The 242297-nt window shown below is 42.8% G+C and overlaps 3 protein-coding genes across 4 annotated transcripts; all 3 read left to right on the top strand.

Moving 5' to 3' along the window:
* The first annotated feature begins 11183 nt into the window (after window positions 1-11183).
* LOC307266598 (tetratricopeptide repeat protein 28-like) lies at window positions 11184-188357 on the top strand. Of its 2 annotated transcripts, XM_080048654.1 has the most exons (24): window positions 11184-11298; window positions 13706-14005; window positions 116420-116567; window positions 124141-124413; window positions 127350-127480; window positions 149281-149788; window positions 160228-161024; window positions 161603-162147; window positions 163493-164016; window positions 168788-168897; window positions 172132-172261; window positions 172435-172653; window positions 174313-174475; window positions 177314-177454; window positions 181007-181151; window positions 181323-181502; window positions 182048-182589; window positions 182774-183021; window positions 183281-183405; window positions 183497-183728; window positions 184013-184089; window positions 185617-185746; window positions 185867-185974; window positions 186089-188357. In XM_080048654.1, exons 1-24 carry the CDS (start codon window positions 11230-11232, stop codon window positions 187702-187704), a joined length of 7461 nt encoding a protein of 2486 aa, XP_079904780.1. In that variant the 5' UTR covers window positions 11184-11229; the 3' UTR covers window positions 187705-188357. The 2 variants fall into 2 exon arrangements, with proteins under 2 accessions (XP_079904780.1, XP_079904781.1); XM_080048655.1 differs by lacking the exons at window positions 11184-11298; window positions 13706-14005 and adding an exon at window positions 66147-66802.
* Window positions 188358-189806: 1449 nt separating this feature from the next.
* On the top strand, window positions 189807-207935 carry LOC307260264 (phosphatidylinositol transfer protein beta isoform). The gene is made up of 12 exons (XM_080040456.1): window positions 189807-189874; window positions 192751-192781; window positions 194202-194347; window positions 194578-194669; window positions 194869-194876; window positions 195221-195295; window positions 195404-195487; window positions 197587-197664; window positions 200802-200912; window positions 201207-201329; window positions 202195-202270; window positions 204036-207935. Exons 1-11 carry the CDS (start codon window positions 189855-189857, stop codon window positions 202237-202239), a joined length of 813 nt encoding a protein of 270 aa, XP_079896582.1. The 5' UTR covers window positions 189807-189854; the 3' UTR covers window positions 202240-202270; window positions 204036-207935.
* A 4471-nt stretch (window positions 207936-212406) lies between these two features.
* On the top strand, window positions 212407-229404 carry mn1b (meningioma 1b). The gene is made up of 2 exons (XM_080047965.1): window positions 212407-216968; window positions 227838-229404. Exons 1-2 carry the CDS (start codon window positions 213434-213436, stop codon window positions 228035-228037), a joined length of 3735 nt encoding a protein of 1244 aa, XP_079904091.1. The 5' UTR covers window positions 212407-213433; the 3' UTR covers window positions 228038-229404.
* Window positions 229405-242297: the final 12893 nt, after the last annotated feature.

Consider the following 242297-nt stretch of genomic DNA (forward strand, 5'->3'; position numbering starts at 1 on the left):
CATAATCTAATAATAGCCTAAATGCATAAAGACACCTAAATGTCATTGTGTCAATGATATAAAGGCTACATGGATTTTGTATCTCTACCTTCTGTATCTGTATTTTAAGACTGAATGTCAGTCAGTCAGATGAGGTTGCTCCTTCCTCATGTGGGAGGGCTGAGAAGGCAAAGGAGGAACTGGATCAAAGGAGCTGCCTTGATTTTAAGCTCATTAATATAATTTCCTGAACCTTGTGCAACCTTTTGCAATAGGTAGTTAATGGCCCTACCAGTAAGCAAATATAAGCGTAAGGGAGGAAAAAGGCATCGATACATTGTGAAAATAAAGAATGTTGTATGCAACCAAATAGCATGTTGAAAAAAGGAGTAGAATTATATATCAACTTTCAGCCTGTGTTTAAATTCAGACCCAAAAGAAACTGTTCCGGACTGAAAACAATGTTTACAGCAGACAGGAAGTTCTAGTGGATCAGTCAGTGGGCAACACTGTAAACTTATTTTACTCTATTGTTGGGATGCATTGTTAGAAAGAAATCTCAGTTTTTGAGAATGATGTTGGCCTTTGTGGTTTTGAATTGTTATAGTAATGCTTTATTATTCTATAGCCATGTTTCCGTCTGCAGTAAGTTATCCTTTCAACCTTACTACACCAAACTATACCAGCAAAAAATAATTACAGTGGTGTCTGTGAAGACTAATTCAATTTGATGAAAAGAGAGAGAGAGAAAGAAGAATTTCTGAAGAGCAGTGTGTAGGCAGTCTTATAAGCCTCACTTTCATTTAAACCTACTGTATATTGCTTTTAATGACAGCCCTGAAATGCCAGGAATTGCAGACAAGTATCTCAATGTTTTGGCATGATCAAACAGTGAAAAAAGCACTTTAAATGACAATGTAAAGAAGAGAGCGCAATTGTATCAGTTTGGCATGTACTTATATCTTTATCTTTGTAATTAGTGTTGCATAGATAATCAAAAAGCATTGAAGAAACTATTTCACAATATCTATATTTTCTTCAAAGTCCATTGTAAATGTTGTGGTTGGGGAACAATTATTTAACAGTATATATAGCCATTCCTCGAATTTGGATGTACTCACAAATATTCAACAGTCAAGATAAAAGTAAGACCTCTTTAGAAACGTACAGCTATTACCTCACAGTGTGTGCCATGCCAGTGAACCAGCATGCACAATAATATCAGGCCCCCTGGTCACAACTAAAGGCAATGCAGCCATCACTATTTCCTGCCTGACATGCCAGAATGTCGGCTCTGAAGAAGTCTACTGCAAGACTCATTGAGAATTACATACTGTAACTAGTATGTCAAGGCCAAAAGCTTCTACTTCAAGGATTGTTACACCATCTACTGGTGAAAAGATGCACATACAAAACAAATGTGCAGTTTGAGGAAGTGTTACAGCATCTGTGTAAATTATTGAATAAACCAATCATCGAGTCATCTCCAAAACACACAGAGGAGGGATTCAATTAAATTAAAAACTATTTTTATGGAATTCACTTCAAAATATTTAGATTTCATTGTTGATGTAGTACACAAAACAAAGGATATGACACTTAAATTGTTTTAATCATATTATTTCTTTACAAACAAGGTCCTTAATGCTCTGCCATTGAATTTATGAAAATTCCATTTAGCCTTCTCAGAAGGGCCCTCATCAGGTGACCCTTCCTTCCTCTCCCTTCTCTTCTACTCAATGCCTGTGTCAATCTTGTATTCTCTTGGTGTTTACAGGAACAACATAGATGACAGAAACTTCTACCTTGGTGTGGGTTTCCATTTTAAAGAAGTTGTTGATCCAATTGGGAGACAAAATAAATTAAAGCTATAGTGTGTAACGTAATTTGCCCCCTTGAGGAATTCTGAGGAATTACAACAACACTGTGAGCTCATCAACATGAGGTAAGCCTTCTGTGATCGCCCATGGATTTGATACCTTCTACTTTATACGTCCAGGTTTTTGTCTTAGCAGTAGAATCAAAAACTGAAACCTTTTTTGGGTGCTTCCTGGGATATTTCTGAGCTCCCTCACCAGTATCAGGGGCTGACACCATTGGCAAACACTGCCATTCTGAGAAATACAGAGAGTTTTGTGGAGCTGAATCAACTTTATGTCAAATTGTTTGGCAATGGCTTGAATGTAACGAAAATGTATTTATATCAAAAAGTTAAGCACCATAGCTTTCAAGAGCTCAAGGTGAACAGAGCAAGGTTAGGTTTGGACAGAATGGACACTTTTCCAGTGGAGGTCATAATGTCAAAGCCTGTGACTTCAAACCTGAATATAGATGCTAGAGTTTCTTACTGCCTTGTGCTCGCAGTGTATACATTTCATTTTAAGTTATAGGTCAGCTGCCATACCTTTCTGTGATGATGTGCAGTCCTAAGAGAACAAACATTTAAAACAAATTAGCCCGTTTCATTTAGGAAATCAAGGTGGCGAGAAAAACACAAGTATACATATGCGTTTTGGGAAACTTAGCCTACATCAGACCTTCGTTAATGATAGAAACAATTTCCCTTGTGATGGAAAAAGTTGGTTTGACTTCACTTTTGCTCACTTGAAGAGTGCGTGATTGATTATCTAGCAAACCAACCATATAGACTGACTGCTCGTGATGCTAGAGAGCATAATGACATATATCACCTATCATCACTCACACCACTGGATGTGTAAGCCACATTTAAAGCCTCCATGTGTAGGATTTGTGACTTTGAATTCCCCAGTGGTAGCAACAAAAAGGGCACTGTGGCAGATAACAGTGCATTGCACATATTTCACCTGTTTTATGGACCTCAAGCCGTGGCACGCACAGCAAGGGTCTGGGTTAGACAGTCACTGGTCTGTCCCTTTTTGGCTCTGAGCAAAGACATACTCTCCCCCCCCCCCCTTTATCTAACTATGATGACTGTGCCATAATAGAAGTGCCAATACATTAATTACGTTTTTTGTATGGCTATAGGGAAATATATGCTGAACTAATTGTGAACTTAGTCTGTCTAATGTTTGTTGCTGGGTAGATAGTGTACTGTGGGTTGTGAAACTTCACAGCTTTTACGCTGACATCCTCCTGCAGCTGGGAAGGAGTTAGACGAGGGTGGGGTTTGTAGACTAGAAATAAAACTGAATTAGACTCTAAAATGCTCGTTAGAGCTGAGGGAAGCTCCAGTCAGGTGCTAATTCTCTGTGGGTTATTCATTACAGGAGACAACTTTAACACAAAATAGTCGTTAGATTTATTGTTTATACATAAAAAAAATATATAGAGGTTTAAGGTATGTGAACAATTTAGGCCTACTGTAAATCATGCTGCATTCATGCAATGTTTGTAAAATGGGAGTGTTTATACCACCTTCTTTCAAGATGTTACTTCCAGTGCTATTCTTATACTACTTACATCATTTGTATTGGGGATATAGCTAAGCCTACTTTTGCCGTGCTATTTATTTGGAGCAATTTCTTAGTGAAACCAGATCAACACAAACTGTGCAGGTTCTCTTCAATTAGCTGAAACTATTGTGTTATAACTGCATTATGTAGGTAGGCTGCAAGCAATTAAATGGTGCAAATGACCGAGTAGGCAAGTCTTCTGTACAATATGTAGGCCTATAGGCCTATAGTTGTGAGGAATTCCTGAGATAAGCCTATCTTTGACTGGGAATTACAACGTTCTGAAAATATGTTATTTTTCTCACTACTAATTACCAAAGAACAATATGTGAATGTTGCATTGCTCAGCCCAGCTGGGGCACCAATAGGAATTGGGAATTGCTGCAATTTGTGGAGGATAGCTTCCATAGCTATAGGTAACTGTTAGCTGTCATGATCTGTCACTGCCCCAAGTCATTTGTCAGCTGTCAAACATTCATCATAAGCAATATATAAAATAGACCTAAGACAAATGCCCAGAAAAAAAATGACCAGAAAAAATAGGCTTATCCAGCATTATTAATCTACCGGCTATTTTGTCATTTTGCACAGGTGAAGGTTAGTATCTTGATTAGGCCTAACTGTCGATGACGTCACACTCCCAGTGCACGCGGCCGGTGTGGTGCCAAAAAGTGATCGGCCGCCATAAAGTGATTTCAGCCGCGGGAGCGCGCGCAGCCTGTTTAAACTGGGCTATATCGCCTCGAAACGTGTGTGCGGCAGCAACTTCTGATCAGTCACACTACTCAATAGCACTACAGGATTATTGTCCGCTGTATTAACACATATATGTCTTTTAAGGCGACCAGACATCAACGTTGGACGGGGATCGACCCCGTTTTTGGTGGCTCTCTGTGCGAGGTGAAATAAAATAACGTGATTAAGGCATTAGGGATAGGCTATTGGTTTCTGATTTGTTTATGTGTAGGCTACCGTGAGTCAATTATCCTGCTTTTTGTTTTCAAACCACTGTAATTGAAATTATTTCTGTGTGGCTTTTTAATAAAATAAAACGTGTATTTTCTGAGACATTTGACCAGCTTGTAGATTTTTCTTTTGAATCCAGTGCAAATCTAGCTAGTCTGACTCGTTTTTTTCTACTCAAAATGAGTTGATAACATTCATGAGTATCAAAACACCTTTAAATGAGCAAATATAAGACATCTCAGTCGTTTTGCACCTGCCAGAAATTGATCTGAAGCCGAATCTTGTAGTGAAGGAGATGTCTGCTTCAAACTGACATTATAACATTCATGTGGGCTATATTGGGGTAGATAATAACAAATCCAGTCTCTTTTAACAGCTGTAATACGTTTTAAAGCGGAAATATGACACATTGGAGTCGTTTTCCTGCTGCTAGAAAATGATCTCAAGCCTATGGTCAAATATAAGATATTTCAGTCGTTTTCTTGCTGCCAGAAATTGATCTCAAGCCCTATCTTGATACTGACATGTTTTATATGCCTTGCAATGAATTGTTAACAGTCATGAGTATCACATTAAATAGATTATATCCCATCCAGTGTCAATTACCAGCTGAAACAACTTTAAATGGCCAAATATAAGATATTTCAGTCGTTTTCCTGCTGCCAGAAATTGATCTCAAGCCTTATCTTGATACTGACATGTTTTATATGCCTTGCAATGAATTGTTAACAGTCATGAGTATCACATTAAATAGATTATATCCTATCCAGTGTATATTACCAGCTGAAATACCTTTAAATGGGCAAATAGAAGACATTTTGACCGTTTTCACCTGCCAGAAATTGATCTGAAGCCCTATCTTGATACTGACATGTTTTATATGCCTTAAAATGAGTAGTTAACATTCATGAGCATCACATGAAATAGATTAAATCCCATCCAGTGACTATTACTAGCTAAAACAACTTTAAATGGTCAAATATAAGATATTTCAGTCGTTTTCCTGCTGCCAGAAATTGATCTCAAGCCCTAAATGGTCAAATATAAGATATTTCAGTCGTTTTCTTGCTGCCAGAAATTGATCTCAAGCCCTATCTTGATACTGACATGTTTTATATGCCTTAAAATGAGTAGTTAACATTCATGCGCATCACATTAAATAGATTAAATCCCATCCAGTGACTATTACTAGCTAAAACAACTTTAAATGGGCAAATATAAGATATTTCAGTCGTTTTCCTGCTGCCAGAAATTGATCTCAAGCCTTATCTTGATACTGACATGTTTTATATGCCTTGCAATGAATTGTTAACAGTCATGAGCATCACATTAAATAGATTATATCCTATCCAGTGTATATTACCAGCTGAAATACCTTTAAATGGGCAAATAGAAGACATTTCGACCGTTTTCACCTGCCAGAAATTGATCTGAAGCCCTATCTTGATACTGACATGTTTTATATGCCTTAAAATGAGTAGTTAACATTCATGAGCATCACATGAAATAGATTAAATCCCATCCAGTGACTATTACTAGCTAAAACAACTTTAAATGGTCACATATAAGATATTTCAGTCGTTTTCCTGCTGCCAGAAATTGATCTCAAGCCCTAAATGGTCAAATATAAGATATTTCAGTCGTTTTCTTGCTGCCAGAAATTGATCTCAAGCCCTATCTTGATACTGACATGTTTTATATGCCTTAAAATGAGTAGTTAACATTCATGCGCATCACATTAAATAGATTAAATCCCATCCAGTGACTATTACTAGCTAAAACAACTTTAAATGGGCAAATATAAGATATTTCAGTCGTTTTCCTGCTGCCAGAAATTGATCTCAAGCCTTATCTTGATACTGACATGTTTTATATGCCTTGCAATGAATTGTTAACAGTCATGAGCATCACATTAAATTAGAGGTGGGCATAGATTAATTTTTTTAATCTAGATTAATCTAGATTAATTTTGGAATTAATCTAGATTAATCTAGATTAAAATGGCTCATTTGAATTCATTCATAATATGTGTGTGCTCCTAAATAATGACTCAAAGTAAGTCTTTGAGAACGTGTTTCTCAAGCCAGGTGGCGCATCAGACCAGGGGCTCATCTCCTGTTTCCAACATGCATCACAAACTGCTTGAGGAAGCTGTTCTACTATGATAATCGGTGATGAATGAATGTTCAACAAGATGTTACTTAGTAACGCGTTACCGGCATCGGACCTCTTTTTTCAGTAACAAGTAATCTAATGCGTTACTATCTCCAAACCAGTAATCAGATTAAAGTTACTCATCAAAGTCACTGTGCGTTACTTTTTCTGTAATTTTCCTTAGTGAAACATTTTACATAACTGCACAAATGACTGCGATTGCGATTTTATGTAAATAAATGTGCACGCATGTGTCTCTAAACGCTCCAACTGCTCCAACCGCTCCTCTCGTCTTTTTGGTAGCGCCCCTCGTCTCTGTCATGCAGCGTGTGTGTGTGCGCCTGTGTCTGTGTGTGTGTGTGTGTGTGTGTGTGTGTGTGTATGTGTGCTGCAGCATTACGGCCGAACTGTGGCGCAAAACAAAGTTTCCCCCCCGATGAAATATAGCGTCTGCTATGGGGATATTTAGGATTCGGGTACGGTGACGTTGACGTTGAAGAGATAGAAGTGTTTAAAACTTGGAAACTTATAGTCACGTGGCGACCGGTGGCCACACACACCCACCCTGCGTTCCAATACCCGATTGTGTCGTGGGCAAGTGATGGAGAGAGAGAGCGGCGGGTGTGTGAGAGAATAAAGGCTCCTCAAGTGTCAACAACGGCCCCCGGCTATTATTATCTCCCCTGAGCCGAACAGGAGGTGGAATAAGAGATTAACGGCGATATTTTTTTTATCGCCGATAAGAGTCTTGCGTTAATGCAGCACGTTAACGCCGATAACGGCCCACCACTACATTAAATAGATTATATCCTATCCAGTGTATATTACCAGCTGAAATACCTTTAAATGGGCAAATAGAAGACATTTCAGCCATTTCACCTGCCAGAAATTGATCTGAAGCCGAATCTTGCAGTTAAAAGGAGATGTCTGCTTCAAACTGACATTATAACATTCATGTGGGCTATATTGGGGTAGATAATAACAAATCCAGTCTCTTTTAACAGCTGTAATACGTTTTAAAGCGGAAATATGACACATTGGAGTCGTTTTCCTGCTGCTAGAAAATGATCTCAAGCCTATGGTCAAATATAAGATATTTCAGTCGTTTTCTTGCTGCCAGAAATTGATCTCAAGCCCTATCTTGATACTGACATGTTTTATATGCCTTAAAATGAGTAGTTAACATTCATGAGCATCACATTAAATAGATTAAATCCCATCCAGTGTCAATTACCAGCTGAAACAACTTTAAATGGCCAAATATAACATATTTCAGTCGTTTTCCTGCTGCCAGAAATTGATCTCAAGCCTTATCTTGATACTGACATGTTTTATATGCCTTGCAATGAATTGTTAACAGTCATGAGCATCACATTAAATAGATTATATCCTATCCAGTGTATATTACTAGCTGAAATACCTTTAAATGGGCAAATAGAAGACATTTCGACCGTTTTCACCTGCCAGAAATTGATCTCAAGCCCTATCTTGATACTGACATGTTTTATATGCCTTAAAATGAGTAGTTAACATTCATGAGCATCACATGAAATAGATTAAATCCCATCCAGTGACTATTACTAGCTAAAACAACTTTAAATGGTCAAATATAAGATATTTCAGTCGTTTTCCTGCTGCCAGAAATTGATCTCAAGCCCTATCTTGATACTGACATGTTTTATATGCCTTGCAATGAATTGTTAACAGTCATGAGCATCACATTAAATAGATTATATCCTATCCAGTGTATATTACCAGCTGAAATACCTTTAAATGGGCAAATAGAAGACATTTCAGCCATTTCACCTGCCAGAAATTGATCTGAAGCCGAATCTTGCAGTTAAAAGGAGATGTCTGCTTCAAACTGACATTATAACATTCATGTGGGCTATATTGGGGTAGATAATAACAAGTCCAGTCTCTTTTAACAGCTGCAATACATTTTAAAGCGGAAATATGACACATTGGAGTCGTTTACCTGCTGCCAGAAATTGATCTCAAGCCCTAAATGGTCAAATATAAGATATTTCAGTCGTTTTCTTGCTGCCAGAAATTGATCTCAAGCCCTATCTTGATACTGACATGTTTGATATGCCTTAAAATGAGTAGTTAACATTCATGCGCATCACATTAAATAGATTAAATCCCATCCAGTGACTATTACTAGCTAAAACAACTTTAAATGGGCAAATATAAGATATTTCAGTCGTTTTCCTGCTGCCAGAAATTGATCTCAAGCCTTATCTTGATACTGACATGTTTTATATGCCTTGCAATGAATTGTTAACAGTCATGAGCATCACATTAAATAGATTATATCCTATCCAGTGTATATTACCAGCTAAAACAACTTTAAATGGTCAAATATAAGATATTTCAGTCGTTTTCCTGCTGCCAGAAATTGATCTCAAGCCCTATCTTGATACTGACATGTTTTATATGCCTTGCAATGAATTGTTAACAGTCATGAGCATCACATTAAATAGATTATATCCTATCCAGTGTATATTACCAGCTGAAATACCTTTAAATGGGCAAATAGAAGACATTTCAGCCATTTCACCTGCCAGAAATTGATCTGAAGCCGAATCTTGCAGTTAAAAGGAGATGTCTGCTTCAAACTGACATTATAACATTCATGTGGGCTATATTGGGGTAGATAATAACAAGTCCAGTCTCTTTTAACAGCTGCAATACATTTTAAAGCGGAAATATGACACATTGGAGTCGTTTACCTGCTGCCAGAAATTGATCTCAAGCCCTAAATGGTCAAATATAAGATATTTCAGTCGTTTTCTTGCTGCCAGAAATTGATCTCAAGCCCTATCTTGATACTGACATGTTTGATATGCCTTAAAATGAGTTGTAAACATTCATGAGTATAACAATAAATAGATTATATCATATCCAGTGTCTATTACTAGCTGAAACAACTTTAAATGGGCAAATATAACATATTTCAGTTGTTTTCACCTGCCAGAAAATATCTTATATTTGACCATTTAAAGTTGTTTTAGCTAGTAATAGTCACTGGATGGGATTTAATCTATTTCATGTGATGCTCATGAATGTTAACTACTCATTTTAAGGCATATAAAACATGTCAGTATCAAGATAGGGCAGGTGAAATGGCTGAAATGTCTTCTATTTGCCCATTTAAAGGTATTTCAGCTGGTAATATACACTGGATAGGATATAATCTATTTAATGTGATGCTCATGACTGTTAACAAGGCATTGCAAGGCATATAAAACATGTCAGTATCAAGATAAGGCTTGAGATCAATTTCTGGCAGCAGGAAAACGACTGAAATATCTTATATTTGCCCATTTAAAGTTGTTTTAGCTAGTAATAGTCACTGGATGGGATTTAATCTATTTAATGTGATGCGCATGAATGTTAACTACTCATTTTAAGGCATATAAAACATGTCAGTATCAAGATAGGGCTTGAGATCAATTTCTGGCAGCAAGAAAACGACTGAAATATCTTATATTTGACCATAGGCTTGAGATCATTTTCTAGCAGCAGGAAAACGACTCCAATGTGTCATATTTCCGCTTTAAAACGTATTACAGCTGTTAAAAGAGACTGGATTTGTTATTATCTACCCCAATATAGCCCACATGAATGTTATAATGTCAGTTTGAAGCAGATCTCCTTTTAACTGCAAGATTCGGCTTCAGATCAATTTCTGGCAGGTGAAATGGCTGAAATGTCTTCTATTTGCCCATTTAAAGGTGTTTTGATACTCATGAATGTTATCAACTCATTTTGAGTAGAAAAAACGAGTCAGACTAGCTAGATTTGCACTGGATTCAAAAGAAAAATCTACAAGCTGGTCAAATGTCTCAGAAAATACACGTTTTATTTTATTAAAAAGCCACACAGAAATAATTTCAATTACAGTGGTTTGAAAACAAAAAGCAGGATAATTGACTCACGGTAGCCTACACATAAACAAATCAGAAACCAATAGCCTATCCCTATGCCTTAATCACGTTATTTTATTTCACCTCGCACAGAGAGCCACCAAAAACGGGGTCGATCCCCGTCCAACGTTGATGTCTGGTCGCCTTAAAAGACATATATGTGTTAATACAGCGGACAATAATCCTGTAGTGCTATTGAGTAGTGTGACTGATCAGAAGTTGCTGCCGCACACACGTTTCGAGGCGATATAGCCCAGTTTAAACAGGCTGCGCGCGCTCCCGCGGCTGAAATCACTTTATGGCGGCCGATCACTTTTTGGCACCACACCGGGAAAGGTTCCCCCTTTTTTCACCTGAGCCCTGCCCTCATAGACTCTATGAACGCCCACGACTTGAAAAGTAAGCTGACATTTGCGTTAAAGTCCACTTTATAAATGTCCTGTAACATGTCTCAAAACAAAACAACGCATAGAACGAGTGTCTCGTCCATTCATTGTAGGCTAAAATTTCCTTCACCTTACTCATGCTCCCGCAGACCTCCATGCCTCACTCTGCACAGCGCTCAGAAATCCGCTATGGCAACAGGGGGGAAAAGTCAAGGGAGAAAAAAAGAAAAGATTTGACAACATGGCGCACTATCCCTGAGAAAAAGTTTCTCCTGAACGCCACACAGCTCAACATTTGTGGAGTCTTTCTCGACAATTGCATTGCAACGTGGACCTTTTCGGCTAACTTTCGCCGTTCCAAAAAAAAAGTGTGATGGGATGAGAGCGATAACCCGTCGCACAAAGCTGCCAGACAGGATGGAGAAGCAAACGACGCCGAAAGAAAAGGTAAATAAAAACTACTTCAACATACTTTGCGCAAGCTGCCATTGTTGTAGTTGTTGCCATTATCTCGCCCCCTAAATACTTTTTTGTTTCTCTTTTACCTCGCGCCCTGGACAGGAAATACCAAATGACCATTCCTGCGAAAACCTCGTAAAAGTGCTCTATCGATTTTCCAGTCATGCATACTGTACTGTATGTAGCCTACTGCACAGTGGATGTGGACTCTCCAGGCGCACAAAATAGCGAAAATAAATTAGATCTAATTGCCAATGGAAGCTCGTACAGATTGCAAAATATGCTGTGAAACCCAAAGCACACTTAGGCCTATGTTGTTATTGCATGATCTTAGAAGCTTGCACTGCCAATGTCCCGCACTGTCACCAGGTTTGTGTCTGTTTCCATGAGTAAATCCACACAATTTCCCCTAGCAAAAACTGTAAACATGTGCAGTCCAGACTATATTTGCCTTTTGACTTCATCATCCCTCTAGTCGCCTTATGAGTAAGATGCTATCCTGTGTGTTGGTGCAGGCTCTCATTATCTCTCTCTCTCTCCACCCTTCCTGCCCAGTGCTGCCCACACTCAGCAGGCAGTCCCTGGTATGTTCGAGTCGCCTACATAAGAAAGCACTATGGCAGTGGACCTTCCTGTAAAATCACTCTCTGACTAGTTCCCCCTTCTCTCTGGTCCTGCTAATAAGCTGGTGGAGTGTTTGTTTGGAAGGATAGAAAACCTCCATGCCCTGAGTCTTGGGCTCTGGAAGAGCCTACTAATCTATAATAGATAAACCTCCTGATATTTCTTCGGGAGCAAGCCTTTGAATGTTAGGACAGCATGTGTGACAGAGCTGTCGGTTGTGGTGTGGACGTCGCTCCATCAGCCTTGGGTGTGTGTATTTTCGGAGAGGTGGGTTGCCTCTCCTCCTCGTGGGACTTGGAGCAACACACCTAGCAGTAAAGCCTTGCTTTAAACACACTGCACAATATAGGTATTTGACCAATTCACAGGTCTTGAATTGGTTATTGGAGGAACAACATAAAGCGCTGCACACTCCAGCCGAAGTGAAGCCGGAAGATAATTCTTCCCATGTTGTCACGTGACAGAAGCCACAATTTGATGCTCATCGTACTGAGAGGAATGAGAGAAGGGCGGAAAAGATGGAGGTCGAAGGGTGGAAAGAAAGCAACTGATTGGCACTGCACTGTAACTTGATGTTTTGAATCTACTTGATACCCATAAGCCCTGATGTCTGCTGCTTTTGCTCCCTGGGCCTCTGGAAGTAATTACCTAGCCTGCCTTATCCCAGAATTCAGTCTGAGGAGGTGTGGTGAGAAAGAGGTATAATGGGAGCTGGCACTAAAAAACATGCAACCCGAGATGAATTTCAGGATTCAGTAACAATCAGCAAGCCGTCTCCAGTAAATGGACACAGCAGCACTCAGCTACTTAATCAGATGGCATTGGCTGGTTGAATAGTGACAGTAAGACTCAAGTCAATGTAATAGTTGGTCATGCATTCAAATGGTTTGCCTGCCTGTTGGTTCAGGAATGTATGTGTAACAAGGTAAATATGAATGGGAACAATAATCAATTAAATCCCAAATGAATGTTGATGGCCTCGCTCTTAGGCATGTATTATGTAGATATTCTCCATTAGGTCATACACTGAACTGCTGTGTAGAGGAATAAAAGCAGAATAGATGTGTTTTTTTTTCTCAACTAACAGGACGTGAAAGATGGAACCTTGCTTGGTAAAGACCTCCCCTATTTTTAACCTTGATAAATCTGCCCTTCATAGACAAAAGTGAGAGAATCCAATTAACTTTACGTAGACTTACAATAACTGAAGGTTAAACTATATTCTATGTGCTATGCAGGTGTCTTTACATAAAATGATTAATATATCTTTTTCTCAGCATACTTTGACATTTCTTGTTATAGCAGGAAAAGCACAGGTGGAGCAGACAACACTAACAATGGCTCACCTCATTTAGTTCAGTGTCCCAGAAAGCCATTTTGCTGAGGCAGCATGCTCAATAGGAGGGCACATCAAATTCAGCTGTTCATTAAGTTAATCAATCATGGCTTCAATTCTTCCTCTTTTGCTATGGCATTTCAAAATGCACGGTTAAAAACTTCTGTTCTGCTTAATCAGCATGTTGGACTACAGTATATGTTTTTATTGCTTCAGTGTGAAAGGAGGAGTCAGTTGGGCGTATACTGTTTCAGAAATGACCTGCTTCATATTCACATTAATAGGCCTTCACATTTTGATCATGTTTTCCCACTACTGTTCAGTTGGTCGTTTAGTTCCTTAGTCAGGGGCACTGTTGCCATTTAAATGTTCTGATCATTTTAAATAAGACCACTGATTATAAGCTCTCTCCCTCCTCTCTGTCCATTTCTCCAGTTTTCAATCTTCGGTTCTCGGACGGTGGGCAGACCTCTCCGGTGTGTTTCTGGAAATGGGGGGGGCAGGTATGGTCTCAGCAAAGCAGAGTTCATGGAGAAAGTGCAGCAGAGCAACGAGGCGTGTCAGCGCGGTGACTTTCAGGCGGCCGTTCATTTGTACACCAATGCCTTGCAAGCTGACCCGCAGAACTGCATCCTGTATAGTAACCGTTCAGCCGCGCTTCTCAAACTGGGACAACACCAGACGGCACTGGAAGATGCTGAAAAAGCTTGTGAACTCAACCCCAAGTGGCCCAAGGTAAGTTGCCTCAACAGCTCAAACTATGGATACACTACAAATTGTCGCTTTACTTGCAACCGTGGGACAATATAAAGGGAAGAGGCCTGAATTTTTCAGCGTGTAAAAGATAGTGCACCAACAGAGTGTCATTGCCAAGAATGGTAAATCTTAAACATAAAATCTAATTTGCATGGTCTCAGGTCCATATCATTGCCAATTAAAAATGTGATTATAAAGACTTGGCTGCAAAGATTGAAATGGAAATATGCTGTTTTAAATGTGTGAAATGTCAAGCATGTTACAATTTTTTTTTGCAAAAGTGACATTTTGTCAATATGGTAATAATAGTACGGTAAGTAAGAAGATAGTACCTTGGCTATATTATTGTTCTGACACAAAATTATTGTGTCACATACAAACACAAATTATTTTGAATCGTTGTTTTTATGTTTCTTCTCACATATATATGAGATGGTCTATCTTCAATTCCAAGTGTTACAAATTACACTCACATTTTGCATCTTTTGTGGCTGCTGATCAATACAAAGTTTTTCTGGGGCCTTGTCTTTGATCTTGTCTTGTGCCATGTGGACTCACCTGTGATGGATTTCACATTACTCAGCCACAGAGATCGCATGGAGACCAATTCCTCTCAGTGATAGAAATGCATTGATTTCATGATTTAGCATGGAGGGATACTTTTGTCTTTGAGAGAGAGAGATAGATGATAATGTGGTAAAGTGGTATTGATGATAATTTGTCGCTACCAAAGATGCATCAGTGGCCACCTCTTCTTTGATCGAAGGTCATGTATCTTCTAATGCTCAGGTAGGTTTCCTCCTTTGTAAAAGGGTGTCGTTACAGTGAGAGCCGTCACTTTTTATTCCATGGATAATGTTAATGTCCTTGCTGCATTGGCCCATGGTATGTGGACTTTACAGTAGTAGAAGAAGTCTTCCACAAAGACAGTTCTTCTAACTGCGGTTATTTACTATAGTTCATCATGTTATTGTAATTATGAATACTTGTCCAATTGCCATTTTAGATGTGTTTCGGTACAATGCTTTTTTCGATTGTAATTTGAGACAACCATTTATACACTCCTAAATCTGTAGCATCTGAGCATTAGCGTAGAGTACATCTCGTTCATTTAGGCGAAATTTCATAACCCGCTGCAGCCAGTGAGTATAAACTATAATTGAAAATCACTGCCAAAATAATTTCTGCTTTCTTGTCTTTATATGCTATCCAAGTACAATGAACTCTTTGTGGTCTGACTGGGGGATGGTTGTCTTAATCCAGGCAGTGTAGGAGCTCTGCTTATTGGATTTATTGCCTGACAGCTTTGACTCTCATGCTCAATTTTTTGTCAGCAGACTCTGTGTCGATGTAAAGCCTCAACTGTCTGTTTAATGTTGTAACAGGAGACGAAAGGATTAAAATGTCTGCGGTATGGACAATTTTACAGAGGTTTGCATGCCCATGTTTTAACTTAAGTTCCTTGAGTCACCACTAGGGGTCATTGTTGTCCAACAGGCTGTTAAAAGGACAACGGCATTCAAGCAAGTTCATTTAAATTTTGCTTTTTTTTTTTTTCAACATTCTGTGGGTTAAAGGAAAGCAAAATCATGTCTGGCTTTCGTCTAAATGTAGAAATGTGCTGATCAGTCACAACAAATTCCGATGTCAGAAGAACAAAATAGAAAAAGAAAATATAATATAGTTTTATCTTAACTCTGATCTTCTAATCATCAGAGTTTGATACTTTTATATCAATGTGCAATAGTGGATATGTATGAACAGTGATATGTATACTAATCCGGTATTCAGTTAGTGCTCCCTCGAAGGATTTATTAGTAATGGTGGTTTGACACTTGTGGCATTAGCCTCAGGGAAAGAGAGGTTTGACATTGTACAGTCCATCTGCTACGCCTGGTTGTTTGATGAAGGAACAGGGATTAAATCACAGGAGTGTGCTGGCATTCTGATCCTGTGTGAGTACATAATATCATCAATCATACCTTCGTTTGACTGCACTTCTGGATTGGCCCGTCAAACAGTGACATGCGTGGTTTTGCTGCCCCAAGCACCAGCGAGCAGCCCACCCTCCTGAAGCCTACAGCCAGCCTGTGAAGGAACCCCCTGTCTAATCTGTCAGCTTTGCCTGCTTTGAGTGCCAGAAAACCCATTCTGAAAGAAGAAAGAAAATGTGTGGTTTAATGACCCAAGACAGCTTGAGGCCTTTTGTACCTCACCCTTTTACTGAATATAAAAAGCTTAAATGAGAACAAAATAGGGTGTTGTTTCATAGTCAGGGGCTGCCTACTTGTGTGTGTCTGTTCGCATTTTGTGTCAGTGAGCCGGACTGGGAGGGAAGCTACGGCAACATGTGTGGTGGAATAAGGCTTCTTTTCATGTGCAATTGTGCATAATAAATTTTTAAGTACAAATGATTGACACATCAGCAAACTCCTAAACTGTAGTTAACACTTTTTGAAATACGCAGATGTTTGCCATTGTATGTATGTGTATGAGTGACTGAGAGGACAATAACCTTTTAGGGATGGATTCCCTGTCTATTCCTCTCCTCCATCTGGTCTGTCCCTCTCTACACGGCTGTTCCAGTGACATGTTAAACAAACAGCCCTTTCTGCTATCACTCCCATTCTCCTGCGTGAGCGCTGACAGGAGACTTCCAAGGGAACCAAAAAACGGCAGGCACTGCAGTGGCAGGGGAAATGTCTCTCATAATTTGCATGTCTTCTGATTATAGGTTATGATGGTGCCTATCGAGGGTATTCTGTCTCCTCAAGTGTTCCCTGCCAAAGTTGCTGCGACACCCTCGTAATGACGGTTAAAGCCCATCAAGCCTCATTTCCCTGATTAAGCTAGCACACATTTGTTTTTCCAAGTGCATAACATTACTTGCACACATTTTTCATTTTCAAAAGCATAAAAATCTCCCATTTACATCCCAGAGGAAGGGGCCTTGGGTTTAACTGAGACAATGAGTGTTTGCATTGGAAAAGGTCATGGTGTGTGGACGCCTGAAAGGGGACTTTAATTACAGCAGAAGCAGCATACTCCCTAATTGTGCAAGGAGTGGATGATGACACCCCGAAGAGTCATACAGCCTCTCTTTCCTGCCTTGCTGGGCGATGACACTGCCTGTTGCTGTTACTGTTAGCTGAACAGAAAGAAAAGGAATTGTGTGTGTGTGATTTGAAGAACTCATCCTTTTTCACTCTCAGCGGGGCTTTGAAAATCACTGGGGTGTAATGCTCCTCTGTTGGTATGACAGTCCGTTAAAGCGTCTCTCATCTGATCTTGGCGTGTGTAGGGAATACAGAACCCTGCTTTTGATCTCATGAGGAGAGTGGTTGTAGTTGTTTTACCTTCCTTCTTGCTTTCATTCGCAGCATCTGAAATATTTATCTCATAACATCGTGGTGACCTGTCCTATTATTTTGATTTATGCTGAATAATGAATTGCAAACTACACAGTGAAGCCTCAGTACATGGGCTAAAATGTGTTTCTAGTTCTGGAAACATGTATAAGATGGCCTGTTTGTTTTAATCCTGTTATTCAATATTTTTTTATTATTTGGTACAGAATTTGTGTTGATCTTTCTGAAATTGTTATGTTTTGCACAGTTCCTCCTGAGTGGCTTCCAGTCTGTTGCCCCACCACCTTGGTTTACACTATAATATATCTGGACAACCATGACATGGATTGCCATGCAATTTTGCACAGACCATCATGGCTACAGGAAAATGTATCCCTCTCAATTTGGTGACCATCGACTTCTCCCCCTAGCTCAATTAATAGGTCAACATTTTTAATCTTTCCAAGAAATTTCCATCAGCCTCAGCTGTCCTATGTTCTTATCGTGAATATGGTAAACTTCATGACTGCTTAAGATCAGCATATTAGTTTTATCTAGGGCTGGGTATTGTCAAGAATCTCACGATTCAATTCGATTTTGATTCATTAGGTCACGATTTGATTCGATTTCGATTAGATATTGATTGAAATGCTTCGATATCAATTCAGTATCATGTAGAAATGCACAAGAAAGAGTAAAATAATTTTTAAATAATGATTTATTTAATTTCATGCCTTATGAACAAACAGCCATGGTATAACTCTCTCCTCTTGGAAATTGTAACATAACATCAGCACAATACTAAATTGACAGTGCTGTATTAAATGTAATGTATTTAAATCATGTACAGTATTTATTTCTTTCTTTCTCACATGACATCTTTGAACAATAATAACACATAAGAACCAGGTGCCTTCATTTCTGGTAACAAATAAAACATTAGCACACTACCAGTATAAGGTGTACAAAAGTGAAAAAAAAGTGCTGTATTGGAATTCAGCTCTCATACAAAAACATAAACAGACACAAAGCCAGTGCAGGTCATAAGAGTTTGCTGCTCTCAGCCCTTTTGTCGCCACTTTTAACAACTCGCACTTGTGTGGTGTGCATACGCAGTGGCGTAGGAAATACTAATATTAAATACTATTTTTTTTTATGAATCGATTATTAACTTTTATGAATCGATTCGGAATCGTTCGAGAGAGAATTGCGATGCATCGGAGAATCGATATTTTTACCCACCCCTAGTATTATTGTATGAGCTTGTTAGCATGCTGACGTTACCATTAAGCTTGAGACACCACTGGCCTTACATCAGCCTAGCATGGCTGTGTCTCAGTCTTGTTGGAGCAAAACGTTTAGATATAAAAATAACCTTCCTTCTCTCTCTCCCTTGTTCTGTCCTGTGTAGTTTTAGATTTCAATTAGAATAATTCAATGAAAATGAATGAACACTGCTGCCTGTTGTCCTGCTACGCATATTGACTTATTGAACAAATTAAAATAGAACTGTATAAATAAAAAGTGAGTTTATTATTGCGATTTAAAGAAGTTACTGAGTTTGCTGACCTAATTTCATCGGTTAAGGAGTTCCAGAGTCTGGTGGCTCTGATAGGAAATTCTCTGTGACCTTTACAGCTAGTCTGGAGTGAACAGTGAGGAGGGTCAAATCTGAAGATTTAAAGGTTCAGTAAGCGGAATGGTCAGTTAAGATAACTTCCTGTCAGTGACTGCAGTTAGCAGTCCCCTCCCTCGTCCCCAGGTCACCACATTAATGCACTGCGGTCTTCAAGCAGCGAGTTATCTAGCATCATCTCAGATCCATAAGTGCGATAAAACATGATAGAAACCATCAAAACAGACATACCTGCTCCGCCATTGTAGGCGCACACACATTCAACCATCTGTCGCTCTGCACGTGCACCGGCAGTGAGACGGGTGCTGGTTTGTAGCGTTCTCTCTTCTGATTGGTTATTAGTAGTGGGATCCCCAAAAAGTTTATTTGCCGATTATTTGCAGAGCGAGTGACTGAGAGATCGGCTTTATAAAACGCGTACACTATATAAGTGATCACTGTATGAATAAATAGCGATTTAACACTAATATTAACATAAATAAATCGCTTACTTCACCTTTAAGGGAACAGCTGGGTTCATAGGATGTGAGTAAGTCAGATATATAACTGGGAGCGAGGCCATGCAGGGCTTCAAAAGTAAAAGTTTCAAATCAATTCTAAATTTGACGGGGAGTTAGTTGTGAGAATACAGATAGACAGCAGAGACTTATTATAATATTGCAAAGACAAAGTTGCTCACCACGATCTTGGATGTATTGCTTCTCTGCTTGAAAATGATGGGCTTCTAGCAGACTGTATATAAAAGAGGGTTATAGTAACACGTGTTACAGGAGCTCATCTACAGCTGCAGATCCTTCAAAAGTTCCTGCTACACAGACGAGTCATATTTTGTGATTGTAACAGGTGATTACCGACAACTTTCTGAAGTTTTCAGGTGAACTCAAACTATTTAACATTGAGTGGCGAGGCTTACATATAAGAGAAGTTACGTACTACATGTTAGAAACAAGAAACATTTATGAATTGCATAACCCTATTTACTTGCCTTAACATTTAGCAAACATTAAAAATGAGCTCGAAGACTCAGAGTAAACAGCTATTAACTAAATTATTAACTTATCCAAAGTAAACACTGCAATATATGTAGTTCGAGATCCTCCCCCATTTGAGAATTGATATAGCTGTTGTGCATTATAGTATAACTATATGTAAAGTGGATTAAAGCATTTGATTTCATTAAAATTAGCACAGTGCATTCTCCACAGGGCTTCTTTGCCAAAACATTAGTGCTTCATTTTTTTCTATCTCTAATCTCAGTGATTGTTGATCACTAGTCTGTTGACCTTCCCAACACCACAGCAGTGTTTTTATGTAAGAGGTTTTACAGATATTCACCTACTGTGACAGTATGCATTCCCTGTTGTTTCTCTTCATGAAGATGTGTGCTTTGGGTTAAAACAAGGTCTTTCCCCTCTCCAACTGCTCAGCTGCTGTTTTCCACCGTAGCTCCAGAGCTGGCCATGGAGAGAGCAGAGTCATGAACCACTAATAAGAGGGTTCCCATTTGCTTTTACCCAGCCGAGGCTTGAACTAATGAACAAATCAAATGAATGGCATGTAATTATAGGCCAGAGAGAGAGGGACGTACAGAGGGTTGGCGCTAGCGGGCACAAACCTGAAATTATTTGTCTGGAAAATCTGTGAAATGAGCGGGAGCAGTTAAATTCTGTCTTTTTCCTTTAGAAGGCCGTTGTGGCTAAGCAGTGCTGCACAAATGCACGGGCGACGGCGGAGGGAAAGTGACCACACACATGCACACACACATACACACAGGAGTCTGCTGTTTTGATTTCAGCAGCATATCCTTGGCAGCTTTCTCATTCTTTACCCATATGAGCTCCAACACATTTTGAGTTTTTCTCATTTTGTGACATAAAACATACTTTTTTGGTTAGCGATTTGTATCCCATGTGATAGTATTGCAGTAATATTATGCAACATACATTTATTTGAGCTAGTGTATTGTTATGAACCTCATGGATGCAATTTGCATCCAGAATCCCATCCCCTTCTTTAATTTTAATAACTCATTCAAAATTTAACTCATGAACATCCAACACCTACTGTTAGAATCAGCTCACATAACCATTTTTACAATATATTGCTTCTGTGTCTGTTGAATTGCCAGTCAGTAATACAGCTCAGGCACAACACGTACATTATGCCAGTAATACGACGGATGGAATTTCTATCCAGAATTGCACTGCTATTTTCAGTCTACCAACTCAGTATACTGTAGATGTGTTCAGTTTTCTTCCCTTTTTTTCTCACAATTTGGAACGGCTGATTCCAAATCCTGCTTACCCGGGTCGCTGTGATGGTGGCCAAGTGGTTTTCCTCTCTGCCACCCAGGTGCCCCACCAAATTGTAGTGTTTAGTAAAATGTAATCTGCTTTCAAGAAACACCCGGAGCGCACACACACAGAAAAATGAAAATTGGCCTATCTTTTCTTTTTTTACAGTAACCAAAAGCTTTGTACAGTATATCTTCGGTGCTCTGCTTGATCCCACAGAGTTCACAAAGAATAGGTTTTCAGTGTTGGATGATGTAATGTGGTTTGATGTGTGTGAGATGACCCCTCTCTCACCCCACTGCTGACTGTCTCTGGACTGCCCTGGGTGCATGGATGAGTCAGAGCTGGGAGCTGGTGTCACTCTGATTATAATCTGTCAGGCCTATCAACACCTACTGGCTCATACAGCTAGTGATTTTACAGCATCTTCTCCCAAACATTTTTGCGTGTGTGTGGGTATTGTTGTTTTGGCACATTTTTGTGCGTGAGTATTAGAATAATCTTTCTATAATTTTCTTAGGCCATTTGGCAGATAAGCTTTTCAGCGAATTAAATGCAGCTGTGTCTTTGTCCAAAAAGAATTAAAGTGTCTCAAAGCCTATAGGTAAGAACCTCCAACAAGAAACTTTCAATCATGTTAGTGAATGTCCGCACACTCAGAAAGCTTTTTCCCCCCGGATACATCAATTGATTACCAGCTTAATAGGTTTTTGCTTACTATTACATGGCCAGAAATGTCAAAAGGCCCAGAGAAAGCAAGCTCATTGCCATGCACATGGCATAACAGCCTGCCACTGATAGTGGATCAACTTTACAAGCCGGAGGAAATGAGGAAAACAATTGCACCCTGCTCCTAGCACATAACTCCTTGGTTTATACAGAGCCTTTTTTTCTCTTCTTCCATGAGTTCTTGTTGCTGTCAGCCTTATATTGTGCTGGCCCCTCCCACTTTGGGAGCTTGGCAAGGCTCAGGCCCCGAGACCTGGATGTCTCCAGAATTAGCACAGCCTGGCTCTGCTGCAGGGAGGAAGCACTCCCATTGGGGAAATAGGGTAAAGCAGAAAGCAACCTGCAAGAAGCCCATTAGTATACACTGCATAAGCATGGCAAGCTGAATAGCAAAGCTGTCTTTTTCCACTCTGATCTGCATCCTGATCCTGTTGTCTTCACCTCTGAACTTTATATGACTAGCACATTCACTTTTTTCTCTTGTGTCACTGCTAGCTGCTGTGTATATGCATTGCATTACTAGAATGCCAGATTATTAGAATAAAGACAATTATTTCTGCTGATGAATACTATTACAGATGTATTGTTATACTACGTATTACACTCTTTCAGGGGCTTTGGTTTGGTCTGTGCGAACGCCCTAGTGGAAATTGTTCCTTTCTTCAGCCTGTGGTCTGTTTCATACAGCACCTATTCATGATGTAACCTCCTTCCCCAGAATGAGTCATATGACCTGGTTCCTCCCAGAGAAATAAATCGGTAGGGATAAAGGTGCCACTAATTTTGTTTCCAGGTGGCTGACTACCATTTTTGGAAAGCACCATAGCAATAGTTATAGAAATCTGTATCAGGTCAGGTTTTGCTTAAAATAAATGGAAAAAGTGGGTCTACGGTCTAGACCTGAGTTTGGAAGTGTGGCACTGGTACCTTTCTTCTTTCTGTTCTCACTATTTAATACAATGCTTTTTTTCTGACTCACCCAGTAAACTTGAAATATGTTAAAAGTTTGATGTTTTCTCAATGATGGAGAACAGCAGCTGTGGGCGGCTCAGATTCTGTGATGTTTTTACAAGAGAAAAATGTATTAAAACGTCTCAGATGACTTCTGCAGCATAGTCTTCTTTGCTTTCCAGCTGTTATCTCAGTATGTACTAAACAGTCAAAGTTTTACCAGGATATAGCTGAATACGCTGCTCTGAGCTACTATGGCTGTTATAGCTGCTTATAGCTCTGCCAGAAATAGCATATTAATGTCTTGTGTGCATGCTGTTTAATTATGTTATTCAATATGGAGAGCCACAATGCTCTTCAGCACCATGAGTGGTCAAAAACTCCACATCGTAATGTAATACGAGTGATGAGGATATCTTTTGTCATTATTCGAATAGAAACAGGCAACATGAAATTGCAAGTCAAGAGTATACACCAGTGTTAAATGTCAGTGCACATTAATAGAACACATTTGTTATATATTATGTCACCTAAAATCTGTCACTGTTTCATTCAGAAGCAATCAATTGATGCATCAGCAAAACACATTTGTCAACATCGCTCATGTGGAGCCAGAGCATAAAATGTAATCAGGCTTTAGTTTAAGTATGACCTTATTTTGTCCATTAAGTGAGTGCTGCATGGTCAATTTTTTCTGTAATTACTGACTTAACTGGCATCTTGTATATGATTAATGATACATTTTTCCAATTAATAATGGATGTTTGGAAAGCAGTCTGGAACAAAGAATGCCAAATGCACACTATTACGTTAACTTGCTCTGGTGATAATCTCAGATTTTTTCCTATGACTGTAAGCAGCACCATTTATTATTCAAATTCATCCCAGTGAAAGATGGATCATCTCTTTCTGTCTAAATGTGTTGGTGTGTAATGGCCTCCTACCTAATCCATTCTTCTAAAGTGCTCCTTCTAGATCTCAGGGCGCGTTTTTAGGCAGCTAAATTACTCACTTGTGTCAGGTTATTAAAATTAGCTGTTTGAGTGCCTGCACTGTTTGTGTTTTACCTAGATACTTCCCTCTAATTCTTTCTTTCTGTAATGGGTTTTACAGGGAAATGCTCCAGCAACAGCAATAGTGGCAGCAAAATAGAAATGCCTGGGGAGATGTATTAACTAAAAAGCCATGAAATGCAGGTGGTGTATTTATGTGTGCAAAGCTGACAAATGACTTCCGTGCTTATGGATAAAATCTCAGTATTTGACCAAAGGCTGAACTGTTCCAGTCGGGTGTTAAAATCTCAAACTGAACTCATGTGTGTTTTTAATGAGCCGAACAATCAAATTCACACTCTGTGACCAGAAAAACATAAATCTCTCTTCAGTAGCACACTGAACCCTCGTTCGCCCTGATATTTGCTGGCACACAATTTGGCTGAGAGATCTATAGCTTCCCCTTTTGAGGCTGCAGTTTTGGATATGCAGACATTGGTGTTTTGCTTTCCATTTTATTGCATACTTCACATCTGAATAGATCTTCAAGGTATGCAATGTGTTCAACACCAGGGGATTGTGGGGGTCGGATCATTAACATCATATCACCCAATTGCTCCTTAAACCCAAACCCGAGATACTTGCACCTTGACAAAGACATTACCATGCCAAATTGTACCATTAACATCTTTAGAATATTATGGCCATGAATGGATAAATTAGATCCAGTTTAATGATATAGGATTTGACACTTTAGGCATTTAGATGGTTAAACTAGTTTCAGACAGCTCAAACAGACAGCTATAATTTAAAAAATACATTTGCACAGGTAAAGTACCGGTATGTCTGACCAACCTTTCAACCCAGTATACCATAGGTTTACTGCTGTAAGGGGGATTAGTTAGAGCAGGCACTAGTGATGTCCATTATCTCTAAAAAATCCCTTGTTTTCTGCTCCCTTCATTGTACACAAGATAGCTGCCTTCGAGAAGCATATAGCAACTCTAAGATCTTGGCAGCACTCAAAGCCGCCCCCCAATCATACCTTTTTTTGAGGTCTGCTAAATCATGATTTAAGCAATTTTTTGTGAACCTACAGTATTCACTTGTAAAGCAAGTGTGGAATTGCAGTGGACGTTGTATGCACCTGTTTATGTAGCAATACATACTGTATTCAAATGGAAGTACCACTTTCGACTGAAGTGACAGGTTTCTATTTTTCTGATCACTCAATCTTTGCAATAGTACACTTAAGACCAACCAATGATGTTGAATAACCAATAAGGAAATCAAGAATCGTTTAAACCAAAAAATGGCATCGGCTCCTTAATGCTAGCCTAGGGCTGGCCTCAAAGGGTCAGTTCACTCGAGTTAGAACTTAACATGTTTTCTCACTCTCTCTTGGAACATATCAAAGCATATCCAGATGCCAGATTGGCGGGGCGTTCATTTGATATGTAAATTACATCAAGAAGGCGGTACAAACTATGCAAATGAGCTCACCATGATACAATAGATTGTTAGACTAACCACTGAGTCACAACAGCTCTTTAACCATAATTACTATCCAGTCTTCATCACTTATGATTGTCTAGTCCCCCTAGGTAACTGCTTTTTGACTGATGTGCCATTTGCTCTGACTGCCACCACTGGCAACCACTATTTTGTTTTAAAAAATCCACTGTCTCTGTGTTTGTTTCTGTATATAGAGAAAGGGTTGATTAATAAAGTAATGGGAAAATAGCATCTCTACAGGCACACAATATACAACCTATTTCATAATATGAATGCACAATAAAACAGTTAATTGATGGATAAATAATAAAAATAGAACTGAATGCAAAATATTTAAGCTACATACAAGAAACCCTGTCATCCTCCGCCTTTACTGCAAATCCAGATCAAAGGTGGCTTTACAGGAGGCATTTGTTATTAACCCTAATCATTTTTACCTTGCAAAGGAATCTTAAATGACTGTGCAGAAATTTGACCTTCTCCATATCATTTTGTCACATACTTTAAGTGATGTGTATCTGTGCAAGAGACAACCAAACCAGACCAGAGGGGAAAAAACTGACTTAGTGATGTAGTTTTTTGTTTTTCCCCACTCACTTGATAGATAGATACAATTTATTAGTATGGCTGAAAGAAATGAAAGGCTAAGCATCGCTACCATGGGAATCAACACCAAATTGTCTCCACACATCTAATTGTCACAATGTTTCCCCACCGGACCGTTGGAGCAGGTGGTGAGTCAACAGTCAATAGCGCATCAACAATCTTCAAATGTCATGTTACACTGACACTGTTTTACTCACAAAACCACGTTAAGTCATTACTAAGAAAAATGGAAACAATTATCCAAAGGACAGAAAGGAGGATAATGATGCTGAACATCAATTCAGTCCTCCCACATCTAGACAGGTGGCTTTCTGAGCAGAGCTTCAGTCTCATTAAAACACAATATGTATTTTAAAGGCATACTAAGCGATCTCCAGCAAACGTTTGTTTATTTATATACTAACCGTGGCAATATTTGACGCTCGGAGCGAGTGCCCGGCCCTGCCCACATAAACAACTGCTGGCTCTGAGCCAGCTTTTTTAGATCTTTGTTACTGGCACCGCGGCTGTGTCTAAACACCGACTTTCTTTCGACGACCCGATAGCAGTTGGAGATAGTAGCTGATTTTGACTAAAAGTGTTCTAGATTATAATCGCTTAGTATGCCTTTTAAGTATAAAACACAAAGCTTCTACTCTGTCGGGTGTGCACATTGGTTTGTGCCCGTCCAGACTGCCAACCCTTATCTTTACACTTTTTAATGTTTGATTAAATCACTTTTATTCTTATAAAGTCATCTGTTAATATTAATGTTGATTTGTTCGTGATTTACCGTATATACATTTTTGTCATTCAAAATGTGTACTTTTTCAAAACCTCAGGAGTAAATGTGTCAAATTAGGAGATTTGTTGCATCCATAATTGGGGGTCTGGTTTGCCCCAGTCTTTCTGTTTATTATTGATAAATTCTACCTAATTAGAGCTTGGCACCTTACTATGTTGGTTAAATGATGTAAGGTTGTGAAAGACAATCTGAAATCTTTAGAAAAAATATTATTAAAGAAACATGATTTGCTTGTTTAAGAACTTGTAGCTGCGTAATACCTCCACACAGATTGGAGTAATACCTTGTTGGCATGGTTGTAAAAATTTAATAAATGGTATGATCAATCAGATGCCTGGCCAGTTGTGACTAGGTTGTGCTCTAGTTAATAGTAAAGTAAATAATAACCACTGAAACCTTTGTCTAGAAAAACAACCCATCAGGTTATTGGGAGGAAACCAGTGCAATGCAGTTATTTTTACTCTGAGAGCTATGTGGCTTTTATCAACTGGCCGTCTGTTCTCCCATATAGCTATAGCTGTCTGTCTGAAACTAGTTTCTCCCAACCACTGTTCTCCCATTCGTCATTTGACAAAAATACCTCAGGTGATGTTAGAACTAGTAGGAATGTCACACCTGTGCTGTGTTGGAGGTTGAATCGCCCAGTGAAAATGTGGTCCTCCGTTGCGTCACTGAGAAATGACCCATGTGAAAATTAGGCCAGAGCCCTCGTATTGCACACACAGTCCTTGGGAAATGTATATCTAACAATGAGCTGGAAATAGGAATCCGGTGGGGAAGTTTGTCAACAAAGCTTGGAAAATGCCTCTTTCATTTGTCAGGGTCACAGTTGTAGCTGCAACAATCTAAACAGTTTGAGGACATTTTTACTTTTTACTTGTTAAGCGCCAACTGATGTAAACACAGACTATAATGGTTCAAGTATCAGTATCTAACACCACATCGGAAAAAAATGGCTGTATATTTCTAGGCTTAAAGATGTTAGTCATGTCTGTCAAACCATGTGCCTCCAACTCGGACACAATCTTATTGTGTCCTCATTAACATAGAAAACTATTGGAGATACTAAGACTTGTCTTGCTGTGAAGCTATGTACACTGATCCATTTTAAAGGGCTGATAAAGTTTAATTTGCCAAGTTGATGTTCAGTGAGCACACTGTTATGTAAGACAATTGATCTGATATTATCATATTGTATGTGCCAGCCCTTCCAAACTTTGTTTGCAGATACACAATACTGTGTATCACAATAAAATATTGATCTATCAAGGAACAGAATTTTTCTAATTTACTTCCACAGTTTTCATTGACTAATAAATAGAATAAATTACACATTTACCCTGAGCATTTGCATGTTTATTTATGATGCCGTCTCTTTTCGATTTCATCTACGTACTTCATGTAATTGCATATTTGCATCAGCAGTACCACAATAGCTCTAATTTCCCCGAGCAACACTTATGGCACAAAACATTCATTCATGCATCATGGGATTTTACCATTGCAAAGCCTCTGGTTAAACACTGTGACATTATTGGGGCCTGTTGGCGGAAATATTCAGTTTTCATTTCAGGTGAAAAGGGCAACAAATGCGTGATACATGCTATATCGTGTTCTATAATGTGATATACAGTATTATGCTGCTAACCCTATGGTTGAAATTATACTTAGAAATCTGGGCCCAGTTCCGAAATCATTATAAATTCAACTCACCCTCCCCCCTAAGTCATATTCGTAAAAATGATTTATTTCCAGCCTCCTCTCTCGACTTAACATTTACTCAGTGGGGCAGGAAGTGGCTTTCTTGTTCTAAAAGCCTGTAGTAAAGACGGGTTCGATAGTTTTGATAATATGCTACTAAATGTTACTCAAAATGGTAACCCTTTGTGACATATTTTGAGAATCTTAAAGGAGAAGTAAGCGATATGGTCCTTTTATCTAACTTCGTGTCAGTGACTGCAGATAGCAGTCCCCCACATATTGGAAGCAGAATTAGGCCTAATTCAGACAGTATTATTTGTGTTAAATACTTGAAGGCCAATGCAGTTTATTTTTTTTATATTAAAATGTTTTTAATAAAAATAATGTTTGTTGAAGTACATGTGATTTGTTGTTTTCCTTTTCTACCTTGGTATCGAATTGGGTATCGAGAATAGTATAATTTCACTGGTATTGGTATCGACTACTACATTTCTGGTATCATGACACCCATAGTCCCCTCTCTCGTCCCTATGTCACCACCACATGAACGCGCAACCGTCTTAGTCGGATAGTGCCGCGATGTAGAGCAGCGAGTCATCGTTTACGGGCACAGAGACCCGCCTCTTATGTGCTCTGTCACCCGATAAAAACAGGCTAAAAACGAGCAGGATACTCAATTTTATCTGGTAATTACTGCAAAGCTAAATGACTGGGAGACCTGAACTGTGCAGTGCATACTGTTTAAGTGATTGTTGTATGAATATAGAGTGATTTAACACATATATTAACAAAATATTGCTTACTTCTCCTTTAAAGTATTGCCTGATGTATGAGACATTTTTTTCTTCTTTTCTTTTCCCTTTGTTTATTTATTTATGTTTATTCAAATCAATGGTCAACAACTACCCTAATGTGGTGGGAACTGAGTAGTCTTACTGACAATTGTGAGTTTATATCCTTGTTAACCAAATGGTGTAGAAATAAACAAATGTATATGCTGGCAGGCAGATGTGTGTTTGTTTTATGGGTGTAGATCCTTGAACCGTCTTGAAGGACTGTAACAAACAAAACGGAAAAAGCTGTTTTCCAAAAATGTTGTCAATTATTAAGCAATGTTCTTTTTGCTAGCTTTTATTTTTTATGGGGTTTATTTGGTTAAGATTTATGAAAATTAGTGCTGTTTGTCCTGTAAAATATAACCTCTTTAATACTCCAATAAAAATCGAAATAAGAATAGGAAATTATACTTGGAGAATGTATAAATGCTAATGTGCATTTTATTTGATTACATTTTTCTGCATTCACGTGATTGTGTGTTTTTGTGCACACCTGGCTCAAAGCTGCCTCACTACTGGAAGAAAATAAACATTAGATTCCTCTCTAAATCCTTGGCACAGTTTATTTTCATTATTATAGAGAAGCATAATTAAGATGCTTATGTGGCCGTGCACTGCCCTCAGTGGAATTAAAAAGTATTTTGTCTGACATGTTGGATGAATAAATGGGCATGTTTTGCCAATTAGGGTGGGTGGGAGGACAGTATAATACGTCTGCAGAGGTCAACACAGCCTCATTGCCGGAGGGACCAGACTTACTGTAGACACATACAGTATGCATCTGAATATTGCCTTCATAAACCGGACATGTGTCATTGCATTTTACATTTCAATGTTGTAATCTTATAGAAGCTCTGCTGATATGTATTAAAATAATGTGAGGTACATTCATTGTGATATTTAAAGACTTTTTAGTTGTTTGGCCTACATCTTGCAAACATTCTATAAGAGCAATGCAAAACAAAACACTACTGATAATTCACTGGAGGTTAAGCTCAGAGAGTTTCCTCTTTCATTTCTCTGCCATTCACTCCACAAAGAACTGTGGAGCTAACAGAATCCCTTCTCTGTTCCATTACATAATGAAATTGTCTCCTTCAGCTGTGGCTTAGACCCTACATTACCTGACATGTAATTGCATGTAGAATATATTCTCTGAAACTTTAGTCTTTGTGATATAGAAAACTGATGTGAACATAATTGAATCTAACAGCTGTGCTGCAGTTAAAGACCGCTAGTTTCCTGCCAATACTTACAAGAACAGTGATGGAGAGACTGTGGTCGAATAGCTCTCGTTCTGTTCATTGTTGATGGATTCCCTTGATGAATCCTAAGTCATTGTTTGATTGCTCCGCCATTTCTCATCTTTATCTCGGCTGCTCTATTATTTTCAAATCACTGTTCGGTGACATTTGACAAAGATGGTTCCACTATGGCAAGCAAAATGTAATCCATATGTGTGTTTGTGTGTCTGGGAATTTTGAGCAAAACCCATACAGACATGGAAGAAACAGACTGGCTTTAACGCCACCATGGAGTTGACATTTGTGCTTTTAGTGGTAGCACCCTGACGACGATGGGATGGATTTATATGAAATTTGGTGTAGACATTAATTTTGTATCGCAATAACTCTGTTGTTGCCTTAACTTTACCTCTGGATTCATCATTAGTGTCAACATTTTGTCAACATATGGGTGATTGGTTGGTTACCTTACCCTATGAGTATGCCCTGATGGGCTATGATACTGCTGAAGAACGTCTGATACAGCTGTCTCAACCTCTGCTCTGAACCTTCAACAGCAGGAAGGAGGGTGGGGTCCAATCTTATATAAGGTAGGCTTTATTGGATGTGGCAGACTAATAAAGACTCTCCCTTTGAAGTTGAGGTGAGGGGTCAAAGCTGGTGATAAGGGTATAGATGAGGGATGGGATCTTTTGTGTGCCTGTGTGTGCTTGAGTGTGGATGTTCGTCTTTTGGGACCTGACTCATATTCCACAAATCCTCAGGGGCCAAAGGGGTGAAATGGACCGGGATTTTCGAGTCTAAACGTCCTGTTCCTGTCACTCACAGAGAAACACATCTTGTGCCGAAATAGTCTAAGGTAGATGTGAGACGTACAGGAGGTCCAGTGATGATGATGAAAGAGATACCGCACTGTTGAAAATATTGAATTTTTCAGATGACTCATTATTAGGAAGATGTAACTAACCATTCACTGTAGGGTTAGGGTCACATTACTCCAATGTTACAGTTAAATGGGTGCAAATTCAGAGCATTCCTTGTTCTGTTGTTTTATGCAGATGATAATGCACAGTATCACATCTGAGTGAAAACAAACATAGTATTTTAAGAGACAGAGTTTGTCAGTCACGGCGTCTTGACCCCCACATTATACATTGATATGTTGTCCAGGCAGTAAAACTCTTATTTAAGAGAGGGCGACTGTTTGACTCTTGTATGTGTGTGAAATTCCCATTGTGTATATCAGTGGTTCTTGAGAACCGGGACAAAAGGCCGTCTTGCATATGTAACTGCTGTTATCTTTAAAAAATACAAATATTTAAAATTGTAGATGTTATTAGGGATTAAGAATAGAATGTCTGGAGCACAATTATCCCCTAAATTTAATTTTATCATTATTAAATTCTCACGACTTCTCACAACGTCCAAAACAGTGTGTCCACAGAGGGTTTCAATCTTTCATATGCAATAAAACCTATTAAAATTTTAATTTAATGATTAAAAAGTGTTTTTTCATCAAAAGCAACACTAAATAATCTCATATCAATAAAAACTGTTTTTCTTCAACACAATCATGTTTTACAAGGTTTCAAATCCATTAAAATGTAATAAAATCAGGCAAAATAAAGGGCAGCTGTCACTATGAAGGACCTCTTAGTCACATTCTACATCTGCAGAGTACATTAGAGTCACACAGGCTCTGATAAGTGTTGTACTTTTAGAATATTTTACATTCCAAATCTTGAAAGTCATGCGTCACAACCATGATATATCTAGCCTGGTGCTACCAGAGCATCGTACTTCATTTCATTTGTACAGAAGGTCTGGAACTGCTCTAATTGGCAAACGTTCACTCACTTGGAGGTGGGTGTCTGTTGAAGTTTAAAACTATTGGATCTGCCCAGTGCCACTCTGGATCTGCCAACCAATCGCTTTGGTCGTGACGTATGTCATGAGCCGGCTTCTGACGGTGCGTTCCAGTTGTACTGGGAACTCGGAAATTTCAGACTTCACTACATATTGTAGTCTATGGACCTACCGGTACCTGTTAACGTGCTAGAGCCTAACGTTTAGTTGTTTGGACGAGAAAGGTTGTAGGCTTCCATATTTTTGCGAGCAGATGCACTGGAACACAGACAGGTCGGAACTCGGAACTACCAAGTCGGAAATCTCCGAGTACAAAGGAACGCAGCATTCAACTGAAACTGGAGCGCGACTTCGACGTCATCGTTCTCAGCCACTTCCTCTGTTCGCTGATTGGACACTCAGAAATTTGTTCGAGCAAAATCCCACTAATACGCCCCATCCCCAGACTGACTACTGAAGCGAAAATTACATTTGGGCGGAAGTAGGTGGCCAGGCTATGATATGTCAACACCGACTTACAATTACTTAAGAAGTTATTTGAAATGTTTCAATAATTTTATTTTCCTGAAGTAGTTCATACTAGCACCAATCAACAGAAAAACCAAATGGCCTACTAGATTAATTCCATTTGTTTTGTTTAAGAAACGTTAAATATGTTAACACCGTCAACAGATTTCGTGTCTGACAGTGGTGACAGGCCAATGACGGAGTTGACATTCAATGTGAAGGCATCATATTTGGGTGGTTTTCGAATTATTAAAATTATATCAAATATAGAAATATGGCTTAGTTTTTCTCATACTGGATTTATGGAAACTCTCACAATCTTCTTTTGTCATGGATGATTCTTTAAAAAGTACAGGATGATATACAAAATGAGGCGATATGGTATGAGTCTGTTAGTGCAAGTCTGATTGAAAGACTGTAATGTGAGTCTTGAATTAACGCTCAACCAATAATATGCTGTTATAAAATCACTGTTATTGATTATTCTATGTATTTGATAGTTATCTGGGTTTTTGTCACCCCCGTCCGATATGTCAAATTCATAAGATATACTTGTCAACTCCGTCAGATATACTTGTCAACTCCGTCAGATATGTGTCAACTCCGTCAGATTTATACTATTTTGATAACAATACATAATGATATTTCATAGTTGTTGAGGAATGGTTGATCATATGTGAAAATCTAACCAGTCACCTAACATGAGAATGTGTTTTGAAATTTGATACACATCTTGATTGCTGTTAATTTTAAAGTAAACATTCTATTACACAATTCAACTAAAGAACATCAAAAAGAAAATCAATATAATATATCTATATTCATATACATTTTGAAAATATTTTTTGTGGCCTCTGTCAGTCTTGGTGAACACTTGTGATCACAATACATCTCATGGGTCTAGCATAAATTGAGGGAAAATTAATTTGTGTTTTTGGTGTCTGACGGTGTTAACACAAAATAAGGAATGGCAAGGTAAAAAGCCAATTTTGATAAAAAGGAGAAAAGCTGGGAGGTTGTATCAAAGCATAGCTCAGTAGCTTAGTATATGTTGAAAACATATATGTAATTTAATTTACCTAAACATAGGGTTTGTATTTTTTCAACATTGCAACCTGTTTTGTCCCACTTCTCAAGAATCACTGATATGTGTACACTCGGCACATTCAAATATTTATGTTAGGATATCAAGCTGTCATATTCTAGTGGCCGGGGAAAATATTATAATTGGTAAACAAGCTGAGACTTAGCTGACCACTGGTGTAATTTTCATTATTATAAAAAGATATATGTATCGTCATGGCATTATTGCACAGAAAGCCACATTTTTGTTTTTATGGTCCTTGTGTGCCTGTATTAAATTTATGGATATGTGACACATTTTAATGCCAAAGATTGTAAACCTCACCTCTTGGAGGAGGTGGTGATACATGTTCTGTATTTGCTTCCTGTGGTGTCAATGCTGTTGTTATTGTGGGTGGCTACAGGGTTGCACTAATTAGGACCTTTCTCCAGATTCTGTGGCATTTTCATCCTGGCAGTTCCCTTGGCGGCCTTTTTATGAAGAAAAAAAAACCCTTTAGATGGTCATGCATTATTCACTGCTCAGGTAAATCTGACCCGTGGCGACATCAGCTCACAAGATGGTAAGCTCTACCACAAAACTAACGCCCATTCACAGCAATGCAATCGCGTGTGTAGCAGTACACATGCAAACCTTGATTGAATTATTTTCTGTTTACTCAAATGAGAGGACCCTCTGGTACACAATTAGCCATATTCATTTTTAATCATTAGATCTAGAAGTAGAAACAGGACAGAAACATGGCTGTATTTCACTGCTGTTTACGATTTAGAGTACTCCCACTGAGAACTGTGGTCGTCACTGCTACAGCTGGCCACCCAGTTACCTTTCATTTGCTCTAAATGTAATTGTTTTTTTTTTGTAACAGAGTTAATAGCATAGAAGAAACGTAAAAGCGCTATCATTTTTAGGGTTTCTTTATGCTTTTTCACATGTGATGTTATGTGCACATCTTGCTGTCAGTATCTCTCCATCTGATTTTGCAGACTGTCCTAGTCCCAATATTCCACTAGTGAGATATATCAGGGTATGTTTTTACTGAATAAACTGCGTTTGTCTAATTTCTCCTTACTAATGTGGTCACGTTGTGTGCTGTATCTCTAGGTTTGGAGTATCAGGGGGCCATAATTTGCCCTTCATAGACTTTGCTGTCGGAGGATAGGAGAAGAGACAAGGGCGTCACAATTAATGTTTCATAATTTAATCATGTTTCCCACTCTAGTTTGCCAATAAGAAGGATGTCGGTTACATGTGTTCTTATTTACAAATTATACAATAGTTGGAATTCCATGGGAGGTTGGACATTAAAAAAAAAGAATTGTTGGTGCAGTTTGAGATCTTATTATTTGTTTATTATATTTTTCAGAGGGTTGAAGTCGCTCCCTTGGCCCAAAGTGACACCGAATCAGTATTGGTGGACTATCCATCACCTGCCGATAGCGGTCTGGACAATAGGGGTCATTCTGAGCAGTTACCTGTTAACACGGCTAATGGAGGTCCATATTTGCATAAGCCTGAGTAAAGGGGACTGGAGCTGGATAGCAGACAAGCTGGGCGGGGCCTTTCTCATTGCCAAATGAGACCATTCATCACTGCTTTGTTTGCCTGTATGCACCTTCTCATGAGCAATTAATGTGCTGCAGACATTTTAGTGCTTTTCTGCTCTTCCTATATCTTACCATCCCTCTCTTTGTCTCACTTTCGTGAAATGTCACTGCAATACAACCCATCCCACTTTAACTTTATGTTTATTTATTGATTTAGTCTTTCCAGGCCATAGGCTGGTATTGTTCTTCCTTAATACCAAGGGGTATCAGCACATAAAGCCTTTCAAGTTTCCCTTTGTGCCTTACCTGTTGTTAAGTTGCTTCAGTGTCTTGCCAATGATGTGCTCCAGGCATTTTCTTATACCTCAGTCAACATAGGAAGCTTAAGCTGTAAAGATTCAAGCACAGCTCTGCTGAGCGGTCTTCATTGCAAAGATCATTTACTCCAGATAATAGTAAGGTTTCGATGCTCCACATAGCTTTTTAAATATATTGTTGTTTGTAAAGGAATATTGTTAACGTAATTTTTTTGGTGGAATCTTGTGTCAAATCATTTGTCCAATTTTTTTTGTCTGATCAATATATATTGTTGGATGTTTACTTAGGCAATTTGTTTTAAGTGCCTGGTTGCTTGAGAGGTTATAGAGACCAAGGCCCACCTGGGAATAGATTCCAATATAAACCGGACAAGAGTTGTCATCATAAATCAGCTGCTACCAATAACAAAACACATCCATTAGAACATTTGAATATTTCTGTTTTAGCAGACTACTTAATGTTGTTTATTGGTTTTCACACTAGGGAACTATTTGTTTCAGCCTATTCAAATATTAAAGCACAGACATCAATTATTTATGTGCACATGCTGGCCATGTTTTGTTCCTGCTTTGGCTAACAGCATCATACAAAGAGAAGTATGAATAATAAATGCTAAAGGCGACAGACAATGGTTTTGGTTTGGACTATTCATCAGTCACTAGTTCCATTTACACACATGGTGTAACCACACTATTATTGGCTTTATTTCAATAAAAGTGGTAAAAAGGTTAAGCTGTTTGCACAGGCTTTTTGACATCTGTAATTGAGCATACTAGTTTCCCTGAGTAGATCAGTGAATACAAATACACTTTAAACGTTTAAACCACATGCTGTATAAATGTCCAATTACGGAGTAGGCATCAGACATTAAGGTTTTGTACTATCTTTCCTACAGGCACTAAATCAAGTTTGGATAGATTTCAGACAAAAGGGTGACCACTTCACACGTAATGACACTTAACTAAGAGAACCAAAAAACCTTTTTAAATTTCAAATCCAATTCAGTATTGGTTCCATTACATATTAATCACATCATGTGGTTGTTATGTTTCTGTTGTAGATTTTCTTTCCACTACATGAAGAAGCAGCAGCAGCAGCTACTGTAGTTTTAAACTCAGGGTGGCAGGACCCCCATCCACATCCTCTCTGAAGCAGAGTGATAAAACATGCATTCAGAGACCTTGGGAATTCAGACACATCTGTGCCTTTTCTTTAACATACACTGTTAAACACACTGTTTGCAGATATAAATCTTGGGTTTAAACATTAACAAACAACTGGCTCCAAATGCTAGATCACCCTGTTTGAAGCACTTGAAGCATTACTGCATTAAACGATACTCATATTACAATGCTGTTTTTGCCATATGGACTGCAATACCGTAACAGATATAAAGAGTTTCATTTTGTCGCTCCTGTTTCCCTCTACTGTAATAGAAACCCATATGTTTGTGTTGGCTTTGCAGTAAAAAATGGTAATAAAGATGGATTGAAAATTCTAGAGTTGTTGTAAGAAATCAATTGATTTAAATGTCAGTGTGCATCTTGCCCCTCCCCCTGTGCTGCTTTATTGGATATCATGAGTGGGATTGTGTGCAGTCTGTTCATGGGAGACTCAGTCAAGCTTGGAGATCCTTGCAGAGGGTTGGTGTTTAAGGGACTGGGGGAGGGAGAGAGACATGGTGGTAACATCAATAATTCACAGCAGTATTGCTAGGGAAACAGGATGTGAAGGTATAGGGGAGTCAGGCTAATATGAATAACACATAACATTTTACAGCGATATAAATGTATTGAGCCCATACAAATGCTTAATGACTGCATTGATTTCAAGGAAGTTTTTTTTTGTCCCAAAGGCAGCAGTTGTCCCGTAGTTAAGAGAGGAAGAGAAAAGTATAGGGAATCTAAAAGAACAAGGCGCTATTTCCCAGGCCTGCTTATTAAATATCCAATCATAGCCTGTGGTGGAATGGCTTAACGGCTATAAAACACCTCTGCGCTATGCAGCCATCTGGGAAGAAATTGCTATTGCTTGGTGTAAAGTTGAGGGTTTCCTTAATATTGATTTCTGTTGAGAAGGGAGGGAAGGAAACAGAGTTGAGGCTATCATTTAAACAGAAACACAGAGGAATTCATTTGAAATGCACACATTAGCTGTAGCTTTTGTAGGCTATACTGCATGTGCCGAGTGGGCTTTAAGAAGCTCTCCCTCTCGTGTTTTTGTCGTCTCATTTTCGCTCCTAGGAGCTGGTCCCTGTTATGGATATAGGCTTAATCCATTATTGCACTGATTGCCAGTGTGACTTCCGTCACACCAGACTTGGGTCAATTACAAAGAAGCAGTGAATGCATCAGCAATTCATGGGGAGATCATGATAAGATGGAGAGTCATATGACAGATGATTACTTTTTTGATGATTTGGATCTATGTTGTGAGGATGAAAGCGATATTTAGTTCTTATTTTGTGGTCTAACATTATACTACCTTTATCATACAGCTCACCGTACTAGTGTCTAGCTGCTTTTTTATCCCCACTCCCTAGTGACTCTCTCCCTCCCTCTTGCCTCTCCACAATTTTCTCATTAGTGATTAGAGCAGAGTTTCCATTTCCAGGCTATTGACTGTGCTGTTGGAAGCTGAGAGCCCATTACAAACGTTGCTCTCACTAATTGTTTCCAGTCATAATGAAGTTCCTCACAGTGGAGGAATGGTAGTTAAGGAACATTAGGTCATAGGCACGTACTACAATGCATTATTGTGAACTAGTGCAGTGCCCGTAGGAAGCAGGTCTGCTGTGTGTGTCCCGGTCTCTCATTTCAAGCTTTGCTCGCAGCAGCCAATCAAATCAGAGGGAGGCGGGGTTTAGCCGGAGATTACTTCATGCCGCTTCATGCCCGTCGTTACTGTGGCCTTCAGTGTGCGCATGTATTCGCCGCGAGCATGATATAAATATGATAACTTCTACATATTTGGTCATAACTTCATAATCAATCAAGGATGCACACCTTTGTGCCGTGCGCAAGCCATATATGGAAGCTCAGGCCGATCTGACTAACTGTCAGAGAGATATGCGAGTCACAGACAGACAGACAGACACACAGACAGACGGACAGACATTTCTTGCTTTATAGATAGATACAACCTGTCTGCTGTTTCTTCACAGTCATCCACTTCATGATTGTGTATTAATACAGTATTGAGATCTACTTTTTGGTTGCCATTAATGTGTGTTATTATAGAACAAACCTCTTCTAAGAGAAGTCAGATCTGATCTTTTTTTTCTTATGTACTGTATCTATTTGGTGACCTGGTCCAACCAGACCATTGTACTTCATTTCATTTGTACTGAAGGTCTGGAACTGCTCTATTGGCAAACGTTCACTCACTTGGAGGTGGGTGTCTGTTGAAGTTTAAAACTATTGGATCTGCCCAGTGCCACTCTGGATCAGCCAACCAATCGCATAACGTTTGGTCGTGACGTATGTCATGAGCCGGCTTCTGACGGTGCGTTCCAGTTGTACTGGGAACTCGGAAATTTCCGACTTCACTACATATTGTAGTCTATGGATCTACCGGTACCTGGCAACGGTAACTCGCTGGAGCCTAACGTTTAGTTATTTGGATGAGAAAGGTTGTAGGCGTCCATACTTTCGCGATCAGATTCACTGGAACACAGACAGGTCAGAAATCTCCGAGTTCCGAGTATAAAGGAACGCAGCATTCAACTGAAACTGGAGCGCGACTTCGACGTCATCGTTCTCAGCCACTCGCTCTGTTCGCTGATTGGACGGCCGGAAGTTGTCCTGAGCTCGAACACATGAATTCACCGCAGCCCCAGACTGACTACTGAAGGGAAAATGAAATTTGAGCAGAAGAAGGTAGGCGGGCGGAGCCAGGCTATCTATTTGGAGGGCTGGCCCAAGTTTGTATTAAGCCAACAGTGTGGTATGTAGTATCTGTGGCGGTTGTTGATAAAGCTCAGGCCATATCAGTGGATGATTAGATAAGAGTTGTGCTACAGTATATGACATAAGTTCCATTCACTGCTACTTCTATTAAAGGCTGATGATCTATTCCAAGTCAATCTTGGCTGTTTCTTGCTCTACATGGCTCTTTTCCAACCCACTTGTGATTCTACTATACATTCCACTAATAGCCATTCAATCTATCAAAACATATTCAAATAACTTCTCCTGGATATTTCCAATGTGGCAAAGGGGAAGCATTTCCATATTCTTTCACTATTCCACAATTATTTTCTTCCAAAACCTTCCTCCACTCCTCTTGCAAAACTTCCAAAAATCAGTTGGTCCTGGATCTTCTGTGGGATCACCTCCAAGTCAGTCGTGTTGGGAAAATCTCCAAAGGTAGGCAGCCAAAAGGCAGTCTTGCTTGATGCCCATATCACCTCAACTGACTTCTCTCATTGAAAAGGTGTAGTGGCCAATTTGATGGTGTTCCAAAATGTTGAGCCCCCTCCTCTGTTTCTTACAAGCCATCCTGTAGGACGCTTTTCTCTGTGATCTGATTCTTTCGATCCTACCCAAACCATAGAACTGGCGGGTAAAGTAAGAAGAGGAGACAGGGTACAACCTGGTAGGAGACCAATGCCCACATGCATGATGAGATCAATGCACAGCGCCTACTAGATTTTAGACTTCTTCCTACTCATTTTCAGACTTATTAATGGAATATATAATATGCTTTTTATTTTTCTTATTTGTAAAATAATTTGAACATCGTCTTTGTTTATTGTATTTTTGTGCTATTAATTTTGTTTTGTATTTTTGATATGTTTGATTTTTATTCATATGTCTGAAATAAATTCAATCAATCCATCCATCCATCCATCCATCCATCCATCCATCCATCCATCCATCCATCCATCCATCAAACCTTCAGGATATGTGTATAACTAGAGTAAACTGTTCTTCAGACTTTACTAATCAATAGAAAACGGCATAAAATTTTGAACCAATTTGAAAGCCAAAATTCCACTTTGTCAAACGCACTGCATTTATGAGTCCCTAGCTGTGCCACTTCATCCAAAGGTGCAGGCCAATAAAAAAAAACCTTGCACCCGACACAACTGGGGTGAATACACCTGCCTCATGCCAGCATGGAAGTAGAGGCTCGACTCCATAACATAACGTTCTGTCTTTAAGCTGTTTTCTATTCTCAGTGCCTTTTTTGCCTGCATGTAAAGTACACATTAATGCAGGTACAAGTGCTCATTACTCATACATTAAGCTCTTTGACCGTCTGTATATTCATCCAGGCATGAGAACATCATGTTCAACCAGACGGATCACAAGCCTCCATGTTGTTCAAACACTCACTCTCAGCATGCCAGAATGACAGGCAGTGTGAAATGGAGAGTGATGACACCAGTACAAAGAAGGGGTCTGGTTGAGATGACCCTTAAAACATGGCACACAACACTCGGCTCCAGTCAAGTGTTTAAAAAAAGCTTTTCCGACTCAGCCTGCCGGGGAATAACTCACCCACACTGCTCGCTCTCCTACCTACTTTTTTCTATATACTGGGGCTTCTGTCCATGTCACATCTCTCTTCTGCCATTACACTGAATTGTCTACTGAGCAAGACACATAATATGTCTACTGTGCAGCTGTATCATGCCTCGTTTTTTTGGTGTATGGAGCTCATAATTTCATAGTATACATAAATCATAAAATGGCTTGCCATTTTAAAGGCAGGCTTGGCCCCGGGGTGGAAGCAGGGGAGCAGCTTGAGTCTGCTTAGAAGAATCAGTGCTTCGGTGATCTTCTCGAGTGATTAAACACTGTATTTTGTCATTGAAATGGAGACTGTTTTAATCTTTTTCATATTGCACTGCACCTATGCTTTTTCCTCCTTCCCTCTGTTTCTTTTGAATACAGCCTTTGTCATTTCTGTAGGAACGATGAACTGCTGCTAGCACCCCAGCAAAAGTAAATAACAAGGCTAATGAATTATAGATGCAGTGCAGGAACTTTTTTTTAACCAGGAAACCCATCTTGATCCCCTTACTTAAAGCTCTCCGTTGCAAGGCTGCCTCCTTACTGTGTGTTTGTGCCTGTGTATGAACTTGGAGTGCATATCTGCAGTATGTGTACTTGGTTCATTTATTTGTGCATGACGCAGATATATTATATATAGAGTAGTAGATTGTGTCTCATTTTAAATTACACTTGAGTTGAGTGCACCCAGGCTTGTTAGCTAGTACACACTGCTTTCAAGTAAAAATGGAGGTTTCAGACTTCTTAAACTATTTGGCTTTGCAAATGTTTGTTAGTAGGAGGAAGGTAATGCATTCAACACAATTGCTAGATGTCAAGGACATACAACACGTGGTGAGTAACACTGGATGTAAACAGACAGTGGTTATTTACAACAAAACTCTACAAGATGGGGTCAGACTGAAGTCACAAAAACAAGACTTGTCTTGCCCGCAAGATTGTGAATGCTATGAGGTTGATGTTGGACATGACATCCTAATGATTTGACTCTTCTTGAAAGCTTAGATGTTCAAGTCTAAATGGTGTCCCTTATTATTATGTCCTTTATAGCAGAAATTGTGTTGCACAAACTTAAAATAATAATAATAAATTCTTGAAATGTAGCTGAGGGTCTTTGCTGTACAATACTCACACTATTCAAAATATTCAAAAACTGTAACACGTTGCATACAATGTGCAAAACTGCTGATTTAAAACTGTTGAAATAAGCTTGCTCTTCTTAAAGGCATACTAAGCGATTGCAATCTAGAACACACCATCATCATCTTTAACCGCTTATCCGGAGTTGGGTCGCGGGGACAGCAGCTCGAGCAGGGGACCCCAAACTTCTCTTTCCCAGGCCACATTGACCAGCTCTGACTAGGGGATCCCGAGGTGTTCCCAGGCCACTGTGGATATATAATCTCTCCACCTAGTCCTGGGTCTTTCCCGAGTCCTCCTCCCAGCTGGACGCGCCTGAAACACCTCAACTCTACTGGCTCATTTCAACGCAAAGGAGTAGCGTCGAAAGGAGCCAGTAGAGGAGAGCTGTAGTAGAGGAGTAGAGGAGTTTGCTACCTGTCCGCCGTGTGTGCAAGCTGAAAGGAAGTCGGGTGTACACACAGCCGGGGCTCTGTAAACGGCGATCTAAAAAAGCGGTCTCAAAGCCAGCAGTTGTTTATGTTTAGAGGCTACTAACTGCGGCCAGAATGTCATGATTGACGTCAAATATTGCCGCAGTTAGTATAAACATAAACAAACATTCGCCAAATGTTAGCTGGAGATCGCTTAGTATGCATTTTAACGGATGCCGATTTTCAGCATCGGCAGTGATGATTGTTTTTTTTCTACTGTAGCATCTTGTTATGTGTCCTAAGCTGCTGCCCTCTTATGCTGGGAGCAGAATCATGCACAAGGAAACGGCATCATGCTGAGAAGGATGATCAAAAAGCTGATGCAAACATGGAGTGCAATTTAGAGTCTCTGAAATAACTGCACAGTAAGAAAATAATTCTCGGCGGGCTGATATAACCACAGACAATTTTGCGCACTTGGTGATGCAAGACAAGAATTGTTTCAGCAATAGGTTCTCTCCAGCATGGAGATATGTTAATATGGAAATGTTTATCTCAGTGTCAAAATGAACAAACCTGTCACTTGGTACCTGCCAACCTCTTTTGTGACCTGATTGATTATATTGACAGTGGAAACAAATGTAGACAATAAGAGGATTTTACATTATGGACACTCATGATACTTATTCTGCTGCTACTAAAACATCCTGCGCCTGCGCCGTTCACCGTTCATGCATCATTTACATTTTTTAACAGAACATCTGCTATAGTAAAAAAAAATATATATTTATTTGACAAATTCAATATTTATACCTACCAACTCAATATGTCAGTGTTGATTAAATGTATGAGAGTTGAATTAAGGTGTTACTCCCTAGATATACCTTAACTGATGATGGGATAACTGCGGTCAGCCACGTCTCATGAAATGTTCATAAAAATAATAGAATAGCATTTTCTCACTCTCTAAATTTTTTGCATTGATATTCTTAATTGAATTTCATTTCTATGCCAATAATGCATTCCACAGCAACACATTGTCACCTCATCTGAAATTCATTATCTGCACAGTAAACAGTTTTTTTGCATACATATTAAACTCTTTTGCACTGCTGTCTATCTCAGTCCCTTTCGGCGTCTTGCTTCACTTACATGTTTCTCGTATTTTTTTTAACCCGGGAGACTGTTGACGTAGGGTAATACGATGCACATGGAGACAGACAGTCGTAGGCCTGCCAGCCTCTGTATCCGTCCGTCTGTCATGTTAACGGCTTTAAATGCTGGCGCTTTGCATCTCTCTTTCATGGAGGCTAAAGTGTCATGTGCTGCTGCCCCGTTGTGCTGCTGCTCTAAAGCGATGTAGCACCAGCAAGTCTATTTAATTATTTAAAATAGCCATGAATTAAATAGTAACTGCTTTGGATTTTTCATTATCCTACTTGTGATATTTATTGGTAAGTGATGTAATGTATTGGCCGCTTTGCCTCACATACTTTCTTACTACAGCATTTTGATTAGTCAAATTAGACTATATAACAATTATAAATTATTCAGACAACAGCACTTTTGTAGTCTGCCCATTTTAAGTGCACTGTACTCCCAAATATACTCAGTGCACCTCATATGAAATTTCATTTCCTCCTCTGCCACAAACTTGCCCATTGTTTTTGGCTTCCTGTAACTGTTTGGAGGGACCTCGGTGTGTTTGCGTCTCCACACTCAGCCCTTTTCACTCTTAATTTCACACCGATTCTCACCTTCCTCCCCCTTTCCATGTATTGTTCAACCTGTGAATGACTTTGCTTCATTATCCAGCCTCCTGTTCCTTTACCAGCTGGTTTAAAAATAAAGCAGTGTAGTGGTTTCTGTGTTGGCAGTGCCACTCTGATCTGGTGGGTCGTAGGCGGCGTAGCCCTGCCTGCTGCTCCAGATGCTCAAAATCACATCGTCCACATTCACACTGCAGCCCCCTCGCTCCCCCAGACTGCTCGCAGCTGCCACTGAAAGGCTGGGATTTCATAGACGCTCAGTCGGCGTTTCTTCACGGGCAGCATGCACAAAATTATTCTACGTTACTGCAGTTTCAGCACACCAGAATCCCTTGCTCAGTGCTCTCTTTGAAAGACTGTTCGTGATGCATTTGAATACGATAATGAATGAAGAAAATGTTGGAGCACAGATGGGGTGTTTAATGTTTCAGTGCCTCATAAACACGGTCCAATTACTTAAACACGGATGAAATGTTAAGGATCCTGCCACTTTTCATACATTGACATTTGATCACACAGAAAGTCCTGGATTTTGGTCCAGCGAGAGCTCAGTTGAGGGGAGATCATCAGAGTATAGCACAGCAATTAATCCTGTCACTCATCAGGAGCTTGCTTGAGACTGGCATTGCTTTATAGTGGAATTAGGCTCTGCACTAATTAGTGGTTAGCATTGACAGTGTCAAGGAGAAATAGTGAACTGGAGCGTTATCATGTGACAGCATAGGCAGAAGGGACTGGCTGTTAATGTTGCCTTTTACATCCGTTGTCACTCAGGAGAAGTAGACTCTTGTCAATATCCTCTCTTCCATCCATCCATTCATTCATTCATACATATTTCTTTACAAATCTCCTCTTTCCTCTTAGACTTTTTCCATCCTGTAGTCCTCCACCCTTTCTTTTCTTGTCACCCAGCCAGCCCTCTGGCTGTGCGCCTCACAGTTGCCATGGTAATGATATAGTTTCTCATCTCTGCTATGTGATGTCTTATTAGGTTTCATTGGGGCGTGTGTCACTATTTTATTTCACGCGCCATTTGGTGAGCTTCGGTCTCTTGTTGAAATACCTCGTTCTTGAGAGGTGTGCAGTGAGTGCACCGACAGCGACGTGTAAAAGCTCCATTGTACGTGTGTGAGGGTCCTGATGGAGAGGAAGAGGACTAGATTGAGGGAGACAGAGCGCAAGATATATGGGGCAGTGCCCGCTGTAGCCACATTACAGTTCCATCTTGCTTCACAGTATTAACTTGCAGGACAAGTATATGAATTGTAATGTGAAAGGCGTGCATGTCCCTTGGTAGCTCTGTCTTTCTCTCTGTACTTTGAGGCTGGCACACCAAGGAGGGGTTTCAACTGCTACCCAGCAGGAGGCACTGTGTGTGTGCTTCCAACCATCCACTGAGAAAACATTGTATTTGCAATACAGTAGTGTGCTTACTGTATCTCCATCTGTCTTGAGAGGGTTTTGTAGATGGTTTATTTGATGTGGACCATTGATGATGTTGATCCAGTGTGGGGGAACTGCTGCTGCTGTCACCGCTGTAGACACAACCCCTTTTGTATACACTCTTGTAGTTGTGCACAGTATTTGTGCTGTAGCTTGATAATCAATGTTTGTATTTGCAATGGAGGTATTCTGAGTTGTCAGTATTCCTTGTATTGTTCTCCTCTTGGTGTGTGCAATTATAACCAGTGCTTTGAACTGCTGTGAAAAAAAACGGGGGGAAAGAAAGGGGGCTGCAGTCAATAACTGATCACAGTGTTTCCCCCAGGAAATGTCTTAGTCAAGGTGGTCACCGCCTAGCCGTACAGGAGGCGCGGCGCGTAGCGCCGCGGCGAAAATTTTGGGGGTATTTTGCTCAAAGATGCCAATGCGCCCTAAAGAAATAGTTCTGTTTATTTGAATGACACTGACCTTACAGTTGTGCAATTTTGTTTGCTATGTGCACATTTTGTGCAAACATGCAGACGGTACAAAATACAATTAAAGAAAAGTTCTACTGTTTTGGTGCAATACCATGCAGACACACTAAATAAAAATAATGGACCATACACTTAACATGTGTATCAAAGTGCTTTTTAAAGTTCCTTTTTGGATGGGGGGCTGTTGTGAGATTATTGTGGACAATAGGCATACTGTGATGCGATTAATTCATATATGGTTATTATTAGCCTACTTGCTTGATTTCTTTTTAAATACAGAGGTTATTGGTTGTTTTGGAACATGTATTTCCAAATTTAAAACATAAAAATAAAGCAGCATTTAAAATTCAGAAAAATAAATCTTGTATGGCTACACTAGCATGCTGTTTGAAAAATAATTCAATAATTGAAATAATACAATGTGTTTTCCCCTTAAAATTACTAAATGCATTTCAAAGACAGTTACAGTGTGCACTTCTGTAAACTTACTGAAAGGTGCCTGGGCCATCACTCTCATGCATGTATCAGACTTTTCTCTGCGCTGTATGAGCCGATAAGTTGTGTTGCCACGGTGATGTGGAGTGTTAAACTAGTCTAGCTTTGCAGAGCACTTCTTTCTGTTCAGCTAAATATCCCCATAGAACCGCACTGCGTTTATTATCGCCACAGGTTAAATGTCGGTTTGCTGCTGCTCGGTTCCCGCGTACATGCCGTAGTCGCGCGCAGCGCGGGACGGTCGCGCGCGCAGAGCCCCCGACACAGAGCAGCTGATAGTCTGAGCAGAGAGAAACGCTTGGAGACATATGTGCACATTTATTTACCGCAAATCACGGCCTTTCGCGCATTTCTGACCATGAAAAATCACACATCGCGCTTGCTAGTACATTAAAGCTATTCTTACCTTTGTAGAGTTTTTACACTTATTTTAAATGACTTTAAAATGGTATAAATAAGGTTTTTACACTCTAAAATGCATGGTAGACCCACCAGGAATAAAAAGAAACAATTATTTCAGTCTCATAATATTAGGTGAAAACTACAACCAATCAAATCGTTCGGACCGAACGATTTAATTGGCCGACAGACCTGTCTGTTTGCCGTCTGCTTGTGTACCGCGCATTCGTGCACGCGCGTCCTCAACGAAAGGGTTTGTTTTGATTCCACGGCAGACAGTAGCCTAGCGAGTAGCGACCATTGTAGAAAAGGTTACAGTGTTGTTATTTCTTGTTATTTTTTACAGTGTGTTAAGCTGTGTTTTAGTGTTGGGCCGTGACGTCAGTCGGCCAGAGAGCCAGTTCATTAAGTTTCCTTTCGCTTCTCCCTCGGTGAGATGTGTGTGAGCAAGTTGCCACAGTAAGCCATCATTCGTGTTTATCTGAGTGTAAATGTGAATCACCCGTGTGTGAGTATGTACATGTAGTCCCGATCGCTGTTATAAGTTATAGTTTGTGCATGTTATTAGCGGCTGCGATTCGCGAGTCGCAACAGCTGTTCAAACGTCTCCTCACGAGCGGAGTTTAAGCCTTTGTTCTTTTTCCGCGATCTATATGCGGCTGTGCCTGTGAAAGAAGGAAAATAAAGAGCGGATAAAACCCTACTCCTCCTCTCCTAGTCTCATTATAAGCATAAGTGGTGTTCTGGCCGACATATCTGAAGTGAAACCAGTGATACAAGCAGATCAGCGCGGTACCGGTAGCCTACTACAGCCACCAGTTTCTTCAGCCACAATATAACTCACTTTGTGCACGGAGACAGTATTAAGCAAGTAAGTCTGCTTGTGTAGCCTAAATTAACTTTCTTCAAAAACAAAACAAAAAAACAGGGATAGGAATGAGGGGGTGGGGCTGCATTGGAGGAAGGCGGGATATTATGATTGTGCTGAAATGCTCAAACTCAAATCCATCCGAACTGCTTTAATTGTGCAGCACTAAAAATAAAAAAAATAAAGATTTAATTATTTTTTTTTTTTTGGTCGGTCAGTAGTCAAGGCGGGGGGCTGGTTTTGCTAAGGCGGCCGCCTTAACTATAAAGCGCTGGGGGAAACACTGGATCAATATTAGCCCAGATGCTACTGTCAAACACATCAATAGAGTTTCTCCAACGGTGGTTTTTGTCCCCCACCGTGTATTAACTGCCTTATGCCAGCCCGTAGGGGTTTTAAAAATGACAATCCTTTCTTCATCTGTCCTGTCTTTGCAGATGTGGACTACCATGGACAGCTGTTGTTGAGAAGTGAAAGCCAGGGGGCTGTGCCATTGTGACTATTGAACTGGCTATTGGGGTGGTAATTGCACATCACCACTTCTCTAAATTTGCACAGGATTGCTGCGGCTGAATGAAGATGTTCTGTTTCTCACTCTTTCCAATTTAAAAGAACTCCACATTTCAGTGGGGGGTGAGTGTTAATTATTTTTAACAGCCAATGTGACATTGGTGTTTTACATTTGAAAACTGCCTGTTTTCCGGTGTAGTGGCTGAATCTGGCATCTTATTATATGGTTTTTGTTGCAAGACCAGAACATTTTGAAATAAAAAAATTACACCACACATTAAGAGTCATTTAATGAAGTGTGCAGACTAACAATCAAGGCAGTGCATTGTATCTCCCTGTGTGACATTTTCAATCTAATTCCTCTCTGTTTGATTGACCTCCTGTCTTTTCAGTTTGTCAAATATTAGACTAAACCTGTAAATTATGCCATAAAAAGTACAACTGCTAGTATTTTTCTTACCTTTTGAACTCCATGCAGTGGCCTGACAACAACATAAGGTTTAATTAACACAATCTCCACCCACCAAACTGTGCTGGAATACAGCTTTGAAGATGCCTTGTAGTCCCTCTTAATAATGCTCTCAGAAACCTTTTTTGGCTCCATGGGCGAGGCGGCAGGTGATAGAAAATACCAAATAACATCTTTCTGTATGTTTTTACCTTATAACTAACAACATATTCCTTGTGTATAGGAAGTGTTTAAGCTTGTGCCTATAAAGCTTTGGTTAAACCATGGCTGACTCGGTGAAGCATGGTTTGGGTTGGTTCTCTTGGGGTGCACTTGTTTTTTTATGTACCCTAGCCAGGCTCAAAAAGAAGGGACGGTGATGGCAGCTGTTGTCTTTCCTTCTCCTCTGGGCTCCATGCCAGGCTTGTGTTTGTCAGATGGCACTGTTGGTAAGATGGAGGGTTCTAATATACCTTGACACATCCGCTCTGCGTTCTCCTTGACTGGGTCATTTGTAGTATTTTGAGACCTTGGCACATTATAATTTGTATCATTCATCACAACTCAAATTAAAATGCTGCCCTCTGAGCAACACTTTACGCTTAATGTTAAACTAGGAGGCAGGTCTGTTTTAAAGAATTTAATACCCCCCTTCATGCAGCGCATTCAGTTAGCCATAAGTTTAAAGAATATGTCAGAGAAGACATTAATAACTGGATGAGATCAGCATTATTTTAATAAATCAACATTGTGGGCTATTCTCACACTGCAAGGAGGAAGGGGTTGTTGTAGATAACTATGTGAATGCTGAGTGGGGATGTTTTAAATGTATATATGCATACCATGGCAATACGATTCTTAGTAAATTAGTCTTTGGATCGTTTCATGTGTCATGTTGTAAGATCAGCAGCAGTGCAGCATCAGGACCGTTTCTCAGTGTTTCATGCAGTTTTGTATTGAAGCTCTGTCAGAGAGAGAATTAATTACACTGTGTGAAATGTGCAATTTGAAGGTGTCCACTCTTCAGCTCTCTTCTCTGCTTGGGAGAAGCAGATTTAGGTCAGGGAGATTTGGGGGTGGCAGAGCAGCTGGAGAGCTTGTTCTGGACTGTCAAAGCTGCCCTGTATACCATCTGGATGGGCTGATAGTGCTGCAAAGCCAGTTATCCTCTTTGGAGAACTGTTTGGATCTGCATAGGAAGAAGCCTCCGCTGCTACTCCACCTCTGGAACCAAACTTTAGTTGACACGAACATGCATACCACATTACTGTTATAGAAATACAGACAGTATATACTGTATACATACTGTAGGGGTGACGTGCAAACAGTCATTCACCTGTATGCAATTCAACTGCCAATCTCAGGTTCGGGTTACTTTATTTGTATCCGTAGGTAAACTTGTTACTGTTACTTGTTAATGGCAAAATGTGTTTATGAAACAAGGATCGCTCTATTACGACTACATGGAGGTACAGAATGTCTGATTTTACATGAAATTGCTTGGTTTCTCCTAATTCATGATACATACGCCTATGTGGTACACTGTAAATAATTGTTCTGTAAAATAACAGTAAAATGCTGGCAGCAGAGACGCCAGCAAGTTACTGTTATTTTACAATACCCTTACTGTTAAATTAATGTACAGTATTTTACTGTAATCGAAAAAACTGTATATTTCTGTATTTGTTTACATTTACAGTAAGATACTGGCAGCAGAGACGCCAGCAAGTTGCTGTTAATTCTACGGTATTCTTACTGTTGAATATTTTACAGTTTTTCAAAGTAAAAGTGAAATGCAGTATTTCTCTGTTTGAAAATAAATTAACATTCTGATTAGATGGTTGCAAGTAGATAACTGATAAATGTTTACTTTAGACAGATGTAATGTAATACAATAACTCAATGTAGCAAATTAAAATATCAAACTTCTAACATTACACATGTTTTGTTCTGTGGCCTAAAGACATATGCATATCATACATTAATATTGAAGTGATGCAAAATAAGCAGTAAACAACTTAAAATATTGTGAATCAAACAGACTTTTATTAAGGGCAGTATTAACAAATACAGCTATACAATTTTGATTTATTTAATGCAATGCATTCTCTGTTAAACATCTATATGATAATTTGGGAAACTCATGGAAGCCTTGTGGTTTACCTCTTAAAATAATCCTTTGAGGTAGGCTTGTCTTTTACCTCTTAAATATTCTTTTGAGATAGGAGCATTCTTAGCTCCAGAAAGAGTCTGAGTGTTTGTAGACTGCTGGTATCTGAGAGGAGTCTTCTGGGTCGGGTAGAGATGACCATCACCTTGCTGTCATTGCTCCTCCATCTTGATTTGATCCAGTGTTGAGACTGTAAAACAGCAACAAAAAATTTGTCAAAATATATCTAGAATTGGGAATGTACAGTAACAACTGCTGAAAAAGGTGATGAAGTCTGTTGTGACTAAATGTTGCTTCATCACTCAATCAAAAGTGTAGTAGTGAGAGAGAGAGAGAGATGAGAGAAAGAGAGAGAGAGAGATGAGAGAGAATGCACTGACCTGATACATGTGTATTGACTGTAGCTGACTTCTTCTGGACCCCCACACTATGTCTTCTTGGAGGGAACTGTTCCCCGGATGGCCTTTGTGCCTCTCTCCAGATTAAGGCTATACCATTGAAGCAGCTGAAATCAGAATAGTCAAAGATTAGACACTGACTGTAAAAAATTAACTATTTTATGGGTTCAAAATTGACAATGTATTACACTTGAAACAGTTGATATATTAGGCTTCAATTCAAATGTATAGGTGGCATGATATGATAATCAGCTCCACTGCATCAGCTCTTAGCAAGGAGCTAAAGGCTATCCACTAGCTAAAAACAACCAGTAGGCTACTACTCTAAAGACTAAGACTCTAAGACTCACTAATGCTCAACACTGTTAGGTTTGAACATACATGGACTCTAACATGCGCTTAAGTATAAATGTTTGAGCTAGTTAACTCATCTTCACTGGTAAACAATATTCTAAAATCACATACTCACTTAATAGACAGGCTGCTGAGCATTAGTTTAATTTCAAACATTATCTAAAGCCACATTTTAAGAGTAAATAATTGATCAGAAACATATTACCTTAAAATTTGTAGACGCTCCACTCGATCAATGCAGAGTAGACCTAATGCTGGACTTTTTGTTGATGCGTAGCACATGAAGTTTGTCCTATCTGGAATGGCTCATTTCAAACTAATGTTCCTGAAAAAGGCCGTTGCCCGCCCACTTTCCCAAAAATACTGTAGTATACTGTAATTTAAAACATTATCATACTGTTAAGGGCTTCTGAGCTGTCTTTTCAAATGTACCTTCCCACAATGCATTGCTAAGTACAGTAAAGAACCGTAATACATGAATACAGTAAATTACTGTTACAATTTGGCCGTAAATTAACAGCAATTGCTTACAGTGTATACATATGAACCTATTATACTGTTACTAAAAATTTGAAAATACATCATGATATTTTAATACATCTACCTTGTGTGCTTGAATGATGCACATTATGTACATATGTCAATCCTTAGTCATGGACACCTCTAGTATGCACACTAACACAGCCACACAGACAAATGTTCATCTAATGTAAAACAGTCAGGACTATGCCGATACATTAACCATTCACCCTGAGCTCCAGAGAGCAGTTTCTCCTTTAAACAGCTAAGAACAGTCTCACAAATTTCCTCTTTACCTTCAGCCCTCCACGTCAGTACAATCATTCCAAGACTTTTCCTAAAGACTCATTCAAGCAGTCACAACTTTCACTCTCAAAAGCAGACCTTAATGCCTCAGTAATAATCCGTACAGACTGATGAAGATTGAACACTTCACACTGAAAGCTTTGACAGCCAGGATTCACATGTCAGTGTAATGTAAGTTTGCAATCTCAGATATCACCGTGTGATTGACAGTATGAGTGTTGGTGAGTAAGTTTCAGCTTGCCCTCCTTTCTGCCTCAACGAAAATCTTATTTCTCTCCAGTTCATAGGGTTTCTGATAGAGCCAGCTGAACAGAAATGCCTGAATAGTGAATACAGCTGATGAGAAAATCCCCTTATTTATCCCTAAATCCACTTTGAGAAGCCATTTACTGTAGTGAGCGCGCCTCAAGCACCAACCCTTTTCAGCGTGATGTGGAACACTCTTCGTAAGGTGAAAATTAACATCACACCTCTCAATTGAAGCTTTGACAGCAGTAATCAAAAGCATTTTATTTAATCCCTAAGTGTTAATACATTTTTTGTCAATGTTAATTAGCACATAATCCACTCTCAATGTAGTCTGTTTACGTGTGTTTTTCTTTTCAGTTTGTGTGGGTTGTGAAGCCCAGACAGCAATTTGCACACTGTTGTACAGCTGGTAGTTTTAGCTAGGGTGTGTAATTCATCAAATCCTAATGCTAAACTATGGCTTCCCATGCAGTATCAGATCCAGACTGGTACCCAGGGAGCTAGATTTTCTGATCTCATGGATCATTTTCCATTTGATGAATTATTTATTTACTAATAGGAAAAATAAACATGAATCTTTGACAGATCATCCTTTGTGAACATGTTTGATGTTTCTGTATTTATTTTGTTTTTGTGACTATTTTTTTTAGCTATATATAAAGTATACATGCATTTTACAAAGGTTTAGGATTATAGTTTTTTTCTCTTGTGCATTACGTAATTTAGCTAATCTCCACTCAGACCACACACTGTGGAGTGAGTGTGATGAAGGACAATGGCTGATTGATGCACACAGAGCATCTACACATCTGGTGTGCTCTTCAGGGGGAGTTTTTGAGGGATGCCCAGCCCCATTGAGAGATGCTGGGGTGTGGGAAGCTGCACTTGGGACTCAGTTTGGAAACTCTGCAACTCTCAAACTCAGCTTTCACCAGCATTACATCATCCCTTGGCCTTTTTCTCCAACCACATCAAATGGTCCTGAGGCGAGGCCTGTTTAAAGGGAAGGGCAGTAGATGGGCTCCACTGGGCTTTTGGTTGCCCTGAAACCTGGTCTCTTAGTGTTTGTGTTTTCTGGCACCTGCAAAATCTGACCCATAATAAATGCAATAAATAAAGTTTGAAGATGTTCAACTATGATGCAGTTTTTTAAAGAATGTTTTTACAATGACAATAGGGCTACGTCAAAAATTGTTTGTATTTAATCGTTTTAATGAAGCCAGTGTGTTGGCAGAGTAAGAGTCCTGACACACAGGGCTAACAACTGAAGCTGGGGCATCTCTTGCTACAGGGCAATGCAATGTTATCTTGCTATGTACTGAATAATCCAATGCAACATGTGCATAGTCCTCCATAATACTTTATAGCATACATGGCATAATAACACATTATTAACCACTCTGCAGCGTTTCTTTTTGTTGCTTATACCTCTTTGAACTCATTGATATATTACTGAAACTGGACCTCCTGGATTGAATATTATTATTGCACAGGAACTGTAGCACAATGCCTACACTGAGGCCGAACAACACATGTTTGTGTCAAACACACTGAACCCTTAACAGAGCCTCTTTTTTTCTTTTTTTTTTTTTAAAAGCGGTGCTGTTTTCATCCTGAACACCCGCGAACATGTTTATGGTCACTGTTCAGCTCACTTGTGAGTAGCACTCGATCATGATTGAACTTCATGTTCCATGACGTGATTCAATTCAGCAAATAATAAATCAGCAAATAAGCTATTGTCACATGATTTACCAATGCATGCATCTTAATATCACTTAATCTTTAGTTATGAGTTGCCACACATATGTATTAAGTGCTCTGACAAAGGGGCATGACTTGGTTATGGAATAAAATATGGTTGATCGGAGTCACTGTTTTTTTCCGATGTGTTTCAGTCAGATGGTGATAGAGGTCTTGTTATGTGATGAATGCCAAATGGAGTCTGATGAAGTGATGAGTCACATAGGAGTGTGTCAGCTCTGAGGCCCAGTGAAGGCTGTATCTGTATGGGGCCAGGCTGGATACTGGAGGGAAGGGGGGGGGGCGTCACAGGGTGCGGGTGGTGATGGATGAGGATGGAGCAAGAGAAGGACGAGGCATGAAATAGAATGAGGATGAAGGACAGAGGAGTCCTGGCCAGCCCAGGGAGGGGGAAGGAGACTGAGACAGAGATGGAGAGACTGATAGTGGAGAAAGAATGGGGGTCAGAGAGAAACTAACCTCCACTCAAAATTGCTGATGTTTCCTCTCCTGAGCTGCACTGTGGCTTCATGCTTTAATTTGCATTTACTCAGACAATATGAGGTAAGTGTATCAAGTAGGTATTCTTCCCCAGCTGTGAGACCTGTGAAGGTCAACATGTCAATAAAGAGGACACTGGAAGGGCAAAAACCTCTGCTAACAATATGTATAACTCTGGAACCGATTTCCTTGAGTCAAGCAAGTTTCTATCTCAAATTTTTTGATCACAATGGCTAAACACATATTAATCTTAGAATAAAAACCCAGTTTGTGTCAACATAACAGCCTTTATAAGATTAGAAAGAGTAGTAATAAATGGGCACTTTGAAATGGTAAATGTATTATTTTGAATTTTTTGTAAAAAAAGAAAGAAGAAGAAATATATAGGGGAGAACGGGGTAATCTGAGCCACTTTTTACATTTGCTCCCCTCTAAGCGAGCTAAAATGATTTATTACTCAAATTGACACATTTCCCATTAATTCAGGATGTTTCCTAGAAATGGGCATTAGCAGCATTTTTTCAAGACAAAGGGCAGTGAAAATATGATTGTTTTAAAAAAAGTTGTCATGTGGCTCACTTTACCCCAGCTGTGGGGTAAACTGATCCACTTACTTTTTCCACTCTGAAACTAGCATAACAACACATATTGTAACAGTAAGAATCCTGAAAGCTAGCCACACATTCCAGAACTAATGTCGGACAAGTAAAAGAATGATGGGGTTTGGTCAATTAAGCAAAGCAAATTTTCTAAACACTTGAAAGTAACTCTGAACAAAATCAAATGCAACATATTATAATTCAAAAGGTTTTAATAAGATTCAAATGAAAGATAGAACCAGTTAGATTAGAACACAGTCTGGGGGTCAGAACACAGGACCCTTAGAGCCAGCTAGTGTCTGGGGGTCAAAGCATAGGAAAATCAGAACCAGCGAGAACAGCCTGGGACTCAGAACACAGGAGAAGACCCAACTGGATTATAACATCAGCCTGTCATACTCTACAACTAGGCCTACTCTACATTCCAGCCCTGAAGGTTACAGGGAAAGATCAGAAGGTGCTCTTTCCGTGTGGTTGCCCCAGGTCGTCTTCCTGGTGTATTTCCTTGGCATGATGGCTTTTCTACAATGTGTATGACATTAAGATAAAACATATGTCATGTAATATTACATTAAAATATGTTTAAGACTAAACTTAACTTGTGCTTCATGGTGGGGGAAAGTGAGACAGTGGCTCACTTTCCCCCACAGCATTTGGCTCACTTTCCCCCACCACCACAATTTGAGAAAAAACTACCTCTCTAAGCATTTCAGGCTAATCTTCAGTTATCAGCATCACATGGTTTCATATGTTGGTAGTTCATCAACACGTATGATAGAAGTTTTTCTACGTGAATACATTTGCTTTGGCACAACAGTTGATTAAGTTGACAGCAAGAAAATTTACTTTTACATGCAAAATACCTATTTTGGTGAAAAAAAAACATGCTTACCACAGCACAATGAGGTCCTCTCTTTCAGGGCCATGGGGAAATGAGAGGGGCTTGAAAACATATATCTCACATGACCACAAATGTTTTCCGTTGCCTAGATACAGGGGGTGGCTCACATTACCAGATGCCTCAGATTCCCCCGTTCTCCCCTATATATTTAAAGCTTGATTAAATACTGCATTTAATTTTCCACTTCAGAGACCTCTGTAGTGTAGTATTTATGTAAGTATTAAACCTTTTAAGCCCGATGTGTAACACTTCAAGATGTTGTGCATTACTATGAAAGAACTGGGTTACAGACACTATACACTTTTAACATTATTATCGTGTATTACGAGGGATTTACTTTGAAGAGCACTGACAAATGCTAGACAAAATACAGTATATTAGGGCAATGTAATACTTTAAAACCAGAAAGTACTATTTTTGCATAGTTTCAAAAAAATTAAACCATTTCTCCACTAGCATTAAATAAATGTATTTATGTGTGCTTCATGGTCTTCAATACGTGCACGAAAGACGGGATTCAAAATGAGCAGCATGGCATCATGCTGTGATGGAAGAAAACTCAGCGGATGGTGTGATTCACATGGTGGTGTGATTTTTTTCAAATTAATTTCTGAGGATAATCCCATATGAAGCCCATTCAGATTCTTTACTGTGTCAAAGAGATGCAAATGTAATGACTAGACTGTATACATTGTAGTCCGAAAAAGAAACCTCTCCTGTGGGGTTTTTTTATAACCGCATTTCTAATGACCTTCCAAATGGTCATCTATACTGGAAGTCCTGCTGTGGATCTGCGAATTACAGCTGAATTGTGGGTAAATGAAGCTTTCGTTCCGGCTGTGAGCTGTCATGATGTGTTTGAGTAAATCGGGATTGTATTCATGCGTGCACACATGCTCACATGTAGTACGCTCGCACTTATAGTCTCACACACACACACACACACACACACACACACACACACTGGAGGCAAAGAGACAGAGAGATTCATCAGTCATTGAGTCACGCTGAGGGTGGCAGCTTTAAGAAAACAGTGTCTTTTCTGTCTCTTACATTCCCCCTCTTACTTTCTATCTCATCCATTAGTTTATCTGTCACTCCTCTCTCTCGCTTTCTTCCTGGCCATCCTAGTGTGGCCTGACCTTGCTTGGGTTGTCTTCCTGTCTCCAGCAGGCCAACAGGGGAGAGGGGCCGGCTGTTACCAGGCCAGCCAGATGGCATGGTCTAGCCAGGGACTGGAGATCCGGACTGGGGCAAACCTACTGGCCAAACTGGCGACTGTGGTAGCAGACAGGAGCTCTGCGGGAAGTAGCTTCTCCACCTCTGTAACTCCCTCCATGGTTAAACATGCTAATTAGCTGTCAGTGAGCATTCAGACAGGTATAATGACCGTCCTGAATCTCTCCTTTTATTTTAGAATTGGGCTCAGTTTTTCATAGGTGTAACTGTACACAGTTTCATTGCTGACTCTCAGCTGACAGGATGCTGAGCTGCAATGGGAAGAGCATGATTGGAGTAGAAAAGTCAAACCGATGACAAGAAGGTTTGACAGCAGGGGAGCAAGCTGGTGGGGGTGAGAGGCAGCATGTGCTGAAGAGATTGATAGGAAATGACTAGCGTGTTCCTGTCCTTGGAGTGGAGTCAAACCCCCTACAACTTTCTGCTTCTGCTACATCAGCTCCTGAACCTCTACATGCTGTGTATCAATAGCACATCCCTGTTTTCTTTCCGGCGTAGTATTCACTACACATTGCCCGGGTGTCCTGTAAGACACCACTTTGTATAAAAAATCATAAAATCGCGCTTTATGTAACCCTGGTTTCAAAGGAAGCAGAGAACACAGCTGTTTGGCTCAAAACACCAGCTGCATGCAAACGAAGTCAACTTGCTGATACACTAAAACAAAGGCCTGTTATCGGAGTGGTCGGGGTGAGAGAGGACAACTAATTCCTGCACGGTAACAACAGCGCTATTTTTCCTGTAAATGAGCCCTCTGTGTTCCAGCCCATAAGTCAGGTGTTGAGATGAAAGAGAGGCCTGCCTGTGCTACATGGCTAATTTAAGGGATTAACACCTGTTCCACCAAGGAACTAATCCTAATCCTGCTTTAACCCCTTTGATCTGAAGTCTGACTGATTTAAGGAGTCGACTGGTCTAATCCCTTCACAACAGTGACCAGGAACTGCAGGTACCTGATGGAGCAGCTGGCTTGATGCTACAGTATTTACTGGACTCAATACCACAACTTTGTGTTCATCTTTTCCTTTCTTCGTCTGCAAAGGGGTGGAGTCACAGCTGAATCCTTTTGTGCCTCACTCTTCCCTCTTCACTTCAAAAGGGTTCATTCAAATTTGATGCACTCTCACAGGGTTGGATTAGTAGGAGCAGCAAGAGCTGTCATTGGCATAATAAGCCTGGACTATTAAGGTATAATATCCTGATCATTGAAGAAAAAAACGTTTTTTCATTGAATCAAAACCACAGTTTCTGGTCTGGCTTTGGCTCAGCCAAATTTAGCTTTTATAAATCTACATTTTAAAACCACAGTAACCAAACGAGAAGCTACAGAGGATTTAAGACGTAGTGAAATATCTGCGTAGTTATTTTCTATTAATTTCAGTCTGTTCAAGAGATCATCACTCATATAAATTGTGGCTTTGCCGCTTTAATGTGCTCATTATGATTACCAGATTGCGAGTGTGCATGGCTGTGTGTGTGTGTGTGTGTGTGTGTGATGGTAACACATGGATACATTTGATATGAGAGAAATGAAGAAATGGGACTGTGGGAGAAGTTAGATAGATTTGGTGTGGTGACTGGTGACGATGGCGGGAAGAAAGGTAATTGAAAAAGAGAGGCAGAAGTTTGGTTTTGGGGTTTTCTAAATGAGGGACTCGAGATGGGTGGGTCCAACCACTGCATGGTCTTGTGTTTTTATGTGTGTGTGTGTGTGTGCATGTGTGTGTATTTGTATTTGTGGAAGCACAAGCACATTTGAATTCATTGTCCTTCTCCATCTCTGTGTTTAGTTGGACCACACAGAATCTGTCTCATGCGTCGGAGTATGTGGCAACGCTGTTATTATTGATCCTGCCAGAGACGTCAGAACCCAGCACCGATTTAACTGCCGCCATGATTTAAACAATATGCTGAAGCCTGTTTCATCCATGTCCAAGACCACTGAATTATTAAACACGTCTCTAAAGCAAAGGTCCTTTTTTCTCCCTCACAATTATAGCTTCACACAAATCTACTGTTGAGCGACTCCAGGGAATAAACAAGCCCTTCTTCATTAGTGTAATTGGGAGAAGGAAAAAGAAAGAGGAGAAAATTAGGGGATGGGACTTTAAGAGAATAAAAAGATCATAATCAAATGTCGTAATCACACTGTGAAGAATCATTGATTAAACACTAATGTCTGAAAAGAAAGAATATCGTTTTCATTATCACACACTTTACAGAATACAGATAAGGATGTTTATGTTTTCTCTGTGGAACAAAAGACGAACTTTTGGGTACCACACTATGTATGCTAGGAAGAATATTTACACTCCATGGGACTCCATACAAATACTTGTGCACTGTATACATGTATGTTCTTGAGATTTAATGCACAAATCACAAATGAACTCTAGTCACTTGACAACTAGCAGTTTATTCTTGTGATTAGGACTCAGTTAGGATTGTAGGAGCCACAATCTATAGATACCTTTTTTCTGTTTTCCATCTATCCAGTAGTTGTTATACTCACTCATTACTGGAGGGTGGCAGGGGGCTTGAGCCAAACCCAGCTGACATTGGGCGAGTGGAATGATACATCTTACACAGGTTGCCAGCCAATCACTGGGCAAACACACATATACAGACAGCCATTCATGCCTACACAAGAATCACTAATCTGCATGTTTTTGCACTAAAAGAGGAAACCAAACCCATAAAGGCACAAGGAGAACATCCACACAGAAAAGCTTTGGTTAGGTAGTGGGTTTAACGATGCTAACCTTTTTCTATTTTCTAATATTATTATACCATCCCTTTATTGTGCAGCATGGTTTATGTTTTTTTTACTTCTAAATCCTTGCTAGTGTCTTTCAAATATGTTACAGGACATCTGGTAAAAACAGAATTACATTTTTGAGGTGAAAGCAAATGTGTGTTTATGGAATTGTGTGTGTTGGAACCAATGATTCTAAGAAAACATGTTTTTGCTTCTAAGGCTCACATTGCAGGACCTGAATGAAAATACAGCTTGCATTACAAATGTCGAAATGGTGCTGTTAAAAAGTAAAAACTATTATATTATTAATTTTTCCTTGGCCTGCGGTCCAACTTTCCACCAAATGTCACTAAAGTCTGTTTAGTAGTTTTTAATAATGTTACGCTGAACCCATGGTCTCTAAGCTGAGTGAATATTTTCCGCCCTACAGCCTGCTTTAATGTGGATTGGTCTGCTGGCAGTGCAACCTGTCGACCAGCTGAGGCCGTGTTGATGAACTGACATTGAAGGAAACTTTTTTTTTTATTCTTTACACTCTAGAAATACAGTTTGTGTCATTCAAGACCAATTCATCACACTCTTTGAACTGCTTATTAAAGTGCATAGTGAGTAGTGGTTGCCTCCAACTGAACACTGACCCGATTGATTCATTCTAGTGTGAGTGAGTGTTTTGCCTTCACTCTGTCCTTCTGCCGTGCCGTGAGTCCGTTGTCATGATGAACCATTCTGCTCCCTGTGGACATGACCCAGCAAACAAATAAGATTTGGAATGGTTTTCAGGGCCTGTGACATAAGCCTTTGCTTGGGGCACGTTGGGTGGTCAGTGCATGCAACCTTCTCATAGCGGGGTTCCCTAACCCCCATCCATCCCTATTAGAGGACACTTATCAGGGACAGCAGCCAGAGTGACACAGTCCCAGCTGGGCTTCCCTGGAGAAAATGCTGTGTGAGTAGGAGGATGATCCCCATGGTGCACTGAGGTGTGTGTGTGTGTGTGTGTGTGTGTGTGTGTGTGTGTGTGTGTGTGTGTGTGTGTGTGTGTGTGTGTGTGTGTGTGTGTGTGGTTGTAGTTCTCTGCAGATAGGACCCTGTGACTCTGAGATATGCACAGGCTCATTAATTACAGGCTCTCATTATCCCACCCTCCCTCCCCCCCGGCTGAAGACGCTTAATCAACACCAAGTTACAACTAAGACACATGCATGTTCGTGCACACACACACACACACACACACACACACACACACACACACACACACACACACACACACACACACACACACACACACACACACACACACACACACACACACACACACACACACATATATGAAAACATACAGCCTTGTGCACACCAACCTCACACAGCAGGCTAAATTCTGACACAACACCATCCCAGGATTGAGCACTATAAAAGAGGTGAATGAATGAATGCTGATGAGGGTTATTTGTTTTCAGTGATGTACGGCACAACAGAGTGGGTGGGTGTCAGTGCTGTTTAACACTTTCATTATTATGAAGTTGTTCAGCATTTCAAGCAGATTCATCCATCTGCCATGTCATACTATGGGAAGCAATCTGTCATACACCGTAAATGATACTCTTATTTTGCATGTTTGCATGCTGTAAATGTAATAAATGAGGCCCTTCCCCTTTATGAGTCTTGCATTTCAGTGATGTTTTTTTTGTTATAATTATCTGTTCTTCAGTATTATATGTTTGATTTGTCACAGGGGCTTGCATATCGCTGTGTACATATGTCTGTACATGTGGCATTAGGGCACATATCTCTGTGCTCTCGCTGTGAAATATATTGCTTTGAAACTCCAGCACTTGTAATTAAGAGGCTGCTGTTTATTCAAACGGGGGACAGATAGCGCACAGCGACACTCCAGTGTCGTGACTTAGGAGCGTGAAAATAAATTACCCTCAGACATTCAGGAGAGCTTTTGGAGTGCTGCTCCTCCACAGCCTCTCTTTCTTTCTATTGTGTGTGTGATGCACTTTATACACCATGTTGATACACAGGAAGACACATGCAGCCAAATGTTCAGCTGTGTACAAAACTGCATTAGCCCACATTCAGGTAGGATGGTTTCATGAACATAGATTTCAGTTAGATGTTCAACTTCACTGGTTCCATGAAGCTGTCTACATTTCTGACTAGCTTAAATGGAATTGATTTGCTATGTGCAGGCAAATTAAGACTGTTTGAACTGAAAATGTGGCTGACTGAGCTTCAACTTCAAACTACTAACCGCTGTTCATTGCAGCAGAAAATGTGTGCCTTGTAACCGTTACAAGGACATTTTACTAGAAACATTTTGTGATTAATGGCAGTAGCATTCCTAATGGGAAACAATTTTCCTTCACATTACTCAGTCAAGTTTATTGTTAGCAAAACCACACAATAATTCATGTTTTCCCCTTTTTGTCATTTGTAAGTCACAAATACAGGCACTGACTGGAAACACAGCTTTAAGTTCTGAGGTAGCCTGCGGAAGGACAATCAACTTTTTACACTTAACATGGGTCGGCCTTTATTGTTGTGCAGCCTTCTAACTCACATTTGTTTAAGAGCAAAACTCTGTAGACCAGCCCAACTCATATTTAATAAACCACCCCCCACCCCCCGATCAGAGACATTTTTGAGGGCATGGTTGGCAAGAACAAGAAAAGGAAGCACAAACTTTTTTTTAACAGCTCCAAGTTGTGGAAAATGAAAGACATTTTTTTTTGTTTCCCTCTGAAGACTGGAGTCTGATTTCCTGTTGGGCTCTGATTGTGAAAGCAGAGGCACGCATGGGGGAGCCTGCGTCTGTATGGAGATGCCAGATGACAGGCCTCACTACCAACAGACTGTCGCTGAGCAGTGGCCTTTTATTGATCATCAAACATGCCTTTCATGGAACAATCTCTTGTGTACACCTGTTTTAGACTGTGGGACTTGAATGTGTGAGCATGCGTTTGAAAGAGAACATAGTGTAAACATCATCTTTGTTTTTGTCTGTTCTGGATGTAGGGCAAAGCCAGCAGGAGTCCGCCTCTCAAGCTGGCTATATGAATGACATGAAGTAATCTGTACTCAAGTGAATCCAAATATTGATACTGTAACACAACAGCCCCCCTACTCTTTGACTAAACGTGTGCTTTGATCACAGTGCTTGACCATTGGGAGTGTCATTCTGCCTGGGGGCCAGCTGTGGCTGTGGACGGAGGTACAGACAATCATTTTGTTTCGTCTTCATCCATGTGGATTACCAAGTGTCTCATGGACTCCCTCTGTGTGCACAGCAGGAGTTTGTCCATAAGGCCATATGTCACCTTGCTCCCCTCCTCCTTCTTGTCTTTTGTCATCTGAGTGACCCTTAGGTGCCCCGCGGACCCCTCTGACCCTGAACAGACACAGGCTTATTGACCAACTCACAGCTCCATACAGTCCATTAATCTAAAGCGATTTAAATCACAGCGAGCTCAGTGTTTAAACTGATTTAAATATTGACAATTTTCTTCAAGTCGTCTTTATTTTACTTTGAGATAAAGCCTCTTGAATAAACAATACTGCAGTTGCTGTATATTAGTGTTGCAACATATCCGCAAATGTGTTCACCACCGGCAGATCTATCTGAACTGTTGACAGCATTTCTGTTTTCATTCTGCAACTGTGTGGTGGCAGTGCTAGTGGGGAGAGGTTTCTTACCAGACGAACCATAACCTCTGTTTTGAATTTTACTCAGCCCACTTCCACACAATTAACGATGAAACGCCTGCCTTTAAGCATGAGAAGGCTGCAGATATTTTCTCACTCCGGATAAATCATGCCAAAGTAACATCTTTGGCAATGTTATGCATCCGATGGCTGTGTGCATGAAAAGATTGCATAGTACATTATATGTGACAGCTGCTCTCAAGAGTAGGACACAGGGAATAGTGTACATATACAGAGCTTTTGTTAAATCCAGCCAGCGTTCAAGGCTCCTCATCCTTTGTGAAATTGTCTTTTATGCAAGTACTCCATGTACTATCCTCATAAAAATCTTCAAGGACAGTAGCCTCAAAAAGAGGACTATCTCTAGTGGAGTGGTTATCTGAATCCTCAGGCTTATTAACACCTTTTTAAACTGTGATGAGCCCTTGTAGCAGTGCTGGTTTTGCATAAACCTGCTGAGCAGATGCACATTGTCTCATTAGGGATCACAGAAGAGATTTTAGCAGGATGGAACATTTCAAGCAAAACATTATCCTTACCAAGATGCTATGGGAAACTTGATGATGTGACTGGAAATAACAAAATGGGCTTTTAGTTAAAGCTGGAGTCAGCAATTCTGCAGAACGCTTTTTGTCAAAATTGTCTCACAATCCACTATATGTACTGGTGTTAATACGCAGCCTAGGCTCTGTAAACTGGTATGTAAACAAATGGCATGTAAACAAAGGGGGCCCACCATAGCAACTAGTCCATATAGTAGTGGATTGTCATTCCGGCTACACGTTCCCTTATGGTCATCAAAATGCTGCTGATTTATGTTAGTGTATGTTAAGTAGATGACAACTTTCCCTTTGTAACCAAATATGTACAGAATTGTAGGACGTTTCTTCAGAGATTGTTCAGAGGTTTGCTACCTGAATAAGTGTCCTTGAGCAAGACACCAAACCACAGTCTGCTTCGTGCATGGACGGCAGAGCCAGCTTAGTGCGTAAATGTACAGCGCACTTTTCTATAGCCGGCGGCGCTATGACCCTGCTGCTACCTTCAGCCTGCTCAGCTCCACTGCTCCAAGTCTGTTAACTGCAAAGCTGGAGGAGCGCAGGGGAGGAAGTCATCCGAGAGCCATAGTCCAGTTTGTTGCTGTTGCAGGAATCAGGATATCCTTCCAGCTCCTCACAGAAATTCCAGGGATTTTTTTTTTCTTGTGTGTGTGGTTGTACCTCCTCCTTCCCCTGAAAGTAATCTCCCTGCTTGTCGCGCTGTCTCCGCTGGGCTCCGTTAGACTGTTTCCCAACGAATACTTCCAAAAGTGTGTTTTGGACGCTGGAAAACGGGATTTGACCACTGTGATACATATTTCTGCATTTTGGCACACATTACGCCTTCATACCATTACCGCTGGATCGAAGAGCGCTGGACCTAGAGTGCAACCTACTTACAGCGACGACTCCGTTTCGAAAAAGTTTAAGAATTATTTTTCCTAATACACAGTCTGGATTGGTCATGGAGGCGCCGTTCCTGCGTGCCGACTGAGGAAGGAGTGGGTCCCCAACAGACTCATACTTTGGATTTACGCACAGGAACCTTTCTCCCAAAAATTGTCAGTCGACACCATGTGTCTCGGATTTATTCTCCGAGCTCAACTGTGGATTTAACCGGTGTATGAATTGTATTGACTGGGCTGTCTCCCCCCAAAAAAAACATTGCCGCAAAGCTGGTACTCGCACATCACCATGCATTGGTTCTTGGAGAAAATCTACTGCAAAATTGAGGGAAGTCGAGCGGCAGTATGACGCTCGGGATTTCTTTGAATCTACATTCCATTCTCGTATAAGATCTTAATGCTGTTCCATTTTGGTTTACAAATATGATGAAATGGCAGCCCCGGAAGAAGGTGAGTCCGACTGATATGCTCTTTCCAATTATGGCGATAAATAACGTTTCTCGAGTGGATCACAAGTTGGAAAGAAGGGGCTCGGTCACAGACTGCTGCTCTTTCTGCAAAGGATAGATCCTATAGTCATAACCACATCAGCTCTGTATTGTATGGAACTGTAGCCAAATAAGAATTCATAACGACAAACAAGTTTGTGTTCCCTTTCAACTTTGATCTTTCTATACATTTTCTCTCCATGTCCGTCTAAATGATTATGATGAACGAGACTGCCATCAGCTGTTGTAGTACTCTGCATATAACGGATAATATACTTGCATATTAATAGTGCACACCCAGGGCTATTAAATGCGTTGCTACATTAATCTTTTATACTCTGATCTGTGTAATGTATGTCCTGCGCCTCTTAACAACACCCGACAGGCCTACATTCTTTATCTGGACTAATCAAGACACCAGTGATTAATGTATCCTGTAGTGAATACCTGGAGTAGTGGGTATACAAAGGGTTCAATCCTAAATACTGGGTCCGAATAGAAAATTACCTTTTTGGAATGGAGAAACAGAAGGATACATTGCACTTTAGTAAGATTTGCACCTAAAAGTTTCAGAATGAACTGGCACCCCTCCTTCAATAGCTACATATTTTAAGACACTTCAAGAAGACTAAAATGTGTCTTGGTTTCTTGTTTCCACACTAAGATTAAGATAAGACATTTTATTTGAGACATTTGTATTCTGCACGCATGCTCCTATTGCTCCATTCGTGTAGCCTTGGATTATTACAACATGGAAAATATCTGAAAATCATCTGGGGTCTATAAAAAAAATGTTAGCTCTAAAATGCCTATGGTTGGGATTTTTACCAGCAGGGGGCACTTGTCTGACAAAAAGCAGGCTTCCTTTGCAGAAGTGGGCTTTACACTGGTCTAGAGTCAAAAGAAGGAAAGATGAGAAGATGAGCAACTATTTTCTTTCTTCTGTCAACCATTTTTTGGCATTATTTCTTCCTCCCAAAAGACTGTTAAACAGCAGCATAAGCATTTGCAGGATTTGTTTTTCTTTCTGGCCCAGATATTTCTTTCTCTGCCGCTAAGACGATGGTGATGTTTTCTCTTCATACACAGTTTAAAAAGCCCTAGTTATCAGCACCAGTAGGAGTGAATCCACTGGTGCTATGGAGTGAAGCTACTCCTTCTGGGACTGGTCGTAGTTGAAAAACACTTCAGTGTGTATGATCCTAGTAACCTGTCATGTATTTGCCTAAATTGTTTACTGTATGCCGTTTTTTTCCAATGCATGTGTCAGTAATGTGGACAATCGCATCCTGAACGATGAGATACAAGTAAATGATCAAAACCAAGCTTCTAAATGTTGAATTATCAACAGAGAAAATAAAGCTGTGAGCAAGGCTTAATGATTTCTACAGCTGTGCAGTCTATCTGCCAGAATCATCCACTAGACCCCCCTTTGAGGACTAAAAGCCTTTCCTCACTGCAGGAATTGGTTCCCAGCCACACTGCACTGATGTGCTCAACCTGAAAAAAAACATAGAGGTAACACTGTCCTTCATATGTAGATTCTCTTTTCATCATAGATTTACTATGGTGAGCACCTCATTTTAGTGACTCTCATCAAAGATAGGGGAAGAGGAAACTGTGTTCTGTGTTGTGTGAAGTTGATTAATTAACCTGTTGTAGATCTTGGATGCAGGATGCATACGAACAAAAACGCACAACAGCTTAATTAAAATGACTCGCCACCCACATAGTAGTATGTGTTTATGTGTGCATGACATTGTCCCTTCACTCTGAACTCTGTTGCAAAATATGTCCTCTGACTTAGGTATTGAACATAGCAACCAGGACACTAGACTGGAAAATGCTTCTAGCTCTACATTTTATAGAAAGTGATTTCTTCAGAATGCAATGCTCTCTTTAAACAAGTATGCATACAATAATGTCACAAAGGATCCCCCATTCTGGCTTTTGTTTATCAGCTTTTCAATCTGGCTTTTTACTCCACTTGTAGTTTGATGGGAATCAATAGGAAGTGTAGGAGAATCAAATTGATTCAGGCTGAGTGTCCTGTCCACCTCTTCATAATGGATTACACTAATGAGGCAACATTTCAAATCTACACTGTTGAAGAGAAGAGAGAGCAATTCCCTTAATGTTGACTGCAGATAGCTTATCGGTTCTGGAAAAAAAGAGAGTAAAAAAAGATTCCCATGGGATTTGTGTGATTAACTTTCTGGTGGAGGTTTGTCTGACTGCCTGAGCTGATTCAGAAAGAATATAATCTTAAAATGTTGAAGGGGAGACATGTGACCAAAGGCTGCCATATACATGGGTTTGAAAAAAGCCAAGTTCCCCAATGCACAGGTAGAGCCTTCCCTTTTAGATTGAAGTAACACATTTTTGTATTTGTGATGCTCAGTAATGCTAACTAGTGACCCTTGTTGTGCCTTATAGCATAATAATTGAATGGGTAGGGTGGGCGTACAGCAGCGACCACTGCAGTCCCTTGTGGTCATGTTGTATTAGAGGAAGGAAAGCTTTAGAAAAAAATATGGGCAGTACCTGTTTTTACAGTAAAGCTTACTCACTCAGTCAGTCAGGTAAGAGATGGCAGTGTGCCTAAACGTGCAGTCAGATGAAAGAAAGCCATCGGGTTCAATTAAGAGCATGAATAACCTGTGGGGTCGTTGGTTTTAAGACACTGGGTAACACAAACACTGTGTGTCTTTGTATGTTTCTGTATGTGTGTACATGTGTGAAAACAGGTCCAATGTGGTTTGGACATGAATTATGGACTCCAGTGGCTTGGCAGGCTTCTGTGTGACTTATACCTGTCTGTATCATATACTGTGTTCGACTGTGGTTTTTCCTTCTCCATTGATTTATTTTACAAGAACTGCAAAACATTAAAAAAAATGTTCTTGCTGCCTGATGTGTGTATAGGTCATCATCACCCCATCTTACAATAAGCAGACTTGCTCACAACCTGTTCAAATGTTGAGCGTTCTCATATTACATCGCCAGACTCTGCATTTAGAGTTCAAATAATGCTTTGTGTGGCCAAGTCAGAAGGAAGAGACTGTGTGTTCTTGTGGTTGTGCCAGATGTTTCTGTGGGTTCCACACAGTTGACATGAAGCCTTCTCACCTGAGCGGGACACGATTCCCTGCTCATGTTTCTGTGGCCAGACTCACTGGGAGCTTGGACTTTTGGCATCAACAGGCACACTCTTACATCTCTGACCATGTTCATTGGCTGTTCACCTCGGGGAGTTTCTCATGTTGCTTTTCCTCTTTGATTCTGTATTATTTATGAACTCTCCGGTGGGGAGAAAGGGCTATCTCTCCTCCCAGCGCTCCCATCAGTCCATGTGACGTCTCCTGGCTGGCAGCGGCACAACAGTTTTGGAATACATTTATAGCAAGGGAAACCCGTCAGAATGTGAAGAGAAGGGCGACAAGACACACAAGAGAGGAGGCAAGGCTGTCAGTGGAGGACAGTATCACTTGGGAGAAGCTGAGAGTGCTGGACACAGATTGAAATAAATACAGGGATACAAATGAATGGGGCCAGATTGTGAGAGTGCAGGGAATAAGGAGATAGATGGGTGGATATTGAGGAGAAGAAATTGAGTTGCTGTAGAGCTGTAGACACTGATATCATTTGAGGTGGTTAGAATTTGAAAAAGTGATTGAAAATGGTACAGTGTTGGTGGCTAGAGAATAAGATGGTGCGGGAGATAGCGATTTGTAGTTTGGGAGTGAGAGGCCCTAGAGTGATGCAGCAGGGATAATTAATGATAGGCAGTGATAGCACCTGCTGTTCCTGATGCTGCGCAGTATTTACGGCCCAGCATGCCGAGTGGAACGGGATCCGGCTGTGTGGCCAAGACCCTGGCCCATCCTCCTGGGGCGTGAAAAAAATACAGGCTGGGGGCGGGGACTGGGTCAAGTAGGGAGGGGTTTGCATGCCATGGGGGAACAGCGACTCAGCAATACAGCTGAAATTTATGTGCTGTGCTCGCTCTGTTAATCCCAGTCCACTGCCTCCCATTGGGAGAGCTGGACAGAGATGGAGGACAGTAAGACAAGCTTCTTGGAATGCAAGGCCTGCTCATATTGTGACGCAGTTGTCTGCAGTACGCACAAACTGCAGGCATATGCTTGGTAAGGCACTCTTGGGAATCCACTGTCATAATACAGGAGAAACAATAGAAACAATAGTGACTGGGCCATCCTGCTCTCATTAATCCTCATTCCTGGGACCTGCATATTGCACTTTGAGTGTGGAGATGGATTTTTGGATAGTAAGTGGTAAATGCAAAGATTGATTTATGTGTCGAACAGTCCATTTGGAATGTTTTCCTCCAAACCTCAGAGCACTCATTTCTGATTTGCTACAGCTTTCCTTTACCCCCCAGTGCTTCTGTTGGGGCAAATAGAGCTATGTTTGAGTTTATTGAGGTCATTGTTCCAGGGGTGTGGTCAGCTGCTCTCAGGGCTCAGGAGGTGCCTGCCTCTGGGTGCCTCCACAGGGAATAAAGCGGACCTGACTTGATGGACCACATCAATAGGAACACATTTCCTTGTTCTATGAGGTGGAACGGTCCACTGCAGTACCTAAGCTCTATTCTTTTAATTATTTTCATTGGTTAAGCTCCTGTATTATCTACTCATTCTTGCATATACTGAAAAGACCCCGTGTTTTTAGACATAAACTGGCTAAAACACGTTTTTAATAAGGGCTTTTAATGGCACCAGTGTCACATTTCTTCAGCATATGGCCTGAGAAGCATGTATACCATTCTCTGTTTCAAAACATTTATCACAGTACAGCTGCCAAACCCGCAGTCCCTACATTCCTTTATAACTCTGCACTGGACTGGTTCCAGTGGGCCAGGCATATTATCAGCTCAGTCTTTAGGCCCTGCAGCTGTCTCCATCCAATGCAGTGTTGTATGTTGTGACAGACATTCGCTGCTTGTGTGTTCTAAAGAGGGCCTGCAATCCAGCCTGGATGTAGACGTGTGAAGAGCACCACTAATACCACCCTGCCTTATGCCGACGCCCCTAAATCCCACTAATTCCATCTCTTGTTGTGTCAGAGATGGGATTCATAAGCCCTTCTTTGAAGGCTCAATTTTCCAGGAGTGTGTCCATGGCTTAGCTGTAGCCTTTGAGTAGCCAGGACTAGACATTTCATTCCTTGGATTGACGCCTTGGTCTAGCACCTGAGTGGTCAGTATCTTGTGCTTGAGTAGATTATTGACGCTCGTTGATTGTGAAAAAACTAAACGGTGTCAATTAACCCTCTGAATCTTCATGACCACAGCCCGCTTGGAGAATGGCACATTGGCATACATTGCAAGAGGGTAGCAGACAAGATTATAGTCTGAGCCTGTAGCCCCTGTAGTCTTAAAGCAGTAGGTGCTGTGCAATGTTTTTGCTTTCAAACAGTGTAGCAGACATGCACACAAACGGCCTCAGCAGACTGATTCTCCAGGGGTCACAGAAACAACCAAGCCCAGAGAAGATTGTTTTAGTTCCCCCCGCCATCAGTCTGGCCTTATCAGGCCCTGCTTCTCCTTACCTTTCCTGCCATGTTGAATGTGGCGAGGGTACTAAGAATTTTTTTTTTACTGCTGGCTGTAAAAGTCTTCAGGAAGGAAAGGAAAATTATGCCGAGCACGACCCAATGAGTCTTTTCCATCTCTTGTCTATCAGGGTTTGGTTAGGCTGCTGTTCCCTCTTGTAAGTTTGGATTTATTTATATGAAGCTTATCCTGGGATACTTATGTCAGGCATATGTTTATAGTTGCTAAGATATGTGGGCTAGGAGGGCTTCCATATACTCTGTTGGCTTGTCTCCCTAAGGGAGATTCATGATACCAGCACCCTTAACAAGGCAGACAGGCAGAGGTGACTGACAGGCACACTGAGATAGATTCAGTAATGAGGACTACAGAACAAACCTCTGTGTTTCACCCCCAATGCTTGCAGATCTCAAATGATCTCATTCCTCATAGATTTTATATATTAGTTACCTAGCAGTTTATCTGCAGTCCAAAAGAGCCATAGCTCCTTACCGTAAAACCGTTTTTGCCTCCACTGTGGCTACTCTCTGCCCCCTCAGTTTCACTCCAGCATTTTTACCTTCTGTTGTGTAGGTTCTCATGGTTGTCCTGGTCTTAAACCTAAAGGTTTTTTTTTCTGTTTCCTTCTGCTAGTCTGTGTAGCCTACGATTGAGGATTTGACTTGAAACATAATGCCTACCCCACCTTTCTTGCTCCAGTAAATGCATTGCCACCGTGTAAAATTATCTGTTTTGTGTCTATGGTTGTATGTGTCAACTTGTAAATTCAACATACTGTGTGTGTTTGTGTATTTTAAAACACTCTTTTTTGCATTTGTCTTGACGTCTCTTGGAAAATGTTTGTCTTGACAGGTGAGCGATATCCCTGTGTCAGATAGGACATGATTTATGGAAACTCTGCAGTATTATCATCCATCAGAGATGCTGAAAAACTATACCGTACAATTTCTTTCTCTTTTGCCTCCTCCCGTCCTCCTCCTGATCTATATTCCTGTGGCTGGGGTCAGAGGTCACATTAGAGCATGTGTTGTTAAGCAGTCTGGAGAGTGCTTCTGTTACCACTGTCAAATCTCAAGCATCAGCTGCTTCTTAGCTTTTTAAATATACTGTACAAGGCTGCTTGCAGCTATAGGGCTGGCCAGACACAACACAATATCTGTGGTATAATAATATGTGTGTACATCATTTTAAGGAATGCCTGCCTTTATAACCTTGTAAAATGTGTTCGCTGCCTTCACCACCTGTCTCTGTGTTCTGCATGATGAAATCATGCTGAACATAACATGTGTAGTGCTATGAATGCTACTCTGTCCTCTGCTATAAAAACTGGTTGCATGCACTCATTCCAGCTGCTCCAATGAGGGCTGTAAAAAAAGATACATAATTACTCATTGAAACAAAAGTCTAACTTGGCACACAACATTTGGTGAAAAGCTTCAGGTGTGAAATTACCCTCCCAATTTAAGTTGGAGAGTATTTGTAAGCCCCCTCCTCTTTGTCCTCAAATGAACAGAATTGTCTTTTTCAATTGTGGAAAAGGCTGTATAGGCATGATGCTCCAATAGCGTCTTTGACAGAATCGTATATAGGCCTTGACACTAACTGTTCAAGGATCACATGTGCTCCTAAGTTTAAAAATAAAATAAAATAAGGAATGCATGAAAGTGATTTGTTTTTGCTTAATGAAGGGATACAAAGAGACATTTCCGAGCAAAATGATTTAATCGATTTGAATACAACATTACACTAAGCTTTTAATTATTCCTGTTGCAAACTTTATGCATTTTGCAATTGTGAAATGTTTTATTGTTGTGTCTTGTCAGCCCATATGTGCATCATGAGGGGCAGGATACTTAAACAAGATGAACTGGTAAAGTTCCCGGAGGCTGAGGAGGCTTTATCGCAGTAGACTATTTTTATTTTAGACCATGTTTCCACCTGGGATTAAGATGTGGTTTGAGTGATCCGAACTCAAGTGGACAGCTGTCAGTCCGTCTGTTCACACCTGGCAGTACACATGCATCTTCTTTGTCCATTTGTGATCTGATTGCACTTCCTCTCTCTGTATGTAAATCAACACGTGTATCATTTCTGTTTGCGTCGCTGTTTTTAACCGGCAGAGTTTATACAAGTAAACATGCTGTACAGTGCGACAGTTTTAATCGCATTTTCTAGTAAAATGTATAACAAAGATAAATACATGGCTACTCGCACTTGTGCGACAGGTTGCTGATGATGAGATATTGTCTCATTTACAAACAGAGGAGTGATGCACAACACTGCTTAGAACACTCCCCAAATGCGGCTAAATGTAGTCTGAGTAGGTTATTGAGTCCATCCGCCACTTTGGCTGGTGAAAGATTTGTGCTCGGGCGGCTATTTTATTCTTACGTCTGATAAAGTCTTGTCACCATCGGTAGCTTACGGGAGGCACAAGGCTTTCTAAATTAACGCAGTTAAGTTACTGCTTGTGCAAAACAGAACATTTCCTGTGCTCCACTTCCTTCACATTAAAAGTCTGTTATAGCCAAAAGAAAGTAGATTTTTATTTTGAAGTCGATAAGAACAGGAAGTTAGTGCTTCACAGCCCTGCAGCGCACCAGTTAATAGCAGCGACCTCCCAGTTATCAGATTTACGCGGTGAAAACGGAGTACCAAAAGCTTGTAATGTCTAATACTTATAACTGCACTCACACTGAAGGCTTCATATAGGCTACGTTAGTGGCAGCCGGCAGTGATGTATTTTCTGTACTGTATTTCCTCTCAGGCAGGGGCCGAAGGTTGCGTAGGCGGTCCCTAATGTGGACAGAAGTCACATGTTTACACTACTATTTGAGTGTGGGCACATTGGACACAAGCGACGTAAACTACCTCCGAATGTGTTTTTGTGATCAGATCTCAATGCGTCTTCAATGCGTCCTGAGAGTGTTTCCACTGTTAGTTAGAGCTGTCCACTTGTGTTCGGATCACTTAAATCACATTTTAGTGCTAGGTGGAAACAGGGTCTCAGTCTTTTAAATGATCAACTTATATGCTTCATACTTTGTGTAAGTTGGTAGCTGACTTAGCTATCTATCAAACTCACTACATATTATCTAGACGGCTCTTTCTGCTGGCAAGTAGATCTTGTCATTTATTTTAGTGGACAACATTGGTTCAGCACTGTGGCCCCTGTTTTTGCTATTGTTATGTCATCAACCTTTGTTGAAAAAAAGATAGAGGCTACATAGGCTGAATATGTAAAAATAAAAATACATTTTACAGTTCACATCCATCTACTTCTACATTCGCCAATGCAAGTGACATGCTCACAGTTTCGAACCCCGGTATACTGTAGTTCAGCTTCCTAATTAGGTTTTTATGAAGTGAAGGTACAGTCCAGGTGCTAAAGTTCTGACTCAAACTGCTGCTGAGCCTTGGGGTATAATGAACTGATATATCATACTTTACAGATACTGAATGCTTCTCGTTTGTTGCTGCCGGGCAGTGCACAGTTTTATAACAGTGCCCTGGGGACATTATTGTTACATACTGTAGCCATGCTGGCTGGCATTTGGACATGCGAAATTATCCATTCCTGAGTGTGTCAGTGAACACCACTGCATGTGTCCATCAGACTCTAACCAGCAGCACAAGCCCTTTGGATTTTATTTTCTAATAGACAACTGGGACATTGTATTATTTATAGTGTTGCAATGCATACAACAGCTATCTTCCTGAAATGTGTATGAATATACTGTATATTAGAACCTCAAATGCAATACATGTGGTGTGAGCAAGCTGTTGACATTTACGCCAACAGAGCCATTTCCACCAGCTTTCTATCACTGCGTCCCCTCATTCCTCAGTCTCTGCATTGTGCTGGCTGCTCCTAGTTTACAGATTAGGGCCCCAGGCAGAGCAGGTGCAGGCTTCAGTGATGGTAGCTCTTCTGACGCGCACACAAATACATGGGTACACTCCGGGGAGACGTGTTGGCTGTGGTTCCACTCTCGGTGAAATAGCAGACCAGGATTGTTTGTTGGAGGGGTGTGGGGGAGGGGGTGGGGGGGCAGGAGAGAGCTCTGTGCTGGTTGTATTTTGTGGATGAAGTAGAGAGTGAGCAGGTGTTTAGAAATTAAAGAAGTCCTCGATGTGCCAATGTGCTCTTGGTCCCGCTGGAGCAACTTTAATCCGGTAAAATTCTGTTCTATGCAACAAATCCGTTGACAATGCTGGATGTTTCTCTGCCAGTGCGTGTTTTGAAGCGTGTCTTTTTGGCACTGTTAAAAATCTAATTTAATAAGTTGGTTTGTCCCTGTTTTTATGATTGTGTAGTAGTGGATGAAATTCAATTCAAGGCCTGAGTCTATAGAAATTTACCAAATGCAGTCTTTAAGACACCCTGTTTTGCTTCTGTATTGATCATTGTTTCCTAAGGAATGGCGCTTTAGATATCTTAATGTGGAAGTATCTGTGTGGAGAAATAGTTTGACATGTAATATCTTGCTTTTCTGCTTTCAACATTGTCTGTCCTATTGTTTGCGGTTCATGCTGTTCTTTGTTCTGGAAAATAAAAAGTGAATTGACATTAAAATGGATTTCTAATCAAAGTGAGAGGCAAATGTAATGGCTTGCATGATTGAGCTGTCAGTCTGATGACTGTGATAGACAGCTTTGATAAAATACTTTGGAATTCTTTATTTCTACTATAGAACTAATAATTAGAAGCTGAGGAAAAATGTTGAACAAAAGCAAAATCGCTGATCAGTGTTCCACATGTATGTAAAGGGTGCTGCCATTCCTCATTGCACAGTACATGATGTGACACATGTTTCATTTGTAAATGGAGTTTGTCAATCTTCGGAGCATTATGTGGCAAACAGACAGATAATGGAGATGTGAATGTGGCGGGGGACACTCCTTGTGAGGCACCTCTTTGACTGCTATCACAGCCACTTGTCCCCATTCCAATGAAGTGAGACTCGCTTAATTAATTCCCAGTCCTCATTTCCTGCGATGATGGAAAACTGTTGCCCTTGCACAGAAACTGCTCATCTCAGGAAACGTATACAAGACAACACGAAAGGAAACAATGTTATACTGATATTTTATCCAGTACACATTCTGTTCCTTCCGGGCTTCTTTTCTCTCATCATCTATTGATGCACATGCTCTGTTGTCTCAATCAGAGTGTGTCTTTGAGTGCCCTCCTGTTTGGGAAATTAGCGTCAAATGATCTTGTTTGAGTGCCCGTCTCTTCTTGGCTTGTGTGATGGCGAGTCCCGGGGGATCTTTAAGGGGATTCAGATGTTGAGAGGAGGGGGAGTTATGAAACCCGATTAGAATATGGTTAGAGTTAATTAACTAAGGTTTTTTTCAGCTCATTCCATCTATCTATTTGTAATCTAATTACAGACGGTGCTTCTCAAGTTCCTATCTAAAATGAAAATGTAACTGGTCCCATGGGGAAGTTGAGAGGGTGGGGGTGAGAGATGATACCCTTCCCGTTGTCACACCCACCTCTTGCTCCACCTCCTGGTGTCATCCTCTCAAAGCTGTGCTGAGGACTTAACAGATGTGATGTCAGAGCAATCAGGAAACCTTGTCTGCGTTGGTCTGAAGTGCTTCGCTGATTCCACTGAGTCCCCTCAATCTGACTGTCATTTTTTAAAGATGGTTTAGGTGTCTTACCATTTAATGAGTTTAGAAAATAAATGCAGTTATGTCTTCAGAACACCGCCATATGTGATATTGACTTCTGCAGGCAGCAATTTGCAAACATGACTAGTTGGCCATAAAAGGCATCATGCTTTCGTTATGAAGGAGAATGATGAAAGCATTGTGATTTCGATATTGTGACAGAGCTTAGGCCTTACCCAAGGCAATGGTGGGCTACAGACGTTTTTTAGAAGTATGGACCCCAGATACAGTTATGAAAAGATGATAGCACACCTTTTATGTTGCTTTCTGCCATCTTCCTTTCACTGCCTTTGTTCTGCCTTCTCCTTCAAACTTCTTTATATACAGTATTCTGTTCAAACTTCCCTGAGTGAAGGGAACTTCCTCTTTTGTTTCTGCTTGTTGAATATCTGAGCAGCTCTTGTCATGGTGGCTGATCGGTAAAGATCAAGAGGCGCTCTTCAGCTCCATTGTCTCTGAATAAGAGAAGTTTGAGTCCAAAAATGCAATTCAAGCACTTCTGTCTACCCTCACAGCGATGAAACTCATATTAGTGCCAACGTCTTGCTTTCCTGTCTCCCATCTTTTCTTCTCCCTTTCTTCTTTCTGTCCAAGTTTAAACCCCACATCTCTCCCCATCTACCATATCGTCTGACTGTGCCCCATCTTCTTGCCTTCAGCTGAGAATTAGCCCATTTCTCCCATTTATTTCCCCCAAAATTGAGGCAGGTAGAGACGAGTGGGGGGGGGGGGGGGGGGGGGGGGAACCTGCAAGCCCAGCACATTGCTAGAACTGTGAATTCATTAGTCTCCATGGGTTCTCGAAACATGAGAATGAGTTTCTCACAAATCAGCCAGGAAATGGTAGTTTTTTTTCTTCTGCATTGCATTTTGCTGTAAACCCATCAGCGTATGTACACAAGCATCTTATATGCTGGCCATGAAATTAAACAGAAGCAGACAGTTAACATGGAACATTTTGAAGCACACTAGGCTCAGTGGTTTCCTTAGCGAAGAAAAAAACCATCAGAACATTTCCATTATTCTGCAAATGTGTAAGTCCGCAAAAGCATAAAATTAGATATCTGTGGAGCATAAAATTCATTCTGAGACCTCTACAAAAGGTCAAAGGATATTTCCAAACTAAACCCACGATTAGCTTCTTGTTTGACACACAATGTTAATGCTTGGTAAGAAGTTACCCAGTGTGGAATTGGTATGTCCAGTTTCCCATTAATCCAGCTTTGAAGTCCTTTAAGTCTTTTGTGACCTACTAAGGATTACAGATGATTTCCCCATATTGTTCTGATGCATGTAGGCTACATACAATTTCAGACATTATTGGAATTTGTGGTTGGTTGCAGAGCATTTTGCTGTTGTGGCAATCTGTTCGTGCTTGCTGTCCTATTTTCTCCAGTTGCCACTTTCCGCGGTCGGAGATTAGAAGGGGAGGAGGATGTGTAGCAGCCAATTACAGTTATAACTTTGTTGTGCTGGAGACTCCCCACTGTCTACAGACCTCTCCTCATTCAAAAGAGCACCCTCTTTTCTCTGACGGCCCAATTTGTCAAGATCACTCACTGAGATTGGTGTCATTTTGAGTGGGGTTGGTGTCTGACTTTAGAGAGGGATGATTACAGCTAAAGCAGATGAAAAGGCAAAATGCAGATGATCCTTAATCTCTTTTAAAGGATTCCTACCTCCTCCTGCTTTTCTTCACCTCTTTATCTCATGATCACATTTCCTTTTTTCGTTCAAGGTCTTCCCTGAGTCCCGTTGACCTCTCATTTCTTCCCCTCGATTTCCTTTTCTTTCTCGAAGTCCTTTCTACTCTTCATTATCCCCTCTCTGTCTGATTCCTTTTCCCAGTGTACCGTCCTTCATCCTTTTTCGTCTTTTTCGCTCTCTCCTCTTGACAGCAGACTGACTCCCTTTAATGTGTGGACGACACAGCACAGACCCTGTGTAAATATGTAGGCTAATCTGGGCTTTCATTAGTTTGTGTACATGAATATTGCATGACTGGTTCTCGAGCGCTAGCACAGATTAGTTCTCCCGTCTTTTCCCTTGGCTAATTGAAAACCATTACAAGTGAGGAGTCGCGCTCCAAAAATCTCCTTTTCCCAGGCTACACTGGGGCTGTTCTCAAGTTAGCTACACTCCGTATACCCCTCCAGTCAAATGCAAAAGCCCACTTTTTAAATGGACACCAATCAAAAGGCTGTTCTGGGAGCGGCAGCAGAGCAGAGTGTTAGAAAATGAGGTTAAGTGTGCAGACTGACTGACCTTCAATATTGCAACGCCCTCCGTATCAGAATCTGACAGCCCGTGAGAGTGTGGAAAGAAAGGGCTTGGTGGGACGAGTTGTAATTGCACTGGGATAGAGAGAGTAGATGAAGCATTTATGGTTCGACCTGTCTATTTTTCAGTGCATGAAGGGTATGGGTTTGGCAGATTCACCTCTGGGTTTTCTTTTGACAAGAGCGGGTTTCCTTTTGACCTGCAATAAACAACCAAACAACCTACTTTTACAATACAAATACTTAATCCATTATTCATTTTGGGTGGTAGAAGCCCACAAGTCAAACAGAGTGTGTCGAAAGTGTCAGTGCCTTGTTCATAATTTTACGCTTTGAGATTTTTATTTTTTTGCTGGTAGTTCAGATCTTCAGAAGAATGTCTTTGGGGTGCTATTTTAAACAGGCCTCTCCCCTTTCTATCTGATCTTGTGTTGTTACTCGGGGATACGGGGGGTTGAGCAAAATGTGTGTCGAGACTCTTTGGAAATAAGGTCCTCCATGTTGCCCCTAGACACGTTCCCCCTTGTCATGAAGCTAATTTTATGCAACCCTCATCATGCTTCTGGAACAGAGAAAGAGTCGGAGAGAGATATTATCTGCAGGATGGTGCTGGAATATGAGGAGGAAATTGAGTGGAAACTCTTGCTTTGTATAAAAGCAAGTGGTATATCATCATGGGTTCATGTTTTCCCACCTCCATCCTCTTCCCTCATTTATTGCTTTTCAAAAGGGGCTATGTTTCAATTCAATTACAGTGTGCTTGGAGGTTGGGAGATGTGAGCTTGTGTATGTGAGACGTTTCCTCGTCAACTGAGATAGACATATGAATGTGTGTGTGTTTCCTAGAGCATCTTGAGGATGCCAGTACCTGTGGTGAGTGTTTACTTAAGTTGCAATACAATTTCACCTATTTTCCAGAACATTATTTCCCCTTCAAATATTTGTGCCTTTCCCTACATTTTCTTGCACCTGTGCCGGTTTGTTTAAAGAGTAGCAGAGTTCTATTTTCTACCCTAAACTCGATGATGTTCTGCTGATATATTTGGGGTGTGTGAAACACAATAGTTTTCAAGATGAATACTCAAGCATTTTCTTCCTGCGGAAATAAAAACACGTCATTCCCACCACATGACACTGCGAGGCTGGCTGCAGGAATGAAAATGAGATGCCTGGTGGCACCGTGTCAAGGAGTAACAGATTGAACATTAGCCTGAATGGTCCAGCAAATGTTTGCAGATTTTTTTATTCAAATTAGCCCCGAATATTGGCTCAGGAGCCAAGGGTGCAGAGAGAGCAGAGAGAGAGCTCTGCAGTGGACACCTGCTCTATTAACCCCACATGATGCGTTTGGTTGCGGTTGCATGATTCATAGCAAGTATCAGATAGAACTAAATGTGTGAGCTATTTGTGTTTGCCCAAGTATCAGTACATTTGGCCTAGGAGAACATGAAAATAGAAAACAACAAGTTAGATTTAGCATCTTATTAGTATGTCTGCTTTGTGTTGTTCTTCCCGAAAGCAAACTTTTCCACTTTTAGTCAAACAATGAATCTCAACCTGAGCAGAGGGAGGGGTGCTCAGCCTGACATCAGACAGCATTATTTATGGTGTATGTGGCTGTCGGTGGTGTTTGACTTATTGCAGGGTCACAGGATGTGGGTGGATTTAGATGGTACTTTATCACTCTTACCTCTCCATTCTTAATCAAGTCACGTCCCACCCTGTCACTGCACTGGGTCACCTCCAGTATCTGCATCTGTATCAGTGTGTGTGTGCGTGCGTGTGTGTGTGCTTGTGTCTGAATGAATAGTATATACTGTATAGGTGCATTTGCACAACACCACATGATACTATCGACTTGGACCACACATATCATCTTCCTCCTGACACTGACAAACTAAGCTCATGTTGCTCTCATGTTCTGGTGCAAAATTAGCAGCGCAATAATTTAATGACTTGATCCACTGAACTTGCAGCTACTCCTTGCTGATTTCTTTCCGGCACCACAAGCAGAGATAAGGGGCTATAGAACCCAGAATCAGAATCGGTTTTATTGCCAGGTACGTTCTCACATACAAGGAATTTGCTGTGGTAAGACCGTGCAAACAATAAACATAAACCTAGTGAATATAAGTAAAAGGCATCCTAAAGAATATAAATAGAATACTTACAATGAAATAATCTACGAGAGAAATATGTGCAATTGCCTATTTAAAAAAAGTTGTACAATTGTGCAGAGTGAACAGGATCAAAATACAGATAGAGATATGGATCCATGTTAATGTAACTCACTTCTTTTTAACTCTAGATTTTGTGCAGGTCCCTGAACAACAAAAGGCTTTATGCAACTTTATTCTTTCTTACATATGCAGTAGTACTTTAGTACTAAGACCTTTTTAAATAGACTGTGATGTGTAATTAAGTGGAGCTTCCCTTTAACTGCGAAGCGCAGCTCATTGTGGTCTCTTGTATCAACAACTGCAACATAACAATGTCATAACAAACTCTGCCCTTGTGTGGATTTGTGATGTTATATCTTTACAGTATACAGTACATCGCCCTCAGCCCTGCCTCTCTGTCCTTGGCTGTTTTGTACGCACTGACAGTGGCTGCCCTATCTCGCTTTAACCTTAGTCTAAAGCCATGACTGATGGGATTCTCAAGCCTCCTCCCTTTTTCACCTCTCACAGATGATATATGTTTGCAAATAAATGTACCTTTGCCAGTGTGTCTGTGTGTTTTTTATGCGTGTGCATGTGTTTGAGGGTGTGTCAGATCCTTGACTTTGACCTACGCTTGGTGTTGACTGTTGTGTTCTTCATGTATGTTCATTGTATGGGGATCTGTTTTAGAGGAACTAACAAGTATGGGCTGCATCACATGTCTCTAGACTGAGTCCCGGCTGACTACATATCATGTCAGTAGGGTATTAAATGTTTAATGATAGTGGATGTAGAAGATTGCCTTCTTCTTGTCCCTATTAAATATTTAGAGAGTGTCTGAACGGTGCATTTGACATTGCTGGGTGCTGAGGGACCCTGTTCATAGTATGAAGTGTGGGAACATAACTGACTGCCAGCTGTCTATTTGGTTCTCACTTGGGTGCAACTGGGACCTTGGCTGAATAAAACTGGTGGCAGACACAGAATGAGAGGTGAGAGGGGATGTTATATTTAGCCATGTCCTTTGTCACACAGCTCTATTTCCTCTATATACAGCATACCCCTGCCTCTGTATGCAAACCCTGCTTTGTCCTTTTGAATATAGGGGACACTAGATGAGGATAAAACCTGGAAACACGGGTTGGCACACAGACCTATTTTAAATCTCGGAGCCATGTATTTATAAGTTTAACTTGATGGATACTGGAATTTGCTGCCAATTTAAGAACATTGTGAAATGGTGTATACATTAACTTAAACATAGTGTTTTCGACTATAGTAAAAGTTCTTTGATGGAAAGAGATTGAACTTATTTTAGTTTCCATCTGGAAAAACCAGCGAGGCACAAGTACAAAGACAGGCTTGGAATGATATCTAAGAATCGAGGAGCCGCTCGCACACCAAATGGCATGATGCATTTACCTGACATCTTTGTCCAAACTCAAAGTGGAAAAGACTGGCAATGCAGCAGTGTATTTTGGTTTGCTGATGATGCCTAATAGTGGATGGATGATGTCAGAAACTATTGTGGATATTTAAAAAAGTGTTGAATATATTTCAGATCCATTTCCAGTTATTTGACTTGCTTGCTAGATCAAGTGCCATTCCTTCTCGCGATTACAGTAAGGTTACACTATGTGGCTTTCTAGAATTGTCAAACATATATCACAATAGGCAATGCAAATAAATGAACTCATGTCCACAAATTAAGTATTGTGGAACCAATGGCAATGTCATTGACTCGACGTCATTGCAAATGAGGGTCACCCCTCAATTGATCTCTCGAGGATAAATACAGGTTAAATGAAATAATTTCATTAGTGTACTCAGTACAAGACTGTGGATATTTGCCTCTGTAGATACTTTGACTGCACAGTGTCTGATACAATGCACAGAGGGCTTTCTGTGTGTTTAGCGTGCATATGTAGCGGGACCTGATCTTCAGGGGCCCCTCAAGTCGCCCAGTCTTCTCCCCTGGTCACCATATCCTCTTTCCTTGAAAGCAGTCTAAGGTGTTAGGATATCAGAAGCATATCTTGTCATGGGACCCCTTGGAGCAACTCAGGAGACACCTGGTCGCACCACTGACTTCTTTATAATGCTAGCTCACACTGGCGGCATTGTTCAGAGTAGCTCACAATGGAGACATGCGCAGAGAGACGTATTGTGCAGAGGCCTCGATGAATTCCTCTAACGTTATGATGTACTGAACAACCCGGTGCTTTCCCCCAGCGCAGACATCATCCATATTCACATCCATATGGCGAAGACAATCCGGCAGTGTGTCACCCGAAAACAACTGCAGCCTGCAACTGCGCAGATAAAGAGAAGGGAGGCAAACCTTGTCCAGCTGGAGAGCCCTTCCCTCTGGTCAACAGAGGGAGACGAATGTAAGTGAAAAGCATGTCTGACTCAGGCTGTCTGCTCAGGCTTGCCTGTTGGACGACCCACAAAGGGACACACGGGATTGATCAGAGGAGGGAGAAGACCTCCACACAGGAACAGCCTGGAGGCACGGGGGAAACCTTCTGCTCCACAGTCAAATCTACTTCTGAAGAGACAAACGCTCAGAAAGGATGAAAGTAGATTCTCATGATGTGATCGCTGGCTGAGCTCAGTAATGCCAAATGATGTACGTAGTAGATGCTTAGATCACAGTTTGGCACGTGCTCTAGCTGTCTCTGCTTCAGTGGTGGTTGGCTGGGACTCGTATTTGCTGGCCACTCCTTTTAATTATGGCTCAACAGATAACTTCAGGGAGCTATTGAGAGGCTCTAAATACTGTACTGCACTAGCCAAAGCAGCCAAACTCTCTGAAGACCATAGAGCAGATGTGCCTTTTATATGTTGAGCTTCAGAACCCTGTGAGAGCTATGCTAATGATTAAAAGTGTGACTTGCTGTGGTCTCACACAAAATAAGCAAATTTCATCACTTTCTGCACCCACTGCCTAGTCATTACAATATTCCAGAGGTTTGTGGTCGGACTTTATGCTTTTTTCATTGTGCGTGCGGTTCATTGTTTATGCTGGTGTCTGTTTGCTTGCTGTACCATTCCTCTTAGGAATGTTGGTGGGTCTCTGCTTTTCATTAGCCGGACTGCGTCAGGCGAATCGGACCCATGTTTTGAGGAGGGGTGGGAGGGGCAAAATCATGTAGGCTATTGTAACCCTGTCTTGCATCTCGCTCGTAACATTGTCCGCTCCACCACAGTTCATTAGTGTTCCTGTGATACTGCAGCCATGGCTCCAGCATTTAAACTGAGGTCAGCAGGGCTGGATGGTGAGAGAGGGAGATAGCTGCTTGTTAATATGCTAATGATACCACATGACTGATTAGTTTTCAAATAGGATAATAATCTTATATATATATATATATATATATATATATATATGTAACAAAACTCAACTAACTTGGCTTTATTTTTCTGTGTCACACTTAAAAACGTCCTCTGTGCCCATACCCACCCACCCTTCAAAGCAAACAGGGATGTTGTGCCCAGTGTTAAGGGAACATTGCTGGGTGGATCAAGGCAGGATAAGCGGTTAAGGTATAAAGGAGGCCCTATAGGCCCTGTTATGGCTGGATGGTTTAGCTCTAATCCAATTGAGCACGCTGGGGGGACTTGATACGGGCGGCATCGGGTCCTCACAGCCAGACAACCAGTGTGCTCACACCTGCCAATCCATTCCATCTGAATATTCTAGCTGATTACTGACGGTAATTAAAATGTCTAATTATATCAGATTCACTATCAAGCAGGATTTGTAGAAATACAGATTATTAGCTGGTTTTGTTTTGGCTCAATTACCCTCTTACCTCTCGTGGGAGCTGTAGTTTATAAGCTAGATACGAGCTCTGCCAGTTCCATGCCTCCAGCAATAAACCACGGCTCCTCACAGCCTCCCTGAACACCTGCAAGCGTTTACAACAGGTCTGCATTTTGGTCAGTGTGATTGTGTGATGTCTGAGTGTCAGAACAAGATGCCTTCTTGAGTGTCAGAACAAGATGCCTTCTTGTAATGAGTGGATCACGCCTTGTTGAAGAGTTGAGAGCTGATGAATATTCAGAAGCTACCACTCCTCTAAGGACGAGCAGAGTAAAGTATTCAGAGCAGCATGTCATTGGGGTTGTTGAGGTTTAACCAATCAAAAACATGAGTAGGATTCCCAAATGGTGAATAGTAGGAAAATACTTTTTTCAGATTAATAGCAATAAAGCACCAGTGGAAAACACGAGTGGCAGAAGCAATACTCTAAAGCAATCTATAGCAGCCCATCCAACCTTGAAGGAGCTTACAATAGCCAGAGCCGTTTCCTCAGCATTAGCAGTCTTGTGTGGGATGCTGTATAATCTACCTGCCAGATTAAGATGACATGGTCATTGTCTAAAAGAGAGAATTGAATTATGGTGTGTGAAGGGGGTTTAAATGAGATTATAGGGAAATAACTCATCTAGCGTGCATGAGATGTGCAAAGTCAGGGGCTCTGCACACATTCTCTCTCACACACACGCTCACACTTGCGCTTATGCAGTGTGAGCTATTTTGCATACACCTAAGCACCAACACAGGGAGAGGCATATGAACAATGCACACTCACACATGCACACTTGGCCTATATTCGCAGTAGGCCACACTCTATTGGGGATCATTCCCTCCTGTTTTGCTGCATCTCTTTATAAGCAGAGATGATGTTTTTATTTTATTGTATTTGTGCCAGTGACAGTGCAACCTCTGTCTCTGACTCTGTTTTCACACCACTCATGTGTTTACCACATTGACTTGCTATGGGTCTCCTAAAACAAGTATGTGGGCTAATCCCCAGGATGTGTGCGATTAGCTTAACAACTCTGCAGCATATTTAGTACATGTATCTGCTCTGTTTAAGCGCAGCTAATCTCTTAGCATCCCCTAACTGCTAAATTCTCATGAACCTCCCTCTCCATGTTTGCACTTCAATTTTTTATCTCTTTTCATGTTCTTCCTCGGGGTACGTGAGCGTGCATGTGGATGTCTTGGGCGTGCGTGTTCCCTGGTGTGGCAGAATGCATGCGTGTGTGCTACACATTTGTCTACCTGTGTGTTTATGTGTGCACGGGTCTGCTCTGTGATGCAGTTCAATTCCTGTGGTTGCTGTTAACTCAGTGGATGTCACTGTGTATGTGTTTCCCCTGCGGGACAAGAATATGTTTAGCGATTCTGCGACAACGGCACAACGCCATTTATTTTATCATGGTTGATCATCAGTTGATGATAGGATGCACAAAGGCTTTACAACAACAGTGATGGTATCAATTAATCACATTTACAGTATTGTGCTCCCACTGATAGGAAGTGATCTCATCCCTCACAACTTTGTTTATGCCATACACTGTAAGCAAATGCATGGGCGTCTGTGCCTGTACATCAATGGTGGGTGGTTGGATAGATTAGAATTAGCAGATGGACTGTATTTGCATTAGCCACCGGGGTGCTAACACAGACGGAGTAAATCTGGTGTGCAAGGCTGTGACCAGGTTGTAGCTCACTAGGGTTAGAGCCAGGCCAGGACACTCTGTCTGGGATTCTGCAGCAGCAGGGGGCTGGGGTGTGGCCAAAGTCCAGTCTGTCTGCATGCATGGCTAATGTTAAGGCGGGTCAATAGCACAGGTGGGACAAGTGGACATTATGATTTAAAGGCCTACTTCACCGGTTTGAATATGAAGGTTTTTTTAACCCTATATTTCTCTTTGATGTCACGAGAAAGAGAAATATAGGGTTAAAAAAAACACTCTTTCTGCCTTTTCTCAGGCTAGGATGAACCGATATTAATTTTTTTGCACATTTATACTACATAGGATCTCAGAATTCAATACACCTTCATATTCAAACCGGTGAAGTAGGCCTTTAAGTAGCTGTGTGATGGTGTACAAATCTAGACAGGCTGCGAAAAAAATTGGACACTAAACTGTGTTGCTATGCTGCAGAAGTGAAGTAAGGGAATATGGCAAGAACATAAAAATGGGAGGAAGGGGTTATACGCAGAAAAATGCAAGCACAGAGAGGAGGGAGGTATTGTAAGGGGAGCTCCTGAAACCCCAAATCCCTTGCAAGTGTTTTGGAGTCAATTAGCTTCTTTTCTGATATATTCACGCGTTTTTTATTTCCCTTTGTTCCCCGTTCTCTCTCTCTCGCTTGGTTATCACAGTCCTAAGCTCTCTGCAGGGGGCTGGCTGCCGTGTTTTGTTAGGCGAGAGGTTTGTGTTTGTGTCAACCAACCATCACATTTTCTGCAGAAATGGTCAAACCTCCCCCCCCCCACCTCTCTCTCTCTCTCTTACAGATATCTATTTCTTTCTGCATTCCTCCTTGTGAAATATATACAGCATGCTTTCAAGGCAACATTTTTGAACCGTTGCAGATGCGCAATTCAATCAAAATTGTACACACAATTGTAAACACAATTTTTCCATTCCATTTTTTTTCCATCAAGAGGAGTGCCATTTTTGCAAATCCCTGTTGAAGGCAATATCTGTATGCTGGCTCCAAAACCTGCCCTTTACAATAACAAGTCCTGTTATTATTGTCTTAATGGTAACAAATGAGTCTCGGAGAGGTCAGGCAAGCCAGACTACAATGATTATTGCTCTCCAGGATCCATACAAATCGATCGTGAACCAGCTTTGCTAGTATAGACATGCACAAATGGGTCGGCATGCGGTTGTTGCTGAGCTGGTGCCACCAGCAGTCACATGACTGCTCAGGGTGAAAATAAGTGCCCATTATTTCCTGCCAAATGCAAGACAGTGAGGTTTCTTTTTTTAGGTGCAGCTCTCTAGTTGAGAATTGAGAAGTGATAACAACTTGGCTAGAACTATCCGAGGGTGCTTTTCAGTGAAAGTCAGGGAGATACTGACATATAGGCCTACGTAGTGGATTGTTTTACTGATGGTTTACAAGCATGGCAGTTGTGGAACAAAGGGATAGATGAAGGCTACTACTGGTCCCAAGAGTTTGTTAAGCTTTTGTGCAGACTTCTATTTTAGGGAGAATGATTCTTTGACAGTAGGAGAAACAGACTCTTTTTTTTGTTGCAACCATTACATGTCATCACTCCAAACTAATCATGTCCTGGAAATTGAGCCTGGAGGAAGGCTGCTGAGCTTGGATTTTTGCCGCTTTCCCCTTCCCCTTCCCCTCCCCCCTTTTCATCACTCTCTCCCTTTATCTCACCCACTTTCTCCTACCCTCTCATCATTCTGCTTCCTTATCTTAGTACAATCTTAAAGCCCTCCCCCCCTCTATCCATATCTGTGCCCTCTTTGTATTACTTTCCTTCTCCTACTTTTTATTCCTCCCACTCTATTTTTCCCGCTCTTCCTCTTCCTCTTCCTCTTTCTCTTCCTCTTCCTCTTCCCTTCCTTCCTTCCGCTCTCTGGTGTTTCACTGTTAACTAGAGAGCCAGGGAAGAGCTCCGCAGCTTCTTTACACTGGATTGTTTGCTCTCAGACAAAGAAGTAGATTTTCAATTAAACTCGGCTGTCATTAGAGACAGCGGCGACACTCTGCCGTTCCAGGGGCCGTCTGATGCACAGGCTGCTCTAGCACACACTCTGATGATGGCTCATTTTCCTCAACGCTGTTCCCTTTTCTCCCTGATCATGTCTGAGACACTCAAGCTCCACTTCTATGTCGGTACATCTCGCAGAGCTTATATCAACCCACAACTCTCAACTCTTCCCCCTTGCTTACAGAGAGATTACACACTGCGGTTTATCTCTGACACGGAAATGATTCTGTCGAACAATCAATGGCCTGCAGTATTAGCTCCTCCCTTTTGGGACGGCTTGGTACCTCAACAAAAGGGTCCTCAAAAAAAAGTGTGACTCGGCTCGCTTATTTTGGTACCGTTCCCAATTTTTGGCAGTGGAAACGCAAATAAAAGCGAGTCCGAGTCGCACCGAACCGAATGCACCGCTCAGTGGAAACTAGGCTTTTACACGGTCATGAGGTGGAAGTCTATGTGTTAAGATGCTGACTGAAGAAGACCCCGGGTCTGGTAATTGCATTGCCTTAATAGTACCAAGAATGCTATCTCCGCAGGACAGGTGGTCACAAGATGTGGTGTGATAAATCGCTGAATAAATTCCCCACACAGGGTAAAATTGCAGTTTTGCTGAAAGGAGAACTACAGTACCGGCATTTCAAGGGGAGAAGCGATAAGAAACTGGATGGGAAATGTGATGGGAAGTGGTAGAGTGGACTTAACCATGTCACAGGGGAAGCAGGGCTTTGAATGGTTGAATCCTGAATGCTCTGTGGGCAGTTGTTATCTTTCAAAACAAAAAAAAAACACAAATAATTGATGAAGTGAATGAGATTGAAGGGCAGGAACACAGATGTCTTGGGGCAGAGAGTATGCAGATTACATGTGCGGTCTAGATCCGGGGTGGGAAGAATTCTTGCTTGCTATAACACAGTATTTTCATACAAATTTGATGATCCTCTCCTGGCTGTGATTACCACTCACCATGTTGTCAATCTCCATTTCTCACAGCTTCTCGTCTGCCTTCCAGAGTGTGTGTGTGTGTGTGTGTGTGTGTGTGTGTGTGTGTGTGTGTGTGTGTGTGTGTGTGTGTGTGTGTGTGTGTGTGTGTGTGTGTGTGTGTGTGTGTGTGTGTGTGTGTGTGTGTGTGTGTGTGTGTGTGTGTGTGTGTGTGTGTGTGTGTGTGTGTGTGTGTGTGTGTGTGTGTGTGTGTGTGCGCATATGGGGAGAAGGGGGGCAGTTTTATTAGATTTGGCAGAGGCAGCACAATTTGTTAGACATGTTGAGGGAGAAGATTAGAGGGGGGAAACACAAAATGTATTCAGTATTACACTCTCATCTCACAGCTGTAGCAATTGATTTTTTTTAAAGTACGCACTGAGGCGCCTGGGCCGCGGATAGCTGAGAGGGAGGTGTGGAGAACTGCCATTATCAGGCCAAAGACTGCAATTCACACATATAAAAATCCAGAATGAAAAGAGGATAAACAGCCATAATCTGCTAGTGTGGACGGGAGCGTGTCTAAAGTCATTTGGGGGGGGGGCTGCTGTGTATAAGTTCCTCCACTGCTCTGGCTCATTGTCCTTTACTACATGGCTTGGCCTAAGCCTGCCCTCTGGGTCAGATTACTCACAAAATGCCTCATAGCCTTTCCAGGATTCCTATAGTCTGAGCTTATCATTCTCGCACATGTTCAGCAACTCCACTGAAAAGTGAGGGCACTGTCTTAGCAAAACTGTGGGCAAAACAACCAGTTAAAAAAGGCAACTGTAGCAGACAAAATACAGTGAAGTTGATTAAGACATTTCTATATTCTTCTGCCAAAATAAACAGTGCTCCTCAGTCATTGATTGGGGTGAACTTAAAATGAAAGCTCCAATCAATGTCAGCCTGTTAATGCTGTCCTTTGGCAATAAATGGTTTCTTAATGGTTAGTCAAGAATGCGAGTAGTCTCATATGAAATGATTAGTGATGCATGGCAGTGTTAGGAGAGGGAACATCAATCAAAGCTTGCAAGAAAGGATGGCTAATGACACATGTGTCTGAGAGGGAAGGTTTGGGGGGGGGGAGTGTGGTGGCTGGCTTTCACGCTCAAAGATGTATTTTTGTTCTCCTTCTCTTTCTCTCTACTACTTATGTAGCAGCTTGTAATTATTAGTTGCGCACACAGACCCCACTCTAAAATCTAAGTTCACTCTCCTAGGCTTTTCTTGTAAAAGTCGCTTCAGTAAAAGATTTTCCAAAGTTAACAGGAATACTTCTGGACCTGCACACGTCTAAAATGCTCACCCACACCATAGGACACAACAGCATCACGCCGGTCCTGCAATATTAGAGCTAGAGCCAGGTAAACATATGGGCCTCAGAGTTTGTGTCTGCGCTGTCGATAATGACATAATGGCTGTGTTGCTTTTCCCCTTTGCTCCATGTGTCAAGCCTCTCTGACGTCAGCAATATGGCGCGTCGTTAACCATGAAGCTCCACATATCATGTGAGTGTAGAAGCAGAGGAGCCTCCACTCTCAAGCTCTTGCTTTGATCAGGACTGAGAATTCAAACCAGCTTCCATCATACCGTGCCAGTGTGCGGGAAGACTTTCACACAGTATTTACCTTGACGGGGAATTGGAACTGACTTGGTGGAGGAGTGTGACCCCTCTGGGGTTTAGAACAAAGTGCTTGTGTTAGTAAACAGACGCATAAATTGCATTCTTCTGAGCTGTGCGTAACAGTACGCAGACTCGCACAGCCTGTGAGCGGGGGTGTATAATTTCAGCATCCCTCGAACCTCCCAAGGCTTTGGTTAAACATTCCAGAAATACCATCCTGGCAATCCGTCTTTGGCCACCAAGGCGAGGAGTGGCTTCCTGCTCCTCCTCCTCCCCTTTAGGTCTAGTGAAGTGTGTACAGTTCCCTTATGGAACAGTCTGATGGCATTTTGTTAGTTCATCCATCTGCTCACACTTTTTTTTCAACTCTTGTCTTATTTATAGCTGTCACTCAATACGTACAATCCATTTGTTCCTCTCTAAGGGGGCAGTTGAGTCCCAGTTTGTGTTCTTTGATCGTATTGTAATACTGGCAGTCGGATATCGTATTGGACTTTTTTCTTTCATTAAAGATAACAGATAATATTTGGGCACTGTAATTTCATTGAAACCCAAATGCAGAGTCTAAAAAGTTGCACCATGCTATGACAGTCCAGAAGCCAATAAGGAAGGTAGGCTAGTCCTAAGAGGTAATGAGGTCAGGTTCATTGTACCCAAAAAAGAAGATACCATAACGTTTGACATGTCAGTTTTATTGGTGGCTTTTTTTTCAAATATGCTTTTAACTGCTGATCATTAAAATAGATTTTAAAGCAAATACGTTGAATATACAGTGTATACTACATTGTCTGTACTTCCAACTGGGTTTGGATTCTAAAATCATCTTGCGATTGTGCTAACTATTCAATGGCAACTGTCCTCAAGCGTCATGTCACACTTTATATAGCTTGGTAGAAATCATAGCATGCATGGTATTGCCCTAATGCTAACTCAATTATGCTCCTTCCCTCTTCCGAGCCCCAAGCTTAACCTCATCTTAGATGGCCATGAACCATAACTGATATAATCATAGCAGTCCCTGTGTGGATGTGTTACCAGCACATTATCAGCTGTAGTAAATCAGTTTATGGTTTAATCAAATTTAGCCCCCCACGTCTTTAAATAACAGTCCTCCCTCCGTCCCTTCCTCCTCCACTGCTTTTCTCCTGCAGTGGAATCAGCTGAGCGCCTCTCTGCCCATTTCCAGAGCACTCAGGTGTGGCTCCACCTCCGCACTCTGTTAATAAGGACGTAATGGCTCCATATCTGCTCCCAGGCCAAATGAATTGAATCAGTTCCACAATGTGATTAGGAATGTGGAGCTGGTGGCCAGAGTGTTCTGTGCTAAAGCTGTGCCGAGGCTCTAGCTCTGCCTGAGCCGTCAAACTTTAGCAAAGTTCAGAGGAGAGGTCCCGACTCCCGGCCCATGCTCACTGGATGCCTGAAGCACCCACCTCCACTCAAACGCAACATCCTCCTTGATCAAAGCTGCTCAGTGGGACACCTGACTGCTGCAGGTTTAGTAGAGTTTGGATGGGAATACTTTGACTAGTCAGTCTTTTTTTAATGTGAAACCAATGACACTACCAATCACGCACTGAGGTAATTACACCCATATTGTCTTTTGAGGGAATTAATAACGAGAATCATACATATTTCATGTGTGCTTTATGTATTTTTCATGCACGCACATACTGTATTTATGATAAAGCCAATATGCATGTTAAGAACAAAGGAGACACACAAAGCCGTTGCACACAACCAAGCAGCCACCTCATTAAGTATTTCTGTAGCCAACCGCCACAGATAATGAAGGAAGCGCGGGATTGGTGGGAATCGGTTTGACAGCCTTTTCTCTGCGTTTCTCCCTCTCACTGCACCGTCCTCTTGATCCTCTGTAAATACCACTGAGATACATTAGCGTCACTGATCAAAACAAGCCTTCTTCACAAAATACACCATAAGTGACGGTAATTGTCTTTCTCAGATTACATTTCTAACCTCTGCACCATGTTCCCTCCCCCCCTCTTAGTGAGCTTCAGTTCCCCCGAAGAGCAGCGGCATTGAACTGACAAGTCGTGTTATTCAGATGCACCGTTACTTTGTGGAACTTAAGAGGCACCTTCTCCTGTTTCTGTGATTGCTTGTCATACACTCCAGTGCAACTGATGGAGAGAGTCGTCACTTACTGTCGGAGCAGCCTTGCGCAGTGGGCAAATGTGACAAACACCTTTTGGTGCTTTGATCCTGTTTGAATTGCACATATCTGCCAATCACTTCAACGTTGCACAGTTATTCCTAGTATGCATACAAAGTCTTAGCTGGCACTGATACAGCGAGAATATCGCGTACTGATGAATGCTCACCATTCACAGCAAGCTACGTGAGATATTATGTTCTTGAGGAAAACGGAGCTGGAGGAATTCTCATGAAGACAAAGTAAAGTGATGGATACAATAAGGCGGAGAGATGTGGGGGTGGGTGTAAAGATAAAGCAAGTGTGAGGGAGGGAGGGACCGGCAGAAAGGAGAGAGGGCGAGATGAAAAACAGTTTGACAGGTGGAATGAAAAAGCCGCAGAGGGGTGTTTGGAGCAGTCTGGTGTGTGTGCGGTGTGGTGTGGCGCAGCACAGCGTTTGGGTCATACATCACCCTAATACAGCAGGAGGACATAGCCTAGCACAGCGCTATGCAGAGCAGGGGGAGAATAATGTGCTGCGCTTGCAACCCGCTCAATCTGATTGAAACACACAGCACAGGGGCTACATTTACTCACCCCGCACACGCACACTTTATAAATCTACTCTTGGGCCGTATATTCTCCTAGATAATCCCTGAAAAACAGAAACAGAAAACAGACACATGGGTTCTCCATCATGGTGGGAGGAGGGTCTAACGCAATGTGTGTGTGTGTGTGTGTGTGTGTGTGTGTGTGTGTGTGTGTGTGTGTGTGTGTGTGTGTGTGTGTGTGTGTCAACTGCCTACGTGTTGCTGTGTAGAGCTGCTCTGCCAGGACCAGACATATTAAAGTATCCTGTGACATTGTTTATGAATTGCTGGGGTGTGCAATTAAAAAAGCATTAGGTCGCCATTAAGCATGGGTTTGGCTTTCTATAAGACATTGATCAAGATTGTTTATTAATTTATAATGAAATAGCACGAGGGAATGATAACTACACATAGATTCCTCTTCTGTTGTGCTCATTGTACAGGACATGCTAATTTCTTGTATCTATAAATCTCTCTTTGGTTTTTTCATTTCCTATTTGTGGCTTGAAAAAAGAAAGTAAATTCCACAGCTAAATGCTCCGTAGACACTTTAAATGTGCAAAAGACACAACGTTCCGACCAACGATTTGGTCTTTCTCGGGTGTAATTGATTACCTTGACCCATGACCCTTATCTAGTTTCGTAATATCACGTGACATGAGTGGAGATGCGAAAACATGAACATACTTTATATTCAGCTTTAATGTAAACTACCCCAGAGCTACATATTTACACACATAACAGATCAGAAAGATCAAAAACAGCGGTATTAAATAGAGCATGTAAGGTGACAAAACAATGACCTCACTGCTGAACTAAAACCAGACAAAGATTAACCATACAAATACAACTAATACAAATAGCAGTGTCAAAATACAAATAGCAATGTCAAAATAATAGTTGAGGCAACAGCCGTTATCTTTTTTTTTTCTCTCTAATTGATCTCTCAGGCGAGTACGACTCTTACAGAACATGGTTGTGAAAAAATACAAGCTCATGCAACAGAAGTGTACATAACATCGGCTGTTTGAACTATTTGTGGCTTAACACGTTAGGTGATGGAGTCTTAAGCTGGGAACACACCGCACTGGCCGCGCGGCGAGATTACATACAAAGTCAATGTACTAGCGCGTGGCCGCGCGTCCACCCAATAATCGGTGTCCAGCGGCCGGCGGCGGGGGCTTGCGCGGCGCGTGGCCGCGCCTCATGAGAGGCGCGTGAATCGGGAGCGCGGCCATTAGCGGCGCATAGAAATTGTGTCATCGAAGGAGCGTGAATCGAAGGCTTGTGCGGCGAGCACGGCGCCGCAGAAAAAGATGACATTTTTCATCTTTTTCTGCAGCGCCGCCGGGCACCGCGCCTCCACAGCCAATCAGCGTTGAGATTGCCCGGTGGCAGTGGTCTGCAAGACGAGGTGGGCGTGTGGAGTTAGGACATTGGGCTTCCAATACATTCTGCAAATATGTTTTTGCATCTGTTTAGCTGTTGGTTGTACTTTAGCCAAGGTAGCGCCGGTTAGCATAGTGAAACTCACCCAGCTGTGTGCTGCTCCTGAGGATAATATGAACCCAAAGTTGATGGCAGTGTCCGTGTGGAATTCCATATAGTACAGCGAAGCACCGGTGTTGTCCTCCGTCAGCCGGCACACTTTCACTTTCAGGTAGGCTGATGTCTGCCTTTATTTGTGCTGCTGAGCACACACTGCTGTTGTTAATGTGTTTAGTATGTTGCTGAATTGCTGTTAATGTGTGTGTATTTGCGATCGGGGTGCGTGTTCAGGCAGTTTTAATGATATTTGTGACAAGACTGCCCCTGGTTACACAGTGAACCTACATCTGTATTTTTTGGCACAGCTGGACCATGTTATTGTTGTTGTTGCACCGTAAGTGTGACGGGTCTGATCTCGGCGTCGGCGTCAGGAATATATGGCCCAATATGATCAAGCGGCGAGCCTCCTGCTGTCACGCGGCCAACCGCTGCCTACGATGAGGCGGCGGTTGGCCGCGGCGGCGACTGCGGTGAACATGGCCCAATATGACCAAGCGGCGAACCTCCTGCATTCACGCGGCCAACCGCCGCAGGCGGCCAATGCGGTGTGTTCCCAGCTTAAGAATGTGTTGAAAATGGACAAAAGAATCAAAGAGACGGTGGTATAAATGTTAAAGCACTCTCAGTGTATGAAATAATCTAACGTTCATTTAACTGGGCCTGGCTCTGAGCTCCTCTCCCTGCGTGCCTTTGATCACTAAAGCAAGATTCAAAGCAATCCGGATGAGAGCTCAAAACCTCTCTCTTGACTGCTCTTTCTTCATACCTGACAATTGGCTCCATCACTGCAGTGCTCCAAGGAAAAGTATGCCGATTAGGATTTTGCCATAACATACATTCCACGATAATACCGGTATACATTTTTACGTGATGAAAAAGTGTCATATAGGGATATCAATGATGTGGCGATCATTTCCTAACGTGCACGATGATCTACAACGACACAAACCAACATGTCTGAGAGCAAGATCAGTGTGTCTGTGTTTCCGAAAGACAAAACACTTTTGAATAAGGTAAAACAGGACCGGAACGTTAGTTCTAAAATAAATGGTGACACAGAAAGCAGGATCTACTTTTTAGACAATAGACACTTGACATGAAACAACTTCATATTAAAGCGGCTACGAGTAACATTTAAATATCTTTCAAACGGCCTCATGTTTCCTCTGATAATCATAAATTACCTTTAACAGCAAACGAGACCATCAGTGCAAAGAAAGACGTTTTTATATAGTTCTTATTACTGCTTTTGGTCTGGTCGCACACCCAGTCCGATTTTCGGTTCGCTCGTGCAGGCTCTATGGTCACAAATCCGTATTGGTCGCAGATTTCAGTGTGGCGCTGCAACACGATTTGAGAAGCCTATCCCTCCAGGTGAGGGAAGGGGAGCGGGAGCCTTGTTTGAGACAGTTGTTTGTCGTCATAATGACTGATAACGGGGCTGAACCATCAAAGCAAAAAAAATGCAATGAAGAAAAGCTAAAAGGGAGAGTGATATAGGCTACGGGCGGGACGAGGGCGTTGCCAAGCAACGTGTATACAATTTCACGAGAGCGAAACTAGACTGCAGTGTTTACTCCTAAATGAATGAGCGGTTGGTACTAACACAAAGTTTGCTTTGCTTCACCATCATCAGATAACCATTATCTGAAATAGTCATTATTTACCTCAACAACACAAACACATTACCTCATCGTGATCCATACTAACTGCCGTCTCTCGTTCATTCGCTTTCTGTGAGGACACGTAATCTTTCAGCTCCGTGAGAGAGAGTAGTTAGGTGACGCTGCTGCATCAACTCATTGCAATCAGGTGTGTGTAGCACTGACTGGCATTAGTTGATGCAGTGTCAAAACCACTCTCACGGAGCCGAAAAGAGTCCTCACACTTTCAACACACGGACATGCACTATATTGCGCCCTTCTCAGTTCACACTCGCACGCCTGGCACGAGCTAGAAAACAGCTTTGCGACAGCGGGCGTCGTAAAAATACTACCGCTTTTGTCCAAAGGGGACGCCAACGTGCCATGTTACTCGTAGTGGCTTTAATGGGAATTATCTATGAAAACTCTATGTAGAAAGACAGGGCTTTTAGAAGCAGCGCTGCAGCAGCAGCTGAGACATTGTATCGGTATTTGTGGCCGAAAACAGCGCGAGAGAGGCAGCAGTAACAGACGCAGACGCGTTTATTCAGACTCTTCATTTTGTTTGCCCTGCTAAATTCTCCTTCCTGCAAACTGCAATCAATAAAACTTTGTGTAAAATTATTGTTTTCTATATCGTCATTGATATTATGTTTGCAAATTTCCTTGAAATAACTTGATGTAATTCTAGGGCTATATTGCCCACCCCTAATGATGATACCACCTCTGGAAGGATGCTATATCAGCTAAGTGCTTTCAGGCAGTCTGTCACACAAACTCCTGAGCCAGGCAGGTGGCCCAAATGTCAATCACACCTAACGACATGCAGACGACATGATATGGTGATGTGTGGTATTCATGCAACGAGTATAACATTGCAGCCCCTGTATGTGGGTGTATCTAATTGGCGGTTGGTTCCATTCCCTGAGTGTGCCACCTGCTTGCTCTGTCATTAGCATTGAGACTGTGCTGCTTTAAATTTGTCACCTCTCACCTCCTTGAGGGAGCAGTGGTGTCAGTTGGACCTTTTGCTGTTGTGCCAGTCTGACCTCAGGGGGTTATTAATTAAGGTTGAGGGCTATAGCCAGATGATCACACCTAGAAAAAGCCCACGTAGAGGTGATGATGAGGAGCGTTTAGATGCCCCCCGTCCAGCCTGCCGCACTCTCTCACATTCTGGCCATGGGGTCTGATTGAATAGAGTCATCACCGAAGGCAAAACCTTTTCCTCAGATGTGGGTGGGCTACTGGGGACCTCAAGGTCTGCTTTGGAGACAGAATTGGATTTCCCTCCACTAATAAGGATTTGTTCACCAGGGAGTTAAAAAAATTGATGGAGGTTGTCTTTGAAAAGTGTGCCTGTAGGTTTATTTTTTGTGTGTGTGTGTGTGTGTGTGGGGGGGGGGTGATCTGGAGTGGGTGTCAGGGGCTGATAAGTTGAGGTATAGAGGTGGATCCCACTGTCGACTAGGATGCTATTTTCATTATTGTCTCTGGTCTTGTCTTGTGCCTTGTTCATTAGAGTTCAAGGGTTGGCGTGCACCAACTTTCACAGGGGGTTGAAATTGGCGTTTAAAGGGGTATGAGAGGGCCCCTCAGGCGGTGAACTGGTCCTTTGGAGCTTGGTGGTATTTGACAGGGCAGCTGTAATTGCTCCTCAGAGACCAGGAAGAGGCAAACAGCATCAAAACGAGCACTTCTGAAAGGCTTTTCACTCCCAAAAGGAAAGAAACGCTGCATGAGAGGAGGGGGACCTTAAGAGAGCTGGGAGGGAAAGACGTTTATTCATTTTTGTGTTCATCATTTTTTATATCTGCAGATAAATTACCTCAGATGTCTTCGTTGGGTCCTTTGGGGGGCATTGAAATATCTTGCCCTCTGCACTGCCACGTCCTTTTCCTCTCAGCAATCTTTCTTCAACCCTCAAATGTATTTTTCGTTTCATTTGTGTCAATGGTTGTGTATTGAAAAACATGAGAGATTGAGGCCAAGGCCCGGCGTCCCCCCAGGGCCAGCACTGAGGCTCTCTTTCAGCATGCAGGAGGACGTTCAAAGGCTCCTCCAAGCTTTTAGCCCAGTTGAAAGCCAAGTATTTAGGGTGAGTCGCAGTAATGGTGTCCTCTGCTGTGCTGGGTCATGAGTGCAGTTTGGGTCATGGGCGTAAGAAGGGACTTTTGGACAGTGCCGTTTGAGGATAACTAGCTCATAAAAGCCATAATCACATCTGCTGCTTGGAGATAGTAGTCATGGCAAAGCACTTGGACTGTGCCTTTCTTTGTGAGGTTTGTCTGGAGGCTGTGATAGATACACCTCCGTAATTGACCAGGGTGTCAGAAAGCACTCACTTTTGTTCGTTTGGATTCAGTGAATTTCGGTTTATGACTGAAGGGCATACAGCTGCACTCTGTGGCAGCATCTGCTGTCTTTATAACTGTTCCTGTGTGTGTGTGTGTGTGTGTGTGTGTGTGTGTGTGTGTGTGTGTGTGTGTGTGTGTGTGTGTGTGTGTGTGTCTGTCTGTGTGTGTGTGTTGCTGGTGGGGGGTGGGGTCAGATTGGTCACCACTGGAGTGATGGGAGACCTAACTTTTGCACACTTTCACTTGCCACTAAATGACTCCATCTATCAGCCTCATTCTTTACCGAACATGATGTATAGCTATATAAAAGATTTATGATGTTTTAATTGTATCACTTGGCAATTAGTCTTGCCATCTCCACCCTGTGTAATGCAGATATATTTGCATTAATAAGACCAGCCCTTCACGGCTGACTGCCTAAAGGAAAAGATCCCTTTCCATAAACAATAGAAGGCGCTCCCCTGGGTGGGACCCAGTTGTTGACCCATGGTGAACTCCTGACCAGAGCTGCCATGTCCTCCTGACTTTGTGCAGTGACACTCTGGATTGTGACCGACAGACAGTGAGAGCCCGAAACAGACAGTTTGACCCAGACACACTGGAATGCAAATAGGGGGATCTATAGAGATTATACTGCCGGCTTTCTTTGAATGGCTTTGGCCCGTCAGTGTGCAAGTCAACCCCGCTAGAGAGGCCTGGTCAAAGGGATAGGTGCTTTTCTTTTCTTTTTCATGTTGCAAAATGAAGTTCCACTGGAACTGATTTGTCGTCACAAGCAAATTATGTTTCCCTCGTCTTTTTTTGAATTTTTAGGCAGTACTTTTGGCTCAAACAGAGTGCAGTGCTGAAAGATATACCATTGGCCCTAATCTTATCCTCTCTTTTGTGTTTATGCAGTCCTAAACCGGCTGCTTCTTAACTACCTTTGCCCCTTATCTTTTTATTCTCTCTCACCCGCTCTCTCTCTTTCCTCCCCTCTCCCTCACCTCCACAACTGCCACATTGAGATGGTTTAATGGCAATTATTCACAAATGGAAAGAAACGAAAAGTCCAGGGTTCACTGGGTCTTTGTCAAAACCATATCTGTTCAAGTCACAGAAGGCAAAGTAGTAACTAGGGCACACATTTTTTAACTTTGCTGAAAGGCCATTTGTTATTAAGGCTGTGTAAGCATTACAGTTCTTTTGCTAGCAGTGGAGTCTCTTATGACTGTAGCACTTTCTTTCCCTTTAACAAAAGGGAGGCAGTGCCATGGGTTCATATACTTTATTCTTAATTTGGGTTCATTGAAATCATTTGTGGAATATCAGATCAATGAAATCTATTCATCACCAGGTGCAGATCATAAAGGCAAACAGTGAAACGCAAACAGTCAAGTAAACTTCAAGAACCCTTTTTTGTAGGTCTTCTCCAAACATGTTTTATAAACTCACAATTACGCAGGGTCATTTGATACTACACTTTTCTGTTAATATCACCATGCCCTAAATGTCATCATTTAATATATATACGTTTGTTTTTACCTTTACTTTTACTACATTTGCTCATATTTGGAGCAACATGGGACATCCTCTATGACAAACACAATGGATATTAGAGTTGTTCTTGTTTATTTGCTTTGCATATCCTCAGCGGTTCAGGACATTAAAATGTCCTCCTGAAAATCCCTCCCTCCTGCTCTGTGTTGTCCCTGTTCAATCACAGGTAGATGTGCAACATGGGACTTCTCTGTAAGCCTTGTGTCACTCTCCGAGAGCCTGAAGACCGCAAGGACAGGACGGGGATTTGCCTTCCTTTCCCCTTCACTTATCTCTTTTGTTTGTCCTGGTTTCCGTACATGAGCAGCAGCCCTCCATTCCCTTCTCAAGCGAAACTAAGTGCTGCCGCTACTCTCGACCTGCCAGCTCCAAATTGGCAGCCTGACCTTCTTTTTTACTTCCTTGGGGCGTCTGCACAAAGCCATACCTCTAGCATGGGGAAAAAATGCAATTAAGAGGTGACATAAACACTGAGCACCCGTTGTAGAGTCTAGAAAGAAAGAGGGGGTTGAGGCAGCTGCCATTGTGACACGCATGCATAGATACTGGTCTATTAATTGGACTTTACACATTGCAATGTGACACCAAGGTGAACAGAATAGATAGAGAGTGGATGCGACTCAGTCTCATTGAATTAGTCTTGACAGGAGGTGTTGTCAAACTTTGACCTGGCTGGTGTATTAGGTGTGGCCGCTCTCTGACCTTGTGTTTTGATCTGTTGTCGGCAATTATCACCTTATGTTTCTGCACAACACAGACAATATGCAAAGTGGGAATGCTAATTTTAGGCATTGTTCTAATTGATATTATCACCAATTAAAATGGCAAAGGCTACAGGAATGCTCCCCCACTTAAAGCTCCGGTCACATTTTGAAATAGCATTTAAAACTAGATTCAAACAATTAGACATTAGGATTTTGTGCGACTTACAGGCTTTACTGGATAACATTAATTAGATGAGAATAAATTGTGATCCATTTATACCAAATTATGGGCTGCATCATATCATGTCGCTCTAATTAAGCCTAATAACTGGAGAATATCTGCAAGTAACATATAAAATATACTTCATGAATCACACAATGCACTGTTTTGTAAGGTGATAGCAGAATACTTTGCAGCTTTTATTTGAAGTAAAGGAAGCCCATTAAAACAGTCACTGAGGAAAAGTGCTGTTTAATTGCCAGCTAAGGTGTGTGACATTTGGAGCAGCTCATTGAATGTGGCCCAAAGTCCAAAAGGTGTTGAGAGGGAGTGAGTAATTGCTCTCGTCTCTCCAGGCAACAGGTTTATTAAGACCATCCAGTGAAGGGGAGCACTAGCACATTCTTGTGATGTCTGTGTTTATTTGTGTTTTAGCAGCTCCTGTGTTTGTTAAAGTCAACCTGTGGCACATCTGTATGACTTAAGGCTCCAGCGTTTCAGTGTATCCGGCTAAATGCTGTAATTAATTGTAAGGAAAGTATCCTTCCTTTACTGCAACTGAACATATCTTTACTTATGGTCAATTATAGGCCCATCTCTGAGAGTGATCAGGAGTGATCTATTGGCTTGGTTTGCCATGTAAACAGACAGCCGCTCCACCATGCCTGTGCTTACCATGTTTGTACAGTAGATGAGTGCTTCCCTGGCTCTCTCCTCAGGGTTGTTTAGCTTTCAGACCCCTGACAGAGGAAAGGAAAGTCCCTTGGGGGAACATGAAGCACCACAGGTTGAATTAAATTCTCTCTGAACACTCCAAAGCCCTCTTCATCTCCACAGGCTCTGGGGAAAAAAGCAGCAAAAAAATGTTTGAAACAGGACGCTTAATCCAGCAGCGCAGGAAAAGCGTAGTAGTGGATGGAGTTTTTTTTTCACCCTAGAGAGAGAGAAAACACTTTAAAAGAAGACCAGCCTGATAGGCCAGCATAATGAGCCATCACTGGTTGATATTAGGAAGTTTATTCATAGAGTAGCACTAGAAGATGGCTTAGTGCAGGATGTTATCTTAATGCCACAACATGATAAATGATGCAGGGAGGATAGTGTTAGGAAATAGCTAGGAAAGATCTCCTATCAAATTTTCCAGCACAGAGCGCAGCAAAAGAAATTGCAGAAAAGAGCAAAAAAATGTAACCGTATGCTTTTGTTGTGTACTGCCATATAAAGACTAATATGGCTTACAAACTGCAGGAAAACACAGTATTATACAAAATTGGCCTGGATGGTTCGTGGCCCTCTGCTCATCTTTTATAATTACCTCAGTAAGCATGATACAATATGCTTCAATATCTGTGTTGTAGTTAAGTAATAGAACATCAGTCATACACAGTGCCTCCTAATGATAAGTTATGAGAGTGAGTCCACCTTAAATGGTCCAGAGGCTGTGTGTATAAGTTATGGCAGGGTCTCTCAACCAGGGGCTAGTGGCTCAATAAATGATGGCAGCCAGGTTGGCTACATCGACTGGGGGTCTTCACTCTCTGGATAGCATGATTGGTAATTCATACACCTTTGCTATATAGAGGGGGTCAGTGCCTTTGCATCAGTCATCATCATGCCACATTTATTCCTAAAACCCCCGACCCTATTGGTTTGAGCTCAGGGAAACTGTTGCATTAATACACAGAGGCGACGTGTGGGGAGATCGTACAAAACCTTGAGTATTTAACGTTATTTAGAGAATCCATCCTATTATTAATAGAACTGTGTCCTCTACTGTGAGCGTAGGCCAGCAGCAGGTCTGGACAATGTGCTAATTTGAATTTGCAGGTTTTTGCTGATTTTCATTTGCAAAGTGGTGTGTTGCGGATGTGCACCTTGCTCGGGGTAATCATTAGCACGAGAGCACAATTTAGTATTCTGCTCAGCCGAGGCACTGACAAAGAGGCGTCCCCGGCTTCTGTTTCTATTAGTGTCCAGGCCTGCGGCTGCACAGCAAAGACTTCAATGAGCGCTTTCTCAACGCATGGCTGTTCCTCTGCTGCAGCTGTTGCCCTTCTAACTCTGTAGCTTAGGGATAGAAATATGACACTAGAGAACACCCATAGTATGTACTTTTCTTCCCTACTCTACCCACGATTTCACATCCAATTTTTCCATCGCCTAGTGACGCCCATTCCCCTAAGACCCCCAGCTACCGCGGGATCACTGGACTCCCCTGTGTATCTCTGTGTGTGTGTGTGTGTGTGTGTGTGTGTGTGTGTGTGTGTGTGTGTGTGTGTGTGTGTGTGTGTGTGTGTGTGTGTGTGTGTGTGTGTGTGTGTGTGTGTGTGTGTGTGTGTGTGTGTGTGCGTGTGCGTGTGTGTGTGTGTCCTCTTATTGATCATGGTTGTGTCTCTGTGGCTCTGGGCTCCTGCTGCTGTTATCACTGCAGTGTGGAGGGTGGGGTGGAGGGAGTGTGGTCACAGCACAGCAAGCTTCAGAGTGGTGCATGTGTATGTGATCTAATGGGATTTACAGTATGTGTGTGTGTTTTTCGCTTCAAGCTTTTTTTCTCTCTCTTAGCAACAAGCTAAACAATGTAAACAATGAGGCCTTTTGGTTCATCTTAACCACTGTCCATCAGGAGAAAGGTAACATGAGAGTACAGGAATAAATACAGAATCTCTAGAATTACTGTAATCACAAGTAGGAGTAGGGTGTCTAATGTGATAAAAAACAAGACCGCTTTTCGATACCGCTTTCAATTAAAAACTGTTTGTCTGAGCAATTAAAATATGATGGGATGCGGAATTGGTTTTAATGACGTTTATTACATACTCCATATTTCATTTCAGAGAGAAAATAAATGATTTAGAGAGAGAGAACGGTCATAATGAAACACAACAAATGCTGTTAATTTCATTTTAAAGAGGAGTTAGTTACTTGCAGCAGAAGTACCTTCATCATTTCAGTCAAAGTAAACCAAGGTGAAAGAAGGAGAATTCCTCCTTATTTCCCCCCATTTCCACCTCCTTCATAGCCAGCTCCCCTTCAGTGTAGTTCTGTGCTCAGTGGGTGTGGATAGGACTCTTATGATGGATTGTACTACTGGCCCTCCTGAGTGCATGCTTGTGAATACATAGGTGCAGCGTGCGCATGTTCCTCCCTCTTTTCCCTCTTTACCCGATCTGCTTGTTTTTTCTTTCATTTAAAATTGCTCCATGCCAACCTGCTCCGTCATATTTCTCTTTAGCCTTTTTTGAACATTTGTTCCAGCAATGTATGCTGGGACATGTGTATATGTTATTATATTTACATATGGCTACGCACACAGACACGCCAACACACTGGCAGAACTACGCAACACTAGAGGAACCAATCCTCTGTGGCCACAGTGATTAATTACTTTTAACAAAGCAAACAGGGTCTTGCTTGTCCGGATCAATCTTTTCCTCGTCTTGGTGCGAGGCACTGTCACCAGTAATTGCCAAACTCCGTGTAGTATGAAATGAGGGCCACTTTCACCTCTCCCTGGTCCCAAGCTTAACCATAGCCTCAATTTTCTACGCCTGTGTGCCTGCTCTTCTGGCTCCCATGGCTCTACTGTCCCTAGCTTTATTTTTCTCTCTTCCTCTGTATCTCTCCTCTTTTCCCTTGTAATGCAACCCTTTTATTGGGAGCTATGTGAGATGGGTAGTCATGTCATCTTGTTTAATCTCTATGGATTTTAGTAGCTGCCATATGCTTTTAGAGCAGCCCATATTAAAAAATCTGCATCATGCCTCTTGCCATTCATGCATGCTAAATGGCTTTGCTCTGCCATGCTGATCAAACACTATTAATCTATTTGTAGTATGTATTTGTTTCTAAATGAGAAAATTAATACATTCTGCTACTACAGCCAGCTGGGCGCGGTGAGCCCCATTGATTGTTGGCACCCACAGTTTGACTCATAGCTCTGAGCAAGTGTATTTATTTGGCCTGCTGTGTGTGTGTCTATGTGTGTATTTGTACGAGCTTGTGTGTTTTCTGGCAGTGGATCACTTTTATGTTGAGATCAGTTGCCAGAGGAGTTTCAATCAACAAATTAATTTTTTTAAATGCATAAGGTGTCCACATGTGGTAAGGAAACCCGTTCACTTCTTATTACAGGACAGGCCATCAAGTCACGCAGCATGCATGGAGATGGATACCAAAGCCAGGGAAATACAGATAACGTGATTAGCAGGCGGACCCAATTAATGATGCATGGTGATGGCCAGAGAACACCAAGGGACCTTGCTTTTTAATGAGCTAACACCGACTATGCAGATGTGTAACAGGCCCACTGAGTGTTATCAGACACAGACACCTCCTTTCAGTAGAACTCTTACTATACCAATGAGCCCTATTATGGGAGCTCAGGATTTCAGTCTAAAAAAGTAATTACTTCATGTAAATGCGCATTAGCATGTCCAGTACTTTGATGTCTTTTTTCCTCTGTAGGTGTGAACCCCTCACAAGAATGGTACAACTGTTCAGCACAACTACATCTGGGATCGACCGATTATTCTATATAAGGAAACAGCCCTGAAAACGTCTCTCCTCATTAATAATGAAAAATCCACACTGGTCCGACCTTAATCTTCATTTTTTTTCAGCTTCTGATATTTTCCTTGGCCCAGCAATGTGTTGGAGCATGTCATATATATGATAAGTAGAGGAGCCTGTCGGCACGGGACTCATCACACACTTAAATTGGTGCGGCATGGAGTTCATATTGCAGTGTGGCCTAGGGGGAATTAGTGAGTCTATATATAAATTCCCGCTGCCATGTGTTGTGAATTAAAGTGCATTTATCTGGTAATCGCTAAGGGAGATCTCCGTGTGCACAAGCATGGAAAGGCAATGGCGCTGCAGCCACAACAGCCCAGTATACTGATGCTGCTGTTGCACTGGGAGATGGGAAGGAGAAACAGGTCATACACAATGAAGAGCTCTGATAGCCTGGATGGCAGTAAACATGTTTGGTACGCTAGGATGGAATAACAAGAGGAATCTCTTTGTCTCCTTCATGTGCTAACCTTTCTCTCTCTCTCCCTCCCTCTCTCTCTCTCCTTCCCTCTCTCTATCTCTCTCTCTCTCTTTTGGCCTCCTCTTTTGTCTTTCCACCGCCTCCTCTTGTCTTAAGTATAGGTCTGACCCTATGGGCTACATCAACATTGTCTTTCCTCAACCTGCCATCTTCTCTCTCTAGTCCTCTCAGTGCCTTATCTGTGATTCAGCTTGCCTTGACTCTATCATGGATGACTCCTTACTTGAAGTATCAAAAGCATTGGGACTCATGCAATGCTTTTCATTAGAGCGCTCCATAAAGGCTGACTGTGAAGCTTTTGAAGTGTTGTAGGGCAGCTCTGGAGAATCCACACTGTCAGGCAGCCTGCGCTTCAGACTGTGAAGCAACTTCCCAGTTCCCAACTAAGGCTAGAGCAACCTAATGAATCCAACACAAGTGCTGACATTGACAAGGAGCTGTGCCCACTGTGTGGCAGTGTGAGGCGGGTAATGACTTGGCGGACTTTGTCACACATTGGGATCTTCAAACTCAGCAAGCGATGATAACCAACCTCATGAAAAAAACATCTCAGGCTCAGAAATGCTTTTTTTTTGTGCTTGGCAGAGGATTTTTCAGTCTTCAGAAAATGCCAGTCTTTGAACAGCTTCCCTTTTGCACAGGCTAAATCATCTGTGAATAGGAAGTTGTAGTTTCAACTCTTAAGCCTTGAGATGTGAAACTCTGAGTGAAATGCTTTGGAGCAGTGTTGAAAGAGGGTCAACTGGACATGGTCAGTCATCCTAATGGCTAATGGAGATGCCGGGGTTCCCTTGTTGAGAACATGTGTCTCTAAATCAGTATTTACTAAGAGGAGGGCATTTTTCAGCCATGCTTGGGTTCTCTGTCAAAGCCAATTAAGGCAGTACAAATGAAGATGGAGGATGTGCTGCCTCGGGCCAGGAGAGTACAGCACCAGGGCCAAGTAGCCTCTTCTGTCTGCACTGTGGGGCTCAACACATTAGGGACACATATGGTCAGGGCTGCATATGCAATTGTCATTGGCTTTATATGATAAGTGCCTGCAATTTGAATGACACTAATTGAGTTTTAGTTCTATCATGAGATTATTTCTTGCACTCCTAAATTAGATAGGTGCTTAATTTGAAAGACAATCAGTTGTGGCAATCAACACATGAACGATTCAGCGGAGAATAGCAGTGTCTTGTTTGATAACCATGTTTGGTTGCAACAAAAATACTCTATAAAATCTGAGCGTTGCAGGTTTTTGGCACTAAAATCCTTTTATGGCCACCTCAAGTTTAGTCGGGGTAGAAAGCACTTCCGCCGCCTAGAGTTTGCTCTCTGTTCAGGTCCACCATCTGGCCTTGATTGATTAAATCTCCTTTAAGTAATTAATGTCTACTTTAATTGAGAGTCAGCCCCTGTGGCTGTGGGGTTCGTGTGCTACACTCAGGCAGTACTGAGCCAAGGATCTAGTTGAGAGGGGCATGGAAATCTGTTTAGCACCCTGACCCTCTCAGCCTCACATCTTAAGACTCTTAAGATGCTAATAAGAATGTGGGTATGCTAGCTGCATCCATGTGACAAATCAGGTTATAAATCATAGCGGAAGAGTGTGACATGGTTTTCCTTACATTGGAATTAACATGCTTGGAATGGGCTCCAGGCATATTGCCATTTTATCTTTTGGTTTATCACTTTCCATTGCTCTGTTTCCTTTGTGACAACCGTCAGTTATGGTGGCCATGCACGTAGCGGAAAGAAAATTGAATTCCCTCTGCCAAACAGTGTATTGTGACAGCGTGTCTCTGCACGACCCCACTATTGTGCTCTTTCATCTGTTTTGTGATGAATGAGCAATATCAGTTTTTCCCTTCTGTTTTACTTTGACTTTGGATGTGTACCACATGACACCTCTCCGATCACCAGCCCTGACCTTCTTTATTGAAGGTTCTCTTTGCCTTTTGATAATTGTTTTTAAGAAATACGTTAAACCATCCCCCCATCCAGATAATGGGAGACACAGTGAATGCTGAGAGCTCAGCATTGATTCCATATACCTGACTATGACCTTTTCCAATCTGAAGTCCTGCGCTGGCTGTCAGTTTGATGTGAGCTGGCTAATCGATTCCTTTCAGCCGTGAGAGAGTACTACGATGCCTCTCACACTAAAGTCTCTACCACGCGACCCTGGATTTTACCTGGGTCTTATTGTTGCCGCTCACTGAATAATGAAACATTTACCCTTTAATTGCCAGTTTCATAAAGAATGATCAGTTTAATTTGCTCTCATTAGAGCCATCTGATCTAATGGGCTAATTAAGGGCTTTGGATGGAACAGCAGTCACCAGAGTCTACAACACCCTTAGGGAGGCGTACGTCAATGGATCATAAATATTTTACTACGTCTACCTACATGCAGACTGTAAGGTGCCTCAATTTGACTTGCATAAGTGCTTAACATTCACCTTTTGATGTGGCTTATGTTGTGAACATAACATCACTGTTGACTCCACCAAGGATCTTCTACAAAAGCCCACCATGTCAGCATGTATAGGACAAAACAAAAAGCATCGTTTTTTCATCGATTAGCTGGATTAATGCACTCACTGTGAGGAAACAATGATTCTGTCACTGTCTTCTCACACTGACACAACACATACACACAGACAGACACACACTTGATCGATGTAGGTCAGGGGTGTTTGCTGGTTTGGGCTTTAGTCTTATTAGATTGGGGAGATGGTAATAGACGGGCAGCTGTGTCATGATTCTATCCCAGTGACCCCTGGGCCAGAGGTTTATGTCTGGCCCGGGGCAATGGGTGTAATGCCCCCACCTCCAGCTCTGTGAGGAGCGACCTCAGACCCCCTCAGTCCTGGGGGATCTGTCGGGAGATGCAGGAAGATGGGTACAAACTCAAGGACTATGCTTTTGTAAGTATATTTAATTAAGCACAGCCTCCATTGTGCTGGACTGTGGTTTTCAGCTTGACAAGTTGAAGGACAGAAGACCCAAAACAGCTATCATTAAAAAAAAAAAAAAAAATGTTTTACTTCATTTTTTAAAGCCGTGCTCCCAGCTTATTTGTCATGACCGACAATTATTTCTGGATATTAAATGAAGCAGTTGACATTTAGGGTACCGCGCGTATCGACTGTGTAACCTCAAAGTGTAGTGGAACAGATTTGCAATGGATGGCCGAAGCACACTGAACACTGAAACCCTGGTCGACACATGACATTACCGGGTCACATTGGAAACCAGGCAACGGCACTTATAGTTAAAGAGCCGAGAAACAGAGGGAAGACTGTCAGCAATCCCTTTGTTTCCATCACACCATTAGTGCTAATCCGACCCCGGTGTCCTGGACTGTGTGTAAAGATGATTTTGAGTAATACATTTTCGTTGAAGACAGATGGTGGTTTTACTTGAGGAGTTTTTGATGTATTTTTTCTCCAGTTTGTATTTGTGTGTGTGTGTAGTGTATTTGCAGCCTGCTGTCCCTATTTGATGGTCTGATTTGGGTTCCATTATGTCGCCAGCGGGGTTTTGTTCTCAGCCGTCACATTGGCACCAACTGCCCTGCGGGTGATCAGAAACCATCTGCAGCAGGCGTATCCCAAACACACCACAGCAGTGAAGGGTGTGGCACGCTCTAAACGGAGCTTACACGGCCTCTATTGATTTCCACATTTGAGAGCATCTCTATTATTGCTGATCACCGATCAGGGAATAGCCAGACAAGGATGCTGTTGCCTAGCTGTGCTACCGGAGCAGTCGGCTCAATGACGGGCTGCCTGCATTGTCGGCAAGGATAGTTACTGTTTGTTTAGAAAGACATCATTGTGGCGGAGATTTGACGACTTGTACGACTTGTGTTTGTGGCAGAAAAGAACTTCAGCCGTATATGACCTGACTACACATCTGTGGGTTTCCAGCTCCAGTGCCCTTGATACAAAGCATTTCACAAATAAGCTTGGCAACTTGATTTCTTGCTGGAAATGGCACATTCAGGATATGGGTAAACAAATATATTTCACAGTCTTTAGCAAGCATTTTATCTTGGAAGCACTACACATCTTGACAAACATTATCTTAGATTTAATATATAAATAGGCTCATGGAAACATGTAACAACATTTTGACTAATAAGGTTTTCCAATTCTTTGAGAGATTTTGTCAGCATTCATCCAATTTTAAGATGCTAGTTAAAGAACTTCTTACAATCGCTCATATTGGGCAAAACCCTGAGTGTCTCCATACAGAATATCTACCATGCCTTATGAAGAATCACACTCCTGTCGCACATTGTTTGCTTCTATTTTTCACAGCCAGTCTGTATGTCCTCTAAGCCTGTTAGGCCCAGATCTTGCACAAGGATAGAGAAGTGCAAACATAGACATGCTCCCATGGGCTGACGACACCCCTGGGGTTACAGTGTATACTGAAGAGGAGCCTAAGGAGGGGGCAAGGACGTATGGCAGGGCATTCATCTGCTAATAGAAAAAAAACAGCTCTAACAGCTGTTCTTACGCCAAACTCACAATCTTAATCTTGTCAACTTTCTGTTCAGCTGCTCTGACTGAGGGCCTTATTGTGAACAACAGAGCTGTCACTTAAAGAAAATTGTCCATGTTTCATTGTAAGTGTCTAGTTGGAGAGAGAAAGCATTATGCGACTGTGTGTTGCGCATTAGCATCTTTGTGCATATGGCAAATGCTGGTTCCCCCACGGTGTGTTGCACAGTGTACCGGAGTGAATAACTTTTATTTTTTTTGCATCATTTCCCTCTTCCTCCTAAGCATAAAAACATGAATATTTAAAACTACATCAAACAAGCATTCATGAAATATTAAAATGGTTGGGAAACAAGAAAAGCTTTTATCCTCTCTCTTATTCGTTTGTGTTATCCAGCCTCTCTCTTTCACTCCCTCACTCCTTTGCTCGCACACACACGTATTGACACACATGCACATTCACACCCACGGGTAAGAAAGACAACATTCCCACTCGATCCTCTTCTGTGGTATCAGCACAGTGTTGCGTTAAACAGAGGAGGCAAAGATGCTAAAAGGTTCTGTGATTTATTTACTCTGGATTGAATTTCAGGCATAACACATTTTTAGAAGTCTTGGTATGTGGATGTTTTTTTTTTTTTACAAGATACCAAACAGATACGTCACATTTCAGGAGGGCCTGTTGTTTTATGTGAGAACTTTACCTCTGGAGAAGTTATTCGCTATTATGCATCCCTTTTTGGCTGAAAGATTTAACAATGACTTGTACCATTCTGTTTCCTATGTAATGCTGTTGTATGTTGACAGGGCAAAGTTAATCTGGGGAGCCTTGTCTTTCCCTGTACGGTCCTCTCTATCTCTTCCTCCCACTACTCTACCTCTCTCTATCTATCTCTCTCTCTCTCAGTGTCTCTCTGTCTGGCTAAGAGCTAAAGGCTCTGCTAATCACTGTAGCAGCAGCTCGAAGCAGTTACTGCTGTGTTTTTAGAAAAGATCCTGTTAAGCGTGGCATTAAAACATGGTGTGTAGGGGTAAAGTCTTGCTATCCCCTCCCCCATAATGCTTCAAGCCAAAAGCGTAACCAACCTGTTACTGTTAATTCTCTTCCTTTCTGCACTATTTGATGCTACACACACCACGCTAGTATTCAGCCACTGTAAATGTAAATTCAAATGAACCTTTTGTTTTATGAGTAGCATTGGTTGAATTGACTTGTTGGATTATGCTAAGGATGAGGTTATATTGAATGTGTATGTCTTTGCGCAGCCACATGATGTGTTTTGAAGGCAGTGGGAGATCAATGGAAGAAAAAAAATTCCTATAAGGCTGTACGGCACATTGATTCTGTCATTTTTGCCACGGATCTTTTGTTCATGCATGTATTCACGTGCTTGTGTTTGCAATATTTTAATGCACTCTCTGCACAGTCAAGTCTTTCAGCTTTTATATAGGTCGGGGCAGGGTAAAATGAAGGGATTAAAGTAGATGGCTTTTTTTTTTTAAGTGAGCATTTCTTTTTTTCTATCTTTGTCCTCGTCCTTTTTCCCCTGATCGTCTGAGTCGGGGCACGCCGCTCAAGAGAATGAAAGAAAGATCTCAGAGCGGGCAGTCATATTGTAGGCTAAATCTAATCAAAGCTAGAAGTGCTTTTAAATGTCTTTTGTTCCCCTGGGCGAAAGGTTTGTGGGCCTCTCCACTCACCAATGCGTCGTGCCCAAACTCCACCGCCACTAGATGCAATTAATATCGAGCGGAATACGCTGGCCTGCAGTCCCCTCATATAATAACAGTGTTAGAACAAAGGTTAATGCTTTGAATCTAATCTCTGTCCTCGTCATTTTCAATGGAGTTGTGATGCAAAGGGAGGTAGACATATTGTGGGGCGAAGCGGGTCTTGAGAGAGATTGGTAGTCAGTGGGGGGGGGGGGGGTGTGGAGGGGGGTATTTGACTCGGACGAAAGCAAAATTAATTACTGTTCCCTATAAATTTGATGTCATGTCTCATTTTCCCTAATCCCCCCCGCCTTTTTCACTTCCTAGTGGTGCTAACAGAGAAGCTTGGGAAGACTAATGAAAAGGCCTCTTAGATGCTAATGGCAAATTAGCCCTCGTGTCACTTTTGGAAGCTGTTAGTGGAGTGACTGCCTACTCAGTGAGAAGGTGGCCAGACGGCAGCATGGACTGCTTCTGCCCTACACAGACAAGCACACAAACACACATTCACACTAAGGAGGGAAAAGTAACGCTTAACATGACAGATAGTTTTACTTTTAGTCGGATACGGTTATGTCTTTGCCTTACATAATTGTGATCCCTCATTTTCCCCATGCTCTGCTTCTGTAATTGCAAGTTTTTTGACACTTAAGCCCAGATATAACTATTCTGAGAGACAGTTTGCTTTCTCTTGGGGGGATTTAGTGGTTTGGATCACACATAATGAGCTGGATCTACTCCCTTGTCTCATTATACTGTTGTTAGACTGGACCAGAGACAGGTTTTAACAACTCACTAGGAGTATCGCCTGAACAGGCCTCAGACTCAAACATACAGAGTCACAAACTTGCTTGGATAAAACATCGTCTTTTCTCTGGTGAGTCCAAACAGACATGCTGGAGGAATGAAAAAAAATGCATTTCTTGTCGGGGCTTTAGATCCCAGAGACATCGTCTGTTTTAGTTTTGAATCTGAATTTTTTTCCAAAACATATTAGTCTCTCACTGAAAAATACAGTATGTCAGCAGTCACATGCAGTTTACTTCTCAGCATATTGAGTTATTATACTCCTCGCAATATGTCCTGGATGACTAATGTTGTTCATTTTTGTCTGCTTGTAGAGCCAGTCACGTATCCAGAACATGACACAAGTGTATATCTGATGTTATAATATATGGCAAAAACAGACTCTGGCCAGTTGTGTTATTGTTTTAGAAGTGCGTCCTGACAAAAGGGAATGCACCGTCTGAAGTATTTATGTGTGTCTTATATTGAGCTGAAGAGCAACTTGAGAAAGTAGCTCTCTCTTGTTCTCCTTTTTCTTTCTCTACCTTTTTTCTGACATAGCCAAAAAAAAGAAGAAATCCCTGCGCTCTACTTGTGTGCAGTTCACTCCCACAGCAAACAGAAGAAGAAGAAACAATATTGAATAGAAAAACAATCGCTGCTCCTGAAAAGGCAGCCTGCCAGAGTGTAGCATGTGCATTTATGTAAAACTTATAATCCAATTAACACGTACAAAAAACCCAGTGATCACTCCATTATGGGAATACAAAGGAGAAGAGGTGCCATGTTCAGAAAAACTGCTCATGTGGAAAAAATGCAAATGGCGTGAAATGAGTGTGTCTGGTAATGTGTTTGTATACAGTCCCATGCTGTGGCACTAGACTACAGCCCCAGATGATGACTCTTGTCCTTCCTCTCTCTCTCTCTCTCTGCAGGCATACTTCCGACAGGGTGTTGCCCTTCAGTACCTTGGTCGCCATGCCGACGCACTGGCCGCCTTCGCCTCCGGGCTGGCCCAAGACCCCAAGAGCCTGCAGCTGTTGGTGGGCATGGTAGAAGCCGCCATGAAGTCGCCATTACGAGGTAAGAAATTTAGTAGCTGATCATGTTCATATGCGTGTGTGTGTGTTTGTGTGTGTATGTGTGTGTTTGTGTGTGTGTGTGTGTATGTTGACAGTGTTTTCATGTGTTTGCGTGTCGCTGTCTGTCTTCTTCACCATCTCCACAAGTTTTGTCCGACAGCCTGCTTGAAGGCCTGTCTCTGAGATAATCCCCACAGTCTGTCAGTCAAAAGGCGTGTTGGGGTGACTTTACCTGTCACTTTTTTTTTTGCCGTTTGGCAGGCAGGAAGGCCATCTCTCCATTGGTCCGTCTTTCTGTCTCTGTGACTGACTGTTGATGTCAAGAGCCTACCTCCGGACTCTGAGGCCTGACGCCTGCAGCTTCAGCGTATCTTATTGTCAGTCGGGCCGATCTCACAACGAGATAGCCCGTTATCTTAATGAGCATCCAACACTAAGGCCATTGTCCATGTCTGCCCCTGTGCAAGCCCACCTTTTTATTCAAAAGCAGAGTGGATTCATAAGTAGTGGATTCAAGCCTAGATTGTTACTAGAAATGTCTGCTGTCTGTTTTGCATTATTATCTGTCGGATCAGCCAACTGCAGTGACCTGATTGTCCATGAGTAATCAGTGTGGACCAGCCTAATGAGCCTTAGAACAAACCTGGGAACAATTTGACTGCAGATGACCACTGCGGAGGTTTTAATATTCTTCAGATCCTAGATGGCACCGACTGCCAAAATAGACTGAGTCATCCTGCAGTTATGCTTTGTCATCATCTCTTCTCCAAAACGCTGCCGAAAAAACCTCTGCCTGCGAAATTAACTTGGCCTTGTTTCACACACCAAACTTTACTGAACTGTACAAAAAGTTCAGCCTTTGTTCAGCGCGGAATTTCTTTAATCGAGTGCAGCGCTGGATATGTGTGCGTGCAATTGCAGAATAAAAAAATAATGATATTGCAAAGAGACTAAAGAAGGTAGAGCCCATCTGAGCAACATTGAGTATAAAAGCCCGTCACTGGAGCCAGAACAAGAAAAAAAGGGCTCTGGGTGCGAGCCTAGACCCCGAGCATCATGGACCAGAATCAGTAGGGTGGGACAAACATTTAGCCAAAGCAATCTAAGCTCTTAATTGTTTACCCTATTTCCCACAGTACCAGGCAACCAGCAGAGGATCTAATCCAAGGTGTGTTGAGGAGAGGTAGCTGGGTCAATGGATTAGGAGCAATGATCCTCTCAGAGGGGCTGCTGGCACTGGGGGACGATAATCATTGCTACGCCAGCAAACAGGGAGGATAATCAGTGTTACTCAGCCAATGTCCCCTGATAAGTAAAACGTAGACGAGCGTTGCTTTCTCTTTTCATCAATGAGAAAGAGTGCCACATTCTTGCCAGCCTGTTTAAGCCGGCCTCATATAGCACACTCATCCGAGGTTTTAGATTACCATGTCCTCCAATTTAATTACAGTTGAGCGAAGCCAAAGTTTTCAGAAATTCACCTTGAGCCACAAATATGTCTTGTCATAGCCAAGTTATTGTAGCGGGTTTTCCACCTGCTTGCTTTGTGTTGTAACAACATTGTGATTACACTTAAAAAAATTGTAATCCCTTTTGTAATTACACTTATAGCAGTTCTGAGAACACTACATTAGTCCCATCTGTGCACAGACTCAATGATGCTGCCATGTTGTCGCTGATTGTATCTAGCTGTGTTCAGTGATCTCAGTCATTTATCTCACCGCAGACATCTGTATGCACTAAGATGTTTACGGTCCGTCCCAAAGCACCTTTATGCGTCTTTTCTGCAAAGAAGCAAAGCAAAGAAATCCGTCTAATCACATCCATACCAAAATAGGAAATATAAATAAATCAGGATGGAGGAAGACAAATAATGAGCCTCAGAGAACAATATCGAGGCATGTGTCTTCAAGGACACAACGTGCACAGGATTTATCAAAGCCTTCTTTTGTTTTCAGCAGTAAATTTAATATTATATGTAAAGCATCCCAATTCTTTGTGTGTGTCGAATACAATTCAGCTCTCTCTCCCTGACATACTCCCACTCCTCCTTGCCCGGATCAAGGTTTCTTCTTGTTATTCCAGAGTCGAGCAGCTGTTGTGTTCTCATGTGACTCATACAGTATTTCCCACAACAAAGGTCTCTCTCACACAAGTGGAAACTGGTGCAATCTCACCTCCCTCCTTTTTCACTGTATCTGTCCCCCCCATGTCTGCCACTTCCAATCATCCTGGCAGCAATTTTTCCCTCCGCTATCAGCATTGTCCATCTGTATCGTTGTAACAGGCTGTGGGAAATCAGCCTCTCGCACTTGTATCTATCGGATAAGAAAGAAACATACTATTCATCCATGCTCCAGTTCTGTCTCTCATTCAGCTGCTTGGGGCCAGAGGGAGCGCAAAGGGTTCATTAGCCCTTAATTATTGGATTGTCTTCCACATATGCTATAACACAAATGGGGGTTTTCATTTGAAGATCCCTTCTGATAAAACATACGAGGAGATGCTTTCACAGTGTGGCAGTTATTGATCCAGAATGGACCATTTGCCATTAAAGAGGTTGCAGCCCTTTCATTGGAAGATGTTGAGCCCTATATGTTCATTCAGAGCAAAATGCTTTGAGTAGAGGGGCTGCTGTTTAACTCAACTGACATTTGCCTTCCCTAGAGAGGACAAGAAAGTTATCAGGGTATTACTTAAAGGATGATAGCAATTGTGTTTGATATTTTTCAACAAAGCTAAGAGCAAAACATTGCGTCTCTGTGTGTATGTTCGTCGTTCTGTCCTTTTAAGTTTCTCGACAATCTTTCATCACATCCACTGTGCACTTGGCAGGGTGTGTTTCTGGGAACCCAAGGGAGTGAAGTGCAGATGTGAAGTTGTTTGGATCGCAAAGTTCTGGAGAAAACTGCAAATACCTGGTTGTGGTCAAGCCAGTTGAACTTTGGTGCACGTCTATATCCATGCTGTTATGGTACTAGTGCTAGGAGTGCACAAAAGGTCTGGACGCTACCCTAACACATGCAAATAGAATCAAATCCAAATGGTTGCATCGGCACATCCCTAATGGGCACTGCACTAGTTCAATAAAAATACACCAAAACAAAGTGTAGCCGAAGCCTGAAATAGACTGTTAAAATCGCATCAATGGGCCATGCTGTTGCAGTGGCTGACATGTTCTTTCATTACAAGCTTAATGGGTACTGTACAGGCCCCCAGGATGCTGCCTTCTCCGAGCAGCCAGCATGGACTAGTGGCCAACCCATTGGTACTGCATGCTGTGAATGGGAGCTTATTTTCATGGTAGCCCTAAGGCAGATTTCCCCGTCCACACCAATACAAGCGGCGAACAAGATTGTGTCGCCGCAAAATTTTTCTGGATATCAATCATAGGCTCAAACTTATCTTGAGACCATATACTATTAAAACTGAAGTTTTTTCATTTCAAAACGCCACATAAAGCGTTTTATTAGCCCAACGGCTTTTAACGGCTTTCAGTTTGTTTTCGAGGGAGGAGGAGGGAGCGGCACGTCATACACTTGGGCGTGCCAGGGCTTACATGAAAGCAATATGGCAGCTTCCTTGTTGCTTCTCTGCACCTGAGCAGCTTTCATAGGAATGAATGGGCGCCATTTTTCAATACGGTGTCCATTTCTTTATATGTCCATGGTACTGTAGTTCATTTTGAGAAGATTGCATATACAACGTCCTAAATACTCACTTCTAATATGTGGCAAAAAAAATAGTAACATTTGCTATTAGCTACAGTGCCTGACTATATTAGTAAATGAGTAAGTAAACTAGAATGTGCATTTCCTGAAGGAATTGTGTGTAACAGCTGAAAGCAGCTGCTAGCTGAAGCTGATGAAAGCGAAGTCAGCACGACACTTTTTGAATTATGTTCTGACGTAGGAACCAATAGACTTTGTGCAGAATGCTATTAGGGCTGGCCCGAATTATTCGAATATTCGAATACTCGCTCGGAAAATTAGTATTCGGAGCTTAAATTAGTATTCGGAGCTTCGTTTTTTTTTTTTTTTTTAATAATTTTTTTTTTTCAATTTTTTTTTGCAAGAAGCTAGTACTGCAATATAATGTCATCAAATAATTTTATATTTGGATATAAAAGTTAGTAATATTGTAGTAGTAGTAGTAGTAGTAGTATTGCTCATTTAGGAGGATATTACATCACTAAGTGTCATAGCTCATCCATTACTTCACCTCCGAGCGCGTAAATCTTCAACAAAATATGCAGATACTGTCAAAATCGGTTCCAGGGAGTATATAGGGATTATTAACGTTTAAAAAAAAAAAATTAAAATTTTTTTTTTTTTAATATAGGGGAAGGTGGGGTGATTTGTGCATTTTGGAAGTTGCAAAACCCCTTGTTTCTAGAAAACCGTGGAAGAAATTGGAAATGTGACCACATATTTAAGAAGAGCCATCCATTTGACTCATCCTGTAAAGAAGGGAGACACAAGGAATAAGATATAAGCACATTTAAGCTAAAAAAACTGTGTTTTGCCTTTCAAAGTAAAATTTCCATGATCAAGGTTTTTTGATTATTGTGTCTGAACAATTATAGACACGTTTGAAAACATTTGACACATGTTTTAGTGCTTTGGTATGCTACACTTTGAGTCTATATAGTTAGCACAATGTCAACCCTAAATTGCTGCATCATGCCTATTATCCAAAATTCTGGGGATGGGGTGATTTGTGCGCAAGGGCCTGGGTGAGTTATAAGTAAGTAAGTAAGTAAAATGTATTTATAAAAGCACATTTATGACAGTTTGCACTGTCCAAAGTGCTGTACATAGTGCATTCAGTAGGTAAACAATGAAGGTAAAATAACAATAACCAAAATAAAAGACGTAAAGCCCATACATCCACATAAACACAGATAGTAGTGCAGAGGTAAGTAAGTAGTGCAGAGGTTAATGGGGAGGAAACACCAGGGTGTACATATGGGTTTTGAGCCTTGATTTAAAGGCAGAAATGTAGGGGGAATCACATTTGTCAGGTGGCAGTTGGTTCCACAAGCACGGAGCAACTAGTGCAAAGCACATTTCTGAGAGTTGTGCCAGTGGCATGGCTGTATACGCTGGTCACCAAAAGAAAGTGATTGTCTACAGTAGCTCAGAAGAGAGTGACATCTCAATTCCAACGACACCACTTATGAGAGTTCAGATGGCCAGAAAGATGATGATGGTGACTTTGTGGGGTGATTTGTGCGACAAGACAACTTTTTTTCCGAAAGCTATATTTCTTAAACAGTTTATTCCAGATCCAAAGTTTTTATTGCCAGGGATGCACAACATCCTGAAATATATGTACATATTTGAGTTGGAGACATAACTGTCAAGGCCTCACTTTAAAATCACTTTGAGTAAAAAGTTGCACAAATCACCCCACCTTCCCCTATATATATATTTTTTTTTAATGTTGTTTTTGATAGTGTGTTTTTCTGGAACGAATATTCGAATATTCGCTCGGAAAAACCAACGAATATTCGAAGCCTGAAAAATGGTATTCGGGCCAGCCCTAAATGCTATAAAGTGGGTAGGTCGGGAAGACAAAATAATGCGTTGTTTGGTTTGGTCTTTGCATGGAATTAGTTAACAATTACAAAAATACATTTTATCAACAGCATTATCCTTTGAAAAAGTAAAGAAAAAGATCAACTTATATTATGGTTTGTATCGTAGTATATGCAAGGAATAACATTAAAGAAAATATATTTAAAGTATAATTAGTGTTTAGGTGTTTTGAAAATAACTATTTGGTACATTACATACAGCATTTTCTACCCACAAGAATACTGTCAAAAAGCACCCTTAAAAAGAGGAGAAATATTGGGGCGAAATTACTTGTTAGCTGTGTAGAAGTCATCTAGGTAAAGGTTGTAATTTTTTTTTTTTAAGATTATTTTTTGGCATTTTCAAGCTTTATTAGATAGTACAAAGTTGAAATGGGGAGACAGAGAGAGAGGGGGGATGACCTGCAGTAAAGGTCCACGGGTCGGATTCGAACCCGCGACCACTGCAACGAAGGCCGGAGCCAATATGGTACGCGCTCTATCCGCTACGCCACCGGAGTGCCCCAGAGGTTGTAATTCTTGCTTCATATCTTGATACATGGCTCAGTAAATACTAAGCTTTTGACTGTGTGTGTGCAGATGCCTGTGTATGAGTGTGAAACAACGCATTCAGAGGGTGTCATATCTACCTCTCTGTGATCCGAGCTGCCATGACACCTTTTTAAAAAAGGATTTTCTCAGTGTTTGATTTATGACCTCGCTCTTGGTGTCACTCTGAAGGTAATTTACATGCTATGAATGGATATGATATGCACACACTGTCTCTATAAGCACCACATCCTGCCAAATGCTGGAACAGAAGCAATGCTCTTGAAAGAGGATCATCAGTTATGCTTTTGAGTGCTTGTGTGGGGAAGCATCTCACATTGTGTGTGTGTGTGCGTGTGTGTCTGTCTGTCTGTGTGTGTGTGTGTGTGTGTGTGTGTGTGTGTGTGTGTGTGTGTGTGTGTGTGTGTGTGTGTGTACACACATGAATAAGTGTCTCTGGTTGTGTTTCCAAGAATTATTGAGATTGTCCAGATTGCGACTGTGTACTTAATGTAAGTCTAAACAAATGAGCGAGTTTGTGAAATATACTTAGCAGCCACACATGGCCAGTTTGTCTTGACTTAACACTACTTAGGTGTACCTCAGTAGAAACTCTGCTAATGCAGGGCAATAAGAAATAAGCACCCCCTTTCCCCCAATACACTCTTATACATGCATGCAAATATTATACACTGACACGCACTAATACATCGATAGACGGACACTAAGAAACACACACACACACACACACTTGGGCGTGCCTCCTTTGCCCCACTTCATGTTGTTCGATGTTGGTGTCTGCCGTAGGGCTTTGTAATCCTGAGGGGCTGTGGATCCCAAATCCCGCGCGGCCCACCATTGATTTATGTCATTGTGTGCATTTTCAGCCTCTTCAAAGGTCACCTTGTGTGTCTCCTTTGCTCTGCATTCATCTGCTGTTGCTGTTCTTGTGCATTAGCTGCATTAGTTTCCCCATCAATCTTTAAACTCTTGCCCAAAACATGCTCAGCCTCCCGTATTCTCTTTAACAAGCCTATCAACTGAGGCGAGAAAAAGCATTTCACTGTGTGGTTTGTAAGGACAGTTGCACACAATGGTCTAAACTTGTGTGTCATTTTGATGCAGCGCTGTGGAAAATTGAAGCCAAAGAGAACAGAAAAAGGCTCACATGTTGACTTATTGTCAAATTGCCAGTGAAAGCCGTCACTCAGCTGAGCTACAGGCTATGCTTATTCAGGCAGACAAAACACAACCGCTGCCGGAAAGAAAAAGTAGAATGTGAATTTAGACAGCAGTGAACATTTGTCAAGGTTGATAAATACATAACACAGTTACTGCAACAACATCAGGTATTGTCGACGGTCCCCATGTCTGCACAAGGTTATGTTTTGTCATATTTCTGGGTCTGTTTCTAATCTCCTTCTTTACTCATGTCCTTCCTGCACAGAGTCTCTGGAGCCCACCTATCAGCAGCTGCAAAAGATGAAGCTGGACAAGAGTCCCTTTGTGGTGGTGTCTGTGATTGGCCAGGAGCTGCTGACAGCGAGCCACCACACTGCCTCTGTTGTGGTGCTGGAAGCCGCTTTGAAGATCGGCACATGCAGCCTCAAGCTCCGCGGCTCCGTCTTCTCGGCCCTCAGCAGCGCCCACTGGTCCCTGGGCAACACCGAGAAGAGCACTGGCTACATGCAGCAGGACCTGGAGGTGGCCAAGACCTTAGGTAAGAGGCCTCAACTGGGCAAGGAGGAAGCAGAGTGGGCTTTCAACTAATGCCCATTCATGTTCTCCAGAGGAAAAATCCTACTGTCTTTGATGATCCTCTGACCAAATACCTGCAAACTGATAACATTCCCATCAGCTTCAGCTGAAGTCTGTGTGGCTTGCTAATTAGCAAATGTTAGCATGCTAACACACACACCAATCTGATTTTAAACATTGTACACATTATACCTTCTAATGATCATTATGTTTACATCATCACTGTGAAGATATTATTATTATTATTATGACTTTATTTGAACAGGGACAATGTACAAAAGAAACATTAACCTTGTTTGGAACAAGAGGAGAGATGCATTGTACCAGGTTTTAGCAAACTGCTATTTTCCACCTGTAGTCCCTGGGCAGGTAATAAAAAGTACTAAACAAGACACAATAATATCTAGACATGGGATTAAACATTAAAAGGATAACAAGATACAATGATATAAATACATAGGATACAAAATAAAAATAAAAAAAGTTTATGAAAAGCACTACATTACTTAATTAATAAAAAAAATAAAAAATACCCCTATCCTACTAGCACTACAACATTCTATAGGTGTGTGCAGGTCTGCTGCGTGAGCAACCAAACCTTTGTCAGACGGGAGAAAGCCCGGAAATCACCATTGGTTATAAGATCTGTTGGGAGACTGTTCCATTGTTTAATGCCTACAGCGGAGAAGGACGACTTTCCAAATGTAGTTCTGCGTTGTGGGATTCTGCATTCTCCCCTAATTGTTGACCTGGTTGCTCGTGCTGACATTTCTGAGCCCAGTGTCACAAAGTTCCTTAAGGGAGGGGGTGCAGCATTGTGTATGATTTTGAAAATTAAGCGCACATTAGCATACACAATGCGATTTTCAAAATTAAGCAGATTGTGTTTATCCAAGATTTTGCAGTGGTGATATTGACGAGTTTTTTTATCATGAATTTTAAGAGCATTTTTATATAATGATTCAAGTGGTCTCAAGGTTGTTTTACCTGCTTGAGACCAACTTGTCATACAGTAAGAAAAATGGGAAAGCATCATAGCATTCAGATAGGTGTTATTACCATGCTGATGTTAGCATGTAGCTCAAAACACCACTGCACTTTGCATTGGTGTAGCCAAACAGAGCAGCTAGCATGGCCGTACACTCTTAGTCTTGATCATGAAAGTGTAATATCAGTAGGGGAGAACGGGGTAAGTAGGCACACTTTTTACTCTAGTGAGAATTGCTTATCACCTAAACATCTTTCAATAGTCATTCCTACATTAAATTGAAGCTTAAGGTGTTGGCTTGAAATGTGTACCCCTCACTTTTTCTATCTTATTGTAATAAAGAACAAATTAATCATCAAAGACACCCTTACACATTGTGACAACCAACCCCATCAAGGGGTCGGTTGTCAAACACTATGGGGTTATTTGTCACAATGTTATCTTAATGGGAATAATCTTAAAAAGAAGGCAAGAAAGTAGAACTAAATTTGAAAGTTTAATTGCATTGTCAAGTTGACAAATAGGCCTACATAACTTACTGTAGCCTTGGCAGCGGGTCTAGTTTGGGATGCACTGGGTTGTTTTGATTTTGTTGCCCTTTTTTCTTTTGCATGCTAGCTGCCTTTTCCTGCTCTATTCTTTCCTTCTCTGGGGTGTCAGTGAGGATACAGCTTGACAATTTATTTCGTTATTGGGTTCCTTTTCTGGCTGCAGCCTTGTGATAACATGTGACAACCAACCCCCCAAAAAATGTGACGACCAACCCCAACTTGAATTTCTTGCTAGCATCAAGGCCAACAACCATCTGACAACTAATTAGCTTGCTAACCACAATCTAAACTATAGTTTACCCTTCACACTTTGTATGGGTAACAAGTGTTTTGTTATAAACCCATTGTGTAAAAGCCTAGAAGAAAAATACTGAGGAGCTAAATATTTTCAATTTGACATGAAAAACACAAACAGTCGTCTGACCTCAAATTCAGCAGTCTAACTCCAAGGAAGACTATGTAGGTGACCTCTGATCCCAATTCTGGATATTTACATACCAAAATTTCACAGACAGCGCCTTCTGGTTCCGAGATATAACGATTGTGACAACCAACCCGTGTGACAAATTACCCCGTTCTCCCCTACATGTTTTACATGTTATTCTAGCCTTGAAGTGGAGGGGTTAAAGAAAACAATAAGCATTTGTTTACCTAGGACAGACTTTTTGTCTATTTGTGTATTTCCCTATTTTAGCATCTTGTTCCAATTAAATAAAATTAAAAATTACTCTGCGGGAAACATTGACCTACTTCTTTGCTCAAAAATAGATGTTACTTCCTGTGAGTGTGGATAATCGGTCTGGGAGTTATATATATATAAAGAAGAGGTGAGAAGGTCTGAGGAAAAGACAGTAAGATGAAGAAAAAACTTAAGATGGTAAAATAGGGGGGTGAAAAAATTCAAACGGAGAGTAGCACAGACTGGCTCCACTCTTTTCACCCCTACACAGTTTGACACATGACTGGGCAGAGCAGCTGGAGATAAGGAGCTGTGGTTCTCAGGTGTTGCATAGAGACTGGCCGCTTTGCTTTGGCCCTGTCTGTGAGGGCCTCTCTGTCAGGCAGGAATAATAAGGCTTTCCCCTCTCAACCTCTGGAGCATTGAGATCAACACGACCAGCTGTCAGGGAAGCCGCTCTACTGTGGAGAACTTATAGCAACCACTTTCCCTTTTAAGGGTGCAGCAGGCATGTCAGTGGCATAGATGTGGTTCATCACATCACTGTTCAACAGTGACGGTGGTATGATGCGGAATAAACACCAGTTGCTTTGTAATAACATCGGCTTTACTGTGCTTTACTTTTAATTTCTTTTCTTTTCTCTTCTCTTCTCATTTATTTATTTTTTTTTTCTGTTCAGGTGACCAAACGGGTGAATGCCGCGCTCATGGGAATCTGGGCTCGGCATTCTTCTCCAAGGGAAACTACCGCGAAGCGCTCACCAACCATCGCAACCAGCTGGTGCTGGCCATGAAGCTGAAGGACAGAGAGGTAAGAAGCACACACTCTCTCTGAGGCTTTGAAAGTAGTTACAGCTGTGAGAAAATGGAAGGAGTGGCATAGCTGTCATTGCCGAGGACAATAAATGGAGGTTAAAAACTTCTTATTTTTTTCTACTTTTCTACATGTTGAAGATTGGGGTTGTGCTGTGCCCAGCATTCCCCCTGTTCTGGCTGTTTTAGAGGGTATATGAGGGAGGAGTCTGAAGGACACAGAAGAGATGCGCCTGCTCTTTGTCTATTTAAAAACACGAGTGTCAAGTTGGTGCAGAGAACGGATGAAGGTGATGGGGGATGAGAGAGAGAGAGAGAGAGTAAGGCAGTCGAAGGGAAGGCCAAGAGTAGGATAGTCTCAGCAGCTGGTTCACCTTATGATCAATGCAAACGTCCTATGCCGATACTGATGCAGATGTTTACCTGGTCAGGGATCCCCGGTAAGCCTGGGGCTTTGTAACATTCATTTTAGAATGCAATTTGCAGAGATTAGGTTGTATGAATATGGGGCAGTGAGAGAGGGAAGAAGAGCAGCAGAGAAAGAAGAATATATGAGAGAGGTGGAGGGAAATATGTTTAGAGGACTGATCCACTGTTTGGTGCCCTCTTTCTCTCCTCACTCTGTCTCTCAAACTTCTCTCTCTCTCTCTCTCTCTCTCTCTCCCGGACCCTCCACAGTCATTGTTTGGGGGTGACAGGTGCTTGTTCCAAACACAATTCCCGTCACGCGAGGGAGAAGAATGGTCTCCGTTTCCCCTTCATTCCTTATCCTTCCCCAGCAGGCCCCGGCAGGACCCGCTTGTTTGTGTTCCCTGATATCAGGAGACATTTAAACAGTCCAGTCAAACGCAGCACAATGCACCAGGATGAAACTTACAGTTGAAGAATGAGGCCAGGGGTTCCTATTGACATCTCTGCCTCACACCGTTTGAGGATGTATGCTTGGGCAAAAGTATGATTATGAGTCTACAGACAACCAGTGCCAAAATAACCTCTGTCATGTAATGAGGTTAGAGAGAGAGAGAGAGAGATGGGTGAGAGACATAGTGAACACATGCCAGGTCCTCGGGGTGCACTCTGAGGGTTTGACTGCTCTGCACATGTAGCCCGTAATTGGCCGGCTAAATGTCCGATTATATGTTTTAAGAGTGTATATACAGTATACCGACCATTATATCCAGTGAACAGACTAGTATGAGTCTGCTCCTGGTGTTATTTATAAAGACCAAGCATTACAATGTCACACTATCAGTGTCAAGCTGCTGTAACTCCCAGTGCACCACATGTTCAGCCACTGAGGCCTGTGCTGCTCACATGTTGCTTCTTTAGGGGAATCCAATACCCAAACTATACACCCCCAATGCTTACTAACAAATCACTTGGAACACTCATGAATGCTACAGTAACCTGGAGGTCATTGAACTCACCACTGATAAGTTGCATCATAATAAAGAACGTCCCGATTGGCCCTACATGGCCCACCATCCTGCCCCCTCTTGTTCCTCTGAAGGCCCCTTAATCAGAGTCATATGTGTGTCACACCACCTGGTCTCCCTCAGAACACAGTGGAGCCTGGTGGATAGCTCATTACGGCCGGCCCTGTTGTTTTTGTTTCTGATGTGGACGTTTTATCTGGCCTTTTTCTGAAGCTGAGGTCACTTCCTAGAGGCCGGGGGCAGGATGTTGTTTCTGACTGGGTTTCCAGCAAGCGGCCTAACAGTGTAGGCGTGCGGATAAAAAAGACAAGAGCCTTGGAGTGAATATGTGGCATCGATTCCAATCCTCAGTGATAGAGAGAGAGAGGAATATGTGCCATATGTGAATTCAAACAGCTTTAATTAAGAGTGTGTCGCAGACTCTCAGTCACAGGGAATTTCCTGGAGAATTTAATGAAATCATATAGAGTGAAATGTTTGATGTGATAAAAGGACCTGGTGGAGCATGTGGCTTTGATATCATGTGGGATGTGGGTTTATGATTCTGTTGAGCTTCAGTTTTTGATTGTGTGGCTAAAAAGGCTTGAACGATGATAAGAGACACATTTAAATGCACTCTGTGAACTTGTTACAGTTAGCGTGTGTGTGTATGTGTTTGTGTTTGACCAACGTTAGTCAGCCAGGCAATGTACAGTATTTGTTGGCTTGGCTTGAGTTCTCTTGCAACTCTTATGTTGGTCGTTTTGGCCATCATTCCTTTGGTTATAATTATATAAGTATAAGTATATAAGTAAGTTAATTGCTGACATATGGGAATGCAGTGATATCCCTTTGTGGGAATTAGGTCTTATTCGACCAGGAAAATACCCTTAACTGTCCGTTGCATACATCCATCACAATTTACAGACTTCCTGGTTCAATTTATACCATAGCTGTGTGTCGCAGAAAAATTATTATTATTTTATTTTTATTTTTATTTATTTTTTGGGGGGGCGGGTACTAGCATTTTCTAGTGTACTCACTTTCAGGTTTTGCCTCCATATACTGTATATTGGTTTAGAAAAACTAAATAAACCTGTTGGCTTGTTGATAATCTGTCTGATCATTTGAATGCTTCTGTTTCTTGCCATGTTGCACTGAGTTTTAGCAGTTTGCCATGTTCCCAACATCAGCAATTACAATGATGAGTACAATGATGAGTACAATGTTATCACAACGGATAAAAATGATAGTCAAAACCTCAGTTCACAGAGTTGTATTAAACTGTGCATTTAATTAATTATCACTTAATTCCCTAAAGGTAGCAATAACCTATGCTCTTTGACACTGGGCAACATTTACCTTCTGTGTATGTCAGCTTAAACTTATCCAGATACCACAGCTAATACTCATGACATGCAACTTAAACAATTCAGCTTCTATTCTCCACTACAGGGTGAACCGTGGCCTGTGTGTGTGATGAGACAAAAAACAGACACTCAACATGAGTGTTTTCTATAAATCAAGAGGCAGTACAGTACCTGGGTCCTGTTATATCAGTAAAGGAGCCATGCACTTGATCGCTTTTCATCTTCTCATAACCAGGGAAGAAAATCTCTGTTGTGGCTCTTTACGGCACAACCCAGTGAAAAAAGGCAAGCCTGTTCTTGGCGGCCTGCCCTTGGCCGACCAGCAGACGCTGTGAAACTAATAAATCGTCCTGAATCTTACCAGGATACTCATCTATAAAGGATGAGACCTGAAAAAAGAGAAGAAAACAAAACAGAAAAAAGGCAGATCTAGGGAAAGGCTCAAAGAGTGAGTGCTCTGTCATCCGCGACTTACACTTGGAGCTGCGGTCCAAACTGGTGAGGTCATAGGCTAGCATGAAGTTAGTGTTTTTCTTTAGCTCGCTGCCATTTGGAAATATCCTTAGCAGATTCTCAGCTGTCATATATACTGTCTACTGCAGATAGAAACATAAACACACTCCCTAGACTTTCTAGCTGTGTGCCTGTCTTTTTCCAACTTTTGTTTTTGTCCCAGTTTCCACACCTGGCGTTATCTAAGGGCTGCCAGTAACCATCTTTAACAAAGGCCGTCTCTGTCATTGTGAAACAAAGCTGCTAAACTAGGTCTTTCCTCTCCAAACTCCCTTCCCCGTCCCCTCTGTTTGTCTGTGACGTCTTCATCTTAAATAGTAGGTTGAACTAGAAGGAGGTAACCCCTAATTTGGGGTGAAAGTATTTAGGAGAAACTGAGGCGGGCTGGCAGTGGTGCACTCTGTAATTATGTCTTGTGTGATGTTGAAAAGAGTCACCGCTGCTGACTCCCCCAACCCCAAGTCCAAATGGAAATCACGATCAGGGAAAAGTAAAAAGAATACAAACAATGTATTTTTTTTCTTTCCATACGGCACTACTCTGTCTCCCACTGCAATCCCTCTTCAAACTCTCTCGCTCCGTCTGCCCAGAGGAATTTACTCAAACTTTACCCCTATCGGAAAGTGACACAATCCATTTCATCATTGTTGTTTATTTTGCTGCTAGTTTGGAGGCTGTATGGATCGTGCTGGGCCCCCCTAGCAGTTATAATGAGGCGGAGGGCTGATAGTTGAGCCTATAAATAAGGGGGTGAGGAGGAGGACTAAGTGTGGGTGTTCCTCTTGTCAGGGTTAGGGGTTTGTCATTGTTTGTCAGCACTCTTAGTAGAGAAGGGGATCATTAAGGAGTCATTAGGGTATGGACGTGTGCCTCCACCGCCTTTCTCGGGGGGGCCCACCACGGTAATGGAGGATGGCAGAGGAGAGAACTTGGCACCCCTGTCTCTTTTCTTTAGCCTCCATTGCTTTGCTGATTAAGAAGGAGGAATTGACGGTGATTAGAGGGGGGCAAATAGCTGCAATGCTGCACGGTCGGCGGCAGGAAGAGAAGAGATGGGTGTCTGACCAAATAAAAGACAACACTTGTCTCGCTCACTGTGCACACTTCATAGGGCAAAGTATTGTCTGTGAGTGCACTCAGCTGTTGATATTACTTTTCCAGTAAAAGCGCTAGGAGCAGTACTACCACATCCAGTCGTATACCTGCTTCCTCCCCTCCTGTTGTGCTGGACTGAGGCACAGACTAGGCATGGTGCAGTGCCTCTAACAGCTAGTCCAGCCCACTGTGCCTTAATGACACACAGGCTCTCCTCGGCCCAGTGGTTTAGAACTGCTCTACAGCAGCTCGCTTAGCCATGAATCATGAGAGATGGACGGCAGGCTTCAGCCAATGGGCCATGACCACAACTGGGGAACAAGGATTTGTGTGTGTGTGTGTGTGTGTGTGTGTGTGTGTGTGTGTGTGTGTGTGTGTGTGTGTGTGTGTGTGTGTGTGTGTGTGTGTGTGTGTTAATGGGTGCACACACAACTTTGCTTCTTTGTTCCAATGTCATGTGAATGTGTCATGTCCCGTTTGTGTGCACGTTTGTCTTGGAACACTGCCGTGTGTGTTTTTGCAAATAAATATCAAACACATTTCTCAGAAGAATTTTTAAATGTCTTTTGTGTTTTGCAATTTCAGATGGTTTTCCACCTGAAAGGTTAGTTTGAACTGCCCATGAGATGTATTGCTCTAGATTGGATTGGTGCAGCACATAAACACCATTTTTACAAATCAGCAGGTATACTGGTGATTTGTATACTGGTGTGTGTGTGTGTGTGTGTGTGTGTGTGTGTGTGTGTGTGTGTGTGTGTGTGTGTGTGTGTGTGTGTGTGTGTGTGTGTGTGTGTGTGTGTGTGTGTGTGTGTGTGTGTGTGTGTGTGTGTGTGTGTGTGTGTGTGTGTGTGTGTGTGTGTGTGTGTGTGTGTGTGTGTGTGTGTGTGTGTGTGCATGAGAAAGCATATGTGTGAATGTCCAGCCGACGCCTGTGGCTATGATTTGTGCTTGTATGGGTTGCGGTGTAATGGTGTATGCACTTACCATGCCCTGCGACATACCATTGACCCAGAACATGGAGCTCTGTGTGCTATGTGCACAACGAAGGCTTAATAAACATGTATTTTATCCCTATGTGTGTGTATACTCACTGTACACATGTATGCAAACGTGTGTGTGTGTGTGTGTGTGTGCGTGCGTGCGTGCGTGCTGTGCATTTGCTGCATTGGAGGTGACGCAGCTTTGTGTCCCCCCCTGTAGAGCATTTTGAAAGCTGTCAGGGAGATGAATGACTACCGTTATATCGACTACTGCTCTCTGCCTCTCTGCTGCCTCCTTCCTCGCTATACCTCCTCAGTGGCCCATGCTCCATTTCTCCTTTCCTTCGCCCTTTCACTTCCCCTCCCCTTGCTTTCTTCTTTTTTCTTCCGTGTCAACTGTTCTTCACACCTCCTCTTGCCCTCTCTTCATCCAGTCTTTCACCTTTCTACCCCTGTCGGTCTCATCTTTTCTCCATTCGACAGCATCTCAGACCATGTCACTATATAGTATGTGGGAGAGAAAGAGTAGACAGCATGCACTCACTGTTAAATGATTCCTTGCCATCAGGGGCTTGGATTTTTTAAATTGGCACTACAAAGCTGAGTGCTATATATGGACTTCTACATTCACTGATTAAAGCGTCAATACACAGGCGTCACAAGCCCCGCTGCTAATGCTACTCCAACACTACTTTAATCTAAACACTGCGGCGTCTTTTTAGATTGAACGGCTCACAGTTGGGAAGTCGAGTTATTTGTCTTGAATATTACACCCTGTCTGTCTTTTTCTCCCTTGCTGTTTCAATCAAGGGCAATACAGAGGGACAGATTACATCCCAAATAAACAGTGACACGGCCACAGGAGACTCCTTCACTTTCTGATCCGCTGTTGTGTTGCACTGTATGATTATAGATGACAACCACCGACACACAGATAGCACTCATCAGAGGGAGGAGGGAATTCAACGGGCTCCTTGGGGTTTCCACTCAACCACAGGGCATGTGGTATTGCCATAGTGATTTTAATCATTAGGAAAATCAAACGTCCGATCATTAATCTTGCCAGAGGGATTTTTTATGTCATACAGCGAGCGGGATGAAGACGGAATATGCCAAGTCATCTCCTCCGATAATGGCTGGCGATAAGGGATGGAGCCCGATTAAAGGCGTCAGCCGGCGAAACGTTAGTTCACGTAGCTTTGATTGAAACAAATTGCATGTCAGGGTAGCCAACTGAAACACTCCCACCTCTTTTTCTTTTCTTCCCAGTGTTTTGAGTGGTCCTATTATAGTTCTCACTTTCAGGAGAGTCTGCAAGTGGCCCAAAGAGACTGGCTAATTATGTTGGCTTTCAGCCTGCGTGATTAATTCAGTATCTGATCTCATCAGAGCAATCCTTATTACAGAGTGGGTGAGTCATTCTCATGTACATTTTGATCCCTGCCACCGGGGGCTATCAAGGTGTTATTCACCGGTGACCAAAAACACATTACAGTCCAGACACAGTGTTTGACCTCCCGGCTCCCCCACTCCCTCCTCTCTCTCTCCCCTCCGGCCTCAGTCCAGTCCAGCCCTCATCCAGGCTGGCCAAAGAGCCATTTAAAGCTCTGGAACTGCATCCCCTTCTCCAGCCCGATCGATAGTGGAGCTGTCAGCATGACGAATGGAGGCTTTAGGAAGTCCATTTTAATGAAGGAGAAGGAGCGAGGGAAAGAGAGGTACTTGGGGGGAAAAGGAGTGGGAGTCGAGGGGCTGAGCCTCTGAAGGTTGTTATGAGGGGAAGGAAGGAAAAGGGAGAGAGAGAAAAGGAAAGCGAGAGGCACTGAAGGAATGCGTCTTGTATGTGTTTATTGAACGTGTGTGTGTGTAGAATTATGTGTGTACTATGTAACGCTGTCTCCAGTGACAAGGGCTGGGGAGGGGTGGACGGGGTTGATTTAGCTACAGTAAGACCTATTTCTAGCTCAGCAGTGTGAAATGGCTCCTTAGCCACACTGACTTGTAAAGCACAACCCAGCACAGAAACCTACATTAGTGGACTGAGGGGATTTCATCTGGCCGGCACACCAACACCACATCAAGTCCTCTGGCTCGTGAATCATGTCAGTCGCTCTGTGGTGAAAAGATATTGTTGTGACAGGGGAGACCTACAAATCCAAGGCAACTCCCTCCACAACTGCCCTCCACCGACACACTGGCTCACATCAAAAGATTTGTGTGTGTTTGCGTTGAGAAGATTTCCTTCTGGAGCGGACAACTGACTTGGGAGTTGTGTTGATGTTGTATTTGGTTTGGTTTCAGCCTGTTTAATAGGCACTGTAAACTGAAACCTTTTGCCTCGCATCAATATGCAGAATAGGCTGCATGCTAATTGGTGATTAGGAACTGAGGCCAGAGGTTAGGAGCAGCCAATGATGTAGAGACCAACAATCTCCTATGGGCAATGGCCCATCCCAACCCTGTTTTAAGTCATTGGAGCAATTACTTGGCCTGATTAGTCAGTGTGTGACTGTGGAAATGATTGTTGATTTATGCCTATAGCCAGATACCTCTTATGTTCAGCCAAGGCTCTACCCATAGAAAACCCTGATAAACCAACTGACGCACATGGAAGAAGAAACTGGTCCAGGGACCTCAAACAAAACACTGTATAAAGAAAAGTGTTGTTGAAGACTTCTTCAGTCTTCACTGTCGTCGTACTGCTGTCCTAGTTGCTGTTAGCTATACCTTAAAGAAATGTATGGATATGCTTTATTTCAAGTTGGCAATACATTATTGGATAGGCGCACTGTGTATCATTCCTAAAATAATCTTAGGATGTATATGTGCAGTGAGTTGTCTTTGTATCCTGACTACTGTTATGAATACAATAGATACTTACCTTTAAAAGCACTCAACATAAGGTCAAAGAAAGAAGCTCCTGTACATTCATTCTCATGTAGGATCATATGTTGTGCTCCCTCCCCTTTCTCCTGTCCCTGCATTGTGAAGAAATGTCCCTCCTCCACCTGTTGCACTCTCTCAGATCTTTGAAAGAGTGAAGTCAAGGATAGGGAGCAGTCCTCACCACTGGCCCATCTGTTAAATAGAGCTGAGCTTGTCCTTAGAGATAAGGTGAAATTCAGATGGTGTGTGTGTTGGAGTTTCTAACCAGTCTGCGTGTGTGTTTTTGGGGGGAATGGTTTGTGTATTACGAGGGGAACAAGGGGTCTCCCAGGGAGAGAGAGGTCAGCGCAGAGACAAGCGTTTGATGTTTGCATTATATATAGCTGCAGCACACACCGGCTTGTAGGAGACAGCATTTTTGCAGAGTGAGGAAATGGTCTTCTGCAAGACTCCCTGACATGCCGCCAAAGACGAAGATTATAGCTCCTCAGTTTGGCTGGGCTCAAGCCTCCTAACAACTGTTATACACAGATACTTGCTCTCTTTTCTCTTTCACTGTCTCTCTCGGTCTCTCTCTCTCTCTCCACTCTCATCTTTAGTGTTTGTCCCCCCGAGTTACAGCAGTGTCAGCATTCTTGTCCCTGTGGCAGAGTATCCAGACCATCCCCTGCTCTCTCTTGGACAGGAGCCCTGCGTCTGCATGAGGAGGTGGAATGTGTCTTTGTGGAAAGCGCTCAGAGAGAAAGCAATAAAATAGAGAGAAAATACGAGGCCCCAAGTGAGTGAAATGAAAGCACTCCATCTTAGGAAGGGACGGCGGCCTACGGGTTTCTGCTTATACTTGACCTTGCAACGCACACAGTATGGTCTCTAAATAACGGTCGGGACAGGCCTCAGCTGGCTACCCATCAACCTCTGAAAAAAAGAAAGAAAAAAAAAACTCTTCAAAGTGCCGTCTTAAAAAGAGAACGGGACCAAGTGGAATCAAGGTTGTAAAATATTTAGTGGCGGGCCCAGAGGGGATGGACTGCTCTGCTATTTTACTGTAGCCGGAATCAATTTTAAGAAGTTAGTAGCTGACGCCGGTGCTGTCAGCAGACTTAATTGCAGCCATTGGCTTTTGGCTTGGGGCAAGGTGTGGCAGTGGCAGGTTGGAGGGGAGGGTTTTTTATAAGGTGTCAAATGCAAACACACATATACACACATATGATAAGTGCTGTTAAGTGACCAGGGTGAAGGACCTGGGTTTTTATTTCATGATAAATAGAAATGCTGTGAAATGACTGAATTGTTAATCATGAGCTTGTAATAATGAGCTAACCAACCCAAAATCATGTTTACTTTCCTTGAGTCCTGATACCTGACAAATGACCTTGTCTTTTCAGCTTTAATGCAAGTGGAAAAAGAGTATACTATAATTATTTTCTTTTTACTTGACCACTATGCAGAGGAGATGGTGCTGCTTTTTTCCATGACTGGTGGCTACAGTCTTTATTTTCCTGTCTTGGACAGTAGGATGACACTGTGAGTAATGATTTTAGTGAATAAATAAAAATCTAAAAATAGGTAGCAAAATATAATATTTAAAAAAAGTGATATTTTCCTAATTCAGTGCCCTTGCCAAACTGGCCATAGTTAGTTCTTACAGTGTTATCAGGCTGTCTTGTACAGTAGGGTTAGGGTTAGTGTGTATTGTGTGTATTTCATTTTGTGATTGTGGTGTGTGTGTGTGTGTGTGTGTGCGTGTGCGTGTGTGTGTGTGTGTGTATGTGTGGGTGTCTGTGTGTGTAGGTGTCTGTTTAATGAGTTGGGCATCTGAATATGTGCATGGGCACGTTTTTGACTTCATCGCTATTCAGAGAGGCTTAGCGTGATTAGAGCAGTGTGATCCTCTGAAGAGTTAATGATGAGAGAAGCAGTAACTCCACAGAGGCCAATCACACAACATCCTCTGACAGCATGTGGGGGGCTTATCTTGCTGTATGTATTTGTGTGTGTGTGTGTGTGTGTGTGTGTGTGTGTGTGTGTGTGTGTGTGTGTGTGTGTGTGTGTGTGTGTGTGTGTGTGTGTGTGTGTGTGTGTGTGTGTGTGTGTGTCTGTGTGTGTGTCTGTGTGTGTGTCTGTGTGTGTGTGCGGCTGTGTGTGCACCACACGGGTTTTTATCCTTGGGAACATATATGATGGGATTTTAGCTACCATTTCTCGCACGATAGCGTGTGTTATCATCTAGCCTGAATTAGAATATGCATGATGCCTTTGTCTGGATGTTTGACATTTGGGGGTTTATGGACATACAAAGCAGAATGTATAATCATACAGCTTCATTATGCTGGTGTGAGACATGGATCCAGCACAGGAGGAGCCTGCTAGTACCTCTGGGTCTAGTTCAGGGCTATACACGGAACACTGAAGAAGGCCTAAGGCGGGCTTTTTTCCCTCCTCCCGCAAACTCCAGGCGACTGACTGACAGGCTTAATGACACTGTCGGGGTAACAGCACATCTCCAACTCATTTTCCAGCGTGATTGAAGTTCTCAGCGGGTAGCTTTTCATCAGTGTTGAGCAGACAAAAGGGACCTTTGCAGCGTTGTCTTTGTGCGTGCTGTTGCTGTGTTTGCACATGTTCGCCTGCAGTTCTGAAAAAAAAAAATCATCCCTCTATGCTTATTATTACCCAGGGCTGTGCTGGAATCTCACGTTCCCAGAGTTGATGGGTTTTGGAGACACAATGGTGGGTCAATGTGTCATTAAACCAGCTTTCCTTTGTGAAGTATACCACATGTACAATAAGATGAAGATGAACAGAAAACAAAATTCAAAGGAGGGACTTCGTTGTCAGAAAGGTATAAGGCCAATGCAATGAACAGGAAGTGTTATGTAAAGTTTAGTCTTATTTGGTCTCCAGTGTACTTAGCGGTGTGTGTCCATTGGCTGCACTGGCCAGTGGACTCTTGCTAGGCTCTGGTTACAGTCCACCTCAGTGGCCCGAGCCGTTTGCGACTGCAGATGTTGGATGAGTCATGTAATAGTTGTTGGTGTTGGCTCAGCTTTAGCTCCCTCCCCCCCACCCCCTCCTCCTTCTCACCCTTTCTTTCTCATTTCCTCCCCTTTCCTCGCTCCCTTTTCCTCAAGTCCTCTAAACTAGCCGGCCTTGCCTTTGTTAGGCACGAGCTCTGCATATGTTATGGCTGTGTGAAGCCTGCATCCTGTCACTTAATGGCAGCGCAAAAGTGGCCTGTGATTGCTCCGTCACTCCAGTGTGAAGAGGCCAATGCAACACAGACAGAAATCCACTTTGTTTCGAAGCCACAGTGGTGTTTTTCCTATCATTCTTTGCTCTTGACTGTTGGAAGTAGATTTTTTCGATTGGTGCTTATGTGTCGGGCTTCTAGTCAGCTGACACTGTCCAGCCCTTGCTTTGGCATACAAAGTTTCCCCCCACCTCGAGAGCACCTTCTTTTAGCGTTTGGCTTGTCCTCAGTGGGGAGTTTAGCAGAGCCAACTATCCCTCCTACACTGACAAAACCCCCCCACTTCTTACATTGCGTGACCTGAACACAACCAGGCATTCCAGAAAAATCAGGCCTTCAAATTCCACTACAGTCCCTGCAGAGTGTTTGGTAAACATATTCTCCTCTCTGCTCTTTCCAGCTCTGCCTCCATATTCCCGGATCACCCTTTTTCCCCCCCTCCACATATCTTTATCCATTTGGATGTGTTGGTCTTTTTCAGTCAGGCATTTACTAAAGAAGCAGAAATAGATACTGTATGTGTTTATGTTTTTTTTGTGGGCAAAGGGCTGGTTGTATAGGAGCAGAATGCAGCTCGCAAACATGCATGTTGGGATGGCTTTGGCTGAGATGCCAACTTAATTTGTGGCTGAAGGGCTGCAACAAAAGCCAATCACCCTTCCACTGTGGCTTCCATTCTGCCAGAGTGAGAGATACAATCAGGGCCCCTGCTAGCAACTATTTACCCTCCCTGTCAATCAGAGCCCTGTTGCGTGTGATCACAGCTGGAGGCATCACTGGCAGGTGGACCGGCATCTCCCCGGAAAACGAGCCTTAAAAGCAACCATTATATCCTGATGGTCCCTTCTTGTCTCATCCGCATTCCCAGCCCACGCTACAACTCGGCCTGCCCTTGATTTCTCATCTGCCATTGTCTTTTATCTCTCTCTCTCTGTCTGCCTGCCTGCCTAGTCTCTGTAGTCCGTATTACCTACTCATGAATGGCATCAGCGGAGCTCTGTTGTACTGTTCTGGGAAATGTTGGACTTAAGGAAACCAATTAAGGGAAATTCTGGTTTTGATCCCTCTGTCTTTGTAAACAAACACACACACACACACACACACACACACACACACACACACACACACACACACACACACACACACACACACACACACACACACATTCAAAATAAGGACAGCATCGCCCCAGGAGGCAGATATGTCTTGCATGGGACATGGAAGGGAATGTTCCTCGGATTTGGTTTCCATCATGCTGCACTAGGGGAGCTTACCATCTTTATGGTCTTAAATCTCTGTCACAGTGGGAGGTAGTGTGTGTGCACAGGTTTTTGTGTGTGTATATGTGCATACATGTGTTTATGGATGTAATAATACAGCCCAGTAGTGAGGGCCTCTTTTTGGCCTTTATCAGTCGGAGCAGTTCTGTGCGCCTGGGGCTAAAGCTGAAGACCCAGCGGTGCTGAAGGCATGGGGGTTACTGGAGTGCAGCTCAGTCCATGGAGCAGTGAGGTCTGAAGGTGGAGGGACAGCCCGGCCTTTTCATACCACCAAGTGCTGCTGTTGAGTCTGTGCCCAGGCCACAGTAGCCACCCGCACCAGGATTGTAATTACATTTGAGGAATAAAAGCACAGAGGGAGGAAGGGATTTAAACGGTCTGTGTGCTGGCTGGAGGTAGAACGAGCTTCTTTCACTCTCTCAGCTGCATGTCATTGCAGATTTATTCCTCCAATACTAATAAGAGTTAGGCATAAGGCATGATTGAGCTGACTATTTACCTAGCAAGTGAGAGATGAGGGGTATGTATTTATTATATGTGTGTTGATGTTCTTTTGTTCAGTTGATTGAATAGAAGAAACCATTAAACTGGACTTAGTGGGTTACGCAATACATAAGGTGTGCATTGATCTGACAGGAATATCTTTGTATTTTCTTTATATGTGGAACATACATTCAAATACTATATAGTTCTTTAACAAAGGTTATGATGCTTCTTGTTAGTAAGGAATAAATGTAATCCAGCTAAATACGTAGCTTAAAAGTGAAAATAGTTTTGGGCCACTTAAACAGGGCTAGCTAAACAATAAGAAAACACACCACCTGACATAAACACAAACTATTTTTCTTAGTGAACCTAAACAGAACAGCATACAGAATGTCTGCACACATCCAGCTGGCACAGGGCCTTAGCAATCATTCTAAGTTGTGTTTCTTCCTACCTGACAAATGTAAGTCCAACATTCACTCTCCTTTTAGCTCAGTCATGGTCACCTCCAACCCCTGAGAAAAATATGTGGCTCTGGAGCTGCAAAATGTTCTGAGTTGCTTTGCCAGCTACTCACCAACTTTATTTGTAGCGTACAGTGGCTCTATCGGAGCTAATTGCTGGCATCGTCTGCCTGCTGCTGCTGCTGCTGGGAACGTTATTGATGAGTAGCAAAGGTTGTGTGCCAGAAAATCAGTGATCTAGAAAGCTTTGAAAAGCTGCAGATTTGGGTGATCACTCTCTGTGAGTTTGTCCCTACAGGCAACACCTCTCACACAACATGTCATTTAATCGATTCTTAATATGAACTATTTTTTTTTTTTATCATCAGTGTTACTTTATATATTTTGATGGAAATGTTTCCTTCATGGAGAGTACAAACGCTGTCATGGGTGTCTCTAAACAGTCAATCTGTTTGTCTATCCAGTTTACTCACAGGACAACAACTCGCTCTAACTCATAATTAACGCGAAATCACAGAGAGACTGTAGCTTTCTGGCCTTTGGCAATCAACACCAGTGTATTACGTTAACCAGGAACCTGGAAGGCATGGTGGTAGGTCAGTGAGTCAGACGAAACATGTCGACTTTTCCCTCAATATTCAAAGAAAGGACTGAGAAAACAAAGGAACATGAAACATATTGTAGATTCAGCCAACTAATCAGATCTTGTTTGCTTTTCAAATGATTTCTCTTTACCACTCTCTACATTGATCGACATTTGCAGTCGTTTTGTCAAGCCCAGCATAACATATCACAAAGAAAAACACACTTTAAAACAAATGTAATTGAAAGCAGCAAGCCATGCATCCTTCTATTTCACAGAAATATGATTTGGCCCAAAACCCCATTAGGCATGAGTTAACTCTCAAATGGATTAGAAGAGAGAGCGGCACACAAAAGGCTCTGTTTTCCTATTTCAAATAGAACGGTGAGGTGCTGAGAGTCTGGACATTTCGGTTGTCAGTCCTCATTTCATTCTTTGTGTCAGGTTGCTCCAGACTACAGCTCTGGTCAACTCATATTGATCTGGGTCCTCAGACCTTAACCTGTGTTCTCTCTTATCTCTCCTCTCCTCCTCACTCCCCTTCCCCTAACAAATACAATTGTTTGGGGTAGCACTGAAAAGGCTTGGACTATGTACTGGAGTCCTATATGTCAGGCCATGATTTGTCCAGCTGTGTGGGCCTGACAGGGACAGAGCCTCCCCATCCCTTGGCTTTCAAAACGTCCTTGAGTAACCCTGGAGTCCTGCGTCTTTGGAATGACCGCCTCGCTTCCAGCTGAATGCTCACAGATGCAAGTTGGAGCCTGTAAGCTATGCTGCATTTGGCAGGGTGTGCTCGGACCCAGCAGGAAGCCATAACAACAGCGAATTAGCTTATATTGCATAATACTTTGAAAATGATGTTGTATAATCAGATGTTTCCACCCCCTTTAATTTAACATGAGATTCTTAGCGCGTTGCTTATCCCATCGCTATACACTTTCTACACTTATTTTTGTTGTTGCCGTGGCTCAAAATATGTCTTTTACTGCCAACGGAACACATTTAGCATTGTCACTTTAACTGCTATTAGTGTTTGAAAAAAGGAGCTATTGGCAGAATGACCTGCTTCTCTCTGCTTTGTGCGTTGCTGGAGGCCTCAGACCGCTCCTGGAATGACTTTGAAACACCAATGTGATTTCTGTCTCCACAAGGTCTCTTAAGAATTGATTCCCTGACGCCAGCAGGCATCACACAGCTGCTACGCCCGTGGAGATTTGACTTCAATAAACAGCAGCCCTGTGCAGCCCTTCAAGGCTTTGCTCTGATTTAGAGTAAATTAGATTCATCCACAATGTCCTGCCTTCCCCTGTGTGCCACCTCTTCAATTTGCCGCTCAAGCAGACTTAAGATTCATGTGTTCATATCAGAGGGATGTTTTTGCATTTGAACAATGCTGACATCCCCTCTGACATCCCGTCACAGGGGACCGGTGCTTTTGGACTGAGGTAGGGGAAAGGTGGAGCCAAGCTTCTGCTCAGTTACCGTGCTGCCCTCCCTCTCTTTTCCTCACTTAGCATTTGGCTATTTCTGTGCACCTTGTTTGGTCTAGCGTATATTGTCAGCGAGGTGGGGAGCTTGAAATATCAAACCCCCCCCACACCACTTGAAGGGAACAGTCACATTTTCCAGCGACACCAACGGAGACTGTCAAATCCAATTTTATTCACTCCCTCTTGTGTTTCTTCCTCTTGGCTGCCTGTTCGCCACCATCTCGTCGCACAATATAGCCTCAAACAAACACATGCAAGCACATACCAGAGCACAGATGCCCCAAGTGTAAATGCACAAATACATGCAGAAGTGCACACAGACACCCACCCACACACACACACACACACAGAACCCCAAAGCTCTGGGATACGTTTGGTATATTTGTGTATTACTTTGTGTCGCTGTGTAAGGATCTGTGAGTAACCACAAATGATCCACCATTTGCCTGGCACCGCTGCACAGACTACCCACAGCTCAGACAGAAAAAATAAAAAATACTAGCTAAATCAAAAGCAATGCCTGCACTACAGCTTATCTGTGTATTTTAATTCCCCTCTTGTAATGCTGCATGGGTGTGAGTGTGTGTATATGTTGCTTTCTGAGCATACATTGTGTGTGTGTGTGTGTGTGTGTGTGTGTGTGTGTGTGTGTGTGTGTGTGTGTGTGTGTGTGTGTGTGTGTGTGTGTGTGTGTGTGTGTGTGTGTGTGTGTGTGTGTGTGTGTGTGTGTGTGTGTGTGTGTGTGTGTGTGTGTGTGTGTGTTTGTATGAGTGTGTGACAGTTTGAGCAGGAGACAGTCTTAACAGACAGCGCAGTAGCTGTCACGAGTGCCCTTACCCGTAGCTTGACCTTTAGTGACAATCAATCCTTTGTGAACATGTCCTGTGAAGGCTAAAGGAATTATCAAGCCACAGGGCCTCTGGCGTCATTTATCTACATTCTCGAGGTCACACAGGTCATAGAGAAATAAGTGGCTCCACTGGTAGTTCATAGCTGTTAGTAGATCAAATTAGCTCTGATGATTGATTAGAGAAATTGATTAACAGCCAGATAACCTTATGATATCTATCTATGTTTGCTTTCCAGGACATAGGTACAGTAGACTTCAGTTCGCTGCCTGTTTTGCCTGGGTTTGTGATTCAGGTGTTGTGACTTTCATGAATATTATTTCAAAACTTTGAAAGGTAAAGAGAAAGAGGTTTGTATTTGGCTCAAGGGGTAGCAAAGTTGAATTCCTGCCTGTGCCAGTGTGTGTGTGTGTGTGTGTGTGTGTGTGTGTGTGCGTGTGCGTGCGTGTCCCCATGCATGGCCTGCAAGTGTGTATATATGAGAGCAACCAGGCACAGCTGTACCTGCCCTCGCTTGGCAGAACACTGCGTTTGCCTGCTTAAAAAAGCAGAAGGTTCTGATATGGCAGAGAGGCAGTCATTTGGCTGATCTAATGGTGGCTCCCATAGGATCCATTTCTGTGTGCAAACACCGAGCGAATGCAAGAGAATGGAGTATACACCCATAAAACCAGCTGAATATTTTATCACATGCACCCAGCCCTTTACACTCACTGACATTACCATGCCTCCTCCATACACCCCCCCCCCCCCTTTTTCTCTCTCTCTCTCTCTCTCTCTCTCTCTCTCTCATGCACAGGAGAACATTTTGCTCATGCTCACACAAACGAGAACATGCACCTCCAGAACACATCTTTCAAAGCTTCTTTGAGCCTCACTGACTGGTCGGTGCCATCTCACCAGTTTAGAACAGTTGAGATGTTTCCTTTTTTGTCGAAATGCATCGCATCGCAGCAGGTGAATTCAGATCTGAAGACATCCTCGCCCTGGGGATGTCTCCGGCACTCTCGTCTCTCATCCTTCAAACACAATCTCTTCCCGTAGCCTTTTATCTGCCCTCCTCTCCTCTCCTCTCCTCTCCCCCCGCGCCCCACTCCCTCCAGTGTGCGCTTCTGTTCCCTGCCAGCCAGCTCCTGTTGCTGTCTGAGCCCAGCTCGTTAAGAGAAACGCTGGTGCATGGTCCACCTCACCTTCTCTCTGCACTGCCTTTTAATTAGACAGCTGTTTGTGTGTGTGTGCGTGTGTGTGTGTGCATGTGTGTGTGTAGTGTTTGTACGTGGGGTTGAAGTGCTTTCAGTTATCTTTTTTGAAGTGATTGGTATCACAGTGGCTTGTTTCTCTGATGTTTAACGCTGGCAGTAAATAGCGGTGTAGATACATACATACAAAATGTACAAAACCTTTCCTGGTTCCCGCTTCTTCTGTATAAGAAGAAGCATATCGCATTGGGCTCTGAGAAATGACAACGTAATTGTCTTACTTTTAAATGATCAAATTAATGAATGATTAAAGATTAGTCAAGAATCTTATTGTTTTTCTCATACATTTGTGTTTTTAACCTTAGTATTTAGGGTGTAACGTAGAAATGTGACATCATATGTTTCCTTATTCCAGTGAATGCAATCAGGGCATGTTTCTGAATTAGTACAAGTAATGTTTTTTCAAGGCTAATAGCCTAACATCTGTATTGGTACAGGGAAGTATTGCTCCCACCTCTGTGGTAATGGAATCAAATCTGTTCTCCGTCCCCTCTTGTCAAGAGAGAGTGTCTCCTCTCCTCTCCCATGTAATCCAATTAACAGCACTTTACTGAAGTAGTGGCTGCCCTACCCTGCTGCAGGACATGCCATTTGGACCGAGGGCAAACTGTGGGCTCTTTAACACCTTATACCTCCCCAGCCCCCCTCTCTGCTCACTTCAACTTTCTCCTTACTCTCTCATTCTCAATTTAAAATCAGAACTCAACTCAGTTTCCCTGAGACCATCAACTAATTTATGTATTCACATGCAATACAGTATAATAAAACTGTTATCTTACTAACTATGTGTTCCACCGAGTTGTACCATGGTGATTTCTGTTCAGGCAGAATTATAGATAGTTGTAGTTGATGTATAGGTGTTGATTTCACTGGTGTATTTAAAGAAGCAACAGGCATTGTATTTCTTTATGACAGTGGTCAGAGCAGTAGATGCTTGTTTGTACACATGCCTTTGTTTGCCTGTTTCCGTCCATCGAGAAGGAGATTACACAGCCGTGTTTACGAGCATAGTGGTAGTGGTCTCTGAGACCTGGTTCGCCCTAATCCAACCACTCACGTCACCATGACAACCAGGCATGTCCCAGAAGATCTGCCTGTCTGTGATGATATTGGCTGTTTTGAGTGTGTCAGAGCTCATAGGTCCAAAGGGAAATAAGCTTTTTGATTCTCATTGGCATATTCACACAGCTTCAAGGCGGCACATAGCTCTCCGCAAACGTGGAGTGACGAACGGGGCTGTTCCAGGGTAAGAAAAAAAGCACACCAGGGGCTAAGAGCCACATATCTTTCATAGCACCGAGCCCAGCCATCAAGAGCAGCTTGGCTGCATGACATAAGGGGCTAATTATGCTAAGTACAATACATTACCTCTAGCATGTGCTTTGAAAGCTAATGTGCTGCAGAATATAAACATGCTTATGTAGAGGAGGCTGACAGAGGAGAATCAGTCAGGAATCCTAAACCACTGTCCTTGTCAGAGGAAAGATGGACTAATGTTGTTGGAGCCAAGCATTTGTGATTAACATGTCATCTCAGCCCTCCCCTGCTGCCTCTCCTCTCCCTTTCCTGTCCCTCCCAGACAGAACTAGTTTACCTTTCATTAGGAGACCCTTGGTGCAAAATGTGTTTGCTGATAAGAGCCAGCGGTTTATCAACAGTTTATAAAGTACGGCGTTGGGATTAATCAAATCAGCACACATCCGGAGTAGGGCTGGACTCGGTAAACACAATCAGATTTGACTCTGCAGATGGATTGAGAGAAGTTGGGGGGGGAGGAGGGGGTGGTAAGACCAGAGTGGGAGGAAAGATAAGTGAAGAAAAGAAATGGAATCAAATTAGAATTAGTCAATTTGGCAGAAATCGTGTATTTCAGGCAATTATTTCTCTCTCCAGTACGGAATGTTATTTTGCGATAGCCTTCTTGGTGGGGAGTCAAAATGAGCAGTGTTGGGGGAGCGGCCTGCAGTCAGAAGTGAGAAAAATATGGTCCCAGTGTCTGTCCCTGAGCCAAACACAGTGCATCCTCATTATCTTGGCTTCCATCTGAGGAGAAAATGCAGCGTTGCAGTCTCACTTTAGAGGGACACTGATCACAAGAGCAACTCATCTCGAGTGGAGAAAGATTGCATAGACCCCCCACCCCTCTCGCAGTCTCTCTCCCCACTGTCTCCCACTGCCATCGACAGACAGAGATGAGGAATCCTCTCTTGTTTTCTGCACCAGAAAAGTGGAAGTTTGAGTCGGAGAGATGGAGGGGAAGCTTCAAAAGGCACATGTAATTGAGCAGCCCTAGATAGGCTATCTGGGAACATGAAACAGCAACAGTTGTGACGGAGGGTAATTGGTTCCCTGGGCCTGTATAATGCCTTGTCGAGTCTTTAAACTTCAGCAAACTGCTGGAAGTCCTTATGTCAGCAGGTAATTGGTTCCAGGCATCAGCAGCTATGTGAAATGAAGGAAAGATAGGTAGTTGAAGTGTATGTGTGTTTAGAAAAGAAATCTATGAACGATTCAAAGAAAATTGTCTTTTTTAAGTGTCTTCTGGAGTGTTCTGGTGTCTGGTGTTTTTTTGTATTTTTTTTTTCATATACTGTATTTGACGGGCTCAATATTTTTTTATTACCTTGTGCTAGAGCAAAGTAAAAATATCTCCTGCCCTCCGCGGGAACATTTCTTCAAATTACATTTTGATGTATCTCTGGAATCATATTTATGTAAATTTTGAATTTCTAGACGGTGGCACTGGCACTCATAACTCATCTAAAGCCCAAGGCAAGTTTCCAGTGGCCAGTTTTGTAACATAGAGCTTTGAAAACTACTTCCATTAACATCTTCCAGCTAGAACTACATAAAGCAGTTCATCCTTCACTGTAACTGAATTTCCTGAATATTCCTAAATACCCCCCAAAGATGACCCGGGTCATAGCTGTTGCTGATGCAAGATGAGCAGTATTGTGGCCTTCACTGTCAGGCGTGTCTGTCCTCTTCTGCTGGCCTGCATCCAACGCCCCCTCCCCTGGCTGGAGGATGCAGAGTGGGTCCTCAGGAAGGAGGTGCTTTATTAGCCGGCCCTGCATGATTAATTGAACATCTGTTCGCACAAAGACAGCTGACCCCAATTCCCAGCTGTTTACCCTCTGTATAAACAGTTAATAAGCCTACAGTGGACGTGTCACATGCGAGGTCAAGACTGCGTTCTGTGAAACCTCTCCAATTCACTTCTAAGCCTCTCCTTTTGCAGTTGTAGCCAGTGTTTAGTGTAGTTTTATTTTCACAGGTGGACACTGCTTGAGAAAATGGGAGGCTAGGAGTGGGTGAGAATATACAGGATATGGTTCTCTCTCTGTTTGCAGCTGGAGGGGTTCCTGCCAGCAGTTAGTCAGTCAGCCAGTTGGCCCCCCCACAGCTCCGATGTGAAGCTTAAACCCCTCTCCTCTCCCCTCCTGATTAGCGGTGTCTTTGTTCCGTTGGCGGTGGCGCGCCGTGAAGTGTGATTGCAGTGGGCAAAGTGACGGCTTTGAAACCAGCCTGCTGCTACGCTGATCTGCATCACACTTTACCCCCCCCCCCCCTCCCCCTGCCCCCCCTCGCTACAGAGTAAAGATAAAATCAAATCAGGTGTTGTTGTTTGGTTTCCGAGCACTAAGCTTCCTAAGTGTTATTTTTCTTCTTCTTCTTCTCATTTAATGTGCATTACTTCTGGCTAAAAGGACGATTAAGTGTGGCTTGGGAATCTGTGATGCAGAGTCACCATAATGACTCGCTGTTCATGAAATGTGTGTGTAAATAATATGAGATTTGTTTTCATACTGTTTAGAACATTTTCAGTTTTTCTTACTCGCTGTCTATCTTTCTGGCTGTTTTCTCTGTCCATAGGCTGCTTCGATGGCGCTGAGCAGCTTGGGCCATGTATACACAGCCATAGGGGACTTTCCAAACGCCCTGGCCAGCCACAAGCAGTGCGTCCTGCTCGCCAAGCAGTCCAAGGATCAGCTGTCGGAGGCTCGAGAGCTGGGGAACATGGGGGCCGTCTACATCGCCATGGGAGACTTTGACAATGCTGTGCAGAGCCACGAGCAGCACCTGGGCATTGCCAAGGCCCTGGAGAATAAACGTGAGGAAGCCCGGGCCTATAGTAACCTGGGCAGTGCCTACCACTACCACCGTAACTTTGACAAGGCCATGTCCTACCATACTCACGTTCTGGAGCTGGCCCAGGAGCTGGAGGAAAAGTCCATTGAGATGAGAGCCTATGCTGGACTGGGTCACGCTGCTCGCTGCATGCAGGACTTGGAGAGGGCCAAGCAGTACCATGAACAACAGCTGTCTATAGCTGAGGGCTTAAAGGACCGGGCCGCAGAGGGAAGGGCCTCCTCCAATCTGGGTATGTATGCAACTATGTACAATGCTCAAAGACTCAAAGGATAACTTGGCTTTAATGCTATGATAACATCAACATGAGAGGCTTGACATACGTTTGTTCCATAAGTGGATAATTTTGATTCCTATGGTAACATGGTAACATACAATATGCTGAATAATATTATACCACTATTATAATCTGAAGATTGAAGAAACTATATTTACTAGTTTTACTAGAGTTTTACTAGTTTGTGCTCTCTTGTTGGTCTGAGCGCTGTAGTTGGCTAGCTGAGCTGCTCAGCTTAATTCTCTGCTCTAGAGTAACAGGGTTTCCCCTACCATATAAAGGCTTGGACTTAATGTAAACATTTATTTTAGGCGACATATCAAACATCTATGTAAAAACAACTGTGAAGGAGGGCTTGATCTCAAACCAAAAGTTGAACTGGCAACAGGATATACATAGATAACCATCTATGATTATGATTATCATCACTGAATTAAGTTCCTTCAGCCAGAGACGCTAGTCAGTCGACTTTAAATGCAATTATCATACATTTTTCTGTGCTCTGCGACCCCCCCAAAATGCTGCAATCCCTTTAAAGTCAATGTAAAGGTTAGTGTAGGAATCGTGCGGACTGGAATTAAGTACTGTACGTGTTTAATGATGGTTTGCTCCAATATGGGAATTTATGAGAGCAATTTGAGCTATATTTCACATTGAAGTGAGGGAGGAGAAGAAAGGATAGTGTAAAAAGTATCCTGTCTGCCCTTTTATTGTTTTGGGGATACTGCATGAGAGATTTTATTTCCTCTAAGTGTTTTTCACTACGCTGCTGGCTTCATTCCTTTGTTTGTCTTTATTTAAATGAGCCGTTTACTTATTGTTGTTTTCAATTATATTTGTGCTTAGTAAGACCTAAGTGTTTCTGGTACTTGGAGGCAGGGAGCAGCAGTCTATTACTGTATCATCACTATTTTATGTAAAGCTGTTTTTTAGATACAGCATTTAAGGGCTGCATTACAGTGAACAGTACTCAGTAGAATTTGTAAGCATGAGAGATAGTGCAGTGCACAGCTCCTGCATGGTAGCCAGGGATGAAGAGGCTGCATGTTATGGCCAACAATGTGAACATTTTCATGGGAAATCTCTTCACATTAATCTGCTCTGCTCTCACCTTCACACCGGGTTGGACCTAATCACGTTTTAAAATGAAGAGTGGTGTGAAGATAAATAAAAACGAGAAGGGGGAAATTCAATGTACGATCGGGTCTTTTGATTGCAAACTCAAAATGTAATTACGGTGCCCTTAACAATCCAACGTTTAACAGCCCTATCCTGATAACATTAGATTATTAGCAAGGTAACCTTGTGGAGTCTTCTGTAGTATAATGATGAAAGGAAACCTAAGGGATAAAGGTGTACCTTTTGGATATTCAATACCCCATGAGATACACGCTATGGCCAATTCTCTCCTATTTAGTCCAGCAATTACAACCTACGCTGGGTGACTTATGATGGCTATCAAGACCGTAGTAAACCTGACTGTAATGGACAAGTAAGAGGCATAATAGTTCCTCCCAGATGAATTATCCTCTCACCTAATGTGTAAATGTGTGCAAGCAGAGAGTGGGGTTAATCTGCCAAACATAAATTGAAGTTGTCCTTTGACCAGCCTAATGGCCACACTCGTCCTGAAACGCTCTCAGCACCACCACCAACACACACACACACACACACACACCTGATTTTTATAAGTGAGCTGTGAACTGGTTGTCATAAATTAGGAGCTGCAGTGAGAACATTTTATGATCCTACTACAGACAGTGCATGTGAGCTTTATTACGAGTGGGCGCTACATCATGCCTTATTCATTATTATTTGCAACATCCCAGTTCCACCGATGTTCCACTCCATGGCAGAGTAATGATAGCGTGGTTGGATCAGTGTCAAAGATGTTTGGCCGTGGCTCTTGACAGAGCGAAAAACTAAAAGAGTGGGTGGTAAAGCCATGGGGCCTGTTGCTCCATGGACACGCCCAGGGAAAGCCTTATGCCCAGCTATCTCAGTGCTATCTCTCTTTCTTACTTTCTTTCTCTCCTCCTTTTTTTATTCATTTTTTTTGATGCCTCCCTCTCTGACTCTCTCCGTCGCTCTCTCCTTGCCCCCATACTGATTGTAATCTGCAGCTGTCAAGCTCCCAGTAATTGAAACTGACTTGATGAATCGCTTAATTACCTTTAATAGCTGATTCAAGAGGAGCTGAATAATGAAGATAACAGAGAATGAAGTGCAGGTTGTGAAGCAGCAGTCTGTAATTGCCCCATTGTTGTTGTTGTTGTTGGTGTTTTTTTTTGTATGTTTGTTTGTGGCAGTTGGGTTTTGCGGTTGTTATTCTGACATCAACGCCCGCAATCCGGCTTAGCACAAGAAGATGTGGACTAAAAACTAACACGATGTTGTTTGAGACTTCTAAAAAGATTGGGCCTTTAAGAAGCGCACAGAGAGGGGGGAAGTATGATGGAGGGAAGATTAACGAGCAGCAGCGATAAAAGCAACAAACACAGAGTGCACAGAGATGGGTAGGGAGAAGTTGCAGGAACTGGAAAAGGACAAACTTTTTCTCATGCCCTCAGCCTGTGGCTAATGTTGCGTGCAGTGTGGGCGGAGCTGGGGCCGACATGGCTCTGTGGTAGAGTTGTATAGAGATGGCCATGCTTTAATATGTAACCACCACCGAAATGCCCGGCAGCACTATAGTTCTCCACACTCTCTGACCCATAAAGGATATGAAAAATGTTGCATTTCCAGCCCCATTTATTATTCATTAATTGGCTAACTTACCCCCTAGTCAGCAATATGTAATATCTGAGAGAGAGAGGACTGAAGTGGTGGTGGGTTCCCATGTAGTTCACATTTCTGGTATTCATGAAGCACAATTTAAATTGTATTATTATTTCCCCTTTGCATTTCTTCACTTCAAAGAGACTTCTTGTTTGATACTAGCGTTTGTGTTTTTTTTTTTGTTGGGCCTGGTCTTTGTTGTGCTTGCTTCGTCGCAAATTCACACCTCCTTGTTTGACCATATGTCTCAAGGAAGTCACTGGAAATGTCGATTGCATCAGATAATAGCAGTTAGCTGGAGGTAACAGCCCTAATTAAGCATTTTTTCCCCCCACTGCCTTTTTATTCCGCATCCCTTGGGAATGTTCTCTGCTGATGCTCACGAAAACAAAGCAACAGAAGGAGGAAAAACACAGCAAGAACATTTCACAGAACAGCACGGAAACAGACAATGTGCATGCGCCGTGCTCTGAATTCAAATCTCATCTGTTGTACCAAAAAAAAAAAAAAAAAAAAAAAAAAAAACAGGACATAACTTCTTCTGTATTGAATTAGTTTCAGACCTTTTATGCTAAACGCCTTCTGCACCACATACAGCTTTTTTCCATTTAAGGGTCATCTGAGAATGGAGCGCAGGAATCTAAATTCCATTGTGGAAATCTGCTTTGTCCAGACATCTGATTACCAGGTTTTTGTAACATGTCTGACAGTAACAATGGTACACACACCAGCAGATTAAACATCGTGATTTTCTATTTTTAATAGGCTGTGTTTGTTGGCAGTTGTTGAAATACAGAAACGCTGACCCTGAGACTGAGAGCTCTTAAGCATCTAATTGGGAAGGGAATTATGTCGGAATCTCCCTTACAAGTGAATGGCATTTAAATAGGCAGCATAATTAAATAATTAGGAGATAAGATAAAAAAGAAATCCTTTATCGTAAAATGATTTTACCACTGCTGCATCATTATCATCATCATAACAACAACAAGAAGGGCTGCACGATATAAATCCAGTACCTTAGTGATTTCAAATTGCCCACAGCAGGAACAAACTACAGACAGGGACCAGACTTGCCTGGGGGGGCACTAAGGCACCGAGATTATTCAATTTTTGTACCTAAGCCTTTGGAAAACAGCAGTGATTTTAGATATATTATTAGTCTGACCAGGAAAAAGCAAGCATGAGAGAGAGTGCTGAATTTACAGAGGAATTTAGTGAGCCTAATGGCCCAGACAAGGATGAATGAAAGAACGCAGCGAGGAGGAGAGACAGAGGAAGAGCCTAACAAACACATAGAAAAGGGGCATTCATCTGGGATCGGCGACATCTTCAACTCACCGTTAATGGCCGGGGCAAATACCTTGTGTAAATATTAGCAGGCCTAGCAAAAGCTGAGAGAGGGGCCAACTGGAACAATGGTTAAGAGAAGGGGTGAAGTGATGGTTGGATTTTAAGTGTGTCCCGGCCTTATGTCTTATTTGGTAGCTGGCTGACCTTGGCGGCTTGGCCCTCAAATTTTCAAAGTTTGTTGGAAAATGCAGCAGACGCTTCTTGCCTCCCCCTGCATGGCCCCCTTTAGTCTCATGACAGACGACCATGCCAAAAAACTTGGAGTAGATGCACTGCCGAACACACTTTCCTATAGTCTTTGTGCTGCTTTCACTAAAGCGTAGCTCACCGCATGCTGTTATTATTCTACTCACTGTGGAGCTGTTAAATGAAACAAAAGAGCTGTAGCATTCTTTTGCATGAGGCAACTGTGCTCTTTTGTTTGAAAACATTTGCAAAGTCAGCATTGAATAAGAAAAAAAAAAGGTTGAGTTGAGACAATGAGACTAAAGGCCAGGACACACCAGCCCGATAATCGCCGTCGTCAAAAGACCAAGAATTGTTGGTTGAAATGGTAGAAGCTAACGTGTGTGTGTGTGTGTGTGTGTGTGTGTGTGTGTGTGTGTGTGTGTGTGTGTGTGTGTGTGTGTGTGTGTGTGTGTGTGTGTGTGTGTGTGTGTGTGTGTGTGTGTGTGTGTGTGTGTGTGTGTGTGTGTGTGTGTGTGTGTGTGTGTGTGTGTGTGTGTGTGTGTGTGGACAGTACAATACAGCGACAGTTGGTGTGGTGAGGGTCAGCAGGAGCGGAGAGGAAAGTAGCTCAGCTGGTGCTGCAGGACCACATGCGCTGCCCTCTGTCAGTGTGTTACTGTTGGCAGAGCAGCCACTCACCACACATCCATCTATCCATACCCTGCCCTCTGTTATCACATTGCTTCCTGTTTCTCTGTCAGTCAGACTGTGTGGCGGATGTCTGTGTCTGAACGTTTGGTTAGGATTTGGTACCTTAATTCCAGACCCCCAAAGCTCCACCCCCCTTCCTACTCTTACAGGAACCTACAATGGATCTAGAGTCTGCCTCAGCTCACTACTCCCCCCCACAGATCATAACACACACCTCTGTTTATTATACAACTCATACATAACTCTGTTAGGGCACCTTGAATTTCAAAGTCATTCCATTTCCATTTAACCTTGTGTGTGTTGGGGACTAAATGTATGCCTGTCTCGTTCGATTTAACATGTTTAAACAAGATTCCCAAACTATAAACATGTGTTCCGACAGAGAGTCACATTTGCCATTTAAAATGTAAGTATGGTGGAGAACGAACTGAATTATTGTTTAGGGAATACTTAAAACAGTGAGTTTTCTTGGAAACGTTTCTCCAATTTTCTTTTAATTATTTTCCAAATACAATATGTTTAATATTCTGCATTTTAAAACACCATGTTATATAAAAGTACAGAGTATGCCAAGCGTTGAATTGTCAATTAGACAAAATACATCCATTAGCAATAATCCTCAACTTGTGTCTTTCATCAAGTTGGCAAGCTGCAATTTTATAAGGTTGGCAAGCAGCTTTGATAAATACTTTCTCAGTGACAAAATGATAATTCTTTATTCAGAGGTACTTAACTACATATGCTTGCTCTGCTAGGATAACATTTTTAGTGCATACTGCCCAGTCCCGCTGGAATTCCCTTCAAAGACTGACTTCTGTCTTGTTGGTATTTTACACTTGCCAAGCAGCTTGAGCTGATACCTGAATAAGCATGGAGATTTCCACAAACACCACAAGAGGAACACACACAAGTCCTTATTCTGAGCTTAGGTTGCTCATTTCTACTCCATTTCTAGTATCAATCCATCCCAGTGGCAGCAGCACCCTTACTGGTAAAATCCTCTTAGCTAACTGTGGGCAGCAGTGCTCTGGACTTCCATATAGCTCCTGGAAGAATGACAAAGTGATTTACTCAGAACAAGAAACCATCCCTCAAAGTCATCACTGCAGCATATCCCTCTATGTACAGCCAGCTGTGTAATGAAAAGTGACAACACATTGCCATGCCTTTAATGTCTTTGGTTATGGGGGGATGGAGAAGGGCTCTGGATAGATAGCGTCCTGTAGAAATGTATTTGAATGATGTGGTGTGTGTGCTTTATCCTGCTTTTCTCACAGTCGTCTCAAGCTGTGCGCGAAAGAGAAATAATTGAGCCATATTATTTCATATTTTACAGTCATTTGAATTTGATATGCACCACAGACTTACAATGGTGTCCACAGTTAAGGTTGAATTGAATCCCATGACTGATACTTTGGGTCTGGGTCATTTTGATTTGGGACAACATTCCAACAGTGACCACTTCTGCTACAACCCCCTTACTAATTCCACATTTTTGCATTTTATCAACATTTAGCAGCATGTCTGGTGTGGTTTTACTCACTATTCAGCTGGATATTGTTCCCAGAGGGTTCCATAATCCTCTTACCATATGAACAGGGGGCAGAAAATATTTTCTTGCTTCAAGTGTGGCTCGAGGCATCGCCTGAGGCTGGTGGCAATTTTGGCTGCGGCTTCCAAGCCCAACCTCAAATTTAGCCATACACCCCCAGCCCTCTGCCGCGGCTGTCTCTTCTACCCCCCAGTCCATCACTGAGCCCTAGATCCATTTTTAGCCTGCAGCGTGGAACATGTTTGCTGGTAATACATCAGTAGGCATTATATCCTCAGCAAGATCAGCCTCCGTTGGGTAAAGCATAACCTTGGGAATGACTTTGTGGCGAGCACTGTCAGTGCTCTTCCAAGAGGCCTGCTGTGAATCTTAACATGCTTCCAATCTTAGCAAAGACTCATACGAAATGTTAACCTGAGGTGTTTGTCCAAGGTATAGGAAATGCCTGTGCCAGTGGAAAACTTAAAATTACAAATGTCCCCAACTTAATTCTTCTTATTTTTTTTTGGCTATAAAAAAAGACAGTTTTTCAGTATTTATGTACCACATGTATTTCACTCGATGTGAAGTTATGTCATTTGCAGTCTGAATTTGTCCTGTATTATTTGGCAGTACTGCTCTCCGTGTTCTATTCTGTGCTACACTTGGCATAGCAAGTCCTCGGGGCAGTGACCTGATGATTAGAAGGTCATCCAGTTTAGGTTGTATCACTTTAACCTGAGAACACAAGCTAGCAAGCCTCATAACAGCAAAGCAGGTTTGATCTGCCAGCAGGCCTCTCCTACATGCTGAATCATGATCTGAATTAAGTAGGCAGTGGATCTTTGATGATGTTTTTGCCAGAAGAACTCAATCTGTCTGAAGGAAAATGCTGTTGGGTTTGTTTTTTCTGTGTTTAACTTTATGTCACGCAGGTTACTTTGAAACTAATCTCCTCACTTGAACTCGACTTGAAGGGAAACGCTGACGATGCAAATTTCACACTTACTGGTCACATGAATTTCTCACCAACCTAAAGAAAGTAAGCATGCCCTGTAGGGCGTATAAATATGCATAGCTGGTAATGTGTCAAACCAACATGCAGCCGAGTGGCTCAAACAGTAGAAGCGCCAAAGCTTTTTCCATTCGCATTGGCCCTGGTGTGCTGCCTCTTTAATAGAGCCAACTTTTCTGAACGTGTATCCACATCTATCTTCTACCCTCCGCAGTCTTTTTGAGCCGTCTGTTTAGTTTCAATCCCACTGTTTATGTAGCCTGTGTTCAGACCCATAATGTGGCAGGTTTCGGATGAAATAAATGGGAAAACACACATGGCGGTAACTAATCCCGGCGGCACCATCACATGCTCACCACAAGCCACAAGGCCCCTTCTCCTTCCCTCTGGTTTCCACCCACTCTGGCTCCACAAGCCTTTCCATCCCTGGTGTCCCATCAGTGGCTCTACCTCCGTCCTAGTCGCCCATTATAACCATGCTGATGCAGCAAAGCAGTGATGGTCGGGCCTGTACAGTGGGATGGAGGACTTGAGTGATTTGCCTTGCAGCTGGTCTCTCTATGTCTCCATCCACAAGCCGGCAGCCATCACCATTTATTTTCTCCCTGCGAGCTTCAATATTATCTTGGCAATTATTATCATTGAAAGCTGAGTGATGATGCAAAATGAGCGGCCCAGAGATTAGTAGTGAGTCTCAGAGGGAAAGGAGGAGAGATATGGTAGATATCCCGTGATGTCTCTTTACTCTCCGCTGTGTATATGTCAGTGTGTAAAAAGCATACGGGTGTGGGTACACTTTTGTGTGTGTGTGTGTGTGTGTGTGTGTGTGTGTGTGTGTGTGTGTGATGGCTGCCTGCCTGGCTGTAGGGGCAAAGCTATTCTTTTTCCAGAGGATGGTATTTTATCAGAGATAATGCGCTCATTGCACCGGGTTTTCCATTATTTATTGTTTCTCCACACTTATCTCATTTTTCTCAAGTTGTTTGCTGAGCTTCCCATCAGCTTTTCTTCACACTCTCTACCACTTTACCACAACTTCTGTCTTTCTCCCTGGTTCCCTCCTAGCTATTTCAAACCCTGTGGAAAAGTTGTTGGTTTTGGTAAAATCCCTTTAAGACACAATCACCGAAAGACCACTTAGACAATCAAAGCAGTGTTTCCCCTAGAATTTTTTTTAGGCCCGGTGGTAAGAGCTGATAAAGAGTATGCGTGCCGCGTGCGTACCAAATTTCTAGAAGAAATTGACCAAAACGAACCCCATTTGGGATGAGCCTCTTTTGACAGCCTGTTAAAAATGAGGGCATAGGGTTATGCTTTCACATTCAGTACGTTTGTACATGTGGTGTTTCTCACAGGATGTTTAGATCCTGCTGGGTGAGAATGGACATTCTAGGGGGTCTGGGGGCATGCCCCTGCAGAAGAAACCTTATCCTTTTTAAAGTTAAATGCATCAATCTGGTGCACTTTGAGAGGCAAAATCTGATTAATTCTGTGCTCTGTAAACAACATATGCCCTGCCTATAACTATTTTCTGTAATAATTTGGAGACACAAGCCACGTAAACTATTGAAGAAAAACACATGGATTTCAATAAAAAAACAATAAACACTAAGATCTAATATGGACAGGTCCTGTTTAGACTCATTTCTGGAATGATCTGAATCACCTCACCTTGAAGCTAGCCTATTGAAAAATGTTCTTTATTTTTTTTTAATGCAAATAGCCTTGTTGAAAATAAATGAATTAACATAGGCTACACATCATGATTAGCCTATCAACATGTGTGCTACATAAGGCAAATTCCCTATTCCGACCATTATATTTCATCTAGCCTATTTCTCAATTTAAAACATACAAATAAAGTAGCATTGAAAATACAAAAACATAAAGCTTGTAGGCCTACAATAGCCTGCTGTTTTCAAGATAACTTGACAGTTAAAACAATAAATAAATTAATATGTCCCTTGAAAATAAATGAATGCTTTTCTGAGAAGAATGTCAAAGGCAGTAGCAGTGTGGCACTTCTGTAAACTTACTGAAACGAGTGCATGCCGTTTTTTTCAGCGCTGTCTCAGCTGTTGATACAGATTGGTTGTGTTGCCACGGCGACGTAGCGATTTTAACTTTCTAAACTTTGCGCAGCACTTTTTCCTGTTCAACGTCCCTGTTACCGAGTCCTTAGTATCTCCATAGAGCAGGCGCTGGTTTTATTTTCGCCACTAGATCAACGTTTGCTTGCTAGTCATGCTCCTGCTCATTGGCTTCCGTGTTTTAACAAGTGCGCACCCGCACCGAATACACACGCGCATCGCGCCGCGCGCAGACACACATACACACACGCAGACACACAGATCAGCTGATGGGATGATCAAACGAGAGGTTGTAAAGACAGGCGCACACGAGGGGTAGACCGACAGTGCCGCGCAGACGCTCGCATATTATTATTACGGAATCAATGAAAAATTGATAATAATTTTTTTTTTTTATTATTATTTTTTTTTAAAGTTAGGCTGCTGTTGGCCTGGCGGGGGGTCCCGTTGGCCTGGCGGCCCCGCCAGGCCTGTACAATGGTAGGGGAAACACTGCAAAGGATTCTATTTTGGTGTCGTTATAAATCTGTTTGATTGCACCACATTGTAATGTCCATACGGCTGTGGGAGAGGCTGTTGGGTAAGCGGAGAACAGATTGCTCGGACAGCATATTCTAAAAACCAAATGACTTGTTTTGAACATGAAAAGCTGACAAGGCACTTGAGTTTTGCTCAATTACAATTTCCCCCTGAATGGTTCTTATATTAACCCTGCTGCACTCTCTCTCTCTCTCCTCTCTCTCCGCAGGCATCATCCACCAGATGAAGGGAGACTATGAGACTGCACTGAAACTCCACAAAACACACCTGGCCATTGCTCAGGAGCTGAATGACTATGCTGCCCAGGGCCGGGCCTATGGCAACATGGGTAATGCCTACAATGCACTGGGCGCCTTTGACCAGGCTGTTCGCTACCACCGGCAGGAGCTGCAGATCTCCATGGAGGTTAATGACCGCGCCTCCCAGGCCTCCACACATGGAAACCTGGCTGTGGCTTACCAAGCACTGGGAGCACACGACCGCGCCCTGCAACATTACCAGAACCACCTCAACATCGCCCGCGAGCTCAGAGACGTCCAGAGCGAGGCGCGCGCTCTGGGAAACCTCGGCAACTTCCACTGCTCTCGCGGAGAGTTCCCTCAGGCCGTGCCCTACTATGAGCAGTACCTCCGCCTGTCACCTGACCTACAAGACATGGAGAGTGAAGGAAAAGTTTGTCACAACCTGGGTTATGCCCACTACTGTCTAGGCAACTACCAGGATGCGGTCAAATACTATGAGCAGGACTTAGCTCTGGCCAAGGACCTTCATGACAAACTGAGCCAGGCCAAGGCTTACTGTAACCTGGGTTTGGCCTTCAAGGCCCTGGGGGACTTTGCTAAGGCAGAGGAGTGTCAGAAGTACCTGCTGTCACTGGCCCAGTCCCTGAACAATGCACAGGCTCGCTTCAGAGCTTTGGGGAACCTTGGGGACATATTTGTCTGTAAAAAAGATGTGGCTGGAGCCATTCAATTTTATGAGCAGCAACTGGCCTTAGCCCACCAGGTATGGTCACACATAATGAATGTATTATAAAATATATACTGGTAAGATTCATCACATTATGATGTAGTATTAGGGCCACGTTGAAGACAAATAAACAAATACAATTATGAGAATCAAGTCATAACATTGGGAGAATAAAGTTGTAATTTAAGGAGAAAAAGAAAACATAATTCAAAAACAAATCTATGGCGAGAGCAGTCTAATGGCAGTGTCCTTTTCGCACACTATTTGTCTGGCCGAGCCACATACAGTCAACAGCAATACATGATAACGAGGTGCTTATTTGCCAAAAGATTAAGCTTTTCCTTATTTGTGAAAGAGGTAAGCTATAATTTCACACAAGATGCTCCACGTTCCTCATTTTAATGCAAGGGGAATACAAAAATGTATTCTATAAAATAACACTCAGCCTTAAACTAAGACTATATTCTCATAATATTACTTTACTTTTTTCTCGAACATTTATTTTATTATTATTTTTTCCTCAACTTTCCAATACTCTGTCATGTCATATTGTGGAATGTCATTTCACTCATGTCCCTCTCATGCTTATATGACTGAATCCTACCTTGTTCCAGGTGAAGGAGCGTAGGATGGAGGCCTGTGCGTACGCCGCCCTTGGGGCCACCTACAGGCTGGTGCAGAAATACGACAAAGCGCTGGGCTACCACACCCAGGAACTGGAGGTGTATCAGGAGCTGGGTGACCTCTCTGGAGAGTGCAAAGCCCACGGTCACCTGGCGGCGGTCTACATGGCCCTGGGGAAGTACGCCATGGCCTTCAAGAGCTACGAGGAGCAGCTGGAGCTGGGCCGGAAGCTAAAGGACCCCGTGGTCGAGGCCCAGGTTTACGGAAACATGGGCATCACTAAAATGAATGTAGGCGTGATGGAGGAGGCTATCGGCTACCTGGAGCAGCAGCTGGCCACGCTACAGCAGCTGAGTGGCAACGAGGCGGTAATGGACAGGGGCAGGGCCTACGGTAACCTGGGAGACTGTTACGAAGCTCTGGGAGACTTTGAAGAAGCCATCAAGTACTATGACCAGTATCTGTCAGTGGCCCAGAGCCTCAACCGCATGCAGGACCAGGAAAAGGCCTACAGAGGCTTAGGCAATGGACACAGGTGAGTCTGCTTTGAAAGGAAAGCCCTCATGTTTCAAGTTTACTATTTCACATTGCGAGAAAAATACCGTTCCGTGTTTGTATTACGTTGCGGTATCAATTTCCCCTAGCTGTTGCAGTGGCAGATAAATTGTATTGACTGGGTATTACTATTAATCACAGTAATCCCACTTTGCATATCATTTCCCCCTCCTTGCAGTCAATCTCATGGACCACCATAGTTTAGAGGCACTTTGCTAGTGAGCGAGGGCTTGGATGTGAGCGTGGTTCTGGCTGTCTCAGCAGCAGCCTAGTGGCCCGGGCCTTATCTGTATGCAAAGAGGCTTTTGACACGCAGACGTTTGAAACTGAGCGAAGCAGTTATTTCGAGGCAACCTCTCGCATCTTGTGTCTCTTCTTCTCGCTTCTGTTTCTCCCCGTATGCGTCAAAAAGAACTGATGATAGCATCCTAGAAGACCGCACTGCAAAAATAATGCACAGGAAGCTCGCTGAAATCCTAATTTTCGGAGATGATTTCTCTTCTCATTGTGCTCCACCAGCATGGCGGCACCGCAGCAATCACACAGCAGCAGTATTAGCCATGCATGAGTTCAGAGGGGGAATAATAGACATCAGACACAGACCATTCTCGTCTTTGAACAACTCATAGTCAAGGCACATGCATTATCACACAACATTAATTAAGCTGAACGCTCTTAGTCTATAAATGCTCCATTTGAACCAGCAAACGGCTAGTGTTGGCGCGCCTGAGAATGTGAATAAAGTCGGTTTGATGGCTGTGAAAACGAATAAAACGTCGAGATGGGATGAATGCCACTCTGTCAACACATGGTTTAAATGCGAGGATTCTTTTGACAGATGACCCATATTGTATTAATGGATGGTAAATAGTGTCACGCTTCCAACACAGCCTGCATTAAAATTTTAAATATGAGTGCTCAGAAATGTCTTATAGCTTTTCACACTTCAGTCCATCCACATCAAATATAAATCTTCTATTGAAATTACCTTAGGCTTTGCAGATGATAGTTTTCCTGCAGCGTGCAATCCTTGTTGCATTCTTATACTGCTGTTACAAGAGAAGAGATATATGTATATATATCTGTATGAATCAAGAATATAGTTTCCCCTAGAGAGGAGATAAGGAGAGCGATAAGAGAGTTTTGTTTTGAGTGTTGTGGGCATGAAAGACATCTCCAGTATTTGTTGAATTCCAAACAGAAGAAATTCCAACGACAGCCTTTTTCTTTGAGGTTGTCTTGTTGTTTATCTCACAAATTCCAGCCCTAATCTGCTTCATTCTTACGTTCTCCTCGTTTTTATCCTTCTGTCTTTTACCTTGCAGGGCAATGGGAAACCTGCAGCAGTCTCTGGTGTGTTTCGAGAAGCGGCTAGTGGTGGCTCACGAACTGGGGGAGTGTGGGGGCAAGGCTCAGGCCTACGGTGAACTGGGCGCGCTGCACAGCCAACTGGGCAACTACGAGCAGGCTATCTCCTGTCTGGAGCGTCAGCTGGCCATTGCCCGAGACACCCAGGACAGACTACTGGAGGGAGACGCCAGCTGTGGTTTGGGCATGGTGTATCAGTCCATGGGAGAGTATGAGACGGCCCTGCGCTGCCACCAGAGTGACCTGGAGATAGCGGAGGAGACGGGAAGCCCCGAGCGCCAGGCCCGCGCATACGGTAACCTGGGCCTCACCTACGAGTCTCTGGGGAACTATGAGCGGGCCGTGGTGTTCCAGGAGCAGCACCTGAGTGTGGCGGCTCAGACTAATGACTTGGCTGCCAAGACGCTGGCCTACGGCAGCCTGGGCAGGACACACCACGCACTGCAAAACTACTCCCAGGCTGTCATGTACCTGCAGGAAGGTGAGTGAGTCAGGGGGGGAATACAGGAGAGAGAGAGAGAGAGAGAGAGAGAGAGAGAGAGGATTACCTTTTGTTGCCAGAGCTGATAGGCTTAGAGTTTTGTGAATTCATGAATATGAAATCCAGAGCCTATTTGTTGCTAAGCCTTTGCCACACTTTTATTAGGTTGTGTGTGCTTGTGTGTGTAGGTGCGTGTGTTGGTGCTTTTGTGCTTATTTGTTATGAGTGTGCAGTGGGATTTTGTGTGCGTGTGTCATGATAATGCATCCGTGTTGGCTTCTGTGCCGTATAGGTATACCAGCATTTGTGTGTGTGTGTGTATGTCTCTGCAAACCTATCAGGATGCACGCCAAGCCATTTTCCCCTGTTTACTGCTAGCTCGTCCTCACACCTCTATATCGGCTCCTCTCAGAGGGTTCTTTCACTGAGCTGCCAAAGGATCTATTCACACAGAGGCTGACAGACTCATGCCTCTCACGCTTCATTGTCCCCTATAGATTATGGTGAAATAAAAACCTGAAGCTTGGCCCTTGAGAAAATTCATTATGTCGGTGACAGTGTAGGAAGGGTTTGTCACCAAAGGATGTGATAAGTGCATAGCAGAATGTCAACACAGCACCAGCCCCATTGACAGACCTAACACTCAGGCCCTCCCACAGTGTTACCCACCCAAATGCTCTTCCAATCCCAGAAAATTGCAGCTGGTGTGAGAGTGGACAGATGTATACTTCACCCTGCAGGCGGTGAATGCAAGTGAACAGGAATACATTCCCCTCTATCTCTCCTCCGTGAGGCTTCATTAGAGTCAGCCCAGCACTGCAGTGACCCACACACCCTCTGCAGGGCTGCTTGTTGAGCTTTAATGGAAACAAAAGGCGACAGGCCATTCTGTCTCCGCCCTGTCCTCCTGTTGTCCCCTCCGCACCGTCCTTGTATTGTTCCTCGGCCCGCCTGTGAAAAAGAACAGCGCCTTCACTATCCTTGACAGCCAATTATTTCTGGCCAACCTACCCAGACTGAAAAGTTGGCTAGGTTCCCCCCCCCCCCTTCAGTTTTTTTTTCTACTTCTGCTAGTTTTCTGTTTTGTTTTTTTATCCGTCATGCTGCACGCAGCACTGCCTGTTTTTTGTTTTTGTTCACCAAAAAAAAAAGATAATTGGAAAGAGGGATAGAAACTAGTGCAGTTGCTGTTGACAACATGTGACCTCTGAATCAGCGTGTGTGTGTGTGTTTGTACATGTGTCTATGTCTGATGGTTATCCTGTGTTGCCCAGTAATACCGTGGAAGACATGTGAAGATCTATACCAATTAAGTGCTGATAGGCTGACATAATTTCTGTCACTCCCAAGTGTTCACACAAATCTCCAAGTTATTTTCTTGTAGTTTAACATTAAAGGAAATTAAACATTGCTGTCTCAATCGTAAAGAGCCATTTCACACCAAGATGCACTTTTGAACAATTAACATGACAATGTCATTAAATCAATGCCGCCATTGTAGCGACTAATGGAGGTATTACAGTTTCTCCACGCTTCGTTTATAGAACAACAACTGATGGAATAACAATTTTCACCTGCGGATGAAGTGTGGCAATGAACCTGGTGCTTAATATTGGAACAGAAAATGTGTTTGCATATAGATTTATTATGCAGATCGTGAAAAAAACGTGAAAAAGGTGTGGGACAATTGCCACTCATATACAAAGCTCACTTTTATAATTTAGGCTTAGATTGGATAGTATGTAATAAAAGGAGCCTGAATCGTGCGCAAGAATAATCAGACAAACATTCAAGGTTCATGTTCAGAGTAAATGAGTAATTTTTATAACATATGATTTTACACAGTGTAGCAGGATAGCACTAGAGTAGAACTGACTCCCCGGAACCCTGATATAAGACATTCATGTTGGTAGGCCTTTGAACGGCTTGTCACGAGGCATAGAACACTAAATGCAGCTGGATGATGTGTTTGGTAACGCAGTGTGAAATGTCTGGACCTTTCATCATCAATCTGGACCCCTCGCAGTTTTCCGTGTTTCTATTTTTGTTGAAAAAATCTCGAATGTTGGTTGCAGGTTGAAGTGGCAGTAGGGGGTTCAACTGGTGTCATAGTGAGCTTCGTTTCGGCTGTTTTATTTCTGTACTTCTAAAGCCCAGAAAACACAAAATATCTCTATCTCACATCTGTGTATGCGTGCGTGTGTGTGTGTGTGTGTATGTTCATGATTCATTTCTGAAAAAGTGGGGGAAAAAAAAGGAATTAGCCTAGCTTTCCAAAATCTTGTGAATTATTAAGAAAGCTTTCACAAATACCAAAATCTCATTCTGAACTTAAGCCTCATTACTGTCTTAGTACCAGTGTGATATAATTTAAAAAATGTGTTTATGTGGGACAAATTTGGCATGGGGGTTCCAATCCCCATCATCCTTAATAATTAGGGAAGATTTCTTCACTCTCAGTCACAGAAAAGGGTGAATTTGGGTCTTAAGAGGGAGACACAGGGTTGAGTTTTCTGTATATGACACACTGTTATTTTTCCACATGATCGTGGTCATGATCAAAGGGGTATGATAGTAGTGCCCCGTGTATTGGCCAGGGTATTTTGTTAGCGGCGCAAGGCAACTTGTGGTCCTACGGTGTATGAGAATCCTACCCTTGTTCCAATAGTCTTATATCTGTTTTCTTGCACGTACAGCTTGTGTCTGAAGCCAGAGGTGTGTGGGCCTTAGGGTGGGAGGGGGAGTGGGGGGGGGGGGTGCAGAGAATCTCACGTCCAGCCTGTCAAGCAGCCCTTTAAAGTGTTCTCTAGTTGCTCTTCGGGGTGCAGCCAGCCACGGCCACATCCTCATGTCAGCCGCGCGCTACGTGTCTGTGCCTGCGGGGCGCACCAAAGGCACACACAGGGCGACAGTGTGACAGACGCACACTGAATGATACAGAGAGCAGGAGAACAGAGGGAATGAGAAAGTTGTATGGGCCGGGAGGAGGAAAAGAAGGTGAAGAAGAGAAAAAGAAAGGGAACGGCAGGCGGGCATGCGGTCGCGCGGGCGGAGATGGGGAAAAGACAGAGATCGGCATTGAGTCATAATTCACATGTATTATTTCACCGTCAACCGGAGAATAAAGAAAACACAAGTTGGTTGACATTCAGGCTTGAATTGATCATAAAGAACTATCACAGAGTAGCTCGGAGAGAGAACAGTGGTTGTGTGTGCGTGAAGAGGTGTGTGTGGGTGTGTGTGTGTGTGTAGAGGTCTTCATGCGTTTGTGCGTGTGCAGATGAAAGGCTCAGAGTCGAGATGAGTGAGGGCTGAGGCTGTCAGCGAATGAAAAGGATAATTACGATCTGTTTCCTCTCTCTTACTCCGGCGCCTAATGAGCCCTAAGCAGTGCCGAGTCCCCGCCAGCACTGCCACCACAGTCAAGATGAAACAGGTAGAGAGCAGGGAGGGGGGGGGGGAGATGAGAAAATGAATACGGAAGGTAGAAGGAGAGAGCAGCACAGCAGATGCATAGGGGAAAGAGGGCAGGCGGGCAGGCAGACAGGAGGGAGGGGTGGTGTGTGTGGAAAGATAAGGCCAGAAGGGGAGACTGTTTTGCAGGCTTCAAAGGCTGCCGAACGAGCGTGGCCATGGAGGAGCCATGAAGTCTATGGTCGCGCTGCTGTGTGCCGGGTCTTGCGGAATAGGCTGGCTGTTTTGTCGGGTCACGCTCTCTGTTCTTGGCTTATCGGGTCCAGCCACAGACAGAGTTTTTTCCAGGAATGCAGAGGAAACCAGACTCGAGGACGGAGCATGGAGGCTTGGCCCTATTTTTTCCTCCCCACTTTGACCAAAATCATGTTAAGACCCCTCCGTCACACAACAAGCGAGTGGAGTGAATAGACGAATACAGAGCATGTGCTATAAGTGAGACAAGGTGTGTGCACCTTGTGGGTGATGTGTGGCCATTCTTTTTTTTTTCTTCTTTTTTTTGTTTCATCATTGTCCTCTGTGGAGTGGCGTTTTCATCTCAGTAATTGGGCAGAACCAAGTACCCGGCGGGCAGACTGAGGACACATGCAAAGATGTGACATACGCCTCACTGCTTGAGCGATTGGAGGTGAAAAGCAAACTGCACGCTCGTCAGGTGATCTGACACAGGCACACTCAGTGAACGTAGACACTTTTAGATACAAACACAAACATACGCACACACACAGACACACACACACACACACACACACACACACACACACACACACACACACACACACACACACACACACGTATGCACAACTCTCTCAAACTAAATATCAATAGTCTGTGTGTGCTGTGAGTTTGCATACAGTCTATTATTGGCTCATCAGTGTGTTTGCAAATATGTGTAGGCCTATCCATGACATAGTGTGGCTTCTTTTATGCTAGCATCAGACGCCGCGTGTTTGTGTTTGCTCAGCCAGTCGATTCTTTAGCATTGATTACTATGCAGTCCGATTAGTGTTCTAACAGCCCTCCCTCTATGGTGTGTGTGTGTGTGTGTGTGTGTGTGTGTGTGTTGTTGTGTGTGTGTGTGCATGTGTGCGTGTTTAAGTCCAAATGTGAGCAGCATCTTACAACTGAGGGCCAAACATCCAAACCTGTTCGCTGTCAGAACGTCAGTACCACACGCTACGCTTACATCTGTTACTCTGAAAGAAACCTAAAGAGTCTTGCCTGCTCTGAATAATGTTTACCCTCTTCTCTCTTTCCCTCTCGCTCCTCTGCTTCCCTATCCCTCGCCTTCTGACAGGCCTGCGGCTCGCGGAGCAGCTGGCTCGGCGTGAGGATGAGGCCAAGATCCGCCATCGTCTGGGGCTCTCTCTGTGGGCCAGTGGGAATCTGGAGGAGGCCCAACATCAGGTAAAGTAGCTCCTCCCGTTCCTTACTTCCCTTGCCTCTCCTCTCCTCTCCTCTCCTCTCCTCTCCTCTCCTCTCCTCTCCTCTCCTCTCCTCTCCTCTCCTCTCCTCTCCTCTCCTCTCCTCCCCTCTCATCTCTACCTCCATCTGGCCACTCTAGTGGTTTACGAACTGACCTATAATAAGCACACATCTGTCAGTTGGCAAAGTTTACAAGCGAGAGACATGTCCAAAGACGTGGAGTGTGTGAACAAAGTTTTCAGTGATGCCCTTATGGTTGAAAGAAAGAGTTCAGAGCTCAGAGAGAGAGAGAGAGAGAGAGAGAGAGAGAGAGAGAGAGAGAGGAAGAGTTTATTTATTTATTTACATTACATTTTAAAGCCTAATAAATAAGTCAACACCACATTTTGAAAAGAAAATATAAAACTACGTGAGCATGTCTCTGAAGATAAGTTTTCCTTCTGTGATAGTAGAGAGAACCCTGTTTGAAAGCTAGAGAGATAGGGAGAGAGAGAGAGAGAACAACAGTAGAAGAAAAAGGAGAGGTTGTTGTGGACAGCTTGAACTGGGCTGCTGGAGATATGCTAGGGAAGTGTTTTGAGCTGGTAAATGCTGTCAGCTCGGCAGACAGGCGACAGATGACTGAAGATTTGTTTTATATCTATGTGCATGGTCTCAGGAGCACCAGGCCTCCGCATCAGAAACTCACACACTCAGTCCTCCTCAGCCCACTGCCCACCTGGCAAGCATGGAATATCCCCTTAACGGCTCTCTTTACACACACACACACACACACACACACACACACACACACACACACACACACACACACACACACACACACACACACACACCGCAGCTCAAGACTTTCATAGCTTGTGTATCCACATACAAGTCTGTGTACAGCGAGCCAACAGAAGTGGCTCTCACGTGTGACCGCAGGGATGTTATTCAGCTGCTTTCATTTTTTCGTTAAATTAAATCTAGTCTAAAACATTTCTGTTTTGATACACGCACGCTACGTACATCTATGTGACCCAGATAGCTTTATTATTTTCGGGCCTGCATGATACTTTTCAAAGAGTACGTTTATCTGTTTGCAATTATCTGTAACAAGAGTTGGGAAAAAAATAAGACTAAACCAAGGTGGAGTGGCCCATGACTCATATTGAGGAATTTGTGTTCAATTAAAGCAAAATATTATTCTAACAAGCCAATTCAAATATTTTCCACTTCATGTTTGCTCACCACTTAACATTAAGACCTCAGTCGTACATATTAACACTGCTGTCACTTTCCCACCCCCCTAGCAGCTTGTAGCCCCAAGAGCCTATCTGTGGTGGGAAAGGACACTGTTGTCCTCAGATGGTAGATTAAATGGTTATTCATGAGCTGGCTTGTTGCCGCAGGTGACCTTGGTAAATACCCCTGACCCACTTCAAACCTCATTTGTAGAGGCTTGTATTGAAATTCATAAATCTTCCATAGGTGTGGAATGAGAGCGCTTGACCCCATGTTCCTTATTCTCTATATATTTAAACCCAATTGTAGCTTAACACGGCTAGCTGTGATCTCGGCGTTCACCGTGACCCACAGATTCACGTGTCCTGATTCTAATCAGCATTCTCAGCAGCACATTCTCCCTCTGAGAAGCGCTGACATTCCCATCCAAGGAAAGAACGGTAATCAATACATTCATATTTACTTTAATAACAGCAGTCTATTGTAGATTTTTTGATACCGTCTTTCACAGGGCATGAGAGTTCCCCCAGGGAGGTTAGTTTACAAAAATCATTAGAGGTATGTTGTGTGTGTATCAAGCTCCGCTCACGTGAGAGATTCAGCGTGACATTGACATTCACTTAACGTGTCAGATAAAAGCCATGTAAGTGTCAGTGACGCTAAACCATGAGAGTGCTGCTTGTCTGAATGCATACAGCAGCTGAAGAACGTTGCAGATTTTTACCTGCACCCCAGCCAAGCAAGCCACTGCCGACGCAGCACATTTGGGATTGTGTCCCTTTCATCTTTGCCAGGAGGGGTCAGGCCAGAGGAAAAGGCGCTGTGTGAGAAAATGAGTTTCACTCTCAAAGGGGGCTGTCTGCAAGGCGAACAGATTAAACTAGCACTGCAGCAATCTGCCTTCCATGGTCCTATCAGCCAAATCAACCAGACTAGCAGCCCCCGTCTACTAGCACTAATGCTGCAGAGCTCACAGATTCTCTGCTGATCTCCACGCTCTCCCCCCTTTACAATCCATGACACACTTTTCCCGCATGACCTTGGGATATGCCAGACGAGCTACAGTGTATGCATACAGTATATGTGTGCTCTTGAGATACACACACCCTCTTTGTCTTACTGAAACCACAGTGCTGATACCATCCTTTTCATTCACACCGACCTATTCCCCCCCCCCCCCCCCCACTGCAGCTCTTTGTGTTTGGTTGTATGAGCTTTGGTCAAGCAGTGTGAGCAGAGTGTTTTAACCTCTCTGTTGGCCCCAGGCTCCCGGAGAGAGTGGCTCTATAGCGGTCCCAGTCATCCTGCAGCGCTGCCATAGGTGCAGCAATAGGAAATCAATAAAAGGCTACCCATGAATCAGCACTCCTGGACAGCAGCCCCGGCTTGGTCAATGTGCACAACACCGCCCGACCGGCCGGCCCCACCTCTCCATTGTCTCCCTCTCTCTCTCTAGTCTAATGTCTGGCACTGAATCGAAAAAAAAGGTCCAATAACACAAACAGGCCCATTGAGTTCACAAAGCATTTTATTTCCCTTGGACGTTGCCTGTCCACCATGCCCAGGTGTAATGGTCTAGCTTCTCATTGCCCTTTGGCATGTCCATGCAAATAAGAGCTGAAGAGAGGTTTACTGGTGTGGGTGGGTGATTCATTAAACGACATTACAGTACTTTCATCTGCTAAGAGAGAAGCAGAATTGGAAGGCAGCAGGTCTCATCAGTGATGACCAGTGAGGTGGGCTGCTACCATCTAGTGGCCACAATCATTCCATTTGGTCAAGAGTATTATCATACATGCATAATGGGATACAATTTCATCCACGGAGTCTTAACTACATTTTGGTAAGGGTTTCCCCCCATACTAAAATGTAAAGGAGAGAGCACGTACAAAAAAAGTGAAGTGATGTTTAGTCACATATGATTGTTTTCGACACGTTTATGAACTAATTCCGATTATAGTCTTGCCGTGTTTACTTATTATTGTTTGTCCTCAGCTCTACCGAGCATCTGCACTGTTTGAGACCATCCGCCACGAAGCCCAGCACAGCACCGACTACAAGCTCTCCCTGTTTGACCTGCAAACCTCCTGCTACCAGGCACTCCAAAGGGTTCTTGTCAGCCTAGGTATGTCCATATATAGACACTTCTCATATCTTCCATGCGTCCTGCTGTTAGTTTCCAATTTTTAATTTTTTTTTGCATTATCCCTATGTATCTGTAATCGTTTTATTTATTAAGATCTGGTTTAAGCATTCCCCCTTCAATCAGCATTGACCTCTCTCTCTACTTCCACACAGGCCACCATGATGAGGCTCTGGCAGTGGCAGAGCGGGGCCGTACGCGAGCCTTTGCTGACCTGTTGGTGGAGCGGCAGACAGGCCAGCAGGACTCAGACCCCTACACCCCAGTGACAGTGGAGCATATCATGGACACGGTTAACAGCCAGAGGGCCCTGGTGCTTTACTTCTCCATGGCTGCTGGTTACCTGTACAGCTGGCTGCTGGCTCCAGGAGCAGGTATGGACTGACTCTCCGCTGCCTGGCCTATACTGCTTAGAATATAACGTTGCTGTATTGCAGACAGTAGTGAAATCCTATTATGTCGTTTTACTCTTTAAAATATTGCAAACTGCAATTGCAAACATATATTCTTGTAACACTCAAATTAAGGTTCACAAACACAAAATGAGCAGCACGAATGTTACTTTATGAATGCTACATGCTAAATCAATCAAATTTCATGTAATTGAATTAAATGTTTGGACATGAATTGCGAAGATATCTTCTGTCTGTACTGAAGCTTTTAAATCCATAGTTGAAATCTTCACATACACAATTACACAATTACAAACACAAATTTCAAGTCAAAGCAGTTAAACGTCTGGAGGCTGCAGCTCGGTTTCAGCTGCGGGGGAAAGGGGGGGGGGCAGCTTTAACACCACCAAGCGGCAGTGCCACCTGCCACTCTGCTGTTAGGATTTGCCCCCTGCTTTGCCTCTCACCCCAGAAGACATCTGCCAATGAACCATGCTAATTGGAAGCGACACGGCCAAACAACATCGGCAACATCTTGGGCACGTGCCCACAGGAAAGACTTCGCTGTTGCACTCAGTCAAAACATTCAATTCTCCGTCTCTTTGCATCCTGTCTCCTTTTGTTATTTGTCTGGTTCTTTCGTTGCTGTACTTTTCACACTCTGTCTCTTTTGCTGATTCGCAAAAGAACCACCGATGCAGGCAGATTGGGTTAAGATGCAGCTTGTTGTTTATATGACTCGTGAAATTACAGTTTCACAACGGGCAAAGCTGCGGTTAAATTACAGTGCATGTCACACACAACTCCTGTGGCTGCCGCATTGTTAGCGGTTCTTTGGCTCTGGTTGTGCTCTCTGCAGTAAAGAGAGGAAATGAGAGCTATGACCCGTGTCCCATGCCACCAAGCCTGAACATTTGATCAGATCCAGCTCCCAGGCATACACATGAACTTGACTCCCCCCCAGCACTAGTCATACGGAGGGGAGGAACACTACAGGGACCACTGAAGATCTTCAAAGCGCTGAATATTGCCCCTGGGCTAAGAGGGGAGCCACTTGCTCACTAATCGCCTGTCTGTCACTTGCTGGCATTCCCTGGCATCCAGCTGGCACACAAACATGGCCTGCTCTAAAGTCTGCCATCAGTAAAAAAGGCCTACTAAGGTCCTAATTACTTTAGCAGTGTAAAACCATAGACATTATATGGACGTAAGGGGCTCCCACACACATACTGTATATGTATGGCCATTCAAATGCATTTAATACAAACCATGCATGCAAGAGCATCCACTTATACAGCACTGACTCATTAACACACATTCACCAACACAGCTTGTGTTCCATCTTCAGTGTGCACTCCCCCCTCAGCTGAGCTCTCATGGCAGGCAACAGATGGAACAGGCAGCCTACCCCCTATCTTTTATTGAACATTATTTGTTTTATTCATTTTGCTCCACGGATGCACTACCGTACGTGGCGTCACTCAGCTATCAGTCGAATCGATCCAGCATTCTCACCTGTAGTGAGCTAGTAACGCATACAGATTCAAAATAAAGGCATGAAGAAAAATAAATTGTTTGTTTTATTATTATTACACTTTCAATTTCAGCCTGTCGTGTTTGTGGTCCCTCTTCTCTCCACAGGCATCCTGAAGTTTCATGAGGTGTATCTGGGCGAGGGCCTATCGGAGGGAGGCTCAGACTTCCAGGAGGGAGGCAGCGGCGGTGGGGTGGTCTGCGGCTCCTCGTTGGAGCAGCACATAGCCAGTGCTCGTGAAGCTCTGGGAGTAGAGTCCTATTACAGCAGGTAAGATCCTTTACAGCTGACAAAATACAAATAGAACTTCTTCTTTGTTAGCTCCTCATTGTTTGTATCTAATGAATATCTGAACACGGATCAGGGGCTAATCTAGGATCAGAGTTTTAGGAGCTCCTGGTAACCTTTTAAACAAATGTATTTATTTATAAGTCAAAACGTACTCAGATGATTGGCCACAAAGCCTTCGGAATTGAAATTGTGTTATGCAAATGTAATTGGGTTATAAGGATCAGGTTTTAGCCACATCCAATTTCTACAATGCCAGACTAATACGAATACAGAAACAGGGACAAAGGCAGAATAATACAAACCTTTTATCACTATTTGAATCATTATTATTTTCACTTCATACAGAACTCTGAAGCTAACTTACCTAGGCAATAGTTAGCTGACGTGTGTCAGACGTGGCTGTAAAACTGAGACTCTTACCAAAGCCAATTATAGCTCATTCAGATATCCTAACTTTAGAGTTGAATTGACCCATTTGAAAATAATCTTGCCCATTTTGGTTTTCAAAAGCTTCTCTGACTTTGTAGGCATGTTACGACTACTTCCCAGCATGCTAGCATAACGCGTTTGACACGTACCTGTTTGTCTGGATGTGCTGCTCATACCTAATACCATACATAATCTCCGCTGTGGCTCTAAACCTGAACTTGTGGGAGATTGTCAAACACTGCATTTTTTTCTTTTCATTTTTTTACAATAATTTTTTAGGGGTGCCGTGCCAGGATAAAATGTAGGGGTTCTACAATGGCCCCTGGATTATGTAATAGTATGCTTATGATTTTCAACCAGTAAGGACTACTGCTGACTTTTGAATATACCCTCCTCTGCCCCTAATGAATTATAAATCATGTCATTTCATATTTTTCCAGTGACACAACTAGCAGCATAGTATGATTCTTTGACTTTGTAGTTTTTGGGGTGTTCAGTCCTAACAAGCCCAATGAGATTTTAATGACTCAAGAACTTGTGATAGTTCAGTGGCAGTGCTTTTTTTGTACTTACATGCAAAGGGACTTCATGTGCCTCTACCATGGTCCCACACTTTATGATCAAACAGAACATTTTACTTGATCTAGATACTGTTTAAATGTAACATGAAAGAAACATCACATTCCTTTTTGACTGGGGGGACTTTGTCTTAACCAAGATTATTTTTGGCTCCGATCCTGATCCGATTATTATATTGTGCTTAATGTTAGTTTGGCACACCTAGTTTTCCCGATCCAAATACTGGAGGTCCTGTTTCTGGACTATTGATTGATATGATATGCTGTATGCTATTCTGGGGTGGATAACACATAGTAGAATACAGTAAAAAAAAAGGAGAAAAAAGGATAATTTTTGTTAAGTTGATACCTATCTATTCACATTCGACCTGTTTGTTTAACACGTGTGTGTGTGTGTGTGTGTGTGTGTGTGTGTGTGTGTGTGTGTGTGTGTGTGTGTGTGTGTGTGTGTGTGTGTGTGTGTGTGTGTGTGTGTGTGTGTGTATAAAAGAGGGTTATCCTGCCCCATTGCACCCTGTGATGACAGGCGTCCACTACCTTCCTAAAGTACTCCACTCTCTCTCCCCAGTGGGAGTAAATGAGACGGAATAATGTCTCTTTGTACAGCCAGACTGGTGAACCCACCTTACAAACACAGAATCTGACAGGTAAAGGAAGATAGAATGAGGTCCAGTGAAAGTATAAGGAATAATGAATAGAAGGTTAAGATGCCATGGTAAGATCAATAGAAAAAAGAAATAGCAAAAGAAAAAGGGGGGAGTGCAGTGAACAGGGATTGTAGCCAGAGCGACTCTGCAGGACTAGATGGGAAAAAATGGCGAGATACATTGACAGCTAAACCCTCCTATTGACATGCTTGTATGTCTACACTGCGTTTGGCATTAGCGTGGTTTCTCTAGTTTGGTGTTTGATCCATAGTGGCCAGCTGGTCTGCCCAGCGCCAGCCTCTACCACCCGAGCAGCCTGGCCCTCCTGCCCTATTACCAGCTCATTTACTCCTCCAATGGGAAGCTGCACACACGCCACTGCGCCTGGATGGGCACAATATGGCACCACTTACCAGCCCATTCATTCTCCAGAGGGGAAAGAAAGGGAGTGGAGAGAGAGACAAAACGAATGGGATGAAGAAAAATGGGGGAGAGCATATGTGTGTTTTGAAAGAAAGGATCACGTAGAGAGAGGGAAGGGTGCAGCCTTTGTCACAGCAGAAATATACGTATTGACAATGGAATTTTATCTCTCATCGTCTTTTAAAACTGCATTTTTATTCTTTGCATCCAACTTTTCCTCAATCCATATTTGTGTGCCACTGTGTCTTAACATTAGACACATACTGCATGTGTTTGAAAAAGAACTGTTGTTGGTGGTCGTGATGAGAGATCCCATGGTGCCAGTTCACACGCTGACCTAAGTGTTACATGGTATGGTTGCATCAGAAGAAAGGTTCAGGCATGAAGGGAGATATGTGGGGGAGTGGTGTGGCGGTATAGCGCTTGTGGAGTGGGGGGTGGTTGGCTCCCCACTGACTGGATCAGCATCACCAGCATTATAATGAAAAGGATTTGACTCTTCTTCTCACCATCATGGCTGTTGGACCAAGCCCCGGAAAACTAGGCCAAGTGTGTGTGGGTTTAACAGTGTGTGTGTGTTTGGGAAAGATCAGGAGTGTGTGTAGTTGATTAATCCGCGGGGAGACAATGTAAGTCTGTGTATTGTCAACTTTGCTGAAGTGCCTTCCTTCCTTTTGCCAACATGTCTGGCTTGTGCGTGCCTCTCTCACTCCATCTCTCTCTCTCTCTCTCTATTTCAGAGGATGTTCGAGCAGCGAGACAGAGAGCGAGGCGGGAGATTTGTTGGACCAGCAATTTGAAGAGCTCAACAACAAGCTTAACTCAGTCACCGATCCAACGGGCTTCCTTCGCATGGTGTCCAGAAACAACCTGTTTAACAGGTTAGGAGATTAATGTGCAAATCACCTCCATGTTCATGCACTCCTGCTGAGAGGCAGCTTTAATCAACAAGCTCTACTTCTTAGACCCACCTTTCCCCAGGAGAAAAAAAAACAAAAAAAAAAGAAGGGATTAAATATATCTGCTTGGGTAAAGAGATTCGAGGGTATTGTGGCATCTGTGAAAGGAGTCTTTTCTCCATTGTTTAGCCAGCGCAAAGGCAGCATGTGAATCCTCCTTATTATATAGACTTGAGTAGAGCCAAGCTGCTAAAGCCCTTATCAACTGCCTACTTTGGTTTGTGTGTGTGTGTGTGTGTGTGTGTGTGTGTGTGTGTGTGTGTGTGTGTGTGTGTGCCTGTGTGTGTATGTGTGTGTGTGTGTGTGTGTGTGTGTTTGTCGTGCAGATGTATCACTGTGTATTCTTTTAAGTGAGTCTGCCAGTGGCTGGTTCAGTGTATCATTTAATACTGCTATGCAAAGTATTAATTTACATTGGGCTGATTAGTAATGTATACCTATAGAATGTGTGTGTGTGTGTGTGTGTGTGTGTGTGTGTGTGTGTGTGTGTGTGTGTGTGTGTGTGTGTGTGTGTGTGTGTGTGTGTGTGTGTGTGTGTGTGTGTGTGTGTGTGTGTGTGTGTGTGTGTGTGTGCACGTTTGTGTCTGGGTCATATTTCCCTGTCCTCGTCCACAGTTGAGCTTCTCTTTGATGAGAGGGTAATTCCAGCTTTAATTGAGTCTCTGTGCTCATTAAGCTTCTTTAATGGGTTGCCGGTAATAATCTGCTCATTCTTTTGGGTCTCAAAAAAACTCTGAAATATAAAGCTCCTCATGCTTAAGAGCCTAACGTTTATCACAATGTTAAGGCAAGGGAAAATGAAGAAAAAGCTCATTGTCATTTGGAGTCATTCATCTCGGGGGTTTGGTGCCAGACATGTAGTATGTGCTTTTCGATGGCTCTCATTGACTTCACTTCCCCTTATCTTTTTTACTCCTTCAATTCGAGGATTAAGGCTATTACTGCTATGAAGAATGCAGTATTATATCCACAATGACTCATAATTAAGAAAAATATGATGAACTTTAATTGAATGACATTTAAATCAGAATAGGTTCGATTCTTTGCTTCCTGGTGTGATATCTTCATTTGCTGTTTTAATGGATTGCCCCTTTTTTTAACCCTAAGATCTCATCTGCACAAGGGAGCCTCCAATGATTCCTATGAGAAGGTGATAATGATCTCCTCTGGGTCCGTTCCTCTCAATATGTAGATAAATACATTTGTATGCACAATATTGGGATTGTTTAAGGATCTCGATATAGGTGGGTAGTATAGACGCAGTGCACACTGGGAAAACAATAAGCCCTGTATCAGCCATTAGCTGAAACAATCATGTATAACACAGCTAGAAAAGAGGTCACTGTATAACGCTTGAGTATATTCTAGAGGCTAACTTGGCTACCTTTGTATCCCCCCTCAGATCACACTCAAAGGTAGGTCTCTCAACAGCAGCCCAAACTAGACAGCCACTGAATGCAATCTCTACCATCAGCTTGACTGCTTTTAGTCTTTTCTTTTCACTGTTTCCCTCTACACTTAACACTCACCTTTTCCGTTGGCTTATCCCTGGCCAGCCGTCTCATTCTCTCTGTCAGGCTAACAAACGATTGTTTGCTTTCCCATGGCGGCTCACGCCAAGGCCTGGGAGAGAGACAGAGTGTTGGACGGCTGGAGGGAAGCCATTGGCCCGGGGCTTCCAGACGGGCAGGATAGATGTCTGTTGGCTGGGGCCCGTAAGCAACTCTGGCTGGTGGAACAGATGGAGAGTATAGTGACAAGTGTGGCCATAAAGCACGGCCCTGTGTGTGCCCACAGCACCAAAGGCTTCTAGCCCCATGGCTACTATTAGCACAGCTATCAGTATGCTGTGCGTCTCTGCCTGAGCGGGGAGCTGTCACACTGCAGACATGCCTCTAACACACAGGGCTGTTGCCTTTTTGTTCCTTTTTTGTTTCAGAGATTCAGAGTACAGAGAATAGTCATTGAAGACACTCACAAGCTCATGTTTCATCACATTGAGGTTTTTAAGATCTTATGTGTAGACCAAGTCCCTATAAAGATGAGATGAGCCCAGCCCTCCTCCCCTTTAATGCTACTTCATGTTTCTGTAAACTCTAGAATACCACATTGCAATACTGCCATCTAGTGGAGCTTCACAAATTGACATAATATTGTCAGTGGTATTGCCTCATGCCGTGTGAATTTAAACATGTGCGTTGAAAGAGGGATTAGAGCACAGATCACAGTGGAGATCCAGTGTGGCCTGCTGCCTTCATCTGCCTTTCAGTCAGTGTGACTTTTGATCAGACAGAGAGCATGTTAGAAAGAGAAAAGGCCTCTACCACTGAGAGTGTTGGATCTCTCTCTTCTGCTGCAGCTTTGTACTGCCACCACACACACAAACTCACAGAAATTACAGTGGCTGAGTTTGCGTCTGGCTAGAGAGCCATATCTGATGTAACATTATGCAGCAAGTTGGACATAGTGCTCGTCAGCCCTATTCCCTGCACATCTGCAAAGCTCATTAATTCAGCCGGATGGTTTGATGTTAAGGATAGTTTATTAAATGTTACATTCATAGCATAAACTATATGTTTTTTCTGTTGTTTTGGCTTCATTTATTGTACCACACTTTCAATTACTAACCTTCTATTGACCTTAAGGTTACAAAAGCAGCCATATTTCTTAGGACCTTATGAACTGTAAAATGATATCAGATTAAATCATATATAAAAATTGTAATGCCATGAGGACTAAAGCATGGCCAAGTATATATGATATATTGCATATCTGTTAATCTGGAGGAAAGAAGGTCATTGTATTATAACTTAAACAAAATAGAAAAGAACAGCTGTTATCCTTGCATATATTTTTGAAACTTACTGTAAGGGTGCACTCACGGTTGGCCTAGTTGATTCATACCGTGCTTCAGCGCGATTGTCCCCCCTCCCTCCTCCCCCGTTGTCTATGCCGGTCTACACTTACACTGCTTCAAAAGACGAGGCACAATTGCTTTTTGCCAGACATCACCACGTCTTAATACGCATGTTTTCTATTCGATTATTTTTCAATATTATCATCAGGCCAAATTTGCAGCATACATTCCACTTCCAATTCAAACCAACGTGAAGCCTTCGGCAACATTTTTCTTAAATGTCTGTTGCGCGCATGAACGAATCGGGAATAGTCTCATACAAATTGATGTCAGGACCGCCATCTATGCGCGTGCTCGTGCCGGCTCATTAGCATCTGTACCATGCTCAAGCACACTTCTTCCAACCGTGCCAGTGCAAAAGGGAAGTGTACCGTTCTTGAGCGTGGTACCAAGCACTCATAGTGGTGAAAAAAAACTAGACTTTAGCCGTCAATGGTGCTTTGGCATGGTACGAATGCCTAGTGTGAGTGTGCCCTAAAATCCTATCTTGAGTCTGCAGCTTAAAAAGTATAATGTACCAAATGAAAAGAGCATTATGTTGTGTTGTGTTTGGGCAGGAGTTGCCAGAGTATGACCAGCCTGTTCAGTAACACCATGTCACCTGCCAAAGATGGTAACTCGTCCCTGCCTCGTCGCTCCAGCAACCTGGGAAAGCCTCCGCTCCGGGCACTTTATGATTTGCTCATTGCACCTATGGAGGGGGTGAGTGCTGCCTCTGTGGGTCATTGCCTGCATATTGATGTAGTCGTGTGGTAGAGAGTAGAGCAGAAGAGAAAATGTAATTGTACGAAATAGAAAAAATGAAAGCACCACATATTGAATGTTATTTTTGTATTTGTGTCATTTTCATACCAATGCTGTTGTATCTGACAGGGCTTGATGCACTCCAGTGGGCCTGTTGGCAGACACAGACAGCTGGTGATGGTGCTGGAGGGAGAACTGTACCTCATTCCCTTCGCCCTGCTGAAGGGAAGCTCCTCTAATGAATATCTGTACGAACGCTTCAGTCTCATCTCTGTTCCCTCCATCCACGGCCTTGGATCCAGTGCAAAGGTTGACACTATAATGAAATAGAAATGAATGCCATATACTTTTATTTGAAATTCCTGTAAATACTGATTATGACTTTTAACTGATGACATTTTTTATGGCTACATATTCGGCCTTTCCAAGATCCAATGAATCGCTATGTCATTTAGGGAATTAATTGCATGATAGTTAGCATCCAAAAAAAAGAGTTAGGCATATTTATCAATCCAAATGAAAGCGTGTCATTTAAGTTTGATAAACTTTACCGAAATGTGGTTTAGATGAGGCGGGCTATGTTCTGGTTATTATGACTCTGTAAATATTTTAATCCATTCACAGCAGTTCTCTGCCTCTCTGCTTTTTTTAAACTAAGTTTAATTATATATATGAACAATAATGTTCAACCAGATTTCTTGTAAAAGGTTATTAAGACACCAAACTTTAATAACATATTGAATTTTATTATTTCAGACCAGGGTTTGCAGATGGGTTCACCAATAACTAACTACTGTCTTGACTCTTTGGTGTGTAGAGATAAAACATTACCTTCTTTTCTGTTGTGCTTCTAGTCTCACTCCCGACGCCCTGGCCCGGCTCCGTGTGGCGGTGTCTCCATGGCGGCTGTGGTGGGAAACCCTAGACTGCCCTCTACGGTGATGGACCGCTGGCTGTGGGGCCCCATGCCCTCTGCAGAGGAGGAGGCTCTCATGGTGGCTGAGCTGCTGGGCTGCCAACCTCTGGCCGGCGCCGCTGCCACCAAGGAGAGGGTGATGAGTGCCCTGACGCAGGCCGAGTGCGCCCACTTCGCCACCCACATCTCGTGGAAGTTGGCTGCTCTGGTGCTCACCCCTAACCCCGAGAGCGTGCCTGGTGGGGCCGGTGCGGGGGTAGGGACAGTGGGGAGAGGAGGCGCGGGGAGCAGGAGAGGCAGCAGTGGGCGGGGAAGGAAGGGCTCCATCGGAAGCGGCTACACCATCCCAGAGTCCCTCCACATGCAGGACGACAACAGTGACTTGGACAGCATGTGTGACAGCCCGCCGCTCCAGGAGTTCCTGCTCACGGCTGCAGACATATTGGACCTGCGGTTACCTGTCAAGCTGGTGGTGCTTGGGTAAGTTGGCTGCTAAGGTCCTTTTTATTTTTCGAAACAATTAACTTTAATGTAACTGATTTAGAATGGGATGGAATAGTCTTGCAAAGATAATAAAAGCAAATAATGCTTAAAATGTTATGCTATTAAATATTTTATAGCTTCCTATTTCAATTATACGCTTGGTGTGATATTGTGGCTGCAGGTCGTACCAGGAGTCCAGCAGCAAAGTGACAGCAGATGGTGTGGTTGGATTGACCAGGGCCTTCCTGGCTGCCGGGGCTCAGTGTACCCTTGTGTCCTTGTGGCCTGTCCCTGTCGCCGCCTCCAAAGTCTTTGTCCATGCCTTCTACACTGCCATGCTCAACGGGACCAAGGCTAGTGCCGCGCTGGCAGATGCCATGAAGACTGTCCAGAGTAGCAAGCAGTACTCGCATCCCTCCAACTGGGCAGGTAAGAAGCACTATTCACTAATGTGTTAAAGGTACAGTCAGCGATTCTGGATAGCATTTGTTTACAAAATCACTTTTTTTTAAGCTTACGCACAGTACTGCCACAGATAGCGGATCGGACATTTTCTGATTTTGACAAAAAGTGTTTTTGACAACAAGCCTTCCAGAAGAAAGAGTCCACCTTTAATTCAGTACTCCCAAGATAAAACATGTGACCTTGTAATGAACTCTTTTTTTCTATTGCTTTTTTGTTTGATCAGGATACATGCTGATTGGCAATGATGTCAAGCTTAACAGCCCCTCTTCCCTCATTGGCCAAGCTCTGGCAGAGATTCTACAGTGTCCGGATCGAGCGCGTGACGCTCTGAGAGTTTTACTCCACCTGGTGAGAGACACGCACACACAATACAAGGACTAACTTGTTTTAGAAATGTCACCCAAAAATACTAACGTCACACTTCCCTGGTCCTTTGCAGGTGGAAAAGTCTCTTCAGCGGATACAGAACGGCCAGCGTAACTCCATGTACACGTCCCAGCAGAGTGTGGAGAACAAGGTGGGGGGCGTGCCCGGCTGGCAGGCCCTGTTGACAGCTGTGGGCTTCCGCCTTGACTCTGCGGGCCCCGGCATCCCCGCTGCTGTCTTCTTTCCCACTGCTGATCCAGGAGACAGGCTCCAGCAATGCAGCACCACTTTACAATCACTACTGGGTATGCACCTTAGACAAGCTCTTCATCACAGTCAAAAAAGAAAAAAATCTGAATCCGTTTTATGTTACACTGATTTGGTGGTAATTTATATTTTTTACGTGATTTATTTTGCATTGTTTTTCCACATACAACATAGCTAGCCTATGTCCTTTTGTGTTTGTAACATTCCATACCACTCCATATAGCACCTGCTAAGTCACAGCGCTACTTAGTCTGGGGTTATCATTAAGAACGTGCCTTGTGTATGAATAATGAAGAAGTTCCTTTGATCCCATCCCCTTCAGGTCTGCCGCCCCCAGCTCTCCAGGCTTTGTGCAAACTCATCACAGCTTCAGAGGCAGGAGAGCAGCTCATCAACCGGGTAGGCCCCTGCTGCTCTCAACACATGCTGCTGGAATTTTCAAAAATCTCCATTCACCAGATAGATAGATAAAAAAACATTGCCATTATTTAGTCCTATGAACTAGTGAGGCAGTTCCTCTCACTTTCTTTGAAATGTTCCCACACGTTTGCACCACAAGGTTCTTGCTAGAAAATAAATGATCATTGCGTAAATTAGTTACGTCACGACTGGTGACGCGCTGGCAACAACTGAATGCTGCACAGAAACCTGACAAGCAGTCCTTAAAGTGCAAAGTCTTCACTACAATCTGAGTGCTGTTCTCTTGCAGCCCGGCTCATGACACCGGAGAATTAATCTTACAGTGCAGAGGTTTATCCCTGTTTACGTGTAACATGTGACTATCACATGATTACAGTGAAAGACTATCCAGTGAGTTGGTGATAAGCAGTTTGTGTTAATAATGGTCTCAGTGAACAGAACATAAAAGATACTCAATCTAATCTATCAACGCTAATTGCATCATACTGTATTCCATATTAAATACTTTTGTTACTTGTTGCAGTTCTCCCTGTTGACCTGAACCCTTGTACCCTCTGTGAATGGCCTTTGTGCATGCAATTAAAAGCTTATTTCTCTCTCCCCTGCCCCCTTACGTGCTGTCTGAAGGCTGTTAAAAATATGGTGGCAATGGTAAGTGGGCCCTCACCTTACCTGCACTCCATCCCACTTTACCCAGTCCCTCCTCTCTCCACTTTCTATGCTTAACGTTCTATAACACCACCTTCATGTATAGAAGCTGCATGAAAATGTAGCATTCGATTATCTTGTTTCCCTGCTGTTTTGCATTTGAATGCATGAGGTGTAGCTTAGCCAGCACTTACAGTGTTTTTCTTCTTTGTATTTCTTATGCATTGCGAGTTCTTGTCGACAGTTCTTAGGGATTGAGAGTATTTAAGGATTTGCAGCCCTGGTTCACTGCAGGTCAAAGGAAAGTTTCAGGGTGGGAGAAGGGATAAAGCTATGATGTAAACACGGCCCTTTTGTAATCGTCAAGAGTGAATTAAGGAGACGAGGCATGTTTCTACTGCACAGTTACGTCAAGTTGACAAAGGTGTCTCTGTTCCAAGCCTAGTAATCCCCAAACAAAACGGGCAAGTGTGCTCCTAGGCCACGCGTAAACCCCAACAAAGCACAAACTCTTTCAGCTCTGCTACCCTGCAGACGCAGAGTACTCAAGCAAATCACTCAAACATGTTAAACAAAGGCCCATTCCTACTCCAGAAAATATTTAAAGTATTTCCATAATAAAAATATAAGGGAAACTTATATAAAAAGGAAATATTTATTGAAATAAAGGAAACTATATCACTTTTTACCTGGATGTTTTTAAGTTCTTGATAGAATAGAAATTGTTTGATCACAGACAAATTCCTTTTAACCATCAATCCCAGTAGAATTCACCAGTTTGATATAATCCTGTACTCTTTCCTAACCACCGTCTCTTTTCCCGCTTTTTTTTGTTGTCTTCTCCCTCTTCTTCCCTAGCTCCATCAGGTGCTAGTCCAACTCCAAACAGGAGAGAAAGAACAGGATTTCTCCCTCCTGCCCATTCAGGTGTCTATCAGTGTGCAGCTATGGAGACTGCCCGGATGCCATGAATTCCTGGCTGCTCTTGGTGAGTCCTAAGAAAAACTGTCAAACCCTGTCCATTCAAACCTCTCATCCTGCAAACTCACTGACATATTGTCAATTTGTCTAAGTTACAACCGTTGTCCTTTTGTGTGTCCGTGTGCAGGATTTGACTTATGTGAGGTCGGCCAAGAGGAAGTGGTGCTGAAGACAGGCAAGCTAGCCAACCGCCGCACCTTGCACTTTGCTCTCCAGTCTCTGCTGGCGCTGTTTGGTAAGCATGCTTAGTTATTTTCTCATATTTATTGCATCATCTTTTTTTAAGCCATCCTGTTGTGTGAATCAGGTGTCACATTTGTACCTTTTTTTTCCTCTTCTCTTTCTTCAGACTCCACAGAGCTGCCTAAGCGTCTGAGCCTGGACAGCTCATCTTCCCTTGAGTCTCTAGCTTCAGCCCAGTCGGTGTCCAACCCCCTGCCTATGGGATACTCAACCCTGCCCTTCTCTTCACATTGCCTGGACAATCAGGCGTCGGATGCCATCTCCGTCTACAGCCTCAGCTCTGTAGCCTCCACTATGAGCTTTGCGTCCAAGTCAGAGTGTGATTTCCTCGGCCATCGGCAACGCGGCGGGGCCACGGCACACTACTCCATCCACAAACACGCTCACGTTCCCCGCAGTCGCTCCTCTCCTCACGGGGCGGCTGCTGCGGTGACTGGAGCCCGGGGGGAAGATGAGGAATACGAAGGCTTTTCCATTATCAGCAGCGAGCCGCTGGGAAGTCACTGTGACTCTCTGCCTCTGCCGCCCGGACACAGCCAGCGCCACCACCGTGGAGGCAGGGGGGTGGTTGGTGGGTCTGGCCCAGGAGCAGGCAGAGGCTACACTGTGTCGGTGTCATCCAGAGGCAGTGTCAGCACCCCCACATCCCCCGTCAAAACATCCCTGGTGCCAAGCCCAAACTCACCGTCCCAGAAGGTGGGTAAGGTGAGCAGCTCAGATACCGGTGAATCTGACCAGTCCAGTACGGAGACAGACAGCACAGTCAAGTCTCAAGAAGATAAAAGCGTCCCTCTGGACCCTCAGGAGCTGGCCCAGAAGATCCTGGAGGAGACCCAGAGCCACCTCCGAGCGGTGGGTAGTCTACAGCGGGCTGGGCCAGAGGGTGGGCCGGCTGGAGGAACCTCAGGTCGCAGCAGCGCCTTCCGCTCCTCTGAAACAAGCGCGTTCAGCCGTCCTAGCAGCAGCGCTAGCGGTCGAGCTCAATCTTCACCCAGACCCAAGCCTCCCTCTCGTTCCTCTTCGCTGCAGAAAATAAGTTCTGGCTACAACAGTCCTGCAGTGTCCGAGTCTTCCCAAAAAGAGGGCAGCCATCCTTCGCCCACTCTGGACAGCCACGCACAGTTCAGATTAAAGTACCCGAGCTCCCCCTACAGCGGACACATCTCACGTTCTCCCAGTAATGTGTCTCCCAGTTCTGGTCACCAGTCCCCCGTTGGTAGTGCTCCGTCCCCGGCCCTGTCCTACTCCTCTACGGGCTCAGCCTGCTCTACATCTGCGGCCGATGCCCCAGCCTTGGACCGGCTGAGGAGAGGAGTCATTGATGAGAAAGTCCAAGCTATCCACAATCTGAAGACCTTTTGGGCTAATGCTGCTGCCCAGCAACAGCAACACCTAGGTCCTGTCAGAGCCGTCCACAGTGCTTCTGGCTCCTTTGCTTCTGCCAGTAGGGATGTACTGAGTCTTCTCAACCTTTCTCCACGCCGGTGCTCCCCTAATGATACCCAAGACAGCCTGGAGCTGCGGGAGCTGGGGCTGCACTCACTGGATAGGGGCAGCAAGAACTCCTCCAATGGACACCACTGCTCCAACCCCAGAAAGGTGGCCCCATCACCTACAATTTCCACAAGCAGTAGCCCTGGTGCTCGCTCTATCCGACTACCTGCTGGCAATGGATACAAGTTCCTGTCGCCTGGAAGATTTTTCCCTTCCTCTAAATGCTGAGACATTTAAAACTGTCCTATACTTTCATCTATCATTTACTATCCTGTGTGCTGGAGGAGTAGGGCACTTTTCAAGGATCACTATTGGTCCAACAAGATTGACTTGACAGTGAGAAGGATTTGATTGGTCAGTGGGTGTGATCCTGCAGAGCTACATGAATGCTTCAGAGAGTGTCTTGTCTTTGTGCCCATAACACTGTAAATGGCAATGAGAAATACTCAACGACCTGATACTGTGTTTGTGTGTAACTGTGTGTCAGGTAGATGTAAATGCCATTTGGTATTTTCACCCCAAAACGTTGCTGTTTGTGTGGGCCAAGATGCAACAACTATGACTGATTTCCTCCATTCTATTTTTTGTTTTTAAATTGAATGGTTATTGTTATTATTGTTTATTATTGTTATTAATATTATAATAATTATTATTATGTTTTGTAAATTAATTCAAGTGTTTCACAATCAGTATTAAGCGTTTTTATATGAATTAAAAAGTGAACAAACCTGTACCATGTAAAGATGGGAAGAGTGGGGAAAAAAGATTTAATATTTTTTATTGAAATCAAAAGGGCATTTGGCCTGATTTCTTTGTGAATTGAGTGTCTGCTCTGAAGCATGGATTCTCTTGCTATTCAATGTTAAGTACCATGTATGACTTTTTAGCCCATGATTTTTTGAAATTAAACATGAAGTTTCATGACAACCATCTGTCATTTATCAGTAAACCGTTTCAATAAAAAAAAACATCATGTTTGCTTTCTTGTGTTTCTAACTTCTATACACAGATACACTCAACAAAAATATAAACGCAACACTTTTGTTTTTGCTCCCATTTTTCATGAGATGGACTTAAAGATCTAAAATTCATTCCAGATACACAATTGTACCATTTCTCTCAAACATTGTTCACAAATCTGTCTAAATGTGTGATAGTGAGCACTTCTGCTTTGCTGAGATAACCCATCCCACCTCACAGGTGTGCCACATCAAGATGCTGATCTGACATCATGATAAGTGCACAGATGTGCCTTAGACTGTCCACAATAAAAGGCCACTCTGAAATGTGCATTTTTTTGCTTTATTGGGGGTCTGGGGACTCAGAACCAGTCAGTATCTGGTGTGACCACCATTTGCCTCATGTAGTGCAACACATCTTCTTCGCATAGAGTTTATCAGATTGTCAATTGTGGAATGTTGGTCCACTCCTCTTCAATGGCTGTGCGAAGTTGCTGGAGACGGCTTATGGTGGAGAAATGAACATTCAATGCACAAGCAACAGATCTGGTTGACATTCCTGCTGTCAGCATGCCAATTGCACGCTCCCTCAATGCTTGTGGCATCTGTGGCATTTTGCTGTGAGACAAAACTGCACATTTCAGGGTGGCCTTTTATTGTGGACAGTCTAAGGCACACCTGTGCACTAATCATGATGTCAGATCAGCATCTTGACAGTCTAAGGCACACCTGTGAGGTGGGATGGATTATCTCAGCAAAGCAGAAGTGCTCACTATCACACATTTAGACAGATTTGTGAACAATGTTTGAGAGAAATGGTACAATTGTGTATCTGGAATGAATTTTAGATCTTTAAGTCCATCTCGTGAAAAATGGGAGCAAAAACAAAAGTGTATTTTTGTTGAGTGTATATCTGAGAGATAAGAATCACTCTTTGGTTGAGCTGCTGCTCACAATAAATGTCCACACTAACACAATGAAGTTATGAAGGCCCAAGAATGGAACTATCTTTATTTTATCTTTATCTTCTTCTTTTGGAGGTATCTAGGCCTGGCCTACATCTCTGCTATAAGATATTTCAAGAATGCTAGATGCATGGTGCACCCAATGCCAGACAGTGCTTTTAACAAGTCAATATTAATAGACTGAACAAGTTTGCTTACAGCAGATTAAAAAAACGGACCTACTAGTTTTATTGTGATATATTAAATATCTGGTGCTGCTTGATCAGACCTGGTGTGTAAAGGGCGTGTTAAAGCCACCAAAAGGACATTATATTGGTTAAAACTAAGTAGGCCCCATTCTGCAAATCACCGGTCGCGAGGGAGGGACCGCCCGCCGCTCTTACCAGCTCGTGACGTCAGCAGCACTCAGTGGTCGCTGGGCAGTTACAGTAGAGTCGAGGAGGAACAAGCAACGATGGTCCTCATCAAGGAGTTGTAAGTGCGAGCTTTCTGTCTAAACTGTTATTTTTGAAGAATATGTGACCATTTGCGTCATTGTGTAAAGTTGTAGGTTAGGTATGGAAGTTATTTTTAAGAGGATGGACACTAGTCAAAACTTTTCATCTTGTCTGTGTCAGTCACACGAGGGAAGGGGAAGGGTGGTATTGCTCAAGAGAACCGCTGTGGCCTACCGGCGTTGACAGCGGTATGGGACTGTGTGACAGCTGCTCTTATCCCACTGATTCCCCTATGTTCGCATTAAGTAGCTGGCTCCTGAAAACCTCTGTCTACGTTCTGTGTAATGCGTTTAAAAGATAAGAGTAATGGAATTTGTGCTTTTAAGCCGTAAAACTGATTACTTTGAGCTGTGAATTAGCTCATGCCTGGCTAACGCAAGCTAACCTAACGGTATACCATGAATGGGAAATGACCTAGCGCTGCTAATGTTATCTTTGCAACATAAACTCGTGGCAGCGCCAAACAAACTATATGAAGAGAATATATTTTGATGTGGGAAAACTGCTGGTTTTCCAAACCGTGTCGTAGAACCAAGCTATTTCAAACAACAAGCTTGCTAGCGGGGGTAGTTCATAACGCTAGCTAGCTGTTAGCAGTGTGAGTCATGAAGTTGGGTAAAAAGATGCTTGTGTTGACATTAAATCAATTATCATTTAGAGCAAATATGTTTAACCACAGCAGTTTACTCATAACAATCCTGCAGGAATACATGTCTAGCTAATGTTAGCTTTCCACATGCCTTTTGAAAACGTTTGTCGGATATTATGTGCCTGCAGGAACAGGAGATGTCTAGATGCTAGTTTTTAACTTTTGTTGTTGTTTCGTGTGAGTAAAACGTGCATTTGCTCAAGGGCTCGCTCGCCAGCTGTGCTCAGTGAAGGCAGATTGTGTCTACATGCATTCACATCCATGTACTGTTTTGTGTTGTGCTGTGGCAAATGCCATGAATCTTGAAAGTCATGTCATGAAAAACATTTACTCCTTATCTACTCAAAATGACCAGTCCAGTTGGATTTCCGAACTTGATGATGTGGCTTGTGGCCATGATTGTCAACATCAGTCATCACAAAGCCTTGCGTTTGACGTTTTCAGTGGCCTAGGGGGTAGCAGCCCTAGAGAGATGAAACATCATCTGCACCTGGATATTGTAAAAATTCTCCAAATTTCAACACAAGCTAATAGCGTATTGTTTATTATGGCCTAAGTCTAATTGTCATGGTTTTCAACAGCTCATAATCAACACCAAAGAGCACATGGGTAGAACACTTGCAGTCAGAAACACTAATAAAGAAAATGCACCATCAAATGTGTATGTTTCATAAGTTTGTAATCATCTCCCAAAAAAACCTTGATTCAATGCTTTTTGAGTGGTCTTTTAGGCATTTCGGTTAGACAAAGTCCTCTTTACAAGTACATGTTACTTTGTATGAAGGGTTTGCGGAAAAAAAGTCATGTAACAAAATGCAGATGCAGATCAATGGTTCAACCGGACTGGCAATTGACGAGGCAGAAGGAGACAAAGCTACCTCAGAGCAACGTCATTGATACAAGAAATTGAAAGCATCAAAATCTGTGCAAAATTAAACGGGAAGAGGTTCCTGTTCATTAATGCCTATACACGGGCTAGAAGCAACAGGTGTGTGAGCAAACCTATTGTTAAAACTAAAGAGGAGGTAAGTTGATTGGCACTATGAATCATTAGAATCTAAGCTGAAAATACTTTGGACTGAAACATCACTTTAAAACTATCCAATCCAACCACTATGTCGAATATAGAGGGCCAAAAGAAAAACTGCTTCCCCAAAAATGTAAAACCCAATTGAAACTGTTCAATGATTATCTGGACTGACAAAATCAAAGAATATTTAGGTGAAGAAATGGCTACAACAATATTCTACCCTGTCATGCAATACTGTGGTAACATCAACTAAATGGAACTTTTAATAGTTTGATATTTTTTATTTTGCGGCCCAAACTATTTCAAAGTTAGTAATAAAAAATCGGAATAAAAAAAATAGTTTTTGTTTTTAATCTATGTTAAAATGGACATTATTGAAGAAAGGACGAAAACAACTATTTCTGGTGATTCCAAACTGGAATACAGCCTTGCTGTAGGTTTATGCGTTGAGAGAACTTCCTCTGCCTACTATTTTCTTCACTGTGTGGTTAGTGGTCATTGACTGAAGCTCCATGTTCATCTGTGTAAACGATGCTTTATAGGCTGGGCATACCACACCCTGAATTAGAAGTCTGTTGACACTTATACCATGCAAAAACAATCTTTAATGTGAGGATATCTTAAATGTGTATATTTTATAAGCAGCTCTACACTCATTCACTAGTGTCTTTCAGAACATTTTATGTTTTCAGGCAATGTTTTGGCGTTTTCTTCATCTCATATCTCAGCTTAACTGAGCGCTCTGACTATTCCACTTTAGTGTAGTGATATGTTCTTCTCATCTTGCTGAAGTCAGCAGTGTGTCTAACTGGGCGTTACATTTTTTAAAATTTAAACACAAGAGTCACCATCACAACCTTCTTCCTTGTCTGTAGCAGTGAGAATAGTTCTGTGCATTGTGGAGGTCATTTCTAATGCCATGATGGAGCATCACTGCTTCTTCTGCAGTGGTTCATTTTTCCTTCATGGTGTTTAAAGACTTGATACATGTTTAATATCATTTTGAATGTTTTATACATGTTTGACCATGGTCCAAACTAGGTCAACATCACTAAATCATGTTCATCTACCCTTTCCTTGAGCTTCAAGTTATTTGTGGCAGTTGTGTTGAATTTAAGCTTGTTGTTTACTTGAAAGTGTTTCGTGACATTAACCACACGTCTCTGTTTTGCAGCCGTGTGGTTTTACCCTGTAGTGTGGAGGAGGTGAGTAATCACTCTTATTCTCCCTTATTATCATATTGATTTAATGAGTAATGTTGTATTTTTTTTCTTTTCATTAATACTTCATTTTCTTGTTTCAAATTAAGCTCAAGTGTACAGACATGAGCCAGCTAATCCAGTCAAATCAGAGGGAATTATATTGGCCTCCTTTCTCTTCCTATAGAAGCCTTAACATTGGTCAATGTTCACTTGTTTTAAATAAATAAATCTATATGAATTAATGGATTCATGTTTGTTTCAGTAGCACAATGTTATTTACAGACCGTTTACAATACACTTGTTGCACCCCAATTATGTATTTCTGTTGGATCTCATGTGCAGTAGAAACTGAATCCCTTATTTGGGCTTAAAATGGATCACGCATCACATGGGGATTGTTTATAGGAATTACAGCATGTCTGTGTAATGTAACCTTGATTTAAAAATAATTGTTTTGGCAGTGAAAAAGGAATGTGCCATTAGTTTTTATCCTTTCCATTGTTTAGCTTCTGTTTGCAAGTTAAGGCGAAAGTCCAACCCAAAAAGGCTTATTTCTAATACGTCTAGATGTTTACAAAAGCAAGATTTGTTTATAAAGCAAGATTTGTTTTATAATGGTCTTAAATCATGAAACCAAACTCTCCTCCATCTGCCTTAAATGGTGATTAAAATATCTTTGCAAGTAGTGCCTCATTTTAAAAGTAATTCTGAATATTATTAAATCAATTTAAAAATTAGGATTCTTTATACATGTACTCTGATTAGTGTCCCCCCCCCCCACCCCCCCCCATAAAGACAAACATCCACCGTCTGTTGTTCTAAATCATACCACTACTTTATTTGTTCTGCAGCGTGTGGGATAGCCATAAAGTTTGAAATGCAAATAGACTGTCCAGATCATGGCTGCATTGTGTTTTTTAATTTGGTAAGACAACAGCAGAATTGGACAAAAAAAGGCCCACAGATCTAACACAAGCTTATTTGACCATTTAGTTTAGCATTGATTTTTCTTGCCACTTTACATAAATCTACACTCTGTTGGATTGAAAGCAGAACAGTAACACATCAAGGTCTGTGTTGCCCTACTTGCTCAATAAAACCCAAATCGAGAGTGATGAATGCTGTGTCTCAAAATCACGAAATAAACGTACAACATACTTTGACCTCCTCAAGCCTCTAAAAAAAAATCATTAGAATCAAACTGTTTGGGAAGGAAATGTAACTTTTTTGCAGAAATGATGACATTGTATCTCCTAGGTCAGTACAACCATAACCTGTGCTGAGGCAGATTCATTCATTTGAAGGAGTCACACGCTAATGATTGTCAGGAAACAATTCCTAGTTTCCTATTAGGGACATTTTACAACTCATTGAACCAGGAGCATCAACAAGTGAGTGACGTGTTTTTTTTGTTGTGCTACAGTATCAAGTGGGACAGCTCTTCTCGGTAGCTGAAGCAAGTAAAAATGAGACGGGTGGTGGTGAGGGCATTGAGGTACTCAAGAATGAGCCCTATGAAAAGGACGGCGAGAAAGGACAGTATACACACAAAATCTACCACTTAAAGAGGTATGTTCCCCTCTCTCTCACCCTTCTTCTTAATTCCATGTTATCCCATAATCCCATTCTCACTGTGTAATAGCAGTGTGCTACCAGACGGTAGCAGTGTTGTCCTATCTATGTTGTGAAACATTTGGAATTTCCACCTGCACTCTTTCCTCCAGAACCTCTGATAACTGAAGAAATGTGTCTTTCTTCTCCCTTTCTCTACCTGCATCTACCCATTCCCACCCCCTCAGTAAAGTCCCAGACTTTGTCAGGATTTTTGCCCCAGAAGGCTCCCTGGTATTCCATGAAAAAGCCTGGAATGCCTACCCCTATTGCAGAACCAGTGAGTCCCCCCTTGCCATTCCACTTTCCCTTTTTACCCTGAAACCCTTTGTCCTCCATGATTGAATACATTTCTGTTATTTGCATCATGGCCATTTTTTATTTTTTTATTTTTTTAGAAATTCTAGTGATTGTTTTATTCTATACAGTATGTAATGGTGTTTTTTGTTTCTTCCTCATCATGCCTGACCTTGATGCAGTTGTGACGGTAGGAAACCTTAAATTGCGTATGATTTAATTATGTTGTGTTATTTAATTAGGTGGCGTCAGTGATTCTGGGGAAACGGCATGTTGCAAGCTGTGCTGGGCCCCCTTTAAATGTCCTTTGTTAACATACAAGTCGACAGGCTGTGTTCACAGTACAGGTAGTGAATTGAGATATTCACTGATTTCAAAAAAAGAAAAAAATCATGCGTTTTCCAAAATTGCTGACTGCACCTTTTTAATTGATTCAACATTGTATATTTAAGATGTTTCAGGATATTCAATTTACATTCTGTACATTCAGTTCTTTAATAACCTATCCTATGCCATCCTAACTCTTTCTTGTAGAATGAGTATATGAAAGACGATTTCTTCATTAAGATTGAGACGTGGCACAAACCCGACCTTGGAACACAAGAAAACGTGAGTAGAACTGCAGCCAATCAAAGCAAAAATGTGCAGTTTGATTGTCCGATTTGACTTTGTGTGCTTTTCTTACAATAGTTTTTTTTTCTTTTTTTGGTCTTTCAGGTGCACAAACTAGACAGTTCCACATGGAAGAATGTAACCGTTGTGCCCATTGACATTGCAGACAGAAGTCAAGCGTCGGCTGCTGTAAGTAGAAACTCTTCTGGCACGTTTTCATGGGCAAGATAAAAACACAGTTTGGCGCCTTCATGTGGATGAGCCTGATCATAACATAAGCGTTCTAGCAAACCCAATCCACTTCACAATGAGGAGGGGTTAAATGATTGAGCATATTGTAAAAGAATAGTGTTTGTTTTACAGGAACTTAATAAGTACAGCTTGGACAATAAGCTATTTTGGTGAATCAATATATGGGTCAGAATTATGGATACTCTATAGAAATATTGGTGCATTCAAAATGGTTTCCTTTAACAGATCAGCATACTATTATGTGTGTGTTCTATTATATATAGTCTTTATGTCAGAACATGAGGACAAACGCTCATCACTTATTGTGGAGCTGTTTTAGAAGAATGAATGGATCCAAAGGCTGCATGTATTTAGGTAAACTGTATTACAAGAAGATTAAATGTCACGTGTATCTTTCTGACAGTGGAAGAACTGAGACTGACATTAGATGGATCATCATTTCATTATGTTTTGAATAAATGTGAATGATTTAACATTTTGGTCACCATTTGTCATCACCAACTTGAAATCTTGCCTTTTTAAAAACACAAACGTGTTTATATATTATAATATATATTTATATGTTTTTATAATATTTTTCAGTAATATTATAGATTGTTTCATTAGAATAGACATTTGTTTTTAATACGCATACATTTTAAATATCGTATTTGAAGATGTTACACATTATTGCTGTTATCTAACATCACATTGCCTCATTTCACTCCAGTTCTGTGTGTGTTTGGCTATTTGACTGTGAAGTATTGGTGTGTGTGTGTGTGCGTGTTTGTTTGCGGTGGGTAGTTAACGAGGCGGAGGTGTTTGCCTTGCTGGAGGAGTGTGTTGTGTCTGAGGACACTATCAGCTCTCAGCCTCAGGCATGGCTGCGGGGCCTGGGGCGTACCGCCAGCACAGATGAGTTTGTTAGTGTAATTAAGGCTCACTGTGCTACGTATGCCGGAACTAGACAAATACACACACCACACAAACACGTCTACACTGTAACACACTCCTTTACTTGAGGAGTAGGTCCTTTTTCGTCTACCACTGCATATCGATTCACAGACCTCATTAGTGCAGCTCACAGTATTGTTATAGTGACTGAGCTCTCAGCATTAAAACAGTCAAATTATTGTGTGTGTGTGTGTGTGTGTGTGTGTGTGTGTAGGGGTGGGTTTCTATTACTTTCCACGTGGTTGGCACCCTCCTGTTGGCCGATAGCCCTGAAAAGTAGCTTTTTGCTTCAGGCACATCATGATTTATTTAAAATTGCTGGGCCCTCGAGCTTTTGATAATTTGAAAGCCATTTCATTTATTTCTATTCCTCTTGCCTGGTATACGAGTCAATGTATTCATGAACACATATACACTCAGTAGTACTGCTCACTATGTTTCTATATGTTTTTAAAAAGATCATGACAACATGACAGAGATCCTCCTGTAAAATGGTGAATAAGTGGTAAGTTCAGTCAAACGGTCTTGGCAGGACATGACTGTATGTGATGTAAAGATAGACAGTTGTTCTTCGGCACATACATACATGGATGTGCTGCAACACAAGCTCTCATCAGTACACACACAGGACGTTAGTGGCAAAGCACATTCACTTATATAAACTGGCCCAGTGTCACCATAATTAAACAGATGTTGCTGGTGGCATCAACACCCCATAGCCGGTCTTTTATATGCGAGCCACTTAAGACTGAATTATGCTCTGGTCTTGCCGCATGACATTATCTCCCGGGGCTGGCCAGTTTTGGAGAATGAATGCGGTACGCTTTGGCCTTTCACTGCTGTGTTTCTTAGTTTAGAGCACCGTGAGTGAACAGTGGTGTAGGGCAAACAAGCCATCAATTCTGTAACCTACTGAATACCCTAACTACATTAAAACTTTACTTTGTTTAGTGCTTTGTTTTAGGAAATTATAATAAGTATATCTACTTCTTTTTATTTTATTTTTCAACATTTTGGAACACAGATTACCTCAGCCTGTTTTGTGTCTGCTAAATAGAATGTGCTTTGTATTATATTAATGAAATAAATTGTTCCCACTGTAGGACTACAAACCAGATGAAGACCCTACCAAGTTCAAGTCTGTGAAGACTGGCAGAGGACCTCTTGGGCCCAACTGGAAGGTAATGCTCCTGAAATCCACATTCACACGTAAACTGGCAATTAATGTTGCAGGAGAACAGTATAACAGACTATTTGAAGGGGGTTTTCTACCTAGGTTAACTATGCAAATATGTTGCTGGTGTAATTGCGCGAGACCTTGAATAATTCTGTTCACAATATTTCCAAAGCACTTAATAAAATAAGGCAAGGTTGGTCATAAAAATAAATTACAAGAATATGGACTATCTATGAATCTGTGTAGAGCCCACTCCATAAACTCCAAGGTGTGATTGTTGGTAAAGGATGCCCGCTGCATACAACACTGCATAGAACAGTTGTTGGAGAAACCCACAACAATCAAAACATGGACATGTGAAACAAATAGGAAAGTACAGTGGTGTGGGATCAAGGATTGAGCTTTCTGTGTGGTGGCAGCAACATGCTGTGAAGATGCTGCTCTGCTGCATGTTTAGGAAGGGTTATGAAGGTAACAGGGGAAAATGAATGCAGCAAAATAAATCCTTGAGGGAAACCTGCAAACTTGGGAGGAGAGTCAAGACAACGACCCAGAAAATAAAGCCAAAGCCACTGGAGAAATGCTTTAACCCATTGATGACTATGGCAATCTAGGATGCATGTCCTTAATGCCTGAGGGTTTTCTGAAAAAATAGTACGAATTGTCAAGTCTACCAAAACCTTAATATTTAAGCCTGTGTAGCACATAGAAACATGAAATAAAATACATTTAAAAGTTAAGGTTCACATGTTTTATTTAAACATGCTCCCTTAGCGCTTACAAACCAACAAATATTTCTAAAAATCGTCAAAATTAGATGAATTAAAAAATTATTAAATATTGTTAATAAATAGATGCAATGTGTTGTGTGATTTTCGTCAGTAGTCTATAGTAGACCTTGATTCTGCGCACCAAACGCCACTAACTGTTCTGTCGCCGACATAGCTGGTGTATTTTTTTTATTATTTTTTTAATTTTTAATTTTTTTGATTGACATGATTTTCGGCAAACCACACAACTTTTGGGTGGTCACGTGGTCTTAAAAAAATCAACAAAACCCACCTCATGTGTATTTGAACCAATGACAGTGCATTCAATGCTGGGAATGCCATGAAAATTAGATAAAGTAATAATGCTGCACGATGCAGCATCAGGCAGGAGAGCCAATGTGGCATCGCGCAGCAGCCGTCATCAATGGGTTAAGACAACAAGGATCATATCCAAGAGTTAGAGTCAGAGGCCAGACCTCAACCCAATCAAGACGTTTTTGGCTGCACTTGCAAATATGCTTTTCACTCATGGTCTCTATGAAAGTTGACAGTGCATGAGAATGGAGAGCAGTTTCAGAGTTCAGATGTGCAAAGCTGATGGCAGACTAATTCACATGGACTTTGAACACAAGATAGCGTTACTACATTTGACATGAAGTTGCTTGCACAACAAGCTAGTTTATGTTTTCATATTATCATTATATTTGATTCATGTACTGTATATCCGTGAAGAGTTTTTTCACATAAACATTAAAGTCCTTTCCCACACCGGCTCTGTTGCCTGTTGTAATCCAAATGGCTGTACAGGAGAAGGCAGCGCTAGAGGGAATGCTAGAGTGGGGTCGACAGAGCTGTAAGGCTGCAGTTTGATGAAGACAAATCACCTCTTTCCCGGCTCTAATTGGCTGTAATAGAAATGTCTAGTCACCAGGTCAGATACGGGTTCTCCGTCTGCCAGACTTTGTGTGACAGAAGATGAAGACAGAGAGGGGAAAGAGACTGTGAATGGACGTTGATTCTAAATTTGACAAGCAACAATTCTGTGTAAAGACTGATGTACTTTTGACATAGAAAGTAATACATCAATAAGACGGAGAGAAAGTTTGTTTGGTTGCTTTCCCCTCTAAGCCGTGCCTCACCCCGCAGCCTCACAAACCGGTCCTGCTCACTGCTGGAGAACTGAGGATTCCTATTCTGCAGTGGAGCCCTCAAAGTGCACCATGGGAAACTTTTACTCTGCTTCAAGAATTTTCCCAGAACAAAGAAGGACAACTTTTTATTTTGTGTTTTTTAATTAGATCACTTTCCCGTCCGCTGTGGACATGGAAGAAGACGGTTTTTGAAAAGGTGAAAAAAAAGGAGTTGTGTGACAACAGAGGCACAATTTCTGCCAGCTTCTCAGAGCAATGAAACTCTTGTCTATCTCTGCATGCACACATGCTTGCATATCGGTACCCTTTGTATTTCTGAAAACTTCTGCTCTTTTGAGCGGGGCATAGAGAGAGGGAGAGAAATGTCACCGTAAGTGTTTTGATGTAGAATCCGTTTCATGTGAAGTTCTCCTTTAGCGATGACAACTTTTCTAAACCCACTGCAAATTTAGAACTGTGTCTCATTTCCCTTCTCTCGCTCTTCTCCATGATGGTGGCATCAAACAGCGGTGGGATGAGGATGATTGAGGCGGGTCTGTGGCATTTTCTCTTGGAATGCCTCGGCATAATAGAGTGATTAATTAAACAGGTGTTCTCGGAGGGAGACTGTGTGTGTGTGTGTGTGTGTGTGTGTGTGTGTGTGTGTGTGTGTGTGTGTGTGTGTTCTGGGGGCGAGCAGGTCCTTGGTGTTAATAATGTAACCAGCTTTGCACCGCGACGCCCTTATCGCTTTCCAGAGCAGCGTTTTATCTGCCTTCCTTGGCCACAAAGGCACGCCTGTCGGGAACGGTGTCGCTGTCAGGGCAGAAGCAGAGAAATGGTCCCTTCATCTGGAGTTTATCCACTTTGCTCTACCCACCCCCCCTCCTCCTCCTCCTTTTCTTCTCTTCTTCACAGGGAGGCAGAGTGCAAGCAGCCCATGGATTTAGAAAGTGTGTTGTAGATTAGGGCACTTTTATCTGTGCACAGCACATCTTCATATTGATAATTATTTCAGCGAGCTCCATACCCAAAGCATTATGTATTAATGGTTTTCTAGCTTTGAATGCAGCTAAGATTAGTCCAAAATAATATTCTCTCAGCCTTCTGCTGTTTTTACGATTAGTCTCTCATTGAAAAGTTTCTGTAAAGTGTTTTTTTTTTTTTTTCTTCTTTTTTTTTTAACTGTCATATATTCTGATACTGGATTGTAAGCATTGTCATTCTTTTACTGTTAACAGAAAGAGCTGGTTAGTAAGACCGACTGCCCGCGGATGTGTGCCTACAAACTGGTCACGGTCAAGTTCAAGTGGTGGGGCCTGCAGACCAAAGTGGAGAACTTCATCCAAGAGGTCAGAGTGACATGTTTACACAGTTACAGTCCATTATCTCGGCTCATGCGTTGTATGTTGGGATTGGAGAGTTCCAGTTTTGAAGACACTGTTCATTCTCTGCCTCTTTGACTGTCTGAGTGACAAAGACTAGCACAGTGTGATTTCTTTCATTTTATTTCCTCTATACAAATGCTTGCTGATTACAAGCACATTATAATTGCAAACGAAATATGATTTGAAGTTTTTTTCTTGTGTTTATTGATTTCAACCGTATCACACAGACCTAACCAACACTACCATTTTCTCCCTCAGCAAGAGAAGAGGATCTTCACTAACTTCCACCGCCAGCTCTTCTGTTGGATTGATAAGTGGGTGGATCTGACTATGGAGGATATCCGGCGGATGGAGGCAGAGACACAGAAGGAGCTGGATGAGGTCTGTGCATCAGTATAAAATGATCCAGAATAACAACAATAAACACTAGTGAATATGATGCGTATCGTTCATTGTTGATGGGCTTGGACCTATCTCCTACGTGAAGAGTCTCTGGCATGACATTTCTCATACTAAGCCTGAGCTTCGGTCTGAGCTCCCAGTGTTTCTCTTTCTCTGGTTCAGCTGTTGTCCCTATCACTAATCATCAGATAACTTGAATAGTTAAGAAGCATGCTGGTATCATTTAAAACTGGACACCATTGTGTGGCTAAATCCCCTTTCTGAAGGTGTGCTAGACTTGAAGCTGCTTTTATCACAGTATACTCTCAATTTAGGCCCATTTCCTGTCATCTTATTCATTTCTTAACTTGATGCTTGCATTTGATTATTTGTAAATTTCCAACAACTCAATTGGTTTGCACAGACCTGGTGCTTTCCTGAACCTTTCCTAAATGTACCTTCTAATCCTTTTTTTAAAATGCTTCTGTCAAACCATAACTTATATTTACTAATTCACCGTCTTCTACTAACGATATTTATAATTTCCAAATGAAATAATTTTGTTTTATAGTTTGCAACCCAAAGGAAAACATCTGATCGATAGCAGAATATTGAAATGTAAGAGAAGGATATCGACGTCCTGATTAACACCACTATCACTGGCTTTCCAAATGAGCAACATAACCATTCAGCATGCATTTCCCTGATGACATTTACAGAACTAATCTGACTTCCTTGACTCCTAACTGAAAGCAAAAGATGTTTAACATTTTATCAAACTTTTCAATGGTTACCTAATCAAAGCTGCCCCAAGAGGCTTTCTGATTGTCTTTGTGATTTACTCTTTATTTTCATTTTTGTCTAGATGCGTAAGAAGGGCTCTGTGAAAGGTACAAAGCCAGACGAGTAGCCCGGCCAGGTGTAGGTCTGAGTATTGCTGTGTAAGTTCTCACTGGTAGCGGCCAGTCTCTTAAATGCTTTCTCTGCTCCCTGCGGGGTTTCAATGTTGCTTTCACTCTGTACTCTCTGGTGTTGGGAAAGGGCCAGTGTGTGTGTGTGTGTGTGTGTGTGTGTGTGTGTGTGTGTGTCTCCATAGCTCACTCTGAATTAGTTAATCAATAACACCAGATTTCAGAGACATATGATGTATGTGCTATGTCGTTGGGTGTTTTGCTGACTCGGTGAAAATCTCCCACAATAGTTTGCACTGGTGTGTGTGTGTGTGTGTGCTTGCTTATGTGTTGCATGTGTGTACACACTTTTGTATGCAAGTGCCTTGTCCTCTGGATATATCCAGACATCTGGGCAAACTTTTCTCAGAATCATACGTGCTACTTTTTAAGAGGTGGCCAGCAGTTAAACACATCCACAGAAGGCCCTCGTACCTGCAATCCAGAGCCTCCCCTTAGAGGAATAGCAGGCAGAGAAGAAAAACAGTCGTCTTTTTAAATCACAGGCTTTTAATTTCTATGAATCACATTCTCTGTAAAACTTTACCACTGGCCTGCTCTTGGAACTCCTCTAAATATCAGTCTGGGAACATTTGGCCGTACAAGGATAAAGAAAAGCAAGGAATCCAGACTGGACTGGCCAAAGTAGGCCAGGCTCAAACATTCCTGGCTTACTACCGACATACAGCATTTTGTGCTTAGCACCCCCTCTCTCCCATCTCGCCCTATTCAGCATGTGTTTCCCATTTTCCCTTGGAGTAAGTAAACAGGCGGTTGCCATCAACGAGAGCTGTGGTGAGGAGGCTGACGAGGCCTGAACCTCTGGGCTAGCAGGGTCCCAGTGTTTTTTTTTTTTTTTTTTTTTTTGGCATTTTCAAGCTTCATTAGATAGTATAGAGTTGAAATGGGGAGACAGCAAGAGAGGGGGGATGACCTGCAGTAAAGGTCCACAGGTCGGATTCGAACCCGCGACCACTGCAACGAAGGCCGGAGCCAATATGGTACGCTCTCTATCCACTACGCCACCGGAGCGCCCCGCAGGGTCCTAGTTTGACTGTATGGGACGACACTGTGATGGCGGCCAAAGCCTACACCCAGACGCTGCTATTCGGGTTATTGACAGAACTGTGCACCAGTCTACAACACTTGTGTCTGTGTATACTGGTCGGGAGGCATGAGAAGGAAGAGAAAGAAAATGGCAAGGAGGGGGCTTCAATATGGCTTCCTTTTCCTCATTAACATACAAATGGAATTCTGCAGTTGAGAAGAAGTCTGTGCTGTGATTGAGAAATAAGGGAGGGAGGATGGGTGGTGGAGCGAGGGTGAATCCTCATACCATTTCATCAGATCTGTCTATTCCTCTGTTTAGAGCTCCTGTTGCTCTGAACTGTTCCATTAAGGTGTCCGGCTATCAGATTCAAAACACTAATTGACTTTCCAAAGCCATCAGCCTCAGGGTGGGAGAGTTTGAAAGTGATGCTTTTATCTGTCTAGAAGACAAACAAGGGGCTTGATGAGGCCGATTCTTAAGGCAGGATTGCAGTCGGCAAAAGGACATCTGTTGGATATTTAATGCTTTATTATGCAAGAAGCAAAACCCAAAGTAATACATAATTAATAAAATGTTCAACTGCGTACCAACCAGCAACCATGTATGAAGGCTTTGGCTGAATTCAAGCATCCACTAAATCTGCCTTCACCTGTTTAACTTGCATACATCTAACGTGGTGTTTATTTTCCTATTGTTCCCCCACAGCTTCGCAAACAGGGTGAAATACGAGGAACGACTGCGGCAGAAGAATGAAAAGGCAAAGGATTTTAAACTCCCACCACGATGACGGCACTGATGGAGACTGCTAAGATGGCACCTCCTTTTGTGCCATTTTCTTTTCTTTTTTTTACCTGAACCGATTCAGGCTGCGGAGGAGGGGGCTCTGCTACCTGCAATCAATAGAGCATCCCTGACTTGCACCCAATCATAGACATTCTATACACTGAGGAATTGATTTGTAGAAACCAACACGATCCCAGCTGATACGACTCTGGTTAATTTTGATCTCCTGGGCAGAGGAAAGGCCTGCTATCAGCATCATGTTATTGACGAGACCTCGCCTTGTGCAAGAGATACGAAGAGGAGCTACTAGCAGTACAGAGAGAGATCTTTAAAAATATATATATATATATTGTTCGCTGGTTTTATTCCACAGTGGCAGGTGTTGGACCAAATATTTCCCCGTAAAATATTTTTGATTTTCTTTTTTTGTTCAAGTTTAGCTCCAAAACATTCCTCTCAAAATGATCCCCTGTCTGACCTCTCTTAATCTCCCCTCTATACTTTTAACTGTACACAGAGTGGCTCGGTGGTTTGCATTCCCCGGCATGAGTCTGTCTGTTTGTCATACTCATGTTCCTTCAAGCCACAGCCTTCATTAAGAGATTACTAACAGCCCTTGGCGCCTTTTGCCCATTGTAATCCTCCCCCCCCCCCCCATCACCCCACCTCACCCAAAGCACTGCATCTTATTAACACTGACAATCATGCCTGTACAGGTATTCACTCTCACTCTCATACAGATTTTAATAGAAACCCACACACATGCATGTGCCACAAATACATCACGCACCTGAGGATAAACAAGTGAGTTCATTCCCTCTCTCTCTATCACACACACACTCACACACACACACACACTCACACTCACAGGTATAAATGCCTTTGCGGTGAGTGATCTCTAAAAAGCTCAACTTGGGCAGATCCATGCAAGCTTGCTCAGCGACAGGATGATCCTTTTGGAAGTGTTTACTGCTCTCACTGATTTCACCTCCCCCCCCTTCCACTTCTTTCTCCCCACTCCTTATTCTGAAGACATTCACACATAGCATACAACACAGCATTCACCTCGCTAACAGCTGTCCCCAGAGAGAAACTGCACTGAAAAACAGCCACAGATGGTGCTACACACCCCTCCAGCCTCTGTCACAAGCCAAAATGCACCTCATTGCTCACCCCAGAGGCCTGTCTCACTCATCTGTAAGGTAGACACTTTTCCAAAAAAAAGGCCCGCTCCTCTCCTGCTTCATCTAGGTGTGTTTACAGACTCATACCAGCCTCACAAGTGCCCAGCCGACACTAGACTTGCCTTAAATCCCCCGACTTTTTGTACCTGTTGGAACTATTATACCTAAAGTACCTCTGCTGCCAGCTATTGCTCTAGCTACCTCCCTTGTTTTCTGACTGGCAATTTTCCTGACACCTAAAGGTTAGCACTAGCTACTGGCTGCTACTTGTTAGGAGTAAATCATGGCAGACAGAGCTTTTATGAGCAAATTTGTTTGTGATGACGCTTTATTTTTTGCTTGGAGGTGTAGTATTGCATGTGATTCCCTTTTTATGTTTCCTGATGTGTGTCACAGCGCCTGAGCGAAGGGCAATTCCTCCAGCAAGCAAAAGTGTTAAAGTTGCAACCGGTCAAGGCTGTAAGACTGTCGTTGCTGCAAACGGTTGCAGATTTACATATTTTGCCTCAAACCGGCCGTTTGATGGACATGCCATATTAATGACTTTTCAACATACTGCACTTTCCCCCGTTAGGCTTCAGAATCATGTAGCACTGGCCTACAGTGTTGATCATTGCTAGTGTTACAAACACCTGTGTATATAAGTGGTTTTCCTCATTTCATCCTTTTGTAGTGTTAAAGTTTTTTTGTGGTTCGTCAATTCTGAAACGAAAAATTGGGGCATTGTTTTTACAGATCTATTTTCCATAATACTTAGGGGGCAAAACCCCCTTTTTTTGAAAAAACAGACATGGAGTGTTGTAAAAGGTTGTTCACCAGAAATGATATCCAGGACCTTCCAGGATCCCAACCTGGGTGGACAACCTGGTCAACAAGCTGCTGGAAAGCTACAGGGGGCCGACATAGAGCAAATCAGAACCACTGTTAAGCAAATGGGGGTGGGCTAATAGGGAATTTTTTAAACTTATAGATATCATTATGAAACTTTGCAAGTTGATTACTGACATTAAAACAACAACTTTTTGTATTACAGTATTTTCCAAAAAGTTTTAATAAATATGAAATATCATCAATATCTTACTAATGATGCCTACATTTGCATATCTGCAAAGCCCCAAAATCTAGATGTTGGACAAAAGTCAATTTGTTTTAAAATTTTGAAAACAAAACAAGTGTCCAACTGCCTGAAGCCTTTCCTAATCACAGTTCAAATTTGATCAATAACCCATAGAAAATTAATTTTTTACACTGTTTTTTCCAAGGGAATGTCTAGCCGTTTCCTAAAATACCAGCTGGAGACTCCAAAAGGACACTTTTGGTCCATGGCACATGAAATGTAACTGTGTAAAAAATGTATTTTCTATAGGTTATTGATCAAATTTGAACTGTGATTAGGAAAGGCTTCAGGCAGTTGGACACTTGTTTTGTGTTATCTAGATTGTGGGGCTTTGCAGATATGCAAATGTACGCATCATTAGTAAGATATTGATGATTTTTCATATTAATTTAAACATTTTGGGAAATACTGTAATACAAAAAGTTGTTGTTTTAATGTCAGTAATCAACTGGCAAAGTTTCATAATGATATCTATAAGTTCAAAAAAATCCCCATTAGCCCATCCCCATTCACTTAAACAGTGGTTCTGATTTGCTATGTCGGCCCGCTGTAGCTTTCCAGCAGCTTGTTGACAAGGTTGTCCACCCAGGTTGTGATCGTGGAAGGTCCTAGATGTCATTTTTGGTGAACAACCTTTTATAACGCTCCATGGTCCATAAAATCACTTTGCCCCCTGGGTATAATCTCCTTTCAAGACATAGGTGTAACAAAATAGTCTTGGTCCCAAGACCCTGATGTTTTTACATTCTGTCAACTGTAAGTAATTTCCTAGGTAATGGGTTATTGGCTTGTCCAAAGAGTGTGAATGGATCGTTGATATGTTTACATGAATTCAGAATTTTTTTAGGCTGGTGATATAGGAAAACTGTTGGGAGAAATTGTCTGAGGCTACATTTTTTTTTTCATACCAACATCTTCTCAGGTGACCAATATGACACGAGGACCCTTTTTTGATATCGTAACTTATCCTTTGCCTCAAACAATTTACTTCCTTTCAGCATACCATATCCTTTTCTGTGGTATACTATGGTCCTACAATTTCAACATGATGGGGAAGTGGTTGTAATTCAGCCTGTTCCGTATTCTCGCTGTATACAGGGCAGCCAGTTGGCCCATTGTTACTGTACTGGGATTGTATGCATACACGTTTCAAAGAGCTAGAGGTGTGAAACAATTGCTCCTCGGCGTAATCAATGTTTCCAAGTCTATCCTAATGATTCCTGCTGTCTGTTGAATAGAGGAGCCAGTGGCTAAAGAAAACAACCCAAATCAATGGTTTACCATCTGTCAAGACAATGATATGTAGAAAGAAGAAGTATTCACAAAGCAACTGTTCAGTCTTAACCTAATTTATGAAATCCACAGCTGTTTAATTCCTGATCTGCCTGCTTTTAAATGTTTTCTGATCAGCTTTTGAAATTCAGGGGACATGGTAGTGAATATACGATATTGTGCCTTTTATTCTGTAGATCTTTTTTTGCCATTAAGTCTACATATTGTATCTATCAAATAAATTTTGTCTTTGAAAATACATTTCAGATAATGCTTCTGTTGTCTGCTTTTATATTCAGGTGATGAAAATTGAAGGCTAGGACTGTGTTCAGACTCCAATACACCAACAGGCATGCTCTTAGATGGGCTGAGGTGACCTGTCTGGGTTTTCTGGTCCCATTTTGGACCAGCTCACACCAATAGCAAGTTCATAATTGTTATACTACATTGGTATGCAGTCTTTATAACATATCCGGTTTATGAAGAACTGTCTTTCTCCCTAAATCATTATATTTTAAATAATGGCAGATTGATTTTAAGATGCATGAAAAGCTTCATCGTGAATTCCTTGGGAGTAGCTTAAACAAGGGCTGGGGCTTTGACTAAAAATATTAATTCAGATGGGATAAACATCCCCTCGAAGAAGTTATTGGTGACTCCAGAATGGGCTAGACTCAGTGACCCGCAGGTCAGGAGAGTCACACAATAACAGCGGAATCCGTGCTAAAGAGCAGGAAGAGCCGCCAGTCTGCTGCCTGAGATATCCGCCTTTTTATTGTTTGCGGAGGAATGGTCACATGTGCCTGCTGCAAGGAAACCAGTCATATCTGCCCCAGAACAAGCAGAATAATGCTGTTTCTAAAAGCGGAGATGGGCAGACTCGCCCACACACCTCCTGTTAAGTGGAAGCTCATACAGTAGGCCTACACTATAGTAGGCAATGTATCCATCCATCAACCCATGTGTCTGTCTCCCAAAGAAGATGTAGGGACATGTCGTGAGTGAGCCCTCCTGTCGTTTAAATAGACCAGGCTACAGATGAAGAGAAGAAATGAATCTCAAAGGGAGGCTCAAGGCTTGACACAGCAGGACATCCAGGCATGTTGCCGAGAAGAGACCGGAGTTAAAAACTATTTGTGATTGCCAGATTGCCAGCTTCTTGCTTCAATATATGCAGAAGTTACATTATTCTTGACCTGCACTGCTGTTTGTTGCGATGACACACACAGATGAGATCTTCTCTTGTTGGAGGAAGTGGTACATTGAACATTTAGCCTAGAGTATTTCAGGTCTTGTTTGTGTACAGTATGTGACCTTCCCCTGGGGCCAGATGTGCTCTGAGGCCGCAGGTTTTCTTGGAGAATCGAGTTATTTTTGGCTTGAGTGGGTCGGCAGTGATGTCACAAGTATTTCCTCATCCTCCCGGGGCTCGGGTTAAGTTTGGCACCAGAGATTCTCTTTGAGTTTTCCTGTTGTTCTGAGAGAGGTGGAAGAGGAGGGGGGCTGAAGGGGGTTCCACTGTCGCATCCCTCCCCTTAATACAATGGCGCTTCTCTGGATGACAGATGCTGCTTAACCCACCCTGACCCACAGAGTTGTGATGGCTCGGCTGAGTGACAGGCCCATAGAGGACACACACACACACACACACACACACACACACAGAGGCTCCACTCCACACACTGCCCGAGCTGCACAGGACGCTGCTCTTCTCCAACAAGGGAAGGAACTGTCTCTTTGGGCAACCCACCACTGTAATATATGTCTATCTGAGGAAAAGCTTTAGCACAATGAATTAAGGATAGAGAAGCGCGCCCACTTGTGCTATCTCGTCCTATTGAGTAAAATATTGAGACAAATTGAGTGCTAAATCACTGCAGAGAAGAGTGGTATTGTGACAGTGCTTGAAAGCCCGTAGACTGTCCATTGTCATGGAGTCGCCTCAGCTGAGGCTCTGAGCTGCATTTATCATCACTGGGGACTCATGGGGAAAGAGACCATGCCATCGGTTTGTCATACTTAACTTGTCTGTCTCCGTTTGAGAGGACAGAGCTAGCAGGAACTGTATCACTGGGATATTAGTATTACTGTCAGATGGAGCTATATCTAGAGTTATTTTTTTTACTGCTGTTGAAGTGTAGAATGATTGTTTCTAGAGTTGTTAACGGGGTTTGTGATACAACTGGCCTTAATCAGTTGTTGAACATGAATCCTGGTATTCCTTGGGGGCGTCACAGAGCAGTGATGGGCTGGCAGTCATGGCTAAATCAGTTTGATATTCACACACCGTTGTGTGTCTCTGGGTAAAACTCTAATGATGCTTCATCCAACTGGATCTCAGCTATGAAAGCAGTCCTCTTGCAAGGTGATACTGAGGACAAGGTTTTTCTTTATTTGCTTTTTGTTTGATTGTTTTTTAGCAACACACCACACAAACAAAGCAGCTATACATACAGCTCAACATGCCTCTCCTTCTCTCTCGAGGTTGACAGGTATTTTACACTTGCCTCCCTTTCCAACCAGCGTTTATCCCTGCCTCCTTGCTCTGGAGCTGCTGTCCCCTCTGCTGCAATGATTGCACATCCTCACACCCCCAAGATTCCAAATATACACACAAACTCCTCCTTCACGGCACCTCTCGATGCCTTGTCCTGACCTGTCTCCAGCCTCAGCCCTGACATACAGCCTTCTCCTCTGGGTGCAGAGCTTGGCATTAAGCCTGCTTCCGTGAGCCAGCAGTTTGTGCCATACAGACCTGGTTATTTCTTTACTCACATTGGAGCTTAAATGACCATATATATATATATGTGTCTTCTTTCTACAAATAATTTTTTGCATATAATTCTTGCCCTACACTGATGTTTTAGTGTTCACGTAAATAACATGATGACTGGGCATAGTTAAATAAAATAAAACTAATAAAACATTTATTAGATTTTGTTTTCAAAATTAAACAATACATAGGCCTATGATTAAAAATAAATCGTTCACATATTGGATCTATATGCCTCATATTATCAAAAGCTATTTTCTTAATACTTCAGCATCAGCAGTGTGCAATTATCCCTCTCTCTCTCTCTGACTCCATCCGCTAGGTGGCACTGTGTCTGTTTGGTAAAAGTCCTCTGGGTTTCTCCACTCTAAAGGTAAAGAGTAGTCTGACACCAAATTCCCTAAATGCCCACTGTCCACAATGTCGGAAAATGATAATGTGGTGTTCTCCTCTCACCAAAGAAAATATCGGTGAATTACAGTACATTTTGTTCAGTGGTCCCACAAGTTTCCTAAATAATTAGGCAAAAAAAAAACAGAAAAAGAGATGTGTGCGGACAACATTAAGACACTCTCTCAATTGCATAACAGTAAATACAACATATGGCATAAGATACATTAAATATTTATCTTATGATATATAACAATATATCGGGAAGTAGGTTATTTGCCTTATTAAAGCATTAGCAGGGCTACACACATTACTGTGGCTGACTTTCTAATATTGGGACATCTGTCTTACATTAACATGAAGATAGGCCATTTGCATTAATCGTAGGCCTATGTATTCTGTTATTACACCACTTAACCTCAAACAGATAACCTCGGCTATTTCAGCTATACAGCTGATAAACTTATGAAATAATTTATGCGTATTAGGCCTTGCAGAAATGTTTTATCATAACAAGAGAATGCTATTGATTATCGGAACCGAAGCCCAATATCGTCCACATGATGTAAATCAGATGGAGTTTTAAGGAGGAGTTCTCCCCGGTTGGACAGTTTCATAGTCGGGACTGGGGAGAGTTTGATTGGTCAGGGGGTCAAGAGCGACTCACTTTTTGGTAGGCTATTAGTCTAATTTATATATGCATAACCGCATCAATAGCAGGTCATATATTGAAGCTATAGGCTACATTTCTCAGTCAGCACCTGCTAAATCAATCTATTAAATTATATTTATACAATATTTCATTGATCTGCAAAGATTTCCGACGGGATTTCAGTCCGAAGATATTGATCATCCGCAATTGATTAGGCTACACATGAACACATTGAACATCCAGTGTGTGTGATGCTTGTTACCAATACATCTGCAATGATAGTGTCTAAGTTACAGGTTACAAATCAAATAGCCTACTGTATCAACTGGTCGCTTCTTGTTCAACTACAATTTGTTATTCTTAGTGTAGCGTTCTTAGTGAAGAGTTGGTCACTGCATGGATAACGGGATGCAAGGGATTCAAAAAAGTGGTGTTCATAGATGAAGAGGTCTGAAGCAACATACGAGCACCATAAGAGCAGTGTGCAGAATTTCACTTCAAACACTTATTCCAGCGGGGAATAGAGTTGTAGGAGCGTTAGGCTACGGTTGTGTAGACTCTGTTATAATGAACAAAATACATCATGGGATCCATGCGGGGGTAAATATTATCTGCTGCGAGACCGCATCCAGTTCAAATCTGACCATGGCTTCTAATGTGAAGATACTGCGTTATGTGTTCTGGTCAAAACATTTCGAGTGAAAGCCATTTCTGAGATCTGATTTACACACAAGCGTTTACAATCTCATTGACTCAGTGGACCACCTTAAAAGCATTTGTCCCGCCCCTCAAAGCTTGCTATGGTCGTTCTGATTGGCTGGGACCTCATGGTTGGAACCGGCTGTAGAAATGCAAAACTTGTTGCTGGTTCCTCTGGACGCGCTGATCTCACACAGCGCCAAGCGGCAGAGCGGAGTGTGAGTGTATCTGTGAATCGCTCCCAAGTGCACTCAGACCACACCAGACAAGGCTCGGTAAACGGAGGGACGCACACGTTAGGAACGGAACGCATTGAAAGGACTAAAGGCAAGGCGCTTCACTTGCTAGGCGCATGACCGGCAGCGGTTGAAGGATGCTGTCAAGCCTCTCCGTGGTTGTGGAGTGCGGGTAGTGCACCGCGCTACTCCGGGTCTGGGTTTGCGTAAACGGACGCTCCGGTTCGTCTGCTTCTGGACTTTCCATAACACAGGACTTTTGGCTACATGCCTGCTCGGCAGTTGTCGAGATTTTGAAGGACCTTGCTGGGCAGTATTTTTTGAAAGAAATATATTTTCACCCTCAAAGCCACAAAGGTAGTTTGAACTATACGGCTCCAATTGGACTTTTTTTTCTTGTTTCCAGAATGGGACCTTATACAAAAAGTCGCACTCGGACATTTAACATCGGACTGGAATAATACATTAACTGACAGAAATGACCACATTGCCTGTTTGCTCCACTTCTTCTGCGCTCTCCTTTTAGTCTGTGAGTGAGATGTTTTTGTCTGTTCGCCCAGAACAAACGCGCACAGAAAAAACTTTGGAATATGATAGGTCACTCATGCAGAAGGTTAAATAACAGTTTTTATGTGTGATTGCTTAATCAAAGACAAATAGAAGACCCGTCAAGTGCACGCATTAGTACGGGAACAGGGACACAGTTTACGTGCGTATTTGGAGACAGTCGGTCCACTCTCCTCTCTGCGCCCTTGGAAAACAAAAACAATTTATCCACAACAGTGATAACTTATTTGGTGAGTTTTGAAAGTTTAAAGTAAATCTATAGTTTAATAAGTAGTACACACATTTGAATAGTTGAGTGTATATATTTTTTTTTCTTCTTAATATTTCATTTTGAATTTTTTGCTTTTTGCTTTTGTGGAAAGACGGAAAAACAGACAGTGTGCCGATGTCTGGCAAACTGGCCGTCATGTGGGATTGATTGCAGGGGAGTATGTTTGGGCTGGAGCAGTTTGGTTCGCAGATTAATAGCAGAAACCCTGGCCAGTCGGAGAGAAACATAAACCACCAGAGACTGAACATGGGCTCTCATTATAAAAGCCCAGGTTTTCACCCTGGAGGCCCGCCCGGTCCCGTGGAACCCGGTATGGGCCCTCTAAGTGAGCCGCAAATACTCGGGCTCAATATGAACATGAACGGAGAGCAGTACGGGGGCTTTCACCCGCGGGGCCATTCGGACATGCATGCAGGCGGCGGACTTCAGCAGCAGCAGCAGCAAGGACCCATGCATGGATTTTTCAACAACCAGCAACCTCATCAAGGACATCCTCACGGCCATCAACCTCACCCCCACCAACCTCACCCGCATTTCAGTGGGAATTTTGGAGGCCAAGAGCCAGGCTCATCATGCCTGCATGGTGGCAGGCTAATGGGCTACAACAACAATGGCATGGGACCACAGCAGGGCTTTGGAGAAGGATTCGACCCTCTCGCTGAGGGACCGGCAGGGGATGGCTTTCCCCAACCGCAGCAGCAGCAGCAGCAGCAGCGGCCTGGTAACATGCCTGACTTTCAACATCACGGGCCTCCCAGTAGCAGCCACCCTGTTCCTGCCCCCTGTCTACCCCTGGACCAGTCACCTAACAGGGCGGCATCCTTCCATGGACTCCCTTCCTCCTCATCCTCTTCCTCAGAGTCTCATGGCTTGGAGCCTCGGCGGATTCCCAACCAGGGAGCTGTAGAGGGTCTAGAGTATAACTTTCCAAGTGAGCCCCCCTCTGGACATTTCGATGTACATGTATTTTCCCCTTCAGAATCAGAATCTCAGTTACCCCATTTTGGGCCAGGAAGGCCAGTTCCCAGCGGGAATTTCCCAGGGAACCCTGGCATGCCACGTACACAAGGTATGTCGGGCATCCCTAAGGGACACCAGCCACCACCACAGCCCCAGCCACCTCAGCATGGAGTGTTTTTTGAGCGTTTTGGAAATGGCCGGAAGGTGCCCGTGGGAATGGAGCCGGGGGTCAATGCAAGACATCCTCTCATGCAGCAGCAACAACAGGCTGGCTTGATAGCCAGACAGAACTCTTGCCCCCCTGGCCTCCCCAGACCCCCTCAGGCTGAGCCTGGCTCTACTAACCCTAACATTCTCGATGGAGGGGTCATGATGCCTGGCCAACACAACCAGTTTGAATATCCCATTCACAGATTGGAAAATAGGGGTCTGCACCCCTATGGGGACCCCATGTTTAATATGCAACAGCCAGCTCCTCCTCCCTCCCAGCAGCCCCCAAATCAGAGGCTGCAACACTTTGACTCTCCTTATATGAACATGGCGAAAAGGCCTAGATTTGACTTTCCTAATGCACATGGTGGGGAAGGCTGGTGTGGTGGTATGGATAACCACCTCTCTCCCTCGGCTTACCCTGGCCTGCCTGGAGAGTTCACCCCACCTGTGAGTGATGGTTTCCCACCAGGTCCCCTGCAGCATCCGGGGTCTGAACAACAGTCTCTGCAGCAGCGCCAGAATGCAGCCATGATGATCAAACAGATGGCCTCTCGCAACCAGCAGCAGAGAATGAGGCAGCCCAGTCTTCAGCAGCTGGGTCACCACGGCGATGTACCTCCTGGCCCAATGGCTCACGGAGGCCCTGTTGGGAGCATGCCTCAGCCCAACTTTGACAGGGAGAATGGTGGCAGGATGCCCAACATTGATGGACAAAATCCTCATGTAAATCAGGAGAACTCCTGGTTCCAAGGGTCCCACCCACCAGGGGAAATGATGTCACGGCGTATGGGTGGAGCAGGCAATGAATCAGGGCCCCATGACATGGGGCTACAGCAGAACGGGGCTGGGATGATGTTTAGGCCAGGCATGGGCATGCAGGAGCCCATGAGAATACCAGGAGATGGCCATGTACAATCTCTCCATTCACCGGGCATGCACTCACAATTCAGCGGCAACATGGGCAACCTCTCACAAATGCAGTCTCCAGGAGCAGGAGCAGGCCATCCTAATGCACAGGCAGAGAGGCGGCAGGCTGACTTTCCTGCACCTCCAATGGGGGCACAGCCAACGTTTCCCTATGGGGGGGCACAGCGTCAGGGGCCAGCTCATAGTGCTCCCCAGGGGGTGAACACCTCACCGGGGACATACCCTCCTCAGTCTGAGTTTCCCCCAGGCCAGCGGTCATCTGTTAGTAAGCTTGGTGCTCTGTCCCTCGGGAATTTCAACAAAACCAGCTCTAAAGACAGTGTTTTCGGCCAGAGCTGCCTTGCAGCCCTTTCCACAGCCTGCCAGAACATGATCGCTAGCCTAGGGGCCCCCAATCTAAACGTAACATTCAACAAGAAGAACCAAAATGAGGGCAAGCGAAAACTGAGTCAGACAGAGCAGGACATTAATAGCAGCACATCTAATGGGACTGGCAGTGCTGGACCTGAATATTTTCAGAGCAGCAATTCTCAGAACAGCCAGATGCCTGGCACCGGGAATAGCAACTCTAAGCCTGCAAGTCAAAACCAGACGGTGCAGGGGGAAGCCAGTGCCCTCTCCCCAAATTACAACATGGACGCTACCCCGTGCAATGAGGGGAAAGCAACAACAGGGAGTGGGAGAGGGAGAGGGAGGAGAAAAAGAGACAGTGGACATGTGAGCCCTGGAATTTTTTTTTCCTCTGACAATGGTAACCCTGTTGTAAGTCCAGGCCAGCAGACCCCCTCAGCTGGCGTTGGGGAGAGGGGTGGGGGCACGCCCCATGAAAAACATCTCCAATCACCCTCCTGGGGGAAAGGAGGTGACCTAATGTTGGGGGACCAGGCCGACCTGATGTCTTCGTTGGACAGTGGCATTCAAAGTGTCGCCAAGTCTGACAGTAGCTCACCACGAGTAGACTTTCCTGACGATGTCAGCACCCACTATGGCAATGAGGATGAGGTGTCCTCCAGCTCAGATGCAGGAGGGGCCTCGGTCACAAAGCCTAATCGCAGCCCTATGATCACCGGCTCACCCAAAATGCAGAGGAATGACCACGGGTTGATAAATGGACAAAAGCCCCTAGGCATGGGCATTAACAATCATACTACCTCGACGCCAGACAACTATGGACTGAATGCTGGTGGGGGCATAGGGCCCGGTGGGGTGAGCCACCCGGGCACTCCTGGGGTGGAGCAGGTACGAACCCCATCCAGCACCTCTGGCCAGGACGAAATCCATCCTCTGGAGATTCTGCAGGCCCAGATCCAGCTACAGCGGCAGCAATTCAGTATCTCTGAAGACCAGCCCCTGGCCATGAAGAATGGCAAAAAGAATGGCGACTGTCCCTCACAGAACGGAGACAATGAGCTGGCAAACTGCAGCCCGGATGCTGGGAAGGGCTCAATGGGCACTATTGACCTTGACACCCTGATGGCAGAGCAGCACGCCACCTGGTACGTGCCCGGTGACAAGGCCATGATAGACGGGTCAGAGGATGACAAGGCCATGGGACCATGGGAAAAAAACAAGAGCCAGAACAACAGTAAAGAAGGTAAATAAAACTCTTTCTCTCCTTTGGTTAGAATTTACCCACTTTTTTTCTTCTCTGTTTCTCTCAGCCTCTCAAGTCTCACTCACATGCCACAGAGTCACATTAACTGATGCATTTTTTTCTCATAAAGGACCTATATTTTCTGTCTTAAAATGCTATTTATTTTTTTCTGAAATGCAGTGTAACATCACATAAATAATTGGCGATTGGTTCTGGTAACGCTGACAATAGTGGACCTTTTGTCCATATTGTGCGGGAAGAAAGCAGTCTGTGTGTCGCTTTAAATTTCCGAGGTCTAGGCTATAAGGTGATAATAAACGTAATGGTAGCGCCATTAATTTCTTTACAAAGAAAAAAAAGACGATTGATGCGGTATTGTTCTTGTTAAATTGGGTCCGTATAGAAGAATGTAAAATATTCTTATCGGGATGGAGTAGTTTTAAATGCCATCTGACTGAACAAAGTAAACCTTGTTCCTTTTCTATAATGTATTTTTATTAGGTTATTCATTGTAAAAGCGCTTCAAAAGAACAGCTAAAGAAAAGTAAACATTTCCTGTGGTTCTTTATCTCGGTTTTCAGGGTGAACAACTACATTGAGAAGATTAATAGCTTTTTGAGGATATGCGTTTGCGCAGCGGGGTTCCCCTCGCCTTGTTACGTGTTTGTTTTTGTTATTACCATGGGATAATACAGAGCCAGTGAAAGTGGATTGATTTTAGATTGGCAGGACAGGATTTCAAGGATTATATATTACGGTGAAAATAACAGCCATTCAGGTTTGATTTTATTTTTACGTTTGAAATGCTTAATTTGTTTTAGATATTTTAATAGCCAATATTAAATTATTAAAAAAAAATCTAGTTCAAATGGTGTAAAATAAACTGGATTTATTTTAGTCCATAGGATACAATACAAAGTTTTTCAAAGAAAGTGAAAAAATCTTCTGTTTTACAGGCAAAGCAGCATTTGAAAAAAAAATATATATATTAAAAATAGACAGAGATATTACAATCAGCAGATGTCGGTTTATGGTTACAAGTAGTTCTATCTTAATGTTTTTATGGCTCCTATAAATCAAAATGCAGATAAATAATTTCACTGTTACGTTTTTCTGATACGGATTTGCTTTGCTTTCTAGTTCTCCTTTCAATACTAATGCTGCCAACAATGATAATCATATCGGTATTTATTTGAATTTTAATGCAAAATATATTTATGGTTTTATTCATATTATTTTGTGTGCTTGGATCGTGATAGGAAAAAAATGAATTAGGAAATATGCATTACAATTGCAAAACTGCTTAAGTTAAATTTATCAGAATATATAATCGTTTTTAAATGTATTTTCATTTTTTTTCATTTTTATTCTGTTATCGTTGGCTATTTCCAAATAATTTCAGACCAAAGCAGTAGACAGAAATGTCTGACGTTGCCACAGAAAAAAAACGGAATATCAATCCGTCAGGGATAAGATAGCGAAAAGCCTGTGGATGTATGGATATATAATAATGTGGATGTGTGTGGATAGCGTCTCGAGCGCCTCTTTGTTCTGATCTGTGCGGGTGCAGAGGGAGGCGGGGGCGCGCATTGCACGGAGTCTGGAGTCCAGGCGCATTGTTTATAGGAGACTGAGCACAGGGTGTCGGGTACTAACGGTAATGCCATTAGGATACTTCGGTGGAGCTCTGTAACTTAAGCATTTGGACTGATGTAGTTGGCTATATATAATTGAATAGAAAAATAACTAGCAGTGTACATATTCATTTGAGGCCATAATAATCAACATTTCACCTCATCCAGCAGTTATTTGAATGAGTCTCCACTGTTAAATTGCAGACGAATACATGATTATGATCATGGAACATTGTGGCAATTTTCTTCCAATGATTTCTTTACACAATCTTTTCCAAACTATACTGAGTTCTCATAATAATAATAATAATAATAATAATAATAATAATAATAATAATAATAATAATAATAATAATAATAATAATAATAATAATAATACATTGCCTATATCTCAAAATCTCTTTTTACATTGATTAATGCATTTTTTTTTGCAACTTGGAAGCCCATCACTGATTAGCAGTCAGCTACACTCACCCTGTTGCTCACACTGTTTTAATTTTAGTGCGGGAGAGAGTATATTAAATATTATAAAAAAACACTCTGTATTTAAAAGCAGAATAGCACAAATTCTTCTTCTTCTTCCCTTTTGCTATCTCCTCTCTTCTGGTCTCCTTCCCTCTCTCTCTCTCTCCTCCTCTCCTCTCCTCTTTCAGCCCTCCCTGCATGGACACGAGGCATGCAGCTCTGGAGCGATCGATAGCTAGTTAGCACAAATCACGGCTCCTGACAGTTTCTCATTTGAGTGCTTCAGACAGCAAAGATGAAAAAAAGGGTGGAGGTGTATTTGGGAGGGGAGGGGGGTTTTGAGATTGAATCTGATGCTTAGGCTACACAGAAAAGAGCTAAATAACATAATAATATAAGATAAGTCATAGCCCACAGTGTAGTTCCAAAAGAGCCAACATCCCACGCTGCAAAGAAATATCCACCTCTGCAAGCCAGTCTAGTCCTCAGTCTTGTGAACAAAATATTGCCATCAGGGAGATAATGTCAGTGCCACTAATTTGATATAAATTAGGCCAATCCATTAGCATTAAATATAACTTTGTCAATAATGATGAGTAGTAATTAATACATTGGATTACACTCAATTTATTTTGAATGTGTAACTGAAAACAGAAATATGCGTTTAAATTGTGTTTCAAAAGAACTTATTATTTGTACCAGAATGTGTCTAAACATGAGACAATCTGTTTCTGGCGAGAGTTTATTTTTTTCCCTTATATGAGTTTCCAGTTCGTATTTTTAACTCAGGAAGGTAACTTTTAACTGCTTGTGAACAGGTGCATCATGGGGGTTGTGTGTAATTTGGTTATGCAGAGGAGTTTGCCTCACAACCAGCGGCGTTACTATAAGTGCTTAGTGTGAATGTGTGTGAAACTTTGCGGGGGACCATTTTGCAACCAGGTGTGTTTGTATATATTATGTGCTATGAGCAAGAGTGACCACAGCTGCAATACATCACGCCATATTATTCATTTTCTAACTTTGAGTATGCAGAGAAGGAGGCAACAGCGCTGTAAGGTCTGCTCACCCAGCCCATCTTGCCTGTTGTAAGTGACGCGTGCTTCAGCAACAGTAAACGTTCCCTTTGGACCCCATATTTTGCCTTCTCTCTCTGTGACAGGCAGCATGTTGCTCAAGTTTTTCACTAAGGCACAGTCGTATACCTGCCTCTGTGTGCTCACGGCCTGCAGATTCTTGTGCGTTACACAACATCTAACGCTCATATGGAGCCAAGTAGTTGAGGTCTACACTTCACATGCAACTTTCCTTGTACGGTGTCAGTTATTATTTCCCCTTTAAAAAAAAAAAAATTATTTGACACTCTTCCTCTTCCTTTCTATTTTGCGTATCTTAGCCAGCTGACCGTTCATTTGGAAACGTATGCATGGCCTTGATAACAGGCAACCAGCCGGCGTAGGAAGTGATTCAGTTATTTTTATTTTTAAGTGCCACACATGCACTTGTGTGACTTTTTTTCTTCTCATCAAGCGCGGTTAAAACATTTCACAGTTGACCCTGTGGAATAGTTCTACTCTTCACTCCATAGTCATCAGCCCATAAACAGCTCTAATAATGATCAAATCTCTTTCGCTCTGACTTTGACAGGTTTGAAAAGAAGGGAACTTACATCTTATCACACCTAAGCACTTAAATCCACCCAAAGAGCCGTATTGATATTCCACAGCGGAGCACACTCCTGTGAGACTGCCTGCCTTTGACATTTCAGTGCGACAACAACCCCACACAAATCACACCAGTTATTTCTATTTCCTTTCTCTCTCTCTCTAAAAAAAAGAGGAAAGTGATTGGCACATGCTTGAATGTGGAAAAAACAGCTGGGGGCAGTCTATGTTCTTTACCTGTCATTACAAGGTGTTTCATATTGACTTTTTCAACAACACACATCCACCAGGCCTCTCCACTCGCTCCTGTACTGCCGTAATGATAATCATTATGATAATCATAGCAATTAGCCTCGGTAATATTGTTTCTAAAAGTGGCAATTTATCCTCAGGCAATTCCTGTAAGTTGACTTGGTTATTGACGGGTTCATCAGGGCTACACACGACAGTTCGTTTTTGTCTATGGTGCTGATTTCAGCTGCATAAATAGCAATTCCTTAGAAACGTATATGTCCTCTTGAACAAAATCGTTTACTGATGAGAATAAAGAAAATGTAACTGTTTTAACTGTTATCGTGTTTTATATATTTTTTGCTCTCTGTGTGTGTGTGTGTGTGTATGTGTGTGTATGTGTGTGTGTTTGTGTGCTGGCATGCGTGTGAGTGTGTGACGAAGGGGATGTTTGTAGACTCCGCAACTTGATAGTGTGGATTTGTCAGCTGTAGACATAAAGTTTGATTTATTTAGACTGGGTGTCAGGCTCATGGCTTCAGCCCCCGATCTCAGGTGTTGCGCGTGGTTGAAGGCGCCCACTTAATTCTAATGTGTTGAAAATATTTAAGAGTATTTACTTGACTTGTAAGTAGTGCAGCACTGAGAGAGAGAGAGAGAGAGAGAAGAAAAAACGCCTATCACGCATTCAAAGTGCCTGGAATTTAAGCCAGTGTTTGTGAGTGCGTGTGCAGTCGTGTTTGTTTATATGCTTGCGTGTATGTGTGCCCCGTGTTCCTGGGCTTTTTTGCGAGACATTGAGCGCTAGTGACAGTCAAAGGAAGCCTGGCAAAGAAGCTTGCCTGTGACTTATGAAGAGAGAAAAAGAAGAACAAAGGTGTCAGGCCTTTTTGCTTTGCTGGATTTTCAACTCTTCAAAAATAGCAGTTCATCCGGTGTTTTGTTTTCCCTGGGGAAGGGTGTTAGAATAAATTAAAACTTGTCTCAGCGTGTGGTAAATGTTCTCCTTGGATGAAGCAGGCAAGAGAAGGCTGAATGTATCTGGGAGATGCTGCCCAGAACCAAGAGTTTCATACCTCCGATGGTGAATGTATGTGACGTGCCTCCAAATGTCCACTGTGTTGTTGAGCGCCTGCCAAAACACAAAAAAACAGTTTCAGTTTGATAAGAAGCCCCTGAAGGTGGTGTCATGTGTTCATATGTTGCCCTGGATATTGGTACGGCTTTTAAAAGGTGTGTGTGTGTGTTTTCAGGTTTTCAGAGTTGTTAATGTTGTCACGCTGCCAGCAGCGGTTATGTTATTAGCCATACAGGTAGTCGTCAGGCGGCTTTAATTTGTATTGAGGAATTGACAAATGAGTTATGACACTGGAGCGATTCCTCCTGGGAGACAGAAGTAGAGAATGATGGAGTGAAAGAGAAAGTCACAGAGATAGGTCGGGAGAAAAACATCTGTAGTTTTGTTCATGAGGCGAGCGGCTGGGCAATAGCTACCATTTGCATTTATGAAAATCAACATTTATTTTCTATCAGTTTCGACTGTATGAAGGAGTTTTTGAGAACATATTTATCGATGTGTATGAATCTTTTTATGTCCCACTTCATCAGCTTGTTAACAGACAAACTGCAAAAGACTGAATCGATTTTTATTTCAAATTGTATCCATTTGATTATACAGATTCAAATATTCCCTTTACACTTTTTACCCTTTTTTTTCTTGCATTCTTGGAACAAAATCATAATTACTCCTATTATAATTTGTATTCAAAACTAGAGTCTCTGTCATGCACATGCTTTCTAATCTCAAAATTGCCACAGTGTTTATGTGTGGTGGACCTTTTTGCAGAAAAGGTGTTAAAAGAGAAAAACAAAGTGTGCAGCATTGTGCTGAAACAAAATAGAGACAGCGACGTAGATCAATATGTCACCGACTTGGATGACACGCCGGACAGGTCCTGGACATGGTTGTGAGTTATGAAGGAGGCACTAAATCACTTCCCATGTTCTGATTTGTGTCTGGTTTCCTAAGCACTTCTCGTGGCCAGAGGTGTGTGTGTGTGTGTGTGTGTGTGTGTGTGTGTGTGTGTGTGTGTGTGTGTGTGTGTGTGTGTGTGTGTGTGTGTTTTTGTGTGTGTGAGTATTTGAGTTTGAGTGGATGGGAATGGGTGTGTTGCTGGAAAAGAAGGTAACAAATGCTAGGGGCAGTGCCTGCCTGGGCAAGTTTTTTCTTTTTTCCCCCCCTTTATGTTGCAGGCCAGAGAACAGAGAGGAAATTCAAACCAAAATAACCCCTGTGCCCTTGCATGAGAAATGTGGCCCCTGCTCCCTCCAGATACCCTCGATGCACTGAGGGAAAGGTCACGATACGGCAGTTGGGTGCAGTTTGGGTATGGGGGAGGGAGGGTTTGCAGGGAAAGGCACGTGCCCCCTACTCATCTTGGGGCATGGGATACCTAGGGCAGTACCACTTTTGACCCCTATATTCATCACTAACATTTTACTGAACTGTACTTGTGGGAGATTATTTCATTTCTGTGAGTCTTAATAGCAATGACCACCATGTCCGGTCATTTCTGTGACGGTGATGAGAAAAGGAAGAACCTTAAGTTGTGACATTTCAGCTCACCAGAAAAGAACAAGGTTATGTAGCCCCTCTTGGTTAAATCAGACCATTTTCTCGCTCCTTTTTTTTTTTTTTTTTTTTTTTTTTCTCTATGGGATGTGATGGGGATTTTGAGCTGACAAAGACAGAATCCTCACACACAAGGCCATGGTGGTAGTTGTTATGCTAAAGGAATCTGACCTGATGTCACACACTGTCATAGGAGCGCAGGCCTTTGGGTGTTTTTGTCAGCGCGAGGAGCCTTCTGATTGGACTGATTTGTGTTCAGAGAGGAGCGGGGTCACGCCCTCGGGAGCAGCGGGTTAAAGGTGAAGTGTCGTCATGGAAGTATAGAGCCTGGGATAGAAAGGGGCAGAGGCCTGGCTGCCGCATGGGATTCTGGGGCCTGGGAAATCAATGTGACGGCTCCGAGGAAGAACTCACACCCAAAAAGGAGCTTTGTAGATTGTTTAACCTCGAAATTCCTCTCGCACACACTTTATTTTCCTCTTCTTCTGCCCTGAAGAAAAAACATTTCATTCAGATTATTTTCTGCTCTACTTCTTCTTTCACGAATAGTCCCAAATATCTATGTCAGCTTCAAAGGTTGCTGTCATTGTTTTTAAACTGTGCTGTCCCTTTTATGATTAATTGAAAAAAGTCATTGCAAGCTGTAACACGTTTTACTACATTGCTAAAAAAAAAACGCAGCTTCGATGTATGGCTTGTATTTACCTCCCTGCACTGCAGCGGGTTTGTTGAGTGTGTGTGGTATGACGTGTAAACCCGTGTCAGGCCGTCAGCTCCCAGACACATTGGTGTCATCCAGACAACCAGAGCTGTGTGCTGTGCTCCCAGCCTTCATGGCAGTCGCAGCTCTACTCATCTCTGTAAATCGTCTCTGGCTGTGTCTGTGAGACGGCTCCAAATCCCTGCTGCTGTGTGTGTGTGTGTGTGTGTGTGTGCGTGTGTGTGTGTGTGTGTGTGTGTGTGTGTGTGTGTGTGTGTGTGTGTGTGTGTGTGTGTGTGTGTGTGTGTGTGTGTGTGTGTGTGTGTGTGTGTGTGTGTGTGTGTGTGTGTGTGTGTGTGCGCATCATCACCACCAGACTAAATAACAAAATACAGCACTTGGGGCAAGAGGTATAGCGATATATAAGTGCGTCACATTAAATGCAGTATTTACTTAACACATCACTGTGGTAATCTTATCTGTCTGTAATGTGGTTAAGGATATTTAGGTGTATTTGCGGCTGAGTACAGATGCTTCTGCTGTTACTGTTGCCTTTTTATTAGGTACCCCCCTTCCCTCGCTCGGTGATGCTAAGCACTTGTTCCCCTCAGATGAATAGGCTATTATTGAGATATTACTGTGAATATGAATTCCACGTTAGTCAATGAACAGCCATAACAAGATAGATCTTATTATATGAATGAAAAAAAAGATTTCCCTGCTTGTAAAATGTCATGGTGATTAGGGATTTTGACTGGTGTGATGTAGAATTTCACACTGCCGTTTCCACTTCTCAACAAATACGCCACCATGGATAATGCTGACAATTTAAGGGTAGTGTCTCCATTTTACCATAAAAATCACATACCGTGAATCCCTCTTGGCTACATATAATACTGGCTGATATTTTGGTCCTGTGGTGGTCAGTCAGTCAAATGCCTTATATATACGGTATATATATTTTACCCAAAGTGGTGGATTTTGCCAATGCTGGTAATGTTAATTGAAAAGAGCATTCTAACAAATAATGATCAGCCCGTTCAGAAGAAATGCATGTCTGTAACTTAAAGAGATGATTTCTCCTTAACAGAATTAAGAAATTATAAAATGGTATTAGATAGATAGTTTAAGGAATGCTCTCATAAAATAAATAAATATAAATATACATCCACATATATATTGTATAAAAAGAAAAAAACTAACCATGAATCCCATTAAGTATATCATGTTGGTAATTTGAGCTATTTGTTTTTTCTGTCAGTGTATTTTCCACTCTTGTTGCTGAGAGCTGTTTCTAGCTGAGATGTTCTGTGTATTTCAACATGCACGTCCATATGTGCGTGGGAGTGTGTGTGTGTGTGCGTGTGTGCGCACGCTCATGAGGAGCAGCAGCTGAGGGCTGGTGTGGGTATGGCAGCGGCAGCGGCAGGGGCAGCAGTGGTTGGCGTGTTGTGTGTTTTTGGCTGTGTGTTGTCAGTTTGCTGTGTGTCAGCAGTGAGCCAGGGGAACGCTTGGCTGCCTATTCAGGCCGGTGCGGACCCTGCTGTGCCCAGCTAGCATGAGCTGCTGGCGGGTGCTGCAGGGCACAGCGCTGGGAAGAGGGGGTGTGAGTGGGTGGAGAGGGGGGGTTATTCCGGCAGGGGGTGGGGATCCGCCATGCTGAGGTGTATGACTGGACCCTCTGGCAAATGTTAGATCTTGTCACCGCCACCACCAACACTGCTCTAAATCCTCATTTCACCCTTACCCCTCCCCCTGCACCCTCAGCCCCCACTTGCACTAGTATCTCTAGTCCTTGGGAGGGAGATGGAGAGAGAGAGAAATTCACAGAGACCAGCAATCACCGAGACAGACAGAACATAGAACAACGGGAGGCTTAGCTGCCTGACCTTTTACCAAATCCCCCCACTTTTCCATTCCAGTGGTCGCGGCCCAGACAGGCTGGGGGGCAAGGCCTGCCTCGCTGCCTGCATGTCTGCCTGCCTGCCTCAGTTGGTTGTTCTAGCTGCCTAGGCTGGCCCAGCCTAGTCTAGCCTGGCCTAGGTTGAGTTGAGTTGGGTTGGGTTGGCGTTCTCTTCCCTGGCTATGTTTCGTTAACAATGTTTATCTGCCGCCTTGGGGTTATGGTGGAGGCAGAGAAAGAGGGAGATGAAAACAAGTAAGCAAAAACAAGATCAAACGTGTTTAAGTTGCAGAGAAAGATTAGCTAAAAAGGGGGAACTAGGTTTGCGGTGGATACGGAGGTCTGCACGGCGCTTCTCTTTTCTCTCAGGTGAGCAGCAGAGTGAAGGGGGAGTGTTGTGATGTGCAGCCTCTGTGTCGTCTATCACAGCCTCTCCCTTCTCTGACACATGTAACTCAGCTTGTCAGAGCTGTTTTCTACCTGTCTCTCTCTACACTCAGGCACATAGATGTCCCCGCACCTTTTAGATCTCTGTGTCTTTGTGCGACACACACTGATCCGTTCACCATCCACGTAGAGCGAGGTAGCTTTGTGCGGTGAGGAGATGGGAGAGATTTTAAGCAAAGGATCCATAACATCTTCACACACACACTTTCTCTGTGCTTTGGGCTTCCTTCGAGGCAAATCCCAGAGCACACGACACAACAACAGTGTCATGACACAAAGCCCCACCGTAGCCTCTTATAGTTGTTGTGTTTTTCTTCCCCCACTTGTATTTTGTGCATTTTCTTCTACACTTTTTTCCCCCTTTTTTGCCCTCTTCTCCCTCAGTTAAGCTCAACAGATGAAGTGTGATGCTTGACTTTTATGTATAGTTTAGCCATGCACTTCCTGTTCTTGTCAATCTCCCCCTTGACAAATGTTTTCGTTACATGGCACAAACTGATTTTTCTCCCTACATAGCATAGCATCTCAGGCGTCAGCATTAACTCTGATGCACAGCTGATGTTTCCATATGACTTATAATCAACCGGCATATGGATTTTCCCCGGAACCTTGGTGCAACTGTTTAATATGGCGCTCCACACCTTGGTGACACAGGGTCGATACCGTGGCATAGTCATTATACCAGTAAATTGGGTCAAGCAGGGTTAAAGGCCGGTATTCTATGTGCCCTTTGACCCTTTGACCAAAGGTCATGCAGGAGCGCTCCAGATTTGCACGCTTGACTGGGAGCGAATGTGTGTGTGTGTGTGTGTGTGTGTGTGTGTGTGTGTGTGTGTGTGTGTGTGTGTGTGTGTGTGTGTGTGTGTGTGTGTGTGTGTGTGTGTGCTTGTGCGTGTTTTCACGTGTGTGTATATATCAGGTATGAACAGGGAGGGGAGTGAGGAGGCTTTGCTCACAGCCTCCTTGTCGGTCGGGTAGTATCGACGGTGGGTGTGGAATAAGTGTTGGGATTAATTTCACAGTGCAGAATATGAGTAGGATGTGAAAATGACACTGGTTTAATTAAAAGCAAATAAAGTGTGTATTTTAAATGGTTCATCTGTATCAGAGAATGCCAATCGATTTAAGTCGTTTTTTCCATTTCTGCAAGGTCTAAATTCACCTTTTTTTTCTCTCTTTGCTTGTTTTTGCAGAATCAGAGCTGTCCCAGAATAAGGCCGGAGCCGCGGCCCCAGGACCTGGAGGAGGGGGGAACCACCTGCAGTGCCTGTCCGTCCACTGCACAGACGAGCTGGGGGACAGTAAGGGCCGAGGGGGGCCCGTCTCATCCTGGCGCTCTCTTCACTCCGATATCTCCAACCGATTTGGGACATTTGTGGCGGCGTTGACTTAAAAAAAAAAAAAAACAGAAAGAAGAAGAAAAAAAAGACGATGGCAAAATTAAGATGAAGAAAAGCGTCAAATAATGATGATGATAATGATGATGATGATGATGATGATGATAAGTTGTCGATGAGGCATCTGGGAGCAGCTCCTGACTGTTCAGGAACAGAATGACATTTACACACACATGACAACACACACACTCACTCACTCATTCACATGCACACACACACACACACACACACACACACACACACACACACACACACACACACACACACACACACACACACACACACACAAACACACACCTACGCGCGCCCCACATGCAAATACCATGTTTTTTCGGACACACATGCAGTCACACTTTAGGACACTCACTCCACACACCCTGCTGGACAATAATAGCTCGGGCTCTACTCAACGATGCCCACATCTGGGAAAACCTCAAATCAATATTTTTTTTGTTTGCCCTTTATTTTCTTTGTTGAAGAAGAATAAAGAAATGTCAAAAGGAGGAGAATACAAAACAAGAAAAAGCAGAAGAAGATATATTCTGTTGCCATTGGCTTTTATTGTATACCAGTGTTGAGTCTTGCGACGCGAGCGCAATTTCATGACTCGGCTCTTCATAATTTTCACAGCCTGCCTGCTCTCACCTCAGCAATTGTTACAGCTATAATGTGTCACTTATCCTTCCAATAAAGGCTACACTGTTTTGTGCCTACATTGATAGGCTCTCGTATACAGAGAATTAAAGATTTTAGAACCACGCTCAAACGAGGCCTTATGTTTTATTTGAAGTGACCCGAACACTGCAAAGCAGAATAAGAGGACGATGGGAAGAGAGAGATGTTTATGCATGAATGTAATTCAACATTTTTTTTTTTGTGGACTCAACTTTTTGTCAAAGCAGATTTAAACCTTTATCATTTGCTGCTCTTAATCATGTAGGGTTTGTTGTCGTTCATTATTGTTTATACTGGTAAGAATTCTCTTCTCTTCTCCTGCTCACCTCATGAGCTCAATCACTTGTATACAATTCAGCCAATGGGAACTGAAAAACGGAGGTCAAGGGATTGTTTAATAAGGGAATTGAAAAAAAAGGACTATTGGTATTGCACATGTATAATAAGAGAAAACTTGCTGTGTGTTAGGCAATCTTGTAATCTTTAAATAAAGCTTCTGTTGAATTTGAATTTCTGAAACAATAGATGGAGGACTGTGATGGCAATTTACGAACTGAGTTTTGTTTCTTTTTTTTTTGTTTTCTTTTTTTAATATGTAAAGTGCAGTCGTCTGTTTTCCTGCATATTGTATATATCTGTATATGTTTTATTGAGTAACTAAATAACAATAAATATGACGTTAAAGGTGGCAGTTGCGTTTCCTGCGTCAATTATTCTTTTTTTTAGTAGAATTCTTTAAAAAGGTATTAATCGAAGCAACAAATTGAAAAATAATTGTATAGTTTGGTATTGGGCGCACCTTAATAATGTGTGTAACATGCAGATCATCAGCCAATTACATAGGTGCCTGCTGTATATCCCGCGTGACATATATGACAGGGGCATTGTTGACTGATGCACAATACCTGACAAGCGTTCAGAAACCTGGGCCATATTAAAGCCAGGAATACTTGAATATGTGACTTCCTGTTGGGTTAGGAAGTCAAGACAATTAACTCCATGTAAACTCGCTCGCAACCTGTGTCGCATGTTATTCACCTATCTCTCCTGACATCTTTGCTCCAATCCTTTAAACAACTATAATCAGCAATGAAAACATTTAACGTCAGCATAATCCTTAGGATATTACTCTAAATACAATATATACAAATAACCAAAAACAATAACTCTTGCAAACATTCTGAGGTATTTTATTTCTTACACTTAGTTATACTCCCATTTGCCTGTTTCCCTCATCACCTCTGTTGTTTTTGGCGGCACTACACCATCTTACTACTCCCTCCTTCCCCCTACAGCCAGAGCCGCAGGCACAGGCACACGCACACGCACACACACACATACACACACACACATGCACACACGCGCACACACACACACACTTCCCCTTACCGCTCCCTAGGCCCTCTTTGGCTCACCTGCTCTTTATTGGCCATCTGCATGGATGCTTAATGCTAATCAATAACTCCCCTGTGTGCCAGCTCTGAGGTGGAGACGTCAATGCTACCTAACAGGGCTAGTGATCAACCTGCATCACTGCTGACTAGGACACACACACACACACTCACACACGCACACACACACACACACACACACACGCACATACACACACACACACACACACTCACACGCACGCACACACGCACACACGCACACACACACACACACACACACACACACACACACACACACACACACACACACACACAAGCTGGAGCTCCCTGCAGGACCCTGTCTGTGTTATTCAGGTGTGTTTGTGCTTGCTGCTGTAGCCGCTGCCTGCTGCGTAGGATTGCAGAGCCTGTTGTGAATGTGATGCACAGAGAGCTGCAGCGTTAGCAAACAGCAGAGAGTGGTTATGTGAGAGACTGTCATGTCACCTGGGAGGGCCTGTTTAGGGAGGGAGAGTGGGGGAGAAAGATGGAGACGGCTGGGGAATAAATGTGAATAGCACTGCTCACTGTGAAACTGAGGCTGGAGATTCTCTGTCTAGGTTTAGTCACTGAATTAGTCAAATATTGTTTAAATACTAATTTTATGCTTTTGTGTTTACACAATTTGATGTATGTCAATATGTTTAACAGATATTTTAAAGCACATAACCCCTGCAAACATATAATACATGGGGTCACAATAACAATTACACAATCCCAGTAATGACATGTCACTTTTCTATTGTTCACATAGAACACACTGTACAAAAGGACAACAAGTTCACAGTAATTGATGACACTGGTTTGACTAGTATTTGGCTATAGTGCCAAAAGGACTGACTGGCACACGTTTAATAGTTTAATCAAAAGGAATGTCTTTGTTAGGGGTTGGGTCGGGTGACTGCTGACGGATCAAAATGGGTTCAAGTGATTCTCTATTGTTGACTAAACCTCAAGCTGAGCGTTGTGCTTTGTATTTGCTCATGCCAAGGTTCTACATTTCAGAGTCCCCATAGTCTGTTTATACCACGAGACTCCTGTGGTGACGCACTACCTGCCTGTCTGCTTTGGCTGAACGGTTTAATAGCAGAAGCTCTGGTGATATGTTTTTCCGTTTTTGCAGACGGAATGACACATAACTAATGACAATCTAAAATCAGTCTCAAACACATTTTCCCATGATCTACATCAGTAAGAATCTGTCGCTGTAATGAATCTGATCCAAACTAGCCTATGAATTGTCTGTACAAAAGTGTTGGAAAATGAGCCTGTTCTCCCAAACATGCCTGCTGCCATAGCCACAGCCGTGTGGGACACCGAGTGACAAAGAAGCCTTGGGATATTGGCTCCGGTCAAGATGTATGGTGCGGGACCTTTTCCTTCAATGGGAGCCTCTGCGTGGCAGCCATATTGGGAGGGAGAGAACTGTGTGGTCGCCTGAGAACTTATGTGTTTCCCAGCCAACGTGCATCTAAAGAATAACAATTTCACTAGCCATGAAGACCGTCCATGGAGCCATGGGGGCCGTGGCCAGAAAGCTGGGCCAAACGCTCTCCTCTCATGCAGCTTTCTATGTACTCCTATAAATACATCTCCTATTTGTATAGAGGCGATATGCATCTTTGGGAAAATACCACAATGTTGACATAAGAGCACCCTCTACACCCCCTCCTCCTTTATTGCCCCCTCCCCTCTCTGTCCCAACTCTTTCTACCCCGTGCTGAACCTTTCACTGCCTGAGAGAGAGAAAGAGAAAGACAGAGAAGGAAGGAGGAATGAAGGGAGACTGGGAGTAAAAGAAGTGTCTCTTAGAGGCCTCCACGGTCTTTAAGCCACTATGGTATCCACCAGAACCCTCACATACACTCGGCCACTAAAGGGCTTTTGTCCTGTAAAGAGGGGGTTTGGCTAAATTGGGGGTGCTTGTGGATTGGCGGGTGGGATTGGGATAGTATATTCGGCTCCCACGTCTCCATCACTGGAATGGTGAACTTTTTTTTAAGCCAGGGAATTGAGAGGTGGGGTGTGGAAGGGCAAAAGGGCTCGGGTTTTTTTTTAGGGTGGAGAGAGTTTGGAAATCTTCCAAACAGTGCCTTTTTGCTTTCAAAGAAGGCTCCACTTGTGTAAATGTGCTCTTTGTCCCTTAGCCTATTGTTTAAATAGCATTGTGGACTTTTTGTGGGAAGCTCACAGGGGCCTGGGGGGCCTAGGAGGCCAAAGAGGGACCAAGGGGGGCTCTCTCTGCCTGAATTATTTGGACCCATGAGGATAGGGCTGTGAAGGTACAATTAAGAAATGTCCACACACACACACACACACACACGCACGCACGCACGCACGCACGCACGCACGCACACACACACACACACACACACACACACACACAGATGCTTGCACACGCTTAAATACATAGGTAAATACGTGTTGGGGGCTCTTTTCCTATCACCTATCTACATTTAGTGAGGTAACTGTCTATAGAGGCCACAACTGAACTGTGGACTAGCTGGCGGCAGTTCACTTTCAACTGATAGAAACAATATGAGAACAGTCTGCATCCCTCCCCCTGTAAAGGGATTTCTTGATAGAGCTGAATGTCTGGAGTCCCTCGCTGCAGCCAATTCATGACTTCCATCTGTCCTCTCCCCCTTAAAAAGATGCCGGCAGGTGGAAGAGAAGCACAAAGCAGTTGCATGATGTGCCTTTTACAGAGTCCATGGGATACAACAATGTGGCTGTAATGATACAATATCGCTGCAACAGGTGCATGTAGTTACACAGACCAGAAGCAGACTTAAATTCAAATCCAATGAGGATAATCCAGTGAGGATAAAGTAAGGCCTATAGTAAATCTCTCCCTTCCGTGTCAGGACAGTGTATGTACCTCTGTAGTTTCTGTTACTCTGCCTTCTCTGTTTGTCTCTAGTAAATCCCCGTCCCAAACCTCAAACACTCCCTCCACTTCCCACAGTTGGTTAGACACTTGAGTCTCCCGTGAGCTGCTCTCCTCTACTGTCATCACCAGATATCCTGTGACCTCTGTTTTCCCCCAGAATCCCACAGAGCAGCACTCAGGCTTTCTGGAAGGTGATTGAGCATGGCACCCTGCTCCAGCCCTGTCCTGCTTTGTCTGGGGACGTGTGCCTGTGTCAGGGACCACAATTAGTGGGGCGCGTCCCCTACCATTAATCACAGAACAGTCCTGGGTCTCTCAGTGCAGGCTGAGTGCCCCCACAGCCGCACTCACTGACAATTTGCTCAGCATCGTTGTCAGCATGTTGGGCGGCCATATAAAAACCACTCCTGTTTTGTCTTTGATGAAGTCTTGGTCATCACCAGTGGCTGTTTCTAGCGTTCTATCAAGTGCCGCCAGATGAGCTAATTGGCTATTCATACTTACTGCTATTGTTGCGTTTTCAATTGTTTTTCAAAGTTGAGACCCACAAGTGCATTTCCAACTGAGCTCATTAACCTCCAAGAGAATATATAAATACATTTCCTGTTTTTAGTTGTTTTATTTAAAAAAAAAATATTTCCAAATCAATGCACCACATTACAGCTTAAGGTTACCTTTTGCACCCCCTCTAGACAATGCTTTACAGTGAGGACGTCTTAACAATACATTGATCATTTTCGCAAATTGTACCACAGACAGAGGGCAAACACGAGCCTGACCTTGTGAGAGAAAAAACCCATCCTAAATTCCCCTTTTCACTTTGAACATTCCAATCAATAATACTGTGGCAGGATGTTAAATATTTGTCATCAGACGATCACACATTGATGAAACAAATCAATGGCTGATAGGAGGGAAGGAGATGAGGCTCTCTGCTTGCTTACCTTGATCCTATGGGACGGGGGAAGGAAAAGAGAGGGAAAGGATGGAGGGAGATGGAGATTTGTGGCTTCAAGGGACTGAGAGATTCTTCTCTTGGGGTCTATCTGTTCTTTTTTCATATTATTTCAAAGATGGAGAAGGAAAAGGATGAGGTGAATTGGGGGTGGGGGTGTTTGTGAGAGAACCTACCTTTTCAAAATGCAATCTGTTATAATTCAACTATTTTTTACATTATCAGTTAGCATTGTTGTCTATTTGCCCACCATGCCTTCTTTGCTCACTTGCATGAAAATAACACACAACCACACACATCATGCTCACGAAAGTAAACATATATGCTGAAGCACAAACACACTCTCTCTCTATCTACACACACATACGCGCGCGCACACGCACACACACACACACACACACACACACACACACACACACACACACACACACACACACAAACTGCTCTGTATACTCTCCCTTCCCTCACTGTCTTTATTTAACGCATAATGAATTTTGTGCCCAGTCTCTTTCGATCTATCTCTCTCTCTCTCTGCGTCTCTCTTTCTCTTTTCTGTCCCTCTCTTTCTCTGTTTCCCTTGCTTTATAAAAACAGAGGAATGAAAGGCAGCCAGATGGTAGCTCAGGCCTAATATAAAATCAATACGCTGCCTCCAAGAGAACTGAAGGGGAGGGAGAAAAAGAAGAAGAGCTGGCGAAAAAAAGAACACTCAAACACAAAGAATGCCAAAATAGAGTTCTTTGGGCTCCTTCTCCTCTCTCTCTTTCTCTCTTGCGCTGTCTTTTCCTCTGACACAAATATGTGCACAAACCCACACACACACACACACACACACACGCACACACACACACACACACACACACACACACACACACACACACACACACACACACACACACACACACACACACACACACACACACACACACACACACACACACACACATTGCCTCAATGTGCTTAAGCCACGCTCTCCAGCTTTGAGTGCACCCGGACATCCAAACTTTCCCACCTACTGCCTCTCAATGCACCTCAAAAGAGGAGCTCCGTGTGTGTGTGTGTGTGTGTGTGTGTGTGTGTGTGTGTGTGTGAGTGTGTGTCACTACTGTAAGCACACAAGAATGTCAGGACATATCATTGTGCCGCAAATTGAGAGAGAGGAGGAGGACATGGTAGAGATAGCCTTTGAAGAGGGCCATTGAGAAGTCATTAGGGTAATGATAATTGGCGCGGTGAATAATCAAAGAGGGAAAAGGGGGAGGAGAGTAAGTCTATGTGTGTGTGTGTGTGTGTGTGTGGTAGTGGGGGGTTAACAGATGCAAAGAGGTGATACATTACAAGGTAATTTGATTGACAGCCACATGTCGGGTGGTGATATGGGGAAACCTATGCACCGTTGGAGTTACCCATGAGTTCTTGCTTTTTTATGTGTATGTGAATGAGATAAATATTGTATATGATACACAGAGGGATAGTGTGTGAGTGTGTGTGTGTCTGTGTGCGTGTCAGCAGCACCACTGTGTGTGTGCGGAGCAGTAAAGCCTGTCCCCTGGTGACTGGGCCTGCTTGCTGGGTGACAGATAGCCCAGGGAGAGAGGGGACACCAGGCTGTTTAGCTGATAATTAAGGGGGTTTTATCTTAATTTGAGCTGTTACTCTCTATCCTCTCCTGTGATTTATGAGTTACTGGCCCAGCCCTGCTCCCCTGCTCTGCCCCTTAGCACTGGGAACAAGACAAAGAGACCTCTCCCTCTGTAGACACAACACACACTCAGACCCAGTGGTGGAGGAAGTACTCACAATACTTGAGTAAAAGTCCCTATACCACATTGTGAAAATAAAAGTGAAGGTCCAACAAATACTACAAACCTCAAAAATATCAAAGTTAAGTGCAAACAAAGCCATGACATTTGATAAGTTTGTCATATGTTTTGGGTGCAAAAAACCTTAATTAAGTAATATAAGCTGTCTAACATTTGTATTGAAGTAAAAACTACAGTATTATCCTAAAACGTAGAAGTATAAAATGAAAAGAAAAGACATCATTTTGTACTTGAGGAAATTGTTCACTGCTCATACAACACATTCATACAAGTAGGTGTGCATTAGTTGCTGCAGACTGTGAAGCATTGACACACCAACTGATAATTATACATGTGCACATTAGTTCTCCCAGAAGCACTAAAGCTCAACGCACACAATAATATCAACACCATCAGTGTGGGCTGATTGAAATCTGCCTGCCAGAGTCACAGCAGCTTTCTCACTTGTGGCCTTTTTTTATTCTTCCTCAGCCCGGCTCTGGTTGGTAATGAATCATATGAGAAAAAAAGGGGGCTGAAGCTTTAACCTCTCACCGGCTGGCCCAGGAGAGCGATACACAGCGGGCGTGTAGGATTGAGTTCCTGCGCAGTGGAGTGACCGTAGGCAAAGAGTTAACTGGGTGGGGTACAGGGCTAAGAGGAGGCAGGGTGGAGGTGGGGGGGGGGGATAGGACAGGCAAACAATGCCAGCCACTGTTCTCAACTTATCACCCCCCGGGGTCACAGAGGAGAAGACATGCTGGTGCAACCTCATCTCCTCCGCTCACCTCTCACATAAAGGCCGGGGATTTCTCCCAGCGCCGTGGCTCGGATGTTGTTTTTAACCCAGATTGTGGGTAGGTCTTGTGGCCAGGCGTGTTTCAGGCTGCACGGTATTAATCCCACAGGTATTTAGCCGGAGGGAGGGACCTTCACACCTCTATCAGAGCAGGCGGCGGAGGACAAGAAGAGTAGTGTGGGCATTCTTGTGGGTGTGTGAGCCAAGGCGTCCCTCTCTCTCTCTCTCTCTCTCTCTCTCTCTCTCTCTCTCTCTCTCTCTCTCTCGTCACAGAGTTGTTTTTGTCTAAACCTTTCCTGTTAGTCTACATTCAGTAAATCATTGAGCTGCCTCAGTCCTTTCTAAGAATTGTTAGACGTTGCCTTGCTACGAGCAAAGTCTTCAAAACAAGTTTAAAATGAGTCTGACGGAATAGAATCAAAGTGAAACATCTAACACTTGAACACGTTCACAGACGTTCTGCTCTCTGTAGACACAAAGCGATAGATGACAAAAGCCCACTTTAGTCAGCGAGACATGTATGTGCATGTGCATGAGACTGTGAGATGAGACGTGCAATGGGGTTAGGTGTTCACCGCTGGAAGTTCTCCCACTGACCCCACGACCCCTTGTGAGTCAGAAACCTGTTTGTGTTTCCAAAAGGGCCCTCCTCTTCTTGCTCTTATCTCTAGCCTGGTGGTGGTGGGGGAGGGAGGGAGGGCTGCAGGGGAAGTAGTGGTTTCAGCCAGAGGCAGAGAGTCTTCTCAGGGCATGAAACCTCATCTGTCCCCTCCTCCTCCTCCATCCATCTAGCCTCTTAACTTTCACCCCTGACCCTGTCACACCCTCCTCTGGGCTCCAGCAACAACAAAAGGAGGAGATTAGGGAAATCGACAGGCTAGAGGGGATTACTGTAGCCCTTTTCATCTGGGCCTGCGCTCACAGTTGACACAGTCTGTTAGCACTACTTCAACTTAATCTGAGTGCAGTTTACTTACTTTTTTTGTTTTGTTTGTGTACTTATGTTATCCATGGTTTGTACATAGTCTTAATTGTAGCAAAATCCACATAAATAGCCGAAGCCGTCAGTTCCACGTGTTGAGGGCATACTGTGCGTACAACTCACTTGAGTTAATGAACCTTTAAAACCACATGCAGTGCACAGGTGATTGAAAAGATTAGCCGAAGGAAATGTTGACATGTATTTGCTACTCCTGTCAACATCAGAGGCTGTCTCTGATGAGCAGTGTGCTGTCTCAGAGGAGACATCAAACCCAGACAGGAAATGGAGAGCCCCAACAGGAAGTCAGTAGACAGGTAATAAAAGGTTGTGTTACTGGACACTTGGTCATAAGTTGTAGGTAAGTAAGATGATTGGTTATAAATGACAATAAAAGTGTGTTTTTTCCCTCTTGCTACAGCATAGCAGCCAATGTATGCACACCTGTGCCACTTGGTTATATTTAAATCCTTCTTCAATCCACCTCTCCTTAGTCTCCTGTCTCCCCCCTTTAACCCTGTGAAGCGCCCCTGAATTGCCCTGGTTCTCAAAGTTTGGCAGCAAGTCAAAACTATGTGCTCGAAACCGACAGAAGCACGTCTGCTAACGGTTAAGCCGTTTAGCTCCTAATACCAACAACAAACACTCTTTCTGTGCTGGCCCTGGGCACGGAGCACAGTGAGCCGCCTGTGAGAGAGGTCAGACAACTCTATAATCGGACTCTACCCATCTGCCCTCTGCTCTCCCACACTGAGCAACAGGTTGGGCTCCTCGGCGGGGGACTAAGTGGGACATGGGGACACAGATGCCCATTGACACCGCACCATTCATGGAGCTTAAGCCCTGCCGGAGCTAAACCAGTGATCTCACAATGAGCAAAAACATTTAATGATATGGTATTTGTGTGTGTGTGTACTTCTGTGTGCTCTAACTTTATACATGTGTGTTGCACTTGTGAGTGGATTATGTGTGGATGTGTGAGAGACGGTATAATTGCGTGTGGAGAGGTGTGTGCGCGCCTGTATATTTATGAAGTGCTCGTTCAGACATTTAATTTTCCACAGCCTGGTGAATGTGCAGAGAGGCGTCTCAGTAGATGTGTGCTGTCACCCCCCCCCCCTCCAACCTCCCAGCATTCCTTCTGCTGCACAAGTCTCCCACCCTCATTCTCTCCGATCTTCTTCCACGCTCCCTCCCTCAACCCTGCCCCCGCTCCCCCTGTTCCTGCACCCCATGCTGGGGCTAATTTTAGAGCCTCTTCCCTGGATCCCAGCATCCAGCTGGAGGTGTCTCTCCACCCCTGCCTAACCATGGAGCATCTCTCAGGGACGTGCTCCGCCGAGCGCTCAAACACGCCTCCAGGGCACGTTAAAGGTGTGCTGGAGGGGAGGTGAAGGTGTGGGGGTGCAGGCATGTTAGCTCACAGCTCTATGCTCTTTAACCATACCAAGGTGCCATGGTAACAGGAATCTAACTCTCCGATGGGTGATTTTCTCATTATTTTCCCATTGTTTGTTTGCCCCCCCCCCCTTTCTATACCGTTGGCCCTTTTCACTGGTAGAGTGCTGTTCTCCACTCAGGAGATAAGCTTGCAGCTGATTGGCTAAGCAGAATCCCTGGTGGTCTATTAGCAGTTTAGACCGTACACCAAATAGTGTGGTGAACACAGTTAGAGGTAGCTCTCTGTCAGACAAACTGAAATGGGACACAGACAGCTGCACAAGCGCACATGCAGAACACAATGTATACACAAGCATGGGTGTTTGTATTGAACATGTCCTATCTGGGATAGTTTTATAGGGCAAGGTGTTGTAATGTAATTTAACTAACTGTATAATTCTGGAGAAAAAAGGATGCTATGTGATTTCCTTGAACATATGGTTTCCAACCCTTACTGCAAAACTAGTTGTCAATGAATAAAATGAATAAAACTGACTTTTAAGAAATAAATCCTTGATATTTGATCAGATCCAGAGATGAGCATCTGCAGCTATTTGTAGTGACATTCATTTCCCAAAACAACATATGCTGAGGATTTAGATCCATGTGTGAAGTTTTGGCAGGGGTCACTTTATGAAGTTGTCAATTTGCACAAACAATATTTGGCCCATGATTTTTCACTTCAGATTTGTTTTTAACAAAAGCTGCACATTTTATGACAAATGTGAACATATGCAAAATCATCTTGTAGGTTTGTTACTTTCACCATGCTTTGTTGTTTTATGTTTGATGCTAGCTAACACTGAAAATCAGTGGCTTTGAGAGCAGAGAGGGAAAAATGGGGTGAGTGAATGCTATGCTCTCCTCAAATTGAGTTTCAATTCGACTATCACTGTTCTTCTGTATCACAATCTGTAAGTGAAATTGGAAGTGTTTTACCAGCAGACAACACTGATCTCCATGATCCCTGTGCTGTCTATAAAAAGCAGCTGCAAAAAAAAGTTACGAAACAAACTGGGCAATGTCTCACTTTGTCGTCTGTCCGCCTGGATTTGCTTTCTTGTTGTTGTTTTTGTCCTGTAGCTTTTGGGCCAAATCCTTACATGTAGGCGTTCATTCAACTGCTCTAACAAGCCTACTGGGGCATGAGCTGAGCTATCTGTGGGACATGAATCGGACCTGGCCAAGGGCACAAATCACACAGAGAGAAGATGAGAGACCCTGACAGCGGAGGGCTGCGTCTCAGCTTTCTCCCTCCTCCCCTTTGCTCCTTGGTGGATTTTCTGCTCTTCCTGCTCTCAGTACTGCCGTTGAGAGCTCTGTTGGCTTGTTCAAATGAATCTCCATGCACGGCCAGGGGAAGAGGACAGTTGTTCCTATTGCCAGGACCGCTCTGAGCTGTGCTGAGATCTGGTGGGTCGGCCTGTGTGTGTGTGTGTGTGTCTCGTTTTGGACAGAGCCGGGATGTGATTCATCATGTGGTGGTCAGGCGGACTCAACGGGCGTAACCACAGCCAGCCACACCAGGCCATCTGAGACCATGCATTGCAGAGGCATTGCTGCTCTCTGCAAACAGCATCAGTCTAAAGCACCCCAGGGAGGCAGCAGAGGTGGCGTGTGAAACACACACCAGGGAAAGGCTGGAGGGAGCATGAGCTCACACATGTTCGTGTTAATGCATGTGTGTGTGTGTGTGTGTGTGTATGTGTGTGTGTGCGTGTGCGTGTGTGTGTGTGTGTGTGTGTGTGTGTGTGTGTGTGTGTGTGTGTGTGTGTGTGTGTGTGTGTGTGTGTGTGTGTGTGTGTGTGTGTGTGTGTGTGCATTACAATAACTGGGTTTGGTGTTTGTATGTTAATGTATTGGATTTTCTGAAACATGCATGCTTGTGGAAATCAGTGGTTATGGAAGGATACAACACAATTCTGAGGCGTGTTGTCGTTCCAGTTTTACGTCTTTCTTTCCATGGCTTGCTTGCCTGTGGAGAAAGTTTCCGGCTGTGGCTGAGGCCTCAGGTTCCCGAGACAGCAAGAGTTGTGAGAGGGGGCGGGGGGGGGGGGGGCTGTATTTCTATCCTTCTATCCTCTCTCTGTTTCTCTCTCTCCCTATGGATTGAGCTGAAGGACATGTCACCGCAACAAGGCACTGGATGAGACAAGCACATCTCTCCCTCCCTCCTTCCTCCCCCTTTTGCCTCTCAACTTCCCTTCCCCACTCTCTCTTTCTCTTTCTCTCTCTCTCTCTCCCTCTCTTTCTCTTTCTTTTCCTTTTCTATTCTGTCCCCGCAAACAAACACATAAACAAACTCAATTAGCTAATGACACTGGCCCGGCCATTGGGTGGTCCTAATTAACGTTTACTGGCTGCCTGATGTCAGCTCTCAGGCAGTGATTAATAACTATAGCCCCCTACCAGTACACACTCACAAACTCACACATCAATCCATAATACATACACAACATGCAAGCAGTAAGCACAAATGTGAGGGCTGCTTCTATTTTTTTTCTTCACATTATGATATTACCATTCAACTGTTTAAGGCTGCGACGACTCGACATGTGCCAGTTGGCCGCAAACCAAACCATTTTTTTTTAACTACTAGACAAGTACTCCTGAGAGGTAGAAGCTGTAATATGATCATTAAATCCTCTGTGCTGTAAAAGAGATTAGAGCCTGAGGGGAGTATACGGTGGGGTAGTAAGAGGCTCAGTCCAAACATAGCAGGGCCCAAGCAGACAGTGTGTGAACAGGCCCTGTGGAGCTCTCCTCGGGATAGGCTGCTGTTTAGCTTGCAAAGGGTTAACATCTGCTGGGCTTGCAGACTCCCTGCGTGTGACGCACTGTCTCGATGAGGGAAAGTCTAACAGGAAAAGCAGTCTAAAAAAGGTCCCTGTGCAGCGAGGGCCCAAGGTACATTTTCTTTGGCCCTCTCCTCACATTTTTTTGCACTTGTTTTTCCAATTTGCTTAACTACAGTTTCAATGGTTTCGGATTTGCGAGATTGCTGCACAGTTCCTCTTTCAATTCCGGTGGTTGTTGGAAGCTTTGTCTTTTATTGCTATTGCGGGGCTCATTCTGTTGAGTTTTTTTTCATCTATGTTTTTTTGGCACGAGTCCCACTTTGCCTGTCCCCTGGCCCCGCTCACCCTCACCCCCTTGTTGCCCATAAGTTCACCATGCTGTTAGTGCACAATCCCTCTAAGCCGCTCAGAGATTTCTGGTGATAAAATGGCATTGCACCTGACCCAAAGGCTCCATGTGTTTGCATTAGTGTTTGCATGTGTGT

The sequence above is a fragment of the Ammodytes marinus genome, assembly GCF_949987685.1.
Source record: "Ammodytes marinus genome assembly, chromosome: 2".
Taxonomy (NCBI): domain Eukaryota; kingdom Metazoa; phylum Chordata; class Actinopteri; order Uranoscopiformes; family Ammodytidae; genus Ammodytes; species Ammodytes marinus.

Coding starts and splice junctions, on each gene's coding strand:
- LOC307266598 (XM_080048654.1), top strand. CDS start 11,230: ATGAGAGCGATAACCCGTCGCACAAAGCTGCCAGACAGGATGGAGAAG. Junction 11,299..13,705: donor AAACGACGCCGAAAGAAAAG/GTAAATAAAAAC, acceptor CCATTTCTCCAG/TTTTCAATCTTCGGTTCTCG. Junction 14,006..116,419: donor TCAACCCCAAGTGGCCCAAG/GTAAGTTGCCTC, acceptor CTCTCTCTGCAG/GCATACTTCCGACAGGGTGT.
- LOC307260264 (XM_080040456.1), top strand. CDS start 189,855: ATGGTCCTCATCAAGGAGTT. Junction 189,875..192,750: donor ATGGTCCTCATCAAGGAGTT/GTAAGTGCGAGC, acceptor TCTGTTTTGCAG/CCGTGTGGTTTTACCCTGTA. Junction 194,348..194,577: donor AAAATCTACCACTTAAAGAG/GTATGTTCCCCT, acceptor CCACCCCCTCAG/TAAAGTCCCAGACTTTGTCA.
- mn1b (XM_080047965.1), top strand. CDS start 213,434: ATGTTTGGGCTGGAGCAGTTTGGTTCGCAGATTAATAGCAGAAACCCT. Junction 216,969..227,837: donor CCAGAACAACAGTAAAGAAG/GTAAATAAAACT, acceptor TTGTTTTTGCAG/AATCAGAGCTGTCCCAGAAT.